This window comes from Myzus persicae, unplaced genomic scaffold (assembly GCF_001856785.1).
Source record: "Myzus persicae strain clone G006 unplaced genomic scaffold, MPER_G0061.0, whole genome shotgun sequence".
Taxonomy (NCBI): Eukaryota; Metazoa; Arthropoda; class Insecta; order Hemiptera; family Aphididae; genus Myzus; species Myzus persicae.
In genome coordinates, this window is record NW_019102465.1 from 14,537 (window position 1) to 302,894 (window position 288,358).

Genomic DNA, 288,358 nt, shown 5'->3' on the forward strand with positions numbered 1-288,358 from the left:
CTTTCTTTCTTTGGAACCTTTTTTTAAAGCCAACAATTTACCGACTTCAATTTCTTCACTGTGTTTTCTTGTTAGATGCCGTGAAAAATTTGTTATTTGTTCCTCACAAAAAATACATGACTCGGTTTTATCCCACCTGCGTTTATTAGTCAGTGCTTTTTTTTTAGAGACTTCAACAATAGCTAAACTATTATAATTTTTTGGTCTTATGATAGGTTCTTGAATAATTTTTAACTCTATATCATCATTATCATCACTATGCACCGACTCATCTTCCAATAAGGACTTTGGTACTACAAGGCTGACTGTATTATTTGAACTTTCTTTGGACGATATACTACTATTTTTATAGGGCTTGTACGAAGACCCTGAATCTTCTTCCTTATTTTAAAATATCTCTTTTGACTATCTGTCATTAACTTCATATCCGGTAAAACACTTTTCAGAAAATTTAAGTCTGGATCTTCTGTGTCTAAATTGTCTGTGGGTGCACATTTCTTTTTGTTGGAAAAATATTCATATGCTACTTTATTTACATCACCGATAGATACATCTTTACCCCTTTTAAAATTTTTTTTGCTGTACTTGCAGTTGTTGATGTATTATAAGGCTCATTATAAGGCTCTTCAATTTGTTCTGGAGACAAAACTTCAGGTGAAGAAATGAGTGATGGCGTGTCAATTAAATGAGATGTTTCTATACTTTCATGGTTCTCGCATTCATCTTCCGATTCGGTTAATATATCACTTGATGATTGGTGTACCAATTTTTTCGGCTTAGAGAAATTACCTATTAAAGTTAAAAGAAAAAAAAATAGCAATAAAAATACAATAATATTGATATAAAAACCTCAGTCAAATATTATACCCGTCTGTGTTCTTGATTTGGTAAATGGCTCTAAAAAGTGCAAATATTCTGACAAGTAATATGGTGTTACTTTTTTTCGCCCTGAACCCGATGGAACTTGTTTTTTTAAAAACCTCGTATAACAACCTCTTATATTTTTCCATCTTTCTTTTACAGTATCGACTAAAAAATAATAAAATAATTTCAGTACAAAAATAAAAAATCAGGAACTCACTGCTGTACAGTAGGAGTGGAGTGGACTTCGGTTATAGAGTAGGTCACTATAATGGATGTGTTATTTTTAATTATTTTATATTTAAAGACTAAAACCGATTGATAGTAAATCGTTATTTTACGAGTGTTTAAAGTAATTAAAAGAAACTTTGACTGAATATTTTATATTAGCATCTTCTACACACTATACCATTTTCAAAATATTTTGATTTATTTTGAGCTTTTTTGTTTTCAGTTTCCATTTTTGTTTGTTTTTATTTCTATAAATGTTAATAACATTTTATTTGTTGGGTAAAAATTCTTGAAAATTAAATAGAAGGCTCCTAATATGTTTTTTCAATAGTAGATGAAAAATATAAAAAATCATAGGTCACAATTTTTTTTTATAAGCATTTAAAGGTCGAATTTTGACAAAATTTATTAAATTTAAAATTTAAAATTAATTTGTAGTTAAAAATTTATAAAATGTTCAACTTTCATAGCTAAGGATTGAAAATGTAAAACAAGGTTCCACGTAAATAGGTTATAATATATTAATAACTTCATTCACAATAATATCATCAAATATACTAAGTAATATCATAGGTAGGCTGCGACTGGTCAGTGGACAAATCTTCGCTCAGAATCGTTTTTCTAATACAATGAAACTATATCATTAGATTCAAATTTAACACAATCCTCTACAGTAACTCAATGGTAACCTAATGTACTACGGAGCGACATCCACTTGACCACCTTTTTGAGTATACATTTTTTAAATAAAAATATTTCCGGAAACATGATTGTAAACTTAATTATAAATGATTTTGGTATATACTATAGAATTACCGATTATACATGTACAATTTCAGATATTATGCTGGTGACTCTTCTATGAGAGCATTATCATATTACTTTTAAAGAGGTGAAACCACAGTAAGAAATATTATAGAAACTACATCAGAAGCTATATGGACAATTTTACAACCGTTATACATGCCTATGCCTTCTAAAGAAATTTGGGAAAAAACAGCAAAAAGATACGAAGAACTTTGGAATTTACCTAACTGCGTGGGCAGTATTGACGGAAAACATATAAAAATTAAAAAACCAAATGATTCAGGATCAGCTTTTTATAATTATAAAAACTTCTTTTCGATTGTTTTAATGGCTATATCAGATGCAGATGGAAATTTTTTGGCTATTGATGTGGGTGAGTATGGACGAAATAGCGACGGAAGAGTATTTAGAGTAAGTTCTATAGGACAAGCGATAGTTCAAAAAACATTAGATTTACCACAACCATCATGTCTACAAGGAGAAAATAACAAACCACCTTTTCCATATTATTTCGTAGCTGATGAAGCCTTCCCTCTTCTCGAAAATCTAATGAGACCTTACCCTCGACGTCAATTAACTAATACAAAACGTATATATAACTAAAGGTGAGTAATACATTTTATATTATTTAAAATAATATAATCATTTGAAAATAATCGTTTATAAATTTATGCTATTATTAGAATTTCAAGAGGCAGAAAATCAATTGAATGCGCTTTTGGAATGCTTGCATCAAAATTTAGGATTTTAAATACACCAATAAGCCGTAAAACGGAAAAAATAGACACCATGATTAAAGCTCTTTGTGCCTTACATAATTTTATTCGCTTACACGACGGAGTATTTACATTACCCTATGAAATTTTTAATAATGATGATGAAGATGGAAACCTTTTTGAAGAAGAATTTCAGCAAAACAATCAACAATTGAACAGAACAAGACCAACAAATACTGCAATTGAGTTACGAGACAGACTACGTTCATATTTTATACAACCCTATGCAGCACTTCATTGGCAAAATAAATATATCACTGGTACAGTATAAATTGTATGTATGATACCTATTACACACTACACAGCTTAAATTAAAATAGAATTTTCTTACCTTTTTCTGAAAGTGTTTTTGCTATGTGTTCCCATGCTAAATCCTGAATATTTCTATTAGAATAATCTTTATGGCAATAATCATACAGACAACTATTCTCTTCAATGCGGCTTATTAGTTTTATATTGACTGCTGGATTATCTTTCATTATTTTATTTTTTATTTGCTATCCTGTATAGGTTAGGTATAAAATATATAAATCATTTTTGATGGGATAATAATACTTATAAATCTAGGGCTCGTAAGTTTATTGTTTTTGCATATTACGGAAGAGGGGTGCAGGATCAAAAATGTCGGAAATGACCATTCAAAATCATTCAAATAGGGTAGTAAAGTCAGGAACAATAAAAATAAATCAAGTTCTTTTGGAGGGGGGGGGGCATTTTTAACATTGGGACTGTGACATAGACGTGTTAAACTCTATGTGAAAAATTACTTAACCTCTCAAATTTGTTTATAATGTATTAATATTAATGTGAGCCGCGACACACAGTTTGAATACCTCTGGATTATATGAATAATTGATGTAAGATATTGAATAGTATAAAGCAGAGTTGATTAAAAACATGATTTGTTCAAGTTTAAAACAAAATATATAATTTATTTAAAAAAAAAATTACCAATTACCAAGTCCAAATTGTATGGACAATTGAATAATTTAAATAATTTAAAAAAAAGTACCTAATCATTCAAATAATTATTAAAAATTCAAAACATAATTACCCGTCTGTGACGACAATAATTGCTTGATAACAAGTAAATAACAAATAAACTTGTTTAACAAGCTAACAAAAAATATTTATTAGTACTTTAGTACTAAATAAGTAACTTAAAAAAATTAAAAAGTACGACAAATTGTACAACTTAAATTAACAAATGTAAATTAATTAATTAACAATTGTACAACACAATGTTTCATGTGAAGTGACGTGACAAAAAGTAGTGCATGCAATACTTTTCTGAATCGAAAGTAGCAAGCTAGTGACACATGTTATGACATGTTAGTTCAGTGAGCGGACATGAATTTGTTTGTTTGAGTTTTATCGCGCGTCGCATGCATCTAGCTTGCATGTTGCCAGGTTACGCGTCACGTCAGATGCCACGTTACTTTGGTGAGCGTCGAGCCTAAAACAACAATCATCGTTCTGTATACCATAAACGTTAAAATCAAAATTTTGAATATATAGGTTTGTAAAATCACTTCGCTGACAAGATGATGGTAGAATACTGATGTCTGCTTTAATTAATGAAAACACTGTATCGAAAGTTGATTGATATGAAACCAACTTGTTCTGCTTTTCAACAATATCATGATATAAACAACATGGTATGATCGTAATTTTTTGACGGTCAGATACCAAGGACTTTATAAATACTTTCGGTAAGCACATGACGTCATAAACCCGCAAAATTTAAATTTGTTCTAAACAAAAAAAAACAGAAGGGGATTCCTGTACCATATACTTTTACTTTGTATTTCATATTATACTCAGCGTGGGTTAACCTACAGGCAGTGGAAATATGAGTGATGGTAGATTAAGGAAAAGCCGTATTGTATTCAATTTAAAATAATAAAGATCAAAGAATAATTAAATTAACAATATATTTCTGTTGGTAGGTAGGTAAGTATTTTTTTTTTTTTTAAATAAACGTTTTGAAAATTAAATAGCGGCAAATTGCTTGATTTCACTGATTAATGATTATGCTAGTATCTATTATGTGGTATGAGTGTATGACACAAAGTCAAAGTTCATACTCCATAGTCCATAGACCCATTGCGGCGTCGGCGAATTGCTTTGTCTTATGCCTCGTTTCCTCATATGATGAACACAAAAATATGATGAATGGAAATAAATAATTTTTGGCAAATGATGAAAAATTAGTGAAGTCAATAACTTAATGTCGATAATGATGATGAAACTTAGGTAAAATATACAACTTTAATACATATTACAATTAATAATATTATAATAAATAACAACAAATCTTATTATATATATTTACATGTAGGATATACCTAATTCAATTTTATTATTTATTTTTTAAATTTATTAAGTTTACTTTTTTTATCTTTTATTGATTGTTTTTCTTGAATCATTTTGTTTAAATGATTCAATCGAATAAATGTCCTTGTGCGTACCATACAGTGTACTACGTCATTTGGAATATTATAGCGATTTATTAATAATGCTATTACTTTTTCTGTCACTTTATCCATTATACCAGGTCCTTTATGAATATCTTTAGATCCATGGTATTCTCTAAATACCATTTCAATAAACATTCCACATTGAATCATGTCCATCGATGGCTCAAGTAAATTCCCTTCAGAGACATATTCAGTCCAATTACAGTTTAATCAATCTTTGGAAGTTTTTGATGTTTTTGCCAATTCCGGATATTTTCCAATAAATTTTCTGGCAACAGCACCTGCAACATACTGTAGACAGTCTACCTCAATCATATTTAGATTTAAGGCATCCAAATTAGTCTACAGTAAAAAATATTCATGGAAAATTAAAATAATGCGATATATGTGAGTAAGAATGTATAATTAATGGAATACATTATTATATTAATTGAAATATTACATTTGTATTAATATGCAGGTATAAATATACTAACTTCAATCTCAAAATGTTCTAACAGTTCAATACAATCAGATGGAATTTTTAAATCTTCAAAATCATCACCTTCCTGAACCACTTCAATATTTAAAACGGCTTCTTTAAATATCTCATTTGTTAAACAGTCAACTAAACACTCTTATGATGAGTCTTGTGTATTTCGATTCTCAGTGAAAATAACATTGGTATTTTTTCCAAGCAAATACCAACGGAGGCTGAAACAATGTTAATGTAAATATTAAAATAATTATTAATTACTATTACAATTTTAAAACGTAAAAATTTAACAATTATAAATATATAGGTACACAAACAGAAATATCAGCTAAAAGTTTACATACAAGCTAAAAGTTAACATACTTATATTTGAATTCAAGAGGAGTTAAATGATAATTTCCTCTTGACATTCCTTTCACAAAACTGAAAAAGTTTTCCAGAACATCTTGATTCAGTCTACGAGTTATAATATACTGAATGTCCTTATAATTTGTTTTTAAATCATTCAAAAGATTTTTAAGAGATTTATTTGTACGGAGTATACCTGCAATACAATTTAATAGGTAGGTATTTCATATGTATTTGTATAATTTTCATTTATATTATAAAATATATTATATTTAAAGAGGTAAAAGAAAAAATATATTTTTATTGTCAACCTTTTTGGAATGGTAATAATGTTCTATGTTTATGAACACGCATTTTTGAAATGAATTCATCCATATCATCTATTATTTTATTTTGTACATCAAGATCTTTGCCATAGCCTTTTGCATGTTTATCTACTGGGACTTGTGTATTTAAAAGATCAAACCAGTTGTTTATAAGTTTAAAACATGTACTTGCCTATTAAAATGTAAATATATTTTTATTTTGTATTCATTTAATGAAATATTCAACACACTCAACAAACCTCATCCCAATGGCTTTTTTGCAATACATTTTTTTTTCCACAGTAAGAAATAGCATTAGCAACAGTATTTGAAAAAAACTGAGCTGCTAATTTTACATTTTGTCGCATTGGACCAGAGACATTTATGTGTTTTTCAGATACCTTAAAAGTATATTGGAAATCTGATTTTGATTGTAATTTAATTAATTCTTCAACAATGTATCTTCCAATATAGATACCACTGGGAAAAACAAATCCTTGATCAAGATAGTGATTTCTTGCCAGTTTCAATAAATGGGGAGCGTCAGCAAATACATGTATGGACGATTTAGTTATCGGGTGTTCAAAACTGGTGATATCTGAAGTAATGCCTAGGCTAGACCACAGCGATTCATTACATGGAGCCATATCACTCACTGCAGCTTTCACTTCAAATCCAGCATCATGTAATGAAGTTATGATTGCTATTAACAATGTGTTTGTCATCCTTTGATCAAAATCATAAAATATTGGCTGTTTCCAAATAGAAATTAGACCTAAACGATAAAAATTGTAATTCCCAACTTAATAAAGTAATATACATAAAAACTTATATTTATGTAAGTTTAAAAAAATTATGTTTCATTAATAATCTAAAATATCAAACCTCGAGCCATTACGGTTTGAACGCATTTGTGAGGTCCTAAGACTTGTTGGTTACTTTTTTCATAACACAAATTATACTTTACATAAGTTTCGTCAAACGAAATTACGGTCAATTTTTCATTTTGACTTAATGTACTTCCTTCATTAAAGAGACAAAATTATTAATTTATTAGTTCATTTAAGTAAAAATAATTATAAAAGTGTATACATAAAGTTTCAATGTTACCTTTGACCTTTAATAAATTCATAACATCAATTAAAATTCCTTTTTCTACACTAAACATACTAGCCCAATGTCTCAAAGTAGAAAGTCCTATAATAGGTATAGGAAACATTAATGTCTATTTTTTGATTAATTAGTTAACATTTTAATTATGTTTAAAGTATTTATTTTGTTCTCAAACCTGGTAATGGGAATCCTTTTTTATCCCTTAAATAAATATATGCCTTTTTTGAAAGACTTCTTAATGTTATAGCTGATGCTATGTCTTCAGTTTGCCATTTATATGGTTTTTGTTTTTTATGTAACAATAATTGAATTTGAGTTGGGGTAAATAAACCATTTAAAATGTTATTGAATTTTTGATTAAATTGTAATTCATTAGTTGTTTTCATTAATTCAATACAATGCTTTTGTTTTGTAATTACATTTCTCAATTTTAACTGCATACCCAAAAGTGTTGAATACTTTTGATACATATCATTACCTAATTGTTTAAGTCTGTCAAAAATCAAAATACAAAATGGCAATTATTAGTCTGAAATTCAAATAAATTTGATACGCCCAATTGTCCTATACGCGAGTGAAACTTGGATTACTACAAAAACCGATGTACAAAAAGTAGCTATTTTTGAGAGGAAGGTGCTAAGAAAGATATTTGGCCCAAAAAAAGATCGCTCAACCGGCCTGCGGGAACGACGGACCAAGCTAGAACTTAGGGAATTGCTCAAAGAGGCAGACATAGTAGCAACTCTGAAAAGCAAGCTTATTAGCTGGGCAGGATACATATGGAGAGCACAAAAACAAATAACTTGAGAGGTAACAAAATGGATCTCCATTGGAAAGAGGCCATTAGGAAGGCCAAGACAAAGAGATGGATAGACAGAGTTAAGAGTGACCTACAAATTCTAGAAGTTATAAACGACAAAGAACTAGCTAATGATAGAGAAGCATGGAGAGATGTGGTGATTGCGGCAAAGGGCCTAAATGGTCTTGGTCTTACTAAGCTAAAAAAAAAAAAAAAACTTTTATGGAAATACTGTATAAATGTTAGTCTATAATTTTATTTTAATAAATAAAAATACAAGTTAATATATTACACAGGTATTATAATTTACATATTTAATTCTAAGCTAACCAGTAGCTNAAAAACTAACTAAATATTTTAAATTAATTATGTATTATTTAACATCATGTCTGGCAATTAATAATGTAACTGGTTAAACATTTAAATTTTTGTTTTGAAATTACAGGGAGATTGGATGCACTGTAAGAGGAATTTGTTCCCTTGATTTTTTTTCATCTCCCTGTAAAAATGGAGCCAAACTCCCCAAACACATACTACTGGTAGGATGTTTGAATATAAACAATATTGTAAAAAAATCGTTTGATTTTACTCGATTACCGTGTGTCATGGAAGGGAAACTGGTGCTTTACTTTTTCGTTGGGTCTGCAATAATTTTCAAACTTTTTATTGCAATGAAAAACCGTATGATAAATCGTATTCAGGAAATAAAATGTCATTACAATTATTTTATTATAATTGTTTCTATGCTATAGCACAATATATAAAATATATATATTATCTACAGTTTCGTAAAGGTATACAACGAGTAATATTAATACTAATAATATATTATAATATTGTAATAATTACGTGTTTATATAAAAGTTGTTATAATAGTATATTATATTTTATTGGAGTAGAAGAAAATATACTTGGTTAATCCGTATTTGGCGTTGTGTAAACCAAACACTATATAGGTATATTATATATTATATGCATTAAAACTATAAATGATGTCTACCGTGTTTTCATCGTACATACCAGCCAGCCACAAACAATGTTATATAATACACAATATTATGTTCTACATAACTTCTCTACCCACTTCATCCTCCTCTTTAATAGCCTATACGTTATCATTTGAATACATATACATTTTAAAAATCAATAACTCATTTTTTTAATATTAACGTAAATAAGATGTATAATATTATATAATAGGTACCTGTATATTTCCTGTCCAGATTTTTAAGAAATACGAAGGTTTTCGTGAATCTGAGTTTAGTCAAATCAAAAAGTATTTTTGTTATTGTGCGAGGTGTGTCTATTACAAAAAAAATCGCAGTTTTAGACACTGATGGAAATAATAAAAACTACCTGTATTGATATGGACAAGCGACAAAGCCTAGATGGGACGTATCTCAACACATTACAACACAATATACTTAAATAATTATACAGTACTAGTAGCGATTCACTGATAAATGATGATGATAATAATATTACATACACGTGTTATATTATTATTACTCCTCTGGTCAAAAAACTCGTCGGAAAGTCTTCGCGGTTTACGCTTGCGCGCGTTCGTCGAGTTTGATTTTATCTGCAGAAGGAGTATATAGTCCCATAGTCGTGTGTGCGTATATATCTATGTGTATAATATATAGGTGTGTATATATATATATATATGTATGTATGTATAAATAGTTAGTGCATTGGAAGCAGAAGAAGTATATGGGGAAAAAAAAGAAATAGAAATACGCATTATTGCACGTACAAGGGTAGCTAAAACGGATTATTGTGTTGGGGGCGACAAAGGCCGATGGCCGGGAACTGCCGCCGCCGCCGCCGCCGTTGCTGACCACATCTTTGTCCAGTGGGCTTTATCGATCGGGCAAGAAAAAGCTTCCTGCCCGCGCTGCGATACACATTTACAAGATGAACCTCTTGGCGTGGAGGACGCGGGTCGGCGGCAGTGGCGGGTGGGCGAGCGGCAGCGGGTCTGCGAGGAGTGCTGGGGGTGGTAGACCGGCGGGCGAAAAGGTCTCTCGCCGTGTTCTGCGCCGCATTACTTTATATATATATATATATATATTCCATCTCGCTTCTATATACCTCATCCTCCTCTCGCCTATACCGTACATATTATATATGTGTGTGTGTGTGTGTGTGTGTATGTGTGTGTGTGTGTTATACACATCGCCGCCGCCACCGTCCGCCACACAACCCGCGGGCTACCGCGCGTACGTGCGCTGGACCCTGTCCATCAGCTGCAGGCCAAACAAAGGATTATTTCCATCGGTCCGCTGCTGCCACCGCCGTCTCACTTTATATTGTTGTATAATATATATATATATGTTGTGTCTTATTCTTTTTCTTTCTTTCTTTTTCCATTTCTATTTCTATTTTTTTTTCTCTTCCCACGCAGTCCCTTATTCTTTTCTCTCTACAACAACATCTCGACCCGGAGGCCGAAAAGTGTTAAAGACCCTCCGTCCCTCCCTCCCTCTCCATCGCCCGGCGTACTCGGCTGCAGTACCTATATATATGTACGTATGTGCTCGAGTGTGCAAGACTAGTAAATGAAAAAAAAAATAATAATGGGAAAACTAAGGACGAAACGATAAAACACTCTTTCACCAGTAGTTTTCCCCGTTCGTTTATACATATTATATATACTTATCTGCACCAGATATTTTAGGTACATGGAGTCCGACTTGTACGTGGCCCGTAAGACTCACGAGAATGTAATTTTAATGATAATAATAGTCAATAATATTTTATTCGTCCCATCGATCGCATCTGTATATACCTACTCCTAGAACTTATTATATTTTTCCTATACCGATATTTTATCACCGCGAACATTTGGTGATGTAGGTAACTACTATACGATGTAGGCGTAGACGTGTTGTTCGAGAAACTGTTTTGGATGGACTAAGTGTTTAAATTTGTGAAAATAAAAAAACTTTTTCTCGGATTCGCCGAGAAGTTTTTTTTTGTTTCACGGAAAGTTTAATTTAAAGAGGATTGTAAGACGATTATGTTTCCATATACATATAATAATATACATATAGAGACGACTCAATAGAAATAAAAAATGCGAAAAGCGTTTGATTAGAAACATTAAACATAAATATCTATAATTCTAGGTGATATACCTAAATTATACGGTACTGAATCGCCATAATAATGATCATTTAAATTCGTATGAACATGCGTGTGTAACATCTAAAACATTACTAGAACTTAATGTAATACCTAAGCTGTATATACAGAAGCATAATAATAGTATAAATAATATATGTATATCATCACACGGGTCAAAAAATGAACAAAATATAAAAAAAATAGCTTTTATTCTCCTATATCAGTAAAAACATGCAAATGCAACAACTTCCGGTGCACCATAATAATAATGATAACGCGAGTATACATGCGATATGCGCCCTCCCGCACACACGCAATATATATTCCGCGTATAAATGTATAATATATATATATATTATATTATTGTATAAAACATCTCTTGTATAATGTGTGTGTGTGTGTGTGTGCGCGTGTGTGTGCACACGCGTACGTGTATAAATGTATAATAAAAAGAAGGAAAAAAAAACGATGGGCGGCCGCGCACAGCTTTACACAATTTATCGTATATTGTAAAAGTTTCGTATTTCCGGGCTACCCCCCCTATCCGCTCGCAACGCCACCACGCCGTAGTGGAGGCGGAAGTCATACCCACACACCCACACGCGTATAAATGTGTGTGTATATATATATATATATATTTAACACACAATACATATATTATATGCATATACATATATATACCGAGGTCGTTTCACTCTCGGTTTTTGTTTGTATATATTTAAACGTTATCTCCGCTGTGTTGAATATGCGTCTTTACCGCGCAGCTTTATCTTTCGCGCAGCACGCGCGCGCGCCGCACACCCTCCGCTCGGCCGTCGCCGTTTTTCTTCTTTAACGCCTTATTGCACCCCTCCGTATACATAATAGGTGCGTGCGTGTGTGTGTGTGTGTGTCTGTGGGTGGGTGTGTGTGTGTGTGTGTGTGTGTGTGTGTGTGTGTGTGTGTGTGTGTGTGTGTGTGTGTGTACACGTATACGACTTGCGATATACGTAAATATATTATATACACGCGTATATATATATATATATATATATATGCACGTTGCATATAGCGTTTTCGCCACTGCCGGCGGAGGAAAAGAAGCTATTAAAGAATATACGATTTTCTCCCCGACCTTCTGTTTACCGTTTTCTTTTCTTTTATACAATAACAATATAATATATTATTCAACCGTGCGACGGTTTCGTAAGTCGCCCGCGAGTTCGTCGTATAATATATTATTATTACAACGTGTGCGCATACCCATATCTGCGTGCGTGAGTGAATATACGTATATAAATTCGTATATGTACCGCTGATGTGCAGGCAATAATGTATGATATACATGTAGCTGTTGAGTGTGCTTCGGATATGGCGCGGCTGACTGGTACATAGATCAATATAGATCTTATACCACGGTATACACGCGTTGCAGGAGGAGGTGCACATAATTAATATACATAAGGTCCGATATCATGCAAACCCCGGGAACGTCGTCGATGGAAATGTATAATTTATTGTTATGTTCTGTAGGGCAGAGCCGGACAAAAACCGATGGCCCCATCGATTGATGTTTGATACATAATAATTTATAAACGAAAACCCAACTCCCTTATACATCCTATTATATAGACGCATGGCTGACTCGAGGAACTGTAATGAAGTTCAGATGTACATTATGTACAACAATACGCGTGAGAAATCGTACGTCATAATTTAATTATAATTGAGTGAGGTCATTTTAGATATCACAACAGTTAATATTATGTGTACAAATGTGTAACTACTTGGATTATTATGATTACTATCTGTCCAATTATTTTCCTCCAAAAAAATGCAAATTAATCATCAATAATTACCTAATATTAAATATAATATATAATTTTAAAAAAGTATGGATGTTCCATAAGTCATAACAGTAGCTATATAGGATATAAATACGTCATTGAGCATTAAAATAAATATTGGATAAATATGCACTTATATTGGAATATCACAATAAAGCTTCACGCATGTAAAGTATGTAACGGAATTTCATGTTAAAAGTACAACAATTTATGAGTTTACCTGTTCCAATAATTACTTCAATATTACCTGTGTAGGTATTATGCGTATGAAGTGCAATGTCGCAAAAATTATGAAATGCACGCCAAACCTATATATGCGTTTCTTTGTTTATTTATTGATACCTATATATATATGCATAGTGTATACATTATACAGTCGTCGATCGGTGGGGCGTTAAATAACATGATAAAACGTTCACGCGGTGTCGGTTCACGCGGTGTATTTTAATTTCACACTCGCCATTAATAATATATACAAGACTTTGTAAAAATACCGGCAACAGGAATTATACTCGACATTACGGACAAAAGGAAATCGGAGAGATCAATGCAAACAGACGATGATTCCAAAGGACGTGCTTTACCATAGAAAAAAAATGGAAATGCTTTTCATTTTCGTTACGCTCGAGTGTCGTTTTTAACTTTGTTGAATATTTTATAAGTGACTTTTGTCGTGGATACTCCCCCGTTTTTACGGCTTTTTTTGAAAATCAAACCCTTCTACTGGACGGAAATGCAGAAATACGTTAATATTATTCTCACGCAAAAGTTCGACCGTTCTATTGAAATAAAAATAAACGACTTTCTTTTTTCTCTTCTTATTCTTTCTTTTTATATAAACACGTCTTTCACTTGAGCCTTTGCTTGTTGTGAGAATCGTCCCCAAAGGTTTAACATGTTTACACGACGTTGACCGCTTTCTTTAAAGTAAGTTCCTATCATTTGTTTTAAAACAGTAATGAAAAACTTCACAAAATAAGTGTGTTTATACAGAAGGAAACGCAGAAAAAAGAATACACCAAGTGTATGAAATTCATTAAATAATACCGACATTACTTTTCTTGTACCTATCTATCTTATCTGTAAACAGAATAGTATTGAATTCTATTGTGTATAATTGTTTGTTATTTGTTCAAATTTCGATTTTTCAGTTTATTCTACCTTCTAGGTATTATACCTATATTAAAATATCCTTTATTGCGTTTTATATTACATTCTATATATTATATATAATTTAATATTATTTTAATATTGTAGATAATCGAGGAGTTTGAATGAACGATCAATAAATTATAAAATAATAGATAACAATAATAAAACACATTCTGACATAAATAAATGTGGATACCTTAAAGATATTTTAAATAAATAATAAATAAGTTATGTATTATTGATATTGTAGGTTTTACGTTTGAACGTTCTTGTAAAGTTAAAATAGAGATAAATATATTTAAAGCACTCGAGTTATGTATATAGATATACCTACAAGGAGAATGTAAATAATTTATACCTCTGTAAGTAGAGCACCTATATAAGTCCTAAACATAATGTCATCGTGTACAATAAGAATTCAATTCTGTGTAAATATAATAAATTTCAATAATATATTTTTGTGATGTAGAACTTGAAATTATATACTCGTATATAGTCGTGTATCAGTACACGGTATATACAGTATTCATACATAAATTAATGTTTTATAAAGTTATAGAGTCGGTGAAATGACTGACGACAACGAAAATTGGTTTAGTTTGAATTAAGTGAAAATTATAATATAGGTCATACGATTCGCTGGCCTTCAGCAAAACTTTTAAAACTGCTAGTCTATACCGTATATTATATACCTTGGTATATGTATATACACGTATACTGCAACTGCAGTAGAAATGCATGCGACCGCGAGCAGAGCAAACTTAAAACAAATCAAAACTTACTCGTCCACTTAAAACTACAATATATAGTCGTGTGTGTGTGTGTGTAACAAACTGTATACCTGCAATTAAACTAAAACTATTATACACGCGGTTGGACGATAAACAAGTGTATGTATATAAAATAATGCATATACATATATATTATATATTATATATAGTGGAGTTGTCGCGTTTGAATTTAATTACGTATACGCCGTGGTCAAAGTGATCGAACCAACACAATAGTAATAATAAACAGTATTTGCAGTCTGTCTATCGTTTCCGGTTTACTTATGTACAAGTATATTGTATAGTATATACGTTACAACAGCTCGATTCAGGCCATATATAATATACACAAATGCGTCTTGCCACGAGAATTGAAGAATAACACTACGAAAAATGTTCATAAGACGTTTTCAAGACAGGTATATGTTCCGTACATGCAATATTATAATAATAAATAAGTATATTATACTTGCAGTATAACAAAAAAAAATCGAATTTCAAACGATCGGCTAATTTGATTTATTTACTGTAGGTAAGTAATGAGTATTCATAAAGTTTAGATGCGGGTGGAGTGAAATTTCTCAGGCATACAACTTACCCATGTTAGTTCACTACTTCGTCAATCTAAACTTGATTACCTACTAGTATGTGTAATTTACTATGTATACTTGTTCAACATTTGATTTTTACCTATTGTGTTTCTATATTTTTTTATATATGCTGCAAATAAAATGGGAGAAGCGTATTGAAAATGATGATATTAGAAAATAGTACCTACCTAAAGGCTAAAAGAAATTTTTTTTTGAAATATTTTGTTCTGTTATATTGTTGCAAATAAGGAAAAATAGGGTATTTTCAAAATCGTTTTCGAGAAAATGAATGCTACCTACAAGTATTTACTATCTATATATATGAAAATGAAGCCAAAAATGTATAACAATTAATCAATTGAGAACGGCTGGGCCGATTTGGCTCAATTTTATTTTTAATTGTTCGTAATTGCCAGGAAAAGGTTTTTAAGAAAAAAAATTTTGGTAAAACCTTTTTTTAAAAATTTTTTTTGATGATTTATGTTTAGAGTTCCAAAATGTTTTTTCGAATTGAAAAAGCTACAGCAAGCTTTAACTTATACAATTTTTCGTATGACATAATTAATCTTTAAAATATGGGGTCCCCGGTCAACACCGAAAAAATGGATCAACATGGAAAAATATGTCGTATATTAGGTACTAATATTATGTTTTACTATATAAAGTAAAGTTTAAATTTTATAAAGTGATAATTTTCGTATCGTTTTTATTCCGTTCGATTTTATTTAGGTATAGCCGTAATATTCTCTTTACATAGAACGCAATAGTTGACAGCAGAGATAACATATTTAGGTCTTATCCATATGAAATATGATTATTCGTTTATTACGATACCAGAAAAACTGCGAGAGTAAAATTTTAGTTTATTTTATTTTACTAATCTAACAAGACACAATCCTGGATGGTTTGGATTCACAATTGGACCCCATAGTTCCAACCCGGGGAGTTGTTTAAATAGAGATTTTAAAATTTACGAAGAAAATATTTGTTTATATACGGTTGCTATTGGTTATAGGAGAAATATATGTATATATTTAGTAGAAATGGTTATTTATTTTGGTTTATTGGTTGCCTACAGTGCATGCATACAATTGAATTTTCGCACATAGCCTACCAAGGTGGCTGAGTTGCACTTATAGCCTCTCATCGGCGTATCGGCAATTAAAATAAATATAAGACATATTATTTCAATAATACACAGCAGGTAGGCATAATATACTGCATGCTCGCATTATCACCATTGAGTCTCATATAGAGTTGGCATTTTTAACGGGCAACAAAGTGCGCGGGATCAGCTAGTTTAAATATAGAAATATAAACTTAGTATATTCTCAGTATTGTGAGAAAATTATAATTATTGTATTATATCCGCTTTCCCAGCAAACACCTGTATCCGCGAATAAGTGAATTTTATAGACTAAGTATCTATGCCCACATAGGTATAATATGTAGGTATAATGATTTGGAATTTCATCATAAATTTGTGCGTTTACTAAAATTCCCACGGAAGTCTTATAACTTAAATATTATTTATATATACGTATATAATATACCTAATACACTAATAAATGCTGCAAACAATGTAATCCATTATTTTAAAATATAAAAAACAATGTTGTAAGCATTTTGATTATACAGCTGCTTATCAACATTTTAGTTGCAGTGCGAAGTGATGCATAAGTATTCCCAACACTTTTTTTCATCCCTCATCCATGCACTTAAGTCTCATTGACAATGCCACCCCAACAACTACAACACTCAATTTTAATATCTCTTCTAATCATGCTTATAGATGTGTACCCATACTTTAAATAAAAACATATAGACTTATGAGTTTATGGGTGCATTTTTCTTTTTTTATATACTTTCATAAAATTGTATTATATTCACACAGCAGCATGCAGATTAAAGCATTCAATACTTTTTCATTATGATTTGAGTGCAATTATCGATATTTGTAGGTATATTATTAATCTTTTCCAATATTATAATAATTGATATATAATGATTAAAATTGTTTGAACATTTCATGATGACTTAAAAGAATATATAAAAGCTGAAAAAGCTAGAAAGTTGGTTATATATTAATTATTTGCATTGTAATATATTTAATTAATAATACCTATATTTGAATGCTGCTGATTTTTTAACACGTACTATAATTGATTATTAAAAACATAATTCAGATCTTGCAGAACACTGAAACAAAGGTAATTGAAGTAAGGGAGGTCTGTCCCCCTTCATCACTATATCCTATACCACGTTAGACCACTGTAAAATCTATGGAGACGTCGGTATCTGGATTTCATATATTATCGTGTAATAATATCACATACACGGTAATATCATATATATATATATACACATAACCGCATAGGACATAATATAGGAACCTCCTACCTATACGCGCGAGCGCCCCGCTGCGCCGCCGCCGTCGAGCCGCCGCGCCGCCACAGATGACTATACAACGGCGACGGCGGCGAAAATATTTATGACGAATATTGCAGTTATTATATTTTCGGGTCGGCCCCCTTCTCGTCGCCGCGGATTGGATCCAGTTTTTATATATTATGTAATAACGACACGCCCCCTCGACGTATCTCCAGCACGCACGCCGCCGCCCGTACCATAATAATAATAATAATAATAATAATAATAATATAATAACTTCACGTCATAAGTGCGCGCGCGCCAGTTATGTAATATCTGTCGCGGGGGTGGCAAGAGCACCGGCGCGTCGGCATCGGCTTCGGCGGCGGCGGCGGCGGCGGCGGTGGTGGCGGCGGCGGCGGCGGTTATATAATAACATATAACGCGCGCAATAACGGCAAGGGACGCCATTGGCCGAGAGCCGCGTTCGGCCGGTCGCGCGAGCGGAGGATGACGCCACCGCCACCGCCGCCGCCGCAGCACCATGCACGCACCGTGCTTATATATATATATATATATACATTATATACACATACATACATACGTATACGCCGCCCGCACCGCCGCCGCCGAGCGCTTTCATACACGCACGTCGCCACCGCCACCACCGCCGCCACCGGTCACCCCTTTTCTTCCGCCGTGTCGTCAAAATCGATAATTTTTCCCATTTACCCTACCACCCGCCGACCAACGTGGATCCGCCACCCCTGACCCACCCCACCGCCGACCACCCCCTTGCCCTCCTGGCCACCCCCACTCGTCCCGGTTATTCCTCGCAACCCCGCCGCCGACGAGTCTCTCCTGCTTATTCACTCTCTCTTCCGCGGTGTACCTATGTATGTATATACATGGTCTCTCCGTTCATCTTTCTCTCTCATCTCTCATCTGCTCATATCTCTCCGTCTCTCCACCCCCCCCCCCCTCTCAGTGTTTTTCTCTCTCGGGGCGTTATTATATGTGTGGTATATACATGTGTGCGTGCAGTGCGCGAGGAGGAAAAAGGAAAAAAGGGCAACCCCATACTCGGCTGCAGCAAAAGGGATTTTCTGACCAGCGGCGTCCGGCATCCGTGCGTGTAATAAGTCATCGATCCCTTCGCTGCAGGGTGCGGGTACGAAATAACGACCGACACGACTGCACGGCGCACCCCACGCTCATAATATATTATATATACCCGTGCACGCACGCACACACCCCCAATACACCTATATAATATATATTTATAATAATATATAACTGTATTACGTATATTATGTACCACGGTATATGGACCACATTGCGTTTTCCGATTTCGCAGCATCATACGGGCAACCTGCACCGTGGCCTGCTGCTCAGGATCTATATAAATATACAGGTGGCCACAATATAATTTTTTTTTTCATCATTATTCAATGTTTCGAATACATCGTTTATTAGTCTGCAATGGTTTACAAAATTAGGTTACATTTTTTTTTTACGATATGCTTGATTGTGCTTGTGTGAAGTATTGTTGATCCATTGTTTCAGAGATCGGCTATCTCGACGAAGTCTAATATCCTTTTTTCTTCTCCGTAGTTAAATGCTTCTTTGAGTGAGATTGTGCTTAAGTTTGATTTCGTTCGTATAGTTGGGGCATTCTAAGAATATATATGTTTGACGGTGAGTTCGCTGAGGCACGATTCACACCTGGGTTCAGGCTCCTTACACATCAAGTGAGAATGGGTGAGTCTGGTGTGCCCAACGCGTACTCGGGTAACCATGGTCCATGATCTCCTCGTGATGTGTTAGTTTAATTAGTGGACCGGGCCATTTTTTTATTGTGAGTTTTATTTGTTTAAATTTGTTGTTTTTGTTAGTTTGTTTTTCCATATATTTTGCCATAGAGATTAGAGAGTAACATTTGATTTTTAGAACATGGGATAATAATGCAATTATAATGATTATATATGATTGTAATATAAATGTATGTATTAGGTATGTATTATACACCTATACTTCTCATACCGATCAGTTTTATGTATTATAATAGTGTTTTTAGTTGAAGGTATTATTCTTGATTACTGCCTATTTGATTATAACCTACCTCCTACAAGCGTATATGCTGCTTGTTTTGAGTTATTATTATTACCACAATACCACTCAATAAACATAAGCAAATACTACATAAATGGCAATATTACAATAAATTACTATAATATCAAATATAACAAAATATTTGCATTTCAATAGTATTCTTACTATTTAATAGAAAATATTAAGATTTGGTGACACAATTGACTTGATGGTCTATTCGGTACAGAAGACGGAAACAGTCGTGACCGTCAAATTATTTCTAAAACGTTGCAGTTGGACCCTTTACAATTGTCATTACTTTTGTATTGGCGAAAACGCTATTCGTGTGGTCTTGAAACGATCGAAAAAGGTTTCTTATATACATATTATACTCTACTGCAATACGTATATATATGTATACAAAGGGAAACACATAATATGTTTCCATCAATAGATACCATCTTTTTTTTTATTTAAAAATTGTTTTCATTTGAAATTATATTATTCCATCTCTTCGATCCGTGACCACTTAACAATAATTGTAAACGGATGAAAAATTAAGATTAACTACCAGTGATAATCAACACTATTGTATACCAATATAAGGAAAAGCTAGTAAGTAGTAAAAGTAACTTTCTAAGGAAAGTTATTAAGTTTTAGAGGTACCTTGTTATAATATTACTGTCATTATTATTTTTATAAAAATATTAATTTATTAAAATCATAAATTATATAGGTTAAAATATTTTCAATATCTATACCTACTATAGGTTGGTACCTAAAAAAGAATCTATTTTAAAAATTATGTTTGGAAAATTTAGAATTTTAGAAAATTTCGGCATTATGCTTATAAATTATATTATTGGTAACTACAAATTAATGTGGTGTGGTTTTTTAGTCGATTTGGCAAATGCCAAAAATAATATTATTATGTACATAAATGAGGATGCCGACATATATGTGAGGTATAAAAGTGAAATTGACAAGTGGATTGTTGGAGTTGTTGGAGAAAGAGGTTATACATATTTTGATACTCATTAATACTGTAATTATTATTATTTAATAAATATTCCATGTATTTAAGATAAACGGTATTATCTATTTCACAAAAAAATAATATATTTTCTACTGTGTTTTTATCACTCAAAATTGCGATGGATCAAATAAATCAACTTTAGGTCTCCTCTAAATAATAAGCAGTCTACACAGTACGCAGTAGCATTAATCGTTATATTATATTATTGCTCCGTGTCCGGAGGGCTAGTTTGAATTATTTTTTTTTTCAAAACCACAGTTTGTGATAAATATAGTTTATTATTTACCCTTTTTATACTATATTGTACTTCTCATTCATGTTTCATGGTTAAAAATTTTTGTTATATCATTAAATTAACATAGGAAGGTTTTTTTAAGTTTTTTATGATGGGTCGATTTATTATTTTCTGCGTAGAAATATGTACGGATACCACACTGGTATATCAGCTTTTCCATGCAAAATATGCAGGGATGATATTATTGTTAAAACATTAGTACGTGGAATAGATAATACAAATTCAAATTTCGAATAAAAAAATGCATAGTTACACACTTACACCTAATATATACGGTTCCATCCAACATTGATCACAATACTATTATACAGTAAACATATTATGATTTAATGGTCATAGGCTTAAATTGAGTTTGAGATTTTAGAGTTGGCTAAAGCCCTATAGTTACTGAATGAAGCATTTATGCAAGTAATTAACACCTAAAAAAAAATGTTTAATACAACATATAAGTATACCGTATACTATGTACTTAATTACGTACAATATTTACAGAAAATATAAAGCTCACTTAACATTTTTGTCAAATGTACTATTTCATCTACTTATAAAATTTGTCAAAATTATATTTACAATACATAATATACTGATATACACTTCGTAACTTTTGGAAAACAATAAGAATTTTTTTTGTATTGATCTGTATGTATAAAACGGTCAGCAGAAAAGGCCATTAGTTAATCTCTTAAATGCTAATTACCGTTTTTACAATTTTTGTGGAGTTTACATTATGTTTACATTATCTTAACAGTTACAATTACAATTATATTTTATCAATAATGTTGGTTAGTTTTAAGAAGGTTATAATTTTTATATTTTTATCGGGGTTTGATTCGAGAATTTCATCTAGTGTTTCCGTTAAGTTGAGATTTGTACTCTAGTGTTGGTACATATGACATTCTATAATGATGTGTTTGACTGGGATCTGTGTATCGCAAGTTTCGCAGATGGCGGGTTCGTCGTTTGACATAATAAGGAACCGGTGCGTTATCCTGGTGTATCCGATTCTTAGGCGATCAATAAGAATAATTAATACTTTAAGTATGGCTTAAGTAATAACAAAATAATATAATTATATAGCACAAATTTGAATTTAAAAAAAATGTACCTAACACTTTTTTAAAGATGTATACTTGTGTTGGTTTTAGCAAATGTGTATAATATTATTTCATATTTTAGTATCTACTTTAATATCTTTTTTGATTAATATTGTTAAATTAGTAAACTGGCCCTGAGTCGCGTTAACTCGGACTTATAATGTCCTTATCGTAGATGAAATAATAAAGGACCTTTCACGCGTGGCTGCAGAGCTCACTGGTAATGTAATCGTGCCACTCACATAATTTTAAACAAACTAGGAAATACTTTTAAATTATATTTTTTTTTATATTTTCAAAATTAACTTCTTTCAACAAGTTTTTTACTATATTTATTTTATACTATATGTTGGAACAATTGATATCAACAATATCCTGAACACAAATATACAAACGAAAACACAATAAGTAGTTTAAAAAAAGTATTTGTTAAATGGAATTCATAATTTATAAATATTGCTCAAATATAAAATACAACTTACGTTATAATAATCAATCTGAAAAGAAGATTGTTGAAAATTCAATTCAAATAATTCAACAACTTGTAATTTTATTACCACAAAAAATAAAATGTCTTCATTTACGAATCACATAATCTTAAAATTATGAACATGAATTCTGTATCATAAACTACAATAATACTAATAAAGCTTAATAAAAATAATTAGGACATTTTTGGGAGGGGGCTTAGCTCCCCTCCCACTAGTACCTAATTTTATGGTTTCGGCGATTGTAAACTGAGAACGGGTAAAATTACAGGTAAAATGCTTAATTCGTTACAGGCATATAATATGAAAAATTAAAAATATAATATAATTTTAAAAGCAAAATAAATACAAATATTATAAATAATAACATATGGTGGATACATATTCATCAATTGGAATTTGACCGATATTATATTTATTAATTAATTTTTCTAACTTTACGAGATTTTTTTTTTTTGTTTTAAAGTTTTGGAATTTAAACTGTTCATTTATACTATTTAATTTAATATAAACTTCTAATTTAATTTCTTTTAATTTTGCTATGAACCTGAAAATATTTGGATGAGTTGTATACAAGCTGGATTTAAAGTGAGAATGGAAAGACTCGCATACGTTTGTGGTTAAAGTTGGCTCTGTTGATGCTTGGCCCATACTTCAGGGGGATACTGAGCTTTTGCCACGTATATATATTTTTAATTTAATAAGTTAATAAGTCGGGCGCAGTTTACACTATAGATACCTTTTTAACACATATACAATTTTGGGCGCAGTTTACAAAAAAAAAAGATCATTTGGCGCAGTTTACGTATGCCCTATATGGTTTATGTTATATTTATAACAAGACAATATTATATTAATTTGTTTTAAATCTTATTCGAAGTGTTAGATAAAAAAAAATATTATATTTTAATATCATTATGTTTAATGTTGGATGGGTACCATATTTAACCTACTTCAGCTACCAATAAATAAAATAGGTTTCAATAAAAAATATATAGATATATTGTGTTGTTTACTTTAAAAAGGGGGGTTCACTCTACACTGTGCTGTATCATATCAATTTTCTCTGACTGGCTGAATCACATGGTTCCGTTATATTTTATTAGGGTAGTATCATATACCATATGGTAAATCATTATTTCATCTTACGATACCACAGTAACCAAATAACACCACATAGTTAAAAATATTATTCAACTTTTGGCTGTGCGGTTACAATTATGTTAGAAAATTGTTAAAAAAAAAAAAAAAAATGATAAAATGTTATTAAAATATTCATATCATTGGTAAAATGATAAAAAAAAGGAACGACGTGAGCACGAATGCACACTAATACATGATCATTAAAACATGACAAGACACAACACGGTGAAGTGTGAACTACCCTTAACACAGTTGCGAGTTGAATAAGGCTTGTGCTTTTTCGTCATACGAATTTGGCCCAACTTCGCAGTATATATTAGCTATCAAATCACATCAAATATTCATAAATACATTATTAAAATTCTAAATTTTACATTAAAATATTTGGATATTTAAAATTTTTAAAAATAAGAATATGCTTACCAGAATATTATGACATTTGTATTGCTATATGAGTACTGACTCTACAATTAAATTCATATACTGTTCATTATAATATATTGCTATTAGGTTAATAGGTCAGACCTACATTAGTATTTACCATTTATTACATACATCATGTACGTATGCGGTTTCCCTTATCCCGGCACATGCCTTTTGCATAATACAATGGGAATTATTTTAAACGAATTATCTAATTTTTATACAATATAATATACATTATATTATTATGTTCCATGGACAACGTTTTCATCAGACCTTCCGAGAATTAAACTGCTTTGTACTGTGCGCGCTCGGTTGGGCTCACACAAATAATATAACTATACCAATAAGTACCAAGTTTCGAGCGTGAATATCCCGCCGTATGGTTGGAACTCGAAAATAAGCTTCTATAATATGCTTATATACCAGCTGCACCTTTATACATTAATATATATTAAGGTATTAATACATCACCAACTAAAATTTCTACACCCCGAATAGCATTTCAGTCAGTGGCATACCCAGGATTTTTCAATTGAATTCGGAGCGGGGGGGGGGGGGAGGAGGAGTTGAAAATTAATAATTACAATTTTATTTTTATTTAGTCCATTCTAATAATTTCAGACGTCTTGGTGGGATATTTTATTTTTATTTGTACATTTAAACTTCAAAACATATATTATGTCAGTTTTGACCATCTTATGTAAATTTTTTTTGTGACAAATCCTCGCTACATGTACAAATGCTCTAATCAACCGTACCCTCTTCCTCGGTAATAAACCTACAATAACTACCTAAACGGATAAATGATAAAATAATTCAAAATAAAATTTTACCTATGGGTTATGTCTTATGTGTATAGAACTCTATGTAGGTATTTCAAAATAAAAGTTATTGTTCATTTTAAATTTTTCAGTATGTTGTATAATATTTCAAAGTTAATTTGGTAGATTTTTTTGGTAATTTTTTCAAAGTAATTTCTTAGATTTTTTATGAACTTTTGCCTGTTTTTTTTAACAACGTCCTATTTCTTGTGATGAGATATAATGTATAGTATCTATATATTATTATTGAAAACCATAGATTCTAAGTTCTAACACATTGATGTGCATACAAATTATGTGCAGTAGGTAGACACTATACACATGCACCACCTGTGGCTTTAATTCATTTTCCTACAAAATAACTTATGAAAATCATTTTTGCTTATCAATTACACACCATGTTTTTAGAGATTCAAAATATGGTCTTATTGTTTTAACTATTAAACAACTATAAAAGTTTTCAAGTACAATATTGTTTTGTTAGTGGTCTCCTAAAAAAGTATAATCGCACGTGTTGGGTATAATTATCCACGTAAAGACTGTATCATGTCTACATGTATTAAAAATAGACACCTACAATAAACATGTACCCAGACATATTCACGTCCGAATGGCACATCAATATATAATATAGATTTAAATTATTTAAATTTTAAATTTTAAATAATTGTTATTGCGAAAGTGGACAGGCCATGCCACTGATCCGGGTGAAACCCGCGTTGACAGATCGCTGGGGAAGATTACGTTAGTTAGAGAAGTCATCGTGACATGTTATGCTTAAATGTAATGAGACGTATATTGCTTTCAAAAAACGATTCTTCAATGAGATTTTTACATTAAATGCCATTTGAACATAATAATGTGAGTTATCTATATGTATAGCTTTAACTATATATAAAGCCTTGCATCGAATAAAACATTAGATTGAATTATTTGGATTCCTAATCCACTTTCCAAACCGTCTAAAATGTCAGCCTTATACTTAACTGCATTATATTGTATTTCCCAAAACGTTTCCCGGACTTTGTAGGATTACAGATTTTACAAATGTTATAGTACAGTGTAGGTTATTATAAGCTTATGTCTAATCTGTAGTATATCGGGCTTGACCAAATAATAGCATTTTTCAGTAATAATATATCAAGTTGTATATTTAGACGTCAAGTCTTAGCTTGATATCACGAAGTTAATGAACTTCGCTAACCGCTTTAGGTATAGTATAGGCTCTATAGCATTTGTACTTATAAAACTGTTATGTAAAATTATTCATCGTTTCACTATACATAACAAGTCGGTCTAGAGAGAAAAGGTTCTTAATCGTTTTTATGAAATTGTCCAGGACATTAATCTTAAAGTTTCAATTCAAATATTTTATTTTATGAACGACATTTTTTTATACTACTTTTAAGTTCTAAAGCATAATAAAGAAACTTATAACTAAAATTAGAACTTTTTGTATTAAAATAAAAAAATTGTTATTCAGAACTTATTTATTACTTTTTTATTTAGTGGTTTAATGATAAGTTACAAATTATCGTTGATACAAATACAACTACTGTAATATTTTCAATTATTGTGTACCATAATATTATTATCATACAATAATATTGTACTATATTGGTTGTGATTAATCAAGAATTTGGTTCCATTAACTGAGAGTCTTACATTTTTATTTATTACTAATCTTTGGCGATTATTATATCATGATATAAATAATATTTAATATATTGAAAATTATTTTACCACTATTTATTTGTTGGAAGACTAAACTATCAGATAGTAAGCTATTACATTTAATATCTATAATATTTCATTATTTCCATAATTCATTATATGAAAAGTTCTTCATTCTTTCAAATATTTTTAGCTATGATCTTGGGTTTCTATAGTAATATTATCGAATAAAGTTAGCAATTTCTAGTGTATTATGGTAAAAAAAAAACAATATTGTGGTATTGTATTCATAGGCATATAAGATATATAAAAAAAATTAAATTGTGGTGGCAAATATATGCAATAGCAGCAGACGAGTGTTTTTTTTTTCGAAAAATGATTTTTTTTTAAATACTGATAATTCGTGGTACATTTCGTCAGTATTAGACCCATGGATCTTAATAAACTAACTGATCCAATAAGAGGTCGAAAATTGGCGAATGCTAAGGAGAAGTTTCAGTACCTACACCACATCATTCAGTAGTCAGAACTGAAGTTAGGGCGACGGGACTTCTTCCGGTTTGTTTTCTTTCTTTATTAGCACCAGCGGAGATGACTCCACTCCGACGGGAAAGTTCCGGAGACACTCATTAAAGAGGCTGACAAAGATGCGCGAATCGGCTTTGTGGATTGCCGAAATGATTTTCCTGGTGATGCCTTCCGGGAGCTTTGTGTTTGCTCTTTGCCCTATCGATTGCTACCTCGATCCTCTAAAGTGGTAAATGGTACAGGGGAATTTACAGGCGGCAGTGGTCTGTTGGTACCAATCTGGTGAGTTGGGAACGGCGTGCTGATAACAGCTTTCAACGACGAACGCTGCATTGTGACTGACCTGGAGATCCTCTCAGCTCCCGCATTACCAGTTTCTACGGTTCCCCGAAGGGGTTGCTGTCTACCGAGGAGATGAGCTCCTCCCAGCTTGCTTTGTTGCTCTGTAATTTAGCTGCTTTCAGCTGCCTCTTAGCCTCGTGGTACGCATCGTTGATCCTGGTAAGATCAGCATTAGCTCGACCATTGTCAAAGTCAACAACACTCCGAGCGGAGGGAATCAATTTCCGCAGTCAACGAATGCACGTTAGGGTTTCCGGGTTAGGGTGCCCGACGTAAAGGGAGGACGAAGTTGCACACAGTTGAAGAGTTACGGATCTAGTCACTAACTCACCTCGGCCACCAACATTCCTTCGGAAATCCAAGTCCTCGGCTACGATGCCAGTTATTCAAGTCTGCATGAGTCTGTCTATGACATCCTCAGCCTTCGCCCACTCTGAGATGTCCAGTAACAAAATGGAATTTCGAGGTTCCGGTAACCTGAACCTGCCCGGAACTTATCCACTAGAAGGGTGGCTTTTTAACCCCCTCCGCCTCAAGTATGATAACACCAGCCCTTGTTTTACTCGTCATTAGCACGCTGATGCGTAGGGATTGAAGGTTGATCGTTTCAAACACCTTCTTCATCACAGCAGCTAGTGAACCTCCATCGACGTTGCAACCTTTGCTGTTTTTGGTTCCCTGCGCCACAGCAAGGTGGTTTTTCCGCCAACAATGGCTGTACCTATGCTGTGGTTGGAAGACTCTCCTTCTACGTTTTGTGGACTCTTCTGACCACCTGGCTTCACGTGGGCTTGCTCTTGCTTCTGCTCCTGCTTCTTTTTCTGTTGCTTGTTGCTTCATTTCGTCCGAATTCACCTGAAAATGATATTAAGTTCTGTTGAAAATTGATCAAAAGATTGTTCTGGTTTTTGAATACAGTTATAGAATTTAAAATGCTCTTAGATAATATTTTGCCGTACCTTACGATAATCTTCATATTTCTGTACCATAAAATGGGGAGTAATGTAGTAGGTGAGATTACCGTTTATATTTGCTGCCGGAAGTCCTTTGACTAAAGGATTTGGGTAGTTTTGAACATTAAATATTAATCACCTGTAAATTGTTCTAGCTACATAGTGAACGAGGGAGATAGCAAGATCATCATGTAAGGATTGGTTGGAAATGTATAAGGTTGTTGTAGTTAAGGTGGGAGGGTTTTGGATTGGAAGTGCTGAATACGGTTGATGTTTGAAATTTTTCTAGAGTACCATAATTGGATTCTGTATTTCCACATTGCTTTAAGATAATGGCTATAAGTTAGAAGTTTTAAGAAAGAACGGAGAAGACAAAATGATAGAAGGATAGACGTTTGTTGCGCAGTTGGGGAGACCAGGAAATACTTTGATCTATGCTAATGGTCATTTAGGGTAATAAGTGTGCGTTTTTCTTTTCTAAGTGTGATGGTACAGTTTATAGATCCAGACTCATTTATTTTCATTATCCACTAATTGTACCATTTTTCGAGGAAGGAGAGATGGGCTTGGATAGTGTGAGCAAGTTACAACTGGAACTAATTGATATAAGAGCTTTGTCATCCGTAAATTCACAAATAAGACTAGTGGGTAACGTGGGTTGGTCTAGTATGAAAATTGTAAATAGCTGTGGAGAGCAGTGGCCAAGGGAGACTCCTGGATTGATTGGTTTTGGTGAAGCGATAGATGGACCATACAGAAGAAGCTTAAGTAGGGGTTTAAGTATAATGTAGTGAGTGGATGGTGGCGGTATAAGTTTCAATTGTAACAGAAGACCAGAGTGCCAGACTCGGTTAAATGCTTGGGGAAAATCAAAAAGTCACCAGTGCGGTATTGTTCTTCTTCTAAAGAATATTATATTTTACCTAACAATCACTGTATTTTAAGCATTTTGGAATGCTTGATACGGAAACCAAACTGTGAGCTGAGTATTATTTATGTTTCTTCAATAAAATGTAGTATTCTTAGATATATATATATTTTAATTTTATATTGGTTTTTGAAAAATTTGAAAAGGAATATTACATTTCAAAAGCTATACAAATAATGAAAACTGAATTGATTGTAAATATATCATATACTAGCAGAATAACATGACTTCATCCTTTTGCAGTTTTTGTGTTTTAACTTTTCTTATCAGTTTTTATAGTATAGGTTAAGATAGCCCTCAAATCATCCAATATACATTTTTTTATTAGATCGCCTATATGTATGAAAAATAGTTTTTTCTGGATGATCCCAACAATCTACAAATGTATAAGGTACGACGTCCAATTTTACCTAATCTGCCTAAGTAATCAATGTCAACAATTTATAAACAAAAAAAAAATGTTATTTCTACCACGAGTCTCAAATTGTTGTTTAAGGGCCTCTTTTAAATATAAATTTTGAAAAATCCTTTCGCAGTGGTTCATATACATCATAAAACGGACTACTTACCAAAATTCTTACTCATAATTTCGGCGTTTCCTCTTGGTAATGATGAAGCAGTCAGTGAAGACAAGTTCTTGTATACATTTTATTAATGACTTAATCGTGTAGGTACATTATATACATATTATGCAGTCTTAAAAAATATGTGAAGTTTTAAATGTTTAAATATAACAATATAACATTCATAATTATTCTAACTTATATTATTTATGATTAATCTTTTGAGGCATTTTTAATACTGCCAATACTAAAAAAAAATAAACGTTTTCCGGAAAAGAAAATAACCGCACATAATTGTAAAACCAATAGCATCCACGCTTCGTTCACAATCTAAAATGTGTGGAATGTGTGCACACTAAACTTATGTGACCGAGAACAATGTTTTTCCAAACTTATAGACCCCTATAAAGGCAAAGAAAGTCCTAGGCCAGTTTTTAAATTAAAGTAAAACAGTTTCATATTATGAAAGTAAGTACAAATATTCTACCGTAAAAACTGTAAGTATAATTTAAGTTTATTTGAAAAACATTAAAAAATAATTATGCTCAAGTTGTGTCTTAGCAATAGTCCAAGCACATTTAGGTTCACATCACTGTGATATCGTAATACGAGAGATTATCTTGTCAAAGATTATCTTTATAATTACCTACGTTCCTACATAAAAATGGATTTGATCTGTCTGTAACGAATAAACTAAAAACTATTGGACTGTTTTCGATAAAATTTATATCCATCACGAAAAAAGAAAACATTCTTTGTTCATCTAAATGGTTGCCAATCATTACTATTATTATTATAGTAATTATAATAGTAGAAATATGGAAAGTACAATATTTTACAAAAATATTTATAAAAAACAAATCGTTGATACGGGAGCAACGCCCAGCTAGTATAATTGTATAAGTGGAGATGAGGCAACTTATACATTTTTAATATATTATACACTTTATAATTTTAAATAATATGGCAAATATTATATTGCCGTATAAGAAATTCAGAACAATAAATATTCTCAAATGAGTCATTTAAACTTTGTTTACGAAAACTAATGGGTTACGAGTAAATTTGTGTAATTCCAAAAAAGGAACTTATTTTTAAGCTGTCAGTGTTGTGTGCGTTCGTCCACGTAGAATTCGGTTATTATGTATTTATGTCCATCTGGTAGATCGTAGGTTAGGTTGTCACATTAGCAGAGACAAAATTAAATTAAATTTTAGTTACCAAAGTTTATAGGTACATTATAAATAATATATTATATAGTGAATACTAATAGTACCTACATACAAAAGTTTTGAATATGGTGACAAAATGTACATTACAATAATATAATAAAATTAAATATCTACTCTAAGTACCTAGTACTTACGTCAATATTATATTGTTTAGATTTGAATTTTAAAGATTCTTAATATTATAAATTATCCTCAGACTTACAGTTTATGAAAACTTTTGAATCACATAAATAAAAAATTGATTAAAATACTCACATATCAACTATCTTTCTAAATCTTTAAAATGTACCTACCTATAATACAAAAATAAATAAATTGCATTTATTTTTTTGGCTTATTGGTTGTCTAATCATATTGTATTAATATCTACAAACATGTTTCTTCCCTTGTTTATATATTAGGTCGAACAATAATACGTTATATTTGTACTATAAACACCTGTGTAGAAATAGATGTGTACAATGACAATATTTGGAAAGAAGATTAGTTCATCGTTTTCATGATCGTATGATTAAGTTGACGTCACTCATTTCTTATACATAAAGTGTGAAGAACGTACACAAAATACATATTTTTAGATAACTTAAACATTTTACAGACTGCAGTTACAATTAAATTAATCAACATTTTCTTTTTGTTTATTGAATTATACATTCTTAAAAATTACAGTTGTCCTACACGCAAATTTAAAAAAATCGAATGATACTTTTTTCATGTTTTTTTGATAACTTGTTATTTACTATAAGATATTGTGTGTCTTTCAGGTATTGGAAAGGTTGGTCTAACCCTACAGCTTGTTTGGGCCCCCAGACTTGTCTCATGTCTATAGAAAATAATTAATTTTTAAAAAAATATTGTAAAATGTAATAATGCAAATGTATGCAATATTTTAGTTTACCTGATGTCAAAAATGTCAATGTCACTATTATAATATTAAATAGTTGATCAAAAAAATTATTGAGTACCAATTTTTACAAAGATTTTCCCAAAATTTACCAGAATGTGTATAAAAAATTTTAAAAAGTATAAAAAGTGGGCCAATGATACCCCATTTGTCTTGTTGTCCATCATATTTCTTTCACACGTATGTTGTTAATTATTTTGAAATCACTTTTAATTTTTGATTTTTAAACAGAAACCAGACTATTTTTCTAAAAATGTGGATCTACCCATTATACCTACCTTTATATACGTACGTATAATATAAACGTACCTAGGTACCAATATAATGTCGACAAGTAACGACTAGGTATCGAACAAAAGATTTTTTTATCAGTGTACTTTTAAGAAAATTGTGAAAAAATCGTGCAGAAATACACATTTTTTGAAACTTCTTCATACGACCGTCGACAGTTAAAATACTTCTGAATAAACCAAACTAGTGTATCTGCAAGATGTATTTACCTGCATATTAATATATCACACAAAATATAACATTTTTCATAACATTTTGAAACCAAGAGTATTATACTCTCTCTATGGCTATTGGTTACAATTTATAAAAACCAAATGTCGATGAAACGGTTTCGCTGACAAACACAGCGGCAAAAGGAATAAAGGACAAGTATTAAATATAATGTCAATACCCTTCGAAATAATGACGAGCAACGCTCGTTAAATCGTATATACATATATATATATTATTATAGATGTGTGTATATATAGTTAATTACCGACATAAAGAAAAGCATTTCGGGAAAATGATCGAAAATCTTCCGAAGAAGGTTGACACATGAACATATATATATATATGTATAAAAACACACGCACGAGGGGTGAGACCTCCGCTAATATATCATGTTTAATGTTCCTTGTCAAGAACCGTCGCAGTCGCCCGCTTTCGTCCGTTCGCAGTACTCCACCCCAGTGGCAAAACTATTTTCGAGGGTTTTATTGCTGGACGCATGTACGCCGCCCGCACGCACATGATGGACACTGGTCAGCTAATTTTGATATATATATATATATATATATATATTATATTATATTATATTGTACACATATAAGTATATAGATACATACTAAATTGCACACACACACACACACACACACACACACACACACACACACACACTTCACGCGAGCGCGTAACAGTAATAACAATATATACACACACGCCGCCCGCCCGTACACGTATGTGTGCAGAGAGTATTGTGTAGTGCTGCACTGTATACCATTGTTCGACTCCGAGTCGTTCTTCCCCTATGATATTACCTTCGTGTTCAATTGCTATTTCGGACAGTCCACCCACCCAAATGGTCTAAAACGCCCGATATTTATACGATTGATATCCATTATACGAATTCTGACGTTACTGCAGTAAGTCGGCTTTGCCCTGTATACATTTATAGATACGTGTGTACAATATGCAATATACGGCCGTAATATTATATACACTATAGGCCTATAAATGTGTACAATATATTGTTGTTGTACACTGGCGCAAATATCTCTCATTGTTGTCGGGCCTGCATTCGTTTATTGGCACTGTGGATTAAAGTATTTTAACTGCGCGCCGATATAATATCACGAGTTTATCATAGCACCTATTATAATACAACACAAATATATTATTATATATATATATTATGTATATGTATATGTGGGTATAGCGTTCATAAAACTATTACTGTGCACTGATCTATAGTATAATAATACATACACGACACTATATTATTATAATATTAAAAACCGTCGAGTCGTCGTTATTATTTATATATAAACAACTATTGTGTGTATGGGTATAATCATAATATGAGGAAATCGTAAAATAATAAACCAAACTATATATATATTATACTGGTTGCCAAATATTGAAAGTAATAAGCAGAAATATTTACGAGTGAGATTTTGGCCGTAAAAACGATGTCAAAACACGTATTGCAACCAGTGAACTTGCAGCTCAACTTTTAATAAATGAAAAATCCTTCTGTAAACAGTAAGTTTTCTTGACTTGCGTTCCGAAATTATTCTACTTTTAACAATAATTCCTGTTACATCAACTAGTGTCGAACAATCATTTTCCAAATTTAAATTCATAAAAGGATAGGTCACTATGTATTAAGAAGTACAAGGACTCAGTTCGAATGGGTTGTTAGCATTGCTGTAAATTGAAGTAGGAAACAGCCCAAAAATCGTATTTCTATGACACTATCGACGCATTAATTTGCTGAAAATTGTATTTGCAAAATATTTTTAGGAATAATTCATAAAAAGACTATACCTAACTAGATATGAGGTCATGATATGATGTGTTGGCTTATATTTAAATTATATATAGATATCTAATTTTAAATTAATTTAACATAACTATAGTTATTATGATTTGTGGTTATACTTTACGCCGGGTATGTACTGCAATTAATTACATTTTATATCTTAGCATCTCATTTTGGTAACAATGCGGTGTAAGGAATTCATGGACCAGGTGGGTGGGTTTTTTCCGTGGTAGGTGGGTTGTTATACGGGTTAGGTACTGGTTTTAGTCATAATATTATAGCAATTACATGTGCCCTGCTGATGCAGACAATTTGGGAAAATGTAGGACAATTTTAAAGTGTATGATTGACGATTATGATCTCGGTTCATCGTATTGGTTTTAGTTGGCTTTTTCTTCGAGCCTTATTAGGTATTTTATGTGATCGAGGAGGCAAGTGTGTCCAAATCTTGTTCCGGAGCAGGGAATGGTGTTTCCAAGTTGCCTCTCAGTTGGAGTATGCTAGGCATAATATTTTGTTATTAATATAATTAATACTTTATAATAATATAATTTCCAACGATTGACAGAAAACAGAAATTAATTTTTAATTTTTTGATTTTTCATTAATATACCCAACCTTTTAAGCACTCTTTACTCAGGCACACACTACAAAATTGGACCAGGGAGATATCCACGGATGCCAAAATGAAACGGAATTTGGTGAGTCATGCTATTACAGCAGGGGTTGGACGAATAAGTGACGATAACTACAAATATATTATATTATTAGTTAAATGTATTAAACGTAAAATCGGATAATCCCGTACTAGGGATCGGAAGTTAAATAATAATAATAATAATAATCGATAAAATATGCTCATGAAATTTTTTTTATGCATAAAGAAATTTAAATGTTGTAAAAATACTATAAATAATATACAAAAAAAAAATTATAACTCATTAATTATTAGTTACATACCAATATTACAGGTAGTATCTTATACATGTAAATATGCATATAAATTTATACAAATATTAGGAAATATGCAATTTTTATTCCAAAGTTGACGAAATTTGTTTATTTTAATATTTTTTTTTTAACCTGTTATTGTATGAAACAGATAGGTTTATATTAAATGTATATATACATATATATTAGCTTGGTCTATTAACTATAAAACCTATAAACCGAAAGAGATCATACAGAAAAAAAGTACTTTTCAAAAGTGTCGAGAAAAAACAATAAGTTCATTAAGGAAAAATGGGAATTTAATATTTTAATCTCAAGTTTTCAACTAAATCGATTTCGTTTTTTTTTTGTGAGGGTCAAACCCTAACTATTATAACTATTATAGAAATTTTAAAATAGATACTAAACATCTAGGCATAATGTTTGGTGAGCATAGTAAAAAATTCAAAAATCAAATTTTGATAAGATTCGTCAAAATCACAAAAATTTGTAAATCATTTTGTACTTAAAAAGTTAAAAATGTATTGAATATTCAATTATTATAGCCAAAACTAGTCCATTTGATACAAGGTTTGTCATATTAGTCCATACTGTAACCAAAACCCAGTTTTTTTCATAGATATTTAAATATTATAATTTATAAGTTAAAATTTAGACAGCATTAGATATTTAAAATAAGGATTTTGGTCATTTTTTTGTGATTTTAAAAATATTATTCGTGAGTATTTGAAACTTTAATAATATTATAATAATATTATATTTTAAACACTCTATAACATTTTTAAGCTCAATGTTATTAATTCAATCCATTGTACCTATTATTATAGACAATATAAAAATGTATATGACTTTTATGGCAACATTTTTATAAAATATACTCAGTAGTATTAATTAGGATGACCGACTGCATTCACTCATAAGAATTTTTGTTTTGCAATGATTTATCATTGAATTCAAACTTAACACATAACACATCCACATACTGCACAGAAAATTGTTAGGTACCCATTTTCAGACCTTTTTTTAAATGTGTAGCTCTGTAGCTTCACTTAACTCTAATTTCAATTTAACTTTAACCTAATCTCAATTTTGATCATTTCATTAGATACTTTTTTATATTTACGATGCATATGAATATAAATATATCTGATGTAGGTACAAATATTTAGTGTATCTAGTACTATCTACACTATATATAGTTTACGAGTATATTGTATATTTTTTATTTGTGTACCTGTTTGTAAGAGGTATTTTATATAACCACCTGTTCAAGCATATCTAAATAAATAAATATGATTTAAAATTAAGAATTATATCCAGTATTGTAAAAATCCAAAATAATACTCAATATAAAATGTGGTTAACGTTTAATTTTATACTGTATTCAAATTTGAGCATTGATTGTTGAGTACATATTTTAATGTCCAAAAAAGTTTGAGATTTTAAAATGTACAACTACAAATACTTACTAAATTTCATACTTTTACAAAAGTGTAAAATGACATACCTAATAATTAAATCCTGAATAAATCGATGGGTGTATTTACTATTGGTTTTACATTTAATTGTTTTTGTTATAATATTATGATTGTAATTATATATTGCTTTGTATAAGTGTAATATCTATTTTTTGAAAATTAAAATGGTGCGCCAAAAGTTCAGATTTTACAAGTTGGCAATTGCCTTTCTAGATAATATATATCAACTATGTATATATACATACCTACATACGAATGTTTTTAAAAAGACGATTGTTGTACTCATTAACTTCATTTTAACAATCACGCGAGAATAATCACACTATATAATATTATGTGAGACCGTGAACCCGTGATAATATTAAAAATACTCAAAAATCTGAGAACACAAAATTTTTATATTTGTGGACATTTCTGGTTTGGATAATGGAGTTTTTTTAATTGACTTACGTCTTGATGTTTTTTAGATTTGTTTTTAAGCGCATATTTGAAGTTGAAATTAATTATTTATTTTTATGAGTGACTCAAAACTTTTTAAATCCCCATCGACATATTATTAAGAATAAGTTACTGCAAGTAGGTTACCTACTTTAGTAGTTATAGTTCCTTTGAAGCCCCAGAATTGTCATTTTATGTAAGACGGGCGCGCTCCGTGTGACCGCGATATCGCGACGGAAACGGATACTCGTGTTTCTACCGTTCGGTCCACTAGAGCGCAGACTCGGCTGTCGAAGATCGTGAGATTGACCAAAAACACATTTTAATTGAAATTAATTAAAGTAGGTATTATAATATCAATATATTTTATTTTTATACTGCGCAAACATATTGTCTCTTTGATATTAATCGTAATTATCCTACGTCCACCCTCGTATACATACATTCGAAATGGAACAAAGTACTTTCCATTATAACAAAAAAAAATGTTTTTTATTTTATCGAAAGGTGATGTTCTATTAAATAAATAATACGATGTAATTTGAATTTGTTAATACAAATTTATAAAAAAAGGTGGACTAATGTGTGACATTTTGCAGTACTTGAATGGATGTAAATCATTCAATATATTTTCATACATATTATAATCTGCAAGAGAATATACTCGTTCTCGAAGATATTCTTTTAAAAATATTCTCTTGTCTCATCATTATACATAACAAGTCATAGTTTTATTTTTTATAATAACTGACTATAAGTTCTAAAATTATATTTAATCGTTTAATTTCCAGGTCACTATTTAGTACTTTTCGTTTCTGTATTATAGCAGTTGAAAATTATATTAAATACATAGATGTATTTTTTTTTGTGAGTATTTAAAGTTCAAATGTTGAAAATATTTTTAAATTATACTGTAACTAAACATTTGTAAGATGTTCAACTTTTCTAGCTAATTACGTATTAACAATTTAAAACAAGGTTGGAAGTAGTTAGTTCTGTAACAAAAAAAAATCTAAAAATTTATAAGCCTTCCAAACAAAAAAATTAAACTTTTTAATAATTAAACCAAAACTTAAAAATTGTATCAATTTTGTAGGATATCGTCCTATCTAAGGTGTTAGTATTGTTGAATAATTTGAATTGGATTTCTAAAAGTCCATAATACAGAATGAATGAGGGGCCAGTATAGGCAACTCATTGGTCATGAGCGATATGAGGATTTCTCTATCATTACTATGCCATTATCCATTTCTTTATTGTCTATCGAAAATTGAATGACATTATGCCATCATTGATAGCTCAAATTTGGACGAAGTTACATAATAAAATCAAGAAAAACGGTTTCAGTTATTTTTTGTAATTTAAAAAATATTAAAAGTGGGTACTTAAAACTTTTAAAGGTATATTATTATATTTTATACACACTACACACAATAACATTTTGGAGACAAAAATTAATTTAACCTATAACCTACTCTATAGTACTAATAATATAGTAAAATAAATTACTTTAATCATAACCATATCATAAAACATACTTAATAGTCTTAATAATATTATAAGCTGGCAGACCCTCTTCGACCAGAATCGTTTAACGTATATTATAATGATTTTATATTTTGTATCATTGAATTTTGAAACCGATCATTTTTTGGGGTCATTTATTGTTTGAATAACTGAGCTCTTTTAAATTGACTTTACGTAATAATTATTTATTTATTATTTTATAGTTTATATGGACTATTTATGTTTATGAGCAACTTCACAATTGTTTAATCCCCATGGTCATATTATTAAAAAAGTTATTGTATGTTGTGCAATTTATTAGTTAGTTGTTAGTACCTCTGTAGCACAGTATCATTGTATTTTGATATAGAACGGGCTCACACGGCGATATTTCGTCTGAAATTGATAAGATAGTGTTTCACACGTCCAGACCACTAGAGCGCGGACCAGGTACTCGAATTCGGATGTCGAACACCGTGAGATCGACCAAAAGACATTTAATTAGTACTAATAGTTTATACTTTAATAGATTTAAGTAGGTATTATAACAATAATGATAGTTTTTTTTTGTGACGCAAACATTGTATGCCCTTCGATATTGTAATCAATTTAATTCTAGGTCCACCATCCTATGCATACCTACAACCTACGTTTGAAATGCAACAAAAATGTATACTGTATACCCTGTATACCTACATGAATTATTTTATTAAATTATGATATTTTGTTGCTTTACAAAGCACAAAGAAAAATGTGTTTTATTTTATCGAAATATGATGTTATATTAAATAAGCATTACGATATAATTTGAATTTGTTGTACAATATGATACCTGCGGGCTGCGATAAATGAATTTTCATCGATAAAAAAGTGGTTAAATGTGTGTAACGCACTAATGCTGTACCTAATGCTGTAGCACTTTTTATGAATTTCAAATTTACAAATGTTCGTGATTTTAATAAATCTTCAATTTATCGAAATTCTAACTTCAGATGCTCTTACAAGTTACAACATTATTGTAGAAATATCAATGTATAATAATTTTCGAAATATTTTGAAAATTGTATAGTGTAGGCATAGAAACTTCTTGTATAAATTCGGTAAAGATATTATGTTCTAAAAAAACAAAGTTTATTTTTTCAAAAACGGGTTTTGCGTAAAAGTCTCAGGTTTTACCTCAATTTTTCATTTGTTTTCCTTGACGCATTAAAAAAAAATTGAGAATTTTATGCCTGACTGGATTCACTTTCCTACCAGAAATATTGTTCAAATAGAAAATCCAAGCATGTTTACTGTCCCAAAAGGTGATGACAGACACACACACGTAAAAAAACACATCATTGAAAAATCTAGATCAATCAATAATCACAATTTAAAATAAAACAGTAAGAGTATAGTTAGGTACCTACCTACTCTTAGTTTTTCAAGAAGCAAGTAATTTAATTTTGATTTTCCTGGACAGTCAAAAAACAAAAATACTGATTGCCGAACAAGGTTATTCCAAAGTTCAGATGGTTACATCAAAAATAATATGCTATAGACTTCTAGATAGTAGAGAGGACATTTTTAGGTTTTTATTTTTTACATAGGTATACTGTTTATTGACCACCTATTATGCAACTTACCACTGGTGAAAAATGTAGATGACTTAAGGGCCTTACACACTAGGCGAATAGTTCGCACAGAATTCGTAGAAAAAAAAATATCTTGCATATCAAAGTATATTTTAGTGATTAGAGAATATTTAGCTTTTATTTCGTTATTGAGAATACATAGTGCTATTGCCTATTTGTTCATAAAAAAATTATATTTGTTCATTTCCCGAGTAAAAATGTTTTCGTAGAATAAAAATAAATTAAAAATTATAGAAATTGTTCAATATTAAAATATTAACAAATTTTGTTATAATTAAATGGTAGGATACCTTATTACTTAGATAATTTATTAAATTTTTTCAGTGTTACTTAATTTACATAATTCACCAAAGAAAAAGTGTGAAATAATTATTTTCAAGTTATATTATTTATACACTATGAGCAATTATTAATGGACCGTAAAATATGTAAATACAAAAAAAAACATTATTTATTATAATTGTATAAAGTTTAATGTAAACATTGTATATCATGACTAGCTGTTTAATAATACAAAATTGTATGTTTCTATTGTAATTAGTATACACATTTTTAAATTACCTATTAAAGTAAAAAAATAAAATATAATTTAAGCATACTTTACCAGTTTGAAATTTGCCAAGAGAATATTTTAATATTTTTTTTGACCATTACTATTAGGAACATATTTTAATATTTGAAGAACCTAAACAAATCTACTCTTTATCTATAATGTTTAAAAAGTCTCAGTCACTTAGACAAATCAAGACGATGAAATAATCATTGGTGGGTAATGTAATTACTAATTACTATCTATTACTAGTACATGATAAAAATAATAATTAACTATTAAGTTCCTATAAATGGTATATAATAGATTATAATTACATAGTAATTACATAGTAAACCATGAAATGTGATAAAAAAAATAATCTTCAAGTTGTTTAGACTACTAGAAAAAACCACTTAATTATTATGTACCAGTTATTCATTTTTATTTTGTACTATTATTAATATTAATAAACAGTATGTAATCTCATGTTATTATAGACACAATATTTGTGTGATTTTCGGACGTGGATTTTAAGACTCCATAATTCAAAAGTTATACAACAAAGATGGTCCACATCAAAAAATGTACTTTTATCCCGTAGGTATAACATTTTTTTTTAAGCAAGGCAATTCCAAATTTCTACACAATGTTTTCCGGTGAAACAATAATAATTTTAGATTTTAAATTGAAAAATGAAAAATGAACAGACTAACAACATAATACTTTAAATTAAAGCAAAACAAAAAAACGAAGTTCTAGATTATCACTTCAGCTATATAATGTACTCTTAACCTTTAGACATCTAAACATATTTATCAAAAAACAATATTTTAATTTTTGATATTCAAAAGATATTTCTTTCAAATACTATTCCTGATATGACACTAATAAGGCTTAAAATAACAATATATAGTTTTAGACTTCAGTCATAGGGGAAATGATATTTTTGTTTTTTTTTAAAAAAATAAAATTTACAATTATATTATAATAAATAATAATAATCCAAATGTATCCAATCTTCACGTGTTAGGAATAATGAGTATAATATAGACATTTTCGAATAACATAAAATAAACGATATCATAGTAAAAGCGAAACATTTCGCAGTTGAAAACCACAATAAATCACTGCAGAGAATATGTTAAAGAGGATCAATTTGGGATGAAGCCAATGCAGTCGTTTAGGGGCACGTTGTGCATTGTTGCCAGCGATTTCGTTAAATTATTATTATTTGGAATTGGTTTAAAACCCGTCGAAGGTTGCAGAAATATTTTTTATAAGTAATTACCTAACTCATTCCTTCAACTAAATGCAATCAATATTCAATCCATTTTACTGTTCAGTGTGCTATTACGAGTACGATAGTTTAGGTATGTGCAGGTTCTACACTGTTGTACAAATGCTGAAAGTCCAGTGACAGTTTGGCCCATGATTGGGTCACGGCACCTCATACAAACTTAAAATAAATTTAACTGGTTTTTATCACATTGCGATAAAATCAATTCTTATTATAATTATAAAAAAAATATTATAATCCACAGTGACTTACATACGTTTTTACAATTTACCAGATAAAATGGAAAATAATATTCTTTGCTGTGAAAAATTAGTTTGACAATTTTAACAACATGAATTAAATGCATTCGTTGTACTTAAGATTGTATATTAAAAAAGTGACCTACCACTATGTACTTAAGTTCTGTTATAAATAAGCCAAGTACTAGTACTTTTGCATTAAGAAACTTAAATAAAACTTGTACTACCTCGAGCAAAATTACATAGCGGTAGTGTACTTTTATTTAACTATTTGTTATTTACTGTTAAAATGTCGTTAAGCTATGTGACTATATATCGGTGTTCAGTAGTTGTAATTAAAATATTACATACCTAGTTAATGATTTTTGTGTTATATAATAATTGTATTATAAGTTATTTGACTAAAGAAATATGTCCGTAGTATTAATCCAAATATGAAGATATATTTTCAGGTGATAACTTATAATATTTACCTTAGTGCTATATTTTAATAATATTATACTATTTTGTTATAATTATTAAGAGTATGTAACATTGAAATTTGTTGTATTCGTCTAACAAGAGCTTAACAAAGCAAATTTATGCTCAGTAGATCATGTATAGCTTCATTAGTTTAAAAATTAGAGTGAATCCACCTATTATGAAACTTGATGGGTAAGAACATTACTTGTGTTTATATTTTGGTTTTTTATGATGGTTCAATTTTTTGGCAAGTTATAGTAGAGCGTAAATTAAAAATACTCATAACTCACTGAAAAACTGAATTAACTAAAAAAACCCAAATACAAACACAGATAATGTTCAAGCCAAGGTTTCATCGGAGGTCGATTCACTCTAATTTTTAAACTAACGAACTAAATTATTTTGAGTTATAAATTCACACATTTTTTTCTCTTTATTCTAAGATTTTAAAATATAAAACGATATTCCCTATACATTTTCCTACCTTAAGCAAAACAAAAGTTAAGCGGAAAATGGAATACATTTTTCATGAGCGTTTGAAGTTCAAATGTTGTCAACACTTGATAATAGATATTTTTCCCCCGTTAATTTAAGAATTCTCATCTCACGATTCTTTACATAACTCTCAATTTGTTGTAATTCAAAAAAAAATAACGGTAAATACTTAAAATGTTCACAACATTTTTATTTTATCATTTTTTATACATATTATATCATACAGTTTTCAAAATATTTAGACTAGTTTACGTCGACATTTGAAATTGTCAGACGGGAGACAATACGTATACTTATACTACACAGTACACATACTTTGGAAACCTCTGGATTAGAGGAAATAAATGCGATAGTATAAAAAATAATATACTCAATAAAATATGTATGTACACGAGACGTAGTGACGAACCTACACAGACATCTAGATGTGCTGTTAAAAAAACGAGATTGTTATATAATTGACGAGCGATGACGTGTAAGCTCACACTTATATATAATGATAATATTATATTCAGCAGTCGAAACTTTTAAGTATTGTTACAATCGTGTGAGTTATCTCGTCGTTGTAGTTATCGATTCAATTCGTATTTCGTACCTACGGCATATAACTGTAGAATTCGTAATATTTAACGATTAAATTCCACTCAGCTTTTAAACGTTCTGATAACAATTATCCAATAGCTCGTGGACATTGCGTCATGCACTCATCGATGTTCGATACACGCGAAGACTTCACAGATTGTTCAAAATACATACATCCATCATAATATAATCGTTCTCGTTACAGGCAAACCGGTGTGAGTACTACATCGCCAGTGCCCATTCGTCGTCGGTCGCGAACGTAGTGAATAGCCAGCTGGTACACCTATATTTAAAGTATTTATATTATATAGATATTCTATAGATATAATATATATTATTATCATCACAACCTCGAAAGGCAAGTAATTTTCATATAAAAATTATCTAATTGGTTCAGATTTACTTGCAATGTCAATTCAGACACTTGAAAAAATATTAATAAACGATTTTATTCTAATTCTAGAGATTTAATTTCAAAAGCGTCAAAAAATATAAATATTAATAATAGAATTAAATTAAATTAAACTTGAAAAAACCGGGAAACTCATAATCATAGGCGTAGTGTGATCAGATATATATATTTGGAGGGGGGGGGGGGAGCTGAAGTCCCTCTATAAACGTTCTATTTATCGGTTCGTGGAGGATCTATCTACCACAACACCCTTTCAATGATTTATGTTTTCGACATTTATTTAAAAAAAAAAACATGTGTATGCAACTTAATTATATTTTAAATTGCTATAAAAAACCTCGTAACGAAAAAATTTACATAGACATTTAAAGAAATAAATTAAAAAAACATGAAAATTGAAAATGTCTATAGATATATAGCTCAAAAGGCGACAAAGTATTTTGAACATTTTACCATGTTCATGTAGAAAATTTCAAGTATTCATATACAGTTGTTCGTATATTGTATTGTAAAAACTATGTGATTTTTCTGTAAACATTTTGTTTGTTTAGGTAGACAAACTGAAAGAGGAATCTTGAATTAAACTTTTAAATCTCAAAAAGAATATTTTTCACAAATATTCAAATCAAAGTAATAATATGCAAATTTTCATGACATTTATGATTTTCTTTAAAGTATAAAAATATGTATTACAAAATATTTTGATATTTTTTAAATTGTATAATATGAACAACTCACACGAGCGACCTTGATTCAATTTTTTGAATTATCGACTAACTGAAAAAATTAATATATAAACGAGAAAAAAATACATAAAACCGAAAATTCCGTCATAAATACGTCTAAAATAGCTTTTAATCTACAACAAACATACAACACCGATTTTGTTGAAAACTGTTAGGTATTAACCAAAAAAACCAATTATGAACAATTTTTTGCTTACTCCGAATTTTGTCAAAATAGTTTGAATACTTGACCATGGATGGAAAATTCTATTAAAAATATTTGTTGAAAATTCTAGTGTCTTCAGTTATTCGCTTTTAATTTACAATAAAATATCAAAAATCGACAGCTGAGAATTCGTTTATTTACCAGTGAAAATGCTATACCTATCGTAAAATGTTTAAATTTAAACTCTACCCAAAATAAATGTTACTTTTCGGTAAACTTTTTAAATAATATTTTTTTATAAATTATTGTCTTATTGTCTGTTACTATTGTTAGTATTTTATATTTGTATGACTAATACATTGGTTTAAATTAAACTATATATAACTTAACATACATAATTTACAATATTTAACTTTATATTATATATTATTAGGTAGTTAAAATATTATAAATTTAAAAAAAAGACATTTAACTAAATATCACTCTGCTTTCAGTAGGTGTAGACTCCAGAGGTTTTGCTGCTTTGTGTTAAATACTTATTATACTTATTCTTTTTTATCAGCAATTGACGTTCAACATTTGACAAAATTAGTCAAAATCAAAATCACGAAAATTTGAAAATTATTTAATGTTCAATTCCTAATGTATGAATTATCAATACAAGGTTCAAGGTTACACGGCTTGAAAATGTAATAAAATATCCCACATTATTGTTATTATAACAGTCTAAAAACATCAAAATTACATCATTTAATTTTTTTTTCATAATCGTTCAAAGACAATATTCGTCAAAATCACGAACATTCTCAAATTATTTTTTGTTAAAAATGTATATGATATTAATGTTTATAGTTAAGGTATGACAATTTAATATAAAAGTAAAGTATAGCTCCTTCAAAGTATCGACACTTACTGAAACCTAAACATCTCTGCATATATAAACAAACTTTTTAGACAGTCGAAATTGGATATTATCAAAAAATAATAATAACTAGTTATTTTGTTGTAATTTGAAAAATACATATCTTAGATACTTGAAGTTTATCAGTTATCAACATAGGTAGTAGATTTCTTACTTTTTCACTTTACATTATGAGCAATTTTCGTAACATAAAGATCAACTTTAAACTATTGATATACTATGTACCTACTTAAAACTTCGTTTATTGACACGTATAGTCAATATTGACTTATATGTTAATGTCAGGTATCTACATAGAATAGTATTAGGTTTATGAAAACAGACGTTATTAATAATTATCAAACAATTGCTACTTAACTGTTCTTTTAGAATTTATTATGTAGTTTTAGTCAAAAATATCTTATTAATACCCTTTACTATATTCTCGTGAATATTCTCTTGCAGATTATTACCAGGTAGGTAATTTTCTTTTTAGTTTCATAGTGATGTGATTATGTTTGAAGGTTAGCACTATTGGTACAGTACAATTGGTAATTAATCATACATTTTTATTTTGTATATCATTTTATAATTTTATTAAAAATTGTATTATTAATTGAACAAGATATTTTATTATTTTATTTTTGGTTTACTATGAAAATATGTTGAATTAAGTATTATTCTAGTGATTTTTAATATAGTAGTACCGATAGGTATCCGGCATTATACTGTATACTTTATTAAACATATAAATATTTAAATAATGTTTATGATGTGGAGTTGTAGACTGTGATAAGGTTTTATTCTCTTTTCTACGGGCTCGATCAATGCATTATTGAAGAAAAAGAAAATTACTTAACATTCTCTCGAAGGATAATATTACAGTAATTTTACATCGCTATTGAGCTTTCACCCACTTGCACGAAAAAAAAATGAATTCGTTTTGGGTATAGCCCTTTTGCTCCAAAATAAAAAATGTATGTTTTTTTCTAACAGTCCACTTGTTCCAAATTACATGGTATAATTATAATAAAGTAATATATTTTTTTATTATATACAATTTTATTTAAATCATAGTTATTTATACGAATGTTTTTAAAATAATAATCAATAATAGCTGTATGATACATATTTTTTTGAAATAATAATGAGAATAAATTCAAATTGTTTTTAAAAACTATTAGGTAATAAATTATTACGAACTATTATAATTTGTAACAAATAAGTAATAACAGTTAATAGTACTTACATATTTTTACTATAAGTTACAGACATAACGTCTTTAAAATATAAGAATTTACCAAGTTGTTAATTCAAAATGTTTACGTACGCAAATTGGCTATACTGAAAACGAATTGATTTTTTTGGCGCAAATAGACGATGCCCGCTACGCATATATGACTCAATTTGGACGAAGATAAATTGAGTTCTATTACTGAATAAATCTAATAGGTGGTGTGGGTATAAAACGAAAAAAACATGCTAAATGAATCATTCACTTTATTTTCCTATTTTAATTTTACGTATTAAAAAAAATGATTTTAAATTTTGCTACTTTCGATAAATTTGTTAATATTATACAGTTAGTCGCTTATACCCGTGTCTCGTGTTGCTTATTAAAATTAATCAATCTGTAATCTGAAATGCAATAGTGATAGTTGTAAGTAGTAAATATAAGGCATTAATTAAAACTACTACAACTCAAATAGCTTTTAAAAACTAGGCAACTTATTTCGAAATGTTATCGAAAATGTCTATACATTTTCCACTGATTTTTTTCAAACTTGGAAAAGCCCTTTAGCGAAATTCAAATTGCATAACCGCGGTGAGGATTATAACAGATATTTTTATTAATGTTGCAAACGTCCGGCCGGACGATTTTGAGTCTTATGTAAGCAACTTTCACTGTATATGAACATAATATTCAACTGGTATACATATTTTATGTAATGATACAACATTGAAGCATATCTCTTCTGATAATAATATTTTTCACTCAGTTTTCAGTATACTCAATACAAAAATGTATCTCTTGGATGGAAGTTTTGTCAGTGGAATTTTGCCGTATGTGGAGTACGACACGGTCATGAAACATCCACTTTGGGGTTCAAATTTGCTTTTTAACAACGAAGAAGCTGTTGTTAAAGGCCACAGAGATTATATCAGAGGTATAAGTTATTGTAAAAAATGCACACGATCATAAGCTGTAGTTTTTCAAACTATAATCTAATTTTGTGTTACAGCCGGAGCGGAATTTCTGACCACAAACACATATCAGGCGAGTATCGAAGGCTTTCAAAAACACTTGGACTTAAACTATGAACAGAGCTTCCAATTGATTAAAAAATCTGTCACGATTTGTCGGCGAGCAATAATGGAAGAAAGTTCTGGTGAATATATCAACATTTTCGTACGATTGATGATGTGGTGAATAAAATCATAACATTATTGCCATAAATATTGATGTATCCGGACCATTTTGCACCGGTTTCCATTTTAGGCTAATTTCTAGGGGCCCGCTAAAAATTTCAGATGGACTTGTTTGTAAGGTAGTTAGATAATAATACTTATAATTGGGATTATATATTAAGGTTTACCATTGCTAAAATATTTTTCTATTTGGCATTTCAATAAAACAATTTTATTTTGTTTCTAGAGTTTGTATTCATATTATAATATAAATATTAAACATGCTACGTTTTCAGTTGCTTTAAGATGATAATTGTAATTTATTGTTGTGGCAGGCTGGATTGTGAAGATTAATGATACAAATATCCTATTGTTTCTTAGAATAAATTTCGTTATTGCAAGTATCGATGTGGCAAAGCAAAGTTGGATGGTGATTATTAGGGCCCGGATTTTTATGCAAAAATTTTTGTTAAATATGCACATATATATGCACTCAAAAATTCAAAAATATGCAAATAATATGCAAAAAAATTTATTGTTTAAAAATTCAAAATTTAAAAAAAAAATTTAAAAATATGGTATTAAGTGAAAAAAAAATACAATTTAAATATTATTTTTTAAAATATGTATAAAGAATAACAATTTGTATTAATTATTGAATGAGTACCAACATGATGTAACAAAATGTGCTTTTAAATTATCAAATTGAAAACTTCTGCGATTGTCGCGTAGCATTACCTTGTATTTCGAAAAACTTCTTTCCACATCTGCTGACACAATTGGTGCGTATTTGAAACAAGAAATATCTTCTGGTGACAACTCTGCTAGGTCTTCATCGTCGTTTCTTATTTCTCCACTTATAATTTCAGAAATTTTTTTTATTTGTGATAATCCGGGATTTTTTGATAATACTTCCGATAGCTTAACTTTAGCAAATTCAATACCTCGTCCTCCTTCACTCAATTTATTTTCTACATTTTGAACCAATTCTAGACTTTTTCCAAGATTGACACCAGATTTTTCTAGACACGTAATAGTGTCTGTTATACATTGGAAATTTGATAGAATTATCGAAAGTTCATTTTTGATCGAGTTATCATTAAATAATTGTTGTGCATTTTGAATAGACTTTGCATCATTTGGGTTAAATGTGTTGATAACTTCTTTGACTTTGTCAAAATTTTTACCATAATAAAACGCGGCATCAAGCCACGTTCCCCATCGGGTAATAATAGGTTGTGGGGGTAAACTTAAGTTTGGACATTTTTCTTTAAAAGTACCTACACGACTAGGTGCTTTTAAAAAAACTTTTTTTGTGTTAGATATCAACAAATCAACATTTGAGAATTTATCCCTAATAGCTTCTGATAATCTATGAAGCCCATGGGCCATGCAAGTAATATGGATTAGTTTAGGATAAAATACTTTAAGCGCATGTCCAGATTTTACCATATAAGGAGCGGCGTCTGTGACATACAATAACACTTTGTCATGCAATACTTTTTCAGGCCATAATATACTCATTGAATCATTGAATAATTTCGAAACTGTTTGAAAATTTGTCTTTTCTAAATGTTCAACAGTTAAAACAATCGGTTTTGTTGAATTTTCAGAAGACAGAGAACCAATTATTACACTTGCGACATATCGTCCTTGAACATCAATAGTTTCGTCTATTGATACCCAAATAGAACTATTTCCTATTTCCTTCCTAATCTTACGTAAAACGTCTTCGTAACATAATGGAACATAGTTTTTTCGTACAGTCGATTCATCGGGTAATTTTAGTTTAATATACTTTTCAAAAAAGTTGTTAAATTCTGCGTTTTTTAATTTCCATAAAGGGATATCATTTGCTACCATAAACGTTGTTAAATCATTGTTAAACTCATTTAAATGTTGGTTATTTGTTCTAGCTTGAGTAAATGATTTTTGAATAAATTGTTGACTGACCTGTTCTTTATTAGACTTCAACTTATAGTTTCCGATGTGTTTTGAAGTTTCTAAATGTTGTGTAACCTGTGATTTTCTATTACATGACACGTTGATACCACAACAAATACAAAATAATACACCTCCGTCTGTTTTAAAGATGCCTGGATATTCGGTTACATAATAGTGTGCTTTATTTGCCTTTGGCATTTTTTTAAATGTTGATAATTGATATTAAGAAAAAAAACCGTGGACACACTACACCGATGAACAACAGCCAGTAACTAATATTACTATAATATTATGTTAGCTTAATCGCATGTCCCAGAAATCAGATTATGATATATATATATATATATATTTATCTATAAGATAACGTCTATAATACGTCTATACGTCTGTCACGGAATTCCCTTTAATAAAATATTTTGTTTTATTCGGTCGAATTATATTTGTCAGGAACGTCGACGATCGGGAAAAATCGGCATGTATATCAAACTTCGAGAAAAATTTAAAATATTTTATCGTATTCCGCGACTGGTAGCAGCCAACGCGCCACGCCAAGCCACAAGTATTTATTAAATATGCACATTTTATGTAATTACCCCGAAATATGCAATTATTATGCATTTTGATGCAAATATGCAAAAATATGCAAAATTAAAAATTAACAGTAGAATCTACGTTTTACGAAACGTCAAGATATTTAATCAGAATTATTATACGTCAAATGTAGAAGAATATGCATTTGCATAAAAATCCGGGCCCTAGTGATTATACTCACTACTGTTATAGTTATTACTGGTGTTTTTGAATATTCAATATTTTAGTTTTTACTTATTCTTTATTGTTTGGTACCATATCAACAGCAACTGTAGTTGTCAGAGTTTCAAAACTGAAGACTATAAGTTACATTAACACCGATATCATGATTTTTAACCACTTTTTCGGTCAAATTTAATAACATTAGGCGAATTCCTATGACTAAGTTTTTTTTATCATATCGTGTTATGATGATCGATTAACTATGACATTCGCCTCTGGTCCCGAAAATTTTGGGACGGCTCTGTAAAATTTTACTTTAGTTTAGTTAATTTGCAGGGCGAACAGTTCGAATAATGGGATCTGTTGGTCCTTACGGCGCTTCACTGTGTGATGGTTCCGAGTACAACGGTAATTATATTGGCAAGATTGATTCAAAAGATCTGTACGATTGGCATAAGCCTCGGATCCAAGCACTGGTGGAGGCTGATGTCGATGTATTACTTTTTGAAACGATTCCTTCGATCGAAGAGGCTGACATTTTGCTAAACATACTGGCTGAGTACCCAAATCAAAAAGCATGCTTGTCGTTCTCGTGTAAGGTAATTTTTTTTTTAATTACACCCCCTCACCAAGATAGGTAACTATTATTCAAAATCAGAATCATAATGTACCAATAGTGTTGACTTGGTTCAGATACGGGTGTTACATTAAAAGGTTTTTTTCATTCTTGTTATTTTAAAAATATTTATGCATATTTTTACACCGATATTTGTATTATTTGTTTGTAGGACAGCAAACACATAAGTCACGGGGAGACATTTGCAAGCGCAGTTGAAAAGTTCTGGTCTAATGATTTCCGAAAACAATTGATCGCCATCGGCATGAACTGCCTGGACCCAAAACTCATAACACCACTTTTGATGTCCGTAAAAACTAAGAATGTCGATTTCATTACTTATCCAAATGGAGGTGGAGTATGGGATGCTGTTAAAAAAAGGTATGTGTAATTACTAGCTATTTTAATCTTCATTTGTTTTATTTATTCATTTGACATATTATGATAAATATTTATATAGCTGGGATAATACTCAAATGTACCAAGTTTCCATCGACGATCTGAACTTGTGGAGTAAAAAAGGTTTGAAAATAATTGGAGGTTGTTGTAACACCGATGTAACTGAGATATCACGTATTAGAAATTTAATTGACAACTTATCTTCTTAACAAACACCTACATATTTTGTGTTATTATTTATTTTTGAAATCATATTAATTGTAAACTGTTCTATTAAATATCAAATATATTATGCTACAATATTTGTTCAAGAATATTTATGAAAATAAAACATGCATCTATTGGAATTAACGAAACAAAAGTATATTTATATTATTTGATATATAAAATTGGATAATTGTATATCAATCATGGAGTCCTTGAATAAATTATGAAACTAGAAACAATTTTTCAGTTACTTACACGTCAATATATTATTATGAATTGAAATAGTTTGAATTCAATGATATAAAAACATCGTACCTAGACAAAAAACGAATCTGAACGAAAATGGTGTGTCGACTAGCTGTAATATTATGGAGTATATTTTATGATATTTTTGTTATTAAAGCAATTTATTTAATTATTAGACATAAGTAATGTAGTAGCTGAGCTGGAAGGTTAAATTATTTTTTGCAAAAAAAGTGCATTTGAAAATGTCATTGTGTGTATTCAAATATATAACGTATTAATTTATTTTAAAAGTTTCAAGTAACTAGGTATCAAAAAAATTAATTTTAATTTTTAAATTTTTTTTTGTATAAATTCTACAACAAAATAATTAAAATCATAAAAATCAATTAAATATCTAATTTCGTTCAAACTTTAGCTTAATAAATATCTAAAAAAAAAAACATTTTGAAAAATTGTTCTTATTTAGAATATAATAAAATAAATATTTGGGGAACATTTCAGATTTATGAAAACCGTTCGATAATTTGTTAATATTCAATGTTGAAAAAATGTGAACTTCAATGCTCATAACAAATTTATTTTACTTTCCCCTTTTTTTTCAAGGGTAAGAAAACCTATAGAGAATCTTGTATTGAATTTTCAAAACTTAGGTATAAACTATAAATAAAGAAAATTTTGTATGGATTTCTAAGTCAAAACAATTATAAAATTGTCGCAATTTTGACAAGTTATAACAAAATTCTTAATTCAGTTGCTCTTGAAAAATATTGTTTAAGTTCAATTTTTTTTTAAATTTCTATTAACAAAAACTTATGAACTTGGTTTTAGTACTCAATTTTCAAATTTGTTGACCTAGCAAAACATTTTTATCGACAATATAAAAAAAAAACTAATAAGAGTTGAAATATTTTTATGCCTATAAATAGTTCTATTACAGCCAAAATATTTTGAAATTGTATGAAGTATAGAAAAAAACTAAAGTAAGCATTTGGTAAAAATTTAAATTATTTAGATACATGATTAATTTTTTTTTTAGAATCATACACTAAAAACCAAACAATGACCTTTGAGAGATAAAATAACTAATAGTAATAATAATAATAGTGTGATTTTAATGTCATTTGAATGGTTTTAAAAACATAAAATGCGAAAATGGAGCTAACTGTCTGAAATACAAACGGGTCTAAGGTCTAACAATAAGGGCTTTTATTACTACTACCTGTATGGTTTTTGATAAATCCAGTCTGATGCAAAATTATTATTCTCTGGTCAGAGAAATAAGCAGTGATGTGATATTTTAAAAATGTAATATATTTTATTTAATTTCTAAGTTGAAATTTCTGAAATATAAAAATTAAATTTTATTTTGAATACAGCTTACTTTTTTTACTAAGGTGTGTGCATTTTGAAGTATATTTCATAACATTAAAAATATACTGTACAATTTGTATTAATTTAATTATTTTATATTTTAACATAATTAAGAAGTACAGAGGTAGTGATAGTGTTTAATATTTGCGTGGTAGTTTTTTTTTTTTTTTTTATTAGCTATCGGCATAAAACCATTATAGCTCAACAATTACAGTTAGTATAATGCGTGGTAGTTATATAGCAGTATTGCTTTTTTAGCACAACAAAATTAATGTAAAAAAAAACAAATAATACAATTTTTCTCTTAGAAATGTTCTATTTACATCAATAATGAGTAATGACTATAATAACAGTCGTATGAACTGAATAACGACTGTTTGTTTTAAACCATAGAATGAATTCTAGTCGGACAAAATATAAATAATGAAATACTTACACAATAACTGTAGGTAGATACTGATAGATAAACATATGTTTCACCATTTTTGTAGTAAGTACATTTATTTTGTAAACATTTTACATTACGATTTATCTCTAGATATATAACATAATAATAATAATAAATATTTATTTGATCCCGATAAAAATTCAAATATACTAGAATATATTCTAATAGATTATTTGATAATTAGTTAGTATATTACAGAATATAATCCAACTAAATATTTAAATACAACAAAAAAGTGTTAGTTCTGATTAACTTAATACATTATTATTCATCACTAAAAAATAATTTAATATAATAGGTAGGTAATATCTAATATTACAAGTGCGTTAAATACTTTATAACATAATATATTATGGTTCCCAAATAAAACAATTTCAATTCTTTTACTAGAACTCATTGTTTTTACGATTGTATCTCTACATGACTTATGGACATGTATATGTACAAAACGAAGTTCCAAAATATGGAGCTATAAATATTATAAGGGTTGCTTAATTTGTTTTGACTTACAGCGGTTTTAATCCCTTTGTATTTTTTTTTTTTATAAATATTAAATATATAGTATTACAATATTTATAGTCTATGCACATATTAATATGTATTATGCATAGTAGTTAATAATATAATTATTATACATGTAACATTCCAAACAACGTTTTTGGTTGTTTGGCACTAAAAAAACATATTACACTTTGAACAAAAAAATCAACGCTGTTTATAATATTAATTCATAAAAGTAACAGGTACCTATACAATATTACAATATATAAATTGGAGAATATTAGTTTCGCTTATCTAACTTAATATTATAATATCTACTAAAATCGAAACATATTGCCAATTAGTTCCCTTAAAAATGATGTAGTTATAGACCCCTAATAGCTATATAAAAACCTGTATTCAAATTATGCTAATGATAACCCAAAGCTCATTACTTTATTCTTATCACAGAACTGAGTATAATAAGAAACAACTAAATTAATTAATAATAATTAAGTATAATATTGGTCATAATAAAGGCCTGGACGGCAACCTATTTTAAAATTGACTATTCTTCGCTACGTATTAAGATATAATAAATTATTACTATTATTAGCTAGGCACTAGACATTTTTTAAATTCATGTATATCAAATCTATCTTATCTGTATAGTGCTGTTTATAATTGTTACGAGTAACTGTGTTACCAAGTTATGAATTAAAAGACAATTTTTATTAGTATTGTCATTTGAAATTTTTTATTATCTCTTATAGGCACGTCGTGGAAAACTAAAGGTATGCCTATAATTTTTTTCATCAAACCATTAAAATAATAATTAATATCGCACAAAAAATGATTTTTATGTCCCTCGTGCATGCGCACGGAGCAGATTTGCAGTCATTAACATTTAAGATAATTCATAAGATAGAAACCCATACGTTTTAGATCACATGATATTAGAGAGCGTTCAACCAAGTTTCCGGCGGTCGACGACTTTAAACATCTGAAGTGATTTATTAGTATTAACCGACTCGTCGGTGGTTTGAAAAGCTGCGCAGTGACCAGCCGGTATCATAGTTGAACACGAACGGTATAAAAAAATAATTACGACACTCTGTGCGCAATATAAATAAATATATATATATATATATAAATTTTCTTCTATAGGGACTCAATATAGTTATGGCCGGAATTTAACTCTATATTAATAAATACATGACGACTATATTAAATTAGGAATCACAGGTTTAGTTTAAAAATAATAAACACAATTGTAACGACTCTATACCAATATACTCGCAAACTGTTTTCGTTCAGATCGGAGCAGTATAGTGACGTAACATACAACAATATTATAATTATTTAATCCTAGAATCGTGTTCAATAAGGCCAGGGCTCGAAACCGTCTTCATACCTAACAATATATTGGTTACCGATTACAACGGATTTTACAACGGATTTTAATATCAGTTTCAAGCCCTGTAAAAACACATTCGTACAACTATCATAATCGTACAATCACGTTATAATATCTATCTATAAATAACAAAGATCTACGCTATAATACGTATACTACCTATATCACCAACCTTTGCAAACTTCGGTAGTTATATCTACCCACCTACTCTCTACCTTCGTCCAGTGTAATAAAATATGCAATGGCGTCATTCTTGTACTTAGGTTAGTGAGTGGTTGTGGGTATTTTCTCCCGTACATATTTAAAAACACACAGACCGGTTAGATTGTTAGTGAGATGGGTCCAACTTACCATCGGAATTTACTTTATACGTTTATTTTTCATATTTATGGTATCAGTTTTTTTTTTGTATAGATTAATCGAATAATAATACAGACGGGCAGTAAAAAGTAAACTATTTTTGATATTCTAATATATTAAACATAATTGTCATATAAATCACCCATTTTAGTATAATTTTTACTTTGAAGCATAGTAATAGATGATGACCAATCACTGTTTAAAATGATCAACATTTATATGGTATATTAAATTATAAATTTTTTTAATTTTACTCAGCAGAAGGAGTTTCCCACTTATTAAAAGAAATATAAAAAAAGATAAAAAGTCCTTTTTTCCTTTACGAAAATATGTAATAACGCCACTGATATTGTACCATGATATAAACTCAATGGTAATACATGCCAGTATAAAATATATATTATCATTGTTACCGTTATACCTAGGTCCTCAGTGATAGCTATGCGATAGCTAAAGAGTACCCTGTGATACACATCGCACTTTCCAATTTTGCAGGTGGTGGTCGGTGCGTTGATTAGGATATAATATGTAAAATTATGAACAAATATAAAGTTAGATTTGATTTTTGTTAGGTACAACATTTGCAATTTGTGTACTGTATACGATTTCAACAATTTTCGATACACCTTAATTTTTACTCTGGATTTGCATATTATTATCATAAACTCATACTAAATACAAGCATGGATATTAAAGGAAAGGTAAAAAAGATAATGAAGTCATCTTTTTTTTAACTACAGAATAATACGAGAATTTGAAATGAGCTTTCATGGCATAGTTGCATATAGTCATCACATTTCTTCAGATGACTACTGCATCGATTAAAGGCCTCACTCACATTATTTTTAGACAAATCCTTTATTATCCATGCTAATAAGTAATCAGTATAAGTCTGCGATTATGTTATATTTACATCTAGGAACCTACGAAATAATAATAAAACCGCCGTTGCAGTTGTACCAAAACCAAAGATGTGGTCGTCAGTGACAGCTCAAAGCAGCGTGTCCTCCTGCTCATAAGTGACGATCGTCTGCTGACTACCAACGTCGTCGTTGCCACTCATCTCCCGGTCACTGCAGCCGGCGGCGGTCGCGACTGAACCGGGGCTGTCAGCTGGCATTATAGTAGAACAGCTGGCAGTAAGACAGTTGTGGTGGTGGTGCAAGTGGACCGGTGACGACGACCGCTCGTCGGAGCTACCCATCGGCATCATCAACAGGCTGCAGTTCTCACGGTACCCCGAAGTGCTGGACGTCCGCGACGGCGCGCTGTGGCTATCCTCCTCCCATATCATCTCAGGTTTGGACATCGAAGCCCGACCTTCGTCCAGCGGCATCGTTCTTGTGCTCAGACACTCGCATATACAATTGCTGGGCATCATCTGCACCTTGTCCATGTCATCGTAAGTTTGCTGCTGCTGCGACTTGACGCCCTGCGGGATCACCTGTGGATTTGTTCAGAAATTGAGACAAATACAAATATGGGTACATCAGCCCAGAAATAATCTTCCGGATCCATTTTATAATGATATCATGGTCAATATTATTCTATAATATTAGATAATCATAATATGGCAGTGGCGTATTTGGTGGGGTTGGCGATGAGCGAGTCCCCTTGGGCCTAGATTTTTGTTGAATTTTTAAATGTGACGCATCAACGAGGAATCGTTTGTACTACCCATTAACAATCGTGTTAAAAAATAATTGAACCTATCTTCTCCTTGGAGGTGCTTAATATACAGGTATATACCACAGTCATATGGCTATACTATGTAGATTATAGGTAGATATTTGAATTTTAGTGATTTGTAATTTTATGGTAATTTGATAAAATCAATTTTTTGTAAAGGATATTTTCTTTCCATTTCTCTAACTGGTTTTACATGGGTACAAGTGAAGTGTATTGAATAACAATACTATTTTATAAATTATATGTAGGTATCAGTTACCAGTTTCGTTTTCACTTAGTTTGCAGAAACTAGTATTTGAAATATTTTGAATTGTTGGCAAAGTTATCGTACCTACTTATAGAGAAAATACACCATTGACTGAGGTGCACTCAACTTGCCTATCCACAACGCCGCATCGCGTGGTTATAAATTATAAATCATTGGAAATAATTGAACATCATACTTATGGGTTATAACTTATAAGTCATAATATTCTGAAAAAAATGTGTTACTAAACATATGTGGTGTACTTCATAGGCTATAAAATGAATTTTGATGTAATAATATCATTCTATGATTTTTGGCTATACTGGTGTTACTTAGTAAAATATTTATAAAGGTATTTTATGGGTGGAATGTTGTATCAGTAATTCGTAAATAATAAATGGATACAAAGTATTTATAATGAGTTATCTTCGTAAAGTAGACATTCACTTTATCATGTGATTTTAAATTTTACAAATGAAGATTGAAGATAAGTAAACACCAGAAGTACTGGTAAGAAGTATTAAACAAAATAAAAGAGTAAAATGTTTTGATTACCTCCATACGACGGCTTTGACGAAATCTGAAAATTTTTCGACTTTGCGCTCTTGAACGTTGTAAGCGTGGTTCGTTATGTTTTGTTGATGCATCGGTTTGGTCTCCATCTGCATTTTTCGGATCTATATTTTAGTTGATAATACAATTTATGAATGAGTAATTAGTATTTCGTTTTAATTATTTTAAGTACTTTAATATTATAGATGGGTATAAATAACAAGGATATAGCAAGTTATATACAATTTATCATAAATTATTCTATTTTATTTATTGAATAGGTAAGCATTGTCTATTTTAATTAGTTTATCTACAATTTTTTACACATGTGAATTTGTCTATGTGACGTGTATGAATGAATGAATATTAGTGTTGATTAATAATGATTCTATCAAGGAAAAAACGTGATTTACTAATTATAATAACAGTAATTATAACGAAAATTCGAAATATCGCTTCTAATGGATCAGTTTACTTAAATATCCGGGTATTTTATATGGTCAATAACGCAGAAATTCGAATTACAATTTTAGAATAATATCATCGGCTACGCAATATTTACTTATCAATAAAAATGTTATAATAACCATAATATGTGTTAGGTATTAAAAATATAATAACTTATGTTCAAAACATATTTATTTAAATCACACTCACAGTATATAATATTAAAATTTATATTCTGAGAAAATTACCTCTTTGCATATTTCCCAAATTCTTGATGGAACTTTCTTGGCTACTCAAGTTACTGCGTACACTTGATATTGATTCTCTGTGTGTATTTATGGTACATACACTGTAAGATGGGTTTGAGTTCGCTGGTAACAAATTTATAATAGATGGTCGGTGTTGAGTTTCACACGAATTTCGCAAGCCATTACTAGATCTTGTCCGTTGCTCATCTAGATATACAAATAGAATAAGTTAATTAGATGTTGAGCAAAATTATATTTCAACAATCGTTTTCGTGATAAAATAATCGTGTATAAGTTCTACTACTGACACTTTAGTGAAATTAACTTTTATGTAATCGTAAATCAAGCACTGTAAGATATACATTTAAAAATAAACCCGTACCCAATCGATCATCCAATTCTTGTTTGAGTTCAGTCATTTCATTCATTAGTTCAACAAGAAGAGAACTTCTACATAACGGAGTGATGGCAGTATACTCTGTAAGCTTTTCCTTAAGCAAATTATGTGATGTTGTTTCGTGTTCTGACACGTTCATTAATCCCAACTGAAAATAATGTTAATTAATCGGGGAGTTATATGAAAATACGCATAAATATGATTTACTCTTTGCATAATGAAAGGCTGAAGAAGAATGAAGAGTGGTGATCTGTTGACAATGATAAACTCAATAAAAGACCAAATAGATGCCCTAGCGTCTTGTACGTTCATGAGTTCCTTCACTGTATGAGCGATACGTTGATATTGCAAAGCTAACTCACATTCGAAGCACACGAGCATTATTTTCAGGGCTACAAAACACAAATAAAAATTAATCAATTTATAGTGTAACGGTTAGGTACTGACACAGTTCAATCAGTGGTATAGTTTTTACAATAATCACCTAAAAATAAAACTTTGAAAAATGATTTAGAAACTGTTGGGGCTGGTTTTGAATCCCTGTTGAATGTATACGAGTTTGTCCGTAAATCAGACGTTTGTTTCACATTTGTAAGTTGCACAAATGTAAGACATGTTGTTTTAACAGGTGGGCTCATTGAATTTAACACGACTGACAACATAAATTTGATATCACATGGTCTCATACAATGCATATCTTAAAAAAAAAAATTATAAATTATACCAACAAATATCTTAAATGAACGCATTTCAAATTTAAATGTAATAATTCATCATTTAAATTTAAATAAATAAATTTAGGTACAAACACTATAGGTACATATAAACTTATGTACAATTAAAACTATAACACATCAAATATTTCAATCTTGGTATTTAAAATTCTTATATTTATATTTTGTTCTTAATTATAGTCAACAGTATTTTTGTTTCTGTTTCCAACATTTTAACGACATTATAATATTTATTCCCAGTAACGATTCCAATGAATATTTGATAGTTTTTAGTAACTTTATAAATTCAAAAAAATATTCAACACTTAAAAACAAATTTCAATCACAAAATCAATACTTTTCTTCAGTGATATAATGCAAACTATCGTCCGAAGAAAATATAATCGTTCATCAGATCCAGGTCCACTAGATACCATACTTTAAAAACTGTTAATTTTTTTATGCACGAAGCCCTGCCACCAGTAAAAGTAAGGTCACATAAATGTCCTGGTATTTTAAAGTATACTCGACTTTTATGATTCAGAAATAATGATATTTTTGACGTCAGACTTTTCTCTGTTTATCCTGCCTTCTCTTCCTCAAAAATGTTTTTCATATATTACACTAGCTGTCCCACCCGGCGTTGCCAGGGCAAAAGTCACCTCAGGTGAAAACCGAGATTTTTTTTATATTTGTATATTTATACTAAGAAGTAAGAATGTACGACTGTTATCAGCTTGAATATATATATATATATATTATATATCTATCATGGTACGGCATTGGCCCTTATCTGACCGCCTAAACTTCCCCTTTCATGTCACCACCGACAACGTCGGGTTGAGGGCAACGCCGAGCGGGTACGATGTTACAATATCTACCATCCCCTATTTCAATCCCTTACAGCCCTTTTTTAGTATTAAAAAGTAGCCATGTCCTTTCTTCTTGTCTAAACTATCTATGTACCAAATTGCATTTAAATCGGTTCAATAGTTTCGGAGCCTATTCAATACAAACAATCAAATCGTTCTTCTTTATAATATTATATGTAGATGTAGATAGAATATATACATATATTCACAATAATATGAAAAAGGGAGAATATGAACATCAATTTGAGTAACGTAATGAAGAAGACTCAAGATATTGATAACATACCATTATAATTTATAAGATAAGAGAAATTTCGATTGTAACTGATCAACTAAAATTTTTATGGTTTGTACAGAGTGATTTTTTTTATCATAATTAATTTGTCATTGTATTGTGTAAATCCATAACTTTAAGTAACAAATATGTATATGAAAAACAATGTAATAACAATATTGGAACCTCCACATTTTTTCACGCATTAAAAAAAATAACTAGATTTAAAAATAAATAATCTGACGAGGGCCATTAAATAAGAAAAAAAATGATATAAAAATATATTTCTCGAATGTATTCAAATACTAATTTGAAATAATTTTATCAATTATGTATTTATAAAAGAAGATTAGTTATATATGATTTGCATTATAGATAATTTAAGAATCCATTTACCTTTTTTTCCTATACCAACTCTGAAACAAAGTGGTAAAAATAAATTCATTAAAAAGCTTTCGGTTTTAACTTGAGATGACATTATGTTAATCATTCCTCCGACTGATTGTTCCAGCGTATAATTATCCTAGTAACAGAAAAAAAGTACAATATTTTTTTCCTACTTTGACATAGATAATGTTTTAATATTGATATAATATTGTATTATTTATATTTATAACTTAATGAATGAGTAAATAAAACCTATAGTGTATATAATATATATAATACTTGTGATTTTTAAACTGCTTTTGCGCATTTTTATTTTTACAATTGTTTGGGCTATTTTATTTTTTTATGACTGAAATGGTTAAATTTTGTAACAAAAGTTTAAAAAAATTTAATAAAAGTTATAGACTTTCACATTCCGTGATGGTAGGTACTTCAATAAAATCATGGTATATGTGTTTTCAATAATTTAGACAAACTCGATTGCCATCTTAGTGATTTATTCTAACACTTTAGCAACAATTTACATTTTATTTCAAATCCATGAATATTTGCAGAAATTTAATTTAATATTTTGAGTTTAAAATCATATAGGTATAATATTATGCAGCCATAGGAGAGGGGCCAAATGATACCAGAAGAAACTAAGTAGGTACATTTGCAGATTTTTACTATTGATATTTTACACTTTTCTAAATATTACGACTGACTTACCCCTATCGCCAAAATATGTAATGCCAATAGACGTATAACAATGGCACAAAAATGTGGAGGAGGTGTTTCCACTGGTATAATAGATTGTTGGAAATTGTCAACTGCTGCGGTAGCCGCACTCCCTGAATCACCAACTATGATGCCCTACATATAACAAATAACAGTTGTATTCAATAAAATTTAATAAATCTTTCATTTTAATAATTAATCAAATAAATGAGTGATATTACTTACTTGACAAGTGGAAATAAGAGCTTTGAAATGTGGAATATGTACGATAAATGGATGTTCAGACAGTATTTCATAAACACCTTTTATTAATTCTCCTGCAGCATACCAATCAGTGTATCTCTAAATCATAATAAAAGTCATTAGGTAAGACAAGTCTAATATACATGACTTTAAGTTTCTAATACATTTTAGTTAAAATTCTATTTAATAACATGTTTTCCTCAAATTACCATTGTAGCATTTTAAACTATATTTTTAACTAAAAGGTATTTAAAACAATTTTATCTCCACTTACTCTGATAGACGGCTTTTTGTAAATTTTATTGAACGTTTTGTCAAGTCTCCTAAGAATTCCTAGGAGAGTTGGGCGTAGAGCTTCTGCTGCCCAATCAACTATTGGTAAAATATTTGTCATATACTTCAGTAGTCCTTTACACGACATCGTTTCTGGGTCATAAGGCGATACCTTTAATAAACTATGAGCAACTTCCCCTAATCTCTATAAAAGTATTTAATAATAAGTAAACAAGACAAATTACAATTAAAATAAAAAAACTAACAATTTGCATCCGTGTATCTAGAATTTCAAAAGGTTTCCCTTCTTGAGGGTACTTGCGACTTAATTCTGTTAGTCTAGCATGACATATAACCACAAAATCTGTTACAACTGATAACAAAACATCTCTAGTTCGACGAAATTCATTTCTTAAAGCCTAAAATAAAGGTAAATTTTAATAATAAAATAGGCATGGATAATTAATTTAACGTACGGCATATTTTTCTTCAACTTGTATCTCAAATTCCAAAAACTCTCTATCGAAGGGAGCTTTATGGACTTTCCGCTCACTAAACATTTTTGAATTCGATTCCAGGTCTTTGGTTTCACCACCAGTCGGAGAACATAGTCCTTTACTACAATTTCTCTGACTAGAATCTTTTGGTTCCTGACTAGTTTTTTGTGGCCCGTTATAATGTCTAGTTTTAAAATGTTTAATAGTTTTGATTAATAATAGTTATTATTCTATATTATCATATAATACATACTTCGATAATGCTTCACTATTATTAATTAATGTTTTTATAGAGATGATTAATTGATTGATTACATCTCTTTCAATATCTCGGTGCATTGGTTGCTGAATGTGTTTCAAATAACATGGTAAAATGGCTTCCAAAATAAGCTACGTAAGTAAAAAACAAACTTTAATTTACAAAGTTTAGAATAGTTAATATCATAATATATTAATAACACAGACGACAGACCGGTAGAATGTTGAAGGTAATACTTAAAATGACTATTTAAAAGTTGACAGTAATATCATTATAATGAAATATTGTAAAAATTATAATGTAATTTATATTATTAATGTTAAAAATTGTTTCTTTTGAACTTTTTTTATTGGGGCTATAACACTACTAATTACCGTCGCACCACTTAAAATGATTAGTTCCTGATTAATTTTATTCATTTTGTTTTAAGATAATTTCAAAGCACCATTTGTTTTTTTCTCTCTGGTCCACATATAAAATAATAAATTTACGTTTAACAGAACCAACTTCATGTTGTTATTTTTAAATTGTAATATTAGGGTGAATTTACTTACTATCAAACTTAAGTTAAGAACATGCTCTTTTCGTTCGATTTTTACGATACTTTAATTGTTATGTAATTTACAAGTATTTTTAAATTGTAATAATTTACATGCTCTTAACTTACATACTAATTAAAATATCACAAAATTGCCGATATAACGACACAGGTTATGTTCTTAACGTCAAGTTTGATACAAGGCGAATTCACTCTAACACTAAACATTTCAGTTGCATGTAAATTTGGTATTATGTGCGTGGGTTAGACAGAGAACCCTAATAGTGCGCTGATATCTTCTTGATAACTATTAATCATATGTAAGCATCATCTTAAGAATACTCACGAGCATTTGATATGAGCGTAAAGTTTCAGGTGAAAATGCTATAACCATTACGCATAAAGATATGCAATCTTGTATTGTGATAGTATCATCTTCGTCTTGATAACAAAAGTCAACAGCTTGCAACGGCTTTTCTTCTTTTATCAATTCACTAATATGAATGGGATCTGGAGATGCAGTTTCCAAGCTCAATATCAATTTGAAAAAGTAATTAGCTTCAACCTAAACAATTTAATTTTATGAGATAAACATAAAGAAAAAGTCGTTAAATATTGAATAGTTACTTAAAACTTATCCTATTACACTCTATAGGTAGGTACTATTTAATAAAATCGTTGCTATATATGATTTTTTAGATATAGCCATATATTGGGTAAACACCTCTACAATATGGTTCCGAGGAATCAAGTGTATACCCAAAACATGGATACATCCAAAAACCAAATGACTGGCCATACATCTTAGTAAATTCTAAAAATAAAATCTATACAATTTTCATACAAAATATTAAAAATTTTACTAAGCGTAATACAAAATAATTATGTCAGAATCTTAAATCTATGGACAATAAATCACATACACGACTTGAATCCTCTATATTTGTTGCATCGTCTAAGTCTAAAATACTAGACGCACTGCCAAACATTTGTAATATGAATGGCTTACGGTTCATCAAGTAAAACTGCTTAATGGTATATTCAATAGATCGAGTAACAATTTTATTCGTATGGTGGCTTGCGTAAAGTTGGAGTAGTGTGGGGATAATTAAAAGATACCTGCGAGTATAAAAAACAATGTAATACCAATACGCCACACTCAAATTTGTATTATCTACCCGTTGCTTGAAAAAATGTTTTTGAAGTTGCGAGCAGCATTTATATAAGTAGCCATAACATAACGTAATACGCAGGAATCTTCGCTATGTAATGTCACTGCTCCATTTAATACGTTCAAAAACAAATGAATGTCACCTGAATAAGCAAAGTTTCCAGCCATAGCTTCAAACATCCGAGCAAGTAATCGAACCCAGATAAATTTATGTAGTAAATCCAATCCTAATAACTCCTGTAAAAACGTAACAATAAACACAAATTTGATTAAAGACCAATCATTATATTACTGATTGTGCTATGTAGCATTAATATTTAATTATATATTTACCTTTCCCATGTTGCCACCTTGGTATAAATCGAGATCTGCGTCTAATGCTTTTCTAGGAAATGAAGGAAGTTTAATTAATTCCTCATGTAAAAATACCACTCTTTGAACGACCTTAAAAAACCAAAACTAATGTATTAATATTGATATATTCATCGAGATGAATGGTAATGTATAATATAATAAATATTAAAGTTTTGGTAGCTTAATCTTGAAACAACTTAACGTTAAGAATAAATTAAATAAACATAATAAAAATACCATAATAATAAGTAATTACAATTCATTTAATTTTTGTGAATTTATGATAGCTATTCTGTTTGATATGTAAAAATACGTGTAACTCATTAAAAAAAAAATTGTTTTAAGTAAAATAATTAACATAGGTACGTATATTATTGAAAAATGTTATCGGCCTTTTCAATTGGCGTTATGTACTTTTTACGATATTAAATGAAAATTATAGTATTTAGATTTTGAGAATGTGTATTATTATAGTATTATATCATATTAATTAATTAATTTTATGTTACTGTATTAATCTGCAGAATTTATTGGTTATTCAATGATATGATTTTTATTTTATGCATTTCTATGAACGCAGTTCAACTTTAAACAATGATCAAAAATTTTAAGCAACCCTTAATCGTTTGGATCACATTATGCTAAACCAATTTTAATAGATTATCAGTGTTGAGAACGTACAAGTATACAACATTGTCATTATAATAATTTTGTGTAATATTTTGAATTAATTATTATAAGCTATTTTATATTAAAAAGTATAACTTACCATATCAACATTTTTTAAAATCGCCCAAGTGAGAAGTACTTTTCCTATTTCAATAAATTTGTGTATAAGTTCCTGACTTTGTAACTGATTAAATGCTTCAATAAGATCCATTTGGATTAATTCTAGTTGAGGATATTGTGATCTTTTGAAAAAATAATAATCTCTTACATAAGAAGTGGGATTGTGAATCTGACCTAAAAGTAATAAAAGGATAATTATTAATTTTCCATTACTATAACATATTTTTTATTTTTATTACAGCTATGCTAAAATATATTTATAAATACAAGTTCTAAACAATCTATACATATACTTGAGTTGTACTCACGAGTTTTAATATTAACAAGAAAAAATTCTCTGTGTCTATCTTCGGGTATACCAAAAAAATCTAAAGACTCTTTTAAAATTTGGAAAAATTGTGTATCTTCTTGAACAGGGAATTGTGATGGGATGCCTCCAGACATTTGTTCTGTGAAATTTGTATACATTTTAATTTGTTTCTGAAACTTTTTCAGAGTACTGAACTAATACTAAAAGCAAGTGAGGGAATGTGGTTGGAATGGTGTCCAGTTGAGGTGAATTGTTAACCTACAACTACCATGCCATAATAACTGGTCTCCGCTTGTTAGCTTTTTTAAATCTCATCACATAAGACACAGATCATGTTCTATTAATTATTTTATTATCTATAGACTATGAGTGATTCAGTGCACGATAATTTTAATTCAATTTTATTTACCTTGAGGACCATGCACTACAACTTTCTTTGTAGAAGGAACATTGGCTGTAAGCAAAATTGATCCATCACATTGTTCTTTTCGTAGTATCTGTTTTAAATCTTTAAACATTATACCATGCACACTATGAACAACCTAGGTGACAATTTTATTATGTCAATTTAAAAGATTAACGAGTGAAGTAAATTATCTTATTAATTAGTTAACTATATTATAGTCTTACCATCCATAAAATGGATAAAGCCGAACCAATCATAGTTTGGCCTTCTTCATGTGGTGATCTCACATAAAACATAACATACCCGATTATGTAGTTATACAAAATAAACGCAGCTTGGTGGGGTAATTTTGGTACAAATCGTATTAAATGACGTAACAACTTGAACATTTTTTCTTGATTGTCCCTGGTTAGTCTTTCCAACACAAAACGTAAAAATAAATTACAGTCTTCCACCAGACAGTCCCATATGACCTAAGCAATTTCGTACGGTTTAACACTTTAAAACTTTATATGATGTACAGGTATACAACTTACATTAAATGTTATACATTTGTTTCTATTATACTTAATTAGTTTATACCTGATAAGCTGTTTCACACACTGAATTACCATCTGCTGTAACGGCAGGATCATTTAATAACGTAATAATATCAATGACTGCAGAACAAAGAGCAGATGGAAATAACACAGTTACTGATTGAACTAAATGATGAGCCACAACACGTAATTGATTTTCATGCTCATCTACTTCAACACCTAAACATAATATTGAGTAAATTAAACTAATAAACATAAATAAATCAATGATCAACCTTCTTCGTATTCTGGATCAGATAAACCATGATGCATGCTTGACTCATGTGCTGCTTGGCTATTAATAGGAATGGCTGTGATGAGGAAACTTTCTCGTTCGTTTCTTCTTTGATCTTCCTTAGCTTCTAAAGCCAATTTTATAAGTTCTGTTTGTTGTTTTTTTCGTGTTTTAGTAGCTGTTACTAATGATCTCTATAAATTAATTTTATAAACATCGTACGTATATATCAATATAGTTTTATTATTGTTTTAGAGAATATCATTATAAATTTCTTACATGTGTATCTTGACCAATTGTCACTTCTTCTACTTTGGTTTCCACTTGGGGCATCCAAGGAGGGTCAACTATAGGTAAACATTCTATTCCAATTTTTGGTGAAGTTAGAGTAAATTCAATTCCTGGTGGAGGTATTCTAAACGAATTATGAGCTCCTTCTTCCATTCGAGGCCATGGTTGAAATCGATTTTTCCATAAAACATGAAATCTAAACATATTAACAAATTAAAATTATGAATAGACATATAAAAAAAAACCATCATAATTCATTACTTTAAAATTGCGTTAGCTCTAATTATAGAATCTTTATTAGTTAAACTACTACTAATTAGTTCAATGCATTTTTGAGGAGCTTTAAACGCTGCTATTATGAATAAAGTCGACGACGAAGCTACCAATTCTTGGTTAGGGTCCAGTAAAAATTCCCACGCAATTGGTAAGATATCCAGAACTTGTTCTTCTGTCAATACAACAGCTGCTTTTATCAATAAGGCCATTGAACAATGGAAAATGTCGTGTACCTAATTAACAGTATAATTTATCATTTATGTATAAATACATCTAAATCATTTGTCTATTACTTGATTTTTGATATATTTTAAAATTATTGGAGGATCATTCTTATCTTCGTTGGAGTTTTTACTATCCTTTTTTTCGTGAACCTTAGAATCAGATTTTAACAGCATTCTTTTATTGTTTGACATACTTTCTCCAAGATTATAAAGTAAATTAGAACTAAAAAAAAAATGTGTAAACGCAAATGTATTAATTTAAATGTATGGAAATAATACTTTTCTATTTTTCCTAGACTATCTTTTCGTTTGTTCGGAGATGATTGACAACTCGATAACTGTAAGTTTCTTTTAGCATCGACTTTTGTTATCGTGCTAAATTCTTCTAAAGTACTACTGCCTTCTATTGAAGCCATTAAGCCAAATTCTTCACCGTATAACTAATAATAGATGAAAGTATTAATTATAACATTAATTAATAATAAAATCAGTGATTAGACGACCTAAATTGCGTAAATCGATAAATTAGATTATCATTTATAAATTACAATTAATACCTACATGACAAGTTTCAGACACTATGTGTTGTATTGAGTATAGACTCATATGTTCTAAAAATATAAATATTTCATTAATGTTACCTTTCTGATAGCCTTAATAAGTCTTGAACAAGATCGCATCTGTCTTTTATAACATAATGGATGGCAAAATGACTGATGTGTGCAACTATGGTCAAATGACTTATTTATTTGAATTACAGTCTGAAATTATAATCCAATCATTTAAAAGTATTACTGTATATGTTAATATACTAAAAATAATTCGTATAGGAGTGGTTTAACAAAATTACTTTTAACCATGGCATAAAATATGTCGTGTCGTCAGTTTCATTACTCTCGCATGGGCTGGTTGGAGCATGATCGTCACTCATCATGGCTCCCGATTCATCTTCACCACTGATTTCACCAGGTATTACTGGAGCACAACCATCTGACGTATCGCTTCGATCTTAAAGAAAATGAAAGTTATCTTAGACATTGTATTGTACCATATATTGATAGTGTGTGCAATAATACACTAATACGTACAATCTCCATCTGAAGACATTATTTCTTTTATTCCTTCTTTAGTATTTCTTCTTAATTTCAAGCTATATCGCTTGATCGACCCCGCCATACTTTTCCTCTGTGACAAAGGATGAACAGTGGATTGACTTGACCCTTTATTTCTTTTATCATCCGTGTTCGCTGAACTTGTTTCATCCCACTAACAAAAAAATGTAAATATTAAAGAACAAGACATTCAAGAGAATTGTATAAAATTATGTTTAATTTTGTATTTAATAACCTGGTTAAAATGAACGTTTGAATTAGAATTTTCATTTGACTGTCCAGATTCACAATCGTTTCGCTTCAGACATGTTTTCCCTTTGTCGACAGGAGCTGACCAGACGAAAAAAAATATTTCATTTATCAAAATGAAAATATGGAAATAATGTGTATTATTTAATATTACAGTGTAATCTTAGTAATCCGACCCTTACGGAACCAAAAACTATGCAACAAGAATGGCCTCTTTTAATAGCACAATGTATACACACTATAAACGATATTAACTATTCAAATATGGTTCAGATTCATACTTATTACACAGATACACAGTAGAAAATAAAAACACTTAACTTGAATGTTAACTATCTTCTACGAAAAACTTCAACGAACAGTAGAGGCAGGATTACAGACATTACACTATTAAAACAATTATAATATTCTACCAGAGACTATACAGCTAATATTTACGTTTTTTCAATAATTGGAGTTTGATATAATGACATATACTTTTACAACATGTGCATTTCTATATACCTATACAGTATACATATATATATATTACAAATTAATCTTGATATTTTTGGTTTTCAATGATGGGTGATAAAAATACTGATTTATGATGAAAATAGTGAGAGAATATAGATACAAGAGATTCAAAATGATTGGATTGGTAAAAATTCGTGCATTAATAATCAATTTATCTTTTGATGTTCATTATGTTTATTTAGATATTCATTATATACACAAGTGAATAGATTTAATCCTTCTGTAAACATTACCAAGTAATCTATACAGAAGGTATGTATGCAGATAATAGAAAATGTTCTATTTTAATAAATAGTATCGTAAATTGATATAACAAAATGTTTTAATACAGGAAAATAATCAGTTTTCTTTGCAGTAAACATAGAATAACAAAATAATTGTCTTTATTGATACATCATTTTACAACTATAATATATAGATAGTATTAATGTATATTAAGTAAGTAATCAAAATTCTACTCAGAAAGTCAGAATATATGTTTCTTTGAAGTTTGGATTAAACAACCTAAAATTTCAACAATATTCAATCTAGGACATTTTATACGTTCATTAAGTGCAAAAACTAATATTAGAATTCAAATTATTATTATAATATAACATATATACATATTACAGACTAAATGGTGACTCATATAACATATTTATATACAGATGCCACACAGTTATAGGTACACAGTACATTTCACATTATACATTACACAGTCTATGATGGATTACATCAAAGTTCACTCAACATTTAAGGAATCAATGTTTCTTCATTTAAATACCATATAAATTAACCAATCAATTTTTTGTGCAACCCGGTAATAATTTACTCATATTTTGTATAGGTACATTCATGAGTTCATACATAACATTAAGTACCTAATTATGCAGTAGTATATTGTGATTTTAAAATAATAATCAGTTAGCTATTGGTCTATATTGAGATATTGTAGTATTGTTCTTAAATATATTCGTATTATCTTATGAAATGGTTTACATAATATATACAACTATATTAATTTATTAATTTATAGATTAAAGAAACGATATTTAAGTAGATTATACTTTTATGAGTAACGTCATATACCTATTGACATACATTATGTCATTTATTTTGTAAGACGTATTTTTAAATATGTTTCTAGATTACAGGTATAATATAAAATTATGTAAAATTTTAAATATTTTAAATATATAACAAAAAAAAATTGTTTGTTTTGACTAAAAGCCCGAATTATTAAAAATGCCAATTTACCAATATTAATATTATAAGCTCGTTTAAATTTATTAATTTTGTTTCGGGTAGGTAATGGTTTTTAAATATTTTATATATTTAGAAAGTATAAAAAACATAATTTAAATTTAAGTTCACATCATAAATATAGCTATATAAATAAATCTAAATAATCTAATGTGATGGAATTTGAGTATAATTTAAATTGTTTTGGGATCCATATTATGTAATATAATATATTGTATGCTTAATGCTATGATGCTGTGATGGATTCCTCGCTAAAATTATAGTTACCTTTGACTAGTATTGAAACCTAACTTGAAAACTGTAATAAAAATATACATAATTAACAATAAGTGTCCAATCGTATACAATATTGTTCAATGTCGGTGTTGCAGTGGTAATAAGGAATAAAAAAATGTTAATACATCGCGTTATTTATCACATGTTAATTTATGTCAGAAAAGTGAAAAGGTGCTAATGCCAAACAGATTTAAATTGGACTTATGTAATACAAATTTGTTTTATACATATAAATGCAGTAGGTACCTAAGTAACATAAATATCTATAATTTTACATTAGTTTTATGTTTTGTTTAATAGAGGTATACGTTATTTAAATTTAATACTTTATTAAATACTCAAATTTTGTTTTTTGGTAGGTAAGTACCTATATGTTATAAAAAATTTTAAATATACGAGTGTTATCCCTAATAAAGAATATGTATTGTTATAATAATACCTTAGTAGATTTAAATGTAAAACCTCATCTGTGAAATGTAATACTTATAAATAAGCAAGAATGCTCTAACTGCTATCGACAAATTGTATCGGGAATGCAAAGCAAAATCAGTCTGTCACAAGGCGCAAGGCAAACAAATCAAATAAATGTCAACACAAATTAATTTGGTAAAAGCATCAGTAAACATTAGTTTCGGACTATATTCCATGCAAACTATTTTTTTTTATATATATAGTGCAATAGTATTGGTCAGTAACACTGTTTGAAGCTCATACCGCGCTTTTCTTTTATTAGTTTAGCGTGTCTGCGAAGTTTGGTCAACACATTTGTAGCAACAATGACGCTACTTTTTCGACTAACTTCCTCTTCTGGTTTTAAATGACTCTGTAAAAGCTCATTTCCACTTTTCTCCATCTCTGCGATACAACAGTAATGACATCCATTCGTTAAACAAGCATTCAATTTCGCCAAAGATACAATATTTGTTCACACTCAAGTTTTTTTCTTAACAAATGTGTAACTACGAAAGCTAAATTCAAACATGTAACTTGGATCATAGAACTCAATAATCGATCTTTGGATACATTAGTATTATTATAACGCCATTCAATAGTAATTGTCATACTTTATGAGATTTTTACTGGAATAAAAGGTACATTTTATTTCTTAGCACGTAGAACCTGTAATGAATAAAAACTATTAATAAACATAAAGTAACCAAATTAAATATACCTTGATCCTTTTCACCAGAAATCGATTGCAAACTTTGAGCAGAAGCTTGTGAATGACCCATCGATGATAAAGCCATTGACCATCGTCGTCCTTCTCTACTATGAGATTGCCTTTCCCTTTCCCAGGCATTTGATGTGACTGGTAACGTTGTGTAAGGATTCGATGGCCGAGTTTTTGGTAAACTTCTATAAGTTTCTCGTAGATAGGACGTTATTTCCAAAAATAACATACATGCAATCAACCGCAAAACCATTGGACAACTGAACATCCGAGAAATTCCAGATGCTAATACAGAAATATTTTTTTTTTAATGTGATTTAAGAGAATTCATATTAAAACAATTTTTACTTTCATCCAAAAAGTCTTCTTCTTCGTCTATAGTTTGTAGCTCCCGTTGGTTAGCTTCATCTGCAATACACGATAAGACGTGAGGCAATTGTTTTTTATCGTCAGAAATCATTTCATCCAGACGTGCGGCAATAATCTATATGATAAAATATTAAAATAAATAACATAACAATATATTATATTGTTCAACATAAATTAGTAATATTGCCACATATTTGTTTTTTGAAGGGGTTGATATAGTTCGATCATATTTGTTTAAAATTTTTAATATTATATTTAAATATTTTAAATATGTACTAGTTAAACATAAATAATTAGTGTTTCTACACATGAGTTAATACTTAATATTGATATTTCTTGGGTAATTATAGAACTATATAAAATAAAAAACAGTTTAGGAGGCTATGGTCAAAAATAAGATGGCAAATTGTTGCTGCAAACAAAAACATTAACTACCTACAAGATATTGGCTCAATAAATATATTGGTTTTACAATGACAGAATGACGTGTTTTATTCTAATTTTTTTGGAACTTTTATAAAAATCATCAAAATCACACTTAAATTTTACAAATAATTTTCTGGTTAAAACTTAAAGTTAAAAGCATACAATTTTTAATTTTTAACACCTAAGGAAAAAAGATTTGAAGAGTAATATAAAATTATATAATTTGTTTATAGTATAGAATATAAAAAAAATGTAGGGAAAAGCCACGTACATTTTTAATCGAAGCTCAAATTTTGATAACATTGAATATTCCAATGAATAATAACGATTCAACTAAAATGTTTTTATTGTTTTGATAAAATTAGGTGCTCAACTAATAGGCTTAAAAATTGTAGGTTGTAATTATATTATAACTGAACAAATATAATATGAGCTGCGTTATTATTCATGTGCAATCATATATTGTTGCCTCCATAATGGCCAATCTAACTCTAAATTAATATATTATATTTATGTTCTTACTAATTTATTTATATAATATAGATTATTAATGTTAGATAATATACACCAATCAAATGTATATAAACAAATATTGCATATTTCATATGAATAAATTAATATTATTTTGATTCTGGTCATATTTTTAGGATACTGTAGATACAACTATATAAACTAAAATATTCATGTCTAAACATATTTGTATTAGATTCCCTATATTGTTAGTTTATTTAGAGATATTTTAAATAATTATAACAAGTGAGTAAATATTTTTTTTTAAATTATTATTAGGGGGAACCCCCGGCAACATAAACCATTGGATGTGGGGTAGTATGGTAGGGGGCTTTGTATAATTTTAGTAAGTTTTGTGCTGGGTTTTGTTGTAACACGTGTTTGTGTATGTGTGGCAAGGATGTGTTGCCAAAAACCCGGGTGGTCACCCATCCAGGAGGTAGTATTGCCGGCCGGTACGTACACTTAGAGTGTTTCCACATATTGAGCGTACGACAGCTCCTCACCAAGCCACATGTAAATGTTATTTGTATAATAATTGCAGAGTTATTTACTATTACATAGTAAATCTCTGCCATAATGGTGAAAAGGGTTGGAATTCGCTATATTGTATCACTTAGTACAAAATGTTTAGGTATATATTTACTTCTCCCCATTGACGAAAAAGTTTTCCAGCGTTATGTTGAACGATAATGGACTTCTTAGGTCCAGAAATCACTGATTGTTTCAAATTTAAGCCAGAAGGTCTCACCATTCGCATCCACGTAGACCATTGACCTTTATTACAGCCATGGACAAAATGGCAACATTCCAAAAGAAAAACTGCTCTTGCCAAAACTGGTGTATTTGGCTATAAAAATATTATGAAAAAAAATTATAACCTAAATAAGTTTTTTTTTTTTTTATGTACCAAATCAAACGCTGCAGATATGAAATTTGCATCTGGTACAGATCCTGGTCCACACATTTCCATCATTATTGAAAACCGTTGAATTCCAGCTCTCAGCTGTTTAATTTGCACTAGTTTTCTTTCCTTTAAAACAACAAATTCTGATTGATGAGGGTGATCTCCATCGTCTAAAGAATCTCGACGACTTAAATCTGAAAAAATGCATAAATATTTGTAACTAAGTGTTAGCCAAACTTAAAAGTAACAAATTTACAGCTTCCTTGAGAATCTTCAGTACTCTTATCCTTTTTTCTTCCTTTTCGAAAAACATACTTATTTAGATGGTGGCCCATTCGTTTTTTAGTTTTCTTGAACGTTTGAGACATTCTACAATGTTTATGAAATTTCACATATTTTAAACTAAATATACTCTATCTATATTAAATTAATTTACCCAGTTCTACTCTTTTTAGAACCTCTGCAATACGATTGATGTAAATTTGCTGCTTGTCGTACAAGTGATCCGACATCCGAAGAGGAGTCATAAGATGAACTCAACCCTTGAGCTCTTCCACGGCATTCATGCACGCTTGACTTTGAACTAATCCAATTAACTATAAACACAAATGAGTGTAGAACGATATTATTGGAAATATATATATAGAATGTTTATCCAAACTTATTTAAAATATTTGCATTTCCTATCAAATTATATAATATACTATAGTAATAGATTTCACTTAAAAGTTCCAATATAAAAAATAGTTGTTCAACAAACCTATTTCTTTAATTTGTAAACGATTTGTATATGATTTTTTAGAACATTGCATACTTCCTTCACTGGGTTTTGAAACTAGCATTGGATTTTTTCTTCTTTTCAGACTTACTGATGACATTTGATTCCTAATATCATCGCAAATTTGATTTTCAAAAGCATTCTAAACAAACAAAAAAACGAACTTTTGGAGATTTCTCATCATTAAATACTAAATTTTTAAAAAAATGAGGCTTAACTGAGTAACTAGCTATTGTATTTCTTTTTTTAAATAAAAGCTTTCTATTTGTTCTGTCCAGTACAAAAGGTTCTGTTATAGATTTTGAATGTTCATCGTGATCATGAATAGGTATATGCCTTGAACAATACGTATTTAATTAAGCATTTATTTAAACTCTTTAATAAATTAATCATAATTTTCAAAGATTACCTAATTACACGTGTAGTTTGAATATTACAATGTTTTTCATTGTTCTGGTTGGCTGTATCTAGCAATCCACTCAACATTACGCGTCTAAATATGGACGAATGAGTGTCTTTGACGTAACTGATTAAAAATCTCAGAGTATTATATATATCCTATTAAAATATTAAATTTATATTAGTATTAAATATTTAATATAACTTTAAATTAATTTATGTAACTTATTATAAATCTTAGAATCATACTATGTAGAACTTATAATATGTTATACTTACAGAATTTTCAGGATGTTTTAGTTCTTTATACGACACTACAACTCTAGTAATCAGACTTCTAAATATAACACTTATGACGTGGTATTCATTTCCTTTACTACATATCGATGGTCCATATCCTGATGGAGATCCACTCATCTGAGATATCGTATCGAGAGATTTCCTTTTGTTGTCTGTATAAAATATAAAACCATATAAAGCAAATAAATTAAATACTAATAAAACTGATTTTACTGTGTTTAATGTTTATACTTACACATGGGTGAAAAAATTTGCATTGGTTCAGTACAGAATCCAATGTATGAATGAATAAAATTAATTATAAAAGTAAGCGAGTTATTTTTAATAAAATGTCTTAAATAGTTTGAAAATTGTCGTTTGTCATATTGCTTTAGTCGATTTAGTAAACATTGACATTGGGTTCGTACAAAATTTGCAGGGGGTCCTCTATGTCCTTCACCGCAACTATGGGGGCATCCTAAATTTTGAATTATCCTGTAAAGTAATTTCAATTTAAAAATGTAACTGTTTTTTTAAATTTTATTTTAATTTTCAAGATATTTATAGAAACAATTACTTTATAATGGAGCTCATGGCAAGTGCATGTGCTGACATTGGTTTACTGTACGACAAATGCACCAAGTACTCTGGACTGATATTATGTAAACTAGTATTTGGAACTTTAGAAACATCTCCATGCCACGATTGATTCAATATTCCTAAGTCCAACAATACTTCTAGTAAATTAATAACAACTTCGCATACTCTGAATGTTTTACACATGTTCACTTGATATACTGAAAAATGGATGGCCTAAAAAAAACATACATTTTGTAAAGATTTAAAAACATTAACAATAAATGTACGATCATACCCTTAAAACAACTTCAAAATCAACATCTCCATCTTTTGTGATGTAATTTAATGAGCCTGGAACTTCTGCTACTTCTTCGCTAATATATGTTATATTTGAATCAGTTTGAGATCTTGTTAAATTTGATTGACGGAATTCTTTAGATAGTTTTTGTCCTTGTGGAAATACATTGTCAAATTGGAATTCATCAAAGAATTTTGCCTGAAATATTATTAGCAGTTTTTATACAAGAAATTATTTTTAAAATAAACTATCACCAAGTATAAAAATCAACGAAACTTACCTTGTAGAAATTTATATCTGGGGAAGTTATACCAGAGTGTTCCGTTATTGTAATAATTGGATTGAGGAAACTTTTTACATGCTTTATATCATTAACTCTACAAGAAAAAAATGTTCACATTTTTTTGGGGGGAATAAACATAAGCATTAAACATTTTATACATAAATAATAAATATAGAATTTTGATAGGTACCTAAGACTTGGAAGACTCTTTCCTCTATTGAGGAATCCAGTTTTGTTGTTTTGAAACAAAAACTCTAGTTTTTTTATTAAAGGGTTTGGTAATTCTTCATTTGCAAAGCCATCATGACACTGTAGTAAAATAATGAATACGTTTTATTGAATATTTTAATTAAAAAATACTGTTTTGAATGTATTGATAATTACTGGCTCAAGCATCATAACGTCATTTATATAATCTATTTTTTGTAAATTTTTTTCTGATTTTGACAAAAGTTTACGTCCAACTGCAAATGCTTTTAAGTCAACGATTTTTTTCTTTTTTTTAATTCTTTCGCTGGCATGCCTTGAATGAAGGTTCGTCACATCTCGATCTTCAAAAAATGTTCGTTTTCTATCTTTGATAATTTCTATTTAAATAATAATTCACAAATATTACACATTGATGTTATATACTACTAATATTAATTGTGTAACAACACATTTTTAAATATTCATACCAGGTGAATTATCGCCTGCATCGAATATGTTCGGATAATTTGGTTTTACGATTCTACCTCGAAAATCTGGTTCGTGATGAAATGACACCTCAATTTTAGGTATTGGCAATGAATTACTTCGTCTTCGTGGTTCTTGTTTAATTTTTATATTTTCATTAATACTCTGCAATCTATAACAGAGTAAGCACAGATTTAAGTGGAATATTGGATTTCGAAGATACCAATTAAATAACCAAATCTAGGAATCTTTCATATAACATTGTATACAATAGGTAAACAAGAATTATGCCTACACTGTTCATTTACTGCCAAAATTGATATTAAACTCTTTAGAATAACGTTTTTAAACATCAACAAATTTCGAACAAACTGTTAATACATGATTTCTGATTTAACATCTTTATATTGAAATAGTGAAGGATACCTGTTTTACTATACATTTAAGTACTTAAAATTTATTATAATAAGCAATAACCAGCTCACTCATATTATTATTTATAGTATCTAACAAATAATAATTAATATAAATAAGAATATAACATAAAGAATTAATGCTCGTCTTTGTTAATATAGAATTATCTCTATAATTTATTTTTAATAACGTATTATGACCAATGTGCATATGATTCAAAATTAATAGTAATTTCAAAAAACAAAAACATAAATCATGATATTAAGATCAATAGATTGTACCAATACTTTGCTCGATATTATAATTCATAAAGTCTTAACATTTCAATTATATCGTGACTCGTAAGATTATAATACTAATATGATCAAACATTAGATTCAAAATAATACTTTTTCTATCAATTTAAAATTTGTTTTCAGAATTAATATTCTAATACACTATAAGTACCTATTCCAGTTTTATGAATAGTATGAACAAAGAAATAAGTATATCGTTCAGTATATTTTATTCGAATCAAATTTGTATATATTAAATAAAATATATACAATACAAGAATAAATATAGCTTAAATTATATTTCTCAGTAACACTTGTGACTAACACAAAGACATTATCACATCAAATAATAAAGTTATATAGGTCATTTATAAAATGGGTACCTACGCAAAAACAATTATTAATAAAAGTGCCGAATTTTCGATAAATACTTATATCTACTATTCATAATATAGGTAAGTAGTTAATTTAGATAAATTGCTTGAATGAAGTACCTGTTTGGTATTCATCTTTTAGATAATTTTTAAATTGTAATCATCGAGTATTATTATAATTTATAATCATTTAAACTACTACAGTACAAACCTGTGGTATAAAAATTGAAGAGACCAGAAAACGCCTTCTTCGCACCATTGAGGAACAAACAAACATCTTAATACTGCGACATCTAAAAACGTTGCGGCATTCAAGTCAATAGAAACAGATTCCTCTGTTAAGAAACTTGAGCTTTTATAATTGCTTGAACCTGTGATTTTTTTTTTTGAATTTCTATAATTTAAAACGTTAATGATCAAATATAGGTATGCATATTAATAAATAATGGAAAATCCAACTAAAATGTCTATAAATTGATTGCGTTATGTGTAAAAAATGTCTATTCTCAGTTCAAAATAAACTCAAAATATTTCATATTAACTAAATATTTAATTTTTGCATACGAAAAACGATTTTGTATAAGGATGATCTAAGCCTAGTAAGCCTAATTACTAGGTCTATTTTATGGTATGTATTTTATCTTCATCCAAATTTTTGGTTAAAATGTGTATATTAAAGGGAGAATATACTAATAAATAATTACCATAAAATTAGCAGATATTTTTGTGTTAAATAATAATACTGTCTGTACGTCAATTTAGACTTCTAAATTATTGAATTAAGGTAATATTATCTCTATCGCGATTGTTATTAACATCTACGTAAAATATTTTTACTGATTTACGAAGTTAAATTGTAAAGTAAATATTATTTATATAAATAATATGTGGGTGTGCAATTAGGTGAAAGAGAGAGTTAAAAGGAGAAAAATAACATTTACCCTATTCTCATCTTTTTTTGTAATTGCTTCATCTCTGGTAAAGTTATTGCTGCCAAATCTTCATAAGTATAAATTGAATCTGATTTTCCAACTGGCAGTTGAAATATACTTGGTTTACCCTGGTAAATATCATGGATTTAATAATACTGATGATTGATTAAATAATAACTTCAAATTTCACTTTCATACTTGGTAATTATTCTGTAAATTGTCTGCATTATTCATATTATATTCTTCGTATGGAGGTATGTGAAAAATTACCTAAAATATGTGTGTATAAAATAATATTAAGAATAGTAATCACACAGCTGGAAAGTTATTTTTATTTAACTTACAACTTGTTCGTCTTCCGTACTTGAACTTTCTTCAGGTATAGTTTCTGGAAAACATTTTTCTTTCGGAGATGTTATCCACATCTACGTGTGATTAACAAAGGTAATAATTATAATTATTAATATTATTAACATTTACCATGCTTAGAATTTCAAAATAATGAACAGTACAATAACCAATTATTTTTTTTATTTTATCTTTTAACCTATTGATTAGTGATAATGTATGATACATTGTATAAAAAAACCAATGTAGTAAAATTAAATAAACAATATACGCATAATAGTATGCAGAAATAATTAAATAAATTAAAGTACCTCGTCATCTAGTGATTTGCTTTGGCAGTATTCATTATGATTTATATTATGAGGTGAGCTAACAGATGCTGATATTGTACGACTATTATATTCTTGACTCCTTAATTTCTCTAGAAAAATTAACACGTAAGTTATATGGTATTAAAATTATCAACCTTATGATTTTATTGGAGGGTAAAATATATATAGAAATACCTTGTGACAGCCGTTTAAGATTATACCATAGGGATTTAGGTTTTGGCTTACAGTGCGCTGAAAAACATGCAATATTCGGTGTGCGATTGTCCCAAAACGCTTGCCACATTTTCAATCCACTTTCTAATCCATTACTTATCAAATCTGATTCTTTGACTTGATTTATTAGCGGTGCAATCAAATAAATGAATAACTAGAACACATTTTTAAGTATATTAATAATATGATTTAATAGTAGATAGTTAAAATCATAATCTATAAGGTAAAAATAATATTTACAGTCATTGTAGGAATATTAAAAAGGTAATAATGAGGTAAAGTTTGAAACGTTCCTTTTTCGTAATCAGAATCGGCGCATTCATCAGGTGCATCTTGAATTATCCAATGTAGAATAAGTAATAATTTTGACTCAATTGGCCCAATGTATTGTATGTTTGTTCCTTTTCTAAAAAAATATATTGTCATAAATTAACTTTTTAATGATCTTTTAACTTATCATTAAAAAAAAAAATGAAAATTGCAGATTTATACTTTTTAGTAGGTACCTAACTAATATTAATTAAATATTTTAATAAAATTAGCCTTAGGTATGTACGCGTGCATTTTTATAAGTATTGTTGAAAACAAACACTACGAATTTATCGGGAAAAACTAAAAGCATAATAAAGTATATCTCATAACAATTAAAATTGATCTAGTATAGTTGAACTCTATAGTTATTAAAATTGCTAAAGATTTTCCTACGAATTTATATACAGACAATTATAGAAGTAAGTTCAATTTAAGAAACTCATACGGTGACAATAATTATTGATTTCTATTCATATAATATTGAAACTAGGACTGGTAAAAATTTGATTTTAAACTTTTAACAGACATTTCGTTTGAGTTCTAATGAAATTCAGCTAAGTTTATTTAACAAAAAAATAAATATAAAACGAGAACGACCAGGTATAGAAATTAAAAATAAATGTACAGATTCTATGATTAGTTAGGTTAAATATTTTATAATGTGAGATACATGAGATTAATTAATATTTATTAATCATATTTTTGTATTTACTTTATGTTTTTACACGGGTAAAAAACTACATGTGTAAAAATACAATTTAAAAAAATTTAAGTGTTAAATGTGTATCAAAAATAATCTGAGAAGCAAAATGAACGCTTGAGCGCTTTATGTTACTTGTACTTATATATATAATATATACTTATAAAAAAAAGATCTAAAGGCCATTTACAACATTAACTTTGATGATAAATTATGATGTTAAAACATTATCAAACTTCTATACTATAGGTACTCAATATGTGCAAAAATGTAAACGTTAAAATAAATAATAAAAAAGAGGGCTGAACATTAGTAATAATAATAAATATAATATTACTTAATAAAATAACACTTAAATCTATGGTCTAGGGGTCTAGCTACGCCCTTTAATGTGAAACTAGTGCAAGGTTTTCATTGTATCCAATCGATTTGTGTGAGAAAAATAACCTGAGCCCGTGCCCTGTGGCGTTTCACTAACAAGCATCGACATATAAAACAACTAGATAGCCGACTACAGGATAATATTGAAGTCAGGAGCTATATCACTACATGCCAACAAGGCATTGTTATAAAATGTCATGATTTATAATATATATATCATATAAATATGATTGATCATATGATATTGATATCCTATGAGTATAGGTATCTTATCTGTTGAGTTATATTTTGTAAACATTGCCATGTTGGCATATGGCCACACGACTTCAACGTCCCTATGCCCTATGGGAATGTAATATCTATGCAGTCTGCCATCTAGTTGTTTTATATGTCCATTCCAACAAGTAATGATAACACATTACTAGAGGTCGGATTTATATTCTTTTAAAATCCTTAAAATATGATGTTTGTATGTCACATAAAATAAGCAATATATTCTCTTAATATTCCTTTAAAATACCAGATGTATGATGTTTTATGTCCTTAAATATGCAAAATATTCTTTTGATATAAAAAAAAAAAAAACAGTTTAAATTAATTTTTTATTAATTTGGTTTTAAAAATATTTAATTAAATTAATTTTACAATAACAATTAATTACTATATATTGTTCGATGTATAGTCGTGACAGCTAACGAAATAACCGTTGTGCTTTCGCAATCGATAAGGAATACCTGGAGATTAATTTTTATTAAAATCCGGAAATAAATCATTTAGTGAACATTGTATTTATCAAATGCTGATATGCGTGAAATATGTTCATTATATGCCGGGTATCACAAAAATATTCCCAAATATTCTCTAACGTGTTAAATATTCTCTAACCTCTAAAATATGCTTTTTTATGCAAAATAAATTTTTTCCTGTGAATTCTGTGTTTCATGATTCGTAAAGATTTCTCACTCCCATTTAACTGCATAAACTAGAAACAAATATGTAAAATCATAAAAATCCGACCTCTACACATTACTATTCCCAACCTCCACCGAATCAGCCACCCAAAAATATAAAAAATTACACTCAAAACTCTGTTCTGATGAAAATCCATTTACTAATCGATATAAAATAACATTGCATTAAACTACAAAACATATATGACATACAAGAATTAATATTTTATAAATGGCATTAACTACATGGGTTTTTAACGAATCATAACAATATATTGGAGAAAATAAAAACACAAATTATTAACTATTGATAATTTTCTACCTGTTTTGAAGAATAGCTGCTGTTGAATGTAGTATGTGTGGGAATGAAGCCTGAATAATATTCCATCTGGGTAATAATTTAATTTCGTCTTTTAGCTTTTGCGGCAAGTCAATTTGGGAGTCTAGTACTAATAACCGTTCAAAAGTCTAAGAGTCAAACAAATTAAAACAAATTAGACAAGTTTAACATTAATTACAGTATATATTAAATATAATTGGTAAGAATACGTCATGATTATATTTGTATTTACGATTTTAAATTCTTAACACATAAAACGACTAAAATTTTTTCAAAATAAATCTATCAAAAATAGATTAGTAATCGATTTTCAGTTTATCAAATTTTAAGCTATTATAAAAAATATAATTAGTACTTAAACAGTTAATTTAATTAAGTAAAAATATTTGTAGGCAATTTTGAAAGTCTGAAAATATATGATAAGAGTATGCATTTAAAATTGTATCCAAAATATTATCATGTTGTATCAAAACATAAGTAAAAATGCTTAGTAGATAATATGATGCCTAACATTTATACTACATCTACCACGGCCGCCGAGATATTAAATTACATACATCAAAATTAAAATTGTTAATTTTTTGTTGTTGATTTGTATTTTAAGTACACCTTTTACGAAATAATTAAAATGCGCATCTCCTCCGTTATATTTAAATGACAGTAGGTATTTGATCTAATCAGTGCTCAAAATGTACTTCATTCCGGTTTGTAAATTAGCTGTTGAGTCCATTTCGGTTGGTTATAATTTAAGCGTTCCATATCGCAAAAATCTTAAGTAAATATTTAAAATATAAAATAAAATTGATACAAGTGTGTCGTGGCCGACTGCCATTAATTTCTTCATCCTATCACAATAACAACTTAATGATCGAAGATGCAAATACAATTGTCCATTTTGAGCACTGGATCTATAATTAAATTTAAAGTGAAAATATTGAGTCACTTTTGGAGACTTAAAAAATACTTCATGATACGATACTATAAAAATAAATAGGTATACTGAAAATTCATTTCCCGAGAAATTGCAAAATTAGAATTTCAATACTCAGGTTTTATTTTACATTGACGAAATTCGTATTTTTTTAATTGTTAGTTTCTTAATAGGTAGGTAATAATCTGAGTAAAATTATAATTTAAAAATATTCTTACCTTGCATGCTTCTTTCATCTCCTGAAATAAATATTAAATATTAAGTTATGAAATAAGATAATAAGCTGCATAAAATATGCATTATTACCTATGCCAATATACCATGAAAAAATTGTTGATAAATATTTTTATAAATTAATAATTTCAAATACTGTTTTAAAATGTTTACAAACATTATACCTACTTGAATCATTTTAATTTAAATAAATTAGGTATAATTTACCAATGTGAATAAATATAATACATTTACCATTTCCTTATACTTTAATACGTCGATGTGCCTACAAGGATACAAAATCACATTCCTAACCGGCCAAACAAATACAAGTATATAATTATTATATAATTTATTTTCATTTTTAATTGGTTTGTAATAGGATGTCTAATTTTGGGGAGGGGGCAATTAAAGGGGGGAGCTGAAAAATACATTTGCCCAACCCTAGGTTTTAAAGAGACTCCGGCTGCTAAGTCAACATTATTACTCTGGCCCTAGAGCCAATACGGTACGTGGTACAATACACAAAGCATTATGGTTTATTCTTAACCTATGATAAGACGAGTACAATATTGTAGAAATTACGTCGAGATAAAGAATATACTGTATATTAAACTATTATTACTTAGTACTTAGTACTTTGTTCTATGTTAGTACCTATCACTATTTAAGATATGCAGGTTACTCAACACCATATAGGAATTGGTTTCCAGAGTGATGTCCACAGTTTATCACCTAAAATCTGCTATTCAGCATAGTAAGAATCACAAGTATAGCGTTTTCAGTGTATATAATTATAATATGATATGATAGTATAGTTGAGGGACCTAGCGACCAGATTTTTTTTTAATATATACTTGTAAATTGTATACTTATGCCCTACTTAGGCAACTATTCAAATGACGCCTCTGGTCTAATTCATAATTGAATGTATAAAGGTATACCTTATGAAGTATTATAATATTGTCTCTTGAAATTTACATTAAATATTTAACGAAAAATCTTAAAATATGAATAATTTATTTATAATGCAGTAAGATTTAAAAGAAAATATAAAACATTTGAATACAATCAACAAAATATAGAATCTAAATTCCAAAAAAAACTCTAATTATTATGTGTTTGTAACACGAAAATATCTCAATATTTTATTTTAAAAATAAAAATATATAGAGGCATTCAAAGATTTTAATTCAATTTAATTTTTTAAAACAATTTATATTTTATCATTTAACTACTAACTGAATAATGCAAAATAAATTAATGACTGTCTTAAAAACATTTTATATTAAAATGTCATAATATTTCAACTCAAGTAAAATTAAGCTAAAAATAAGATTTTTAGAGTAATTTCATATTGCCACATTGCCATATTGGACATTTAATAATTAAAGTTGTACTACAACATACAATATTATATTTTATACTAAGGGGCAAGGATACAATATTATATCAATATGCAACCTTAATATCACAATTGTATAGTATATTATATAAATCATGATTCATGTTCCATACTACTAAGGTGTAAGTTTGTTCATGAAGCCAATCAATTGTCATTCAAATTTAACTAGCAACTCAAAATGTTTAAGGCAAATTAATTAATTTTATTATATTACATTTTACGATTAAACAGTTGCTTACTACAACTGTTACTCACAAAAAAGTATTTATATCGTACAACAATTTTGATCTACATTTCTTTAAACCTATATGCCTAACACAGTATGCTCTAAATTAATTTCCCGGTTAGGTTATTCTATGTAATATAGTATACTCACTTTTGGCCACTTTTTTTTTTTAATTTAAAACTTATTCAATTCGAGGTTAATCCATATATGCTACAAGGCTACAATATAAGACCTATACAAACATTCTAGTCGGTAAGTCTTAGACAAATAACTGAAGTCCCGTGGTGTATGACAACAATACACTGCATAAGGATTTACAAACCCCAGGGGTAAATGAAATAGTATAGCGACAAGACGTTACAAAAAATTCCATTCTAAACATTATTCGAACTAAAAACCCCTAATCCCTTGTACGTCATCAATCATTCCATATAATCCAAGGAGAAGACTGAAAAAAACAGTCTAAGCACGCTATTACCTAAAAAACGGTTTCCCAAATCGAGCCCGTCAATCTGCAAAACAGGAGGCGCTGTTTCTGAGTGGTTTCCCCATCTCATTCCACAAGCTATATCTATGTCACTATTTGTACTGTTATCAAATGTACTTATTTTGCATTAAGCATTGAATGGGTTGTGAATATAAACGATAAATAATTCAACTATAAATAAAAATATTAAAATTTACTTTTTTGGTCGGTATATTGAAATTATTTATCAAATTATATTAAAACATGATTAACTTAGATAGACTAATATTTAAAAAAAACTGTCTCACAAAAAATTGTATTGTGTAATCAAATATTCAATACTTAAACGTGTACCTACATTAAAATAAAAATTTGTAAAAGTTTGTTGTTTCAAAATTAAAATTGTATTTAAATTCATGCGGACTAATTAAACCAATGACAGGCACGATTATTTTTTATAGTTGTTTAAATTCAAATTTGGACAAAATTTATCAAAATCTTAAACATTTGACAGTTAGTTTGTAGTTGAAAGTAGACAAAATTATCAATTTTTAATGCCAAGAACTGAAAATTTAAAAATATGATTCTCAAAAACAGTTTATATTGTAATCGAAAATTCTAAAATATATAAATACAGTTATATTTTTTGGGCGTAATTACATATTTAAACAAAGAATAACGATTTTATTTATTTTGATAATGATTAATAATGTTAATTTTGGGTACTTGAAACTTTTATGATATATATATTATTATATTTTATACACCCTATGCGACATTCAAATACAATTTTTCTGGAAAAAATTAATTTAACCTACTGTAATACGAATGCCTAATAGAAAAATAATTTACTTAAATAACAATAGTATCATGAGATATACTTAGTATTATTACCTATAGGCTATGAAGGTTGACAGACTGTTTTCGCTCAGAATCGTTTTTCTAATGCAATACGATTTTTTTCAAATTTAACACATTCATTACTGTGACTCCTTTAGACACCAGGTATGGCAGAGCGTTAATTACATTCCCACCTCTTTTAACTTATAATATTCTAAGGTTACAACTCAAAACATGCTATTATCACTTATAGTTTTTTCAGCAAAGACACTTTTATGCAGGGGTTGAAATCTTTATTTATAACATTTAAAAGAAAATAATGAAAGAAAATAAACGAAATCAATTAACTAAAAACGAAAAAAATTCGAATATCATTAATCATAATTAATGATTAAAAATAATCAATAAACGTACATGTAACACAAAATAATTGAAAATATTTAACGTTATTCGAAATAACGTTTGTGCTTATTTCTTTAAGTCAAACTTAACAAAAATATTGTTTTTAAATATCGAAGTGTTTTAATAACTTATAGTATACATATTATATAAAAGTGTATTAATATTGTATTAAATAAAATATTAGTTTATTTTTTCTTAACTTTGGTTCGGTTTTGTGTACCTACTAAATACTTATATAAAAATATTATTATGCCATTTCAAATTGTATTATGGTTATAAATATTTTTTCTTAATAAAATCTATTATTTCATATTTCATACATGCCATAATATTTAAGCAATATTTGACACCTAAACTAACATTAACTAACCAGTTATAACTACTAGCTAAAAACTCTAGAATGATTCCTATCCTTGACTAAAAGTTCTACTAATTTGATAGTTCCTTCATAACAGTGTTATTCATTACCTACCTTTACCGCAAACGACAGTATAACTAATTCAAAAAAAAATTAAATGTACAACAGTAAACAAAAATTAAAATAACGTTTAAAAATATAACAACGATAAACGGAAAAAAACAAATAATGTTTAAAAGTATAAATTGTGTAATGATACATTATTTTTTTAAATTTAAGCCCTGCTTCTATGTTTACTTGGTTAATGTATAGTAAAAAAAATGAATATGAATTCAAAAAATAAAAAAAAACTGAACTTCTAATTTTTCAACTCAAACCTAGCTTCAATCCAATTTAAGTCAAAATGTTGTGCTATTTAATAAAGTCTTTTGTGCCAGTTTGTGTACAGTTTTGCATGAAAAGTTAGTAACAAGAATAATCTATTTCAGTGGTATTTTTTCCAAAACGTAATTCTACAAAATTTCAAAAATAATAAAATTAATTTTTAGAATAACATATGATGCTTTGATAAAAATTGATTGTTTTTCACGACTTTTAGTGATATTAAAATCACAATAGTTAATAACATGTTACTAAATTAAGGTGGACAATTTTGTATTCTTTTTCAAGATAAAATTTGCCCTGGTTTGATAAAATAATTTTTTCAACTTAATTATTAATGTGAATAATAACTTGAATGGCATATTGTTTATATGCCAATATTAGATTTTGTATTAAATTTTGTTCCATCCTATACTTATAACATGGTCAATAACACGTTTTAAAAAAAACACTCCTTCAAACCTATTTTAACCTACAAAATATTACAGAAATAGCAGAATTGATGTTTTTTAATTTGAATATATTCGTAAAACTCGATTTAAAAAAAAAAATATCAATACCACGTTTTGGATTGCAACAACCAAACAATTTTCTAAATATTATAACTTATGGGTAATAATTATTATAACACCCTGAAATTGATGTATTTTCTTTATTTTTTTGTCTTGCTTTAATTATTAGGTTACTTTTCACTATGGAAAATTGATTCATGAAATTTAGGATGTAGTCATTCGATTAAACTATTCTGATGGTTTTTTTTACTAATTTGTACTTTTAAAAGGAATTGTGTGCCTTACAAAGTTACAAGTAACAAATTACAGTTATTTCTGATTTTATTTGAAGCAATAAATATATTGGCTTCGTGTTGTAGCGATGGTTTTTTTTATAAATTTAGTAACTCCCCTCTTGCTCTTGGCTGTGTTTGTTTATAAGTATATCTACAATAAAATGGTTAAAAATATATTGTGTTACAATATGGCATATGATTTTATATAAATTGGTTTTTAAAATAAAGTATATTTTTTTTAGTCAATTAAAGTTGTTGACTGTTATATTTCATAACATTACCCTCTTGGAACTTTCTGGCTTCGCACCTGTAGTGGTTTTACAATGATGCGTTTTTGTTTATTTATATTTTGTTTTTTTGAGTGACGTCACATTTGAAGGCAATAAAAACATTTCAAAATTCGATTTTAAGAATGGCTTGTTTGGCCATGTTAGAATTCTAGAGAGTAAAAGTAAAAATACTCAAAATAATAAAAAAAAAACAAATTATTGAAACGTGGGGTAAAACGGCGACACTAAGATTTTCATAGGTATGACTAATTTATTTATTTTTTGGGAAATTATTTTAATATAATTCAAATATATGATTGTCGCAGTGTGTAAATTAATATTATTATGAGTCAATTACAAGAACATTAATTTTGAGTTCCTGAGAAATAAAATAGTAAAAAGTGTATTTTACTAAATGTCGACCTATATATGGGGTAAGATGTGGTACAGGTAAATATTAATGTATACCATAATATACTAATAACTGAAAAATATAAAATAAAGAATAAATTCTTTTATTAATAACCACTTTCTTTTAAATTTATTAAACATTTTTATTATAAAAATGTTATGTAAATACATTTCAAAATTGTATATTAACAATAATTAAAAACCGTTTTGACTAAATTTCATTTTTACTTTTCGACGAATATCAGTGCACGTAATTACATGTTAACAGGTGAAATTTCTCAAAAGTCTTAGGGCTATATATGGGTACGTACTTAAAAATAAAATAACTTTTAATCAAATTTTATAAAAAAAATTAACTAAAAAAAATATGGATAGTTTTACCTAATGTAGTGCGACTTGAAATTGTTCGTTATTATGATAAGTACCCATCATTATTTTCTTGATTAAAATATTAACATTAATTTTAGGTATTTGTATATGACCTTATGAACACAGTTCTACGGAACATGTATAATTTATATATATATATTGTTTATTAGTTGATAAGTATGATTATGTAATAATATATGCTATATTTTTGTCAAAAAAACAAAAATACAAACATACAAACATACCATATAACTTATAAAAACATAAATTACTTATAATAGTTATAAACTATACAACGGTGTGTCTAACACACCGGCCTCTGCTCAGAATTTATTGTTTTTAGTGTACAGTTATTTATTGTTGAATTCAAATTTAACACATATCCATTACTGTGACCTACTCAATGTTTTTGATACATTTAAAGCCTACAAATATACCTACATCAAAATGATTTCAAAGTATTTTATTTACTATTATTTGGATATTTACCAACTTTTTATACTTTCTAAGCCTCTACGGGTGTCTATTGTTTTTTTTGGAAATTTTTACGTAGTATACTAATATACTATACATAATTATTAATTTAAATTATATTGTATAATATGTTATTTAATTATACACATCCTCTTTCCTTTTAAAATATTTAAAAATGCAAGTATTAAAAAAAAAGTTTACGTGTAAAATATAATTAATTTTAATACTATACATATTTATTAGTTTATTTAACTTGGAAAAGTATTATTCAAAACAAATAACAATGTACAATAATTATTTAATTGAATCATTTTTATCGTAAAATAAATATTTTAAGTAATTTCATTGTGTACTTTTAAGACATTTTTAGACATTGCAATGAAATTTTAAATTTTTTGTGCTTTTTTAAAACGTTTTTCGGTAATCGTGTAAGATGGCACCAGAGTCACAGAGTAGTTACCGGAGGTTTAAATTGACTGCACAAAAAACAATGAAAGAACATTCCTAGTGCACTAAAAAATAATGACAATTCTTTAAAAATTCCAAGATATATACAAAAGTATAATAAATAACATTTATTTATTCAGAATTTTCATGTTTGGAACCAAATTGTATCTCATTTATTTTGAATTCATAATGAAATTCGTCTATACATAATAATAATTATAATAATTCGTGTATGCGTCATTAAAATCACAAGCCGGGCAATGACTTAACATTTGCATGGTGACGTTAAAATGAATTAGCATCAATAATTTGAATTTGTATTCCCTCATCTTATCTTAGTACTTAGACTATAGTTCATTATAAATGAAATATAAGTATAACATAATTCATTTTCTTCATTTTCCTTAATTTCAACAATTATTGTATTGAAAGATTGATGAATATGTTGTTTTAATTAAAGTTTAATAAGCCCGTGTATTATTTATTTTTAAGGCATAATAATGCTATGTAAATTAGTTGTTACTTGTTCTATGGCAATGATTATACCAATAACAAATTATTAGTATTTATATTTATAAAGTATGTGATTAATTGTTTAAACCACAAGGCTGATAATTGATATTCGAATAAATAAAATATAATAAAGCCCGACATGGTGCGTTGGTGCTGGAATGGTTAGAATTATAATATAATATAGTGAACACACACGTTTAACGAAAAAAAGACACTTTAATAGTGTCACGTAAACGGTCTTAGCCCGGACCATCATCAACGCCAGCGGCCAAACTAGAAGGTTGTGGACTGTGGTGATAATAACCGTAACAGGAAAAAATGCGGGAAATTACCTCTTCAAACTATCATCTAGATTTTCGACCTTTAAAAGTGCAACAAGAAATTATTTGAACACCACTCTAACTTGAAAAAGTGCTTACAGGAAATGATAATAAGGACAATAATAGTACTAGTATTATTATATTTTATTATCACTGTATCTAAGGACTAAGACTAACACATTTTTCGCATCACTTAGAATCTAGTAATATTGCTAATTAAAAATAGTTAATCTAACCTATAAATAGTGATACTACATTAAAAATGCTAGTACCTATCCCCATTTATTAAAAATAAATATTTTTAAAAATGCCTAATAAAATAAACAATTTACCAATATTTTAAAATGTAAACCTGTAACCCAACTTTTGTATTATCATTTTTATTTTTTTATTATTAAAAACAGACAATAGAATATAATTTCTATTAACGAATATAACTAAATTATAAGTTATATGAATAATACAATTCTTGCTTACTTTTTAATTTTGATGTCATTTTTTAATTGTCTTAAGGTCATCAACTGCCAAGCCTTAGTAATAGCTATTACCAAATTATAATAAGAAGAAATAGCCCTAATAGTTATCAAATTATATATTGATCAATAATTTGGGAATTATTGATTTAATTAATTATTATTGTATGCAATATTATTTTCCACCAAAAAAACAAAATTGGTAATTGATGGATGATGCGTTTATAGTTAAGTACCTATATAATATTCTATAATAGGAAATAAGAGATATACGTGTCCATCAAATATTCATTATTTAAGCTATTATTTGTTTGAAGTTTTTTTTTTTTGAAAAAGGAAAAATAAAAATTTTAATATTTGTAAAATTACCATAATATAGATTAATAAAAAAAACTTACGTGATGTCCAGCTGTATGTTGACAGAACTATATGGTATGACAGCACAAAAAATAAACATATTTGTATTAAGTTATTTAATTAAGTATATTAATAACAATAACATAGTATTATATATTATTATTATTTAATGATGAGAAAATATGGAAAATTGGTACAGCGTGTTCTGCATCTCATTGATACATATTATAAACCTACTAACTAATAATCAGAATTAAATATTATATGCATGAAACTATAATACATTCAAATATACCTAATTCACTCTAAAATGTACAACAAAGCAAATATGTTTTAATCATATTTTAGGTAAATATCCCTAAGATGTCCTGTGTATATAATATTAAGTAGTTCATACTTATCTTACTCAAATTACTATACCGTGCATTTAAGTTTGTATATTTTAGTTTTACTTATGCAATATACTGCTGTGAAGAGATATTTTAGATTAAACGATTTGAATCAAAGGTTTACTTATGTAATTCCTTTGTAAGTTGGTAGCAATAATAGTTTTAAACAATACTTAGGTTACTACCTTCATATAGGTACATTAATACACGCGACTAATGAAATAAAATATGTTGGTAACAATATAACGATATATACCTACCTAATGTATGTGTATAATAATAATGAATATCTGGAAATTATATCCAAAAACAATTATTAACTTTAGACTTTAATAGTAGCATATGCCAGGTATTTATCATTTAATATTTTTTCTGTAATCTATAGTAATAATATAGGTACACCATGTGCCTAATATAAATTTAATTTTTTTAATTATTTAACCTCTAAAATTAATTTCAAAATGAATGTACCAGGGTTGTTGAAAAAATATAAGACAATTGTTCTGCACACAATTTGCTGTACCAAAATTCCAATACAACTTATTTTTCGGAATATTTTATATTTGTATACATAAATAATATTGAGTATGTATACAAAATGTTCTTACCAAACACGAGTTTTCATGTAGTTTACCAACTTTAGGTCGAATGAACGCACTACAAAATACATACAATATTAATGAATAATAAGAATATGCAATAAAGTATAAATGAATAGCAATATTGGAATTATTACAGGTTTTAATATAAACTATTTATAATAATAAAATTAATAAATTCTACAAATGTAATATTTTTAAAATTACTCTCGTACATAGATAAGCCTTAACTTTGAGCTCATAGCTGCAAATCTATTGAAGTAACTACCTATTAGATATAATGTATCTATACGTGTTTTAGAATTGCTCGTAATTTTTTATGTGGACATCGTAAATAATCATGGTTGACATTAAATAATGCCGCTGAGTATAATGTACGATAATATATTTTATAAAAACACGATTGTAATGTTCAAAATAATTATTTCTGGTATTTTAGTATTAGGTATTTTAATACTATTTGAAAGTATTTTGAAGGCATTTAAAAATTAAAATACATCTTCATGATAGTATTGAAATATATAATTTTACAAGATAGGTACTTTTTCTGATTTGTATTGATATACTTGTTGCAGGAGTTAATTTTAAATTTAATTAAATGCGCATGTTCAGAAAGTAAGTTTAAAAAGTATTAATCTTTAACATAATAAAATATTTTCGAACACATTTAAGGAGACGCCGCACACATAATTTTAAAGTGGTTTAGTAAAAACAATTTTAAGAAGAATTTAAAAACTTACTCAAAGTAATTTACAATTAATTACTGCATACTGTACAGTTAGACAAAACTTTATAAAAAACAGTTACCGAAGAGAAAAATCTGAAAAGGCTACAATATATTTAGGTGAGAAACCAAAGTTTCATGAATAAAAATAACTTTAACTGTACATTAGGGCACTGGGCAATATCGTTTTTATTTTTTCGATATTGCTTACCAAAAAAAAGTTTGAATACATAAAACTGACTGGTTTTATCATATTTTTTATATTAATGTTATCGAAAAAATTGAATAATCTTACTCCGACAAAGCCTTTATTTTTAACTGTGAACATTTGGTTAATACCCAAAAATATACCCTAGTAGTTTTTGCCGTAACAAAACGGTTTTGACAAAAAATATATGGGCGTCAAGCGCCCTAATGATATCATTTTTTTTTTTGTGCGGAAAATATTAAATAACATTCAGTACTATTCGAAAAAAATCAATTACCTATAAGTACTAATAAATTAATATAATATATAATATAAATTAATTTAATAAGTGAAAATCAATCGAGATGAGTAACTGGGAAATACAATCAGATTAAATAATTTGTAACAAGTTGGTATATACGCTCGATGATAGTAATACTACTAATACTAAATATTATGAAATGCCGAGATTTAACCCGATACCCCCTAGCTTTTGTTGTCATTTCTTGTTTGCACTAATATGATTATAGAAACCATCACACTTATCGCAAATGAAATCAGAGATCCGGAAAAATATTATATATGTTTAATTATGACTATATAGACACTACGAGTTTCCGGGTTCGGCTAACACTGACCTATCTACACTCGAACCGTGGTCCGCTGGTTTAAAACGAGACTGTCATTATTAATAAACTCACATTCAGTGGCAATAGTGGCATACATAAAATATAAATACATAATCATATAAATGTTAAATACGTCAATCTTCATTTAATATTACTACAATGCCATAGTATTATTAACATCCCCTAGAGCCCTAATAATACAATAAGTCACGAAAATGAATTATCTTGATATTTTCATGGGTGTCTCTCAGAGTATGGGAAGGTGGAATCACCTATCCCCCCCAATACTTTGTTACTTTTTTAAAATATCATTATTTTTATTTTTTACATTTCTGTAACTCGATTTTTTTTTGTATACATTAATATTAACAACAATGTTCATGAAATATGCTTATATATGTACCTACCAATAATACGATTTATGATTATCTTTCAATGCATTTATATTATGTCTTGTCGACTCAATATGTGATTGAAATTGTTTATCTTTAACCTCTTAAAATATGCCTACACTGCAGGTACAGATATGTACATTTTATAGTATGAAATTTAAAACTATACGCAGATACTGAATATAAGTACCACAATAAACCTTTGGTTTTCGACTACTCCTCCGACAAATCGGCCAAAAGGGTTCTCCCACGTGATACAGCAGGTGACATAAAATGTAAGCACTCACCTGGTCAAACCCCAAAAGAAATTTTGGAGGTTGATGGGGACGGTCAGGTCGTTGGCCGTGGTCAAGTCATTCCAATTCAACGGATTGTTTTCCATGGTTGCGTATAAAAATAATGTAACGATAATAACGAAGACAGCGACAACGAGATGATTGTGATGATTGTGATGATTACGATGATGATGATGATGATGATGATGATGATGATGATGTTGATGGCGATCTATGAGTGTGCTTGATCGAGATCAGTCTTCGGCTCCTTCGACGTCGTCTTCGCGGCCCTAGCCGTCTCCGTCGTCGGCGTCGCTGTGATGTGCGGCTGACAGTCTCGGCGTCGGCGGTGCGCCTTTCGCGCATCGCCCGCCGGACAGTTCAATGTGCCGCGGGTACGTGGACCGACGGGATGGCAGGACAGCGACGCATCGGTGGACCGCGCGTCGCAAAGACGGGCGGTGGTCACACGTGCTGGTATCGTGCGGCTGTGGATCAAAATACGACGATAAATAATGGGTAACCGGAGCGGTAATACGTGCACGGTATTACGGTTGCGGTGACGTTGCAGGTGTGCGATGGTATTAAAAATGTTAGTGTTTAATAATAAATAATATTATAATATTATCATAATATCGTAACGAATATATCTCGACCGGAGCGCGGTGGTGGCGATCGATAACCGTTCGGCGACGACGACTGGAAGCACGGCCGTTGCGTTGCGTTTTGCGCGGACGGTGGCGTCGCGACGAGGAGTCGCCGACGACGACGACGACGACGACGACGACGCCGGCGCCGGCGCGCCTGCATCCACCCGTTCCCTCCCTGATCTATGGAATACACCGCCGTTCACGACTACCCTCACCGCCGCCGACGCCGCCACCGGTGCCACGGCGAAGGATTAAAAAATATATTATATTTTTACGGCCCCCTCCTCCCCCGAAAACTTCTATATGTATACGAAACGGTCTCTCAGACGATTATGTCAGGCGATTTCCACGACACTTCCCGGTCGCGTGTGGTTAATCATTTTTTCACACTGACTGCACAGTACAGCGAAATGTAATACGATTCCTTAGCTCAGAGTTCCATTCCGATCATGACATGTTACGAAGTATGAAAAACGGCAAAAATCGAGTCCAAATAACGAATTTCCGAACAAATTACGAGGAAAACGCAAAAATGGTTTTATTATGTAACTCCACACTTTCGTTCTTAGGAGTAGTTTAACCTAGACTTATACGCATTTCATTTTAAGAACGTATTTTAATTAATTATTTAGTCTATTTTGAATCTTTCGAGCCAGAATTATATAAATCAACTTTAAAACTATATTTTTTACCCATCAAAATTTTCCATACGAGATTTTTTCCTAATTTCAAGTCAGATATTTTCTTTTTAAGAATTATAAATTTAAAATGTAGGCACAGAATAAAATCTCTTTTTAAAATTACGGTCGGTGTAAGACAATTTTGAAAATTATTTTATAAACTATTATTATAAATTATTATCATCATCAATTATGTTTAAGTGGAACTCGCATACTATTTTTTCATTTATGTAAATACCTACATTTAACTTATCATAATAGGCATCGTGAGGTGATAACTAGGTTAAGTTAATAATGTTTATATCAAATAAATACCTATATAGTATATAGTATATACTAATAAATATTTTATTCTTTCAAATATTAAATAAATATTACAATGCTGTAAACGATTAACGTCAAAGAACGATAAAAGTTAAGTGTGTCTTCGTTCGCCATGGTTTTCCCAGTTGGAATGCGTTTATCCCCTTATCGGTTATCGAGCATAATATGATACACTGGTGCTTACTAGTATACATAGGCGCCAAAAAGGGCCAAAAAGGGTAAGCTGGAGAAATCGCGGAACAGTTTTTTGAATTGAGTAGGTTTATAGTAAGATAAATTACTATAATTCAACAAATTGAAAGTGGCTACACGAAAAAAAAAAGGTCACCATTTTATAAAATCCTGTTATGCTCAGTTAACAATTTCAACTAATAATATAAAACGTGCACATTAAGTTCACAAAACTATATATTATATTTCCATGTATTGCTAAACTTTTACCCCCTTCTTGAGAAATGTCTGGGGTCATCTGCCATATTATACTACGACTAGTCACCAGATATACTTTAATCTATATTATGTTGGAGTATAATATTAAGTACTATCGGATAAAAGATTAGGACTAATTACCCCCCCCCCCCGAACTACACCACTGCGTGGGAGCGGGGGGGGGGCCTTTTAATACACGGCGTGACCAGTGCCAACGCGCCGTGCATAAATATGGTTCTGGTAATATTACGATATTATTATTATTATAAAGACGATGCCGGCGGCGCGGCGGCGGTGTTATGACTGTAAATTGTAATATTGTTGTTGTGCTCATGACGTAACGTTTATATACGCTCAGTGCAATGTTATTATGTGCATATCATTATAATAGCCGCCGACGGCACGATGACCCTCCCACCACAATCCATAAGCCGCGGTCGCGTCACACGCTTGCAGCAGCAGACAGCAGTCACTCCGTCCGCGTCGTACTGCTCGCACAGCCGAACGCACACGTCGTATTAATATTATTCACAGCTCGGTTGTTCGTCGTCCATACACTTCTGCACCGTCGGTCGGTCGAAGAAAACCGGAAAGGTAAATATTGTTCGACTCCCGCTCCCCTCCTCCCCACACATCGAGATCATTCCCCCACCCCCCGGCCCGGTACACTTCGCCCGAGGACCCGAATGTCACCCCCACCTCCCTCCAGCCCGTGGCGTTTCAACCCAACGCCACGGGCCGCAGTCGACCGCAAGACCCCGCTCCGACGATGCTGTATGGCAAACAAGCTGGGCATTAAGTTATTTAGGTGTTTGTTCCCATAATTAATTCGACTTTGGCTCGCGGTAGGTAGCTGCCAAACTTTTCAACTAAAAGTTTTTGCCAAATGAGCACGACGTCGATTTATACACTTCCTATTAGACATTCGCTAATCACGAATAATTGCTGGTACTCGACATTCGTTAAGTTTTAATAAATTGCTATCTACTTTGTGAAATAATTTTGTTTTTATGCAGATACTATTATTATAAGTCTCATTAAATATTATATTTTTAGTACTTATCGAATTTAATTTACAGTAAATGCATTAATACGTCATGCACTTTGTAGTCTAATTGAAGCAATGTACGGCTACTCCTTGATGATTTCATATTCATGAGTAACATGAACTCAGAACTTAAACTTATATTAAGTGTATAATATATTTTATGAATTTTTCCAACCTCCCAAACATAAAAGTATAAAATACTAATCGTATAAAATCAAAATGTACATATACTCATCCAATATTTAATTAATTATTAATTCTAACGTTGAATAAACTTTATTCTAGGTACCTATACAAAAAATAAGGTACGCATACTTAACCTTAAAATGTCACGTGGGTACTACTGTACTAGATATAGTAGTGGGGAGATGGTAAACTGCGGAAATTAATTTTAAATATCTGCTATGTACTATATGTCTATATATGTACCTACATACCGATAAAATAACATAAATTATTAAGTAACCTAAATCATAATATGTACCTCTGTGTTATTATGTAAATATAATTATTATATTATAATTATTTTCGTTGTACTCGCATAAGACAAATTTTGCCCTGCATGTTTTATTCCCCGTGTTTCATAATCACTAATCATTTATTCATATTTAAATTTAAATTTAAAATTGAGCTATTAATTGTTTGCCATTCGACTAAACGTTGTTGTAAATCCCATGTTGAATAATAAACTTTTTAAATTACTTCTACCGACTTCTTAACTCTAATAAGTAGGACAAGTAGGTATTAAATAGTATTATCACAAGTAAAAGACCGATATTTAATATGTTTAGTTAAGACTTAAAAATACATTTGGATTTACCTTACCAACTTCCTACACATCATAAGTCATAACATAATTAATAATTAAACGATGATTTAGGTACCTATATAATCTATGTTATCGTATCGATATGTGTATATACAGTATACACTATATACAGTATAAAGAAAGTATATAAAATAAATTTCTCCAGTTTGTATAATGTATCTTATCGGTTTTATCGTAGATTGTGTTAAATTTTTTTTCCACTATTTACCTGTATGTAAACTCTAATATACCTATCGTGTTTTCGTATGCAATTTAAGTATATACCAATATATATTGTGTAGTATTACACACAACATATTATTAATTCATAAATAATTTGTCAGATATATCCAATGATTATCAATTGCCTATATCACTGTGTATATAGGTGTATAATATAACGTAATAATATACTTCAAACGTTTCAAGTACCCACGAATAATAAAATAACAAAAGAACTAAGATCTTTGCTTTTCGTTTAAACATAGAATTTTGTCCAGATTTGAACTTAAAAATTAATATAATATCCAAAAAAAATGTGTTCATTTATTTTTTGATTACAGTATGAAACTATACATGAACTACTCTTGATACTCATGAGAAACGTTCTTTTAAATTTTTAGTTATTAGCTGTACACATTTAAAAATGTATATATTTTTTACAATAAAATATAATTTTCAAATTTTAGTGATTTTGACTAATTTTGTCAACATTTGAACTTCAAACTCTGGTAAAACAAATTCTTACAAAGGTTATTAATTTTGTTCTATTTTATAACATCTTATAAAGAACGTTGTATTACATTTTAAAACTATTTGTATTTGACCCAGTGAAAAATTATTTTATTGCATCAAATAACAAATAATATTGGTACCTATGGAGTTGTGACTTATGGCAAAAACTTTCTAGTCCTACAAAATATTATTTTTAGAATTATTACATGGAAAAACGAATGAAGCGCTTAGCACATTAAATGTTTAACCTTCTTTTATTCATAAACAAAAATGTTTTAAAATACCGGGACACCCGTCTTAATATGTAGGTAGCGTAAGACAGCTGGCTAAGTCGAAGGAAACTTAAAGAATCCCAAGACCGCCAGAAGTTGTCCTAATTGTGGTAAAAGTTTAAATAAATATATTATTCAGCTTAAAACATTATAAAATATAAATATATAGTTTCTCATACAAATAATTTACATATTTTCGTGATTTTGACGTTGTTTTCTGTTAGAAGAAATATTTATTTTCGAGATTTCCAAGATTTTGAAGAATATTTCTTAAAAACTCTAACTTTTGACACTTGTAATCAAATATTGTGACTATGTAATTTTCAATTTTGTTAAATTAGTCTATAAGAACATTTTATAAGGAACCTTGTATTGAATTTTCAAATCGTAGGTATGATTATTAACAAATATTTAAAAATTTTTAACTACAAGATAATTAACCAATGTCCCCAATTGTTGAGAATCATGTCAGTTTTAGTTTGAAACGCTTATAAAAGAATGCACTGATTTTGTATTTTTTATATTTTTTAATTGGTATATAAACAATATGAGTGGAAATTTATACAAAATATACAAGCTTTTTGACCAAGCAATATTTTTTTTTCATTGATATTTTAATATTAATAGTGAAAATACAAAAAAAAATGGTAATATTGAACTTGTTTGAAAAATTAATGTGACTTCAAGTTGAACTTTTTTTTGCTAAAGGAAAAAAACTTTGAAGGAATGTTGTATTTTATTTTAAATCTTAGATATAAAAAGAAAAAATTATGAATTGCTAACTCAATATATTTTGCGAATCTTAATGATTTTGAAGAATTTCGTAACAATTTACTTTAAATGTTCATAATAAATTATTATAAATTTAAGCTCCTCTATTTTATTTTTTATTTCACTAATATTAAGGCATAAGGAACCTTGTATTAAATTTTGACATTTTTTACCAAAAGAAACATCTTTAATAATAATTTTAAAAACATTTAATTTCTCAATCTTATAAATAGCTCAAACATAGTCAAAATATTTTTAAAACTTTATCATGCGTTTTAAAAGCCCATATAAATATTTTTCAAACACGATAGTATCTACAGTTTTACATTTTTGAGCTATACTTTATAAAAAAAACAAATTTGATTTTATTTAAAACTAGTTTTTCATAAACATTTTTACTTACGTTTTATGTTTTTTCTTGATTGTTTTTGTTTGTTTTACCCTACACTTGAAAAACTAAACTAAAGTAGAAAATTGAATCATTTTTATTGCCCCAAAAGGTGATGACAATCGGAAAAATAACATACATCACTCAGCTCAGAATTTAAAATGTGTGCTGTCATTCAATACAGTAAGAACTTAGAAAACTTAAAACAATAATAGTGAACGGAAAAACAATTTTTTCAAAAATGTTGTAAATTCAAGGCTTTCAGATTTCGTAAAAGAAATGTTTTCAAAAACTTAATACTTTCTAAGATAATGAATGACTACTGATACAATAATTACTCTGTGTACAGCAAGTAGGTATAACTACCTCATAGAGTTTAGTAACTACATTTTATGCGACCCCTCTCCTAGTTGTTCAATCATATTTTAGTTTGAAATATTAACTATACATTTCTGTGCTGCTGATACGATTTCAGCTCTCCCCCCAAAAAAATGTCCCCAGTGGCACCTAGACCTATTTAGATTATGATAGTAAGACAGAAAGTATATTATAGTCCATTTTGTCCCGGTTATAATCAAAAACTAAATATTATTTCTCAACGAATTTCAATTTTCTTTTGATGTTATTTATTTGTTCTATGGCACCTTAACTTTCAAAGCTTTAATAACTCTATATCCGCATTGGTATAAAGTTTAAGACATTATATAAGAAACTCTTTTAAGTTTCAGATACCTACTTGAAACACATTGTTCATATTGTGCACCTATGGTTCAATAATATTACGAATATAGACATGACAGTAGTATTTATAAATATATGTCTCTCACATGTGCAGGAGACCATTAAAATCAATACGTATAAGTTCACTGCACAGATTACAATACTCATATTATACCATATGGACATACGGTGTTATAAGTACAATGATGCCAAATTCTTTTAAGATTTCAACATTGTCTTATTATGAAAATGTAACAAATAATATTTCATGGATTATAAAAACACTTTTAAGAACAAGACCTATATATTTGAAATATTACTTTTTAAATTGATGACAAAAATAATTTAGAGATACTTAGTCTTAGGTATTTCATTTTATCCATTTGCATTTTAATATGTTAGGCACAATAAGACACATACATAGAAATGTGTAATTGTATTTATAATAGAGAAACATCTTTTATTATTAACCAAATATGGAAAGTAAATAATAGTTTTCACGTTCAATTTTTTTACAGGGTGATTCACCAAACATAATTAACCCCATTTTTTCCTTTTTCTTTTCCAAATTTTTCAAATCCCGTTTTTTTGATTTTTTTAAATATACTCAAAGACAATTTTTTTAAATTCTTGACTTTTTTTTACTACTTAAAGAGTCTACTGTGGCGATACAAACTTCTGTTTTTCAAACTAGAACCCCCATTTTTAGTATGATCATTTTAGTGAATAATGTTGAAAATGTTGATGTACCTAATTCAAAATTCGAATGGGTAGTTACTAGTTACTTAGTTATTATAAGGTACTAAGGATCATAGTTCTTTAAAATTGTTTTACAAAAACATAAAATAGACATAATATTGAAATTCGTATTTATTATACTTGGGCCACATTTAAAAATTATTAATGTTGATAGATTAATATTAATGATTAACATTTTCAAATCACTTTAGCCCCCTGGGTCTTATAAGCCCTTACCATTGACTTTTTATTTTTAGAACACAATGTTAAATAACTCCAAGACTACTCTTGTGAATTTTTATCCTGATACTTCAAAATTTTCAAAAAAATTATTCACAATTCAAAAGTGAGGTTATCATTTTTAAAACATAAGTTTGTATCTCGACAGGACACTTCTTAAGCGGTACAAAAGTCTCATGAACTTGAAAATATGGTCTTCAGTATTTTTAAAATTAAAAAAATCAGATTTTAAATAACTGCATTATTGATGAAAAAAGGGGTGAACATGCTTAATGGACCACTCTGTATGTAAGTAAAAAATTAAATTTGAGTGCATTAAATTTACAAAATAATTCTTTACAAAACTCATAGGTCATAATATGTATTACATTTTTTAAAACAAGTGTTCATGTAATTTAAACCCAAAGTTTTTATTTTATAACAAAATAAGAAAGATAGACACTAACCAGGTTACTAAACAGTTAAAATTAAGTCAAAACGTCAATTTTATTATATTAAGTGTAAATTGCTTGACTAAAATTAACTTATTGGAAATAAAATAAATAATTTATTATTAATTATTAACAATTGGTAATCACAAAAATTATGTTAGACAGTGTTTTAGATTATAGAAGTTGTATTCATTTCGAAGATTGACATTATTCGAAAATTGTATACATACAACTGTTGTACCTAAAGTCTTTATAAAAATGAATAACATCGTAATATTATAGAATAATAAAATAACAATTTATGAACATTAAATATTAGTTAAAATTACTATAATTCCTGACTGTAACAATTGTTATTTTTTTTAGTGATGTAAAATTTAAACTAAATACGATACATCATATAAATACCGTATAAACATTAAACATTACCAATACCTGTATAGTTTTGAGTTGGTAAAAAATAAAAAAAAATATAAAGTGTATAAATATATTAAAAATATAATATAATATATTTTTATATATAAAGTGCCTTTATATATAAAAATAAAATTATGTATTTACCTACTTTCAATTGAACTAAGTTTACCAAAAATTAAATCAACTTTCAACTATTAACTTTTTCTTATTAGCAATAGTGTATTACTATTAACTTAACTTAACTAAGGTCGAAAAAATCATTAACTCATTTCCAAACTCTAACACCTATACATTTTTAAATTTAACTTCAGGAAAAACCTTAATCTAAGACTATTATCTTATATCACTTATAGATTAATATATCTAATAAAGTAATAACACTAAATAACAATATAACAATATGATTTATCCGTGGTTAAACGTTTTAAAATAAACGTTGTTAAAATTATGTTTCCCTCGGAAATTCAACTCACAATGAATGCGTTTGGTTCTCAAAACCAAAACCCTCGTGAAATCAATACTTGTGAAGTGGGGAATAGTAAATGATTTTGGTAAAGTCGTGATTGGACTGTTGCAGTGGTCTCTGGACCTGTTTTAAAACAAATTCTATTTAGATAGTAACTATTATTTATTAAATTGACTGATTTATGGGGGTAGGTATACATTAAATACAATTAATTATCATTATAGTGAGGAAGGTATATTAGACAGGAAAACTTTTTAAATATCACGAAAATCTGTTATTTTTATCTTAATACGGGTGCTCAACTTTTCTTTTATCCAGTCTTTTTATACGTGATATTATATATATATATATATATATATAAACGTTAAGTGGACTTTCTAATCGCTATCTACTTATTCTGAACCCTCCAGCATCACGAATTCGTGTACCGGGGACGATATCGTGGGACAATGGTTGAGTAAAAGGGGAGTAAGAGCAGGTGACCCATAATATTATATAGGACGTGGCCAAGTACCGGGCGCAGACAACCACGACTGGCAACCCGCATATATATATAGCCATTCTGTTAGACTATCGATCGTTTATTTAACATATATATATATAATAATAATAATAATAATACCGTTAAACACGTCGTCTTGTCCGACAACGGTCACACGCGCGAGAGAACAGCTACATAGTTAGTGTACACGCACCGACCACGGACGTGACTCCAAAACCACCGGCTATTGTTTACACATCCTAGTCGGCACAGTATGTGTATACAAGGTGATTCTTTTATCTCTGAACAGTAATATTCTTGGTAAATTCAAGTGTATTTGAAAATATTTTAGTATAATTTATACTCAATAAATTGGTAGTGTAAAAATTTAAATTTTTAACGTTATTATTTTCCGAGTTAGTAAAAAAGTGCTTTCAAAAACATGTAAGTAAATTTACCAGGAAAATAACAGTTTTTTGTTAAGAGAATCACTCTGTAGAATGTAGATATATAATAGGTATAATAATACATGTATACTGTATACTGTATAGTATAATATTATACGACTATGATGGGTGTTTCCCTTTTTCGCCATACCAGATAACCGCGGTCGATTCACTTTTCTACCAGTATGAAACTGAACGGTTCACTTTTCCTCCAGTGAACATTTATAAAATAAAATATAAAATTACGTAATAGCATGTAGGGACCTATTATAACATAGCTTTTGAATTAAACTTTCTGTAATATTTTGTATAATAGAACCAAATACCAATATTATATACTATTTAATGAAATAATTATTGATACCTAAAAATTATAATGTTGGTTTTTCTTTTATGTTTATAATCTTTAAGTAATCCTATCACCTTGTCCTTACCATGTTCTTAGTAGCAAAAAATATTTAAGCATTGTCAAAAAATGTTTACACTTTCTCGTGTTTTTTGTGTGACTCACACGCCTAAAACTAAACCACGACCACTCAAAATTTGATATAATATTGCTTTCAGATTTCAGGTCCCTCGTTTAAAAATATGTCTAAATATAATGCAAGGACGCTCTATTAAATATAATTTTCCATTAGGCCACCAAAAAGATCAGCCAGTATTTGACTTTTAAACGTAGGTAGGTATAGCTGAATATTAAAGCAACACAGTTCAAAACAATTTTTTTCAAAAATATAGACTTCATGAAGAAAAACTGCTAAACATCGCTCTGATTCACGAAACACCAATTTTACATACAATTAAATGTGCCTTATAATTCAAAATATTTTTGAATATTAGAAATGTTAAGCTTATACATATGATTTATATACTTTTGTAAAAATACAATTGCTTTTTAAAAACATAAATTGCGAATTCAAAATATTAAAATTGTATTTGCATTATTTTAATTTCTGTATTTTCAATTAACTCTTATTCATAATTATTTTTTTATTAAGTCATTGTTATATTGCTTTTAATTGTTATTTATAACTATTAACTAGACATAGGATCTTGCTTCTTTATGACTTTTGCAATTTTGTTTGTCTTTTGATCCCATACATTACAATATTGCTATCTCAACTAAAAACTAGTTTCATGGTATCTAGATTCAGAATATTCTAATTTAATTTTGTACTTTTTTTTTTTGCATTTTTAACTTTAAATTCATTTTTTTTTTTTTAAACATATATTAATATAATAATATAATATATTTTCTTTTTAAATAAAAAACTAGTTTTATCAAAAAAAATATATTTAAATGAATTTATTTTAAATCATATTCATTAATACTCTTATTGCAACTAACATAGTAACACCCTGGTATAAAATAGTATAAATCATACAAGTTTATCAAATCTATTTTAATAAAACCATAAAATGATGTTCTTTTAAATTATATTTTAAAGTAATATTAATTTATATTTAAATGAGGTTCAGCATCTTAAAGAAAAAGTAATTTATAAGACATCATACTGGTGGAAAAGGGAAATGTCGATTTTGTAATCACCTCAATAAGAGGTAACGTCCCCACTTCGCTTTATTCAGTATTACCTAACAATAACAATATTAAACATTTTACAATGAAAAGTGATTTCGTAAGACGCTAAGACTTGCTTTCTGGATATTATTAACTAGATAGATTTTTGTTGTGATTTTTAAGTTTATTTTATTTTAGGCTTTAGCAAAATGTATAGGTATATTTAATAGTTGATTCGATTGTTGAGATGTATAATATTATCTATATATTAGAGTTTATCAAAAATAAAAATAATACTCGACACATTCTATAAATCAATATATGTTTGGCTTGAATTAGAGAGCTGCTACATATCATATTACTTCTAAATCAATAATAAATTATCATCATCTGGAAATGATTAAAACTAGCGGAGTCGTTAGGAAACAGTTTAAAACACAATTCCATTCAAAAACTCATTAAAGAGCAAATCGAAAATCGAATCTCTACAATAAGCACCAACTATACAAAATCGATTTCCGAAATCAACTGATAAAATATATATAGGGACAGTTGAAACTTCCAAGTACCTATACTATATTATTCCCGAGAGAGCGTTCACAGTGGCCAGAGTTCTAAAGTTTATAGACTACCTAGTTTTTTATTTAGATACTATTATTCTATAATTGATAAGGTATTTATTCATGGAAAATAGACATTTAGGGAATTTTATGCTAACCAACGGCATATTGGCTCAGATTCTGGTGCGGCTGTTAAAAGAAGTGGAAACTAACATTATATTTATCGACTTATAAACCTCATTATTACCATGAAAAATTAAACATTATAATACTTAATAAGTACTAAATTTTATTTTTATTTATTAAACATGGAAATCGTATATTTCAATTGAACATTCCCAGAAATAAAAATTTAATAGGAAAAATAAATACATAATTAAGAAGTACTTATACTTATATTTTAAGTAGGTATTTAAAATGTGTATTAATTTTATACTCTCCGATTGATATCTATTATAATTTTAATGATATATTATACTTATATACCTAATGATAATAGTATTGTAATGAAAACAAAAATGGAAATTTTTAGGCAAAACTGAATTTTCAAAAAAATCGATTTACTTTAGTGGAACTCAAAAACCAATAACCTTAGATACATGAAATTTTTACCAAACATTTATATTAACATTTTCCATGTACACCGTAAAATTTTCGAAATATTTTGACTCTTGTACATTGTATAACATTAAGACATTTTTCAAATTTTGTAAATTTTTTTAAAATTATAATTAGAAAATAATTTTTCGCTCAGTAAAAAGCTTGAAAATTTAATGAAATGGTCCACATAAGCCGCTTTAATAGCAGTTCAAATATTAAAGATACATAATAATCACGACTATTTTTCACGACTATGCATTTATTTATGCTCTAAAAAAATCACTGAATATACCCTTAAAATATGCTCAATCACTTAAATATCCCTTTAAAACCGAAACATTTGGATTACCCTGTATATCAGAAAAATATTTTAGATGTAGTTGGTAAAATTATTAATTTATGTTGTAAAATCTAAGAAATATACATAAAATATGTACCTACACTATATAAAAATTAAATAAATATATACAATTTATGAAAATCGATATTTATATCTTCAAGCTAAGGCTTAGCAGCTTTTGGCTTACTGCTTGTTAAAAAAAAAAAACTAAAATCAACTGTATTTTTATGTTTCTATAATTTATTTAATAAATACTAATTATTACCCAAATTAATAGTTGTACAACATTGAATGATTAATATTAATAAAAGCATATCGGTGGTTCATAATTTCAACAATAAATGTCCAGCAGACGAGGAAATCACAACTCACACTAATTTCTTTGAATATTCTTTTAGGTTACCTACATTAAATTTTTTTTACCAATTTAAAGAAAAATTAAATTTATATTTAAACATGTATATGCAGAATATTATGCTCTTAAAATGAGAAAATAACAAAATATGCACTAATACGTGAAAAATAGTGAATATGCATAATATGAAAAAAAAATTACTGTAGACTCAAGGTATTTTGAAACATATTTCTATATCACTAAGCTATTTTTTGAATGTATATTAGAAGACATGCAAACTCCTATAAGTCTCTATAGTGACTACGTTCGAGCTTCGATGTTGTTCATTGGCCTGCGCCTTCATTTTCAATCCACCACTACGTATTTATTTTCATTAGTATAGTGTGTTAAAAAATTCTTAAAATTATATCCACTTGACTTCATTTTTTTATGTTAATGTTGAATTGCCCTCACATAAATGTTACTCTTTGCAAGGAACACCACTTTTCCTCTCAAATTGGAGAACCCATCCCCCAAGATCTACAGACTTTAATTAAAACTACAACATTGCAGAATTACAGTCAATGTATATCACTTACGTTTTCAATTTTAGAAAAACAAATTTTACCATCAATTTGTACTTGTTTTTTGACAATTTTTAAAATGTGTATGGCAAATCTTAGAAATCTACTAAACAAATTAAAGTCAAGGGCATCACGTAAAAATTGATGGTAAAATTTGTTTTAAAAAAAAACAGGTACCGGTGTGACGTACGTAGACTGATCTATAATGTTGTAGCTCGGGTTGAATGGATGGTGTCTACAGTTCTAGGGAGGGTTCGGGCTTTGACGGTACAGGTCGCAGGTGTTACTTACGTGTGCTATGTCTATCGTGCATCACGCGTACTTGCACGTGCTTGTACTATAAGTTGGGAATCGTGTGCTATCGGGCACGTGTTTCAGACGACCGAGTTCGGGTAACCTGTATATTCACCACTCATCCCCTCCCCCTCCTTAACATCGGCACAATGAATTTCAATTCGGAGCGCTCCCGGGACTCTAGCTGCAGGTTTATCAAGTGGAAGAAATAACAACAACCACTCGCACAACGTCTCCGACGTGAGAATCTCTTTCATAGTTCTGATGAATTGACGAATAACATACAATAAATATTGATTATTATAAATATTTACATACGAGCTTGTTTAGGGAAAGTCACATCCACGAAAATGAGTGGAGATGTCAAGAAAATACCTGGGAAGTCGCTCTACATTTATAGTTAATAGGTGTCGAGTTTACCTCATCAAAATATCCTGATAGGTCACTATTAAGCATTAGGGATGGACGATTTCCGGGAACAAGTAGGAATTCGTGAAAATTTTACAAAAAAGATTAACGAATTAAAATCCTACTCATCATAGGGTTGAATAATGGTGCATCGTATATTACATTTGAATATTCAGGTGGTTTAATATTTTGTAAATAGATTACTGGATTGGAGAATTGTATATAGAGATTGGTGGAGGTTGTTTGAAAAATGTGAGACAATTTTAACGAGTGATGAGATTTAGATAAGATAACTAATTTAACTAAATAAATAGGTACCCAGATTATTTATTTATTTAAACGTCCAAAGCCCAATACAGTTTAAATCGAAACATTATAACAAAATTATAAAATTATAACATAAATACAAAAATATAAGAGATTAGTGATTACCTACATTAATTTTATCCACTTTACGAAAAAATCGGAAAATGTTTCATATTATTCTATAGTAAAACAATATGTACGATTTCAATAAGTAAATGAGACATATTTAATATATTATATTTATGAATATGTAATAATATTAAATATGGGTAGTGTTGTTGTACAATCATATTACATGATTATAAAATAATTAATCTTTAATAAAATTAAGAAGTGCAGGTCAAATTATATATTATAGTTCATAGATTAATATTTTAAATTAAATAAATATTATGATCTCCTTAATCAGCTACAACTATAAATTTAAAATTATTTTTATATCTATTTAATTATTTTTAATTATTATTAATTTGGTTTCAGGATTACTTTTAGAGTTATTCGATTCACAAAAGAAATCAATCTATTGATTATTTGATACATGTAATATGTCTATGAAATTGAAGGTGTTAATTTTGTTTTCGATTGGTGCAGTACAAGTTACTCGTTCGGCAATTATGGCACAAGATCCTACGGTGTAAGTGTATATCAATAAATAATGAATGTAATTATAAAACTACTACACAGTGGCTGTAAGTGCGGGTTAAAACGTGCCCTATATTATGTCACAGGCACTACTATGCGGCAATTATACCGTATTGATTGTAAATAATAATTTATAAATAATTACAATAGTATTATTTAATCAAAAGTTAAACGCCATACCATGAATACTTGAATATTCTAATGTAAAAGCTTAAATGTACATTTATAATAGCAATAGGAACGTAATATTAATATTTCTATCCGCGTGGTATTTTATACAGCTGTGATGTTATGTTTTCCATCACTCTGAAATAAAATTCTACTAAGTGCACAAAAAAATTGCACTGTAACCAATTTTTGTTATGATTAAATATTTAGGGCTATGCTTTTTTTAATCATTTAAAATTCAAATTTTGACAAAATGTATTAAATTGAAAATGTACTCATTATTTTATTGTTAAAAATGTATAAAACTATAAAATAAAAGATTGACAATTTTTAACAAGGTTCCTCGTAAGTAATTCATTCTGTGACCAAAATCTAAAAAATACACAAACAAAGTTTTTTATGGTTATTTAAGTAAAAATTTGGATCAAATTACATATTAAAAATAAAAATAACGGTTTTAGTTATTTTGTTATGATTTAAAAATATTATTAAGTTAAAAAAATATTAGTTTTTGACAAAATTAACCTAAAAACATAGTTCAAAAACATCCACAGCACACAAAATAATGATACCTCATTTGAGTTTTTCTACATAGTGGTTATGGTTTTAAAGAAAAATTGCTAATTATAATATTTTAAGTAAACAATATTTCAAAGACAATCTCATATTTGTTTTTTTGATACAGTCCATAATAAAATTGTTACAGTTATATTTGAAAAATAGTAAAATAAATAATGTATTAAAGATATCTTAAAATTCGTAAAGAAATACTTTAAATATTCAAAAATGGATATGAGATATATAATATGTATTTCCTATAATACACTAATAATTACTTATTCATCCATTACAGTCATTTTAACTATTACTTTTAACATTTACTATTTACTTACTTAGCTAAACCATTTCGTACAAAAATCAACAGTTTGATAGTTTCATTTAATTATTATTTTTTTTTTTAATATTTAGATCAAGTTTGTTGTTATTTGATTTTCAAAATGCGACCAATTTAAATAACTGGACAGAACAATCTGACACTGTGAGATCAGCAGGAATGTCAAAAGCAACATTCGATTTATACAAAACTCAAACTAAACAGTCTGCAATCTTATTCACATTGCTAAATCCACTACCAAACGGTGCATGTTTCAGTGGCGTCCGTACATTAACACAATTGAACCTTGATGGATATGAATATATATCATTTGTATGCAAAACCACGGGAAATGCCACTACATATAAGATTATTCTAAGGCACAATAATTTGAATGACGAGCCAAACCCAACTTTTGAACAAAAATTTAAGGTATAATAAATTATATACAAATGTAGATAACTTAATAATATATTTATTTCACAACTATTCTTAATTATATATATCTTATTTACAATGATTTTAACAGGTGAACCCCGATTCAGATACCACAGTAAAACTGCCAATTTCACAATTCAACCCCTATTATAGGGGTAAAATAATAATAGATGGGCCTACACTAAATGTGAAAAATATTACTAACTTTGGTATTCAAGTAGCTGGAGGTGTTTATGAAAATTTTAAACAGTCAGGCTTATCGTCATTAGTGGTGGATCAAATATGGGCAGAGCCCTACGGAGATGCAAACTGAACCATTTTATGTCATCAACTATACAATACGAATATCTGTCAACCATTATATTCATTAGACATTATCTAAATTCTAAATAATTATCTACAAGTGTACGATTACAACATATTGTAAATGCTACTTACTCAAGCTTAAGTCAACTACTTAATTAAAATAACTAAATCTATCGTCATAAATACCAAATTAATTTCTTACAACAAAATATTGTAATGTAATTAATAACCTATTCATAATATATAATATTGTATCGTTATTTATTTTCTACCTTCATACATTTTGTTTTGTAACGTGAGAGGTATGGAGCTGACATTACATTATTTTGTTAAAGTTGTTAGTTTTATAAAAATGATTTATTAATTTTATATTAATTTTTATCTCGGTCCATATTATATCTACATAGTAGTTACCGTCGCCATCAAACTCGACGACCAACGATCGAATAATTAATGATAATAATTATATTGAAATGTATTTTTATATTAGGTAGTTTAACATAATGTATACGAATAACTTTTACAGTATTTAACTTGCAATACTTCTGTATATTTATAATACAAACCAAAAAGTTTAATATTTGTTTTATGTTATACATAGTAATATTTTATGTAGCACATATTGTTTACATAATATGTATACATATTGTATAGACAACAAGAAAAGTACTATAATTTGTAAATATAATTAAATATTGTTAATTATTTTATAGATAATCTTTGAGTTTTAATTGTGACAGCAACTCAATAGATGACGTATATGTACCTAGACAAAAATAAATAATTTATATACAACTATGTGCAACTTATATTTTTATATTTTTCTATGTGTATTACATAAAGTATTAAATATATGGCATATACTATATATGATTCAAAATCAATAAGATAACCCAAGAGATTTTAAATTTTTATAATAGCATTTTTTATATCCAACTTTAAAAACGTGAAATCTACTTTCTCTGTTACAGCTAATCTCAAATTTAGCTGATTTTTGCTTTTTTTTATGTTTGTTATTGTCATGACAGAGCTTATATGAAAGGCGATTTTAGGAAAATAAACCGGAAAAAAAGGAAATCTGGATTGTCAAATAAGAAATAGTGTCGCCATCTGTCCAGGAAAAAAAATTAAATGATAAGTTCCATAAGACTTTTTAAGTTTTGAACACTTTACAACGAGTATTAAATAACGAAATGAACACAGTGTATATACAACTATATAGAGTTGGCAATTTTAACAGACCACAAATCCTTGGCACGGGCCACGCCGGGTGGGGTAGCTATAGTATCGTATAATTTTCAAAATATTTATCGACAATTTAAAATGTTTGATGAATATTTTAATTTTAGTATTTTTTTTACAAATGTTGATAAACATAGAAAATGTTAAACATCTCAAAAACAGTCAAAATATTTTGAAAATGATACCTTCTATGGAAAATTATATAATAATAAATATTTAGTAAAAATTTCAAGTATAAGTTATTCATTTTTGAAGAACTATAAAATATAAAATATAATTTGAGGAGAAGTACATGGTAAGACAAAGGATGAATATCCAATATCATAAAAATTTGAACTTCAAACTCCCATAAAAAATATTTATGGAATTACCCAATTATTATAATATTTCAAATAATAACTTTAAAGCTAAACCCATTATAATCATTATATCAAACTACCGTCGACTGATGTAAACGAGTTTGTAGTTAAACAGCTTAAGAAGAATCTAAATATTTTAAATAATTCATTGCACCTTTTAAGTAAAAATATAATATACATAGGTAGACACGTAGTTACGTAGTTATAGTGCGATTTGTAGCAACTTTCTAGTTTCGACAAAACATTATTTCTAAAATATTATTACACCCACTGAAAAAAATATGAAGCACTTTGCATGAAATGTTTAATGAAATTTAAAAGAAATATATTATTTAATTTAAAAGTTTATCTACCAAATAACTTATACATTTTCGTGATTTTGAAGAAATTATTATTTTACTATTTCTATTTTTACGTTGGTTTTTGTTAGTTTTTCCCAACTGTTTTGAAAAATACTGGGAATCCTTTACCTTTGATTCTTCATAGTACCAACTGGGTCTTTGAACTATTATGAAATGTTACCATATTTTTTAAAAATATTATGTTTCAGAACCTATAAGTAATAACTAACTAATTATTAAGAACCTTGTATTTAATGTACAAGCATTAGCTATAAAATTGTTCGTGAATTTTCTAGATGTTCAGTAATTTTTTTTATTGGTATATGAACAACTTTTGTCAACTTGTATTCAATTTTTAAGCTTTTTGACTTAACTAAACATAACAAACAACAAAAGGATAAAAAGTTTCAAATGTATTTACTTGTTTTGAGCTTTTTATTTTAGACATTTGACATTTTCGTTACTTTCTGTAAACGTCGATATAATTGTTTATGAAAAGTAACTAAGAAAAGAAGAATTAACTAAGAAATAAGTACTTATGAAAATTAAGTGTAAGAATCTTCATCGGTTTTATTATAGCTATTTAAAAATACTAAAGATACATATAAGCAAGATAATTTTATAAGTATTCCAGAAGTTCACATTTTGACGAAATTCGATATTTAAACGACCAACAACGATTTAAGTTATTTTGTTGTAATTCAAAAATATTCATTGTTGAGATTTGACTCTTTTATGTATAATATTATATTTTATATACACAACAACGACATTTTCAAACAAAATAGATTAATTGTATACTATCTGATATCTTTATTAACACAATGTACCTAACATAATAGAGTTAATTCCTAAAATAATTAATAGAAATATTTTTTTTGATAATGGACTGACACTTGACCATCTCCGTGTTAAACGTTTTTCGTATGAAATAATTGATTATTAAATTCAAACATAGGTACGCACGCATTACAGAGTGTATTACAGAGCGACCTACTCAACGACGAGGTAAGTACTCGACTCCTACTATACGTCTATACAGCATACACATTATACACACACGTATAGGAAATTGCCTACATTTGACTCCTTAAAAGTTCAAGTCAGTCCGTACACCAAATAACAAAATATCCCAATTTCGTGTTCCAGCAACTTTTTTATTTATAAAAAAAAAGTAAAATACTTTTTAAGACATTTTGATCTTTATGCTAACCTTTATTGCTAATTACATCAATAGCATTATATCTTTATAACTTTTTTTATTGTGTATACTTTAGCATATTATATATTTATTATAATTTAATAAAAATTATTATATATATTATATTGTATTATATTATATTATAATTTTTTAAAAATTATTATATATATTATATTGTATTATATTATATTATATTATATTATAATGTACCTAACTCAAGAAGTAATATTTTTGATAGAAGCTTTAAACATTTCACTACAACTGAAATTAATATTTTCTGTACTCAATACAATTTTAAAAATATTTAGACAATTTTAAGTTATTTATAGAGGGTTGTAGAATTTTTGATTTTTTTACATTTTTAGGCTTGGTTAAAAAGCTTGAAAATACAAACATTAATGCAAAATTCTACATAAATTTATCTTTTAGTAATTTGAAAACAATTTAATACATAGGCATGGTTTTTTTTAAACATTTTAAGTTCAAATTTTAACGAAATTCGATATTAAACAATTAATAACGATTTTAAAAACTTTAAAGTGTATATGTAGTATGATGTTTTAATATTCTAATATGCGCAATTACACTTTCAAAATATTAAGATTAATACATCTTAAGTAGGTACCATTTATACAATATTACTAATAGTAAAATAAATGTGTATAATATCAACATAAATAAATGATAAATATTATAATATGAACTGAGTAGTTAATAATTAGGCTGACCATCTCTGTTCAGAACTGTACCTATGCAATGGTTTATCATTGAATTAAAATTTAACATATCCATTATTGGAACTTATTCGATGAATACTCAACACCGCTACTACAGTAAAGCTACTTCCTAGACATAACGAAGGCTGGCTTAGCCACTTCCAATGACTTTAGTCATCATGTTTATATAAATTATAAACAATTCACAAAACTTGTAATTTATCCCGTATGAAAAAACCACTGAACAAATTATGGTATATTGGAAAGAAGAAGTCCGGATTGGAATTTTTCCATCACTAATTAATAGCATTTACAGACTATATCTGTTAACCAAATATATACAATGTTACAATTTAATTTAAGCTTTGTATTAATTTTATTTGATGTAGTATTTATCTTATTAATAGTTATATTATATTTACTGTAGTATTATTTTAATATATCTTATACGCTTATTAGTGTACTTGAGCCAATTATGGCGATTACTTTGGTAAATAAATAAATTATAACAACAGTAAGTTGTAGTGTTATGACTTAGTGAGTACTTAAATTGAATCTGGTACTTGATAGTATTATACAGTAATGTATTACCTATAGTTTCGAAGAATTAAATCATCCTAACAACCGGGATTGCTTAAGTGTTTGAATTACCTATATGTATTAACAATAGGTACAATATATAGGTACAGGTATTCAGAGATGTATAGTTGTTCAATTGTAAATTTGTAACCTTGATTTTATTGTTCACCAAGCCACTAAATACTTATTACGTATTCATTTTCAATCAAAGTTTAAAAACAAAAATTTTTCTTATTTTTGTTAACGTAGGTACTCGTATATAATAGGTACCTGCTGAGTTTTATCTTAGTACACGGTAAGTAAAATATTTGATTATAAAATATGGAAACCGACATGGACACATTTTTTTGTGAATCCGGTATCAGTCTTGTTATGGTCTATTATTGCGATTTGCGAATACTACAGTATAAAATCTAGGAATGTATGAGTATTTTTTAGCATTTTGATTTTTGATGAACAAAATAAATAACTATTACAATTTGATTGTTGGGAGTACCTATATTTATTATTTGAGTGTTTTCCATTTTCCAGTTATTGTTGAGTCTTGAGGGTTGGCACACTACGTAATGTTATAATATTATAATTTTGAGTACTCGATCAATAAACAATATACGAACATTTGTATTGGAAATACATCACGAGGATAAAGTAAATAAAAAAGTGTTAAATAATTCAAATATGATGTAATATCTTTTAGTCATATTCATAATATTCATATAGGTACTCGTATCGATTAGGTAGGTACTCCGTATACCCATATACATATACTTCATGCCACTCGAGTTTACAATTTTATGTACTCGACTCACCAGTCGACAGGTGCTCCAGAACTTGGTGACAAAAAAAAAATGTGAAAATATTCTCTCGGGTTCCTTTGTGTGTGGTATGTCTTTCATTGCCACCCTCCCATAGTGAAGGCCCAGCCAGAAATATTCGTTGTATACGTGTTTTATAATTCGCGCTGCTGCAGCTCTAAGCGTGGGCTGGTTCCTTACTGCATAATTTTATCATAATATATTATGCATATATAATAATATATTTGTGTTTACCTACCTACGTCCTACTTCCCTATTTCTTTACATTATTATTTTGAATGAGCATTGATTAATTGGTCTCCAGTGAGTTAAAATAATTTCTATGGGTTTATGTTTACAATGTCATATCAATAAATCATCTTATTATTCTTAATATCAAATCAACTTATAAACTTAAATAGCTTAGTAAATAACTTTTTTTCGGTTGAATTAAAAATAATCCATCAAGATAAATATTTTCGTTTTTATGGTTTTTATTAATATTAAAATTAAATAACCCAAAATTACATGTATTATATATGTATAAAAACAAACATTACTGTTATTTTTCTTAATAAAATAATTTGATATATAGGTATATTTTAGTAGTTTACTATGAGTTAGATAGACATAATATTAAGTGTATGACCTTAATAGTATAGTTTAAATATTTAATAATCGTGTTAAGTAAAATAGGTATATATACATCGCACATTACGATTTACGATAATTTCAATAAAATTGTTTGTTTTAATTAAAGAAATTGGAAAGAACGCAGTCACTCTTGATGTGTACATAGGTAATAATTAAAAAAGGGAGATTAACATTTTTTAAATTGAGTTAAGTTAATATTATTTTCACATTAACTTTTAACTAATCGACATAAATTTATGATTTGTTAACTGTTGGCTTCTAACTATTCCATCTTAACTTAACTTAACTTGAGACTTCAGTTAATTATTTTCATTAACTTGCTCACCTAACACCTTTGTTTATATAGATTATAACGATGCTCAACTACAATTAACATGTTTTTAAATAGGTAAGTAGTTCAATCCATATTTTTCCATAAAATGTATGAGATCATAAAGGACCATAACGTTTACTGTCGTATAATATGAACAATAATCCGTAACACTCGTTATTCTTAAGGTACAAGTGAGAAACGGTCTTCAAGTCGTAATTACCAAATCCTCACCTATGCCCCGTGAATTGTGATGACGTATTTCTAATTTACCAGTGCCAGAAATCAAGATATGCCCCCTACCCGGCTGTTAGTGTACTAGAATTAGCTACTTTCGGTATCTTTAGATTTAATAGTTATACGTCTTGCATATGTGACCATCCCGTGTGGACATAGATAACATAATATTATTATATTACGTAAATTATAGTGACATGGTCATGTAGTTATAAATTTATTCCTTACACCTATCACCTATGGACTATGGGTACTTTATAGTTTATAGCTATAGAGGAAATTTAAAGTAATGGGTACAAACATGCACCTAGTCAAAAGTGACCAGATATTTTTTTGTAAAAGCGAGACAGGTATCGCCATTTAAATTATATAACTCCTTATTAGGACAGCCATGTATCTCTCTACAAAATTAAAATTAAGTAAAATACAATATGCTAATAAAATAAAATAATTGTATTTATTTTTATTTTAAATATTTTTGTGATAAACTACATAAATTAAGATTATCACAAAATCGGGACGAAAGATTAGATGTTTAAATAATTCGAATCTGTACATTCTACCATCCCGGCCAGACATGAATATATTTTGGCCGTATACAACTACTACAAAATCGGTACTGTGCCGCCTAAATCAGTATGTCTGGTGGTCACACTAACCAAGTAGTCTCCGTATAATATATGTAGGTAGGTATTCATTGTGTTTCAACAACTGCAGCCTGTGCGTGCACAACTCTCTCTTATACACATATTTTATTAAATATATTATAATATTATGTGCAAGACGCAGGTGACGATCATAATACAGCGGGTCACAGGGCAACAGGTGCAACATCTTTTATTGTTGGTACGTGGGTGGGTGGGTTCACACAGTGATTCATTCAGCAACACCATTATATTTACATAACCACCACCACTCCTACCAACAAAGAATATACCTATACATATTATTATCCTACCTACCACTGCTACACAAGCAGTACCTATATGATTTTGAAAAGGAATTTTTCGAATCATCGTCAAACAATCGAAAATGTTTATAAAAACCTACGCTATGCTGCACGCTGCAGTGCAAGACTTATAATATAATATTACCTATAATAATTGTACCTACATTATGTGGCTATTTATTAGTGCCTATGATATAATAATATGCCTAATAGGCTGCTGCAGGACCTAGGTAGTATGCATTTAGTGCTGACATTTCTGAACACGATGATACCTAATAATTAATGTACCTATCATAGATTAATCATAATGATTAATGAGTCTCAAAGTAATCATATATGTATCACGTGCGCATAGAGGTGACGCTAATAGAAATATCTCTCAAAAAAGCGTCTACCGCTGGCCAACAAATATTCGTAAATGCCACTAAATGGTAAATCGAACCACCGGATACGCATACCGAGGCATTATAATAATAAGAATAATAATAATAATAATAATAATAATAATAATATTAGTATATTATGATAATATTACACGGTTCGGCACGATGACGGTGTCGCGTCGGTCGGCAGCCGCTGCGCCGCCGGTGTAGAATTTCTTGTGCACGGTGCGAACGGGCCCGCCCACAAATGGTAACGGTGTCTAGAAGGTCCTTGACGAAACCTACAGGCTGCAGTATTATTTAAATTTAAACAACAACGAAAAAAAAAACAAAAAGACTATTATCAACATCGTTTACGAATTAGTGATAACGGTTCTTCATTCTCTCATTAGTCATTACCGTGGCTGATGTTCTTACTGTATTTAGTAGGTTGTCGCCGCTGTAGGTAGCCGGTGCTTCGTGCGTTTTTTTTTCCTTTCTTCCGGCGCGAGTGACGACCAGAAATTCGAATGATGTAGGCGTGCTTGGAAAACGTCTTCCACGCGCATTGAATATTACCTCGGGAATTCGTTTTTCGTCAGTCCGTGTTCGTGCACTCGCGATGTGAACGAAAAAATATGGATCCCTCGAATTGGTAGCCGACATGAGGTGTAAGAATTATTCGTCATTGTGCTGTGCTGTTGAATTTGGAGTATGGCCCGACGATAGACGCTTAGTACTCGCCGTTTTTGCAGCATCTGTTCGTCTGAGACTTCAATCGTTTTGTATGGTGTAACTGTTGGAGACCATCATGTTGGTTGCATACTTGTGGTTGGTGTCGACTCTTTTCTACAAAGTCTTGATTTGCAATGCCCATGAATTCTGTTTTAAGAAATGCATATGTCTCGGTACTTTTGTCGACTGTAGCAGATCAATGATCAACTCATTTCCAGAAGGGATGCCACCTTGGGCAGAAGCTTTGTAAGTAAACCAAATTTCCACCAGTATTTAGCCATTTGCACATAATCTATCATCAACTAAATAAATGTTCTTGTTTCTTTTTTAATATCTTATTTATTATAAAAACAGTCCAATATCATATTACCTATGTACTTAATATTTTAATATTATTTCCATACAAACCGATTGTACTAAATTAAATTTAAAAAAGTTAGAAGTTTAGTAGGTAGGTATTATGCCAATTTAAACGTTTAAAAATTTAAAAAAAATATATTCTCTAAATAAAGTAACAACAATTGGTGTTGCAATTAAAAAAAAAACCATTTTACTATGAATAAGAGTACCTACCAGGAGCATTTATAATAATATTAAATAGCCCTTCAAACAAACAGCACTGTAGCCTATAGATTTTCAAAATAATCTAAACTAGTAAACCTAAATCCAACCTAATCTGCCCTAGAATTTGGATTTTACTCGTTTTACTTAACATGATTGGACTTTATTATAGCCTTAAGTCAAATTAAATGAACCATTTTTTTAAAATATTAGTCTGAATTTATTTTCAAGGATTCTTCTAGATAAAGTACCTAAATTTAATTAACTTAATCATTAAAAACTGTACTCTAGACCTTGTAACTAAATAACTCAATGGTTAAATTTAACATTTTTATTTTTAGGGATATGGGTTCAAATAAGATTCATGGAACTTTGACGATCGACACTAATAGTTACCCACAACTAACAACATTGTAAGTATTATTTTATTTGATAACAATATAGGTAATTACCCTAGTACAGTAGAACACTGATTATCCCGATTACTTATTGTGAAGGATGATCCGAATCTGCAAATATCCAGATAATTGACCATAGATTAATACATACCAAAATACTGACGCTACGGCTATAGCCAATAATCAGCTTTTAATAATAATTGTATGGAATGATTTTTATATACTTTTTTTTTCACTCGTTCGGATAATATTGGTTTTCTACTGTAATTACATTTTATATTATTATTGTTAGTTATTAATTATGATACAGGTATACAATTTTAGAAAATTCTAAATAAAAAACTATAAATTCAATATGAAGGCTTGTGTAATGTATTTTTTTAAACTTATTTTTATATTTGAGATTTAAATGTACTTATTGAACCACTTCCTAGTGCTGAGGTATTGATTGATATAATCTAAAATATCAATAATTCAACAAAATTAGATGAACCTATTATTATATATATTACGATTATAAAGTATTTGCCTAATATATTAATAATATTGTAATAGTTTAACCTATGATAAGATAATTTTAAAATTAACTTATTGTTGGCCATATACCGTGACTAGGGCCGAATTGAATAGGCTAGCTACTGAGAAAATCTCGGTGGGCCAGTCATATGAGTGTGGGTGAAAATAAATTTATGTTTAAAATATGATTAGCCACCTGTAAGCTCGTAACAATTTTAAAAGTTATTTTGGCCCAGTGACTATGTAAACGGCTGTTTAGAAGTGAAAATCTTGATGGGCCAAACAGTGACTCAGATTGGACTTAACCAGCCTTTTAAAGTGTAGTCTATCAGGGACACCATGTGGCTACTACTTTGCATAAACAAGATAAAAGTTGAAGTGCAGTTATATACATTTTCTCTATTATTTTTTATTATTATTAACTTAATTATTTTTGTTTGTATTAATGATAAATGAATTACAACTTCCTTTTATTAATTTTATAAAGTTAATTTATAAATGATACAATTAACAAAGTTACTATACATAAAATAAAATTTAAAATTGTAATTCTTATTGCCAATAGCCTAAATTATTGTTCAGTAAACTTAACTTTATGCATTTATATAATAATAACAAGTTCTGTTTCTAGATGAACAAATACTAAAATATTTTTGTCATTATGATACAAAATATTATAAATTACCTAATTATACTTCGTGTTTAAAATATTTTGAGATTGGTTAATGTTCATACTCAATATTTTGTTTCAATTTTTATATGTACCCATATTTATATATTGCCAATTGTCATTTATTGTGAGTCTTGTTCAGTTTTTCTGTTATGTTGATTGAACTATGAAGTGTCCTATTAACAGTGAAGTGGTATTTTAATTTTATAATCTCTAACTTATGGCTATTTATAAAAAAAAAAATTAACTTAATCTTAAGTTAATAAGTTAGTTGGTTTCTATTTAACTTTCATCTTAACGAAGCTTAAAAACCCACTTAGTGTTAAAAAATTTTTTCTATCACCTGAGTTAAAAGACTGGTAAGAGGACACCTTTATACTTCCGTATTTCGTGTGCATACTTTTGGATAACCAATTATGATTCATGGTAAAATTATGTTTGATTTTGTATAAGTCATTGTGGTTAATTATCTTTACAAGATTTGTTAGGTTGTTTAAAGAAATTGCTGTTAGCCATGTTTTAAAGAGAAAAATATGGGGAAATAACAATAATATGATGGTATTTTGGCGACTTGTCAATATGTGACAAGTAAATGAACATTAGTGTATGTGTGTATAATCTTGACATTTTATCGTCACCTTGTACTATAATATTTTTTAATTACAACAAAAAACCTAAAACTTTCTTTTAATTCTTTCTTCAAACATCTAATTTTATCAAAATTTGAACTTCAAATATCTATAACAAAAGAACCGTGTTTGTTTATACATGATTTAGTAATTGTATGAACTACTTATGAAAAACCTTTATTTAAACCTAAATTTTTGACTACAAAATAGATAGCAAATTGTGTTAAATTTTTAACTTAAAATGCTTATGAAAAAAACATATTTATGCATGTATAATATTTTTTAACATTTATTCCCCGCCCCTCTTTTCCTCTTGATAAAATCATATCTGTCAAATCGTTTCTTTACTGTTTGCCTAAACAACACTTACTCAGCCCGTTACACTATTAGAGGCGGAGTCCCACAAGGAAGCGACATTGCCCCATTCCTTTACTCGATTTTCACTCATGACATACCCAAGACATTTTTTACATCTTTAGGTACATATACTGATGACACGCTTATAACCGCCTCCCACGAAAGCCACGTCACAGCCAGCGAAATGATCCAAAACCAATTAAACATGATCAGCTTGTGGGCAAACAGGTGGAAAATCAAAATAAACTAAACTAAATCTGTTCAAGTAACTTTTTCACTACGTAATCTCGATTCTCCACCTGTTACGTTAAACAATATAACAATTCCTAAGACAAACAAAGTTAAATACCTTGGGCTAACTCTCGACAAACGCTTAACCTGAAGCCCACACATAAAACTTAAACGTAAAACTGTTAACTCTAGACTTCATATCCTTAGACCACTCTTAAAATCCAAACTTTCCCTTTCTAATAAACTTACTATTTATAAATCAATAATTCGACCAGCTTGTATTCAGTTATAGGGCTCTGCAAAGCCCTCTAACACCAACATGCTTCAAGCTTTTCAATCTATCTGCCTACGATTAATAACATCTTCTCCTTAGTATTTCACAAACAATAATCTTCACAAAGACCTAAAAATTCCTACACTCAATCAATTAGCAGAAGCACATTACTCTAAATTTCACTCCAACTTAAACTCTCACAGTAATCCATTAATAAAGCAACTTTCTTGCACCTTACTTCCTGGCTATGTATGCAGAAGACTCAAAAGACAGTGGCCTAGAGACCTACAAAAAAAAAAATAAAATAAAAAAAAAACCACGACATCAAAATGTTCACGGTCGAGTGGTGCTGCTGAGTGCCTGCCCACAAATGTTAAATTCTGTTACTTTATATTATATTAACTATCAAATTTTCTCATTGTACATAATGTTGTATAGATTATAAATTACTTAACTAATAAAATAAAATAAACTATAACTCTCCAAAAAAAAAAAAAAAAACATTTATGAAAACAACTTAAGGAACCTTGTATTCAATTATCAAGCTTTTTGACCCATACAACATTTTATAAAAATGTATAGAAAAAACATTTTGTTTTAAAATGTCTATATAAAGCTTAAAATGAGTCAAAAATATTTTGAAATTTTTTAGAGGAAAAGTGGGAAAAATTATGAGGAATTGTGTATTAAATTGAAAGTTTTTTATAAATTCTAACTCAAAATAATTTGCACATTTTCAATATTTTGACAAGTCTTGTCAGAATTCTTACTCCAGAAGCTCAAAAAAAATATTGTGGACTATGCTCAACTTTTTTTTTTTAATTCGACTAACAACTGAAGTAATCTTGTATTAAAAATTTAAGTTTTTTGAAAGAATAAAATGTTGTTATCGATTATAATTATTTTTAACTAATACAAATCTAATTGTATGCCTATTCTCTTAAAAGAGCTATATTTTTAATATTTCTTTGGTGTAAAGAATATGCTAATATAAACATCTGGTAAAAATTTAAAAAATCCTTGGTTATTAGATTTTTAGTTACATCAAAAAAACTAAATTTATTTTGGGCAAAAATCACCTATTTCTTTCAACTATGGTTTCTCTTGACATTTTTGAAAACTTCTGTGAATTTTCAATTTGACCTTTCAAAAATACTAATTAGATACCGTTTTCTACCAAATAAATGCTTGGAGCATTATATTTACTAGAAAAAATGTTGACATACAAAAGAAACACATCATTGTAAAATGAATACATTCATTGCTCCATTCAGAATCTATAACTCACATGAAATATTACTTTTTTTTCTAATCATTGATATTAAATATGAATAACAAATATGTACTAACATTTCCTTTGATTGAAGTATAGTAAACTTGTGAATGAACCAAAATTAAAATGTACCTAACCAATGTCATATCATTTTGGCATGTGGTTTCGGTCTACTTTTTTGCCAAGCAAGTGTTATTTGAAACTGCAGTTAAAACAATGACTATATAATTATAATTCAAATCATAGTTTTTAAACAATTACTAAAGTTACTTAAAATTTATTAAAGGACAATAATTAGAATTGTTTCATTTGAATTTAGCATAAAGCTCATAACCTTTGTTAAATAAATAACTACAATTATTTTTTAAAAAATGATTTGAACCACAAGTAAATTATCATAGATGGAGTTCCAATAGAAAATTTAGGAGTTAATTTTTGTACTATACTCTGCTCCAGGAAAGAACATTACTCGCCTAAATTCATTTGTCCTCCACTCAACGACTAAGGTTTATTAATTTAACCTAAACTATCGCTACAAAAAAGGGGGAAATTGAGCCTAGGGTCAATGGCTGTCTTCAGTCTGAATGCGGAAATTGGTAATGTTCTCTCCTGGCACGGAGTACAGATCATACTATCATATGTAACTTAATTTTTCATTGAACATGCTCTTCATATTTAGTAACATTTGAAGGAAATCGTAACAGTTCTTAACATTATCGATTTAGTTACTTTTAAAAATTATATTATCAAAAATATATATCGGAAATGTATTCTAAATAGAAAATCTAGATGTGATGCACTAAAATATTTTTTTTCACTTTCGACTTATGTTGTCCATACATAATAGGTAGTGCTTATTGTACTATTGTGTGCCATAGTCAGTTATTACTTTCATCTTATCATTTATTTGTATAAGACTTTAGAATTAACATCATTCAAAAAAATGTTAATACTTATTATTAGGGCTCGGAAGTTGATGACCTTGAAAACATCAAAAAATGACCTAAAAATATTAAAAATATTTGTTTAAATTAATAAAAATACATTGTTTTAAATATTTTACTCTATTTTACTACACAATTCTATATACATTTATCAAAGCTTACAAATTGCTCAAAATATGAATTAAAAATGAAATAAAAAATAAAAAATATTTGTACCTCACGTACTTTACAGTAAAGAACTGTGCCATCGAAAGAAAAAATATCGTCGCCGAATTCCAACACAAATGCATGCAGATGAACACTAACCGACGTTTTAATTTTTGGCATTTCGAAAATATTTTAGAATAATAATAAAATGTAGGTACAACATTATTTACTATTACATGAAAACAACCCGACGACTGTAATCTACAAGATAAAATCGGATACTAATCGAATATTAGGAAAAAAATAAATAAATTGCAGGTATAATAATATTCACTACAACACGATAACATCAAATGTAATCGGCGAGATAAAATCGGATAGGTACCAATCTTAGTCTTATTTCCAAGTTATAAGTTATTGGCATAGTCAAGAAACGATAAGAAGTGTACTAGTATGAAATCAGTAAAAATGACTAGAAATGTCAAAAAATGACTTAAAAAGTAATTAACACCAAAAAATGCAAAATAAAAATTAGTTGTTCAGATTCAGATGCTAATGAAACACATTTGTGGCCAGGAGAGCATCGTCTAAAAAGTTCCAAAAAAAAATGCAAAATACATCAACTTCCGAGCCCTACTTATTATATATATATATTCAATAAATTATTAAAAATTTAACAATTGACTTTTTGTTTGGTGTTTTCAGGAAACTTACTAAGAACTCAATTTCATCTTTTCCAATATTCGTAAACCAATCGAATATTCATAATTTAAATTTGTAAGTTTAATTATATTATTTTTTAATATTGATACTAAGATTTTTAAATTTTTTATTTCAGAGCACATAACAAAATAGAAAAATTGGAAGGTTTAGAAAATTTACCTAGCTTAAAAAATTTGGACATAAACAAAAATAAATTAGTATTTTTGGATGATAATACTTTTTTACAATCCACCCATTTAAAAATACTGTTAGTATAACTTTCAACATTTCAACTCATTCTTCAATAATAATAGACTAAAATATAGATTTTAACGATATTAATGATTTTATTGTATATTTATTTTAAATTTGTTTGTTTAGAAATCTGAACAATAATTTAATCACCAACTTAAGTGCAAATTGCTTGGACACATTGACAAATTTAGCAGAGTTAAAAATATCTCATAATAAGCTCAACAATTTACCTAATGGATTATTTAAAAAACTTAGAAATCTTGAATTACTGTAAGTATTGATTTTGCATTTATGTGTGTGTCTTACATTAATTTTTTTCTTCAACTTTTACTGTCTATTGAAAACATTTTCATTTAATTTCAATAAACATTGATTATTTTTAGCGATTTAAGTAGAAACCATATAACTGTCATTCATGGTTTGCTATTTAAGGACTTAGTAAATTTAAAAACAATAATACTTCGACAAAATTTAATTGAAGATTTACAAGATGGATCATTTTATGGCTTGATAAATTTACAATCATTGTGAGTATATTTCATATAATAATTTTATGGTGGAAAGCCAAAGGTTGTATATTGTCTTTGTTATTCTTAGTACAAAGGGCAGCAATTTCTGCATATCTCTGGTAATTTTATCATAAGCCACATTATTTATTGGTAATAATAAATTTGTATACATGAACGCCATTTGACGTCATAACAACATGACCACATTTTTAGTGATTTTGTTTTTCGCTCCACCTAGAAAATTAAAAATATTCAGATAATGTCGTTTACGACCTTTTGCCTTTCCACCATGAATATAATATATTTAAATGCATTATTAAACTAATTTAAAAAAATTAATTTTCAATAATGACAACTTGATTAAATGGTTTTTGTTACATTTATTTTTCTGAATATTTTACTAAATATTTTTCAGGCATTTAGAAGATAATAATTTGAGTAAAATATCCAAAGGCTGGTTATACGGATTGAACTCACTCGTATACTTAAATATAAGTTATAACAGAATAGATCAAATAAAAAGTGGATGGGAATATTGTGCAGAGCTTGAAGAATTGTAAGTCATATATTAAACATTATAAGTGTGTTGAATAATTATTTTTCAATACTTCAAAAACATTTAAAAAAATTGATATTGATATTAATATTGTACCTATAATGTATATTCATGTATACTTTCATTAATACATACATGTATTATTTTGTTTATTTAGGGATTTGTCTTATAATAAACTACAGTTCATTGAAAAGAATAATTTAGAAAATTTAAGGAAACTACGTAAACTACATTTAAATAACAATAGATTATCATTCATTGAAGAAGGATCATTTAATAATACACCAATGATCCGAACACTGTAAGTTACTTTTATACTATATTTAATTAGTCATAATTACATATCTAATATTTATATTAGACACATTTGACAATGTTAAAAATCCATATTATATTATGATCTTTCTTAAAACTTTTTTTAATGGTATCTTCTATATTAAGTATTGAAAAAAGTTTAAGACTAAATAGTTTTATAACAGTATTAAACTTTTTACTTGCTTCTTTCATAAATTTATAATTTGTAACATTATTTATTGTTTTCATCAAAACAACAAATATTTTTCAATTTATTAAATGTTTCTTTTTAATATTATAACATCAATATTAAATATTTCAATAATTTTTATTAATTTATCTAATAATATATATTATGTATAATATGCCATTATCATTATTTTTACTATTTGTAAAGACACATTTGCCTTATAAAACTACATTTTCTGTTTTTAGTCAAATGGATCACAATTATTTATCCTGGCTAATTGAAGATGCAAAAGAAACTTTTATTGGTCTTAGAAATTTGAAAAAATTAAGTTTAGCTAACAACAAAATATTATTCATTAAAAAAGAAGCATTCACTGGTTTAGACAACCTAGATGAATTAAATTTACTTCAAAATAATGTCTTAGAAATTCAAGACGAAGCATTCAAATTTATGCCTAAACTTGTGTATCTATATTTAAATAGTTCTTCACTAGTTTGTGACTGCTCAATGGCATGGCTTAAACAACCAAATGTATTTGAGAATTTACCATTTGATTTCATAAATGCGTTTTGTGGCTTCCCAGAAAAAAACAAAGGAAAAAATTTGAAAGAAGTATCATTAAAAGACTTTGTATGCCGTAAGTATTAATAATCTTGATTTTTAAATTACAACACTAATTTATTTTTATTTTAGTTGAAAATAGTCCTAAACCCATGATAATATTCCATCCGGAATCAAAAATGGTTCTTGAACGGCAAAACATTACCTTAAAATGTGGAGTTAATTCTTCATCAGCTGAAAAAATTAATTTTGTTTGGAAAAAGGATAACCACGATTTGGAATTGATTTCTACAAACCATTACTCATCCTTTGAGTTCAATGGTATGACTCAATTTTCCATTTTGAACTTGTATAATATATCAATGTCACAAAGTGGTAAATATCAATGTGTTGCTTCCAATGAATTTGGCATCACTTATTCGAATCGTTCAGTTTTATCAGTTGTTGGTAAGTATCAAATGGATTTAACAAAATAATAGTTGAATATTTATTTTATTTTTATTTTTAGTTTATCCATTTTTTGCTAAAGTCCCTGGAAATAGTTCAGTAAAGACAGGCCTTACTGCTAAGTTAGAATGTGCTGCAAATGGTTATCCTGCTCCTCAAATATCTTGGCAAAAAGATGGCGGAACTGATTTTCCAGCTGCACAAGAGCGCCGTATGAAAGTTATGGCTAGGGATGATGTATTTTTAATTATAGATGTAAAATTAGTTGATATGGGCATATATAGCTGTACTGCCAAAAATGTTGCTGGAATGATTGCTGCAAATGCAACACTTAATGTTTTAGGTACATAAATATTAAATTTATTCCTTTTTATACAACGTTATTTATTGTTGTCTAATCCTTTCTTTTCGCAGAACCCCCTTGGTTTAAAAGTGAAATGTCTAACAAACAAGTCAGGGTTGGTGAAGAAGTGGTTTTAGAGTGTTTGAGTAATGGATCTCCAAAACCAAAAATAAGATGGATTAAAGATGGCATTTCTCTTACCTTGAGCAATCGACATTTTTTTACTGCCGAAAATCAACTTTTAGTTATTATGGAAGCAAATACAGATGATTCGGGCACTTATCAATGTGAAATAACTAATTCTTTAGGAGTAAATAGTCAAAAAGTTGATGTTCTAGTTATGCCATGTAATTATTACTTTATATATTTTAAAAATTTTCTTGATTAATACCTTATTTGTATAAAAAATAAAAATAAAATGAAAAAGTTATTGAATGTGAAATAAAAATAATATCAAATTAAAAGCAGAATACCTAATGATAATTGTTTAACAGTTATCACAAAGTTATTAAGATATTTAGGTATTTAGACTTGCTCATAAATATCACCACCAATTAGATGAATATTTTATTAACAATGTACTTGTTAACATTTTATTTTTAACCAAATTATAAAATTCATCAAGGCGGCTATTAAATATAAAACTATATTTCATAATGCATATTAAATTAAACAATTCACTGTAAATAATTAAAATGATAACTATCGTATAATTAAGTTTTTAACTAGCTAGTACAAATTCAATAAATGATTTGTATATTACCTATATAAATAGTATTAATTTTAGACATTTTTTATTTAGTGAATTATAAATATTTTTATGTTGGTTATATTTCCTTCTATGAAATAATAAAAATGTATATTGTTTTTTCAAGGAAGTGATTCAATATATATATATTGTAAAATTAAAATTTTCTTTGAAATTATTATAGTATTAATTATTATATACAATGTCAGATTATATTGTTTTAATTTGATTTTAAATTTTCTAGTGTATCGAAGTTTAATTCACGAATATACTCTGGGATTGATCGTCATTGCAATAATTGTATGCATAGTAATTATATCGACAATATGGGTATTATTTGTTTATAAAGCCAGGCGCCCTTCTTCAAATTTGATCAATAATGCCGATAATAAGTCATTGGATTCTTCAAATAGCAAAGACAGTGGTACTGGTGAATCCACTAAAAGAAGTCAAGAACAATTATTCAATGAATGTAAATATTATTACATTTTTAGAAAAAATTTAATTACTAAAAATATTTTTTTTCATTTAATTAGGTGTGAATACTTGTCCAAAATTGAATAATAACGTACGCAATTTATCACCTGAAATAAATTTGCCGTTACTTACACACGCTTCTGTTATTCTGGGCGAAAATTCTGTCATCTATAGACATTCTAAAACAGCTACCCCGCCCATCCAATTGCCAATAAAAGAACCGAACAAAACTGTTGAAGACCCAAAGAAATGTGTTGAAACCTCTGAAAAACCGTGTTCTATACCCGTTCCACCGCTAAACGAAGCTCAGAATTCACCACCAATTGCTCAACAGTCAAATTCCCATGTTAGCTTATACAAGCCAACTGATGACCCTTGTTAGTACATCGTATGATCTGATTCTTTTTTAGCTTCCTATGGTATTATGTAAAATGTATGTATATTTTTTTTTTTTTTCTATTATTCCAACTTAATCCTACTTAGATAATATTGAAATGTCAAAATGGTTCCTGTCTTTAATTTTTGTTTTTTTATAACTTTAAGATTCTTTTGTTTAAGTATATTAACAAGATAATGTAATTACTTATATTTTCTTTAAACTATCGACATAGATCAATTATTTAAAATGAATTATATTTATTGAGTTTGTCATTTCCATAAGCTAACTCAATTATAAAATGAATTTGAATGTATTACTGTGAAAATGCTTTCAATATCGTACATGTATTGTTATTAAACTTTGTGTGACCATTAATAGCATGTACATGAATGTTTAAACATCTATTAATGGTTAATTAACAATTCAATTATCTACTACTAAATTATAACACAATACTTTAAACTCTCGATTATCTATAGTCTCCCGCAGAACTATAAGAGTTATGTATATATATGTAAATAATATAAAAAATCATTAGAGAACATACTAAGTCATAAGACTAAGACTTAGCCCCAGAAAGCTATATTGTTGATGAAAATCCTATTCCGTATAAGGATTTTTAAATCGAAAAATGGACATATTTTTTTTTGTCGAGTTTTTGCCTCCCAATGTGGGAATATGCTTATCTGTGGTTCCCACACCACTGTTCAGTGGTTAATCGAGAGTTTACTGTACTTATTTTTATTTCTATTGTTACATCTTCTATTTAAATTACATATTTTATAAGGTTCATCTTTAAAAATTTGAATGTGTATTATGGATCTCATTACAAATATTGTTACAATAACTACTCGTATTTTGTACTACTTAATTAAAACTTAAAATAATAATTACAAATAAAATACAAGTATTTAATAATATTTTAACTATTTATTTTATTTGAAATTTAAAAATGATTAAACGTAATAGATCATGAAAATATGTTCAACCTTTAACTGCAAAAGTTGGAGGCCAGGGAGCCTAGTGTGTTGAATCAGATTGGGCCTTGAGCCACTGAACATTTGATGATATACTAATATAAGTATGTTAAATACCAAACAGTCATAAGCTCACAACTATTGAGCTAGTAGAAATAAGAAATACAATGGGCTCATGGTTGAAGCATATAGATTGTAATGTGTATAGTAGGAATGTATTAGCATTGAGTATATAATATTGTACAATATATACTTTATGGGATTAAGTATAGATTAAACAAGACTTATACTAGTATACATAATCATTACATTATAAGTAATCCGTAATGAATAATAATAGTAATGTGAAAAATATCGGTAAAAAATACTCCAGTGGCCAGAATTCAGATTTAAGGAAAAAATTGACTAGTTGAAATACAGAGATGACTAATTGTGTGGAACTTTCAAACCGCTTTTGGTCACTACAATATAAACTATTGTGCTTTTTATTTTTTATTTTGACAAATAATTATTGAGATTTGGTATCAATGTATTTTAAAGTAACTTTTCTTAAAAAACATTCTAAGAAATTGTTTTTGAAAATTATTATTGAGTATCACTATTTTTATTGTGTGATAGATACTGCAGTGATAATCTTATAAGAATGTTTGTTAATTTGTTAAAGTTTTTATTATTGGAGACAACAGGTTTTCATGTTTTTTTCAAACATGAAGATGCAGTCAACTATCTAGTTGAATTTTTTAATTCGTCGGAACCGAACAGTATGCCGCCGCATTGCTTGAATTTGAAGGTCGGCTCATCAATTGTTCTACTACGGAATTTGAATGCAACAAAACTGTGCAACGGCATAAGATTAGCTGTAAAAAGATTGATGCCGAATTTAATCGAAACCACAATATTGACTGGCAAAGCGAAGGGGGAAGTTCCTTCCCACTCATCTCACGTATTCCTCTGATAACAACAGACATGCCATTTGAATTCAAACGATTGCAATTCCCCATGCGCCTATTATTCGCCATGTCCATCAATAAGGCACAAGGACAAACGTTCCAAGTATGCGGTTTGAAATTGGAGGAGCTTTGTTTTTCGCACGCTCAACCATACACTATACTGTTCAAGAGTTGGCACTCCAAATTCTTTATTTGTGTATTTTGTATGCCCCAAATGGACAAACAAAGAATATTGTTTACCCAAATGTGTTGAATTGATAATAAAGAAAAAATTTTATGATTTTTATTGCATTTTTGTTTTGGTGCTGTGAAGCGCACAGGGGTCGACTATTAATTATTATAAAACTAAATCTAACTTTACAACCTATGTGCTATTATTTTCGTGTGAAAATTCATGTCGTTTATTTAAGGAATGTTGCTAGAGGACGGAAAAAAAGAAGGTAAACAATAAACATCAGATCTAAGAATTTCATTTAGAGAAAGCAATAACTACACACGAGCGAAGTCGGGTTATTCAGCTAGTTATCTATATTATGTTAATATGTATATTTTTTTTAAATTGATTATTTATAAATATTTTTGATATGATTTAAATAGGAGTATTAGGGAAGGGGTGTGCGGTCATAACGTTTAAACAAGTGATGGGGACACTCTTTTTTAAAAAGTTAAAAGTCCCCTACTTTAATTTTTCTAAGTCGAGCCCTGCCTACTTTTATACTTCAATACTTTAATCAATGATGAAATCCAACAAAATAATTATTTTTATGTATTTGTATACCTGATGGTACCAGTGGCGTATCCACGAGGACTATAGGGGCCTCACCCCCCCCCCCCCCCCCCCCCAGCCCTGTTTTGGTATATATCTTACATGATTATAGGCAAAGTACAAACCATTATATTTCTGTTAACGCTTTTAAAGAGACATATTGCATATTATCAATTACTTGTAGAGGTTATTATGGTTATGGGATATAATAATAATGACCTAGTGTAAGGTAACGGTTTTTAAATTCTGATTTATTTTGTTTAGCCCCCTCCCAATGAAAAATCCTGGGTATGCCGCTGAATGGTCAACAACTTACTAAATTATAATTTATTAGTAATAAATTATTACCTACACATACTATTTTATCAAGTATTATTCAATTTCTGTTATAATTTTATGAATGAATAAAAATGTACCTACCTAATAGCTATAAATGATATAGATGATATAGATCAATGAGTGTACAAACTTGTATGGAATACTGAGTAAATATTTTTATTTGTATTTTCTCAATGTTGTTACCCCTATCACTTTTCTGTTTATAATATAAGTATTTAATATTATATTCTGTGAATATGGAATACCTATTACCACCATTATTATAAATTAGTATTTATTAGTAATTATTTGTAAAAAGAATATTTGATATTTTTAATTAATATTATTAATTTTTTATAAAACTAATTATTTAAATTCCTTATGAGGAAAGTACCTCATTTAAGTTGATATCAGATTCAATAGCCATTCGACAAATTAGTAAGTTCACCAGAGAACAAACCATAAAATATGATCAGTACTATTGTATTTTGCATATTATGTTAGCATACATTTGATATAACAACTATAACTATGTGAAATAAATAGAACAATTTAGTTATGCTTAAATTATTTAGAGCCCAGCTATATTGATGCAGTACACAAGCATATATATTTTCAAGTCTTAGCACACATTTTATACTAAAACAAATTAATAAATAGAAAAAATTACCTTTTAATAAAATGTGCATCCGTACAACACAACATTATGTAACAGTTATGGTAAAACTATGTTTTACTCAATTCTGTCTATAATCTCTGATTTTCTTTAAACATTTTGCACAATATTCACTAGTTAGGAAGAGTAGAAAACATGCTTCAATTTAGAGGTTTTGTTACATTATAAAAGACAATTTTAAATAGTTACTAACTAAATTAAAACAGCAGTTACAAATTTCAATACTTAAGAAATGTAAGTTACAATTATAAGATATTGTAACCAATAAATCCAACCAAACTGAAAACCAAAACCCAAAAACCTATCTCCAATTTAAATTATATTGTACCCAATAATAAATAATATCAACAAACTAAATTTAAAAAAAAAAAACATTAAATAAATATTGTTATAATAATTGAGCATATTTATAAGTATATATCTAATAAATAATTAAAACCAGATAATCAATATCATTTGTAACATCTGTTGTGGAAAGGTGTACACTGTACATAGATAATTTATTAAGGAATTTGTAATTTTCACAAAAACTATAACATTTATTGTTCAATCTAAATTTCATCATAATGAACAAACTCAAGTGTTTTGCGATAATAATGTAATAAAAGAAAAATATATTTATACGGATAAGTATATTTGTTTGATATATTTGTGTATGTAATAAATAATATATATATATACAATATATTAAATCTAAAAAAATAGTAATCTTCATACAATAATAATATATTAATATTACCAGTTAACTTTTTTTGAGCCACAAATAAATATTATTTCTGAGTACAGATAACCTTACACGACACTATTGTATTCAAAAATAAGAATACCAACAAACAAATAACTTTTAAATTAAAATTTTGATTTTTATATAACTAAACTGTAAATGTAATATTTTTGAGGCACATCTATATAATACATTGGTCCAAATCAATAAATTCAAAATACAGTTAACTTATTACAGGTGTCTGAAAAGATATTATCTGTAAATCCACATTATAATCACAAGTCCAATAAACGGTAACATACAATATCGTTACCAAAAACTAACTAGTTTAACAAGGAAGCATAAACAGAGCCTTAATATGGATAACTTTATCACAACAATAAAAAAATAATAATAATAATATAATGATAAAAAGAGATTTTACAATCAGATCTATTGTATTTTGTTTTGGTTTACATTTAAAATAGACAATTAAAAGACAAATTTGATTATTGCTAATTGTATATGGAATAATATAATATAAGTATAAATGTAGTTTAAGTTTACAGCAGACTGTTTTATCAATTAATAAAAAAAAAAATGTATAAGCAAGCTTTTTACGGATATCAATACATCTACCTAAAAACAAATAGGTAATTTTAAATTCAACGAAACTAATTTTCTTATTTGTTGTTAGTTTAAAGATATGTTTTTTTATTGACTAATGCTGAGTAATAAAACGGTCTTTCACGTCCAAAAGAATTGTATGTTAAAATTAAATTAATATATGGTTTTATATAATACACATATATAAATATTAAAATTCATTCTTATTTCATTGGTTTTTTTTAAAAAAGAAGTTTAACTTGAAAACGTAAAAAAAGCTGACAGTTTTATTCAATAGCATAATAATAACTAATAGTTATCATACTTCCGTGTTAAGGAAAATCATATAATATTTAAAAGCTGAAGTTAATTTATAGTGTAAAATTATTTTATGAAAATAATAAACGTGAACTAAAATAACCAACAAAAACATTGTCAACAAAAAAAGTATGTTGAGATTATAATACTCGAGTTTAAATAAAATAAAAATACAAATGGAAACAAATAATAAAGAAACTGATAATTAACAATCTGATGACACAGTGGAATGTTGGGTAGAGCTTTTGGGATCTGGTTCGCCATCACATATATATTTACCTGAAAGAATTAATTGTTTTAAATTAGTTTAGATTATTTAAAAACAATATGTGATTATTTTTATGTTTATAATATCGGTGTTAATGAAACTTCCAGTTAAAAGGATGCTACACCCACATGTGTTGTCTGCTTCTTACGAACGTACAACATAGCAAAAACTGTTTTGCCCGAAATAGATCCACTCAAGCCGTAATCCAAACTAAGCAACCATATATGCATACTATTAAGAGAAGAATTACAGTGTAACATTGTTTTTATTTTTTCGATATCACAAATACAAGAAAAGTTTTTATTGTTATAAATTAATTATTTCAAACTTGAATAATTTTTCTTGTATTAAATACAAATTTAACTAACTACAAATGCAAATTTTGCGATATCAAAAACATAAAAACAATTTTACACAGTAAATGTTGTCTTGTTTATAGTGTAAAAATTTGATTGCTTAGCTTGGACTACAGCTTGAGTGGTTCTTTTTTGGGCAAAACAGTTTTTGGTATGTTGTATATGTTGTAAGACGGATACAACACATGTGGGTGTGGTGTCCTCTTAATAGAAAAAAATGTAATTAAACTTATTATTATACTATGTATACATGCAAGAATTAAGTATAAGAAGAATCTTAGTAAAAAAAAAAGTAAAAATTTTGCAAATATTTTTAATCAATATTTATTCGCATAATGACATTTTTGACATAATTGACACTTTATAATAGACATGAATAATATTAAAATTTTAAATGAGATAATTTATTCAACAAAAAATGTATACAGGATAACGAAGGAAATATCATTCTTATCCTGAATAATAGTTATTTTATTTGTATTATAAATGAATAGTAATTCAACCATAATTATTATTTTTTTTTAATGTCATTTTTATCATTTTCTAATTTAATTTATTAAATATATGCTTGTCCGTTTTATTGTTTTCATATTTAAATGGGCGCAACCCGTATAAAGTATATTAATATAATTTTTAACAGTAATTATTAATTAATAATGGAAATTTACCAGCAACAAAACGTCTTTTGATTAATGACACTCTATAACCACTACTTGCTAGCTCAAATTCTAGCCCTGATAATGTAGTACCCTCGCAGTTAAATTGAGTTACTATAGTTGATATTGGACATAAGCTGTCAACCTCAAATCTTGCTTTTAGTGAACCGGAACCTTGACTTTCTGAATATTGAGCTAGTTCTGCAAACCTCCAACTTACTGTTTTTGTGTCTGGTGCCCTGTAAATATATTATGTTTATATCTATAAAATTATGGACTCAACAAAATTGAGATGGATCAAAATTACCATTGGGCAGTTGGCTTGGACTGCATATTACGTATAGCTGAATTCAAATTAGCTGAAACAGTAACATTTAGTAAAGGTGAAGGAACACTCATCGAGTGACTATTAAACTTGTAACCAATTTTAAGATCCGTATAAGTATTACTGCACTTGTAAAACGAAACTAATTGGAAAGGACATGAAGCAGCTGCAGTATTGCGCAATTTTACCTAAAATAAAAAATAAAAAATAATAAAATGTTTTGTTAATAATCATAACATTAATGTAACTAACTTGATATTTAAGAATATCAACATTAAAATAAGATGCAACAGGATTTTGCTCAAATTGTTTACGTAATAAAGAAGTTAAAGCTGGCATATTGAACTCATAAACAGTTGAATCAGTAGATGTAAATGAATTATCACTGAAATAAAAAAAAAAAATTTAGAAAAAAAATTATTTTTTAATATTTATTGTCAAAACTCCTTACGTTATGACTAATTGTTTGTTCGGAAGAATATTTTCCACCCTTGAAGTGTTCTTTAATCGAAACGTTAATTTTGCTGGATTCGGATTATTTGCCAAAATATTTGCAATACCCGCAGGAAACGATACCATCATATCTCCAAACATTTTTACTTGACACCTAAAATAACATTTCAATAATAATAATTTGATTGACACAACTTGAAATATCAATTTGTTTATAATTTATTATGATGATGATCTATATTCTATAGATTAAAAGTGACCACAATTGAGACGTGAGCTAATTAAAAAAAAGATAAACTACAATAAAGTACACCTTGAAGCAGTTTTCCCATTTAGAGTTTAAACTGAAGAAGTTATGTTGTTTTATACACAATTAATTAACTTATAAAACAAACCACTAAAATTATTTATTTCAAATATGCAACAAACTATCAGAAGTATTTAACAGCTTGTACTTTTGTTAATAGTTGTTAACATAAACAAAGTTATCACTTACAAAACATAATATGGCAATTTTTATGAGTAAAAACTAATAAAACTAATAAATAAAAATGAATAACCCGATAGTGGAGGGGGAGACGCAAGTACAAATGTTGTTGGTCAGTTATGGTCTATCCTGCTGTTGACTTGTTACACATAATAACTTAATAACTTTATACATTGGTACATGTGACTTATAACAAACGTGGTGTATACTTGGAAAAAATAAATAAGAATTAGTGATATCACAATAAAAACCATCCAATGTCCTGTGTGAGAAAAAATCTTTCGGCATTATACGGTTGTGATATCATATTATTGTATTGCACTAGGTTAGATTAGGGACATCTTGTCTGTCAAGAAAGATGAAGAGCGTGTGATGCAACTTGTGGGGAGGCAGATTAGATGAAACTAACCTAACCAGTTGTTGTTTATTATTTCTTAATATAAGTATATGATAATATTTGCTCTGATCATCACAACATATATGTATTTGATGTTTATAATTTGATGATTTTATATAATTTTCTGATAATTATTGAACAATAAATGATACAACTAAGGTGGAAGTAATAATATCATGGTTCCCATCACGGTTGTAAAACCACACAAAAGAAATATTCTTAATCCTGTTATTATTTACTTAGCAAGGATAAACATATACATATTAGGTTACAATTCTATATGAAAAATGTCTGTAAAAATGTTCTTATCAAATAAATAACTAATAGTATTGATTACTTGATATTTTAGCTTTACTAAGCACAATAAAATATGTATGATAATACACAACGTTATAGTTTAATAACTTTATACCCAGCCTAAGATTTTAATGTTAATTTAACCTTTTTTTAAAAAAGAAACATCATAGAGGATTCTCAATGTTTCAGGATATTTAAAATAATACCTCGATTCATTTGATCCTTTGAAATATGCATGGATTATTTCATGAAAAGCAACAGCCAGTGGAATAGAATCACATAATCCAATTGTTAATGGAGATGGTCCTCTAGATGGTCCTAAAACTCCGGAAGATCGAAAATCAAGACTTGACACACTGTCTGTTCTGCCAATACTTATTGGACTCAGTTGATTACGGGGTCCATTGTTCTGTATTTGATGAATAAAACATTTGATTAAACTGATAAGAAATGTATAATTTATATACAATTTATACATTTAAATAGTATTCAAAATATTTATTAAGTATAGTAACTTTACAAATATTTAAATACTTATTTTAAAGCTGTTTACAGTTATTATATTTACAGTATATATGCTAAAATTTCTCTTTAACATTATTAATTTTGTAGTTATATATTTTTAATTGAGCAACAAATACAATAAAGATCCCCATGACTCCAAATGCTGTTTCTGGACTTTCAACAGGCATATAATAGTATCAATTGCAAGCAACTGTGTATAGCTCTAAGACGTTTTGGTTAGGGAACTATTGAGACTAATCCAGCTGTGTAATGAACAAATGTATTGTAAAGTGTGTTTTTAAGGAGAATTATCAACAATATTTAAAAGTGAGACTATCCTGAAACAAATAATGTACTTGTTCATCCAGCCCTAGAAAACTTGATTGGAAACACACCGACCTCGAAGAAATGGAATTAATTAATACTATACTCAGCTCACTTATGGAAATGACATTGTTCTACTAAGAGAATCCAAATACGATGTTTAGGAGAGTGCAAGAAGGCCAATATTATCTAGCTGCAATATAGGAGTAGTTGTAAATGAAAACAAGAGAAAATATATGATGATGCTTAGGAAGTAAAAAAGCAAAAATGAATGGTACTCGCTGCACTGAAGGGTTTACATTCGAGCAGGTAGGGGACTACCTTCAAAGACTTAGGAGTTAACATTAATAATATGCAGAATGAAATCAAAATCAAGAAGAAAATGAATACGGCAAAATATGTTTTCCCCCAAATTACAGTCTAGGTGTACAAAGGCCTTTATTCTATGCACATGAGACCTATAGTGAACTACGCATGACAGATGTCGTCTAGCACTCAGGGAGATAAAGATAGACTACGGTAATTTTGAGAGAAAAATATTGAAGAATAAAAATGGTCCGGTGTACAAATGATTTGGAAATTTTTCATAGAAGAATTAATGAAAGTCTGAAGCAGTTGTATAATAGCAAAGTTTACAACATATCTGTCAGAAAGACGCTGAAATAGGCGGGACATGTCTCGCGAGCAAAAGTTTCACTCATTAAGAAGGTCATGGAAAATAAGTTGACGGGGACAAGACCAAGAGGCAGGGCTTGGCAGAGATGATACAACAAGTCGAAGTAGAACAGAATCTTAAGAAGGTCAATTTGTTGATAAATATGTAGAATAGAGAGAAGTAGAAGAGTGTTGAAATTAATGATGGTCCTCAATGAACCGTTCTAAGCCTTAGAAAAAAAAATATAATAATATACTAATACATTAACATGGTACAAAAATAAATATGTTGTGGTTAAAAGTTTGAAGTTAAGCTTAGTAGTGTCAAATAATCACCATATTATCATTATTATTACCAAAATAATTCTACAATTACCTCACGTCGAGAGGGAGGGCGAGGTATAGATATAGAACACACCGGAGGAGTGGTTGATGGAGGTCCCTGTTTTGGAGTAGACTGTTGAGCATCTCCAACATCGAAAAACAAGTCGCCTAGGTCTAAAAATGTTTTAATTTTATTACATTACACTTTTTCTTCTTCTATTATTAGATAAAATTATATTAATATTACCTGCAGCATATCTTGAAACCACAGGAAAAACATTTGGCGGAGAAATAGATTTATTAGTTAATGATATTGTAGGACTATTCATTGAATTGCTTTGCTGAACTGGAACTGGGCTAGGAGTAGGGTCACTGGGTTGAAACAAATTCAGTCCTATCAGATCATTACTTATTTTTCTAAAATGTATGAAATTGTATCATCATTAATTAATAAAAAATAAATGTTTTATTAAATTCTTGCTTACACAGTATTCAATTGTTGAGAAACAGATTTAGAACGTTTCATAGTACCATCATCATTAACTGATCCTCGTCGATTCTAAAAATTAAAATTTAATGTAAAATTTGATACATTTTTTTTTTCTAGCTACCTTTAAAGTATGTGCTCCTAAAGGTAATAATGATATGTTTTCAACAGTAGCTCTTAATTCATCAACACTTGCACTTATTGGACCTGCCCCGTTACTTAATGGTTTTATCTCAACATGTAGTCTTTTATCTCTTTCTTCATCTATAATTATCAAGTCATTCATAATAAGTACTCGTGGTTTTAAACTACAACAAGAAAAAAATTAAGAACCTGAATCAGAAGAAGAATCAAATGTTTCTTCTTTGTCAACAGGCCACTGTCCTGATGGCTGAATACAATATCCTTCATCATCTATTTCTGGAGCATTATTTTTTGGCTCCTCTTCTTTTTCTTCGCTAAAATTAATACCATAATATTTAGAATATCACAAAATATATGTAATGATTCAATTTTTATTTACTTGTCGGATTTATCTTCTTTGCCAATTGTTTCACCACTAGAGTCTTTTTTCTTTTTAGTTTTCTTTTCTTTGCGTTTGTCTCGTCTGCTCCTTAAAAACCCTGAACACATTTTACATTCCTTAACCATATTATATAGAAAATACAGACCATTGAGCACACTATACAAAGAGACGAGTTATAACAATATAATAAAGGTATAGTAAAAAAAAATGTAATATTTTAAGATACTAGGCACATTCTCTTTGTATTTTGCACTTAGAATCATCTCAATAAATAAAACTAATGATAAAATAACTGTGAACAACATACATGCACTAGAATACAAATAAAATTTCATTATAAAAAAATAATATAGATAATTATTTAAAACAAATGCAACAATAAAAGCCATTTCAAAGGATGTATAAAGGATGAAAAGAAAATAATTTCGGAATGTTCTGTAGTTAATATGTGATAAAAATATACTTATAGCCGCACTTATAGTATATTTGGCCACCTTGAAATAAGTTAACTTGAAGGTTGTGTACTTGTATGACAGCATGCTAAATATAAAGATATGTTAATAAAAAAGATTTAATTTTTAGTTTTAAAAGCATAGTTAAATGTGACGATTAACTATAAATAGTCCAAAAATTAAATTTTTATATATTTTTAAAATAATATAAATTGGTAAATTTATTGATAACTTTCAAAATAAATAATATAGAAAATCAATAATTTATAAAACTATAATATTTTTGATTACATCATTGAAAAGTTTTATTTTCATAGAAGATAAATATAACACAAAAATTATTTAAGATTTTTAAATTGAATATGATTGATGCATAAAATACTACCTAAATATATATATAGACAGATACCTAGACAGAAAAAAATATGTATACTATTTTGACCATTCTCCTTAATACAAAAGTGGCTAACTGATTTGTAGTTGATAAATTCAGTTACTTCATGATTAAACGCAATAATTAATCATACTAAAATTACTTACTAATGAAAAAAAATTGAATTAATGGCGCAGTCACAAATGCTACTTTAGATCATTATTTTGTTTATTGGATTTTGTTAAGATATATTTGCTTCAGATAGAAAAATATATTATTTTTGAACAATTTAATGTGTACAAAAAATTAATAAGTTAAAGCATAGAATTGCATTTAATCATTATAATAAAATTATATTTAACATCTATAGTTTGCTTCAACGAAATGTTTAGATAAATATATATGTATAAAATATGTTTCAGAATAATAACTAGTGCATTTGACAACAATATACTTCTACATTAGAATTGAAATGTTTATTTTACACACAACTAATTAGAAAATAATGTATACATTTCAGTTATTTAATTATTAACTATAAAATTTGATTTATCTGAAACTTACTTCATTCATATTTGTTTTAACAGTAAATATCAAATATAAAAACTCAAATTAATCTGAATATAGCGCTTAAGAAGGGAGCATAATTCATTGATCTAAAGGAAAATATGCAACAAAAATATGTAAGCATGCAAGAAACTTTTCACCTAAGGATCAATAATAATAAACACAAATTACATTTTGATCCACGAATAGAATTCTGAGGAAGTGAATAAGCTGTGTGATCAGCACTTAAACTGACAGTTCTGTTTGATTTTGAAAAAGCACCTGTAACACAGCTTTTACTTAAATAACAACACAAAAGCTTATGATTAATTTATATAAATAATATGCATGCATTATACATAATTTAGACGGACAATAATGAATAATGATCAATGATAGATACATTTTGAACAGCATAGTTATTGAACTTAGTATTTTGTAATATGTTGTTACAGTTAATATGAATAAAAATGTACTTAACAGTTATTATAATCAAGTAATCAAAAAAATAAAATTAAGACTACTTAGAAATTTTAAATGATTTTCTTCCCAAAAAATATTTAAAAACCAACAAATTTAGCTTATGAGATTAAATCAACAATTATTATTAACACAAATTACTACAAAATTATAAAAAATTATTATTATTCAAAAGCACTAATGACAAATAAAATTCTTGTTTGATTATTTCATCATTCATTTGTTGATAAATATACTACTGTTCTTCAATACAACAGGAATATAATATGATATGGTACCAAACTTTGGACCGGACCAAATATACAATTCATGAACGTCCATAAATGTTTTGTTTATTTTAATTATTTCTACACTTTTCAACTTTCTTATGGCTATAATCAATAAATAATTATTTTACACAACTCATACAATATCCAAAAATAATGAATAATAATAAATCAAAACATTTTAGTAAACCATTCTCAAATTCCTACAATACCATGCAGTAATAATTTTGTTTAAAAATAACTTCATTGATACTGAACTCATGACCCAAGAGATGAAAAATAAATAGGTTAAATTTTAAGCTTTTACTTTTCATTTTTGACATTAGACATTCCCGAATGAAAGTTTTAATATTTTATCAAGTCATTGAATTATTAAAATTTTAAGGTTAGATAGGTAAATTGTAGGTACTGTAAGGAAATAAAATAATTATCAACAATATATAGTTGAATATAATATTTTGTTAGCGAGATTTTCCTCTTGTATGTGATCAGAAATAACTGACAATAGGCTGTGTGTATCACACAGTCCGCCACATTGTAAAATGATAATAGTAGTCATGATAATAACAATTTGGAACCTTACAGTACTTAATTTGTATTAATATAAATAATTTTTGTAAAAAAAGCAAACACAGTTTCAATTTAATTTTTTTTTTCAACGATATTGTTTAAACTATCAACACAGAAAGAATTAAAATTATGTTTGCAAAATCAAAATAATTTAAATACAACTGCACTCCAAGTGTTTATGAGTAATGAAATTGAAATAATGAAGAAAATGAACACTAATATATTAAGGGGATTGGTCAAGTCATACTAACTAGTATACATCAAAAACGTAATCGTATAAAGCAACTAAAAAGATGTTTGATATTACCGATTGCTGGTACGGTGCAGAAAAAAATTCTACTATAATAGCAGTTCCGGTAGGCCAATTGCGAGGTTGAAAAAAATTTATTGTTAAATGAACATACCATGGGAGTTGGAGATGAATATATTGAGTAAGGATGTTGCTCTGGAGGACTGGTAATTGGTAGCATCTTTCTTGTCCCTTACACGGCAATTACCTTCACGTTTTGCCGTAGAAGGCTTTTCAGACGCTACACTAGCTGCACATGAATTTTGTGGAGTACCCGTGAATACTGGTGAATTGGTTCCTTGAACTGATTTTGAATCACTCGACGAGTCCGGAACCTGATTCAAACTACTAGAAGTGCTATTCAGACAAACTTCTTCAAATTCGATATTTTCTTGTAAAAGCAAAAACAAATTAGAGTAAGAAGTTGAATACAACTAAAAAATGTATGACTGCATAGTATGATATATACGGTTAGGATGTTTATGACTAAATTACTTTTACATTTTATTTCTTTTAGTCGGACACAATCGGAGACCAAATTATAAATATGTATAGTATGACACAGAGGCATTTATAATTCTTGAATACTTTTTTATTTTTATTTAATTTAGTTACATCGAAAAAAAAATGTTATTGGCTTGATTTTAAATTTTAACTACTAGGGTAACCAAATTAGTGTCTAGCCAAGGCATTAATTAAAGGTACTATAGTTAAAAGTTGCATCACTTTAGTAACCACTAAAAATAATAATAATTAAAAATATGTATCATTCCTCCCTTAATAAACATAAATTAAATTTGTCATTTTTTCAGTATTATCACCAAGTGATAACTCCCATATTTTATTTTATGGACAAAGAAATGTGATAGATCATCCATAGCAAAGAACAATATGTTTGAAAGCAACAGATAGTATGTCCGGAGTGGAGATTGTTAAATTTTAGATTTCAATGAACATTTTTAAAACTAATTGTTTTTTATTTAATTCGGGATATACATGCATACAATACATAAAAGCTACATAATCATGTCATACATTCTTTTACAAATATATTTCTGTAAGCAGCACCTATAGTTAGGTATTATTGTTAGTGGTGTAATTACTCACACAAAAGCAAAAATATAAAACATATAGTTCTTAATTGCAATCTATTAAAATGCATAGTATATTTTAAACATAAAATTAAAAATATAATTTTTAACACATTTCATGACATACTTGATTATTTTAAAGGTACACCTTGATAATTTATAAGTATGTTTGCATTGTTTTTGTAGTTTTTAAAATCATAAACATCCTAACTCTGAAAATGTGTAATGTATAGTACCTGGTTTCTCTAATCCTGTATATTTAGTTAAAACGAATTGCTCCAATAATTTGTCCACAGTCATTTCTAAACATTGCTTTTTAAATTCAACATGTACCTAAACATGGCAATATCATTAATTTATATATAATATGTAATCTTAGTTTGATTTAACCTAATAGAGAACAACAGTTATATCTTTGATTGTCACATATTCCAAATCAAAATACTAATTTTAACTAACCTTTCCAATTTCTTCATGATTTGATTCAATTAATTCAGTATAGACGTTGAGAAAATCTTTCATTTGTTTTAGATGTGATTGTTCCACTTCTTGGAAAAGCTATGAAAACATTTTAATTAACTCAATAAGTTTAAGAAGCACTATTCACTCTGTGTTAGAATAAAAAAACTTTTTTAACCTTGCACGCTATATTCATTTTTTTCTCAAATTCTTCCTTTACATTACTATATTTGTCAACTAATACTTTGTAATCATCTTGAGCTTTTTTTAATTTTATTTCGGCTTTTTCAATGTCCTTGGCAGAAGCATTATCTTTTCTGAGTTTATCCAACTCTCCACCTTTTTGTACATAAATATCTTTTGCTTTTTGTAAGGCTAATGTGGTTGACTGAATGGCTTGTACAGCATCTAAAGTTCCACTTTGTTCTTCTTTTACCTAAAATAATTTATCATATTAATTAAGAATTCTAGAAAAATAAGCATGTCAGTTGTAAATTGTAAGTTCTACTTACATTTTTATGTTTTTTTTGCAACTCATCTGTGTATTTAGTAACATCCTTTACTAATTCACAGACTTTATGCACCATCTGTATATGTATAGTGGTTAATTTCTCAATAGATAGACGAAGTAATTGCCATAAAGGATTGAATGTTCCTGTATTTGAACTACTACTTGTTTGTTTAGCTAACTTTGCAAGTAATTTTGAACATGTTTCTTCAATATTAGTCCTAAAAAAAAAAATATTCATTAGGCGTACACCTTCAAATAGTTAATCGGCTATATTTTCAGATACTATTTTAAAACAATTTATATGAGGTATTTACATTAAAAAATCAATTTACCTTTCTCTTAAAAAATCTGATAGATCCTTATTAGCAATCAATCCATGTTTCATATTATGATACAAAATGTCAAACCCATTATTTTTTTCGCCCTAAAACAATTGGAAAATTAAAATTATTTTTTGTTCATAATTATATGCAAAATATATGTATAAATGTATTATTTTTCAGATTTGGATTTGTGCTCTGTGCTCCGATTAGACTTTGGTCTAAACTCCTTGTTTCTGTATCCTTCTATTTCAACAAAGTGTATTCATTTTATACTAGCTACCTAGAACTTTCCTAGCTAAGTTACATTAATAAAGATATTTGTTTTATCTAATTATAACATAAATTTATTTTACTTGTTTTATTTATTTTGAAGTTTTATTAACAAGATATAAGCAAATATGTACTATAGATCAATTAAAAACCAAATCCATCATAAAGAATATGGTATTTTTATTTTTATTCTGTATTGTAACAAAATGTACCTATTTGGAATCAAACATTTTTTGGTTAAATATACCAAACTTGTTAATGAATCAAAATAAAAAACTGTCTAACCAAAGTCAAGGAAAGTTTTGTCAAGCATTACAATTTGTATTGTATATAACTGTCTTCAAAATACTAAATAGTAACTACTAACTAATGAATCATTAGTCTGCAGTATTACTTAGGTATTGCTATGTGCTTAGGAATACAGATGTGCAATTATTGAAAATAAACATTTATATGTTCACAGTACAGACATTCAAATTTTTAGAATAGACTCATATAGATACACTTAAGTTAATTTAACACTTACTTATCATGAATATGTCTATATTTTTCTCTTTAAAATATGACCAACTGCAGTCTTCTTAAACACAGTGATAAACCAATAACTACATAATAACATATTATGTATAAAATAGATTTATTAACTCAAATTTAGACTAAAATTAATAAAATAGAAATAAATGTTCTAAAATAAATACCAAGTACCTATAAAAAAATTAAACCACGATTTATTGATACAATAATGTGAAATTACATAGGTAGGTATATTAAGTTATATATTTTAACTGATTTAATTTTAAAAGCATAATTTAATGTTGTTTAAGACATGACCATTCTCAAGATCACTGAATTTTTTTTTGACTATTTTGAAAATTAAATGTCTTCATAATATCTTGTAAGTTGTTATAAAGAGGATGTCAGCACAATATTTTTGTACTCTTTTTGAACCATCAGAGAAATAGCAAAATTTTTATTTAGCAGTACCAATTCTGTGTTGTTTGTTGTTTGTTTTAATTTATATTGACATAATATGAAACCTCAAGTTAACAAATAATAATATTATGTATGTTTGTAAATTAGCTCAAAGTTAATAGCTTTTTACAATGTTTCAATTTGTATACAAGTTATGTGTACATCGGATATATCAAATATAATATCACACAATTACAACTAGTGATTAAAAATTTGCAGACAAGACAACAAACGCATGGGTAGAGTCCTCTCAATAACACATACATTTATAAAAAAATTAAATAGTTAGGTACTCTGAAAATTATTATTATTCAGTGAAATAATGTAATAGGGACACATTTAACCTTTTCACAACTAGATACACTATTTATGCTCTGCAACTTATATATAGGCACTACGTAAATTAAAATATTTTTAATTTTGAATGCATTATTTTTCTAAAAATTTTAATTTAGAGTTCTACCTAATGTTGTCTTGGAACATTAAATATACTAATAGAGTAATTATTCTGGTCATAGATACATTTTTAGTCAAATCACTGATTGATCAAGGGGCATAGAAAATATATGACATACAAAAATGTAGATGACATATAACGCTGTGTAAAATCGATCAATCGAGGGAATCATAATTACCCGGTTCAAAGAATCCTGTACACGGTACCCACAGTAAAATCGAATAAAATAAATGAAAAAATCAAATGGAGTCGTCGGGTCAAAAACATGATTGGTAATGATTGGAGTCAACTAAACATAATGAGAAACAATTACAATTGAGTATGAGTTTGTGTTGGTGGTTTAAATGACATGTGTGTGCGTGCGTTTACAACGTAAATCGTACGACTAGGATAATATGTCTGCCACCGCGAAATCCAACAACACTGTATATGTGACGAGAGACGACGACGGATAGGATCGATGCCATTGACGATTGATTCGGGGGAAGGTAAGGAGACAAGCGATTAATAAATATTTACCCAAAAATAGTCGCAAAAGTCAACAGTCATGATGAACGGCGTGCGGCGCAGGTCATTCCAAAATCAAAACGGAAGTGGCGAAAACGTGCGGCCGTTTCCTGCCGTCGTCGGCGTGCGTGATGGCGCGTATTGCGGTGGTCGTTGGACGGCGGCGCGCACGGAACGAGCGCGAAATTAATAATTATGTCACGCGTCGAGCAGGACGACTGCGGTGGTCGTGGAAGGAACACAGCTTCGGCGCGGAATTCGGTATTTCGTTCGCGTCGTCCGACGGCAAGGAAGAGACCGACCGACGGGACTGATAGCGCATTAACATTAACAACCAGAGTGTGCGAGGGAGACGGGGATGACTGATTGTGGAATAAAAAAAAAATTATCGGACTCGCTAGTCGCTATCACCGCGCGAGCCGAAAACGGTTTACGCCCTCTCGGCGGCCCCGCGCACCGCTGCCGGCGCGACGACGCGACATTGCGACACCGCGGCGCAGCACGCCCACGATGCGATCATGGAAGAAACCAGAAGCGTTCCGACGAACGCCTACCGCCGCCGCCTCCACCGTCGGTATGCGGTATAATAATACGGCACTTGTTATGCGGCGAGCGTACGATGCTGCGATACCGACGACGTACACACTACACACACCGTTTATTACGCAATATTGTTATTGTTGTTGTTGTTATTGTTGTTGTTGTTGATGTCGTCGCCCGTCTGCTGTAGCCTGTAGCCGGTGCATTCGATCACGCTCGATAGGAAAAAAATTAACGTTTTTTTTTTTTTTTAGATTAGGCGATTCCCCTATGAATCCACAGCAAGCGTGCCATAATTTTGCTCGATGTTGTATAATATTGTTGTATTAACCGTAGCTGCCAAAGTTAGCCAAGGACACTGATATTTTTGTTATTGACTATAGTTACTGCCCATACTTACATACCTACATTATATTAGGTATTGCAGTCGTTACAAATATATATCTATCGTGGATCAGGTGCTATAAGTTTAAAGTTGTAACGATCGTCATTTTAATTTTTCGGCGTCGCAATTCTCTGTCGGTTTCGACCGGTTCAGCGATTACGTCTTATTTGTCTGCTACGGTATACATAATAAATAGGTCATAGGATAGGTATATAGTTATAATGATATGTATCGTTCAGTCCGTGGGGGGATCAGCCAACGCGATACTGATCCGAGTCCGGTCCACTGGTCCGCCGTATAATATATATGTCAAGGCCGTGGACCACCCATTGATGGTGAGATATAACTGCCCCCCCCCCTTGGAAAATGTTTGAGACTTGGTATACTTGTTATTATTACTTATTGATTGTTGACCGACGCATGTCTTTTCAAAAAAACCAAAATGGTAGTACCTATAAGTAGTCTAGATGTACATAAATAATGTTCTCACAACTTAGTTTGAATGCATACTGTTAACTATTGTCTGTTTGACTCTGCTACCGGGTGATCCGTTAACGTAAGACTTAAAAACTATAAATATTTTCGAATATTTTTTTCACATAATTTTATGTCATTAAAAAACAATATTATTCAAAAAAAATTTGTTTTCTATTTCTATGTTGGTATTAATTTTTAATTTTTTATCGGCAACATGCATTTTTATTTCCTTATTCAGTTACTCCAAAGCAGATTTGTAAAAACCAAACCAAATTTTGGTCGAGTAATTTATGAACTATAACTTATAAGTTATAAGTATATGTATTTTAAGTTTCGTCGAACAGAGTGATGTATATACAGCTATCCATGTACGATGTACCTACACTAGCTAGTATTCCTCTCATCTAAACTTTAAATATATCATATAAGTTATGTATAGACTATATAGTAAACTATTTTTCTGAAATTTGATTCGAAATACTTCAACTAATATTCAGTTTCGGAATATGAAATAAAAAATGTCTTTGTCATTCAAAAGAGTAAAAAGCTTAAAAATGATAGCAATAAAAAAAAGTCAAAAACTATTGTTTTTAACAACTTAAAATTATGAATAAAAGAAATATTTTCAAGAACATTATTTTATCTGAAATAATTAGTCAAATGGTCGTTTAATGGATCACTCTGTATAGTATAATCAGTGCCATTACTGAGAATCACACTTCGCAGACTCTATACTTAGGAGTGAGCATGAAAATGTTTGGGCCTTAGGCAATCCTCCTATAGTTAATGAAACTCAAAGAAATAATAAAAAAATATTGAGAAATCAATGAATCGACTTTTATAAAATTAAATTTGTTTTCATTTATGTTATAATTTCAATACTATACTAGCAATGTAGTCTTATCGTATTCCGATAAAATTATTACATTTTTAACCACGACATGTATATACAAAAATACTTACGTTAATGCTTCATAATATTACATTATTACAATTCTAAATAGAATTTAAAATAATTATTTTCTATGTTGATATAACAGCTTATCAGTATTCAATACACTATTAATTAAATGGAAATAATAAATATTAAATAATAGCTTCGCTATTAAGCTGCAGTGGATACGACATTCTTATTTTCATGAAATTTTTTGCCAACATATAAGTATACAACGTAAAGAGCAATGATGGTTCTCACTCTCACAAAAGCTTCATCTGAGCCGAGGCCCGAGGTCATAAAGAAACTAACACTTAAACAAGACTGAAAAGAGGGACAATTATTTTTTTTAATAAAGAACATTAGTTTAGTTAAAGACAAGCTACCTGCAGCTATACATGTATTGTATAGGTACCTATATTTGTTTTGAAAAATTAAAGCTAATGAAATAACCTCGATGTCTTGCACCCAGTTTATATTTTACCTCAGAAAATTTTGAAAATAACTTTTTTACATGATTCAAAGTCATTAGAAAAGCATAACACTAACAATAACATTGAAAAAAAATTTTTTTCATAATTTTTTCTTTATGAATGAAACATACTACTTACACTTCAAATATCTACTTAGATTTATTATAAATATGTAATAATAAATACGAATTAGCAGTTAGCCTAATTTTTTTATTACAATGCTTAATGCTTATGCATATATAATAGGTATGTGCAGTATATTTAGGTGCAGTATCAGTATATCGTATATGGTATATATTCTTATTTTTGGACATTTCACCTTATTGAACCATTCTGGTAATGGATGCAAATACTCTGGTCCCAAAGTGAGACCAGCAAGCGAAGACTATAATATACTATATTATTTTTATATCATGTTTGAGACTTTGAGAGATTATCAATGTATAAGTAGGTATATCGTATACATAACTATAAGAAGATGGTACATATAACTGTAGTAACTACCTATAAGTAATTACTAATTTTTTTACCATGCATAGAAAACGATTATGAGGTATGAGGTAGGTAATAAAACATATAATTTATTATGAGGTAGGTAGGTACATATTATTAGGAAATTAGGTATATTATATTATGTACCTATACCTATACCAGCTATATATGGATATATATATTCTCAAACAACCTTGGATTTCACAAGTTTTGTTCTTTAGGCATATTGGCATACCTATTTTTTAATTTATATTTTATAAACATTCACCTATAGGCTATAGGTAACATTTTGTTTTAACTCCCCACCGATCCTCGGTGCAGTCTTCTCCACGCGCAAAACCAAAAACCTACTTCGGTTTGTCTCGAAAAACCATCTAGAATAACTAACAGGGATTAGCAAAATTAAAAGTACAAAAAATGGAATGCATCCGAGATGGTATAATATTATAATACAGAAGGTCTATATTATTATTGGTACCTATATATCTTATCCATACTTCAGTGGCGTAGATAGGAACTTTAATCGAGGGAGGAGGATATTTATTCATTATTTTAAGATAAATAGCAGGGTAGTGTCCACCCACAATAATATTTTGTATAAAAATGGATAAAATGGTAGTAGTCACTAGTCAAGTACTGATCTGCTGTCAAATAATTTGCAAAATTTTCAATTTGATATATTATTTTGACAACATTTAAACTTTTAATACTCATAAAAAAAATCATGCCCAAGTATTTTTAATATTTTTAAACAGCTATCATAACAACGTGCGAGGAACCTCGTATTCAATTTTCAAGTTAGAGTGAAAAAACTTTATAGACAATCATTTTTTTTAAAAAACTAATAAAAATCGAAATTTTCTTATGCCTATAAATAGCTAAAAAAAAAAGTCAAAATATTCTGAAAATTGTATTATGAATAGAAAATTCTAGTATAGATATTCGATGAAAATTTCATGTCTACCTATCCAAGGTACTGTTTTTTTTTTTAGAGTTACACCAAATAATTAAAAAACTAGTTATGCGTAAAAATCTGTTTTTCCTTAGTTTTTTGATAATTTTTTGATATCATAATTTAAAGTTGATGTCAATGAAATAAACAATACAATAACCATAATTTTTTTCGAGGGGGGGGGGGACTAAAGGACATAACCCTCGGGTGAGTCCTTACTTATCTAATATATATGTTTATTGTATATAGGCCACAGGGATATCTATTAATTACCCGGTCATTAGTAGGCCACTAAGGAAAGTTTAAATAAATATTTCAAAATTTTATCAACACATTATTCAACATCTATTTAAAGCAATTTATATTTATAATGGTATTATGTGTATTAAATATTTAAAAATAAATAATATAGGTAGGTAGGTATAGGGATAAATTGTTTGATCAATTGCTTGCTGTTGCAACCTATACAGTATAAGGCTATAACATTTAAAATAATAATAATAGGAAATTGTCAATAAAAACACAATGTCGCTTCTATGGACACAATATATAACATACAACATACTAACATAATATACCATTTATAGTCAATAATACTCTATATTATACTGAGTATAAGGTCTATGATTATACTAAATACATTTCTTACCCACGTACGCCGTACCTACCTATAAATTGTATTATAATTAGATACAATTTAATATTAAATGATGATTTTATATAAGTATAGCTACAGGGATTTTGATTTCTTAAAAAGTTAACTAATTTAATCTATGCTGTTTTAATGTATGTATTTCAAAAAGAACAATATAAAAATACAATTTTTTCGATCATTGATATTTCTAATTGAAAAATAAATATTAAAAATAGCTTCAATCAAAACATAGTAATTTTTTTAATGAATCAAAATCCCTTTTCAAAACTTGAATTCTAACCTTTCAGTTTGGTCTGGTGATTAGGTTTGAATATTACAAGTATATAGAACAATGCTAGCTGTATAACTTGCGACTTCTTCCTTGAAATAAATGAACAAATATACGGCGTTATGCAGGTGTACCTATATCGGTTTTATTGTACCCATCAGTTCACTTGCAAATCTGCATCCGTGTATATATGTAGATGGGCAATAATTGGATATTTGGAAAGGCTTTAGCATTCGGACTCCGTATACTTTTTAATGTGGCTTAAACTACCTACACTCTAAACTCATCTGAAATGTCTACAAGCAATCTTTGAATTTTTTTCAAAACTGGTCGAGTAGTTTTTGATTTCAGACAGGTTAGGTTAGCTACAAACACACACACACACATTACCTTTTGATGTACATTTGAATAACAAACATCAACATAAATATTATTTTCTTATATTTAAAAACAATGACATATTATAGTAACGCATTGCGGGTTAGTCTATTTAAAAAAAATTGTATTTCTGTAACCATTAGTATTACTAGTTATGTATAAACAAAAATATATTTGATTTTCGTGAGCCAAAATGAAATTTATGTGTGAGCCACTCTATAAAACAACCTATAGTCACTATAGTATAGTGTGTTGATAAATGAAGCAGAGAACAGTCCCCGAGTCTCAAGGAATATGTGTGCAAAATTTGGTACTAATTGGTTCAGTAATTTCCAAGTCTATAAGTCCCATACAAGCCAAAAGCATACATTCATAATTCAATTACCTATATTATGTATAAAACACACTATACAAACATAAATAATTACACTGAATTATGCAATAGGAATATTGGACATGCATTCCCACATGGCCAAATGTTCAAACCATTTTGTCGCACTTTTCGCATGTCAGTCGTATGTAAATAAATAATAATTCAAGTTTAATTTTGTAATCATTAAAATGACTGATTTAAGAATATTATCAGAATAATTATGCATTTTAATATTTATAATTCGCATATGCATAACCATGCTACTGTGCCATAGTAATTACCATAAAATCGAGAAAAACACTGCGTTATCATCTATTTAAATTATTTATGTGCTGATTATAACAACTAGATACCTATACCTCGTGTAGATGATTATTAAATTTTATTTCTAACTAATTAATTAAGTGAATTTATTAAAATGATTATAAATAGTCTGAGTACAAAAGCATGTACTGTATGTCTGTAGTCTGTACAGAATATAATGTTAAATAAAATATTTTTTTGCATATATATTTTGGAGTATACTACTAAAAGTATCGTAAATAATCACACCTTAAAATCGTGTTAACATATTCTTATATTAAAATGTTATTTCTTATAAGAAATAATAAAAGTATTAAGTATGATACCTATATAGTATAAAATTAAAATACTATAAATCATGTTATTATAAACATTTAACAGGGAAGGTTTGGCGAGTTGGCCTATTGGCATTTGGCATTAGCATTGATGACCTAAACAACTATCAACTATATTACTCTTATTTGTACAAAATAATCAGTATATTATAAATTTTATAAATTGTACTTATAAACTATAATTTCACATAAATAAACTGCCTAGTAAATAAATTAGTAATTTCAATACGGTCACCTGTGGTTGGAAAGGTTTAAAGCTTTTAAAACAATTTGGTATTACCTACCTGGTCTATTTATTAAAAATAATACTGAAAGGTATTTTTTAAACATAAGCAAAATTTTAATTTTTAGACTTTACTTGCCTCTTCCCAAAGTGTGTATAATATGATAACTTAAATATATTGCATAAAAATGTTTAGACTTTTTAGACTGGAATGTTTTTCCAGGTCATCCTGTCATACTTGACGTAATATTTACAAAAATAGTAACCTATTACCACTGGCAGGTATTCCCCGATTGTCCTTCACATTTTTAATATTTAATTATTTTAGTTTACTTTAAATTATAATAGGTACTTGGAATAATGTATTTAATATAGAACTGGTTGATGGTATACCTAATTATTGTAAATATTACAGTGTAGACATTCGATGTTATAATAAAATGATAAATTAATAATTGTTACTAACTGTAATATTTATTAAAATAGACAACTTTGTATTTTAATTCATACATTTTAAATAATTATTAACTATAAATATAATAAATATCACCTGCATGTCAATAATACTGAATAATAATTAATACTTATTAACTGTATTATTACTTTTAAAATTTTAACATAATATTAAATTGGATCTCGAATCATTTATACCTATTATCTTAAAAAAATAAGAGCGACAATAAAAACAAATATATTACCCAATAAAGAATGGCTAATATTAAAATATTATATTTTATTTTATGTATGTAAAGATTCCGGAAACAGTTGAAACTCTTTTATCATTAGTCTCCTATTGCTACGTACACAGTACATAATTAAACTAGGTAGGTACCAAAGAGCACACTTTTAAAATTCGTACAATCGTACTACACATAAAAATAGGAGATGTGAATCATGTACCTACTATTTCAAGGACTGCTCTAATAAGATTGAATCACGCAGGACAGGATGATCACTAATGAGTAATAATGGATAGACCAAAGACGATATTCAGCTGGATTGCTAGGGCTGTATATTTCTGGGCTTCTGGCTATTCGGGGAAACAAATACATATTATATAAATTGAATGAGCGGAATAGATGGAAAACTCCGTACGACCTATGCTACAAATTGAGTTGCAGAATGAACCGTATCATAATATAATATGTAGAACAAAAAACGAAATGCCTATTCAAAACTCGCATAGGTACTTAACAGGGTAGTCAACATTCGACTACATATTTTTATTTTCATTGTGTAGTGATCTTATAGAAATATTATCAAAAGTGAATAATTGTTCACTATTATTTTAAAATAAATTATTAATATATCTTTAACCTTTGTATGAAACAAAGAATGAGAGCAGAGAGAAGGGGAGAGAGTACCCCAGTCCCTAGGTACCTTAATATGACCATAGTATAACCATAATATGTCAAATTACATAGATCATAACAATCAACATATTATTAAATTGTATGATTATTATTTATATTCTACAGAATTCAATATAGGTATTAGGTATTTAGATGCAGATAATATGATATATACACGAACACGATATGTCTACACAGTACACAGAGCTATAGAGGTACCAATTAAAAATTATTTATAAAGTATGGTCATATGAATATAGTGATATAGATATACTATTTTATTCATATAGAACATATAGGCATGTTCCTATTATAGTATACTATATTTCATCTCAAAAATAACCTAGAACTTTATGAATTCTGATTTCTGAGCGGTGTAATACTAAATTGATTGACATTGTTTTCGAGTTGAGTTAAACGTTTAATTAGATTTACTGTCTAAAATCAAGTGTTGATGTTAATTCTTGGACTAACAAACGAGCAAGTATTATAGATTAAATGTTGCATACTTGTAAGCAATTTATTTCAAACAAAAAAAATGTTTGATAAAATATTGACTAGAGAACTCTATCTTAACAAATGAGTGTAAGTTACCTATATAATATTTATTGATATTTAATTATTATAATGAAGTCGATAATTATAGGTATCTAGTGGCTAGTTTAAATAATTTTAATGCCAATAATATAGGTAGTTAAAATGTTCTAATAATGCTACCTATCATATAAAGTTAATGTAGACTAAAAACCCATTTAGTTGAAACCTTTTACCAAATATTAAAAACAAAATGTTACACAACTTTACACAACTTTACATACAATGGCTGTATGACTGTATAAGTGTATTACCTATATTAAATTACATTAATACAGCAACCATTTAACATTACAAGTTTTATTTTAAAGGGTATCCAGTAGGTATATATAATATTAAAACATGATTCTGTCAAGTTTTTTGCCTTGTATGAAATATGAGAATGGATGTTATTAATTAATTATATTATCGTAATAAAATACATAAAGGTAGGGTGAAGGATTAGTGCCTAGATATATGATACATATTATGTGTAATTGTGTAAATATATATACATACATATCGTTGTATTAAATTTCTATATATATATATGTTTATAAATATTATATTATATACGATGTTGGTTTATTTATATTTTAATACATTATATATTGTATTGTGTACACAGTATACTAATAGTAAACAACCTACTTATATACTATGTAGGTACTTACGTTTATGTTGTTTATTTTTGCGATAGGTATATATTATTATTATATCGTCAATGGACAATATAAATGTGTTTTTATTATTTGAGTTTCACATCAACTTGTTAACGCAACCACTCCCAATAATTTAATTTGTTAAAACAGTTATTAAACTACGGTGCGTTGTTTAATATAGTTAAATTTACAAGAACTCCGTCTCTGTAATTATGTAGTATAATTTAACTACCATAGTGTGGAAAGTAATACCCAGTAGCCAGTATATACCCATCATATATTATAATGAATTGTCATTTTTACTAGAATTGGGTATTGGTCAATTGTACATTTTTAATCAGGTATTGATATTATATTTACGAGTAGGCACCTATATAAAAATTGATATCGATGTGGAGGTATCAAATTATAAAAATTATCGAAATTTCAAAAATAGTAATTAATAACTAAACTATTGAGTACAAAAATATTTATTTCATATAACTTATTATTATTTTTATTATTATTAATCAGAAACGACGAACTATAAGAAATTAAGAACTGATGTCTAATATAATTTTTCGGATTTCAACAATATATTAGTGTTATGTAGAAAAACATACCGCTCGGTTTAAGGAGAAAAGTATAAGCAAATTATTGATTATTTTGACTGGTCAGTGCGTGAAAATCATCATAGCTAATTTGTGGTGAAAAGTAAATGATCATTAGATAGTGTGTGAGAGTCTAATCTGTAAATGTTATCGTCCATATGAATATTTTTTTAATCAGTGCACAACCGTACACGTACGCACATACTTATTAATATTTAAAATATAATATATTATTACAGTCATCATTAAATTATTCACTATTTCATCTACCATATCTATACCCACCATTATGACTAAATACGCATTAATAGGCATCTGGCATGTGCTTATAATATATTACCATATAGCTAGCTAGTATAATAGAACGTAGGCACCTAGTACCTATATTAACTTAAATATGTAATAAAGCATAAGAGTAGTACCTACAGGCTACAATATTGTAGAAGGTATAATATATTATAATGTAACACGCAACCGTGGTACGTGTAGGTACCTATATGATTATGGAAAATTAACTATCATATTATATACCATAGTATTTACCTACTATTTACGATCACCGGATCGAGAACACTTTCGAACACACGATGATTATACTCACCAAGCACACGATACTAGTATACATATACTATACATACCTACCTATTAAATTATGTAACAATGATCATAATAAGAACGTTTTGTACTATTTTAATTTTTAATATAGATACATTTTATATTAATTTATAAGTACACTATACAGAGTGATTATTGTAAAGGTAAACCCTATTTATTTCAAAAAATAGATTGCAATAAAGGTATATAATAATTATAGTAATACTTATTATAATAAAGTATTACTGTTTTTGTAAGTATTTTTTTGTAGAAATTGGAAGTCATTACAAAACAAAATACCTAATGTTGTTATAATGTAATCATATTTTTTATTCCATTTTTAAATGTTTTTACTTTTTAGAAAAACAGCATATAATACACACTTTTAATTCTATATTCCTAAACCGAATAATATTTTCCTGAACATTTTATATGTTATAATTTTTTTATCGAAGTAATGAAACTTAAAGTAGGTGCGCATATAAGTATAAAGTTGTAACTAATTACCCAACTACTCGTTTAAAATTTAAATTCTCAAAAGCACCTATACTCTGCCTTGGAAATTAAAATGCATGCTGTCATATTATCATTCAAAAATGTACAAAACTTAAAATGTCTATGCATGATGATAATAAAAATATATACATATCACATATTGTGTATCATTTTTTATCAATAAAATGTGGTTTTGTAATGACTTTATATGGTTGCACAACTAAACATATTTTGGGAGGGTCGAAGCCCCTGAGTGGCTCACTATACATTTTCCTTAAAAGGAACCTGATTTATTTTTATATCTATCCCTCTATTCATTGCCTATTTTAATATTTTCATTATAAAAAATCTACATATATATAAAAGAAAGTCATATGTTAGTTACACTATTTATAATTCAAGAACGGCTGAACCGATTTGACTGAAAATTGGGGGGAGAGGTAGCTTAGAAACAGAGGGCGGACATAGGATACTTTTTATCCAAATCGGTTCAGCCGTTCTTGAGTTATAAATAGTGTAACTAACACGACTTTCTTTTATATACATAAATAATTGTACGGCACGGCCGCCGCGGGTTTCTTGCAGCTACCTGCAACTTGACGTTTTTGTCCGTCAAATTATGTGTCTGATTGGAGTGACATATTAATTGTTCCGAGAAGTAAAATTCGACAATTTATTCTTATTTTTTTTCGTAGAAATTAATATTTCTTTTGTTTTTTGGTTGCCGTTGGCAATCGAGCAGATCGGGCGTATAAGCACGCATCAAATCAAATTTATGAAAATTGCCTACCAAGGTGGCTGAGTTGCACTTATAGCCGCTCATCGGCGTGTCCACCATAAAAATAAAAATAAAACATATAATAGAGTATGCACCGAGCTGGGTCCGCAATCCACCTCAGATGGATTGCCTACCTGTTAATATACTGCTCAAATTATCACAAGTGAGTTTCATATAGAGTTGGAATTTTTAACAAGCAACGAAGTGCATGGGATCTGCTAGTTACAAATAAAAACATAATTATTTTAACCTTGTTTCATTTTTACCTATATTACCTATTATTATTTATTACTAATAAAAGTATAGACGACTTGCTTCAAGTCTTACTTAACAACAATTTTGAAGTTGTATTATTGATGTATTATTATCAATCAAATTTTGAAAAAGATATTATGTAGGTAGGTGTTGAACGTTAGTACATAATAATATATACTTTTAACTAAAACTAAATATGGACAGTAATTATTAGAGTTATCGGCGATGGTCAAGTATAAAATTTGACAACTAAATAAGTATAAATACGCTTTACAAAACACTTTATTAAAGAATTAAAATTACAAAATAGGCACCTATTTTATGTCAGATGTCTTAAAAATATGTTTATATGTATGCCTATTTCGCTATAATATAATTAGCATTGACATTGAATATGTGCTTGTCATGTACCTACAGCGTTTTATTGTGTAACATTCAAAATTTCAAAGTAGGTACTTAATTATTATTTCGAATTTTGAATTTATATTAGGTATAATATGAGTTCGAACACTAATTTTTCTTAACGGGACTATGACTAGTTTGGGGAGGAGAGCTAAGCCCAACCCCATAGTTGCGCTTATGACATATCATGTAGGTACCTACCGAATTATCTGAAAAAATATTTCAAAAAAACGTTAATATTTTTCGAGATGACGAGTCCTCACTTATTATTGTAAAAAGAATCACTCTGTATAAACTGTGTTAACAGACGTGAGCGATGCGACGACCTTCATCGGAAAATTTCCGTTTCAATTAATGGTGTGAATAATAACAATATGATGTAGGTACCGTACGGCGTACAGTACACCATGAACAAAATCGTGACACATATAACTTACTGTTATTATTACGCCGTATGCCAGTACACCAGTACACCACAGACCAAAATATGATTGCATTATTTAGTTATTGGTAAACAAGTATATTATTTTCTATCTAGGCGTAAATGCATAACAAAATATTATATAATAATATGTATTGTCGATAATTGTCATATCACCCGCACCACTGATTAATAAATGACATGCTCTTAAACCTTCGTACACTATAAGGTTTAATACAGCCTAAGCTAATGATTATTATCCAATAATTATTGAACGTGGCCAGCTTTATAGTTTTTGACTTATGTTGACTTTTGAGGGACGATGGCATAAGTATAGATATCGTTTTACGTTCGTTCCTCTAATAAGTTATAACTCATGACAGTATTGATAATTGGGCCTGTAAAGTCCTAAAGGTGGTACGGCAAATGGTTGTACCTAGTAAATAGTAATATTCAAATACAGGTCGGTACTCGGTAATCAAAAATTGGTTTTAAAAATAGGTGCGCTTGCCTACAGTCTTATCGATCTTGCCGAGTTTCACGACACCAGTAGGTACGGCATTGTAATTGTAAATAGCAACATTTTAAATTGTAGTGTCGAATCTTTATATCAATACACATCATAGAACTTATATGACAGTATGACACATAATGCTTCAGTGGTTTAACCTATTTTAAATTGCTAAAATATATTTTTCCTTACACTGCAAGGAAGTTTCAAGTTTCAAAGTCTAATATTTTGAAATAGAATCCTGAATTTTTTAAAAATTTATAAATTAGAGTAGGTACCTAATAAATAAAATAGTCGTCATGTTAGAAGAATAATTTTAATAGCTAACATTTATTTTTATCAGTTTAAAATATCTATTAATGTATGAATTTATATATAAATGCACAGAAATAAGTAATAACTAGTATCTACCTTGATAATATAAAATTAATTTGGTGTATAATATTGCCTGTTGAAGATTTCGTAGATACAACTACTAACTTATATTTAATAAAACAAACATTAACTTTTATTATTGTAAATTAATTATGATTAAACCTTGAATCAAATACATAAGCAATGTAGTGCTATTTTATAATGATTAATGAAGGTTTAATTTCAGGTAGAGAAAAATGTGTGTCGTATTTTGAAAATAGGAAATAAAATCTAGATTTGATTTGTAGTGATTCCAATGGTTCCCTATTATTTATCATCAAATGCTGGCACATTTATTTTTATTATTTGCAAAACATGTAAATATTTTTAGCTACAATAATATAGTTTCACCGTGCGTAAGAAAAAAATACACGCGATTAACAGCAAATATGGTGTCAGTCAAGAACTTGATGATTTACCACTATTTAAAACACACCGATATTTAACTCAAAACAAGATAATTTAGGTAAAAAAAAAAAAAAATGTTTCGTATATATTATAAATAGTATAAAAAATATAAATGTTATTATATTATATAATATAACTAATAATCTATGTAGGTAATTAAAATAAAACAATACATTAAAAAAAAAACCTAATAAATATTTTATCTTTTAAATTTATAATTAACTTAAATGGTTATTAGTTATTACTTTATTAGTCAATTTTAATATTTAATTTAGAAATTTAAAAATACTACAAAATTATTTAACAATTAAATCATAAATAAAATTTATTAATAAAAGAAAACAATTAAATTATTAAGTTTTTAAATATTTTTTATTATAACATATTCAATAAATTATTTTAACTTTTGCACAGTGTTTCTTATAAATAAAATAATTAATCTACACATGTGAAGTTACAGCACTTGAAACATTGACTGGTGGTAAATAGAATGATCGTATCTGACGGTGAAGATCAGCTACTACTCTATCATCTTTTTCAAATGCAACAACACTTCTCGTAAACTTTATTATTCCTAAAATGAAGAAAATAAAATCTATTTTTAACTGAAGATAATATATGCAATTATAAAATAAAAAATAGTGAATACAATACAGAGAATTATGTTAAGAATAAGATAAATATTTTGTTTGTTGTAAGCCATCTAATCAATCTACTTTATTTATTGAAATTTAGTTTAAGTGTGAGGTTGATCCGTTGAAGTGTTACAAAATATGTGAGGGGTGGATAAAAATTTGACTAATAGTAAAAAAATTGTTTGTTAAGTTGTACTATATTTATTAGGTACTCTTTATTTGTGTGAGTGTAAGTTAATCGTTTGGCAGTTAAAAAAAAGCAACTGAAGTTTATTACAATACATTATACATTTTTATGTATTTATGTAATCATGTTAAAGGAAATCAAATAGAAAAAAAATAGTACTCACATAAAAATGTTTCTAAAATAAATATTAAATAAGTTTTTTGGAGGCTGTTAAATTAAAAAGTACAAATGCTATGATAATACAATAATAACCATAATACCTACTCTAATATAATTTCATTATGACGATAAAACAAATTATAGGAACTCTTCTATTAATATTAAAAACAATTCAGAAACAACATATTTTTAAAATATTAATAACGGGCAAGGAAACAAAATACTATAAACTTGACACAATTATACGGAGAGTAAAAACAATTTGTTGAATAAAAAAATTTTGTAGTTCACAATATACTTATAATAGTTTATGACATGATAGAGATATGGTGTACATAATTATTGTTATTTACCTTCTCGTCCTTCAGGAAGTCCGTATTTTTTTATTACATCCATCTGAGTGCTGACAACTATTGGATAAACATACTGCATAACTTTTAGCATATCGTTACCAGCTTTACTCTTAGCATCTTCTAAATTCAAGGCATTTTCACAGGTTGTAAGAGATTCCAGAATCTCAGCCAAAATAACTAAAATGTTTAAAAGACAATTATTGAAAAATGAAAGGTATCAAAATTATATAAACATATTATAGTCGACTATATAAATCTATATTAAATTAAATCTAAAATAATAGTTTAATTAAAATTGTTATTTATTTATAAATGTATAAAGTACATACAATTTATCTGAGTCCTTCAATGTTTATATTAAATCAGTGGTTTCCAACTAATGATCGTGACTTTGAAGAAAAAATTAGAATTATTTATTAATGTTAAGCAATATAATATATGTATCCCTTATTTTAAGAGATACATGAACATGCACATTAAAAATTCGTTGGTGATACTGGGATATTATAAGGTTTGGAACCGCTGTATATTAAAATGTATGTATAGCCTCAATAACTCAATTTAGGCAGCAGTCAATCAGTTTTTAAGACACTTTAAAATATAAGTAATATAACTATAAACAATATAAGTAATTAAAATGGCCTTATTCATTTGTAAGCAATTCAAAATAAGTAAATTTGTCTTGAATTTTTACTTTTTGTACATTGATTCTAGTATATTATAATCAATTGTCTTTATTATGTCTGTACAAACAAGGCAAATTTAACATGTAGAAATTATTGATTTCTTTTATAATTCACATGCAATTTGTACCAACAAATGTATACTTCATTCGTATTTCTTTCCATTACAAAAAAATATTATTAAAACTTTACTTATTTTTAATATTATTTTTAACAATGAAAGATACATAGGAAATAATTTATTAGCTACCTCTCATAGTACTTGAATCAAACTGTTGAGACGTTGTCATTGTTGTTTCTTTGAAATAAATATAAGAAATTAGCCAAACACGGCCAACAACTTCTATTATTGTATTGAAAACCTTATATATTATTCAATTTATTCGAAACAAATATAAAATCAATTAATGTATATTTTTTATAAAATATATTATGACGTTTAGTATTTGTACGACAACGTCCGCCTGAAGTTACGGAAACTTGAAGCATAAGTTACGTATCCACTGTACCTTAATTCACTCGAATTTAGACCTGAATTTGATAGTAGAAGTCTTCTTTCTTAGAAATATTAATTAATAATTATTCTAATGTACAATTTGATAAAACTAGTTAATATTATTGACCGCTAGATTGCACTAAGAACCAGTCACCGACGAAATCGAAATATTCCGAGTCTTATCTCTATAGATATTAATTCTTCGTTTATGGCATCGTACCGACCGGACTTCAAAAAGTCAACGATAAGTGTTTGAGAGTATTGCGTTAAAAATTTGTAATTGTCAATTTTTTTTTGTTACAAATAATATTGTTACGATTAGAACTTATTGTTCGATCTGAAGTGTTATTGCTGTTGTTGATGCCGCGATATCATGGTCCACTAGCCGCTTTTCGCCAGTGATAATAACGATTTAAGATTTGCATCTCGTTTAATGGTAATGGTAATGTAATTTGGTTGATATTTGTTCATCGGTAATGCTGTAATACTAATAATATTACAAACTCTACAGCCCAATTAGGTTGGTTGAGATATTAAATCCAGTCAGTTCACTTAGTGCTGTTTGTTTAATATTTTGATGGTAAGTATTTACAATGGGATTTATGTTTACTAGTAAATAATATTTGTAGCTTAAATCTTTAAATCTTGAGATTTAGAACACTGTATCAATTTCACCCACAGTGTCCTATATGCAATAATATATTTTAATTCCGAGCACCTCAATGTATGTATGCATTGTGAATTTTGTGATAATTTTGCTTATTATTGTTCAATGTCTGTGTTTGTAAAATATAATATTGTAACACAGATACATATTTAATATTATCCCTACAAAGATCAATAAATCATATATTTTGATTCTCATATATGATACCTTGTATTTGTTATAGTGATATTCGATTAAAATTCATTATGAATGAAAACGATGGGACCATGGAATTTGAATATACTACAAATGAAGGATTTGGAGATGTTATGCTAGAACCAGGATTCAGTGGTACAGCACCATATGATTGCCCAAGATCTTATGATAATTCAGAACTATACAGTAATTCTAGACCACACGATGGTTCTGGACCTTCTGATGGTTCAGGACAAGATTATTATTCAGAAACCAATGACTTAGAATCAAAAGAAAAAACCGAACCCTTGTTTGTTATTGACAAAACTAAGAACTTTAGGCTAAATCGTACAATACAATACGAGGTAATTAAAATATATTTTAGCACAGGTTTATACTTAACATGGGTCATATTTCAATTACACATAATGTATATTATTTTTATTAGGTACCGTGGGGAAACCACTAATCAGTTTTTTGTACACCAGATTTCTGACTATGTGTACTTCCATATATTTTTGCATGTACTTCTAAGTACTTCCATTTCTAAATATTTTCATTTACCTACTTGCACTTCTAAATACTTCCAACATGTTATACATAACAGTTAACAATAATGCTGGGCACAGTGTTATTTATTAAAAAGTTAGGAAACTGTTTAAAATACCTATAATTTTAAATAATATACTCCAGAAATCCCTTAAGATTTTGTATATTTAAATATTTTATAAGAAATGCTTCATTGGTCTAAAAACCCAAAGAGTATTATAAATGTACAAGTGCTATAATACAATACTAAAAAAAACATTGAACAAAAGTTCAAGTAGACATTAAAATGTATTTTTATCAGGTTTGAAGCAATAATGTTTTCTTTATTAGTATTAAATTGATAATTTAAGAAAGTACCGATCCTACAATTGTATTAACATAGACACTTGTGCTGTATTCTGAAAAAAAAAAATTGAATTGAAATTTTTAGGTTTTATACATTTTTTATAACTAGGTTACTGAAATAAATGTAAACCAGCATATTTTATTTTTTCCTAATGTGCATATTTGGGTGAATCTTCAACGAATTTACTTTTTTCTTTTTGGACATGAAATAAGTGGTAGTGGTATTCTATTTTCCAATGATTTTTTTTTACATTCATTGTTATTTATAAACCCCTGCAACCAATCACTGATTACTGGATATCTTGGTTCTTCCAATAGCCAACAAAGTGAAGATATTTGTATAATTTATTATTTGGTGAACTTATTTTTACAAAAAATGAATCTGGGAATTTTATTTTCATTGTTACTCAATGAATATTTGTTTATAATCTGTTCACGGGAGAAGTCATCAAGGTTTAGGAAATTTCCTCAATTCAATGTCTTGCTAGTTCTAATTACTATTAACATTGCAGCAATATCTAAGTAATCTGATATCATATCTGTTGCATAATAAATCTACATTAAGTTCTTCAATTAATCTTCATTTTATTTATTTATTTATTTATTTTTGTTTTATTTACAATAAGGTACTGTCAGCTTTCGCTATCTATATCTAGAGATGTAGGATAGTTAATACATATGGCATGTTAAGTGCAATAATTAAATTTAATTCGATTGATTCACCTTAAAGATGACAACACAAGATTTGCTGAATGCATATTTGTTTTTATTTTTATATTTCATTTAATTTAATCATAGAGAGACAATAAATAACGTGTTAACATCCTTACTGACCTAATTATTTACTTAATGAATGATCATATTAATAATTGCTAAAATACCTAATTGTTGTACCTATTATTTAGATACAATTCTATGTGAAATTAATTTTAAGTCAACAAATTTAGGATTACTTGATAGGTAAATTGGTGCTGTGTAAGTGCATAGGCATGTTCAAAAATAGTTCACAGATCTACCTAAATAAGTAATTTTTTAGGAAGTTTCTAAAATTCAATAAGTTCTCCCACTTAAAAAAATTTGGTTTGTGTTAATTTAAATTTGCAAGCCAGACTATTTTAGGAGAACATGCATACTATAAATGTACATGTTAAAAGGACGTTACCCGTTCGTTTTTGTCTCCATCTTACATTTTACCTTACATTTTTTAATTTTGCAAAAATAAATGATTTTTATAATACTATAATATTTATCCTGTATAGTAGACAGCATACCCAGTTAGTTGTTGATTTATATTTTATATTACACCTTGAACACTATTGTAAATCGTATCATTATACATATTATTATACACCACTTTCACTTCTGTATATTTGTGTGCATCAACTGGTTCAAAATGTGGTGACAAAAAAATTAAATTACATCATTGTAAAATCAATCCATACATTTATTGCTCTTCTCAGAATTTGAAAATATTAGCTAATTTAGCTGAATTTTGGAACATACATATTAATTTTTAATAATAATTGAAATTACTATTCTACAATAATAATCGTTAATTTAGTTTTTGAACACATTTAAAATGTCTGATTAAAATTAACTGATGCCAATATAATATCTATATTTTATATCTTATTTTAAGTACAAAAATATATTTTTTCAATATCAAAAAATTAAAGATATTATAAAATTCTACTTTTTTTGTTTTAGACTTCACCAAATAAAAATAAATATGGAAAAAATAATTTTGTAGCACAAAGACAAAATTCATGCTGGAATTGCAACTCTGTAAATCATTCATTGCATAATTGTCCAGAACCTAGAGTTCAATGGAAAATTTCAAAAAACCGACAGGCTTTTCTTAATCAAAAACAACAATATCAATCAAATTCTGGCGGGAGAAACAATAAAAATCGGTAACTAAAGAAAAAATCTAAAAGTTGTTTACAATTTATGTTGTGTTTATATGTCAAAATGATATTTGCTAATATAATTAAATATATATTTTTCAAACTATTAAGTGTAGATTGAAAAGAATATTAGTTGACGAAAATCAATCCAATTTAGAATAATAAACTAATTATTGATAAATTGTTTATTTTAATTTAGATTTGGCAATCATAAGAATATACGATACTTTGTAGCAGGAACTAAAACTTTATGGAGCGACTTAACACCTGGTAAATTAAGTGATGATTTGTTAAAAGCATTAGGTGTTCCTAAAAATGGACTCCCGCTACATATTTATAGAATGCGACAGCATGGTTATCCTAGTGGATGGCTAGAAGAAGCTAAAGAAGAATATTCCGGAATATCAATATATACTACACCTAATGAACGTAATTATAAGTGTCTTTAACTTTCTAATACTATTTCAATTATTATTTATACTTCATATAAGTGGTCACTGTTTTATATTTTTTTGGAGTTTAAAATTTTAATAATTTAATATTTAATTGTATTACAAATTATATACATTTGTATAGAAAAGCATTTCAAAATACTTTACAATAACAGATCAAAAATTAGCTCAGAAAAGTGTAAAATCACATCATCAGTATATAATAAATATTTTAAATGTATGTATATCAATTATATTGGGGTTTGACTTGATGATATTATTTGTAACTACAAATACGTATGATTGAGTCAAATATTTTTAAATAAGAACATTTTTCTTATCCTAAATTATATTTATACGAGGCCGTATAAAATTTAGTATATTTATTTCTACTAAGTGCACTACTTATCTGATTTTATATATATATGATTTCATTATTTACTTAAAATTATTAGTCAAATTTACTTACAGGGTGATCCATTTAAGAGCGTACACAAATAATTAAAAAAAAATTTTTTTTTTAAATTTAATATATGACCTTTTTATCATATGTTCTCATTTGAAAATCAAAAGTTGTTAGTGGTTTCATCAATAAATATAAAGGCGAATAGATTTTTAAATATTATACAGTTTAAGAAAAACATAAATCTATAAGTTTTAAAAAAAAAAATTGTAAAAAGTTAATACTTTTTGAGATACTTAGTGTACCCTCTTAAATGGATCATCCTGTATATTGTTGCATTTGAACAAAACATTAATATTTGTTTTTATTTTTAGGTTTACCTCTTCCCGGTAGAGAAAATGGAATAAATGATTACTTCCATTGCAATATCAATGAAAGAAAATTACATGAATATCCTGGATTTAATGCTCCTTGTCCACCAGATTTTGTTGATGTACATTTTTTAAGAAGTTATAATATGATAAATAGGGAACAGATTCATATGCAATCGCATAAATGTATTGAAATATTCTGTTTGAAATTTTATGAGAATTGTTCCCAATTAAGATAATTCTTATTTTAACACTAATTTATTTTATTTTACATATTTCAACGTTTTACCTGGTTTTGCATATTTATACATACTTGTGATTTTATAGTGCATATTTTTGTTTCATCTTATACTTTCACGTTCATAGCTACATAGATTTATCATTTATCATTTACTTATAAAAGTAGGTAATAATTTACTTATTATTAGATTAAATTTAAAAAAAATATAGACCATTGTTTATCAGTCTACAATATCTATCACTATAAAATCACTATCGGTTGTCAATGATAAGAAATTAAAATAAGACAACTTTTGATCATCTAGTGCAAGGTAAAATATGAATTAATTTTTTTCTCACTTTTTACTAACTTGGATTTAGAATGTTATTGAAGAAGAACGAAGTGAAGATGAAACACCCTTTATTGTAATACTTACTTTAAAAAAAAAATTTTTTTTTACATATTACATTAGTTTTAAAAGTATATTTTGAGGATTTTTTGTTTATATAAATCTGTTCCCTTATGATAAATAATTTAGTAAAATGTAACATTTAAAAAATCATGATTTATTAATTGAATGTTACATGTTTTATTTTGATATTTTGATTATGTTTACATATATTCGTCTTCTACATTTTTTTAGTAATCTGTGTTATGTAATATTTGTACTATTGTTTTAGGAAAGTAAAAAATTTGGTTGTCCTGAATATAATCCAGATCAAAGTCTCAAACATATGTATGAAAGATTAAAAGTTGGCCAAATTGGTAAAAATGAAAGAGCATTGTCTGGAGAAAGTATTCACAGTCAAGACACAGAATTTGCATCCATCTCTAATGGTAATGATTTTTGAGTATGTCGGTGCACTGTTTATTTCCTCTCTTTGTCCTACGCCTATCATAGACAAAATGCATCCAACTAAAATCATTTTGAGTAGTCTAAGAGTAAAATCATTCATTACGATTATAGAGAATGATATGGTGTGACATCAATTTTTCTAAATATTATCCCAAACAATTTAATATCCATTTAAATTAACTAATTTATTTTTATTTTTAAAGTCCAATAATAAAATATAAAACCAATAAGTCAAACCCTTAAAAAATTAACTTAAGTCATTTGAAGGTTAATCAAGTTTAAAAACGATTTTACATGAATTACTTTTATTTATATTGCATGTAGGTGTGAGAGAAAATAAATATTGTGCTGACATCTTCTTCACTATAATGTTTTAATTTATTAAAATCAGTTAAATATCTTTAGCATTAGTTTTTTTGGTATCATAACCTTTTACTGGGCTTAACGCAATTTCAAGTACTCAGTATTGCTATTTGGTTAATTTTACTAAACTAGAAATTGACTAGAATATTAAAAAATTTTTCTTTTATTCTTGTTAAACAAATGCTGAACTTGTACCTAAAAGCTGAAGTGTTATTTTTGTATTTTGATATTCTACTTGAAAGAAATAATAAAACATTTTATTTAAAAATTAATTTTGAATAGTTCAAAGTTTTTGAATTCTTATAATTAGGCTTGTAAATTCTTCATTTATTCAACACTATCTTCTTTACGTTATGGGTATAAAATAAAAATAATTTCTCAGTCCTAATTAAACTTAATTTATATCTAATATATAAACAAAATTGCTTGAAAATATCCAATAAGCATTCACTAAAGAAACTGACAATGGTTCTAGAATCAAAATATTACATGCTTTAGAATCAAAGTATTTAAATTAATTAATCTTGATAAAACAATTTATATTTATATATAATGGTCTAGTTGTATACACAACTTATGGCCAACTTAAAATATTTCACTTGCTATACATAGTGAGAAGTAATTATGCATACCCCAATTTGATACAAATTGTTTAACATAATTTAGGCTTTAAATTCCTTACACTGATGGCAATCAGGTACACACATACTTCCATATTATATCTAAGTTTGTTTATATCAAATGATATAACTACTTTAAAATTTTAAAAATATAAATATATTTAGTTAATTTAGAACGTTCAACTGAAGGAAATAACTTGCATTTAAAAACCGAAAAAGAATTAAAGGATAAACCACCATCATCGCCTGAAGATGGAGAAATTACTGAAGATGAAACTAGATCTGACCATAATGATGAAGAGGTAAGATTTATTATAATGTTAGTGTGTTTAAGTTGTATTAATACATTTCTCTAGCATAAGTTCATTAAATTCGAGTCTAAATTTTACATTTTGAGGAAAAAAGAAATATTGGTACATAGTAAATTTTATTGTAGTAATTTATTTCTGTAAAAATAAATTATAAATATTATTATTTGTATTTTACGTTATATTTTATTTTTAAATTATATTTATTGTTAAAACTACTAAGATATCAGAAATTTAAGTTGAATACAAAACTTAATAAAAATGACATCTGTTGTAGAGTTGATTTAACTAATATGTTAATTTAATGAAATTATATTTTTTAGTGCCTATCTAATGAAACAGTACCAGGAATTGATGAGCAAAATATGTCAATGTCGCTTGAGAGTAGTGCAGATACCCAAAATGATTCCCAATCAAATGTTTCCAATTCAATGAAGATAGACAATGAATTAGTCTTGACACCAACATCAAAAAGGCAATTCGGTGATGTGAAATCTGAAACCCTTGGTACTCCAGTTCTCAAAAACTTTTCTTCATATGGAAATCGACCAGCCCATGAACATTTTGCCAAAGGAATGGTTGATATGGTAGATCATGAAAACTTGCCAAATGCTATAGGGACTTTTAAAAAGTTAAAAGAAATATTAAAAGATGTGCGCCAGACAATTAAAGATTTATTATGAGTATTATTATGACGATTTACTTATAAATTTATTTAGACAAAATTATTTTGTCAATCATAAAAATCAATTTTAATTTCATCAATTTTATATTGATTAGTAAAAAAATATTCCATAAATTGTTTAAGACAAATTATTCTTAATTTTAATACTTGAATTTCAAAAACAGTTTTGTTTTGTTTATGTGTATTAAACAATATTTATTATCAGCGTATAATACTATATTCATGAAAAATATGGAACGTTAATGTAAAAATATGCATAACTATTCAATTTCAATGATATTATTTTGACACACTTCCCACTGTATGTTGAATAAATATAGTTAACTATAGGGATTATCAGCAAATTTTTGAGGATATAATATAATATATACTTTTTGTTTGTGTTTGTACTGTATAATTTAAAAAAAATGACCTTTGCCGTGTCTAGTTTATAACTTTATATCAATCCTTCTAATTATTGGCAAACTGTAAATAAAATAAATTCTATGTTCAAAAGAATTGCGTATGAAAATTTAGTACCTGGGTTGATCTATTAAAATCATAAATAATAATATTGTTGTTTTACTCTTCTGTTACTGAGTTTTTTTTGTTTTTGAACTATAGTACATTTAGGTTGTAGATCGATTTATGATTATATAATCGATTTTTATGACTCATAAACTCAGAAAAATATTCTGCTTTCAAAGATCAAATAAAAACTGTTTGTTGTAATTCAAATATTAATATTCTAAGATGAAAACTGTTTTAAAATATAATTTTTAAGAAAATGAAGAATTATATAATTTTGTAATGACTTAAAATAAAGTAAAAAAATTCATAGTTTTAAAAAAATGAGTGTCTTCATCTAATGAATTATGTAGTATTTAAAGTATTATGTGTAAAAAATATATACAAGTATTTCACTTAATTTGTCCCTATGATTACTTTTTAACCTTCACCTTTCCAACTTTAATTCAGTACTTTTTCACAAATAACATAATATTTTAACATTCTACTCAAAACATTACACAAATAAATAAAATAGTATCAATTTATGATTTTTATAGTAGGCCAAACTATGTGTGTGGTAAAAGATTTATTATTTAGCCATTTAGGTATTACAAAATGTTCAGAATAATAATCGTGAACATCAAATCAAACTAATAAATAGTTGCTTTTAAAATTTGTTCTATTTACTGTAATAAAAATTATATTATTTTTCAATTTACTTTATTATTAATATCTAGTTAAAATATATATAACTGTTAAACATATTCATACAGACTTTTGGGTTGCTAAAATAGAAAAGAAATTTAAGGAATTTAAAAAACTAAAAAATCTATTAATTATTAAATAAGTTGTACTTATAAATATAATATAATGAAAAAAAAGTTAAACAGCAAAAAAAAATTTTTGTTTCAAAGTTAGTGATAGCTATAAATGTATAATAATTGTATAAACATGTGCAATACCATATTTACTAATATTAACAAATGTTATTGTAAATGTAATTAAAATTATTGATTTATTTTAAACAAATAATATTGAAATGTATTCTTTAAACAGTTAAACAAAAACATGTTTTATATATTAAATATATGTTTATATGTATATATTATTGTACTATACTAAATTATTATTTTTTTATTACATTTTTGTAATTTATCTTACAGATAAAATCATTATTGTCAATCTATTAAGCCAGGAATTGAACAGTATAATACAATTGTATAAACTTAAACTAAATGTACTATTATTGTATTATAATTTAGAACATACAATTAAGTTTTATCATACTAGAATAACTGTTATAAGTAAAATACATATTTTGTACTTAAATTATGTGTTATAAATTATATTAGTAAAATGCCTTTTGATGAATTTCTATCCAATTTTGATTGATAAAGTTATACAACATAATTTCTTTAATTAAGGGGACACCACAAAATAAACTGAAACAAAATGTATGTATGTTTTCAGATTTCTAATTGTATTACTATCTTTATTATTGGATAAACATATTATCATGGTTAACGAGAACAAGCCTCCTATGTGCATAATGTATGTTTTTGAAATGTGAATCCAGAAAAAATATTCTACAATATTTTAAAAACTCCGATGAGCTATGTTCATGGCACAATAAATGAAAAATGATAAACTTAATAATCTATGTGTAGATAAATTTAAAATGAGTTTGAAAAAGTTCCTATGTGCCAAGAATATTTTTGAGAACACATGGGTGGTTTTATCATTTATGGATATTATAAATTGTGTTTTTTTATATTATTATGACTAATTTTTCACTTATTAAATTTCGATGTAATTTATTTTTATATCCTTAAAAATGAAACTTTGTCTTAAATTATTAGGTGTAGCTAACAGCAATTGTACGCTATTGGAGAAAGCTTGGACTGAAACACTAACTTCAACTGATCACTCAAAATTTACAACAAAACCTTTTGTAAGTAATACAGGATCAAATACTAATGACAGGTATCTTGAAAATTGGTCTGTAAATGATGGTAATGCGGAAGTTGATTTGAATACAATTAATCAAATTAGACCAAATTTAGATTTAAACCAAGACAACCTAAATTGTGTAGACATACACATTTTGATACCTATTGCATTTGAAGAAACTCTAACACATGAAAACAATCATAATTTCAATACTTTTTTAAAAGAACTTAATTTAAGTGAATAAAATAGAGTAATTGAACAAAATGGTTTTCTGATGCTTTTTTAAATCAAAGACCAAATAATGATCCAATGCCATTAGACAATGTTAATGTCGTTTCTAATAACATTTTTGATGAGACTGTAATAAATAATGACAACAATATATTTAAACAGTAAAATTATACTCGCAATAATATTTCTGATATTCTTTTGGATAATGTACAATTGGAAGGTAACAATGAAAATGCTATGCAATTTACTTCTAATTCTAAATAACAGCAAATAAAAATAGAGTCGCTGAATAATCTTGTATTGGTTCTAAATTAGTTGATGGAAAATTAATTGAAAACTCTGTAATTGATGGTCGAGAAATAAAATTTAGGTGCAAACATTCTGAAAAAGTTCAAAAATCAAAAAACATTTTTATGTGTGGACTTTTTTTTTCTGAAGGGGTTAGAATGCGTTTACTTGAACAGTTCTGGTCATTTGAGACTTGGGATGAAAAAAAGGTTATGTAAAAGGTCTAGTACAGACAAGGAAAATTGTAAGGAGAAGAAAATTAAAAAAGAATAAGAAACTAAAAAAAAAAAACGGAGGGCAAAAATATTTCAATACATTTAGGTGCAGAAAAAAGGAAAGTTTTCTGACATTTTTTTTTTAAATTCACTTTGCCCGGGTGAAAACAGTTTAAAACATTGTACCAAATCATATGAAATAGTTATTGATTCAGAAATAGAAGCTGATGACTTACCTGACAACAAAACAAATAATTATCTCAGTACAAATTATGAAAATTCTAAAGTATTAACAGCAACAAGAAAAATGAAAAAGATTGAGAGTAATTAAAATTAAAGAATGGCTTGAATTATTGCCTAAGGGTCCCTAGCCATTATTGTAGGAAATCAACTCCCAATATATACGTAGCGTCAACTTTTTTTTCACTTTCAGATATGTTTAGAGTATACAGTGCTTGGATTATTGAACAGAGATTTTTATCAGCTTCAAAAACTTTATTTCTAAATACATTGAAATCAGAAAAAATCGCAATCCATAATCCAAGAAAAGAGCAGTGTGATGTTTGCTGTGGTTATAAAAATTGTACTATTGCGGAAAATGAATATACCTAATGCAAATTTAAAAAAGAAAACTTTAGCTCGGGAAGAAAAGAACCGTCAAAAAATTTAGGCTAGTAATACCAAAATCGTTATTACAATGGATTTGAAAAGCGTACTTTTATACCGACTTACTAATGCATCAGCAATGTCTTAATGTCTTATAAATAAAATTTGGAAGTACACAACTTCACTAGTTATAGATTACATGATCATGATATTACTCTAAATGCGTATGGCACGAAAACAAAATACATGTAACAGCACATTAATTTACATAATGTATTATGATTATATATCCAATTTATCTACTGAAGTCAAAGAAAGAACCTTAATATTTGATGGCAGCAACTATCAAAATCGAAACCAAACTTTGGTTTCAGCCTCAGTATGGTTGCTAAAAAAAAAAAAAATGTTATTATCGAGCAATTAGTTAATATTATATTAAAGAAGGTGATTGGGCATTACAGACGTATGTAGAATTTTGTATTGTTCAAATGGGAATATATTATTTTAGACTGACTTTACAGATAGCTGTGGAAATTATAATGATTGGGAATGTTTAAATGAAATATTAAACTAATCGTGCATCCAGATCAAACTCAAGCATTAGTGAGCTTATATAATGTAGGTACCTTATACCTTTATATAATGGTATATTACCTATAACTAAATTAAAGTTTGATGATTTACAATCATTAAGACCAATGATAGAAAAGGTCACTATCCATTTCATAACAACTTACCACATACCAATGATCAGAAGAAAAAAAGGCAATTTAGTTTAACATAAAAGAGATATTATTTTAAATGTTTAACAATGTAATTGTATAATATAAGTTCTACTATGTAAACTTTAACATAAATCTCTTAAATTTAGAAAACCATAATACAATAAACTGTGATATTTTAAATGAATAGGTACCGATTATATTTTAATATTAATTTAAATTTTTGTTATACATACATTATAAACTAAAATTATATTCATATTTTTTAATTTTTTAGTAAGGGAGTTAATTTATTTATTTACTACAATACATGCATAAAATTATTAAATTAAGAAAAACAAAAACTGTGTAATGTGCAATGTATTGTGATACTATTTAGGTATATTTTTGTTATAATATTTTGTACGGTCTGTTATTAATAATATGTTGAAATGTTTAAACTAGTAAGGAAGCACAAATACTGTGTAATGAGTAATGTATTGCGATACTATTAAGGTATATTTTTATTATAATATATTTTGTAAGAATTGTTATTAATATTTTGTTGAAACGTTTAAACTAATAACATCACACAATGAAAGTTTTATTAACTAAAATCATGCAAACTTCTTAAACATAGAAAATAAAAATACTTTTATATAATGTACTATGATAATATTTTTTATTCTTAAACAAAATTTAAGTTTTACATTTTTTAAGTGTGGAGCTTTTATTTTATAAATTCTATTCATTTGTTGAATGTATACCTAAAACCAAAAAGTATTTAATCATATTATTCTGTAATACTTATTATTATTTACTTATTCTGTAATAGGATATCATTTGTTTATAAATTTTTTTTTATGAATAATAAAGTTCAATTGGAAATTATCCTATGTGTGCTATTTAGAAAAATTATTTTATTCCAAAATCTCCTATGCGCAAAAACTATGTTTAGTATAAAATTATTAAACAACTCATTAGTTCAAGTTAAAAACCAAAAACAAATAAATATTCACTTTATAAATTACTAGTTGACATAATTTTTTCCTGTATTCTACATTTAAAAGTTATTTTTTAAATAGTTTTTTGTGTATCCTGAAAACTATTCTTTTTTTACTTAGGTTTGTTCCCGTCAACGACAAATTATAATTTATAAATATATTTTGTAAATGCTTTTAAGTTTATGTGACAACACATACTTAAAAAATTACCTATATTTAACACTTTAAAAACATTTGGTATTAACTGTCCAAATGTTTAATGTATGATAATTTAACTGCATACAGTGACAATTGAAGCATACTATATTCAACATTCTAGATTATGTTTAGTATATTTTACTAGGTACTGATGCTACCCCTGGCAATTCAGACCACTTCTTATTGGGCTATATTACTGCAGTACTACACACCTGCTACATGAATAATATTTACAAAATGGATTTAAATATAAATATATATGTTATAAGTTCATAGATAAAATAAGTAATAAATATATTATTTATTTACCTTTATTTCGATTCTTATAAGGAATATCTTTTTAAATTTATTTTAGTACTTTGTTAAAAGAAGGTGGGGATTTTGGCCTTAATTCTTCAATACGATCAAATAAAACTACGGCGAGCAGCTATTTCGTTCAATTTCAAGTCCATCACCTATTATGTGGACATTTATAAAAATTAATATTAATATATTATTACGTATTTTTAACAAGTACAGACTACCTACAGCATCACTGACTAAACAATGGGCAATGATTTTGATTATTTGAAAATGCCTTTGTATTGTCAAAACAAACTAATCTTTATAACCAGCGGAGTTGCTTAATATTATCTAAGAACTTATTAACCATAAACAGCATAAATTATATGGTTCGTGATTTAAAAACCAAGGTCTCTAAAGCACACTCTAAGCTACTTCTCATCAAAATGCATCTTTTATACAGGTGGAAGACTATGCCTGAGTGTCACAGTAGTGTCAGTATTATACAATATATACCAATGCAATTTATTGGTAATTTGTAAAAAATTGTGAAATTAGGACGTTATGCTTTATTTTGTCATATTAGCAAACTTTTTAATATGGACAATATTAGGTACGTTTTGACATAATAAATAGTAAATAAATAAATAATAAAAAATAATAATAATAAATAGGTAATAAACATAAATAGTTACTTTTGTTTTATTTTTGCATTTGAAAATAGTGAGGTTTGACATCTAAACTCTAAAGATATAATACGCTTAGACAACATATTTTGATGGCAACATAATAATAATATACATAATATGATCTCCTGCATTTTTGTCTGTAAGAATCAATATAATAACTTAATTCTGCCAATTTTGAAAATAATACCTACGTTTTGGATTGTCACTCCACACATTGAAATTAGAAAATGTCATTATTCTGTAACTTAAAATATTGAGTAGCATTATTATTTATATTTATAATATTTAATTTGATCATTGGAACTCTATTGCATTCATAATATATATATCATATATAATAATAGGGGATCGCGGTGAATTGGTCGCGAACATTTGATCGCCGGTGAATTGGTCGCCGGTAAATTGATCGCGGGTGAATTGATCGTGAATATAATTGGTCGCTAGGATAATTCATCGTCAAACGAACAATTTTAGTTTTTTATTTTTTTTATTATACTAATTGATCGTCAAACGAACAATTTTAGTTTTTAAATTTTTTTATTATACTAATTACATAGGTAGTTAATATTTAATATACATATCCGAGTTTTATGTTTATTATTTTAGAAAATACTCTTATTTATTTTTAAATAACGTACAGTAAATCCAATTTACGATGTACAGATTAACAGATATAATAATCTTATAGGTACACACGAGATAATTGAACTAGCGTGGCAATAACTTAGATAAGCTTATACGATCGTTATCGACTTATCGACATCTATATTCCGATGGTCGTACCAATTTGTCATTACATACTTGCATTTGTTAGTGGATGCTATATAGTACGTGTGTGTTTTCTGTTTTCTGTTTTTTTATTTTATAATAATGGAGTTCATAAAGAGTGAAAAAGGCAAAGATAAATTAATTTATAACGGCTATATGTATACGTTTGAAAAATTTGGAAGCGAAGAAAAGTCAATATGGAAATGTGACCAATATAAAAAAATGAAATGTAAAGGTCGTATTCATTCTCTTAATAATAAAATTACTATAAAATATATCTATATGATTAAATTTAAAAGTATGGTTTTTTTTTATGATTGGATAGTTGACAAGTGCTGCTGCAGGGCAAATGCCATCAGTGTCTATCTTAAAGAGAACAGTACGTCGTATTCGACAAAAAGAACAAGCTGCTCCGCCAAACCCAAAAACTTTATTAGAATTGATCATACCAGACGATTATAGATCAACATTTGACGGAAACCCATTTTTATTGTTTGACAGTGGTCTTGTTGAAAATAGAATTTTAATTTTCTCCACCCAAAAAAACCTACAACTTCTACAAAAATGTGAACACTGGTTTGCTGATGGAACTTTTTCTACGTCACCAAATTTATTCTACCAAATTTACACTGTTCACGGAATTCAATTTAACAATGTTTTTCCAACAATATTTGCATTGCTACCAAATAAAACGGAAACCACATACGTTAATTTCTACAACGCATTAAAAACATTGAACGAATCATTAAATCCAAAATCAATTATGGTTGATTTTGAAAAAGCTGCGATTAATGCGATTCAAAGTGTTTTTACCAACACATCAGTTCGTGGGTGCTTTTTTCATTTATCGCAAAGCATTTGGAGACGCTTGCAAAATTTAGGATTCCAAAATAGGTACATGGAAGACTCGGAATTTGCTTTGCAAATTAGAATGATGGCAGCACTTACCTTTGTACCAGAAGAGGATGTAGAAAATGCTTGGAACGAACTACTGGACTCAGAGTTTTATTCACTGAACGAAGAAATATTAACACCTTTGACAAATTATTTTGAAGATACGTGGATTGGACGTCTTGATCGAAGAAATCGAAGGAAACCAGCATTATTTCCAGTGACGCTGTGGAACTGTCATAAATATATTTTCGAAAATATCCCCCGGACCAACAATTCTGTTGAAGGGTGGCATAATGGCTTTGCATCTAGTCTGAACGCATGTCATCCAACTATATGGAAATGTATAGATTCGTTCAAAAAGGAGGAGAGTCTTATGAAGTTACAAATAGAACAACTAATTGCAGGAATGACAATGGGTGTTAAACGGAAGTACAAAGATCACGCAGAAAAAATTATAAAAATATGTGACGACTATCATAGTAGGAGTAAAATAGACTTTTTAAAAGGAATAGCCCATAATTTTCAACTCCAACTTTAAATAATTATAAATTAAAATGTATGATTATTAATATTATTATTTTTATTTTTATTATTTTTTATATAATTATTATTTTTTAAAAACAATTTTGACGATCAATTATCCTGGCGACCAATTGTATTCACGACCAATTCGCCCGCGATCAATTCACCGGCGACCAATTCACCGGCGATCAATTGTTCGCGACCTATTCACCGGATACCAATAATAGGATTGTTTCACATGCTTAACTGTTGAATTGTAATTTATTTTAAATAAGAATTTGTTTATATAAATACGGACTTCCGACTTATTTCATTTTTGCTACTCGATTGAGTACCTACCAGACGATTCGTAAAATATAGATCTAGAGAATTATTTAAAGATTAGGTGGTCATACCTAAGATATCCAATTATCAATTTCAATATTCTTAGTTGAACAATGAAGTATGGACAGATGTAGTTTATTAGTCTGTTTATATAATGTAGTTATATTCTATACTTACGGCTATATTTATAAATACCTACTACAACAATACATCCATTACATCCTACCCCTACCTTCTTGTTTAAGTACATTTTACTTAGGTATTGCAATACCTAAATGCCTAATGTATGTCTAACTTTGATAGATTTATTATATAATATTATATAATATTATAATGTAGGAATGCAAAGCTGAATTGTACGTCTTGGAATTTAAAAGAAGAAGTAGAAGTTTTAAACTATAATCAATATAAATAACGTTCATGAATCTTTTATCATATTTTGGAGCAGAATTTTAATTCAATGTTAAATATTGGGAATGGTTGAGTCAAGCCTGGACATAAATTAAGTTAATTTTAACTTTTTTAAATTTTATTTTCATCTTGACAGATATTTATTGTTATAAATTTAATAAATAACGAGTCATAATCGAATCTAAAATATGTTGATTTATGAATAATTAAATAATAAGTATCATAAAATAAACATTTACTTTATATTATTTTAAATTATATTACTTTTAATTATAATTGTCGAGCTATAATAGTGTATGCTGAAAGTAAATAAAAAAAAAAAACTATATTACTAGCTATTTATGAATTAAAAAAAAAATAACATGTGTATATGCAAAATTTAAAAAAATTAGGATAAATATTAACTTTAATCGTTTTAAAATGCTTATATTAATTTAACTTAACTCATATAAAAATTATCATTAACTTGTTCAGGTTTTGTAAAATTAGTAAAGTACTCAAATTCAATAGCGAGGTACCTACTTTTCTTATTCGTTACTAATTCAATAATAACTACTTTTTTTTTCTAGTTTTTAACCGACGACGTCGCGGGAATTGCATTCGCATTACTTCCGCCGTCGTTATTAATTATTGACCATATCAAACTACTTAAAAACGTTTTAAATAATATGAAAATGAACAACAATGATTTATAAATATAACCAATAGTTCTCCTACGATTTTCAAAGTCTTGAAACCAAAATCGGCACCATAAATTAAAAACAATTTTAATTTTAAAAATATTGCTAACGAGTTGTCTGCAGGTTGTCTACAGCTCTACGGGAGCCAAGCAGAACCAAGAGATTAAGTTGAGCTATACAAAATGGCCAATGGGTAATGAGATTTGTCGAGAACTCGAAATTTAAGATTTTTGAAACCTTATTATTGGTATTGTCTAACTTAGAATGTATTCTAAGTGCCCCAAAATGTCTGTTTGTAAATTTATTAGCATTTTTAACTATATTAATTTAAAAAATACTCGAAGTGAACTCAAATTGACCCTAGAGTGTCTACAATGGCCTAGAACGAGTTCAACCGAAAATATGTTATCTGTACGTGTGTGTCTAGCTGATAGAATCAGTGCAAACTGTCGCACCCATCCTCCGCATATAACCGAATGGCGGCTCCATCCCACGCCACATAGGTACACAGTTTCGGGGTGAGTTTTTCATCGTACAACTATTGAATTGCACGTCGTCGTTGATTTGAAGAAACTTGACCATACGTTTCGTACGCTAATGCGAAACGTTCGGCCAGACCTCGGCGGCGGGGGTCGGGGTTGGGCTACGGCGCGAGCTTTTAGTAGACGGGGGAGGAGGTGCGGTATATTATAAATCCTTCCCTCGGGGCGAAGGGGACGGATCTGCGTCGAAACATTCACATCGCACTCGAGCAGTATATAACATAAGTGTGTGTAAGCGTACAATTATAATACCAGCGTCTAGCGCGCGAGCGCACACACACACACACACACACACACACACACACACACACACACACACACACATATGCACGTACATATTGTATTAGTGTGACTGTGCGTATATTATATGCGTCTGTGTACGACTGGAGCTCTAGCGTAAGCCCTGCAGTGAACGCGGTGAGTTCGACGGGAGGGTATATATAAACAGCAGATGGGTTGGGGGGGGGGACGTGGTGGAGGGCCGAGTTAGAGGCTTAACGCGATCGGATGTAGCGTACCGTGTAATTGGATCCGTTTCGGTGCGACGACGACTGCGACTACACGACGACGAAGACTGTACGAAAGCCGTTCGCCGACGACTACGTGTATATAATATTGTACTGGGCTCGCTCTCTCGCACTCCTCTCACTATTTCCCTCTCCATCCCTCTCCCTCTCGTCCCCCCCTCCTTCTCTCCTTCCATCCTTCTCCCTCTCTCCTTCTCCTCTTCAACACTATCCGTCGGTCGGTCCCGGGGGTTGATTTGTAGCGGCAGCGTCGTGACGTTTAAATTAAACTGTGAAAAAAAACCGCCGCCGCTCACTGCAGCGCCGAAAAACGCGCGAGTTTTATCTCGCGGACATAATTCTAATATCAACCCTGTCCCCTCGGCCGATTCGCACGGCACGCGGGCACTGATTTACCGCTTTTCCGCCGCGATCCGTCAGCCGGCCCGCGCGACGAGGATAATTCGGCTAATAAACGCGGGCCGATTTAAAACGTCCGACGTTTCTATTTTGTACGGTCGCAAACGTGCGCGCGCACGTACAACATATATTATAATTTATATTATCGTGGCCATGTTATATTAGAGTTGTATTATTGTAAAGCCGTGTACACGTATCGGGCGAAAACGTTTTACCAGTCCTGTTTTCCTAGGCTCCCTCGATTTCCCTCGATTTATAATATGATGCCGCGCATACTGTCGCCGTATGCACACTCTTTTGATTCGTGCTAGTTTTTGAATTTGGGTGAATTTCAAAATAATTTATCGTTTGGTCCATTGCCAACCGCAGGTGGAGATCGACATGCAGGTGATAGCTGACCTGTCCGTCAAGTTATTACCTACACCGAATATTTTTCTCAAGAAAATTCCTGATTAATGTGTAATATTATTCGTGTAAATACATGATGAAATTCTGAAAACCGTTACTTAGAATTCACCGGTTTACCGGAATCTTTGAGCGCCGTACATACGTATTAATATGTTTCGACACTCGATTTTTTATGGGGTATCGAATGGGTCCTCGAATGGTATTAAATTATTACATAAGATGTAAAATAATTTTTTTTATTAGAACTAGGTTTTTTTATACGATTTAGGTTTGATAGGTAACCTACAATCTACATACCGCCGTACCGAATACCGGACTACTTATATACTAGTATGAATTATTATTCTATTTACTAGTTTTACCTAATCCATCATCCATGAATATTATATTATTATCGTTTTAAAAATTAAGAGATAAAATGTATTTATTTATAAGATTGTTATACTAAATTGCCAATTTAAATAATGACCTACACTTTTATTTGTACGAAATGCAGATCAAATTATAAGATTTAATATCAAAATAAGTACATTCGATTTATATTATTATAATATAGTGAATAGTGATATATATTTTATTAAAGAATTCTGAATGCTAGAAAACTATTCGTCTAATAAAACTCATAGGTAGGTAGATATCAATATAAAAAGTGGTGAATTTAAGTATGTGTTTGCTCATTAATTGAACTAGTCCACCGGGACACCAGGAATTTTCCCGGTGGGCCACAGCAATAAAAGGGTCTTACCACCTCACCTATATTGGAACACCAGTCCGAGGTGATGATCTTGATCATGAAACAAAAAAATGATTTCAATCAGTTTTTATTTAATAAATTTAATCAATTGAAATTGGAAAAATCCAGAAAAAATTATAGTAGTGGCTGGTCAAAAAAATTGGGACTAGCAAAAATTAGAATTTCCCAGAACATAGTTTGGAGCTTGTCCAAACCTACACACGGATGGAATAATTTGTGGAGACGACAATAATAATTTAAACAGAACAACACATTTTTTGACTGTGCACCTGTCAACACAAATAACATTTAATATTTCGATCTTGCCACTTTTAAAAATATATTATAGATACATTAAACTGATATATACTATTAATTGTTATTGTTATTATACTAAGATGTACCTACGTAATATTATGCAGCTGTTACACGCGTATTATTTGTCTCTTACAAAAGGACGATATTTAATACTTTTTTAAGGAGTTTTGTATAGGCAACTTAAATGACATATCCATAAACAATAGCGTCTTTACCTACGAGATTTCAATATATAATAACAGTTTAGTAATTTTGTATACCTAATAAGAATTACTCAAGTCTCTTAAGTTACAGACGGTGTAAAGTTTAAAAAACACTTAAATGTTTACACGATAAAAAAGACACTATTTTCTGTGTCCAATTGTTTTTATTTTTGTTAAATCATCAATACAAAATAAGATAATAATTGTTATAAAAATTATAATAAATATTAAATATTCAAATTTAAATAACATAAAATTAACGAATTTTAATAAAATAATGTGCAACTATACAATTCAATTGTCAATTTGTTTTAATGGTATCAAAAAAATAGAAAAACGTTATCAACATGATCAACACAATTATTGTATTTTTTATTGTATGTTTATGTAAATTTATTGGTTTCTTAACTATGATCTGACTGTGGCATTTTTACTCAAAACTGTTTTTTTCATATAATCTCGTTACTACATATGCCAGAATTGGCACGTCAAAACTAATTAAAATTTTTATTTTGACATATTTCATAATATCTTGTCTGTATATATTTCATAAAATAAAAAATAAATAGACCCGTAATAAAATGTGTGAAGTAATTATTGTTTACCTTCTTTTATATTCTCAGTAAAAATGTATTTTTGGGGGAGGGGGCCGCAATTATATTTTAAAAATTTCGTTTTTAAATTTTAGCACTTGGGCTTAAAACGGTTCACCACTCCTGACATAATATGCATTAAGCAGCAACTATTAATGATTCTTATTTAGGACCACTGTAGTTGGGGTACTTTGTATTAATATTTAAACATATTATTTATAAGATTTTAAATTTAAATTCTTCTTAAAATGTCATTATAATTTCCTGTAGACAATCTCCTTAAGAATCAAGTGTTTGTCGTTCTCTTAACTGCAGAACTTTGTAATATATAACTACAAAATTTACATTTTGCATTTCCGATACAAATTTGTTATTTTTGGTGTTACATATTGAATCGACATATTATTGCAGTAATCATACTTAAAAACTTCTATATAATCGGTGTTATATTTTAGGTCATATTCGCTGTTTGAATTTTTAAACGGGTTATAATCCAAGTACATAGATACAAAATATATACAATGCAAAAATTTAAATAGGTATACTTATAACTTATAAGTTATAATTTGCTTCAAATTTAAAATATCGATAAAACCGACGAGCAATCTCAGATAATGTTACATTCTTGTTTTTGATAATAGATAAATTTACTCTAATATTAATAACAACAAAACTATTGAAAATCGGAGGTATAACTACGTTTAGTACAAAGCGTGTGAGTGCATGTAACGTATTCTCTTCCTGATCACGCAACTCACTTGTTTTTAAGGAGTTTAATGTAGGCAATTTTAATACAATTGTACATTTAAATAAAAATTCAAAACAATTTACAAGCAGTTTCATGTCAGTACCATTATTTATTAGTTATGTGATGACGAAAATATAAAGAAAAATGGTTTGAACCACTTATGAATCTTGAGTTACTGTAGTTATAGTAAGTTAAGGACCGAATTTATAAACGATAACGAAAACAATGCAATTTGCTATCATGTGGGGGGTTTTTTTTTATACAAGCGTAATACCAAAAATAATAATTTTAACTCATAAATTAGTTATTTTTTATGTTTTAAAAACAATAATTTTTTTTTATATAAATGAATCTTGCTATGCACGTGGTGTTACCCAAAATATGTGAACTGTACAGATTTTTATTTGTTGTTTTGACCAAATATAAAAAAACGGTCTAAAAATATATTCAATCATACATTTATTTCATATTTTTATTCTCTGTAACCAATAAAAACTCTACACAAACAAAAAAATATTCGGTTTTCGTGAGATAACCAATATTACTCTTTAAAATTCAAAATGTACAGAAATTGCTTTGGGTGCACGTCAACGGGTATTTGATTACCTATGTGCCAAATTTCAGAACCACGAGTAGTATTGACTGTTGTGGATAACTTACACACACACGATCGTTGCATTTTATCAAATTTATACCATACAAGTTTATAACAATACGTATTATAATAATTTAAGCGCTTAACGAAAATTATAAAGAAAGGTAGTGAGTAAACTGTGAGTATATTACAAAGCCTCCGTTGCTTTAGGTATAGGAATAAATTGACAATAATACTATGTAACGTGAAAATGTCTGTCGTTGTGTCCATTGTGCCCCGCTCCAATATATTCGCTCGACGGAAATAACCGCAGACGCGTTTCGCGGCTGGAAAGTAGATCTCGTGTGGTGACATCGACAACACACAATAATAAAAATCAGATCGAATAATATGGAACAGACCATATATGATTTGGGCTAGAGGGGGTTGGGGTGAGCTCTCAACAATTGAGACGCGACCGGACCAGACCACGCGTATCGGACGGCGTGTCGAGGACTACATATAGTTCATTATATAATCAAAATAATAATAATAATAATGTACAATAAACGACAATATTATAATATAGTTTTATAGTATTTTATTATCATTATTGTTCGGTGGTATGCCTCCGGGTGAGAGTGCCCTGGCAAAATTATAAATGACTACACGTCTTCTCGCCGTATATATATATATATACATAGTATTAGGTATATTATGTATAGACGGTAGTCGCGATATTATTATCGTCACCGGCCGCGATAGCCGGTGCTAAGTCAGTCCGGGGTGGGCACATCATATATTATTATAATATCATTATAATATACTCGCGTGCGGCCAGCAGTATAATATGTATCGCTTCCTGCTGGGCTTTAGAAAATATTGTATGCATATAATATAATATATAATATATATAATGACACACGTAAACTGTTAAGTACCTACCTATATTGTTATAGTTATATATATTTTACGATGCTGATTATGCGCATAGGTAGGTGACCGGACTTATCGGACGACGACCATTATGTGTGGCCGTTACGTGCGATTATGATATTATATTATACAATGCAAAATAACATGTACGAATTGCACAGGGTGATTCACCGAGCATGCTCACCCCGATGTTTCCTTTAATAAGTAATTCATGCAAATTCTGATTTTTGGAATTTTTAAATATACTTAAAATCGAACATTTTTAAGCTTTTGAGATTTTTTGCACTACAAAGAGTGTCCTGTGTGCTGATGCAAATATCTGTTTTTTTTTTTTAAAGGGAGCCTCTCTTTTTTAATGCTAAGTGGATATTTATTTTTGAAAATTTTGATGAACCTAGTTCAAAATTCGAGTGAGTAATTTGTCAGTAATTAAAATATTTATAATACGGATAGTAGTACTTAAAAGTATAAAATAAAAGTGATATTGGTTCAAGTATTTATTATACTTGGACCATTTTAACAAATTATTAATGTTGATAGATTCATTAATCACTAAAATATTCAAATCATCATTACCACGAACCTTCCAAAAAACCCCCAGAAAAGTTATTCTCTAAATAATTTACAGTAAAAAAGTTGGGTTCTTTCTCAGTTGAAAAAAAAACTCTGCATATATTCTTTACTTATTAAGAATATTTAAAAATTAAAAAAATCAGATTTTGAATAACCGCAGTATTAACAAAAAAAAGGGTTAGGCGTGATTAATTAAATCACCCTGTATATAGGTCCACTACTGCTGCGTATCGCGACATAATGTTTTTCGTACGAGGAATTCGAGCCAATATAATATATATATTACATTAAGCAGTCTGCTGCCGAATAAACGCATATCTATACGACGTTGTACAGCTACAGTATATATAGTATTAAATATACGAACGAACTGTCTGGGCATCATAAATCATAATTTTATTTAATGCGAATGTTCGTATATTATTACACCAACTACTGTCCAACTACAATATAATATTATTAAAATAAAACTAACGTATAAAATACAAACAGCAGATAGATACGAACATTTCTATTTTGTATGCGCACATAACATAACTATACGTACAAAAGATAAGTGTTTCTTGTTTTATTATTGTTAGAAATGGAGTAGTTTGGATTTATTTGAAACATGATTGAATATTTAGTAGAATATATAATAATATTTAGGTTTTGGGTGTAGGTACTTAATACAATTCGAGACTAAATTGGAACTTTGTTTTTTTTTTAATTATCCATTCAGTTGATCAAATAAATCCAGTTTTACTTTCTTTTGTATTACTTTTAATCTATATCCACATATCAAATAAATTAGGGTAATTACTCAAGCACCGACTAGTTATCATTTGTAAAGGGGAAAGTGAAATATATTTTTACCTTTCAAACAAATGTTTAATTTTACCCCAACAATAATACAATGCTCAATATTAAATATATCAATTATTAAAATGTTGTATATTAAGTAGGTATATGATATTCAAGTAGTAAGTAGGCATTGAATATTTATTACAGTAATTATAAAAGATAAAACAATCATTTATGATAAAAATAACGCATAATATAGGTACATTATACATTACATTTTGTTATATTAAAATATTGAATTGACTATAGTAATTTATCAAGTATAATAAGTTTTACATTTTCAGATATTTTAAAATAAATTACTGTATGTATGTAAGACTTATGAGTAAACTTGTTTTGAATTTTAAAACTTTTCGACAAACAAAGCAAAAATTACTTTATTTACATTTATAGAAAGATTGTGACTGTACATTTTTTTATTATGGAAAGAATAACTTTTGAATAACCTTGAATCAAATTATTAAGGGTTTTAACTAATAAATAAACATTTTATCATACACAAATCGAATAGAAACTATCAAATATCTATGTCTATAAAACCACAGAAATAATCGAAATATTTTGAAATTGAAAATAATAAAATTATACAGATATCACTTTTGTCATTTTGAATTACACAATTTGAGAATTTGTATACTATATATAGTGCTTTCAGACCAACATTATTTTTTTGTTTAAAATAACTCACATTATTAAATTGTAAAACCTGTAACACATTCACTGCTCCTTTAAGAATTTAAAAATTGATTAGAATAAAAGTTATTGCACGTGTCAATATTGTTTCTGTTCACTCTGTACTTAGTCTGTACTTACTCTGTACTTCTATTATTAAGTATTGAAGTAAATTGAACTTTACAACACAAACTTCTATTACGAGCTTAAATTGTATATTATTATATAACTTTCTACAGTGGCGTACTATTCTTCCTTCCTAAGAATGAGTTCTAAAAGAAAAACACAAGAACTTGGAATAATGGCTAACTACTTACCTACCACCAATGGTCTCGTACAAGAACAAATCGTTTTAAATAAACTGCAGTGTATTGTGTGTATAAGTTTGTATTTGTATTAGTTCAATTCTGCGACATTTGTAAATTAGCTGGTTCTTAGTTTTAACGTGAATCCGATTTTGGCCCCCACACATCTAACCGTGACCAATTCATTTAAAATAAATTGTAAGTTCAAGCTCTGAATTAATTGTGTATTCGTAAGTTCATTAATGGAATCCGATGGACGACCGCATTTTGTGCTGTGCGCTTCCATTACTCCAGTACTTCAACCAAATCGTTTCAAATAATTTTTGAATTTCATCTCGAAATCACAAAACTCAAAAATGTAAGAAGAAACTCGTGGACTTAATTAACGGACTGCAGTGCAAAATATCAAATGCACATGCATTGACTTGGAGAGATTACACCTATAATGACCAGTTGGAATAAAATAATCATATAAATATAATATAATTCATTATTTAAAGTTTTTTTTGATAGTTTGTACTGTTGCAAATAATTGTAATGTGTTCCAATATTCGTCAACGGAGTCGTCAGTCTTAAAAACGACCTCCTCGTCTACCAGACATCGACATCATATTCAGGAAAAAATTATGATGGAATGATGCTTGAGATATCCCACTAATGAAGTCATGTCTCTTCTCAAATCATAGGTTAATTAATACTATATAGAATCTATATTATATAGATATAGGCATCAATCTATATTATAGATATAGGTAACGCAGTGCAATCATTGATCTTTAATTATTTGGATTATATGTAATATGAATTTGAATAACTAGTGGCGCATGACAGTAGGAGGCGAGTAGATACTTATTTACCGCTTCTTGATGCCATTATAGTGAGTCAAACCTAATTCAAAACAATAATGAGCGATAAATTAATGTATTAGCGTTGTCTATGTATGTAGGTCACTTATTTAATCTATGCTTCGAGCGATGGTCCGAGGGCTGTTCTGACCGTTAAATTATGGTGAATTTCTAACACATTTCCATCTACCTTGTATGAATGTACGATGTGACTAACTCGGTAACCCTACAACAGTACCTATTACTATTTATTTGAAGGCCATACTTGCGACTGACCTATTGACGCGCGTCGACCGGACATCGTCGGGGTAACAAAAAATGCGATTAAATAATATGTGAAAGGGTGAGGGGCATTTTCTGTTTTATGTACGACAACAAATACGCGATGGTGGTGGTCGTCGTCATCGTCCATTACGAAAACGTGTGCATTTGATGATATATATCATAATGTAATAGTGTACCTATCGGTTTATTGATATAGCAAAAGTCGTCGGACTGGTCGAGTGCGTGCGGTATTATATAACTGGTAGGCAAAAAAAAAAACGGTTTGTCGACAGGCAGCGATGCGGACCGGGGAGGGTCGTAAAAAGAAAATACTTGTTTTATAACGATCGTAAATCATCCCTTTGGCCTTTAATACGGTCTCCGGACACGACGTATATAAAGCAACAATATGGAATATTGTAGAATATTATAATATTAATAAACTACTCGCACACGCGCGCGCACCACACTGCGAGATATAATATTATGAGGTAAACACATTCTGACATCAACATAATATATAACACGCATCGCAGCGTACGACATTGTACCAGAGCGTATATATCTATATATTTATATATATATACTCACTCATATGATATTATGTATGTCGCGAGAGGGAAGCGTATAGGTATAGTATGTGTGTTGTGGGTAATAATATATGTAAAACCGATTCTCTACAGAGTCCAGCTGGATTTTATTTGTATATAATATAATAATAATAATAATAATATGATATTATTATACCGCGTCGACGACAATAATACCACACGAGCGGTGACCGTTGCTGTGGCGTGGCGAGGACGAAGAGGACGGCGACGAGGACGACGGTGGCGATCGCTGTTGCAGGACTCGCGGGCGGCGCCCCGCTGACACGGTGCAGGTTTGACCACAGCATCCCGTCACTAGCTGCTGCCATCACGGACCGGACAAAGCTCCCAGACTTATGGTCGATTTATTATTATTACTATTATTACTTTTTTTTCGTTTTGTTTAAAACCGAACCGTGAGGGGCGCCCTACGGTGTTACCATAATATAAATATATTATATTTTATTGTATTAACTTCGCGTCGTCGTCGTCGTCGCCGCCGCCGTCAGTATAATATAATATCTTCAACTGCAGCAGTGCACTATTTAATAAACTGAAATATTATGTAATATGTATTATATAGTGCGACGACGAGCCATCTGTCCAACGACGTTCACGTGCCTTATAAATATATAATATTTTTATACAGCCTGATCCTTGCATGTCTCGTGACAAATTAAATACCCTAGGGTTAACGCCGTCTTTGATAAATGTAAACGACATCACAGATTTTTAACACAGTTATTTGGGTTGAATAGATCAAAATGAATGAAATATAAGTTTAAAAGTATATCCAATCATAATATCTGTGATATTTACCAGGTAATACAGTACCTGCAGTGAAAACCCCGTCGAAATCGGTTCATCCGTCTTAAAACCTTTCTTGGACAAACAAACAGACTGACAGTCAAATGTATCTGTGCGTGTAAACAATTTGAATACATTTAATTTTTGATGTGCAAGATAAATTAAGGGAACAAATAAAATTAAAATAAGATTGTTTTATAGTTGTAATAGCCATTTTCTAAGTTTTGTGGTTGCTCTAAAGGCTAAAAAATATATCATACCTACTATAATAATCTGTTAGAAAATCATGGGTTTTCTAAATAAATCTCCACTAACAATATTTAAATACAGTTTTAATATGACTTTTAATAAACACGAACCAGTAGTTAAAAGAAGATTGTAACAAGTTATACTAAAATTCATTTCTACATATTAGAAGATATAGATAGACGAACGTGACGTCCTATTGCGGCCAAATTGCGGTAATAATATTATTTTCTAATTACGATATAAATGTCTAAACATGCAAACAAAATAATTATTTATTCGTATTATTGTATGATAACCGCTTCGGAATGGAAATAAAAACGTACTACTTTTATGGTGGAATACCGAGAAGTAGTCAAGTGCTATATAATATAAAGTTGCCTCAGAAAGATAACATTGAGAGTTATAGCGCTCGCTGACACGGTTGCCGATTGCCTATAATTCGCCTCTGGTAACAATAATAAACACTCGTGGTATGATGAATTCTTCTAGGTACCAGCTAGACTCAATCATTTGATGATATGCATCTAACTATAATGTCTTTACATGAAACTTTTTAAACACTTCTTTACTAAAAAAAAAATTGGCTCAGCAAGTGGGTCATATAGGTACTATTTATTTTTTCCCTGTTGGGATCCGGGATTAAAAAATATTTTTTTAAACAATTTATCAATAATTAAAGCAGTTTAAACAAATGCAAATATCTAAGAAAATTTGAGGGTGCAAAAATCCTCTAAGTCCCAACACTGTGGTTAAATCTACGAACCTTAGAATAAAATTCGATTTAATCTTGAGAAACATATCGTTGCGAATTTGTGATCTCAATAATAATATACATTATATACTTATAATTCATTTTCATTCGGCAAACAAGATATTTTTGTTTTAAAATTATAATATAGTACCTATTATTAATTATTACGGCGCAACAATTTTATGTATGTATTTGTTTTGTACGGTTTATATGTAATAATTAATTTTTAAAATAAATTGTAATTTGTATTGTTACAGCGTGTTTGAGTTTCGCAATATATTTCTGAACGCATATAATTATATATAGTAAATGGTCCCCGCTGGTGTAAGCCCTATCTATGTAATTAAATCAAGAAGTTAAAATATAACGAACACTGTCCGCTCCAATCACGACAAATTTTATATCAATATAAAGTTCTCAGAAACGATTCATTTTTAAGTAACTTATCGAGTGTCATCATAAATTGACCTGGCGATATATTTTATCTAAACAATGATTTTTATATGTATTTTAAAATAATGTGTGATGAAATGGACATGGCCACTGTGTCGTATTGATACCATTTTTTTGTTTACAGTTTTATAATTTAATTTGGACCACCTGTATTTATATGAGTGTATGATATGAGCTATGTGCATTGACAATAGATTTTAAAAATGTGATACTGTATTCTACAGGTATCTGTGTATACCTGGTAAATACCTTTTATTCTTACTATGTACTTAAGAATAACTAGGAAATCATTATTTACAATCTATTTACTTTTGTAAAATTGTATATAATATTATCCGAGTATTATAAGATCATCATATTACATCCATATGTCATATTAAATGTCCATAATCAATATAATATTATGTATATTAATGCACATCAATACATCAAAAGAAATAAACGAATATGACATTTTATTTTTTGTATATAATCAACACGTACTGTGCAGGTCGTTTAAGCTAAAATAGCCTACTACATCAATCTGTTTTCTATCGAAAAACTTTTGGATAGTTTTGATTAGTTAATGATTGAATTGTTATTAATAGGTATATAAATAAATAAATAAATAAATAAATTAATATATTAATTAATATAATAATTTATACAATAATTTAGTATTAATAATAATATATATAATAATAATAATAATAATAATAATAATAATAATATAGAATAATATATAATAATAATAATAATAATAACAATATAATAATAATATAATAATTTATAATATATATTAATATATTATTAAATATATGCATTTTTTTTCACATTGGCACTCGTGGTTCTAAATTCAAAATATTTCTAAAACTGACACATAGCTGATTTTTGATTACACTGCAGAGTTACAATGGTCTATTGTTGTCTAGATAAAACGAATTTACAACACAATAGAATAATATGCTGAGACCCATTCGAAATAGTTTTTGAAACGTCGCGATTAATGCAATTATTGCTTTCGAATTTTCAATACTAATTATACATACAACGCGCTTTATACATTATTACGCCTATATTATATAGGATAGTGAAGCGATAATAACCGATTCAGTATCCGGTTTACTGTTTTAAAATTAAAACCATATCCAAAACTGCTGGAATGCGGAAATCAAAATATATTTCGTATACCTACCTAACCGTGTAATTTATTCAATTTCTACATGTTATTAATGCGCCGTGATATATTATGATTATCGGAGTCCTGTACATAATGACAGTTAATCATAAGGCGACTTTAAACTGTGAAGACTGGATACCTGTATCATTATAAATACAACACAAATACTCATTGACAACGATGTCATATAGTAGTAACTGGCAGGTGCCTACTACGAGTAGTTACACAGAGTAATTTAAACGTATTCATCCGATTTCGAACTTATATGGCTCAGAAATCGTAAATTGCAAGTAAACGACTTAATATTTGCCACAGTGAAGATACGATAGCCAAGATAATTTTCACTAAGTTTTTAATTCGTTGTTGATAAACGAGACTTTTATTGATCAACGAATTGCTATATAAGTGCGTGCCAATATGGTGACAAGAAGCAGAAAGTATTATATTCATCGATAAATGTGGGTTGGGTGATGGTCGATAGACCAGTTCTCCATATATTGAACATATTTCGTTACACACTATACTACAATATTACAACTACATAGTTTTCAGAATATTTTTTTCTTCACTTCACCATCATATTATCATTTTTTAAATAAATATGAATTTTTTAAATTAGATGAAGACTTTTAAATTACTCTATATGTTAATATATTGTTATTGTTATCATTATTAATATACCTAATACCTACCTATAGGCTATATTACCTTTTACATGTAACATGGTTATATTATGATAGGTATATTAATATTTACCTAGGTATACGGGTCACGGAAAATTAAAATTTATTGCGATCATGAGAAATACAATAATTTATAGCTGTATATAGTATGGCAAATCTTATATAACTTTTAACAACCAACATGGGTATATTATCAAATTCCCTCGATTATCCTGAATGCAGTGTAATAATATTAATGGAACGATAACAATATAAATTGTGCAGGTATTTGTACCAACTCAGCTAATATTTATTTTGTATCAACGCATTATTATGTATATCATCATATTAAGCGACTTAACTAATTGTTGCAGTCGAAAGTATCACTGCATGCACGGCCGTTATATAAGTACGAAAATGACAAGTCAAGTGATTGCTGTCATTGGACATACATTTTACTATTAATAATGTATTTATTATTTTCACTAAGCTTGCGATTATCGAATACGAAATACCTACACGACACCGTGACGTCAGGTATATATTAGTGGTGAGCAGCTATTTCTTCGACATAAGATTAAAACAACTGCTGCAGACGTTCGGCAGCTACTCCGTTTATGCTGTATAGAATATTGTCATTAAGCTGTTATGACATAGCAGCTCAAACAAGTAGCCGGTAGGTGGGTAGGTGGGTAACCATCGGTAGCGATTTTCTGTAATTTGTTTTTTTTTTTTATTTTTCTCCTTAAGCACCTGAAACCTCTTTGTGGGGGGCCTAGAAATACGAGTTTTGTAACGCTGAATGGGTTATGTCTCGTGCACAGTCGTTTGCTGCTGAACAAATTTCTGATAAGCCGATTAATAAAAAATAGTATGTACAGACAGATGGCCGTTGTGATGTCGCTGGCTGCAGCGTACGCGTTCTTTCCTGTAGAGAGAGAGATATTCGAGAGCCACTTGTACACATTATTGAATAATTCATCGGAGGTAATGACGTATACGATATTGAATTTAACGATCCGTTTCCACAGTAAGCTTCCGGTCAAGTGTCATTTGAAAACACACCATTAAAGATAACATATTATAATATGTATATAGGCACGCACGTTTGTATACATATAAATATTATGTATTATTCCTGTATTATAATATATGTACGTCCGTATATACCCGAGCAATACATTACCAATAGGTGTGTATATTTTTGGCCTCTGCCACCACTGCTCGATCCATTAAATAAAAAATAAAAAATACTAGAAAAACCGCCACCACGTCATAAAATACAACAAGTTAGAGGTGATATTCGTTTCGTTTATCTTTACACTAATTTGGGTCAAATTTTTCAGACTGCACATTACACATTTAAAGACTAGTATATTATACCGTGAACTATCCATAATATATTTGTCAAACAAATACAAGTAATTCGTTTTAAAAGAAAATTGTTATAAATATAGCAACTGAATAAAAATAAATTAATGAAATCTGATTTAGCTATTTTGCACGGACATTCGTGTAATTATTAGTTAATATTTTAGAATATAATTGATTTATTTAATGTAGCGAAATCGTAGCAAAGTATTGATGAATGGTTTGAGGCTGTAGCGCTAAGTGCCGATACCAACATGAATAATTTACATGGATTTATTTGAAAAACAATAATATCTGTTCATAAGCATATTATTTAATACAATAATAATACTATACGTAATACGTATACAATCGTATATAACCGGATATTGGACAAACTAACAAAAGCATAATTCTGATTAAAAGATATTTATATAAAATTGCAGTTATATCTATCGTTGTACGTTATTTTCAAACACGAATAAAAAATACTGGCAAGTGGCAACATATCATATTATTCATACTGTCCAGCCATCTGCTCATAATTGAAGATATGCGTTATATTATCTTATTGGTTTATGTCAGTTAATGTTGGTCTCGAGCCAGTGCTTATATCTCAAGTTTTATCTTTTTTTTTTTGAGAGAGAGAGAACAACAAGTTATTGAACTTGCTTTTAAAATGTAAAGCAGGGATAAATATAAAATGGCACTGATTTTAACTGTTTTATTTTTTTTGAAATATGAAAATTTAATAATTTAATAACACGAATAAACTACAAATTCACTGACAAGGCAATTTTCATGTCCTCCAGTGTCGCTATAACGTGAACAATAAATTAATTTGATATTTCGATGAATAAAAGTCGACTTAGATGCAGAGATGAGGTGTTGGCAATACACTCGTCTCGGTTCATTCGTCTCGCAGAAGGTTATCGTGATGTATTATACATAATGTTGAAGTGATTTGTAAGCAATGATAAATCAAAAAACAGATTTTCAGCAGATATTCGATACGCGTTGACATTATTTTCTATAACATCGTTAGAAGATACATTTTCAGTGAACTTTTTTTCCTGTGAATATTTTCCTAGTATAGTTAAGAAAGTAAAAAATGTATGAATAAATAACGATAAAAAATAGTAAAAATATTTGTTTTAAACAAATTAAGATTATATTAAAAACATTTTTTTAGTGTTTTTTTATGATATTGTGCGATGTCAACGTGTACCTAACAAATGATAGACTGTCTCGTAGATGTACGATACGATAATTTTTTCAGATTTCTTTGAATGACAACATACATTTTTAATTGAGAATATTATTCGTTATCTTTATTGTTCTAATCTATACAAATACGAAACATTATATTATTAGTTATAAATAATATTATTTAAAGTTTAGATGAGCGGAGTAGTGGATTAAAATTTTGCGAAATACCCTTGTACCACTTCACTCCGCTCATCAAAACTTTAAATTCTAACCTATAACTTATAAAATATTAATTTAAAATATTATTTTACCTCGTAAAATTTTCAGTTTTTCGTGTTTTGATTGTAAATTAAAAAAAATATTTATGTTAAAGAAAATGTTGTTTTTGAACGACTAAACTATCTATAAAAATATTTTCAAAATTATCAACAGTTTTTTAAATAATGAATGTCTTACGTCAAATGGATCATTGGTGTGTATATATTATGTATATATCTTAGAAGAAGCCATATGAAACTTTTGAATTAATCCATCTGCCACCAAAAGTGCTCGTTAAAAATAATATTGAAACTGATATACCTACACACATTTCTTATATTCTATCCTCTAAATCAACAGTATAGAAACTGCTCGACGCCGCAGCAACACCTATATATGTTGTCACCGTAGTATGATTTCAACGGGGATGAAAGACGGACATCTGCAGTCATATTTTAAGATGTTATTACCTAACTCAAAAATATTATTATTAAATGAAAAAAAAAACCATTTAAAATTAATAATACACACACCAATAACACCGCGCATTATACCAAAATACAATAATAATATGACAGTTGGTCTTCAGAAGTGATGTAAGTATATACATATGTTGTATACCTGCAGAGGATACCTCCTACTATATGATGTAATGCATACGTGCCGACACGCAAACGCGTTCTATAGGTACCTTTTAATTTGGCATTTTAATGTATAGCACAAAATAATCCTTTTCAGTTGAAATTTCACGTTTGTCCTTCGTTCTGTATTATTCCACGTTCGTGACGTCTGCAATAATAACACGATACCATACCTCTTATTATACACGCCTCGCACCCGCCTGTTATGATGTACCCACCTATATATTTTATATGGGTACCTTTAGAAAAGACATTGTATATTATACGATGCACTAGCCGCGCCAGTGTGAATGGATCATCCCTCGCCCCGGGGATATTTTTGCACCGGACAAAGTATAAAAATCATAGGCTCTCTCTGTGTTAATAGAATAATAATAAATAATAATAATAATAATAATAATGATAAACATAATGAAACGAGAAAAAAGAGCGTGTAGTTACACCACGCACACACACACACACACGCACACACACACACACACACCTATACAAATTGTATATAATAGTACTACATATTATATCCGTACACCCATCTGCTTGAAACGCACTTTGTCGGGCTGCTCAACAAATAAAATATTATTTTCCACTTGTATATTCCGACTGGTGGTATTAATACCTACCTACCAGCAATGCCTACGCACAAATAACGGACAACGTCTATGTAATTTCGTCCAACGGAATGGGCCGTCACGTATATAATACGCATGTATATACCTACCTACCATACTTTTGTACGAAAACTTCACCCAACCCGATATTAATTCTCTATTGTCCCGCAACGTCAAATTAATAGCGGAAAGGATAATATCATAATGACATATACGATATCCGATATAATATCATGTAATGGGCCCACCAGAGTGCATATACATATTATACGGTGGTTGTGCGTCGCGGTGTTTTGTACATAGTATACCCGGGTAGGCATATTATGTGCTCGTGGAGGAGGAGGCGGGTCTCCAGAGCTCAAAGCCAAATTCCACGCGTTCTATTATATTATACGAAAAGAAGGTTCCGTAAAAAATTACAGTGTTTAGCCTTATCGTTTGTTTTCTTTTGAATACACAAAATGGTCTCGACCATTTTCGATCGCGATATCATACAAACACAGTACACAACCTATATGGTGTGACCGATAAAGCGCGTGCGTGTATAGATGTGTGTGCATGTGTGTGTGTGTGTTACCCACGATAAGGACGCATAACATTTTCCTTTGGACTTTTAACGACTAGGGATTTTTTAAAAACCAACTTTTATCACGACACATCTACCCGTTTAACGGAACCGAGGAAATTTAAAACGGAAAAATATGTTATATGGGATACAAGGGGGGGGGGGAACTTTGGGTAAAACGAGACACCTAAAATGTATCTCCATACTGAATTACGTGGTAGATACCTTTTAATAAAACTCTTTATTAATAATACCTATAACTTAAAGTTTTACATTTTTTTGCTTAAAGTATTTGAAATAGATCTTCAACGCCTTTTTAATACATGAATATAGTGAGCATACCTTTTTCTAATTTACAAAAAAAAAAAATATATAATAATATAAAACAAATATTTATTTAAATAAAAAAATGAATATAATTAGAATTTCTAAAATAATCTTACACACTATTGATGTGGTGAACATTTCACAAAATAACTGAAGAGTAGAAAATTAAAAAAAATATTGATATTATCAATAAGCAAAAATATATTTTCCTCGTGTACTCATTTTGCCCAATGTTTCATAATATTAAATTTGTTTCTCAAATTAATTTTTTTCTACTGCAGTTAGATTAAAACTCATTTGGTTCTACTTAAAAAGTACCTGGACAAATGTTATTTGTCACATGCCCACATATTTAGTATATTTTTTTATAAATAATTAATGAAACAAAGAAAACATTTTGAAAAAGTTCATTAATTTATACGGACTTTATTTAGTTCAATTTAAACGTAATCAGGTTATCTGATTATACCATATTTAAAATATTTTAACATTTTTCATGCTATTATGATTGATTACATTTATAACTTTAATTATTAATTATTTACGTTAAAGACAAAACAGCTTTTGACAATATTAAAGTATAAAAAATAATTAATTCGTACACGTGTAAATTTATTGTTATTAGTTATGACAAATTATAGAAGCGTTAATAATTAATAACCACGAAAGTATATGCACAAAATAAATGAAAACTATGTAATCAATGAATTATTATAATATATATAATACATATTTACAAAAAAATACATTTATAGGTATATACATTAGGCAGTCGGCAGATAGTATAAACATTAAACATGTTTTTAACTTTTAGCTTACCTTAATTATAAGATGACGACCTTGACGAGTCATCAAGTTAATTATAAAACTAACTAACAAGTTAACATAAGACGTTCTAAAACAATTAGGTTCCTACTTTCTGAATAAGTTTATGTACACCTTTGAACTAACAAAATATTGCCTATCGGCTATTAGTTGTATGAGAAATGTCATAACTCATAATATTGTCTATATTATAAGCCCTATATAATTAATAATTAATTAATTTTTATGCGATATTGGCTAATACATTATCGACTTAAAATGATTAGGTGAATATATTTAATTTCTTATACTTTTATTTTTTTGGAAAATATAAATATTCCCAAAATTTGCACTTAAAAAAAGGTCACATAAACCAATTGGCACTTACCAACCAGAATAAAGTATAAATTTAACCAAAATGCGATAGGTACCGATGCATAAGGCTTTATGATTATGAGCAGTGATTCAATAAAAATTTTAAGAAATACCCATACGACGATAGCTACACGTTAATATTAACTAAACTTAACAGTCAATTACTTTAAACTTCTACTGTCGAATTATTATATAGAATTACGATGCAGGTTTGATAACACTAGAATAACAATTGCACAAACTATACTTTTTTTTTCAACACTGCCTAGCTATATGGTAGTAAGGTCTACCAATGGGTAATTTGTTTCTAAAATGTCGACTAAAACTGGTTTAATTCTACACAGATTAATGTATTTTATTTACACAATAATCCAACATATTTTAATTCGTCCTATTACCACCTAAGCAAACCTTTGATATTACACCATAACAATTTAATATATTTATCGTTGTAAAAGTTATGAAAGTTGTAACTAATATTATATGTTACAGTTTGACCGGATTGTTTGTATGGACCTGACCAAGACGAGTCCGTAAAAACCCGAAATTCTCATATTCTCCAGGAGTAATCTCCCCTTAAATTCTAGATTTGTAAACTTTTAGCGCGTGACATATATTTTATATTATGTAGTAGTACACTACGTGTGTAAACCGTTGTCGTTATAACTATAACTTATAACTTATATGCTAAATCTCAATACACAAGCATTGTGTGCATTTGGCGCTTCACATACCTATTATACGCACATACATAACATTATGGACACTTTCATACAATGATCGTGTATACGATATACGCGCTATTAAGAACCGATTACGGGCGAAATATTATTAATAATAATAATACGTATACATGATCGTGTGTAGTCGCGACTTGTGAGGGCTCGGGGCCGTGCGGTGGTTGTCAGTCTGGGTGACCGATGGGGGTAGGTTTAGTTCGGTCCCCCCGTCTCCCGAGGAAAAGGCTGTCAAAACATCCCTTTTGTGATGGCACCGCAAAAAAAACCACCACACACGCTCGTCGCCGCGAGGTCGAAACCGTATTACAATAATAATATTATAATGGGTGCGTAAGTATAACTGCCGCGGTGAGCACAATATGACTTCGGTAGGTACCTATAAAATCTAATATAATACAATATAATACGCGATATCTGCGCATGTCGGTTTTTCGGCATCACACACGCACGCCATATCTACTCTATTCATCCTCTTCGTCGCCGCCATGGCCGTTGAGCCGTTCATTTTCACATTTCGTCGACCCGTCTACAGGCAGCGACCGTGATATTCTATCATGATAATAAAATATTATCATTCGATTACTGTTATTGTATTCTTCGGTCACTGATTAGGTATTATTTTCGCCTCGATCTGTTCACGTGCCCCACTCAGGGCCGGATTGAGGGTTATATAGTGTCGCTTTGGAAAAAACAATTTTTTTAAACATTTTCCCCCCCAAAATGTATGTTATGTACAAAAAGTTATATTAACTAATTAAACTCATCAAATTATGGATTAAAGCTTAAAATAATTGTAATGACAAAAACGATTTGAGATGTAGTTAAATGTGCACATATTTATCCAGTTATTTTGTATTAATGTCATAGTGTTTGTCCAAATTATCCTAACATTTTCAAAATTTTCGAGTCCACAATATTCCCCCAAAATCCACTTTTTGAATGTGAAGTTGGATTAAAACCTGTCAATGGAATTAAGCTCCATTTACTATGCGTACATTGTAAAAATCTTTAATACTTGCCAATATTTTTAAACTAACTTGTAATCATTTGCATCGTGTTTATTACAATTTGTGATGTGGGTTTGATTATACACATTTACATAATCTAAAATATTCAATGTTGTAAGGCAGGTGTGAATCCGAAATCGTTTGATGATAGATTTCCAATAGATGATTGTTAACTAATTAATGGTTTGAAGATGGGAATTTATTGTCTAGTTGGTAAAAATTAATTGGATTTTTAAATTAAACAGTCTTAATCCTTAATCATGTAAGTTCACCCCCAATGAACTGTCAAAATTAAAAAATGCCTAGATAAATGTATTTACATATTCTTCTAATTAGAGTTTAAACAACATTATATTACATCAAAATAGTTGGATGAAATATGCTAGTGAAAAACTGAAATGTCAGGACAAGAATAATTTGATAACAACTGTGTACCCTTTTAGGTATTTAATTAATACTTAAAAGTTTATTTATCTAACGATATATATATGATATACCATACTAATCAGTCTTATGCTTCCATCGTATTTGATATAATATGTTCATAATATAAAAGCACTCAATCCTAATAAATATACTGAATCCACGCCTGACTACATAAAAATAGGCGTGGCTATATGTTTATACCGTCTTATGAATTTGGGACGCTTAAGTAAACTATTTTTCATACACTAGGTAATAATGTGGCATGAATATTTTGAATTAGAATAGCCACCCATAACGGCCATAAATCATAAATGCCACTTGACTGAGAATTGGATGATCAGTTATATATAGGTACTTACGGTCGAAACAGACGGTGGTAGAACATTAACTAGGTTATTTATACCATTAGTATTGAAGGGGATGGCATGAAGGAAGTTGGTAGTGAGAGAGTTACTTGTCATTTGTATTATTTAATAGAGTTACGATGATTTGAGTAATGGTTAAGACTAGGGGTTAGTTAATGATTTTAAGTCATCAATGAAGCATGACGTTATTTCATTAGTATATACATATATATATATATATATATATGTGTGTGTGTGTGTAGGGAAGGATAGACTGTATTATTCATCTTTGTAAAGGTGACTAGGGCATGCGTTGGCTGCATGTAAATAGGGTGAGTGTAAGAGTTATAATTTTTTTTTTAAGTTACATTATTAGTTATAATTTATAGTAAAATAATTAAAATTATCGTGTAAAAAGTTATTGTGGTTTTTTGTAACTTTGCATTAGGAGGTATATGGTTCATGAAATAAAAATATTGTGTAAAGAAAATGTTTATGTTGTGTGCAGAAGTGAAATAGACTACTGGTCAAATAACATAATTAGGCGCTTGTTAAAAAATATATTATGTCACCTTTTTAAAATGCGTCTCGTTGCCAAAGTGCATCGTGTTGCAGCTTTGCATCGCCTAAGGCCCATCCCTGAGCGGCATCTCCTCGGTTATTTTATCTAAGCCAATACCACATTATCTTCACTCGATGATCCGCGGCATGACACGTTGTCACACACCGCAGGATGACACACGGGTCCCCTCTCGGCGCACACTACGGCAGTAATGTATATTATTATATAATATATCTGGCAACAAACACCCGTTGCGGGCACATAATATATATATATACGTTTATAATACACATTATACGGCTACCTATGATAATATATTTCAAATAATAATATACGTTTTCAATGGCATATACAAGGTGTTTTGGGGCCACCATATTATTATTATTTCTATCACATGACAATGCTCGCGCCCATGATGGATCGCCGCCGTTGATCGTACATACAACAATAATACCGGAACGAAACGGTGTCATCTGCAGCAACGACAGGACAGCCGCCGATGATTTGGTATTTTTTTTTCTCTGAGCGATTACACACAATCACGACATCATTATACTATAATCAGTGGCGCATGTGAGAGAGGACGGGGGTCGGTGGCATAGTACAGCAATCATTATGCCTCTGACATTTCTTGCACGCATAATAATTGTATGTGCTGTAGTTATATAGTATAGTTGTAGAATATACTCTGCAACATTAAAATTAGAAAAGTCAATGAAAAAATTGGGTATAGTCGAGTTAAGTAAACTTTAGGAAAGTTAACAATCATTACACATTTATTTAACTCTAAAAGTTTAAGTCGATATAAAGGAAAAAACCAACTCAACTCAAGGGGGCTGGAGCGTATCAGTAATATTTAGGCAATTCATACGACATGTGCATTTGGGCTGTGTCTATGTGTGAGTAATGAATTAAAATTAGTGTGTGCTTCCGAGAACCACTGTTACAATACGTCGGGGAAAATTAAATTAGATTTAACTAAAATTGAAATTTTTGAATGAAAGGACTTCCCAAAAAGTCTTTATATAAGTCCTTAACCTGTTTATTAATGTTAATAATCAAACAATGGATGATTAAGACGTGTCCTAACTATTTAAAAATTTGATTATTTATTTGTCTTATACATTGTCTGGTAAGATATTTTGTGTTTTGTTTGAGACCACCTCGAGAAAATCTTATTTAAATATGACTCCCGACTTCTTTAATAAGGTTAGAGTAAATTGTTATTGTTCTTAACTTTATGTACTCCGCGAAGACACAAATATCCTAAAACAGTGGTTCTCAAACTTTTTTTTTGCCTACCGCTCATGTGTATTATTAATCTGTCGCGCATCACTTATGTCTATTTCCATGTGACCATATTCAAACACAATTTCAAATATTCATTTATTTACTCTCCGTTGCATGACTTTGTGGCTTTTCGCGTACCGAGTACCGACATGTAGTCTTCCGCGTGCCACTAGTGATACGAGTACCATAGTTTGAGAACTTCTCTCCTAAAATATTAAGGGAGTGATCCTTCTTAACTTAATTTCAATTTAATTTTTATAGGGGTGGGGACATTTACTTATTCTCATTGTTTAACGAAAGAAACAACAATTTAGGAATAACGTTGACTTATCAAAACGCAACATTGCATATTCTTCTAACCATCGTCAATAAATGGAAATGACTATAATATATTATTTACTGTGTATGCGTAAATATTATTAACTCTTATAAGTATAGGTAGTTCCTTACATAGAATTTGGCGTATCTACGTTTTTATATTATTATTGTTATTATTATTACTTATACATTAAACGCAGTATAAAATGTTTATCAGTCGTTTATCATGATACAATAAACTTAATTACTTACCTATATATATGACACATTTGGTTTCCTCAATGATAAACAACTATAAACTGTCGAAACGATAGGGACACCGCATCCGTCATCGGTTGCACTTTTGTCACGTATTTAGCGATGTACGTATATAGAGGGTAATAGTCAGATTTCAAGTGGTTTATTCTTGTTGGCTGCTCTGACAGTTTTCTGAAGCCTAAAAAAAAATGTTTCTCGCTTCTGTAGAGTTACATTTTTACCAATATCAATTTCTTCAAATCTATAGTAAGTAATCATAATAATATGTACCTACAATTGTATTAAATTTAAGAAAAAAAAAATAGAATTATTGCTTTGCTGAGTTATATAAACTCATGTTATTTGCTAATATTAGGTAAGCAATAATTCTATTTTTTTTAAATATATTATAATAATTACTTACTACAGTTTTGAAGAAATTGATATTGGTAAAAATGTAACTCTAGCGTTTTTTTTTTAGGCTTTTGCAAACCGTCAGAGCAGCCAATAAGAATAAGCCACTTGAGATCTGACTATTAACCCTCTATATATATATATTATATATATATATATATATGGCTAAATACGTGACAAAAGGGTAATCCGTCCTTATCGTTTAGTCACACATACTTTCTTAACTAATTTTTTTTAGTTCACGGACCGCTTAAATATGCATCTATATAAAAATGGTAACACATACATGTAAACTTTTACAACTATCGGTATAATAGTATTTTTACATGATAGTTTAAATTATATATTTCAATAAACTACTTTAGTTCAGTAGATATAATGTTGTGTATCGTAACAAAAAAAAGCCAAATCCTAAACGAAATGCGAAAGCCCATATTTTTAATTACCATAATTTATTATATGATTAAATTTATACACGAGGTACAGACTGTAATTATGTACAGATCTGGTATGCGTATACATTGTACAATATGCAAATAACATTATGTTCACGTTTATTCCGTAATTTACGATTAAATACAATTTCGGTTTGACATTGTATAGGTAATTCATTTGGTATCGGTGTGGAAGTGTTATTAATACATTCCTGCAGGTAAACGGGGACAAAAATCTTTGAGAACTGCAGCACACATGCAGCAGAAAATTAGAGTCGCAGTTGCATCGTTATGCAAGACGTGAGCTGAATATTGCGCATTTCTGATATTATATATTATAATATTCAATCGATGAGGACTGGCGAGTGAGTTCCGTAATCGAAACGACAGACATTTGTTCGTCTCGTCCCGTCGCTTGTTCGACACGATTGTTTTTTTTTCTCCCCCCGCTAAGTACTTTGAAAAAAAAATCCTTTTATACCCTTAGCAGTAATGTCTACAACCAGGCGCACAACAAACAACAGATGGAGCAAGATCAATAATGTTCCTGGCGGTGTTCGCCGACGCGAAACTGACATCAAGGTTTATCCAAGAGCTGTCCGTGATTGATTGGCCTCAGAGGTCGGCGGCGGTATACCGCGGTGTTATTGTCACGGCGCCGATACTATCTGCTTAAGTTTATCCGTCACATGCGATAATGTTTGATGCATATGTTTTTTCAAGAGGGTCATAAATTATAATTATTATAAGTATACTGATTTGTGGTAATTTATAACGCCCCCCCCCCCTTTCAACCCGTTCCACGTCGCACGCCAACGCGCCAACACTCCCCGCGACGAGCATCATCCACGGGCGTTTGATAATAATATGTAAATTGTGTTAAAATAAACGTTTGCTCTTCGACGTGGTGGTGGAATAATTTGATTGTGACATTTTTCAGTGACTTCAATAGGATCTCTAGAAATTCGAAATCAAGCATGGTACACAGCACATATTATAGTGAAGTTCCAACTTGCAACACATGCTGCGTACTGCACCAACCGAATATTTCGGTGTATTACCACTGCACAGTATTTTATTTATGGACCTAGCAGGAACTTGTTTTATACGAAACGGCCAATATAAGACATGAAATAGTAGAAGTAGTCTAATATCGTGTATCAAACATCGTAGACTAATAATTAATAAAACGTTCAGACCTATATACGTGACAATGCGAATTTCGACATTCACGTTTTTATAATACAAATATATTAGAATAATTAATTATTATTATAGTAAGTAGTTGAAATTTGTATCAATATTTTTATTATTATACTTTTAGACTTTGTTGGAATAATGATAATACTATAGACAATTATTGTAAATGTTATTGATCAATATTTTTGTATTTCGACTGAAAAAGTATATATCGCAGAAGTTTAGTATTGTAAGCTAATAGTAGGCATACAGATTGTTTAGTTGTATATACTTAATCTTTAAGTATAGATATGTTAGGCACGAGGTACTTACTTATCTGTTTGTACATATTATATTAAGTAATCATAGTTATAGCATTAGATTATTTTTTATGGATATCTTAGATTAATATTTTACATCCACAATATGAATAGACACGCTGCTGCACCAAGGTTAGTTCCGTTTTATACTGTAGATTTTCATGTTTTAAAAATGTTTCCCGGTGTCTGGGTAAAAGCTTTCAGGACACTTAATTGTACTTACCGTTTTTTTTAAATAGATCCGTCCTATTTTCTTATTTATAAAACATATGTTAAGGCAATAATTACAATAACAGTAAAAAACGCCAAAGATGCATAGAATTCTAACAGTGTTTAAGTTCTTATACTATATAACCTATATTAGTATCATTATGCAAATACTAAAAATAGCATTTTTATTTAATAAAATATCATATGTTATTTAGTTAAAAATAAACGTTTTATTTTGGTAAATATAAAAAAAATAACAAAAATCCCGTATTTTATTATTTTATACCTGTTCCCCGTCATTTTTGATCATCATTGATATAAAGAGATCTACTGCAGGATGTTTAAGGGATGTCAGCTCATTTTTTTTCTCTCCCTCTAACCTATGAGCAACACATCAAATTTACCTTATCTTTATGCATTTGAAAATTTAACAGTCCGTAACATACTGACATCTGTAACCTGTAGATTGTAATTATTAGGAATAAATCTAAGGTATTATCTCTTAATTGTTTAATATAATTACTGCAATACATACGTATTCATTAATACATATTTTCTCACTGCAAAAAATAATAATATAAAACGCTTCGTGAAACACATAGTTTCTTGGTGGTATTCCGCCATTCACCAATCCACCCACTCGTATTTTAATTTTTAATGTTTCTGGTTTCGATAATTACCATCATTTTAGTCGGAATTCCACACTACTGTAACTTTAGGGATTATAACATTTATATAAGGGAATACTTTTCTATTATAAAACACCAATTTATTAATAGATTAATAAACAAGTTCTTAATTAATAATAATCACTTAATTTGCCGGTTGATTTCTTACGTATTTCAACTGTACATAGGAACACCCCTCCGTGTTAACTTACATACACCCCTCTCTCAACCCACGAACAAGCCGATTTTAACATAGCCTCGTTTCGGACCCATTTAGACATCATTTTTCTCGTATTCGCAACAATTCGGTCCACGCTGTTGTACAGTTTTTCCTTTACCACTATCATTATTTTATTCATAGTTCATACGTCTTATTTACAGTTGAAACGTAGGTATACGCAATATTTCTTGGGTCGTAAAGAGAAAACACAAGCAATAAAACAAAGAATTATTTACATAAAAGTATGTAGGTACCACGCTATAATACAAGTAAGTATAATATAATCATGTATGTACATATGGGTATAGTATATATATACACATAAGAAAAGTGCGCAGTATTATCCGCGGATATATATAGCCGCACAGTAACCTACGCTTACGTACATAATATAATACATGAACGTTATTTATTTATTTTTTAGTTTAACGTCGCGTCCATAAAAAACTCGGGGCCGCCCGGACTCTCGTTTCGAAAATAAAACGTCATATCCAATTTCCCGAACCCCGTGCGCTGCCGGCGACGGTTGTCGTGCAGACCGTATATCCGGATATAATAATAATAATGTATACACAGGTACGCCGTGCATGTGAGTATATTGCACATAATGTATGTACGACACAATAATAATATATTTCGGTGAGCTTAATGCGTTCGGTCACATACTCACGTATAATATAGTGACGGTGCAGAACAAAATGGTTCTCGGGTCCCAAAAGGTTTTTCCGCGAACAACCGCAGTCGTGTGCCCTCGTAGAATATTGTGTACTTTGGCGAATATATATATATATATATATGCACTACACATGCACACACACACACACACACACACACACGTAATAACATTTGTATACGTATAGAATCGGCATCAACGTTGTACGCGGCGGTGGCATTATTGCGTACACACTCACACACACTGCCGCAAACTGAGCCGGCGGACGGCGCTCCGTATGTGGGTAGGAGCGGGTGTAAGGGATGTATAAAGTGTATATAAAACATTAAAAAAAAAATAAAAAAAAATACGAAAAAAACAAAAAAAAACTACCCGCCACCAAGGAAAACATGAATAAAACAATGATATATCTACCGCCTATATATATACACTGCACGAGTACTACAGATGTATGCGCGTAGGTATATATGTGTGTGTGTGTGTGTGTGTGTGAGTAACACGTAGGGTGTGCTTTTGTGCACTTAACTCGTATTTGTTTCGGGTCCGCCACACGACGATAAATAAATAAAAATCGCATTAACCCGGGAATAAAATACATTTGACGTGGATCACTAAGGGATTTCGCTGCGAATTCGCCATTTGCGGGTAATCCCGTTCGCGGCGGCTTTTTGTCATATCGGCCGAGTTGTCGGTCGGTCGGGCGGTGGGTCGGCTTGAGTGGAAGGGGTGGAAAAAATAAAATATATATCGGACGACACGTTAAAAAAAATAAACCAGCTAAATGCGGCCGTATACCTACCTTTTGCGGCTTCCGAAAACATTAAAAGTATTAAAAAAGTTAGCTCGCTTAGTGTTGTTTATTTTATAATTTATACATATTTTTACTTTTTTTTTTATTATTATTATTATTAATAAAACGGTGTAGGGACATTATTTCTCATTTTCCCGCACCTGAATTCCATTCCTCGAGCCGAGGGAATATTCAAAATATTATAATTGAATAAACCCCCACAGGGCGATTATACACTTACGACTTACCCGCGTTATACACCCATATAATACTCACTACACACATGTATATAGGTATTTATATATTATTATACAATGATGTGAAAAAAAAAAGCAGACAGGGATTGGTGGAGTATATGTGCGTGTATTAGTTAGGTAGGTGTACGCAATAAATTTAAAGATTACAATAATAATTATTCCCCGTTAATTCATCGTTCTGTTGTTCCGACAATTTATGTAAAATAAAAATATGTTTTAAATATGTTTCCTACGCCGTTGTTGTATACGACCTTCATCGATTCGTGCACAGCGATGGACATTAAAAAAAGATATTTGATATGATTGGGCGCAATCGATATAATACATTCCCAATAGCGTAAAGTAAATCTATATAGGATATTCTTAAGTTGACACAAAGATGGTGATAGTTCCAAACTCTTGTCATGGGCAAGTTTCTTACGTCGTGATGCAGTATGGTGTCGTGTCATGCTCATCGATTCCACCAATATTAAAGCAGTATTCGGGCACCACCTGTCAATGATTATGGTCTGAGATGACCCTAGCTCCTCCTTAACTGTACGTATATTAACAAATTAAAACATGAATCTACATCTGACATATTTATGGTATTTAGACAAAATAGAGAATTTAAAATATCGAAAAATAATTTTAGGAAACTAATTGTGATAATGAATGAAAATTGGAAAATTGGTGAAAAACTATAATATTATATTTATTTTAATTTGTACCTATAATCATCACAAGATAACCATCAGCAAATAATTGCTTCATAAAATCCATTGCAAGGTCGTGTTCAAGAATTTCACGACCCAGGGAAAAAAATGTAAAACACCCATTAATTTTTTTTTTTTAAATTGTGGTCACATTTTTTTTTTATCTGCAGGAGAACAAAGACAATTTAAATTAAAACATTTAAAATATTTTTGAGAGTTGGATAGTGCATAATGTCAAGCATTAGCCACACTTGTCATAATATCGTTTCTGATAGTGATACGAAAAATCTTTTAACACTAGCTATATAATAACCTGTAAAATTGTGAAAACACGAGGGATAATATAATATCAAAAGTAATCAATGAATTTATTTTCGAATTCTAATTTTAAAGGTATCTTAGTAGGTAGGTATAATAAGCAAGTGTAATTTATACCAACTTCTGGTCCTTATATTACAATTAGGGCCAGGATTTAAATGGCCTAAATACTATTAAGAATGAAAAAATTTCAAAATATGCCCAAAAGGATGCATTTTCGCCACAATAATGTCCTTCAAAAATGACTCAACAGTTTTTGGTATACTTATTGAGCAAACCAAAATATGAACTTAAGGAAATAAACTATCATTATTTAATATCAACTAACCAATTATTGTTGTTAATTGTTTGAGCCCTGGACGCGCAACAACCATTAATCACACTGTTTTATGTTTTTTGATAAATGTGCGACATATCACGCACCAATATCATAAATAGAAAGATAAACCAAGTACCAATAAACACAGAACAAAGTTTGTTTAGCTTATATTTTGAATTATACCAATTTAATTGTATCTAAAAATTCATATCATGTAAAAATATCATGTATAAACTGAAAATTAACAAAATTACATAAAAATTATAAAAAAACACTAATTAAAAATTGAATTCTTCGATTTTTTGATGTATGAAACAGATTTTGTACTTTAAAAGCGTTACTTGGGACGTTCTAAAAAAAAAAATGAATTTTGCATTAATTATAATAAGCTAAATAAACTTACTTAATAATAAATAATAATATTTTAATCAAAGTTTGCTATCAATATCAGTGGGTCAATTTAACTATACTACCTCCTTAGTGGCAGAATCGGTGAATTTTTAGTATTGATAAAAAAAGGCCTGGTAGAATTGATGAAATCTCATGTCAAACACTATAATACTATAATAATAAATATGCTGATCACCGTCGTCTTCCTCCAGGCAAGCAAAAAAATAACATGTGTTCGAGCGAATACGATCGTGTTAGTAAAAATGTAAAACAGTCCCTCGTGGTTGAAGTTTAACAATTTAAAAAGTGAGTAAATAGTTGTATAATATACCCATATTTCTGGAAACCGAATGTACCACCAACCTGGTGTGTAGGTTAGGTACCTCATTATATCTATATTTATATCGTAGATGATACATTAGCAGTGTGATAATAATTATAATAATTAATATTTACAGCAACATGAATAAAATTATAATTATAATATATATTATTATATTTATAATGTATAAGGATGATTGTTGCTGGACACGTGCGAGCCAGCAAAACGTAGTAACAACACGCTGCGTTGTATTTAATGTTTTTTTTTATAAATAAATAATTTTTTTAATAATGATTGGACTAGATTAAACACGAAAGGAACGTTTTTGACATCATAATATTAATTGGTCACGCAGTGACTACATAAGTTTCCCTCGAGGCTCGCCGATTAGACACGCAATTTATTTCAACTATTCAAATTTTCAAGATGTCATTCCATTTTCCTTTAGTATATAATATATATATATATATCGTATAGTGTCGCACAGTTGCTACTAATCATGAATTTAATACCTAGTCAATTTATATATAAGTATATATTATATAATACGTATATATAGATTCAATCAAGTTTGATTCGTGGAAGTAGGTAGCATAATATTAATAATAACTGATAATTCCAACATTATTGTTGATGTGTCGACTAGCTACCTATAGAATTTTTGATTTGGGGTTTTGATGAAATGTCAGTTTTTCCCGGTGATTAAAAACTTAAAAGCGTCGTGAAAATGGGTCTTAGGCGACACTGATTATTTTAATGCAGTTATATTTCGTTTTTTTTTTTCTAACAAATTCGACAACTTTTTTTTTGTTTTCAAGTTTTTAAGCATACATTGAAATAATTCTACGAAATTTGTTATACTAATAATAACTAACATATTGCTTATTAGTAGGTATAGGTTTAGGTATATAGCCATATAGGTCACCTACGTAAGTATAAATAGTGGCTGGATAGCGGAAAATGTGTATTAAAGTTATGTAGATTTGTATGTAAGGTCAATTGATGAGATTTTTAAACATCTAAAATTAGTAATTATGAGACAATAATCTACAATATGCACCTATAGGAAATGATAAAATAAAGACTTACTGTGAATTTAAAGTATCTTTTATTTTGTATTATTGTTTGTTGTGTTTACTTTATTTGATTTTAAATTACAAATAAAAAAAGCGGGTAAGTAGATGTCGCTCTGCTGTACAGTAGGTTACAAGTGGTTCACTGTATAATGGATGGAATTAAATTTGAATTCAATGATACAATATCATTGTATAAGAAAAACGATTCTAAGTGGAGACCGTATCTGAGTATAGTATATATCTGAGTCAAAATTCGAATTTTAAATGCTTATAAAAAAAAATTGTGCCTATGTATTTAAAATATTTTACAATTGCTATTGTAAAAATATATCAGGAGCCTTGTATAAAATTTTCAAGCTTTTTCGCCCAAAAAATAAAATTTTATTGGTATTTATAGAAAAAAAAACTAAGAAAATTGACAATTGACAATGTCCGTAAACATCTCAAAAAGAGTCAAATTATTTTCAAAATTTTATCGTGTTTAGAAAATGCTAATATCAACATTCAGTGAAATTTTCAAGTATCTACTGCCATTCGTTTTTTAATTACAACAAAAACAGAAAATCGTTACATGAGAAATCGAGTGAATATCAAATGTTGTAAAAATATGAATTTCAAACGCTCATAAAAATTTAATTTGACTTTCTTCTAAAAATGTTTTTTTTTTGATAAAGGTAGACAAACTTATGAGGAATCTTGTATTAAATTTTAAAAATCTTAGATTTAAAAACAAAATTTTTTATGAATTTCTAACTTAAAATAATTTCCAAATTTTCGTCGTTTTTATGTATTTTGTCAATATTTGAACTTTAAATGCTTATAAAAAAAACTGTGACTAAGGATTTTTAATTTTTTTCATCTGCCTTTGAAACAATATACTAGGAGCCTTGTATTAAATTTTCAAGTTTTTAACCAACAAATAAAATTTTATAGATATGTATAGAAAAAAAAATTAAAAAAATTGAAAACTGACAATGTCCGTAAACAGTTCAAAAAGATTCAAATTATTTTCAAAATTTTACCGTGTATAGAAAATGCAAATATAAACAACCTGTGAAAATGTCATATATCTACGGTCATTTGTTTTAGAGTTACACCAAAAACCAAAATCGATTTTGCGTAAAAATTCCCGTTTTTCCTTAATTTTTCTCTTGTTTTTCACGACGTTTTTGAAAACTACTGGGAAATTTTTACTTTTGACCCTCCAAAGTACCAACTAGATTCACTTTCCAATCAGAAAAGTTGCTGTTGAAGAAAATCGAAGCAGTTTTACTGTCCTAAAAGGTGATGACAGACACAAAAAAAAAAAAAAATAAATAAATAAAAAAATAAAAAAACACACATCATTGTAAAATCAATACATTCATCGTTCCACTCAGAATCTAAAAAACAAAATCAATTTTAAGCAAAATTAAGGTTTTTATTTCATTTTTTTTTATTTCTAGCGTTGTTTGTTTTGACCTTTTGAATACATTAAATGGATTTACTTTCTCTCCAGTAAAAATAGTTAAGTTGAAAATCGAATAACAATTACATACATAGTACATACACAAATACTGAAATACACACACACGGTAAAAATACAAACAAAAGCACATCATTATAAATGCCAAAATATATAAAACAATTTTACATTTAAAAATTATCTTAGAGACAAATACACTTTATATTATAGATCTTGTAGCATTTTCAATGTTTCGAGGACAACATTATAGAAATTTATAGAGGTAGCCTATATTATGGCTATAGGTACATAAGTTATATCCCATGAACATTTTTTGAATCAACATAAGCAATTTGTTTTTAAAGTCAAATGAATACCAAAACTGAAAAAATTTATTTAAATGGAAAAAAAATAAAAATTTAATTTAGAATTAATTAAGAAAATACTACATGAAAAAAAATAACATGCGTAAAATGATATCCTGGCTTCTGTTTGAACTTTTAGATTTTTTTTTAGATTCGGCCGATGTGCGTTTGCTGGTATGACTTAAGATGACCGCCGCTTCGAACGAACTACTTGTCACAAATGTCGCGCAAGTAAGGTTTTTCTCCGGTATGGGTCCGGTCGATGTACCGCCAGTCCTTTTGTGCTGAATGTGTGGTCACAAATGTCGCACCGGTACGGTTTCTCTCCTGTCTGCGTACGTCGGTGTACCATCAGTCCACCTTTTGTGCTGAATGTGTGGTCACATACATCTTACGACTTTTATTTTGCACATTAAATATTTAAATTAAATCAGTATTTTGACTATTTAAGCTGCGTCTAATAATACCTATCTATATTTTTAATATCTTGAATATATATTATTATTAATTTACAAACCATAATAATTTAAAGCATAGTCAAGAATAACATAAGATAAATTATCAATCGAATTGTTAATCGCATAGGTATACAATAATTAATTTTAGATTCTGAGAGGATGAGCGAAGGATTTTGGTTTTAAAATTTCATGAAATTTTTTTCAGAAAACGTTATATTATATCTGTAGCATTGAGGGGGTGGCTTCCGATATTAAATTCAATAGCTCTGTATTATATCGTATAGGCGTATGTATGCAGTGATCACAATTTATTGTATATAACATATAGTATACGCTTTGGACGTGACTTATATTTATTTATCTCAATTATTATTTATTCCGCCCAATTTTCCGGTGGCCGCTACGGTGTGATGTATAATAACCCCGAAATAGTAATCAAGAAAAGGTAAAATAAAATATATCGTTGGAGGTGGCGACTTGTTATTATTATACACACCTATATATTAACCGTAATATAAGGTACCTACATGGACATATATCCCACGTGGGGGTTACTGTTTTAATCACAACATACATATATTACACTGAGCAGGTACCCACGTTATGTAATACTATTATTAGAAAAGATGCTATCTCGGTGGGTGGGGGGAAGAAGACTAATGTAGGTCTAATAGAATAATAATGCAGTGTTTAAAAGACGAAGGGCGTTGCTGTAACAATAAAGGTTTCGAGAACTCCGCCGAACCGCAGGTAAACACATTAATGATAATAATTATTACGTACGGGCTGGACTGGTTGGATTCTTGAGGACTTATTTGGCGATTTCACTGTACAAAACCAAAATAAACGGCGGGGTCGGTGCGATTATAATATTATCATAAAACATAATGCCTGTCCGTAACATATTTTTTAATACACAAGTACAATACGCTTTTCATTCGCGTCTCGCAACGCATAGGGCATTAAATCAATAATTAAAATTTACATATTCAGACAATAACGCGATCGCACGTCCTCTGCAGGTGTATATTATAATTTAGGTAAGCATTATTTTTTCGACAACGGAAAGGCGGAATAGAAAGTAATACTCTGCTTACAATCATTGTTTATTTTATTTGGATGTGCACCGGTGCACGGAAATCGGTTTTATTACTTTCTTGTATATTACTTGTACACAGTACCTATGTATATCGTGTTGTGTAGTACCAGGTGTGGCAGAATGATCTGAGAAATTAAATAATTTTTGTTGAAATCAATGTTACAAAAAAAAATGCTTTAGATATAATTCATAGATGCTTGCACCACAAGTAGGTAGGTACAGTAAAAAAAAATTATTATTTTTATTTTTAGTACTAAAAATTGGTTACATATATTTTGGTAGGTACCTAATTTTTAATATCAGGAACTATGCATCTATATTAAATATTGATATTTTGATATTTTTTAACAACCGTAAACCGTGGTGATATATTTCAATACAAACAGTCGTAACTATATTTACGGATATAATTAACGGGTGAACGGACGCAGCGGGGGATATATGGTGTTCTAAACTTATGTTAAAAAACCAAAAACTTGGAAATCAAAAATCAAAATTTTCTAATTTCAACAGAATAAGCGCCTATATTGTGTTGCTTAACACGAGTTATGGTACAATAGGCACCTATACTTTTTATTTTGTCTTGATTTTTTTGATTTTTCTAACTATTATCTTTAATGGAAATGATATATTTCAATTAATTGTTATCTACTAAATTTAGTATCCTGTACTAGGATTCTTTAAATACTTACTCCCTTCCTCCAACACCCAAGCTGGAGGGTAATTCTACACACAAAAAAAACACTTAAATATGTGTTATGTTCTTTCTTTGATTCTAATAAAAAAAAAATAGAATAAAATACTTTTGGCTTAACTTTGCCTTTAAATCGCTGTTAATTATACCATTTTAGGTGCATGTACACCACCATGTTGATGCGCCAAAACGATTATATGTACATGAACGTAGTAATCGGTTTTGTTTCCTAAACGAACAATTTTACATAAATTAAAATACGTATAAATCTTCAGCACCTTAAGTCTTACTGGCTTTCCCTTATTTTGACCCACACACACATACACACACACACACACACACACGCATATACATTTATACAGTATGCCCATCGGCTATATTTATAATTCATAGAAAAAAAAATATTTAATCGTGCTTTAATATACTGGCGGCTAATGAAATAAACCATTTAATTACGTTTTTATTTCATATCGACAAAAGTAATCTAAGTCGGCCATCTTGTGTTTTTTAGCACGGAATAATAATACGCATATAATATAATAGCACTTTACAGGCTTACAGCGGACATTCAGCTGGTCTCATATTAGCGGTGGAGCAGTAAATCACTTTTCGAAAACCCATAATTTTAAGGAAAAAAATAATCATATTTCATATACATAATAATTATTTAACTCAGTGATAATTTAAACAGAAACGTAATTTGTTCCCCATATATCATATTTTTGTAGCGGAATTAGTGATTTTCGAGTTAAATAGCTTCTAAATGATAATATACAGGTTCTATATAATATTTTAAGAATTGAAAATATAATACCTACCATATTATGTACGGAAATTATTGATGATGTCACATGTATCGAACAAGTATATTATAATCATATTAACAATATTTATTGGCCTAATAGATAATTGCAGCAAGAATTATAGGTAGTATGTTATAATATGCAGTTAAAATATATATCCACCATTGAGGAAACCTATTATCTGTGATGATGGAGTAGGCACTAATTAAGAATAAATAATTATTTGTCACAAAAAAATGGTAATAACAAAACAGTAAAAAGTAGGTATCAGCTGGTTTGATTATACTATAATTATTTTAAGGATTATATTGTGGTTCATAATAGCTCGAATTTTCCCTCTAAAAAATGAACGAACCTAAAATACAACTGAATTCGGTGCATCTCGGTTTCAGTGTAAGTACCTTAGTCCCAGTTAACGGGCCAATCAGCATCGGTGCACTTTGTGAACTAATTTTACATTTTTGTATCAGATAATACCTGTAGCACTATTGTTGTATTTTTTTAACGTGGTTAAAACTACCCTTTAAACTAGAAAGGCTTTCGTCAAGATCGGTCGAGTAAATTTTTTAATTTAAAAAAAATTCCATCGTTACTAATGGTGGGTCCTACAGTTCACACCAATTTTTTTCCAGGTTTAATTTAAATTTTATTTCTGTGAATAAATAAAACCAAAAGCGATATTATATTATTATGAACAAAATATTACTAGATTTACTTTAGCCAAAAGAGAAGGAAGACTGTGTGATGCAATAGTCATCGGATTAGTCGAGATTTGATAAAAAATATTCTTTTTTTTTTGGCTGGGGAGGGAGGGTAAATACCAGATGCAAGGTTAAACAATAACGACGGCCCCGGCAAACAAGCTCGTGACGTTTTACTAAGTCAGACACTCGTGTTACACGCGTTACGTTTGTAGATCGGGGAAACGTGGTGTGGGTAAGTAAGTATAAATTGGGTATATATTGTTATACGTTGTTGTTTGGTCATCGTGACGATTCGATTACACACTGCCCTCACACCATTGCACAAACATATATAATATGTTATATGGTTGACCACCCCAGTGCCACTGAACATCTTTAGCGCCGACCACGGTCGCGGTATACGGACCTGCGAGTATAGGTACATTATATATTTTATACACTTATATACCTCCTAATATAGCTTTGAAACTTCCTCTGAAAGACGCACGCGATGTATCGTCTGTATACAACGATAACATGTACATAATAATACGATTACGGTGGCAGCGGAAGACGTATGGCCCCGTTCCAGGCCAATCGTCTGTAACGTCTGTCGAATTTCGAAACGACAATAATAATTGACATGTGGTGGAGGTGGAAATCTCAGAGTATTCTCCGGAGAACTGATGTCCGTGTTATTTATTATTTAATTATTATATTACTCTACTGTTACTATCCTCTAAAATATTTTATCATACTATTACTTAGTAGGTACCCTTGATTAACAACAATATATCGACATTTTAAATGTCAAAAATATAAGTTAGGTATTTCAAAAATAATGATAATATTTATTTATTCAATTTATTTTTAAGAGCCTGCATAAGTAAGTAATTTACTGATTTCCGACCGGTAGATATTTGGATTAAAAGCTCCAAGACCACTATTGCCATCCTTTAAAATGTTAGAACTTTTGCGCCATACATTTTTAAAATCAAGCAAAATTGTATTTATTATAATAGTATGCCATCATCATAGCATGTTTTTAAATATTTCATAGAATATAACTATAATATTGTAAAGACTGCAATACGTACTCATAGGCATATTCTATTCACTGAAAAGTTAATGCTTAAATCAGTGTTTCCCAACCGGTGGTCTGTGGGCTAGTCATAGGTGGTCCCAGGTACCATAGATTTTTTCTTCATTTTTTTTTTTAAATAGCGAAATACATTACGACTTTTTTAAGGAACCGTATTATACTTGTTAATGAGGAAAAAAAAGGTCTTATTAGTTTTGGTAAAATTGAGGTGGTCCGTGACATAGACACAACTAGAGGACAAACACTGGGGGTTGCTAAAATTATACGGAGGACACAGACCCGTGGGGGCTACGTCCCCACACCCCCGAACACCTACTTCATACAAACTAAAAAAAAATAAGTAACGATACATTGTTGTTTGAAATTATTCAGTAAATATAAATCATAAATGCTAAATTGGTTTACTTTGGCATAAATATTGTTTTCAATAAAAATAAAAATGTAATCCTCAAAGGAAATATATTTATAGTTAAATAGGCCACTATTGCGCTAAGCGCCTAATAGCGCTAATATTTTATTAAAATCGTACAAATTGGCTCAGATAATGACAACGATTATAGGCAGTGTAATGCGTGTACACTATAATATCTAAGGGGTGCTGAAGCACCCCCAAGCACTCCCCTAGTTGCGCCTATGTTCCACGACCTATAAAATATTGTCGAAGTGGTCCGCGGTAGTAAAAAGGTTGGGGAACACTGGTTTAAATCGAAGTTAATTAGAATTTCGTTTTTTATTAATAATGCAGGCACCTATACCTATTTTATCGCACAAGCTACAACTAATATAATTTTTTTACATTACCAACGGCTACTTTAAGTGGACATTTTGGGTTTGTAGTATGTACATTCAAGTTATGGCTTGTGATGGTTACATTGTCATGATTGAATAGACCACCCATTGACTTTCGTGATGTGAATTAGTTAAGATTTTTTATTCAACTATAAACATTGTAGGTCACGACCACATTTAGGTGTGTTTTATACTCTTATACGTCGTCTGTTTGAGGGGGTAACCAGCTAAATAGACAAAACTTACAGTAATAAGAGGATTACGGTGGCAGCATAAACCGTTTGCAAAAGGTTTTGGCAACATTTCGGGCTAATGAAACAGATATGTATTTGTGGATATGATTTAATACGTAGAACAGCGTTTTGGTAATTTAGTGGAGGAATTTTGAATTGAAATGTTTGAATGTACATGTTTAAGTACCTACGTGTAAGTCGGAGGGCTTGCAGGTTGATCCCCAGAGTTGGATTCTATGATTTGAGTGAGTAAGCCAATACGAGGTTCACGCGTGAGGGCTTGAATAGAGATGAGAACTAATAAAAATATCTTCTTCAAGATTATTCAACAATCGTCCGGTGATCAGTGAAATTTCTACGGTATATAAGAGCTTGTATGGTTAATATTAATTATTAAATTAGAATACCTAATTCGATTATAGTACATATTGTATAAAGTTAGAAACAAAGATCAAGCATCATATACCAATTGATGTTTTGAATTCAAATTGAATATTAAACCAATTTAATACAATATCCTACATATATTTTCCTGATAGAACAATTCAAAACTATACAAAATAATAAGGAGAGATTTTTCAATAATTTTATGTAAATGCATTTTAAGTTTAAATGTTGACAAAACCCCAACAATTTGTAAATAATTTTTTATTTAAAAATTTTTTTTTAACATCAAATTCAAATTTTTACAAAATAGGATTTTTAATATTTAAGGCCCGGCAGGATCAATGATTCAAAGAAAAGTACAACACTATGTTGTGTATACCTACGGTGTAATTATTTCTACAAAATGTTTTTCCCTGAACGTCAGGTGTAAATCCACCAAAAGGATATAATTAAAAAAATTAAAATTATGATACATATAGCCATATAGGTACATAATGTACAGTATATCATATAAAATATTATGTAATAGGGGTTTTTTAAACATCTTCCGTGAAACTCGTTTCTCCTTTAACGATATACGATTTCCTACAATACGCTTTTAACCTTTTAATAAAACAGAATATAATTATATTTATATACATTATACTAATATGACCAATTTATTGTGTGGTTCAATGGAATATAAGAAAAAAAAAATAACAATAATAGCTGGTAGTATTGAACTCGACGTGTGTATCTACCTACATTGTACAGGTGTCTCACGCTATTCGTGTTTCGGTGTTTTCGGCGAGATAATAGAATTTTTGTAGTCGTGCTACTAAAAATCAAAAAAAAAAAAAAAAACAGAAACAAAAAATTACTCTAAGAAACGATCACCGCCTGTATAAAATACAGACTTACTTTGCAGGAATGAACCTATTATAGGTATTATTATTGTTGAACGACTTGCTTACCGTGATACTGACAAACAATAGTACATTCAGGTGTTCTGTGCTCACATGTACAACACAAACAAATCATTAGAATATGTGTTTTAATATATACGCACTAAAATATAAAAATGTTTTTCAATTTTATTTTTGTAATAATACAAATTTAATTAATTGTAAGATGTTTTTATTTTAATCTGGATTACATATTTTTCTGAAATATATAATATAATAGACTCCAAATAATAAATCCGTATATTTTAATCAACCTTCATGTCACGGAATACATTTTTCTCTATACCTAACGCATAGGCATGTTCAGACTTTAATCCCAAATGTAACATACAAAATAAAGAGGCCCATTTTGTTACAATTAGCCAAATCATTTTTGAATTGCCAATATTATTGATCGTATACAATCACGGGTATTATTGTTACGAAAGTGGCTTTAATAATATAAGACATAATTTTGACTAGGTAGGTGCCTATTTATTGTATGTTAGGTACAATAATTTTAAAAGCTGTCATTGAGTCCTTTCAGTGTCCTCGATGTTCCAGTGCCACAAGTCCATAACGAGAGGTGCTCGATGATGGGCACAGCGTAGCCACCAAAACGCAGTAGTTACTCCATGCTATTTCCTTTATTTCATTTTATTTATTTATAATGTGTATTGTGTATAATGACGACTAGAGCTATTCCACAACTATTAAAACGAATTCTTAGCATATTTTTACAGTTCGATATTTATCTACTTTTTTTTTGTTTATTTTTTTGCAAAAATTACAACCATTTATTTACATAGTTGATATGTAATGACTTTCAAGGGACCGGAAAAAAAAGTTAGGTTCTAATATCCAAATTTGTTGTATCAAGAACATAAACCAACTAAAAACGTGAAAATGAGATTTATCAAAAGTAAATCACTATATAGTATATTATAGTCACAAATAGAACAATGCAGGGGTGTAGATTTCCACTTAATACACTCTTGGTTTTGATATCGCATATGAGACGTATAATCAAAATAAGTTTTTTTAAAGGTAGTAATTTATAACTGTTTTGGAGTTATTTAAAATCTAATCGTTTTAACATAAAACCAAGTTGGCCTATATAGCCTTAATACAAACTTATTTCGAAATTGATTTGGTAATTTTATTATTTATGTATGAATGTTTTAATGTATAGTATGTAACTAAATGTGTAATCATCTAAAAGATGGTTTTAATAAGTTTAAAGTTAATATAATATTTAAAACCACCAAAAGGTGTTGGACGAAGAATCAATCCGATAAGTCCTCAGACTGATTTGGCTTTTTTCCTGGCTTTTATTTATACATTTATAAAACATATTTGTGCATGTGTGTGTGTGTGTGTGTGTGTGTGTGTGTGAGAGAGAGAGAGAGAGAGCATGATATTTTGCGTTTACACCTGCAGTGTGTGTGGTGTGTGAGTGTGATTATACGTATATGGGTACGACATAATAATATTATTATAGAACCTATTTAATGCATAAAAAACATGAAAATGTTTCAACTAATTAATTATACCAGGCGTAGGTATACACTAATTTATTATTATAATATATATCATGTTTGTATTTACACGATGTAAAACAGAACTTCAATTCATCGCACGTATTTCGAACACGTATTTTATTATGTATACCTATAAATTTATTTAATATTTTTATCGTGTATTATTATATCGATATATTATGTGTAGATTAATTTGGAATTGCAATTATTCAAAACGGTTTTACACGTCTCACATTTCATTGCATATGTTTTACGATTGGCGAGAGTCGCTGCAAGTGTATAGCTAGGTTTACTCACATCTGATCATGATTTATTACACTCGCACTGTAGTCAATTAAATTCATTACACATTTGTTTTTAGTATATATTATTGTGTTTTTATGCTATTGATACATACAAAGTACCTGGAAATAAATTAATAATGTAAAAACATTATACGATATATATAATATAGCGGCCAGCCGCATCGAGGAACCTGAATTGTAATTATTTTCATTACTATCGCAACAAACTTACCCTCACGTACCAAAGTAACTGTGTGCAATTTGGTACTGAAATCGATTAGCCTAAATATAGGTGCATACGTTATTATTATGACAATGTTATTCTGGTTGCACTTTCAAATATTAATAAACTGTTAGAAAAAATACTGTAATCGTATTAAAGCAAGTCGTTATATTACAATTTACAGGAGTTCGATTTTCTGTGGCCTTGAGGTAGGTATTTTATACTCATATATGTAATATAATTCAGTGTACATCGATATACGTATCTGCACTATGTTAAGCGTATGTTTAATTCGTACAAAATATTGCTCCCTCGACTTTACAAGTGATCCGGGTCATTTTCGCTTCATTTTTTTTTATCACACTATTTTACCAACTGTTTTGTTAGGTATATTTTGTATGGCGATCGCTTTCAATCAATTTATGAATCCGCCATTGGAATAGACACATACGATATTTATCGCACTTGTCGAATTCTAGATTGGGTTGGTAAAGTTACAGCATATGGTGTAATTTTATATAGCTATACAAGTACTTTAATTTAAGGTATATAGTCATAACATGTATAATGTATTAAGAGCAATTTGTTATAAGTTACAGTTTTGTATTTGTACCTCTTTATACCTCTGTCCTCTTTGTAAGTGCCATTGTATATTATATGAATAAATAGTATGGTTATAGATAAGGCATTTTAATGTCACTCTTCTGTCACACTTTTTCGTTGGGGAGACATACTATGATTGTTAATTGTGCCAGAATCGGAAATTTGAACTTCACTAAAAGACTAAAACTTATCAAAAATAAAGCTATCTGCCCTCTGTATACTATTAATCTCTGGCCATCAAACACATAATATTGCACTGTCCTAAGTAAGCTCACTATATTATGCAGGCACATCCTTGGCGGCTACCCAACTGCAATGAAAAAGCACAACGAGCAAATTCATAACACAATATATTATGTATATTAGTTTTTTCAAAATCACGAGCAAGGACAACCGCGTTTCTGGAATCATAGAAGTAACATAGGCGAGATTTTGAGGGAGGCAAACAGATAGGTTTTTAATTGTGTAATAGATAGTGGTTCACATTGATGTTAAAAATGTAGACCCACCCGAAATTATAATAGGTTTTTTCCTATGCAAAGATTTAAGTATAGATTTATGCAGTTAACGGATAGGTACCTATATATTTACTGTAGTTAAATTTTCAGTATAAGATCTACTGTATAATACATCGTGGCTTGCGTTAAAATATATTGTATACAATATACTGTAATAAGTACCTATACGTCATCGTTTAGTCGTGTCTCCGTACATAGCTGGTGTCAAGCCATCATCGCAATTGCACATGATATAAATTCATGTACATATAGATACGTCGTGATGTATAATAACATAAAACCGCGTAGGCTAATAAAAAATATTACTTTGTTCTTGAAGACTTACATATTTTTTAAGAAAAGTTGTTATAACATACAAAGTGTGATCGAAATTATTCAAAGTACACTTTACTCGGTTGGCATTTAAAAGAATGTATAATATTTTAATAAGTGTACCAGCTATTAGACTTCAGGAAACGTACAACATAGGATCGTAGGCGGAAATCGGGGTCCTGAAATTGAATTGATTTTATTGGTCTATGCATGTGATTTACGTATACCTATAATATTATATTTGCTGTATAAAAATGATTTTTTTCAAAAAAATCGCACAAAGTCGACGTAACAATTGCAACGAATTCGCCATGGCCCGCATACGATCTGTTACACTACAAATCGTGGCTCGAGTTAAAAAATATACATATTAATATAATATATGGGTAGACGTCGTCGTGTAGTCGTCTTCGTACCCGCCGTCGAACCACCGCCTCAAACGCGCATGATATACAACAGCCAGGTACCTCTCTTGATATAGGTACCCACACGCACGCACGTGAATATCGTATTGGTCGCCGCGGGCGATGTGTCGGCAGCGGCAGCGGCGGCGGCGGCGGCGGTTTCGATTACAAGGCAGGCGTTGATTTCAATTACCTCCCTAATTACCGTCGTCGTCGTCTCCTCTCCGTCTTACACGCGCGCGCCAGGTCGCTCACAAACGCGCCGCCGCCGACACAAACGACGCCGCCGCCGCCGCCGCCCGGAGATGATGACTATTACGACCAGTACGTATGTATATATATATTATACACCGAGTCTTACACGGATATACAGGTGAGACGGAGAGACGAGAGACGTGGAGGTAGGCAGGTCGTGTGTCGGAGGTATACGAACATCGGTCGGTGTGTAGTGTTATTGTATGAGAGAGAGAGAGAGAGAGAGAGAGAGAAATGATAATAATATTATAGAAGAGGTGTGCTGATATAAACACTGCTGCCACGCTCACACCTCAATCTATACGCTTATGCCGAGCGTTTGGGTGGATATTATTATTACTGTTATTACTATACACAGGTGGGTACCTACCCGTGTATATAGTAATAATATAATATTATTATATTATTATACAGAGCGTATCCAATATTATATACGACGCGGACGGCAAATTAAAATGCACTAATGACGGACGTTTTCGGGGATACGACCACGACGTATAATGCAACATTATATAGGCGCATCGGCACCTGTCCTCTCACACGTGTGTGTGCGCCTCCCACGCACGCGTATACCTCTACCTATGATATGTGTATCCGAGGCGATGGCAGAGACGGCGTTTTTGATCGCCACCGCTCGAAGATTCGGAAGGGGTGGTTGTTCGTTACATTGCGTTGTAGCAACCTCCTTCCGGTTTTTTCCAGTTGACTTGAATTAGGAGGCACTATTACTACTCGGCATATATTCGTCATTATTTCAGTGTCCCGAACTAGAGCCCCGGTGGACGAACACCGCAGCGAGCGCCCACCCTTGCATCGGATGTCAATGGGTCGCGGAAGTAGAATTATTAATTAGATCTACATCTCTGACGACGACTTTTTTTCGGGCTCTGACATAGCAAACAAAAATGGTTGCATAATATGTAACAATTTTTTTCAATTGCTTATAGAATATATGCCACGGTGGTTGTATTATAGTATAAAGGATGGATAACTTTGCCACCCCTGCAGATTAGGTGGGGATGAAAGTATTGAGGGGGAAAAGGAAAATCACTCTTTTTTTCCTCCGCCCACAACCAGCACAGTATAATAGAGCCTGCACTGAAGCCAAACCGTATGCAGGACGGACGTTTATGATGGATACACAGCCGAACGTTAAAGGCTGCAAAAGAAAATATTTTCGATTTCTTCCAGAAAAATGTCGCATGCATAATAACACGTGTGCCGGTAAACACCTGTCAAACATGAGTCGCGATGGCGACGTCCGCATAGGTGACGCGTGTATTGTTAATACCTATTGGTAATAATAATATTATATACCATACAAATCGTTGGCTCGTGTCGAATGGAAAACCAATTTAATTTGTCGGTCGTTTACAATAACTCAACGCACGACACACACACACACAGTCGTCATAATACAATACAATACATGTAGGTATGTCACGTGCGTCTATGTGTGTGTGACGGACGACCTATTATATTTTTATTACTATTATTATTATTATTATTATTATTAAATGCGATTACGAATTACCGCGGTTTATATTTTGACAGGTTACCGCATTTACGAAAGACCCCCGGGGAAGAGACGGAACCGCAGTTGTGATATTCCCGCGGCGGGTCCTTGTCGTCGTCGGTTTATATCCGACATTCCGATATTTCATACGTCTGTCGCGTTTTACACAGACAACATAACATATCATACAACGACAGTTTACATGCATATAGGTATACGGGGGCGTGCGGACGAGGTACCCATTATTACCGGTATACCTAAGTAGAGGTAAACGTCACCCGAAAACGTTTGATGTGACGTCACAACGATACGTCACGGTAACGCCTAGTCCGTTTGACGAATCCTGCGAGCTATATTATTATGTATTATATACCGTGGTTGCGTCGATTGACGTTTATTTTCCACACACATTTTAGATTTAGGTACAGTAATTGTAAGCACGCGCTATTATGTACACGGTATCGTATTCTCGACTCGTCGTCGCGGTGTACAAGACATTATAGTTTTCTTTTGGCATAATGTGGTGTATCAAGAAAGGACTGGAAGGGCTGAGCTCCCCCCCCCCTAATCCAACATTTCTGAATAAAAAATGCGGATACTACGCTCGGTTCGTACATAGTTGCGGTTATTGAAGGAGAGTATACATACGTATTATGCCACTGGCCGGTCTTAAACCCCTCGCCCGGAAATAATAATATCCTCGAATACTCTTCCTGCAGTTAGTGCGTCATATTGCCGATAACCCGCACATGGTGTAATATTGGGATTTGGGTGATGGGTGTCTTCTCGATTATCTGAGTGCGGTTAACAGAAAAATGCACGTGATAGATGAATTCGGTCAATTAACATTTGACGTGTATACTAATAATAGTCATAATCATTTATTAAGTAAAACGATAGGTGCACAATATTACGTATACCGATAATTAATACAAATATACAAGATACCTGTTCGCTACTTCCCTTTAAGCATAATGCAATATAATTCTTATAATATTATGTACCTACCTACTCTGTTTTCAATAAAAAAAAAAAACATTCATAATGTGTATGGAATTAAATAAATTAATGAAGTCGGGCTTTTAATTATTTTTCTGTATACCGTCTAAGGTTTTAATAATGAATTAAGCATCAATATCGCGGTAGAAAAAACTCTCCAAAAATAGTAATTAGTCTTACATATGAATGTTTATCACATTATTAATGTAGCCGTATAAGAAAAGAGAATATTCAGAAACTCCTAAAATCTGACTGCAACTCAAGTCCGGTGCCAAACAATAACTCTAAACTCTTAAAATGTCTATCAGAAATACACTAAAATGTAATTCAAACTAATCAAACCCACAAGTCAACATAATACAATAACTTTTAATTATGATGTTAATTTTATTTTATATTCTTTACTGTATTATTCAATATTATTGTCACTTATTAGTTAAATAGTTATGTACCTAATATACCTGATGTTATAACTATATAAACTCTATGAATTCTACACTCATCCTGTATAAAAATATTAATTACAAAATGTATTGTTACGTCCAATGGTCATAGACGCCATAGACTGATTAATGGAAAAAAAAATTATCTGACCGTCTGAACTTACAATTTGATATAATAAATCCGAACAATAATGTTTACATATTACATGTAAACCCAGACAAATCAATAGAATAACATAACTGTTAAAACTGTCTAAAAAAATTGAATTCATCTTATTGTTTTTAATTCCAACCCTTGATGTTTTTGCGGTAGGATCAGCTAAACACGTTATAATATTATAGTGAATGAAAAAAGTTAGCAGCTGTAGTGTAAAAATTATAGTAACGGATCAGATACGCCGCTACACACTGCGTATTTTTTATTGTTACTCAATAATTATTATTTGCAACAATACCTCTAAAATAAATTATCTTCAACATTGTTTCCAGTAACAAAATCGTGACTGACTTATGCATTTTGAACAATGTAACGCACAATAGATGTATTTAGTAGGTATAGACGTATAGTATAATTTGAAAGTCACGTATATGTGTACAGAGAGAAAGGAACAAATTATGAATTAACAAAAAATTAACAAAATTCTCAGAACAATATTATATTGCGGTCAGAATGGTAACAAATATTCCAAACGTATAATCATTGTAAATATTATTATTATTTTGATTCGAATAGATGTTATTATTTTTTTTTGCCTTTCTTGTAATCGAATATTTTCTAATTATGTAGGTACTGTTGTATTAGGTATATTATTCTCAAAAGAGCAACAGATAACGATCGGCTTTGCACAGATGTATTTTGTTTTTAAAATATATTATTCTATAATAGTATTATTTTGCATTTACATTTATTTAAGTTGTTAAATATATTCTAAGAATTGCATTTTATAAGTATAAGTGGCGTCCAGGGACCTAAAAATTAAAAAAAGGTTTGAGGACGTATGAAACAAGCTCCTTTATGTATTATACAAATTATAAGTAATAATATTATACTCAATAGAGTATAATAAAGTATAAACTAAGAATACTCGTAGCTTTAGCAAAGTGATAAACCATAAACACAAATATATATAAAGTTTTGAGGGCACTATGCAGCAAATGTTTAGGACGATAAAGTATTACATCTTTATGTAAATTTACTAATGTAAACGAGAAAAACCTCTGAAACAGTATTTAAGGAGAGAGCTTTAGCCCTAAATATCTGCCCCTTATATCATTCTCTCCTAGTGGAATCATAGGAAAGTCTATGCGTAACATATTAGCATAATTAAATCACAAATCTTTTGAGTAAATTTCAACTTAAAATAAAATATTCAAACATCTAACCTATCCGTTAAAATTATAATAAAATTGTATTTATTGAGTAATAATCTTATATTAAAACAGATCGATCGGTCAAAGATACTAAAGAATATTAAAGTGTATGATTGTGTATAAAGATTTAAAGTAACACTTAGAAAATTCACATTTTAAACTAAACAAACAAATTTAAATACTACAATGAAATAAGGTATTACAGTGGATGTACTTGATGCATGGGGTGTTTAAATTACAAGAAATATCTATATAACAATAATTAATATATTGTCGTTTAACGCTTGTTTTAAAATTTAAAAAAAAATGCTATAAAATGATTTAGTACTTTTCTAAAACATTTTTTTTTATAACGTATTTATCACGTTATTATCACCAAAATATATTGTCATATAATATACCTACTATAAAATATTGACGCTGTAGAGGTTTGACATAGTTGAGTACCTAACCTACACATTTATGTATTTTTCAGGAATCATATTTAAAATATATTCATAATACTTAGTATTAAATATATTGAAACAAATTCATTTTAAAGTTCCAATACTCAAAAATAATAATTCAACTTTTTGCAGACGAAATACAATAAAATAAAATTGCACATGATGTATGTATCGGCATAATATTGTTCATGTCGACAATTCGAGAAATTAAAAACCTATTAATTTGGTTTCACATGCATACCAAATGCCACAATATAGTGTTATGTGTTCTTATAATCCAGTCTATGTATATTATGTATAGGTTCATAAATGTAGGTACTTATTAGATTAAAGTCATATAAACCTGCAAAAATGAAGGGATTCACATGTATGATTTTTTTAGTAGGGAAATTTAGAAAAAAAGGTTTCTTCCTTAGCTATGACCAAAATTAGAGTCTTTTATTGTAATAAATAATTCGTGAAAATTAATAAAGATAATAATTTGAGAAGTGCGACAAAATGGAAACGAATAATAACGGAACTCGTGAGTGTGATTTATACAATAATATATCAAGTGAAAAACACTACTGATTATATTTCTATCATAATTTTCGATAACGGATTTCGAGTACAAACCCATCAGTCACTTGTAGGGCACATTCAAATGTTAATTTTTATATAATTTACGTAGTTTTAAGACGTAATTTCATACATGCTGGCTACCAACATAGCACGTGTCGTATTGAACCGCGTGAAATGTTATTTTTGCACTACAACACAAAATTATATAATATTTTCGTAATTTCGTATTGGTAAATATTATGTAGTGCTAAGACTTCATGTAACGGTAAAATGTATTTAAATGCAATTTACCTACATAATTCATTTTTATTTTTTTTTTGTATCAAGGATCACGATTCTATGGAAAGTATCTTAAACATAATGTTAGATACGTGCTTGTGTAGGTACATGGAATAATATTATCGTAACAATAAATGATATTATAAATTAACTTCGGTAAAGGATTAGTTAGACTTAAAGATGATTTCATATCTGCATATGTGTTGTCTCCCTAACCTATATTCAAATAATTTAAAATTGAGAACTTCTATTGCCTTCATAAATTTACTAGATACTGAAAAAATAGTAAGTAATTGTAAAATATGATATTCTTGCATTTTTAAAAATTAAAAGTATTAATATCTAATTAAGCGCTGATATTCTATAACAATATTGAGACTTTCATGATGAATCATGATTTTTCATCATAACCAATATACACAATTATGATTTATGAATTTGAGTGATGCGGTATTACTCGAGGCACAATAAGACACAGGCAACACGGCCTACGCCAAGGGTGTAGTTCTATGTAAATGGTGTCATTCTCTTGGAATAGGCAATATTTTATGATAATTATGTAATCTATAATTATAGTATGTTTTAAAGGTATAAAAATTAAAAACTGAGCCAATATAAACAGATATTTTGTGAACCCCAATTTTTTGTTTTCAAATGCGCCAAGTATATGAGTTGAAAAACAAATTCTATAAAAACGATTTTTAATTTTTTTTAAAAATAACAATTTAAAATATTAAGAAACCGATTGGGAATAATTTGATAATAAACATTGTTTATATTTTGTATTTATATTTACTATTAAAATTATATATAAAAAAAAAAAAATACTTTAGTAGATTTTTCTTTACCGTCTGTTCAATTTATCTTAGAATTTGGAAAACAAAATAAAAAAATACCATCTGAGATGTCATACAATTTTTAAGGGACTCGATCATAGGATTCACTCAAATACTATGAACAACAAGTTTGTACTGGAAATGCATATTACGATGTTAGTACGTTGCGGTTACCAACTTTGCTCATAAACTTAAATACGGGGATGGGAGTTTACCGAGTGCATCCCGAATGTATAACAAGAAAATAAGACTGCCTATATTTTTTACTTATCCTGAATGTGTCCCAACGTGAACAGTCCCTGGGTGCACCATCAGAATGTGAAATGGCTAACATAATATACCTCAAAAGTATTTGTTTATTCATTATTATTTTCTTTGTTATTTTGTACCTTCACCCAGTTTACACATTTTAAGTTTGTGTGAGTGCATTAATTTTTAAAATATATACTTTTTTAGTATCCACCTAATATATATTTCAACTGTACATTTTTTGAAAATTAAAAACTCTACTCGACTACTTGTCTACTGGGGCTCTGCTTCGCTCATCACTCGCATTTACTGACTGCAAATAAGCCGTAGTCGTGCTCAGTTATTGCTTACTATCGAAGTTGAAATAAAATGCTGTTTCACCACCACGGTCATTGTTGTAGTACTTGTATTTATAAACAATGATATTGCATTAATATTGTCTATATTCCCCCCCCCCCCCCTTGTTGCTATAATCCTCGACTTCTCGCCATTAAAAAATGAATCGTGTCCACGCCACTGCAGGGTCTCAAGCGATTATGCCAGACCAGTGGCGTGAGCTTTATCGCTGTTCAATATTAAATATATATTACACATCAAGGACACGGCAACAATATAGAACAGCCGTCAGGACCATTTAGGACTCTGCGGGGGCACGAGGTTGCAGCAGCGCTCACAGGATTCCGCGGGGTTCACATATTAATATACTAATTGATGAAAACACTCGAACGAGCTACCGCCGGAGAATGAGCAGGCTTGGCGTTAAGTTATGGATGACATGTAAATTAACGCATCACACACGTGGCGGCGGCTTCAGTATTATTACTACTACTACTACTACTACTATTAATATTATTATTATTATTATTATTATTATTACTATGATCATCGTCATTATTACGGTGGCCGTAGATGCGTAGTTTCACGTGTCGGCCGCGCTATAAATAATAATAGGAAAATAATGTATCCTCGTTTTTATAAACAAAACAGATATAGCCTACTTGACGCTCGTCTATATTATAATATCGTCTGCACATATGTATATGTATTATGTTTCGCTTTTATTATTCACTTGAACACATCTCCGAGCGCACGTAAATTATCATTTAACATAATAATATAATACGCTGAGTACGTTATATATAATATTATATATATACACACATATAGTGGCAGTGTGGTAATACCGTCGATAATAATATTATACATAGTACCTACCTAATAGTATAAAACGCGCTTCGGGCTCCAACGAAAATCCATCAATGCGCGGCAGATTAGAATATTTCTTTAAATTGTTGCGCCCACCCTTTCCTCGTCCACCGTTGAAACCGCCTATATTATAACACTATAAATTATAATATATCATCAGCGCGACACGAAACTGCTGTTCGAATCGGAGTTATCGGTCAAATCGGCGTTTTTTACTTTGTAGTTGGTTTGGACAATCTATAATAACATAATATAATGGATTTAATGAAGAACGCACCGCGGCGGCATGTTTTCCATGATAATCTTATATAATATATATATATATCATATTTTACACGTGTACACTCTCACATAATATTTATATTACACATGTACTATGTGGGTAGATTATAGTTTTATATAGCTCGAAAACGCGGTCAATTGCATACATCGAAATGTGAAAAACAATGTGTAACGAATTATGTATATGTATATTATTATGATGGTTCTTTGATCTCTGCAAGTAGAAACCACCTACAATGTATACGATATATAATTGAAATCGACCGATTTATATGTATTATTATGCAAGAAAACAAATTTAAATGTCATAGTTTTTACTCTTATTGTATATAGGTACCTACCACCTAAAAATATAGCTCCAATATGGAACACTCAAGTACAGGAAATTTTGATTTTGGTAAATCGTTGATTTATTGAAACCTATTGTGTACATTGTAAATACTGATTCGATAAGTATAATATAACATATAGATCCAAATATGAATGTCATTGGCTGTAGCTTGGCGTTAAGTTTTCATACATCAATTTTATATAAGTACCTACATTTTTTTTTTTGCAAATTGGTTGGTATTTATGTTAGATTTTAGTTAACATAATTATTAAGGTTCACAAATGTTTGTGTCTCTATTTATTATCTGCTAATCAGTTTGTTCTGAACAGAGGTTATTAACTATATCAATGGTCCTTGCAGGATTCATATATAGATACATGGGCTAACGGTTTGTAGTTTTGTACCTATTTAGGTACATAATGTTGAAAACTATATATCCTTATTGCGACATAGAAAGATAAGCACCTAGTTAAGTTAAAGTTCGAAGAACAAGTTGTCAGCTTTTTGTTGATAAATTTTTATATTTTAAATAACATTATGTATTTATTTATCACGTGATCAACTGATTTTTTCATTATTCGATCCGTTGTATCGATCAAATGGAATAGCATGAATTCATGAGACTCTAGAATAGATTTTAAATTTGATGAATTTTACCAAAATCAAAACTAATTTTATAATTGTTATTTATCAGGTACTAATAAGCATTGTACTATAGGTTATCAATAGTAGTACCTACAGTGGTTGGCAGTTGATTTCCAAAAGTACCCTGAAAATTTGAAAAAAAGCATTTTCTACATCTTGAAAATAAATGAAATATAAATTACCTGCCGAACGTTTACATCAATTTTTATTCGGTCTGAACAGAATTAAAAATAAAAAAATAATCACATACAAATTATATCTATACTATGTTATAGAATTATAGATATTAGCAATATCAATAATAATAATTCATAGAAGTAAAAAAATAAATGTCTCTGTGTAGAACTGTAAGCCCTGTAGCATTAAAAGTTGAATATTTTTGAGTAAGTGCAACAATGAGCCGCTATCATATTCATTACTAACTACTCATCATATTTGATATTATATTACATATTTAAGTTACAAATTTAAATTTAAAAAAAAGTTAAAACTCTTTGCTCAGAGTAAGACTGCAGTAGTATAGATGTGCTTAGTTTAGAGCATAATACAATAATGTGGGCTCGTATGCTTATTAATTTTAAATCTATAATTATTTATTACACAATACACATTGCATGGAAATGCTGAAGATCACTAAAGCAGGTATTGTTATCATAAAAATTAATTTTCTGTTTTACATAATCAGATAACTTTATTTATTGAAAAATGGTTAATAATAACTCAGATTTTAATTTACAAATTACATACTGTTACTATTTTTTTTAAATTTCTTAACACTTATTTATCTATAATGTTTTATTTTAATTGTATCATAACAGGTAAATTATAAGCTATAAGAACGTTTAATATGAAATAATAGGTATAGATGTTGGTTTTCATCAGGAAAAAAATAGTTGAAACATAAAAACGTGTTTTATATAAGCTTATATATTGTATTAAGTGATTTGTATGATGCATAATATTATTATCTGTAGACATGCTGTAAGGCAGCTCGATACGTTTTGTGTATACCAACATGTATACATAATAATAATACAAATTTCGAAACCATTTTATAAAAACTGTTATTTTGTGTAAATTTGTTTTCTTTTAAGAACCTGACTCTAAATGCATTATTTCCAAAGATATCGCTGAAGCACACCCTCGCAATCTTATTTGAATCGTGAAAAAGCCGTAAGAAAAACATAATTCCCAGAATCTGCATACGTAATTATAATATTCAATTAATGTTTATTGCAAATATATATTTTCAAGTAAACGTGCACACTATAATATACTATTGTAATGTCACTTGAGTATTATTATTATTCAGCAACAATGCTTTCACAGCTGCTATTATATTGTTATATATTAAAACATTATTATAGGGCAATAGCTACATAATCACGATTGCCATCATGATCGCCTAAAAATAGGTATAAGAACGCATTCGTATTTCGTATAAGTTTTGTATTTTGTTACATGGTCCGCAGATCTTTGTTAACTACCTACATGATCTTGCGAAATTCATTAAAAAAATAATAATAATTCTACCGCACACACAAAGTATAAGTGTTTAACCTTCATAAGTCAAAACATAATAATAATAAAAACCAATCATATTGTAGGCACATTCTGCTTGCACGTCGAACGGAATGTAATATGTTCCTGCTGCAAGTCAAATTTACCTATTCACTTATTATTTTACGTAATTTATTACATTAATGACATTGTTTTCGAATTTGTGAGTCATCTACTCATATATAAGATATTATACATAGGTATATACTATATACTATCCAGGTGTACTTTAGCATTAAAGCTCAAAATATGTTACTATTGTTGCATATTTTTGTGTGTTTTTAGTCTACAGTAGACCAAGCTTGAAATCTATTCTATACAACGATGAACTTAAAATCAAAAATTTCAAATGCATATTTTTAAATAGGTATCCTTCAATTTTAGTGGAGAAAGTGCATATTTTTAAATATTTAAATATTTGAATGAATATTCATCAATTTTTAAAAAATTCTGAAATTCTAAATAACAGTTTTTTTTTAAGAGTATGTATCATTTATTAAACTATAATTTATACCTATTTAACTGAGCCATTTTATTTTTCTCAAGGTATTTTGTGTCAAATATTGATATGTGAAACTTTTCCTATAAGCAAAATTATTTGTCATATTATTTTGTCAGACAAGACTCGTTAAGTTAAAACGCCCGATAAGAATTTTATTTTGTTTAAAATAATACACTCTATGTCCTATGGAAATAATGATCATGTCCTATAGAATTTAAATTTGACTATTTTTTTTTAAACTAATATACCTAGATTTATATTCTACAGGCCAGGCTAAAAACAGGTAAGACAATTTTTTGATTTTTTCAAATTATTTTATAGCATTATTTGAAATGAAATACAAAATTGAAATTTTATTTAGCTTGTGGGAAACCTTCTTATTTCAGATAAAAAAAAATATTCATCAAAATATAGGTATCGGAAAATCAAGCAGTATAGATTAGTGGAAAAGTATTTTAATTAAGGTGACAACTAAAATATAAAATACAATTTTCAAGTTGTTTAAACAACTGAAAATTTAGAAAACTAGCACCGAGAACCCCATGTGGTTAATATAAAAATATGTATTTAAGCTTTAAGTTAATAATTAGTTTAGAAAAATTAACTCGTTATGTAGCTTAGTTATCTGACTTCATGGCTTAGCTTAAACTATAATTTAAACAACATTATTATTACTAAGCTTCAATTCGCAATCTTCATAACTCACTATACTACTATAGGTATTGATTATAGTATTATACTATTGATTTGACATAATATTATGGGAACTTGTGTTTGTATACAGATAGGTCTTTTCTATCATATTTTCACAAAGATAATAAAGAATGGATAGGCCATTGGAGTCGACCATGGCTGTTGACTAATTTTGTAAACTTCAAGTTCTGCGTTCTTACATGACAGTATCTTCTGTGTTACTAATAAATTATTAGTAATAATTATAGGGTACTGTTATCTCACTACGTGTATGTACATGTTTTCGGAAAAAGAACTTATCTTACTACAGTAAGTACTCATTCTTCTAAAAGGTATGATAAGGTGGTGGTGATATCTATTATTTATTAAGAGGACGTGATACCCGCATGTGTTGTCTCCGTCTTACAAGTGCGTACCATAACAAATTTTACGCTCAGCAGAAAACGTGTAGCTCCGTTAGTTAAAAAAATTAGTGCGAATTGACCTCTTATAAAATCTAAAGGTAAGATTGTTATCTAGTCAACCTCATAGGTTTTTTATTATATTTTAATTTTAACTCGAGTTATGAGTATTTTAAAATTGTAAATTTGCTATACATCTTAAAATACTCATAACTCACGTTAAAATTAAAATATAATAAAAAATCTATGAGGTTGACTAGATAATAATCTTACCTTTAGATTTTATAAGGGGTCAATTCGCACTAATTTTTAAACTAACGGAGCTACGCGTGTTCTGCTGAGCGTAAAATTTGGTCCATGTACGTGGTTTGTCGACAAGTCGACTGAAATTTTGGACTTGTGTTGAATTTTTCAAGCTATTATACTACATCCGTGTATAAATAATTTAGAGTAGGTAGGTACATAAACAAATATTTAGTGTTGCATTTAAAATTATGTCAGATCTCAGAATCGAATTTTACTATAAAACGCACTTGTAAGACGGAGACAACACATGCGGGTATCACGTCCTCTTAACAAAAGTTTTCGCAGCCAATATTAAAATTAAAATGTACCAGGTAGCTGATAATATATAGGTAAGTACATGCCGCATCCATGAATATTGACGTCAACATATAATATTATATTAGTATAGTAGCATAATATTCTACAAATGTAATAAACTAATAAATAATAATGCGTTGCACATATAATATATAGCCCCACAATAATAGCATGCAATTTAATTTTCTTATCTACTAGTAACTTGTACACCTGCTGTAGTACGCCTCTTAATCGATAGTTGTACATCGTCTCGGAAATAAATTGAAACAAATCAATACATTTTATTATCATCGTATAATATAATTAAAAAGTACCTATATATGTGTTCGAATAACTTCTGTTACTTTACACTATAAATTCTAAACGCATCTAGTGGCTATGTGTTCTATTATATGATGTACTATACGATATGTCGTATTTAATCTTAGAAAAACAAATCTGCAACAATCATAGAAAAGAAATTTGTTTTGAATATTAGAATCATATGTACAGTCTATTTTGTAAACAGGTTAAGTTTGATTTGATTAGTAAATATTTGGGATCGAAAGGAAAGTAATGCAAAAACGTTCCCACCCTGTGAGCTGTGACCAACGGTTAACCGATAAAAAGTAAGTACCTATATAATGAAAATTTTTTCGAAATGTATAGTACCTATCTACTATTTATAGTTATTAATAAAAATTATGATTTCAAAGCTTAAGTTTTATAATCATGAAACGGAAAATTTAAACCAGGTTATCTTTTAAGCACTGAGGATTTACTTGTATCATTCTTAAAGGTCTCAAAATGAATCTATTATTATTGTTCTTAAGAAAAAATTGTGATAAAACATGTTCTTCGTATGTTCTTCGTTACTTCAGATAAAAATAATGAAGTTGGGTAAATTGATCGTTATTGAAATTAAATTACTTAAGTTTTAAATAGAAAAAATAATCTATAGTAACTGTTACTTTCACTTAATAAGAAAAACAGCAGAGGCATGATGCGTGGTTTTCTAATTTCTTAGAACCATCAATAACTGACAACCAAAGTAAGTCGAAATAATTTGTAGGTACCTAATGGTATAATTAACAGTGTTATAGGCATAAAAGACATAAGTTTTTAGAAAAATTATAATTTAATAATATGAAGTATGTATGGTGTTAGTGCCTGTAAACATGTTCTCCAAAACTATGTAAACTAAATTATATTGAGACAAGTTAACATTTAAAACGCCATAATAACTTTTATTAGTAGGTGTAGCTAAGACTACTAAATGAGCTTATTAAAGATGTGATGTTATTTTTTTCCTACTTAAAAATGTTTTTTTATTTAATTAATAATTATTGATACTCAAAACAGTTTATTAAAGTGTAATCTATATATATAAGAATCTAACTTGATTTTGGAGACGAAGGAAACCGGTTTTTAACCCTCATTATAATAATATTAATAATTAACTAATTACCAATTATTTTTATATATTCACCGATAACGATGTCTGTTCCTTTTTTTTTTTATTTTATTTTTTATCTTATAATCGTTGTATTATTTGTATAGCCAAAAAATAGTCTTATGTTTTTAAATTAAATTATAAAAAAATAAATAATTTCTTCCGGAGGAAGGTCGGGCAGCTAGTATATTATAGGAATTGCCTACTTACCAATAATAACTTCTTTATAACATCGGCAACATTGGTAAAATCCCAAGTATAAAAACAAAATACTTACTTAAAATATTGCACAATATTTTACACAATACACATTTAATATAATATTATGATGCATCGTGTTTTCACCACCACCGTTGTCTGAGAATGTTTTTTTTTTAAATGGCGAATTCGCGTGTACGCGCGTATACATAATATAAAGTTACCGAGTTCGAGATATATACGGACTACATAATATTATATATAACAACATAATATCCGTCTCGATGGCTGCAGCGGCGTATATATAATAATAATATGATCGTCGGTGTATATATTATATACATTATGCAGTATACACTCGCATATATACGGAGAAGACGACGTGATATGGAGTGAAACAACCCCGACGAAGGGATCCCGGGTGGGCGGCTAGCGAGAGAGATGTGTGTATATGTTGTGGTTGGTGGGGGGGGGGTAGGGGGTCGTCGCAGGAGATTGCGATAAGACGATACTGAAAGGACCCGGAGAGCCGATGTAGGACGAGAGACTCGTAAAAACGAATAGGGTTATTGCTCCCAGTCGGGCAATATGCAGGACACCACAGCGGCCGAAGGAGATCGGCGGCGATGCGTTTCGCGAACGCCATTGGATCGAGTGCACGGCGGGGGTGGAGAAGCGTAGGGGTGGCAGGGTGTACGGGGTTGAAAATAAGGAGAGAGGGTGAGAGAGACATGAAGATAAAAGTTATACTCTCTACGCTGATGTGTCGAGGAACATAACCGTTTGGTACGGACGGCGAAACATCCACAGCCATACAGCCGTTATCTCTACGTCCGCTGATGCATATATAGGGTATTTAGATAAAACGAGCGTTCGCTGGCAGACACTCTTTCGCGGTCATGTCGACCGGCTGCGTATACCAGAAACCGTGTGAATATATATATATATATATATGTGTGTGTGTGTGTGTGTGTGCGTGTGTGTGTGCGTGTGTGTGTACACGACGATTTCCATTGTACCACACCGCCAAAGGGTTCTCCAGAATTTGTCGTCCTCGATAGCCGTCGATATAATATTATTATACAAAGCCGACATCGGTTTTTATTACCCGTGCGCGTACATGGGCTCCGCAGCATCCGAGATTAAACATATTTATATATTATATACTAATACCGTATATGGTTTACTGCTACAGCATCTTCCGAGACAAACGACAATATATTTATGTACATAGACGATGTGTGTGTATGACATGACAATATTATCTCTTCGCGGAATACATCATTATTATTATTATTGTTATTATATTAGATAATTATTTATTTTAAAAATATATGTAGATCCTATACCCGGGGTGGGTATAGGATACCATTCAATATGTCTATGTATTATGGGCATTAGACAACTTACTGCGTTATGTTTTGAATTTAAAATCATGTATTTCCTATGGGATAACCTGTAAAACCTATATGGCCTACAAAAATTTAAAGACAACAGGAGTTATTAATTTAACTATGAATTAAAATACCAATTAATGGTCACCAAGTGGCCACCTAGAGAACCTGTATATTTTCTTATTGCCAGCTGAGTTGCTTAAATCAAAAGTAGGTTAGTCGATTGGTTCCCGATTTTTTCTAATTTGAAAACTAATTAGAATCTAATTTGTAATTTATAAGCATTGGAATTTTTTCAATAAAAAATTCAGTTTTTAATATTAGTGTAATGATAACTGAAGTAAAATACCATAGTCAATATTATAACATTTTTACGTGCAAAAACGAGACAACTCCATTTTTGTCAAAAAAAGCGAGTTTTAAGCAGTTTTTAATTAAGAAATATTTGAGAAGTAAATCTGTGCAACAACAAGACGAACTGTCCACTACTCATATAGGCAAATAAGGCAATATAGTGTAACTGGGAACTATCTGATTTGTTTTTTTTTTAACTTGACGTTCTTATAAATTGCAAATTTAAATGTGATATTTATAGTGTCACTATACTTTTTGTATTTAATGATTGTATAGATTTGTATGGTTACATATATTGTCATGCGAATTTTTAAATACAATATTTTGCAAATCACTTATACACAGTACAGTTATTATTGAGATATTTTCACATTCACAGTCTCCGAAACTGGACATGTTTAGATCTCAACATTGTATACGGAGGTGTGTATATCTTGAAGAATTAGAGCGACGGAGAGCACAAATATATTATCTATATAGGCTATAATACAGCCAGTTTTGCATTAGAAATCGCAGATTTTCTAAATGTCATAAAATAGTTTTATATAGATCGTATATATCCAATATCCGATAGTAGTCAACTTGGATTGAATTTAAAATTTAGGTATTATAATATCACTCAAGTACCTATAGGTGGGCGGCTGCAGATGGTGGGCGGTGCAGACTCTTGCGGCCAAACGCGTACAAGTACCTATGTCTCATGTACTATAACCTATAGACTATAAGTATATAATATAATATATCAGCACGACGACGGTGAATGTTGATGATTGAAATTATATAAATCGGTCAAATCGCGATGGCCGCCGCGCTGTCGGCGAAAACGGATGTAATAATAATATAGTATATCGATCACGTTTTCCATTGTTCTGCGTGCATATTGCGTATATATAAATATATTTTATCAACATTTCACCGAAATGTCGATGACCAACTAACTATCTATACCAATAGTTGGCCGAAAAGGGGGACACTCCGGAGGCAATATAGTCTATTTTCGCGATTCGGGTTAATAACACGCATATATAATGACTATATTTTAAAGTGCAGAGGCAGACGTACAGTGTAATGTCGTTCTATAGTTATTAATATATAATATTTAGTGTAGAGTAATTATTTGCCGAGCATGCTCACCCACCCCTCTTATCCTTTAATAATGCATTTTGTTCGAATTCTGGTTTTTGATATTTTTAGGTGTTCTTAAAAAACATAATTATACAATAAGAAGCATTTCTTGGAGCGGTACCAACTTCATGAAATACATTTCTTCAAATGAAATCCACCCGCTTTCATGGTAAATATCATCTGATATTAGTCTGATGCATGGACTCAAATAGGGGCTTAAGCCGCTCCTAGAAATTTCTAAAGCCCTCCCATTAACCTTACACATTAACATGACGTAAAAGCACCATATGAGTATCCGGTAAAGACCTGGAGCTTCAGCTTCCCCCCCCCCCCAACTACCAAATGACAAACATTATTTACGAATATGGTCTGATTTTTTTGAAAATGTTAACGCATACGCATTCAAATCGGAATTTTAACGAGTATAGCTCCTGAATTATATTATTACTATAAGCACAATAATATAAATCAATTTAATAATAATAATAATGTCATAGTTTTACAAATAATATATTTTTAAATTTTCAATATGCTCATCCCTTCCATTATTATTATTTAGAATAAAAATAATATCTAGTTCTTAATTGGAAAATAGTAGGCTTAGTATCTCTACAGGACATTCCATAAATTGCAAAACATTTTTCTTTGAAAATAAGGTCTTTAAAAAAATTAGATTTTGAAATACAGTCGTTTATCAAAGAAAACAGGGAGAGTAGGTCCAAAGCATAATGGTCAGTGGATCATCCTGAATCTTGCATTTTATATTGAAATACCTTTGTATACCAACTACAAGTATAGCAGGTATAACCAGGTAACCTGCATGGTCGATGCAGCAGCCAAAAGATATAATTTTTGTAATATTATCGTAATAGCATAATAATTATACAGGGCCACATAGACGTACAATAAAATATCGCCAACGACGAAATATTATGATTATAGTATAGGTTACCTCCTACGTTATTCTCGCGCGGAATTCTGATTTCTGTGCGCCTGGTGACTTGTGTGCCCGAGTGAATATGGCTGCTAGGACGGGTTGATAATATTAATATATATATATATTATATATATGCATTATATTTTAATGATATATATTTTACGTCTCCGCCTAGCCGAAAATCGAAAAAAATGAATCGGAAACTAACCGATTTTCATCGGGAAAATTCGTGTACAGTGTACATGCACGATAGTATTGTGTTTAATCATTCCGTAGGATCGCGTTGCATTGTTCCATTGTATTCGGTCCGGGGCCACGTGGTGTGGGTGGGCGGGCGGAGGAGGGGGGAGTTTCGTCGGAAAAATCGAGCCATATAATATTATATTACAGTACACTTGCTATAATACTATCTAATCATTAGATTCTAATGTAACACCGATTATGTATACAGGTCTATGTTGTATCGTGTACAACTCGCATCCGCAGTCATTATTGCCATTTACCATTATTATTATTATTTCGAATTTACGATTATTACACGCGCATTACGACGACGTGTGTCCGGCCGGCCGCCACCACACGCTGCAGCAGCAGCAGCACCAGCGATTATTATCTCAGCAGCGCACAGTCCGCCCCTGGACTGATATTATAATATTATCATGGTATTATTTCACTTTATGCGCTATACGGGCCGCGAAATCCGTCCGATCCGCATTATTATTATTATCATCTCGACACTATACTGTAAGTAACCCTACCGCCACCGCTGCCGCCGCCGCCGCCGCCGCCACCAGCGAGACCGCACCGTCACGGCACACACACATAGTACCATATTATTATATTATATTATTATTGTGAGTATCATAATTTTTTATCGAATAATCCATCCGTTCCGCAGAAAATCGATCCTCCACCGACGCGGCCAATCGGAGGCGGTGCATCGCACTCGCGTTCCGTTTGCCGTATAATTATAAGGACGATAAGGACGATGAGGACACGCCGCGAATAAACCGTCGAAAACGATTCGGCACGACTGGCGTGACGGTGTGGCGCCGAGACTGTCGAGTATTGCGAGTTCCTATCTCGCACGTCTTACGAGTACTACTCTTAATGCCGGACACTCCCGGTCGCTGAAATTGTGTCCGCTATTTAGAGGGCTCGGTGTGTATATAGTTTCGAGTTTGATCCCAAAAACCGTCTGTTATTTGAAGGTATGCGTAGGAGAGGTTTAATTTTTTTAGTATATGCTAATTATTACTGTATATTATTTATTGCATTATACAAATGAAAAAAGTAGAGTTATTTGCATATACATTTTCTTTTATGCATCGCAAGTTTACCAAGTAGGTATAAAAATATTTCCTATTTTTGAATCTTGTATATTTTATTGTTTTATGATATTACCTGACATTTTTCCTGACTTTTCCAGCACATTAGAAGAGAATATTCTGAATCGTTGTGCTGCTTTTGTCTAAAAGTCTAGTGCTTAGCTATAGGATTTGATTTTTAATTCTTATGAATATTTTCGTTTTTGTTACTGTCATCAGGTGTGAAAAAAGTATACTATACACACAATCTGTTTTCACCGTATTCACTGAAAACTGTGCAAAATCAAAATTGGATAATTTGTTTTAAAAGTCATATCAGAAGATTCTCAATTATCCCTTCTGTCCGTGGACTCTGTTTTAAAAATTTAAAAACTTAAAACATCTGTTCTCTGTGAATTATGATACGAAAATGTATTGTCTTTTGGCCATTGACAAACAGACTTTTCGTTTACTTTTACTCCATACTCGCATCATGTGACATATTTTAATAAAGTATAATATAATATTATAATATATATATTATTATAGGTACTGCAGCCGTTCTAAAAATCACTCCCTTGGCCAACCGCATAATGAAATACAGTAGGTGTATGAAACACAGCTGTCGGCGATATTATTTCTCAAATAATGGCCTTGCAAAAGTTTAAAATGAACAGTAAATTCACGCGATAAAAATAATGACAAGGCGCAGACTTAATAATAATATGCCGCAGCTGCCAATGAGCAGTCTTCCGGGTCGACACCACGCCGTTGATATATATTAAATGATTCATCAAGGATGTTCATGGTTCATCCCCATTTTATTCATTATTAATGCATAATTAATCCATTTTTTATTCAAATTCTGGTTTATGGAATTTTTTATCCTTACCTGAGGTTTTTTATATTATTCAAATACTCAAATTTGTGTATTATCGTTAAAGGAGTTTCCAGCTGCAGTAGTGATATTATAATCTTATTTGTTTTCTTTACTTCACCGTTTTTCACTGTAAAATGTCATGCAGTAAATTTTTTTGAAATCATTGATGTATCTAAATCAAAATTAGAACGAGTTTGAATTTTAAACTTCATATACCTACCTGTAATGGCTTACTATGGTTTTGTATACAATTCATGGTACATTATTTATTATTATCAGTCAGTTTTCACAATTTATTATAAATATTAGAATACCTAGGCCAATGTAGTATTATTAACAACTACGACAGTTTTCAAATCATCATGGTACTCATATATTTAAATATTAAACATTAAATACCTAAAACTATATAAGTTATACTACATAACGTATGAATTTATAAACCACTATCGTTCTGAATTTCCATACATTTTAAAGTTTTAAACAGAGTTTTTTAAATTACAACAAAATATAATCTATGATGTCGGAAAATTGTTTGAGTAAAATTTCTCTTTTCCCTTATTTTTTTTTACTGTAGTTTAAAAATACTAACTAAATTTGTATTTTATTTTACAAAAATGTATATATTTTTTTTTAGTTATAAGTTTTTTTTAACGTTTAATGATACACACACTTATGAGGAATCTTGTAATATAATTTTCAAATTCTAGGTATGAAATTTACATTTTTTATGAGTTTGTAACTCAAAATAATTTTCATTTTTTTTGCGATTTTGGCGAATTTTTCAAAATTCTGCTAATAGAGATACTTATAAAAATTACTAAAAAATTTAAGATCAACCTTTTTTTTTTAAATTACAGTAACAACAATACTTATGAGCGTAGCTGTTTACATTTTCAAGTTTTTTCTTTCTATTAAACAAGTTTTCATCGACAATAATTTTTAGAAAAAATTAATAAAAATCAAATTTTCTTATTTCTAAAAATAGCTCGACAAGAATCACTCACCCACCAGAGAAGTTAGTGAAGTTGAAGATCATCAAAACATTATTTTGAATACTTATCTTGTACACAGACACACAAAAAATAGATATCATTGTAAAATCAATTCATTTATCGCTCCGATCAGAATCTAAAATGCAAAATCAAATTTGATTTCCTTAATATTAAATATGTATTATATTTATTTTTGGAACGACGGCTTTTAGTTTTACGTTTTAATTCATGTTCTCAATATTATGATTCCTAACTTATAATCGTGTATAAACATATATTATAATAAAAAGATAAAATTTTAACGTACATTAAGTTCTACATAATATACATTTAATAATAGAGCAAACGAATTTGTGCACAAAGGTTTTGTATTTTGGGATAAAATGCCCAATGTTGTAGCCATATTTATATTTTTATTTGGTAATTTAGGTTCTCTATTAGTACCTAAAACGGTAGGTTAATAAAATAATTAATGATGAATAATAAATGTACAATACAATTTTCTGAAAGAAATACGCGGGCGGTGTTTTGAAACATTGTAGAAACATTGTGGAAACGTTGTAAAAATATTAAACTATCAGAATTCAGAATATATGTAATAGGAATATATGTGGTGAATGTGATGACTGACGGTCATATTATTCGAACGAGCAGCTACTGCCACCGCCGGCACGAACCTCATCGCCGCCGCCGCCGCCGCCGCCGAGAACGAGTAGTGACAAACACCTGCGACCCTGGTACCTATGTGCGTCCGATCACAGCCGTGGAAATTCGTTTCCCGCACCGTGGATGGCTTGCACAATGGCGTTGGTGAGGGGGGCACAAGCGCATTTTTTTTTTACTGTAAATGATTATTTTGTTTGGATAATATTATATGTGTGGACTTCTATGAAAAATTCCTAAATACGCCATATCAAAAGAGGCGGTGATTTAACATGTCCACATGTTCTCTGCTAGGTCTATCAAACTTTTATTCAATTATTAATGGATTATTGATAATTACTGTTAATTTCACATTAATTTTAAATTATTTATTGTTGAATATCCTCGCAAAACATATAATATTTGTATATCTGTTATTGAATAAATAATCATAATTATAAATAGGGAAATATTGTGTCGCTTAAAAATATAATATTAACCAATAACCGTACCATTAATACCTACGTATTTAGTGAATTTGGTGGGGTGGCTCATCTCAATTATTGTCTACAAAGTACAAATTGGTTGTAACAATAATTGCACAAAAATCCATGAAGGTCCTTTACCTTTTTAAGAAAGTTACAGTTGTTTTTGTGTGTTTATTGAATCTACATAATGTTCCAATAATACAATTTCAGATTGAACGATTTGCTGTCTCGTTTTACAATTTTCAAAAATAATTCAGTGTATTTGATAATATTACATTTAGCTTAACAAATGATTATTTTTTTTTTATTATTGGGTGGAACCCACTGTTCATCATAGTCCATTGGGTGTGGCAGGCATTGGGGATTATTTTGTATATATTTTTCGTATGTTTTTAAGTTGGGATGTTTTAGCACGTGCTTTTGTAAATGTGCGCCATGTTTTGTCGCTAAAAACCCGGGTGGTCACCCATCCGGGAACTAGCGACTCCGAGAACAGAGTAACTCCAGCAATTTTACGTGACTGCGGTCAGCCACTGCACCACACCTTGGCACAAATGATTAATTTGATAGCGATATGAATAAAATAAATCGTATCGTATCATAAAAATGGATACTATTTTATTTTTATCTTGACTATATCGAAGTTCACATGTTGTCATGTCATCTAGACCACCCATAAGACAACCACACTCGCACACGTGTTTATATTATCTCGATTTCTATAAAATGGATCTATTATAATTTATACTAGTTATCCGGTTATGACGTTATTTGTTAGTAACAAACAACTACCTATCTGTAATCATAATCATTATGGTATAATATTAATTTTATGTGCATTATATTTGGTAAAAGTGTTTAAACTATTTTTTTTTTTACTGCTTTTTAAACAACACTTCTAAACGTTTCATTTCTGATATAAGAATTCTCTTTGAATTATGTTTGGTCCATTTTATCACTCTCGTATGTATGTCAAAATACTTTTGTCGAAAGATCACAGAGTTTAATAAATCTCACATTGTCGTTTACATGCGATAAATGTGATCATATATTATGTAGTCTAAAATAACATGTCGTGGTCAAAATAATGAACATAATATAATATTATATTATATTATTATACGACTCAGCTACAATAGATTAGATTTTACGAAATCCGTAATTGATTTGATATTAAATAATACTGCTGCATAATATATGTAGCCATTTGGACGTAACTTTACGTTTGGACACACATTTCTTCCGACAAATTAATACAACTTTAGGATACATCGTATTTTTAAAATAAAACCACGTTTGGGTACCATCATTTAAGTACACATTTTTACTATTTCAATTTTTATAGCCTATTAGCGTTACCCAGGAGACACTACAAAGAGTCTTGGAAACATTTTTTTTTGCAACTTATTAATATTTTTATTATTACATATTGTTATACTATACAATGGTTGTATCCATTAGGTCATTTATAACAACAATTTTAAATTTAATTTATTTAAATCTTATTTAATCTGTGTATCTATAATTTTTTTTTTCTGATAAAGCGTTGTCCCGTTGACCGATGTCCTATATTTTCTTGTATCATTGTCAACTAATAATTTTTATTTTTTTAAATATATTCAACATTATCTGAATCCTCTTTTCTTATAATATTTTTAACAATTCTCTAAGTACCACATATATTAAAAAAGTTTTTGTCTTGAATTTTCATCGGGATATAGATTATAATTTGGATGGCTTGTGTAAAACTGAAAATGAGTATACCAACATTATATATCACACATATATTATTATTATAATGTGTTTACTGATTTACCAAGTAAAATTATAAAATACTTTCTATTCCAATTGTTCTCAAACTATGGCATGCGTGACACTAGTGGTATGTAAAAGACTATATGGCGGTACGCAAAAGGCCACAAGGCGGTATAACTACGAGGTAAAATAAATACGGTAAATAAATGAAAAGTTGATTCCTAATTAGAACTAGATACTATAACTGCAGTGTCATCAGCATACGAATATATTTTTCCGTTAACGAAAGTCTGTCTAATACAGATACGTACATAATATATAGGATTGGAGATAACATTATCGTGCCTTGAGGGACTCCCCCAAGGCTTATACCTATTTCACTTATTGTATTACCTATTTCAACCTGTTGAGTTCTACCTTCTAAATATGATTTAAAAATTGAGTATGCTGATCCAATAATACCAAACGATTGTGTACAATTTAGTAGTTTTGTATGAGTTGAGCTATCAAAAGCTTTACTAAAATCTAAAAATATACCAATAGTTTTGTTATTGTTATCTAAATGATCATATATATATATAGCGTTTGTTGAGTTTGCCAGGTCGTCTTTTATACCTAACCCCTTTCTAAAGCCATATTCAGTATTGAGTAATAAATTGTTTTCTTCTAAATAATTTATGAGCCTAGTTTTGATTGCCTTTTCAAATATTTTCGAAAATTCGTTTGACAAACTAATAAGTCTATAGTTATTTAAATCAATGTTTGACCCAATCTGTCTATGTGTACACAAAAATGGTGGTTTTTGGGCAAATGTGCCATTTAAACAATTTTACAATTTTATTATTATTTAAGAACGTGCACATAATCAGTTTCATATAACTCAAACATATTCTAAACTTATACTAGTGTAATATGTTATAATAATAATCGAAATAGTGAAATACGTTTAGTTTAATCTGAAAATAAATATTATTGGCGTGTGGTAAAATTTATTGTATTTAAGATCGATAAGATATTATATGATTATTTTTGAATTGGACTAAACGAACAGGCATCATAATAATATTTTTTTAATAATATATATACGCGCGTTACGTATTTCATATTTTGCCCCCTCTTTTTTAATCAATTGTAGAACGACCGACGTAAAGATAGGGTAAAACAAATTTACATAGAGTTATTATGCAAACTGGATAAACTAGTTATTGATGAGAACCAAATGTTATGGTTTATATATATTGTGCTTTGCTGCTGCTGCAAATAAAAACAATTCAAATAGCAAATAAAAGTTAATGCGTATGTCGTTTGGATAGATGATTTATACCAACAAATGTTAAATTCGAAATTGCGGACATCTTATTATGTTATTTACATTATTACTCTACGGAAATAAATATCATAATATATTCTAATGTTTATAATAAAACAAAATAATGTGACCAATACGAAACAGCAGAATAAATATATTCTATCGCCACGCGTGAGTGTCTATATAATGTTATATTATATTAAACTGCTGAATTGCTTATCCAAAAAGTCAGCAATGAGAATCTTCGATGTACGGTTCACTTTTGAAAAATACTCGTTGAACGCGGTATTCATGGTGCTATGGATGGCCCAGTGCACCACCCTCACATAAATATAATAATATTTATATGTAAATGGTTTAATATTGTCTGCAATGTAACCATTAGGAGTATACCACCCAGCACTATTAATAACATAAATAAATAAAATAAAATAAAAATACACATAATATAATTTAATTATATTTAATTACAATATTATATACGTACTTTAGTTTTAGAGTGTATAGAGTATAGACTATAAATTATAGTACCATTATTGCAGTGAGAAACACCAATAGAAGTGCGAGCCTTTATATATTGTATAATATTATTCAAGACGAGTGAACACAAAAAGCTACCCTTTATATTTTGTATTTCATATTTATTAAAATTCTGATATACTTAATATCTGGAAACATATTTTTTAAAAACTTAGGCTCACCTCACAGATTTTTTTTATACTATTTAAACAAACTTCTTTTTTCAAATGAGAACCTACCGTTTTTACTATAAATTGTTGATCAGATTATTTTTTTTGGAAAATACTATACTATTGTTAGATACTAATAACACTGTACTTCAGATCAGTCTGAATTTAAATTTTAACTAGTGGTTTTTGAATTATTAAGCTTTATGTTATAATGATTATTATATAGGATATTCATTATCCATAATAGTGTTTATAAATTATAATAATGATTTTAAGCATAAAATATAAAATAGACCTAATATTTAGTCTAGTACTTAGTAGGTAATTACCCAGAAAATATATAATAAATATGTTCATGGTATATTAAAAGTAATAAAAATGTTTAGATACGAATCATATTGTATTTAAATTATATTATTCAAGCTATGCGCTTATGATGCCTTCTGGCCTCTGCAGTAGAAAGCTCTGAGATATAATAAAGTTATAATGTATTGATGTCCTTATTTTGGTGTGCTAAATGAATTGCAATTGTTCAGTACAAATTTGAGAAGTTTTAGCCATAAATATTTTCAAATTTTGCAAAAAGGAGACTCCGTACCTCTTCCCATGGATACGTTTGACTATTGTACTGAAAAAGTGTACTCCAGTGACCAGTATGAATAATTTGGAAACAATAAAATACAGAGGACAACTGTGGGATATATTTCATCATATATAATATTCATATGAAATATTAGTTATTTAACTCATAAATCATAACACATTTTGTAATGTTTATTGTCTAAGTCTAAGTCTATATCATTATAATATTATAACGTCATAAGAATTTTTATATTATTATGCATATCGTCACGACTTTTCTGTAAACAGTTTAACCGACGATTTTCTCGTTGATTGTCAAAACACATCATTTAACGCATGTACCTACCAATAATACCTGGTATGATAATTATTATTGCTGGTAGGTATAGCTGGTACACACATTCGAGAACTGTAGAATAAAGTTGTAATTTTGTAATTATGTTATTAACAGTTTACGATGGATTATTAATTTATATTGGTTAAATTGTATTTTATGTGTTGTTATAGCATAAAGCTATAGTTATAAGCTTATAGGTAATCGTTTGTATATAATATACACTACAACAATAACAATTATCACAGATTATAATAATACATGTGCTAATCTATTATTATCTAACGTTATGTATAATATATGTACATAATTTATTATGCTTAAATATTAGATTCATAATATGTAATGTATTATTGCTTTCACGATATTATAAAGTAGTTTATATTTGTATGCAAACAATAACAATTTAATATAATTTTTTTACTAAAATATGTTCGTAACTATAAAAATTATTACTTTAATTCTTACTATAAATTATAGTTTGATACATCCTAAATAAAAATATAAATAGGTACACAGTAAAATTATTCGCTTACTACCTTCAGGCGACCAGATCAAAACAGCGTCTTGTGCGATCATCAACTAGACAGTACCTATAGTAATTTAGTAAATGTCTATGGACCGGCGGAAAATAGCGAATTTTGTGATAAAGCATCTTAAGTGGGGGTGTATTAAGTAAGTTCTACTGTACCTATTGTAATGTTTGGTATACAAATTGATTATTTTAAACGTTCGTTTGTCTCAAAAATATAAATGCTTTTAGAAATATCTTTATATATATAATTCTACTGTACGTGTGTATGTCACTGAACTCCTCCTAAACGGCTGGACCGATTTAAAAGAATTTTTTTGTATGCGTTTAGGGGACGCCCTGGATGGTTTAGATTCACAATTGGACCCGATAGTTCCGAACCGGAGAGGTGCTCAACGGAGATTTTAATATTTACGGAGGAAATATTTGTTTATATACGGTTGTTACATTAGTTATAAGAGAAATATAAATATATTTTGTAGAAATCGGTATTTTTTTTTGTTTATTGGTTGCTTGCAGTAGTTCATTGGGCAGATCAGGTATAAGTATGCGTACAATTGAATTTTCACACATTACCTACTAAGGTTAATGAGTTGCACTTATAGCTGCTTATCGGCGTGACCGCAATCGAAATAAAAATAAAACATATTATTTATGTAAAGGACTCATCAAGCGGAGTTCGCAATCCACAGCAGGTAGGCACAATATACTATTTATCACCATCGAGTCTCATATAGAGTCGGCAATTTTAACGGGCAATGAATTGCACTGGATCAGCTAGTTTTTTATATAATTTGAAGTCCTGATGGCTTAGTGGAACAATATTAAGAGGTGTAGATTGTGTCAATTTACAATTAAACTTTAAATACTTATAAGCTATAACTTATAACTTACTAATAGTATTAACAACTGATTCGAATTTCCATTCCAATACACCGAAATATTTTCGTTTCGCAAATATGAAATAGAAGATGCACTACGATGTCATTAAAAAAAGTAGAGGTGACATTGATGGTACTTGGTGTACTTTTTCGAGGGTAATGGGGCAAAATAAAATAAATACATACATTTTACACAAACAAATTATATTCATGCTCAAGTAGTATGCTTAAAAAAATGCCTTGTTAATTCAATGTATTGGAACATAAAATAAGGCTGAACGGGCAAAACAATATCTTTCAGTCTTCGACTGTAAAATGTCAGGGGGCAACTGCCCCTCCCCCAAGATTATGACTATATATTGTGATGACTGATGAATACGCACGAGCTGCATTACGTTATAAATTTAACATACAATATCATATCATAATATGTTTCAAATACCTTTTCATACGTAACGTGAATATTATTATTCTCTAACCCATGTCGTGGTGGGCGACCATAAAAAAAAAACTATCGTTTATATATTTTACCCATCTCGATTTTACGACGACAACGTATCCTCGACACACACTTGCTTTATTGTGTAATATTATAATATCCACAATAACGCCAATGCGTATACGATTTAAGACGACTTGCTTTTTCGCGGAAAGAGATCGTGTATCACTTTTCCAAATGGCGAGCTGTCCGGACGTACGACAACAAACCACCCCCGCTGAAAAAACACTGCGATCTCATATAGGAGGTACGTACATTGTTATATTGAAATATATTGAATTGTATAATAATAATAATAATAATAATAATAATAATATAACATGTTATTATGCGTTGGGGGTGACCTCCGCGGTAACGCGTGCCGGCTGTATGTTTGGTGATTCTCGTTCGAGTGGCGATATAATATAATGCAATATAATGTTATTATACTAAACGTAATATACACGAGAGCGTATTTCTCTTACAACGATCATCATATTGTATTGTAGAAGTATTCACGTCGAAAAACTGGAGTTATGACCAGCTAGAATATTGCAATAAAAATAAAAACTATGCACATTAAATAAATTGACAAAGGTGATATTATACCTACTATAAACTGTAAGAAGCGGATCAAGAATCCAATATTTGTTTTCTCAAAATATTTGTACTGCAATAATTACTCGTACATATTATATAATGCCATCTTAAGGGATTCATACGATAATCTCATTAGCTATCTCTAAGACAAAATTGACAAAACTGTCAATAGACTTTCAAATATCAGGACCTAAAATGTCATTCCAAAATATACATAGGTACAAACTTGTCAATTTTAAACTTAACGAATTATACTGTATACAAATACAGAGTAAAATTACCTTATTGTAACAAATTTAAATGTGCAACCTTTTACAAACCAATCATAAAATATAAATAATACCTATTATAAATATTATATATATATTATATACATTTTGAACGCTGCAGCTGATTCCTTATAGACATTTATTAAATTAAAATAGTAATTAAAAAAACTAAAATGTGGCTTGGTGAGGCTCTGTCGTACGCTCAATCTGCGGTGACGTTCTGAGCGTATGTACCAGCCGTCGTAGCTAGCACTCGGATGGGTGACCATCCGTGTTTTTAGCAACACATTCTTGCCACGCATACAAACGTATTCCTACCAACTTCCCCCCCCCCCCACATAGTATCAGGCTAATGACCTTAGTAGTTGAAACCTTGGTCAAAACAAAAAAAAAGTATTAACGTTTAACACACACACACATTATAGTACAATAATTATAATGTACCTACCTACCGAACAAAAACATACAATTTAAAGTAGATATTTTTTTTAAATGCAATTCTTTGATTTTAAAGGGTTATGTTTTTTATAATATTACATAATAATATATACTAATGATGGACAATACTACACCCCGAATAAAGTCCGCAAGCATTTAAAACCCTAAAACCACCCTGACTAAAACATTATGTCACTGGCGCTATAACGATTATTTTTGCGGTTAATTTAACAAGAACAAAAAATAAATAAATAAAGCTCATCCTCCCCACTTATTCATTTGAACATCAAATGCGATAAGTCATAGTAATTATGTTCGACTGTAAAAAGATTTTTTGTTTAGATGTCATTTTTCCTCATTAGTTACGATAGTATGTAATATGTATTGTAATATGGAATGTACACATTTACTTTTTAATATACTTACAATAACTCGAGTAGCTATACCTACCTATTGCAGGCAGTAATAAACTTAGTGCATTTTTATTGTCCAAATGTTATGCAGTTTATAGTTAAATGTATGCATTTTTTTGTCACTCTATTATACCATCATTTTATATCCTTGCACCTTAATAATTAATATACATATGTGTATTATTGTTGTGTGTATAGCTACTTAAAACTAAATGGTTCTCTAATCCGTTATACCTATATTTAGTTATTATTATTAGCAAACGATCGCCATTTAAGTAGGTACTTAATAAATATTATATTATAAATATTAAATAGTATAATATGTTATTGAAAATCTTGGATATAAATATTAAATATTGTATAGATAGTAATGAAGTGATATGTAGGTATCTTAGCTTAAAAAATTATTGATTTGATAGTTTACTTAAAATGAAATAAACCAATTACTGCAGGATACAAATCCACTATTAATTCATTAAGAACGTTTAATTTTTATTTTCATACTAGTTTTTCTCAATTCCAAACATATATACCTAGGTTTTAAATAAAACTGCATGAATTTGAGGCAAATTATTTTTTTTGTATGGGAGGGTTTCCAAACTTGTAAGACATAAAACATGGACGCTTTAAATAAAAAAATAGGATAATTACTTATGCCTACATAATTTATATCCATATATTTCATATGTTATGATGAAAACACAATTTATAATTAACATGGTGAGTGCCTTGGTAATTTAAATGTTTGGTGCACTGAATAGGTATGTGGTTGTACAATATTTAGTATAAGATCTCGTTACTTACTATACTCTCTGAAGATTTGGATTTTATTTACAACTACCTATTTATAGTGAGTTGTATGATTTTCTAAAAAAAAAATAAAGATTACGTCGGTGAAGCTCTGCTGATAACATAAAATAAATAAAACAATAAATCAAATTGTATAATCTATTCTTATTTATTTATGTGTATTTATATTTGTTGACAGCAAAATTATTATTATTATAATATATTCTTTTTTAATTTAGTATTTCACGGTCAACATACTTTGTAGCGTATCAAGTAAATTGCAAATTTAGATTAATTCAAATAGTTATTGCTACTGCAACTTAAGTACATAACTTATAAGACATAATCAAGTGTAGCTTGTAATTTTTAAAAAACAATTGATAAATTGTTTCCTTAACTTTTCTTTGATTTAAGTAGGTTTATGTTTTTAAATACGTCAGTGGATAATTTTCAAAGGTGGCGTAAGGGCAGAACTTCACGCTGATTTACTTTGTCCTATATGCATTTTGAATATCCTCCAGAAAATTATCCCAAAATACTTCCACTATTTTCAAATGATTAAATTTGGAGTTTGACACACTGTTCACACTTTACACACATTTATATATATTTGTGATGGTGATCACTATCGAGGAACAACCATTAGTGGAAAGTGCTTATATATAAATATTATAGTTGATAGTGCCTGCACATGTGATGGCTATTGCAGCTATTTCTTATTTGGCGATACTTTAAGTAGGTTGTATGTAGACAATATATAGATAACTACATTTTGGTAGACGGGGAAAATACCTATTTATAAGTATACAGGCATGTTTTATGCCATCATTCAGTGGACCATGAAAGGCCTGAGGAATATGGAGGATGATACACACACACATAGAATGATATACAATACCTACTATATACTCTATAATTTTATTTTTTTTTATCAATTATTTTCGATAAAGAAAAAAAAATAGAGGTACATGTTCATAGAAATCATTAAGCTGTAATTATTATAATTATTATAGCTGTTTATATTATGCCAATTATTATTACGATATAATATTATGCACTAAACTTATAAAGAAATATAATATGTTTTTCAGAACTGTTTTGGGTTGCGTCGTTTGATGTACAAAAATAATTGAAATCACTGATAACATATACTCAATATAGGCAAAACTTTAGTGTTGAGAATAGTTATTCTTCTTAGAACAATAAATATTATTTAGATTTTATTAGATTCAAATTTAAGTACCCAATAATTATTTAAATATGATAATATACGCAGAAACGATAAGTTTAATAATTAAAATTAAAATTATATATCATATTATTATTATGCTTGATAAATATTGGTTTCAAATTTCAATGATATTTGATACTGAGTATCATATTACATTAAAATATAAAAATCTACATCTGAACAGTCAAATGCCATTTGGAGTATTTTATATTGGAATTTGGCACTCTGTATATCATTGTATGAAAAACTATTGAACTATTTGAAAATGGAGAGATGTTTTTTTTATTATTTATTGAATTAAAATGTGTCACCACATCATAATATTATGCTATTACAAGTCTTAGATATAATTACAATGATAAGTGTAAATATAGTTTATACAAACTATATTAATTATAACATTTCCATTAATGGTTAGAATTTTAAATTTGGTCATCAACTATGCTAACATCTAGTAGAAGTAGGTCTTGAGGTAGTCGAGGTTTTAAAAGAAGTTTTTTGTTTTGGTTCCCAGATAGTTGAAACGTGCTTCATCAGAGGTTTTGAGATTGGTATGGAAATTGGGTTTTATCTAATCTTAGAGGAACAGTATCTATGTCATAGTAACCTATGTCATTGTGAAAAAAAAGGAGAGATGAGTTGTTGAACCTACTGTTTAGAAAGCCTCTTGATGGAACTCTAATATAATATTATACATTTATGCCTACCTATATAATAGAAGTGTGAAAAAAGCAAAAGTGGATATTTACCACAGAGTTTATTATTGAGCTTTATCGTATAATAAATAGGTATATATAATAACTGCAGTGTATAGTATTGAAGTAAGTTTAATATTTAACAGTTCAGAACTATTAATAGGATTAGATACTATATGAAAAACCTAGTATTAAACGTGTAAGGAGTAGTTATACAAGTTTAATATTTTATGCATATAAACTACAAATTAATTGAGGTCTTGTCAAACTTTAAACGCTTATAAAAATAATTGAACCATTTGAACCTATGTATCGTTAATATTTTTAAATAGCAACAATACAAATTTATGAGGAGCCTAGTAGTACATTTTTAAGTTGTTTGATCGTACTAATACTTTTTTATTGAAATTTTTAGAAAAAAAACAAAAATTAATCAATCACAATTCAAGCAAAGACGTTCTAACCAAAAAGGTTACCAAACAAATTTAACAAATTTTCATTGATTCATTTTTGTATTTCCCGATTATTACAAAAATTACTGACGATTTTCAATTTTTTCAATTTCAACCTCCCAAAAGTACCATCTAAATACAATTAGCTTCCAAAAACCTCCATCGAAGCTTATGATCAGAGCATTTTTTCTACTAGAAAGTCGTACAAACTTTTCAAATACTCACCTAAACGTCTGAAATTATTAGACTCGACGAAATAAAAATAAAATCGTAATTAATTTTCAAGCCTCCCCTCCCCATTGAAAAATCCTGTGTACTCCAAGAATATCAGTCGGAAAAGTGTATGGGTTATGGATACATAATATATTATATGTATATTTGGCGATGGATTATTGAGTGATAAAGCTATTCATTATATTATACGGGATAGTGCATGGAGGATTTTTCTCAGAATTGCAGGGGCTGTGCTCATAATAACTTTCTCGAAATAACGAATTGGTAAGCAGTTTATAGTTAGCCTTCTAAACACATAACTATAATACCATAACGTCCTAATACTCCTTCGCGGTATACACTTTAGTTGATCCATTTTAAAATAATTTTCAAGAAGGTGATAGTTCGTGGTGTGGTTGTGACCCACCCTGCCCTCCATTCTCCATTGTGTGGGTGACATACTGACATGTAGACAAGGCCGGCGCTTACGAAAGGCGCCTATAAAATTGTTTTGTACGCTTGCAGCGTAAGTATACCTATATCTGGGTATCTATTAAACGGTAGTGTGTTTAGTGGCGGCGATGTGTTATTTTTTTATCGCCACTAATACGCGTCCTCGCACACGGTGCACACAATAATAATGATAATAATAATAGTAATAGTAATATAATCGCTTTCATTGCGGTTTGATAATCGTTTGATCGATGTTATTAGCCGCGGCGGCGGTGCGAGCGGCACGGTAGTGTCGAACCGTCGGCGGGTTCCGTGGATGACTACTACGTATATTATTATAGTCGTGACGGCGGTGGACGAGGTGGCCGCGTACGAAGAGGAGGAGGTGGACGAGGTGGAGGTGGAGTTTTCGCGCCGCCCATTCACCGCGGTCTATGGTCCCTGGAGGAGTGGTCCGGGGCGTAACAGAAAAACCCATTGTGCCGGCCGGCGGCGGAGTGGGGAACCGCACACACACGAGCGAGCGTACACATTAACGAGCACACACAAGCACACACATACACGGAAATACGAGTGCACACACACGCAAAACACACACACACACACACGCGCGCGCGCACACGAGCGCATTTACGAACACGCACCGAGCGTAACGTACGACGCACGCCGCCGCCGCCGCCGCCGACGACGACGACGACGACGACGATTGCGACTGCGACGACGGCGACGGCCGGCTCACTCATACACGAGACCGGTCGCCGGTTCGTCGATTGTCACCCGCGGCGCGTGTGCGTCCGTTTTTATCGTTCGTCGACCGCATAAACACGCGTTTCACCTTACTCCGAGCTCGCACTCACAATAATATTACAATAATATTATTATTATACCAATTGAACATTATTATATGCGTTTATATTGTATGTCGGTAGGCGCCCGTGACAATCGTCAATATTATACTATTATAATAATATTATAATTATATGTGTGATATTGCGAAAACGGCATAGCTATCATTTCGACATTGATGAAAACAAAATAATCACGATAATAATATTATGATACACACGTGAGACGATAGTGTTGTTATTGTTTTTGCGTAGACGATAATTCTATTGTCGCGGCTTTCGATAGCTGTATGTGATAAACTCATTCGATATTACACTTTCGTCGTCGTCGTTGTCGTCGTGTTCAAACCGTCAACCACGTACCAGTTCGGTCCGGTATTCACGTGCGACTACCGCAACCACGGTATAATAGGAGGAGGAGCAAGGACCGTTTCAGACATTGCCATACGGCCGCGGAGTTCGGCGCATAGGTATATGGTGCCGGCGATGGAACAGAACTTTACTCTGCGGCCGTGCGCCACGGACTTTTCAGTGGCCGCCATATTGGCGCGACGCGATCAAGGTGCCGTGGCCGCGGCTGCTGCCGTAGCAGCGGCCGCTGCGATCGCGGGAAAGCGGCCAACCGCAGCAACCGCGACAGCCACCGCCGACGAACAGTCGTCCTCGTCCTCGTTGTCCACACCGTCACCGCCGGACGACGGCGATGACAGGGACCAGCGCCGTCACCACATGCATCACCATCACCATCACAACCACCACCGCCGCCGTCACCATCAAACCGTTGCCGCCGCCGCCACTGACGACGACGAAGGTGAGGACAAGTCGGACGGTTGTATAACAGCTAATATAAAAATACGATATTATAATGTTCCTAAAAAGTGCCTTATATTGTATATTTTAATGTGTAAATATTGCATATTTTTATTACTGTATTCCAACAATAGGTGTGTTTTATTCTTATTATTGTTACATTCGTACCCACAAGAGTGAGAGTACTCTACATGGCGAATTGTTATCATCTACGTGAGTAGAGAAAACCCGGCTTCACCATGGCCGAAGTCGAGAAGATTGAGCGTGGGAAATTGTAATTTTCGATTTTCTTATCGTGTTTGCATTTACGAATGCTATTTTATATAGTAAAAATAGTTCAAAGCTCGATGACTCTTCAAACACCGATAACATAATATTATAATATTTCCGCCGTCCACTCGTACCTACATCTATTACATAGATAAAAGTTTCAGTAATAATTCGAATATGACGCATACAAGTATCTATATGTTCTGTTTTGATATCAATTACACAGTGTGTACATAGTATACCTCTCATAGGCAGTTAAACACTATTGTATACTTGCTATATAGGTGTATAGTATAATTGACTATCGGAATTAAACCATTATATTCATGTATATTATTAAATTATGCTATATAAAGTTGACGTGACGATGATTGAACTGACCGATTTGTTTACAATGTGTCACAACAATTAGGTACCTGCCTATATATATATTAGTAATTACGGTTTTTATGTTGTTTCAATAGACTTTGGATTACTCATCGATTGTATATAACTGCTATGATATTATTTTATCGATTCACTGTCATAACCGAATATTATTGTCATTTGTCAATATTGTAGATTATTTATAGGTATGATAAATAAGTGATAAAAAGAAAATAATAATACGATTCGTACATTTGTACATGGGTTTTATTTAAATGAACACAAATTATACACCTCTCACACAACCGACCAAACCTACAGCATACACACCTATTGTTTGAAATACAAATTAATATACATTGTGCCACTTAATATTATACTTATACATTATATGCAGTTTGCAGTTTGCATTTTTATTTTTATTATTCTGTCTTCATTGCTTATATAAGAAAATTGACATTTTTGACGAAAACGTGTTGAAAAATTTTATAAAAAAAAAATGAACCATTGGCCAACACGCTCGTTAATGTATCTATGTGATAAATATACATAGGTCTCGATTAAGTTTATACTATACTATACCTATTACCTACCATATTGTGTTAGGCACAATAATCATTATCTATGTTTATAAAATTAATTTTAATCAAATCAAAAGTAAAAGTTATCACGTGCGGTTTCGAGGAATAAAATGTATACATTTTGAAGTAGCCATTATATTATATATTTACTAGTTACTAATTCTTCTGATTTTTAATCATCTTAACACTAACTATTCATAATAGTTAAATGACTAAGTATTGAGTAATGGAGAACAGTTATTGGTTTTGAAGTAGGTACACACAGTCTATTCTTTAAAGTTTCGTAAATAACTGTTAATTCGTTTATCGATAGAATATCTATTCACATCACTATGTAATAGAATGGATGGATTAATAATAAAAATAATTTGTAAAGCGTTCCTTGACTACAAATTTGTTAGGCATTTCAAACTTTAATAGCACTTTTTGATTACTATTAAATACTGATTTCGTAAGACATCTAACCGTGTTAATAGAAAGAAATATATTATAGAATCCAGTTACATTGGTCAATCTGAGTATTTTGATTCTAAATTCAAAAATATTTTACTAGACTACCTATAGTTTTAGAGCTCGTCATTAAATAATTAGTTGAATATCGCCAATGTACTAATGTAACTAATTATATTAGTTGAATATACTTAATAATATTTCCTTGAAAGAACTCAAATACCATCAGATCCTAATAAATGTGGTTTTGTGTTCAGCTAAACCAATATTTTTCATACTTCCTATTTACTCGATAAGGAAATGTCTGCCGAGGGGAGGTAGGGATCAGTAAGTCTGGTTCTGGGGATGATGGGGACACCGGTATAATATAAAATATACGTGTGTAGGTACGCCTAGCAGTGCGGTAAACGAGAAAATGAAAATGATTTAATTTTTTGTTTCATTTCTCGTGCCGGCTTTTGCAGACGGAAAACCGCTGAGGAAACGGCGCCTGAGCAGCGACACGATGGTCACGGTCCGGTCGTCCCGGGCCTCGCCGGCCGACGAGATTGTCATATCGTCGTCTACGTCCAGTCCGCCGCCGCCGTCGGTTTCCGCGACCACCGGGTCATCGGATCCGGTGCTCGAGGAACGGTGCAACTCGGAAGAGCTGCAGCATGTCAGCTGCCGGCTGGAGACCAAAGACCTGTGGGACAAGTTCAACGAGCTCGGCACAGAGATGATCATCACGAAAACGGGCAGGTCAGTAAACAATATATATTTTATAATTGGCATCATAATGATATCTAACGGACAGGTCAGTAAACAAATACTTATACATTATGCGCACCAATATCATTGCACAGCCGATTACCTACATATATGTATATCACTGCTACTACTTGGCTGTAGAATGTACACGTCACCTAAACATTTGGCGTACAATTTTGTATTTATTATCGGTGACAGTTTTACTTCTGGTGAAACATAAATGATCAAAATCAAACGGAAAGGGCTTCGCAAACCCCACATATATGTAGGTATGACGTATACCATTTTACATACAAATTAGTTATAATATGTTAAATACTTCCAAGCAGTTGTCGTGGTTTGGTTTTAAAAACTGAAGTATGTTAAAATGTATTTACACGAGTTTACTTAGATTCGGTCGGAACGTATTTACTAAAGTATTTAGTATTAATATAAATACTTAGTGACAATTTAATTAAATTTCGCAGTCGTCTTATTTCAGTATGGTACACATCAACATATTATTATAATAACATTTCTCATAAAAATCTTAGATACACTAAATGTAGGACAATAATAACATTTTAATTTTTTTAATTTTTTGTGTGTAATGAATTTAAATGCACTTTATCTTTTAGGTTTTCTTTTCGAGTGAAAATATGAGGTAAACATTATAATAATATGTCCGACGAGTACCAACATCATTAAATATTTCTGTAGATAGAATTGAATTAGGTATCATAAACGTTTTACCACACAAGTTGAACGCTAATGACACTTTAATTTGACAACACGAGTTGGATTTTCATTTGATTTTTCACGGTATTTATTATGAAATTATTGAAGCGTTTCAAAATGTAAACCCATTTTTTTATATCTACGTATACATTTAAAGTAATTTGAGCCTTAAAGTTCAAATATTTTACATGTATTTATTATATAAATATAAAATAACAACTGCAAGTTAATAAAAAATAATATTGTATTCAAACAGTAATCACATGGAAATTATTCATTCAGAAAGTTTTTGGTATACTTTTTAGTTGTTAATATAATTTCGTTACATCTCGCTATAGTTTTTAAAACTGTATTATAATATTTACTACACCATAGTATAAAATATTCATAATCGATACATACTTAAATCGTTATTTTAGCTATTCGAGTAATGAGGTTACATAGATTTACAGTATTTAATTTTCACAAAAGTCGTTAAAACTGTTTTATCACGCTGAAATTGTCCTAAAATACTATTTGGGTTCTCGGGGGGCAATAAAGTTTATTTCATTTACTATTGATGAGCTTGAAATGATTATTTTTACTTTACTTAAAAAACAAATAGATTTAATAATCATTTGTGTGAACATGCGTTTATGACCCATTAGCTGTTAGCATCGAGTATTGAGAGTATTTACCTACTTATTCATAATATAATTTACAATATATTATTATATGAATACACTAAAATTAAGGGGATTGTGAGCAGCTATAATTGTCTGTATTTGTCTAATTCGAGCATCATAGGATTTTAGATGTGTTCTATTTCCAAAGTTGATTTAGTGAATAATAAGCATTTTGAACACAAAGTTCAATGATATATTTCAAATTTATATGTTCTACTTGAGCTCGAGTTTCCCATATTTTTTATTTTACCTCCCTAAATGCGAAAAAAGTTATATTAAAAAAAGTGGAAATTAAAAATCGTCATATTACAATTTTTGGAAGAGTATAAAATCAGAAAAATCAAAAGGACAGTTGATCTAAAGTAGGTATAGACTATATCTACGATAAATTAAAAAACTTCATTAAATTAACCGATATTTTTAGCTTGAAAATAAGTTTTTATGTCACATTTTATACAATTGTAGTTATACCCATGACCAACATATTATACACGTATACAACCTTAATAGGACGGGGATGTCTGTCAACGGTTCGGATGTCGTTTGTAGCCTGTTTGGATTATTTATTTAGAGTCGTGTAGACTTATAGTCATGGTATTTTTCACAACCAACAAAAATAAGATGTTCAAATACTATAATTAGTATGGATAAACAATATATTTATTAGTACCTAAATAATATAAAAATGTGAATTTTCGTTAGTAAACATTCGGAGTTCTGAATAAAATAACAATAACTAAAATTAAATATAAAATCAAACCGAAAATCGGGATACAACCAGAATAAACTGACTATGAATATCAGACTAAATAAAATATAATAAAAATAAAAAACATGAAATAAAATACTTAATTCAATACTATCGTTCAAAAATTATATTATACGAATTGGATATATTATTTTAATTACCATGGTTTCTTTATCGAAAGGACATTTCATTTAATTTGATTTTGTTTTATTTTTCTTACTCCGAATCAATTATTATCGAGACAAAATAAAAATTAACCGCATAATCGGCTATCGAGGGCATTTCACAAAAAATCAATAAAGTATATCATAGATAACGCTCGCAATTTTTGGTTATCTTTTACGACCTCAATATACGTAAAAATAATTGTTGCTGCAATGTTATACCACGAAAAGTCATAATAATATAACATCATAGATTAAATAAACAATATTATATTATGATAAAATAAGCATATTAAATGTATGATGATAATGCGGGATGACAATAAAGTGTTAGCTTAATTATACTTTGGAAAAATCTCATAAAATGTATTAGGTACCTCTATTTATTTGAACACGTGATCTTCTTTACTCATCATTTATGTACTTGTGGCCATGTTGATTTTTTACAAGCGTGGACATTTTTATCATTATTGAGGGACCGCGTAGTATATATACAGAATTACACGGTCGTGTGAATTAAATAAAAAAAAATGATCAAAAGTCACTAGTATTAGGCATACAATTAGTCAGGTACATCATTTTTACTTTTTTTTTTCATATAAAATCAATAACAGTTAAAAAATAAACCATTACCTTTCATTATTATTAAAATTATCTGTCGAACATCCGTTTATTATTGGTTCCAATAAGTATTGCGGTTTTCAGATCATATCACATCGGTGTCTATATGACGTCGGAAACTTTATGTTCACGCAAAAGTTTTTCGACAACGTGTACCAAATGCACATATAAATCATTTAATATCAATTATAACTTATTAGTGATATCGATTTCGGTATCTATTGCATATACATTATACATGCATGTTATTATATTAAACTGCACCGTATATAATATGTGTAATCTTCTATTGTTTGCCGGCTCTCACGCATGTTTATAGATCGGATTAATGGCATCCGTTTTTTTGGTATACAATATAGAAACACATGATATATTATAATATATTATGTTGAAAGCTATTTATGTTTATAAAGTTAACACCTGTGCATTAAAGAAGTATTTAATTTAATTTTTACACCACAGAGTAATTTTATTATATCTTTCTTGGACATTTCGTTAAATTAAAATTCGAAATATTTTGAAACCAATACAATGATTTTACGAGCAAATATTTTTCATACTACGATCATAGATATTGCGGAGTTTAATTCAAATGTTCCTTGTATGTTTGAAACTTTGAACTATATATATATATATATTTGTTGATGGTCGTTGTATTAAACAATAAAATTCGAGAAGCCAACTAAGTAATAAACACTAACGTATATATATAGGTATACCACTACCACGGTGTAAAAATATAAATATATAATTGAAATAAGATATGCTACTTAAGGTCTTTATAATTAAGTTAAGACAGTCATTGACCATTGTGGTCAAACAGTAATTGATTCATGTCTATTAAAACCAATATTTTATAGTAACTGATTTCGTAATAATCGATAAATATTGTAAAACAACAGCGACTATGTCTTCATATTTTGATTGTTTCAACTAAATTGTGTTATAGTGACGAGTCACAATTTTAGCATAAGAACTTGCCTCCCAGGAAAAACTCCTATGCTTCGCTAAATAGTCAGGTTTCGATGATTATTTTTTAGCATTATTTTTTTCATATATTTCTAAAAAGACTTTATACTTTGATTTTAAAAACTTATTTACAGAAGTTTTAATAAACGTCTATACATCACAAATTGTTTTTTCTAGTTTTTAAGTTAGTAAAAAAATTAGTGTCCTATGTAACCTGAATGATGTTTTCCTAGTTTAAATAAAAAACAATGATCAAAATCTCTCTATTCTACGAGACATATTATTCGTCTTTCCTGTAAATTCTTTATTGATCGTTGAAAAGGTTTGATTTTATTTTTTCAGTTGGCCGCCGTGCTATACGTAACTAGAAATTGCGTGCATTTTGCCCCTTAATAAATATCACCCCGACACCCTTATAACCGACTAAATAATTTCCACTTTCCACTGATTAAACATTACCCGTGCGATACGCTCGAGAAATTTTCCGTCTCAATCCAGTACGTCATGTGGTCTGGCTATGGTCAAGTTAGATATATGGGTTACGACGTATTGTTTACACACAGGTTACCGTCCTGCAGTAATCAAAAAATCGCTTGGGACCAGCAACGGTAGATTTCCGTAGATTACCGACGTCCAACAATAATATACACCTAGCTATACAATACATACATTGCAGGTAGCTGTATAACGTATGTGTGCACGTGTAGATCTAAATATATATCTAAGTATATAACAAATTATTACATTCAAGCCGAGTGCTTAATTGGGCTCGTCGCCTGCGATTTGCAGCGATTATTGTTGCGCGCGTTTGATTACACGCTGCAACGACGACGTAAAACGATTGTTCAATTATCATGCTCTTCCGACGACGTGACGATTCGGTAAAGTGCATCACGCAATTGCACTGCGAGTGCATTCAACTGATCTGCAACGATTGTACAGGTTATATAGGCGGTATAAGGTATTATAATACTGTTATGGTATTATTATTATTAGGTATAAATAGGCATACCTACCCGTTACCTATAAGTGTATACTCGTAGGTGCAGTATTATGTGCACGCACGCGTGGCAATCGTGCGAGGTTTCGTCGACGGGAAGTCTTTTCTCTTTTTTTTACATCCCAATCAGCTTATAACGTCGTCGGCCGATATGACTTTACACGCGCACTAACGGATCCGCAGGTTTCGTATATCGTCCACAATTGTCCATTCTTTACATTTTAGTTGTAACACTGATATTATTTCCCAGGTTCATTTTACCGAAGTCAAATGACCGAATCGTATACTTGGGTAGCACTGTTTTTCAATAAATCAGATTTTTATCATCTATGTAGGTGTATAAAAATCAACATGTTTAATATCAAAAGATTATATTACTTCTGGCAATATTAAAGGTACCTACGGTAGTACTCAAGGAAGTTATAGGTACTTCGAAAGTGCTTAAAAACTCACACTTACATTTCAACTTTGTGTTTTGTATATACACCTTTATAACTATATATTATATTATAGTTGAAACTCTGAAAAGGAATATTGTGAAAATAACATTTTATTTTTAGTAAGCAATTCGGTGCAACATTATTAAAATGTTTGTACGATATGTGTGTATTTTCTGTGAAATCAGAATGTATAAGATAATACAAAAACGCAACAAAAATCCTAAAATATCCTCATGTTAATACTATATTCTATGCGTTTGTGAAAATGTTGTTTTTCTCACAGTGTGTAACGTTTTAATTTTAATTTTTCAACTATACGAATTGGATGACAGGAGACGAATATTACGAAACGCATTAATTTTCCTTTTTTTTATGGCTTTGAGAAATATTACACAACGACTAATATTATTATTACTGTCTATTATTCATTGCTATATACATAAAATCCATTGCGACTTTTACAAAGTATATTAGTGTTATTATTATTTTTTTTTATAGTATTTTACCACGCGAGCTATATGATATCAATTATCATTATCCATCTTGGTTCGATTGAATTTCGAAAAGCATGCTTTTAGTGAATTCGGCTGCACGCAAACATGTGTCGATTAGAGATTAGAAACTTTTTTTTTGTGGCTCAAACATATTTTTTTCCAACATCTAAATTATATTTTAGGTTCGACGTTCACTCGTTTGCAGTATAAATCTGTGCGTAGGGCGTACCTATTGGAGTTTTGACTTTTGAATGTAATAATATACCATCTACATAAACATTGACATAGATACTTATAAAATATAATGAAATTGTAATTTGTAACTAATGTCCCAAAACGAAAGGAGTCAAATCCAATCATCTGCCTTCGTAATTTTACACACACCAACACGTCATTATGCCTGCGAGAAAAGATGACCATTATTTTGTGTTAACTAGAATCACAGTTAATTAATTATTTCCTCAAAACCTAAAGACGTTATATACTGATATGTTCTGTAACGAGTGCAACTTTTTTCAAATCGCCAAACGAATTTTAAGTATTTATACATTTACTGCCGTCCGTACTATTCATACAATGTTCGAACATTATTATTTAGAATTTATTTGTTACCTTAATTTAGTGCTATTCTATTTACATATATATTTTCGTTTGATATATATTAGCCTGATAAATAAAGTCTATTATACTCACATGATTGTATATTATACAATACCATAAGACGATAATAGTTTTATCAAGTATGAGTAGAAAAATCATAACTAAATTATCAGATCTGTTACCACTTTATAAATAATACGTACTTTATACTTAATATTACCTATGTACAATATTGTATATTGTATTGGTGGTTTTAATTATTGATAACAGAGGAAAAAAGTGATATAATTGTCGATAGTGGAATCATTTGGAAAATTTTATAAATTGTATACTTATATAAGTTATAATTATAACTCAATTAGACTATATTTTAAAACATTAATTAAAATATCATTTGACGTAAGTTAAATGTTTAGTTTTATGCAAAAAAATATCTCTAATAAATTTGAACATTAGCATTATCGAATAATAACTTTCTGGCCATATTAAATTTATTATAATACAGGAACATTGTACAATGCGTGTCTGTGCTCGATATATGTCTTATGTCCAAAAATATTGTACTATTTGTTTACGCTACATCCATGATAGTCCACGAGTAGTGCTAAATTATGTAAATATTTTCAAAAATTGAATTAGATACTGTTTATATAACATATTATATTATATTATGATTAGTATATAATATATTATTATATATTCACAAATAACAGTTAGGGGCGTGCCTTAAGGCTATGGTCGGGCCCTAGAGGGTATGCGGTACACCACGATGTGGGGTAGGTACGTGTGTTTTTTGCGAGTAAAAACACGACCAGACACTCCGTATAGTATTATGTAATACATCTATAACGTTTTCATTTGGGAAATGAATAAAAACGTCGCGACATATTGAACGCCAACATATAACGGTATATATATATATATTATGTAGATGTATACGCTCGCAATATACGATATTTGAATAACGACCGTGGCGCCGCAAAAGGGTTCACCCCACTATGTATATATTGGTACGTGGGTACATGGGTATATGATATATATGCATAGTATTACGTTTTTTATACACACACATAATAGGTATACATATATGTCACACGTATACTCTGTATACGTCCCCCCATCGTATCACTATTCGCCACGTATGTGTATGTATGTATGTGTGTGTGTGTGTGTGTGTGTGTGTGTATGTGCCGCTTATTTAAATAGCCAGCTACGACTATTTACTTTTTTTTTGCTTTTCCACCCTTTACCACCTCCCCCTCGATAGGTACCTCTTTATATTTGCGTGTCCCCCTCGTCCGCGGCACAAACACAATGCGTGCACGCGCGTTATTTTACATATCATTTGTATATACATATAATAATATATATTGAAACGTGTGTGTGTGTGTGTGTGTGTGTGTGTGTGTGTGCGTGTGTGTGCATAACGGCGCGTCTCCCTCGACCGCAATGTCGTCGTCGTCAAACATTTACTCAAGTCGTGTATTCGAGACGACGACGACGATTCGTGAGTGTATACACGCTCGTCCGGCAGGGGATATATATTATAATAATGCCGTTTTGCATTGGCATCACGTGAACGCTATTCCTCCCGCAGCCCGTTTCGTCCCACTAAATATATATATTTATGCTATACCCTGCAATATTATATGTATATATATTCTTTCTCTCCCTTTGTGCACACACGCGTACACATATATCGCCTCGTCGTCTTCCGTCGTCCCCTCTTCTACTTCCGCCGTTCAACGCCATGGCACCATAATATATATATTATACTCACACACCGACAAACTTGGCTTAATATACATATACGTGAAAACGTGCGTGTGCGTGTGAGTATAACGGCCCACCATCGCCCCGCAGGTTAATAATTCAGGGCCGAAAAGGAATTGCCGCAGGGTGGTAGTGGTGGTGGTGAAAAGACCGCTCGAGTGCGAGTTTGCAGCCTTCGCGAAAGAGGACTCAGTCGGGGGGATGATGGGTGAATGAGGGGAGAATATATATATATATATAGATAGATAGGGTCATATCCATCAGGAGAGAACCGCAGCAAAAACCAGGCCCGTTGCTAAGTAACCGAAAACCCTCCACCGCAAGAGCAGAGCAGCAACAGCAGCAGTGTATATACATTTATTGCCCCCAGGCAAGTGGGGTAGGGGGAGGGGGCGAGTGAAAAGAAAGAAAAATGGCCGAGGGCCGGGAGGGTGAGGTATTACATGGAATCGGTAGAAGAGGGGGGTGTTGGGGTGGGGCAGTCGAAGTTTTTCTTTTTCCACTTTATTGTGCCTCGGGGGTAATTTGAATATTACCACAATAACTCACGTCGCTTACGCTGCAAAGCTCTCCGCCTCGGGCTGTGCAGCAGGTGCGGGTGGGTATCGGCTTATGTATATTATATGCATATATATATATAATGCAGAGGACGGAATTTTAAACATTTTACGCTTTCGTGGGCGTGTGCGCGTTTGTAAGGTTTTCGATAGAATAAAAAAAAACGACGTGTATAGGCTGTGTCACGGGGGGGGGGGGGCAACTTTGGCAAGAATACAAAATGAAAAAAATCGATACTTTTTATCGGTTAAGAAGATTTATAGGTAATATAAGTAATAGGTACAACTTGACAAACATTTTGTATTTATGATTTCAATAAATACATACTTCGGAAATATGTTGGGGGTGAAAGAGTAACAACTTATAAAATGACTAAACATTACGTCATTGTCGTTTGTCTAACCTAACCTACTTTTTGAACCATTATTATATCGATCAAGGAAAATTTTAAAATAATTTTTCATTCGTTTTTAGGTGGACTCAAGTGACTTTTAGAGGGTTAAGCTTCTCTCCACATTTGGCCAATTTCTACCAATATACCTATATTATGACATTTACAATAATTATCTTTTAAGCAATGAATACCCGTATAATGTTTTAATACTAGGTATACACTAGGTATAAGCCTACTGAATAGTACTCATACCTATCCACTTGTACTCGTATGCTCAACCATCGTCTGCCACTTGTGTGATTTATATTATGATATATTATAGCAACAATAAAACGTTTTAAATATTATAACGAGTTTTCATGATATCGTTTTATTCTCTAACAGGCCTCCTTTAATGTAGACGTATAATTGACGGCGAAACCCGTTGTAGCGGTGACATATTATAGTTATTATGTAAATCATTGTTTGTGGAGTTTATGTTTTACTATTATATGTTTGCAGCTGCACTAGATCGATTTATTTCATAAAAAACATTTACTGTTCGCTCACCGTAGTTTTTTTCATATAATTTTCAAATTATCATCAACAGTTCTAAGTTTCCGATGTTTGCAATGATATTTCGTACTATGGATCGTTCGGAAATTTTAAAGAAAATTTAAAAAAATAACCGCATACCACAATGTAATATTAAATTGGTTTTTCTGCGAAATTGCATCAGTAGAAAGGCAAAAACTTTTCTGTGTATATAAATAATAATGTAATATCTTATTTAACATGCTGGAATAAAATACTTTTTTGTCATCATTTTACAGTTTTCCATGCCAACGATTGATTAGTGTTGTCGCGGTATGGTAGTATGAACAAAAGCTTTTTATAAATGTAAAATATTTAACCAAGTATCATTAAATTTTTTATTGTACTTTGAAAGTTTGAATCCTGATTGATAAGAATGTTTATACATGAACAAATATAGTAATCATTCGTTATTTTTGTTAATTTTTAATTAATTGACTAACTGGGTGCGATCATATTTGAAAATTAAAAACGATATATTACTGCAGTTCAAGTTCTAAATTTTATAGGTGGACATTCGGTTTCTTATCAATAGCTATATTTTCAATTTATTTAATTTCGCAATTACGCAAAAGTTTACAATAGTTTTGACGTTTGATTTACAAACTTCTTTGAATTAGTATTTAAATTAATTTAAAATTAGAATTCTTCTTCAGCGGTCATTACAATTGCCTATACCAAACCCCTTAAAATGCAGGCGTGAAACGTACCAATAAGAAATATATATATATGTCTTTCTTAAATGTATTCAACAATTTTACTCAATGAGCACTCACTTTCAGTAGTAAATCATGTCAATAAATTAATGATACTCAATAATAAAAAGATATCGAAGTTGACGAACACACGATCACAATATTACTGCAGTCAAATTGTCAACAATTTATCATATTATTGATAAATGATCTTTTACTTTTCGACAGTTTTCATCGGTTTTTCATTCATTCCATAATTTATACTAAAGCAAATTGTTAAATGTACACATTTGTACATTGTATATTATATGACGAGTGGTTTGTGGTGACGTGAGCCTTACTTTGTGGTATCAAAAAAAAAAAAAACGTAACAAACTGTGAACTTACCAGATGAAAAATGTTGAAAATTAAAAAACACTTAGCGTAGTAATAGCACTATTTAAATTGAATTGTGTTAAGGCAAATCGCGTGATATTATTGGCGCGAATTCGTTAAAATAATAAAATAGTTAAATGAACAGACACGAAATTCTCGAGTGAGATAGAGCCGAGAAAAAAATCAAATAAAAAAATCCATTACGATATGTCTACAAGCTTAATCGACAATATTATTATATTGGAAGTAATAATCCGTGCTTAAATAGAGAGAAAAACCGGTTATGGATGTTGTCAATGAATCGGCGGAAAAAATTAATGGCAATAGGTGTTTAAAGATTTTTGTATAATATTAAATGTTTGATATTTATTTATATCGCCGGTGTACCTACTTGCGTGCACATTCAACCATAATATTTTAATAATTTACATTTCCGGACAGCGACGCAGTGCTGTAGTAGAACATAGGAACGTGAGCGTTATTGAAACAAACCATACAACTATTATAGCAATGAATAATATTCAATATAATGACATGTCCAATATTATTATTTCGCTACAAAATTCATAATTATCACGGGAACGTATTTTTTCGTCAATCGAACTATGGCGACGAGTAATAAAAATATAAAAGTGAACGGAACGGAATAGCATCACATTAAATTTTATTATAACTATCGTGCCGTCTATATGATTTACATATTTTGTCATATATCGTTATGAAAGTGTTTAACCAACGAACGAGTGTGTGCAACTTCCGTCTTTCAATCGTCGTTACTATTTTCGTACGGAGTACAATACATTTATAGTATCAATGATATCAATACATCATCTACACTGTCTTATGACATATACATATAATATAATAAAAAAATGTATATTATCCAAGACTGCTGCGGGACGTTAATGCGTTGATGAGTGAAGGTTTTGTAGGTTTTGTATTTACGCCCCAACCTCGAAGGGTTGATTAGCTTCTTTTACAATATTCTATTTAATTCAATGCCTCAATATATGCAAATTGACGACTCCGATGTTTCGAATCAAATCCAAGCCCACTCGACGAGTAATATTCATTAGTAGTTATTGATAATATTTATATCGCAACAACCCTAACAAATTAATTAAGTGTCCGGAAAGCATATAATTATATGTACACATCATATGGGCATATGGCATATAATCTACCGTTAAAATTATAGGCTTCGTGCAACAGGTCGATTTTTGATTCAAAATAATATGATCTCTCATTATAACGCAGTCATCTCCAATGTTTAAATGTTTTTACTATATAAGATAGCTGCATAATACAGTCTGGTTAAAAAAAAATAATAAATACATGTAGTAGAACGATAGGATAGTGGCCTAGCTCCCACCCCTGCAGCTTGTTTCCACCGATCGCCCGATAATCGAGATCCATCCGGTAACCCGACGTCATAACATCTGCGTATATTTTGACGGACGCCCTGCGCAAAGTGGTCGTGGCGCGGCGGTAGATCGATCAAATGGGAAAACATTATAATACCGTATTTTGACAGCGACTAGTGACTATAGCGGAGACGTAGGTAGAGGTATATAACGACTATATAATATTATGTATTATGTAAAACATATACATGCCCATCATAATGATTTGATATCATATAACGTCTAGGCGTCTCACGTATTTCGTGTGTCAAATTATCGCTGTCTGCTGGCCCAGAGCCGAAAATAGGAGTTAAGAGGAATAACCGTACGCAAATAAACAGTTAATTTAAAAACGTAACACATTATTTTAACTCGACTAAATTAATGGGTCATTTATCTGTTTTTTGTAGCAATATATTATTTTTGTGCTAGAGCAAACGAAAAAAAAGTGCATATTTTTCTTTGCTCTCCGCTGTATCGAACATGCAAACGTGTTAGAAGTAACGATCAACGACCTATCGTAATTTATATATAAACCTACGATCGATATGCAATATGTACCTATTTATAATTTTCTCAAACTTTCTCGGGAACGTCTATTAGGGAAATTGAGCAGAAAATGGGAACTGTACACTGGTTGATGGTCTGTATGATGGTTTCTTTTCCGGGAAACGTTTTGACCGAC

General features: G+C 29.4%; 9 protein-coding genes across 16 annotated transcripts in view; 6 read left to right on the forward strand and 3 right to left on the reverse strand.

Moving 5' to 3' along the window:
* Positions 1 to 44,444: 44,444 nt before the first annotated feature.
* On the forward strand, positions 44,445 to 53,105 carry LOC111032213 (homocysteine S-methyltransferase-like). 3 transcript variants are annotated; one of them, XM_022312466.1, is made up of 6 exons: positions 44,445 to 44,755; positions 48,683 to 48,850; positions 48,926 to 49,072; positions 52,125 to 52,387; positions 52,577 to 52,785; positions 52,865 to 53,105. In XM_022312466.1, exons 2-6 carry the CDS (start codon positions 48,706 to 48,708, stop codon positions 53,010 to 53,012), a joined length of 912 nt encoding a protein of 303 aa, XP_022168158.1. In that variant the 5' UTR covers positions 44,445 to 44,755; positions 48,683 to 48,705; the 3' UTR covers positions 53,013 to 53,105. The 3 variants fall into 3 exon arrangements, with proteins under 3 accessions (XP_022168158.1, XP_022168157.1, XP_022168156.1); XM_022312465.1 differs by having other exon boundaries at positions 44,615 to 44,772; XM_022312464.1 differs by having other exon boundaries at positions 44,616 to 44,836.
* Positions 53,106 to 55,430: 2,325 nt separating this feature from the next.
* Positions 55,431 to 99,124, reverse strand: LOC111032205 (protein unc-80 homolog). 2 transcript variants are annotated; one of them, XM_022312452.1, is made up of 61 exons: positions 98,815 to 99,124; positions 96,605 to 96,653; positions 95,649 to 95,675; positions 87,115 to 87,135; positions 85,948 to 86,093; positions 83,523 to 83,688; positions 83,244 to 83,436; positions 83,049 to 83,158; positions 82,734 to 82,814; positions 82,588 to 82,659; positions 82,399 to 82,517; positions 81,669 to 81,851; positions 80,397 to 80,566; positions 80,104 to 80,306; positions 79,910 to 80,028; positions 79,717 to 79,813; positions 79,434 to 79,634; positions 79,137 to 79,372; positions 78,816 to 79,054; positions 78,560 to 78,732; positions 78,291 to 78,439; positions 78,100 to 78,217; positions 77,864 to 78,023; positions 77,540 to 77,699; positions 77,360 to 77,472; positions 77,107 to 77,297; positions 76,843 to 77,046; positions 75,240 to 75,375; positions 74,892 to 75,176; positions 74,435 to 74,575; positions 71,670 to 71,764; positions 71,411 to 71,588; positions 71,173 to 71,330; positions 70,964 to 71,083; positions 70,602 to 70,762; positions 70,392 to 70,545; positions 70,084 to 70,331; positions 69,811 to 70,018; positions 69,533 to 69,725; positions 69,301 to 69,476; positions 68,943 to 69,191; positions 68,722 to 68,854; positions 68,311 to 68,451; positions 67,983 to 68,176; positions 67,193 to 67,303; positions 66,867 to 67,096; positions 66,612 to 66,807; positions 66,035 to 66,253; positions 65,145 to 65,281; positions 64,871 to 65,075; positions 64,661 to 64,813; positions 64,396 to 64,599; positions 64,104 to 64,220; positions 63,870 to 64,013; positions 63,168 to 63,294; positions 61,397 to 61,609; positions 61,120 to 61,304; positions 60,898 to 61,060; positions 60,516 to 60,722; positions 59,824 to 59,945; positions 55,431 to 58,776 (listed from the first exon to the last, which is right to left on the reverse strand). In XM_022312452.1, the coding sequence occupies exons 1-61, from the start codon at positions 98,907 to 98,909 to the stop codon at positions 58,324 to 58,326; spliced, it is 9,951 nt and encodes a 3,316-aa protein (XP_022168144.1). In that variant the 5' UTR covers positions 98,910 to 99,124; the 3' UTR covers positions 55,431 to 58,323. The 2 variants fall into 2 exon arrangements, with proteins under 2 accessions (XP_022168144.1, XP_022168145.1); XM_022312453.1 differs by lacking the exon at positions 74,435 to 74,575.
* Positions 99,125 to 101,342: 2,218 nt separating this feature from the next.
* Positions 101,343 to 117,017, forward strand: LOC111032215. 2 transcript variants are annotated; one of them, XM_022312467.1, is made up of 4 exons: positions 101,343 to 101,479; positions 114,272 to 114,425; positions 115,571 to 115,907; positions 116,005 to 117,017. In XM_022312467.1, exons 2-4 carry the CDS (start codon positions 114,337 to 114,339, stop codon positions 116,224 to 116,226), a joined length of 648 nt encoding a protein of 215 aa, XP_022168159.1. In that variant the 5' UTR covers positions 101,343 to 101,479; positions 114,272 to 114,336; the 3' UTR covers positions 116,227 to 117,017. The 2 variants fall into 2 exon arrangements, with proteins under 2 accessions (XP_022168159.1, XP_022168160.1); XM_022312468.1 differs by lacking the exon at positions 101,343 to 101,479 and adding an exon at positions 106,734 to 106,893.
* Positions 117,018 to 124,263: 7,246 nt separating this feature from the next.
* Positions 124,264 to 136,216, forward strand: LOC111032209 (leucine-rich repeats and immunoglobulin-like domains protein 3). The gene is made up of 14 exons (XM_022312457.1): positions 124,264 to 124,944; positions 125,601 to 125,672; positions 131,404 to 131,475; positions 131,537 to 131,668; positions 131,782 to 131,925; positions 132,039 to 132,182; positions 132,580 to 132,720; positions 132,878 to 133,021; positions 133,450 to 133,841; positions 133,898 to 134,212; positions 134,274 to 134,555; positions 134,627 to 134,902; positions 135,548 to 135,775; positions 135,840 to 136,216. Exons 1-14 carry the CDS (start codon positions 124,775 to 124,777, stop codon positions 136,160 to 136,162), a joined length of 2,835 nt encoding a protein of 944 aa, XP_022168149.1. The 5' UTR covers positions 124,264 to 124,774; the 3' UTR covers positions 136,163 to 136,216.
* Positions 136,217 to 140,994: 4,778 nt separating this feature from the next.
* On the reverse strand, positions 140,995 to 155,504 carry LOC111032208 (F-BAR domain only protein 2). Of its 2 annotated transcripts, XM_022312455.1 has the most exons (20): positions 155,110 to 155,504; positions 152,901 to 152,992; positions 152,570 to 152,786; positions 152,236 to 152,493; positions 152,058 to 152,156; positions 151,835 to 151,931; positions 150,623 to 150,898; positions 149,095 to 149,184; positions 147,529 to 147,628; positions 147,339 to 147,463; positions 147,130 to 147,269; positions 147,004 to 147,077; positions 146,766 to 146,935; positions 146,571 to 146,692; positions 144,919 to 145,121; positions 143,530 to 143,685; positions 143,331 to 143,463; positions 143,061 to 143,266; positions 142,766 to 142,992; positions 140,995 to 141,752 (listed from the first exon to the last, which is right to left on the reverse strand). In XM_022312455.1, exons 1-20 carry the CDS (start codon positions 155,137 to 155,139, stop codon positions 141,679 to 141,681), a joined length of 2,889 nt encoding a protein of 962 aa, XP_022168147.1. In that variant the 5' UTR covers positions 155,140 to 155,504; the 3' UTR covers positions 140,995 to 141,678. The 2 variants fall into 2 exon arrangements, with proteins under 2 accessions (XP_022168147.1, XP_022168148.1); XM_022312456.1 differs by lacking the exon at positions 149,095 to 149,184.
* Positions 155,505 to 169,690: 14,186 nt separating this feature from the next.
* LOC111032212 (protein C10) lies at positions 169,691 to 171,860 on the reverse strand. Its single transcript, XM_022312463.1, has 3 exons — positions 171,608 to 171,860; positions 170,675 to 170,851; positions 169,691 to 169,914 (listed from the first exon to the last, which is right to left on the reverse strand). Exons 1-3 carry the CDS (start codon positions 171,645 to 171,647, stop codon positions 169,781 to 169,783), a joined length of 351 nt encoding a protein of 116 aa, XP_022168155.1. The 5' UTR covers positions 171,648 to 171,860; the 3' UTR covers positions 169,691 to 169,780.
* Positions 171,861 to 172,040: 180 nt separating this feature from the next.
* Positions 172,041 to 179,782, forward strand: LOC111032211 (zinc finger CCHC domain-containing protein 8 homolog). 3 transcript variants are annotated; one of them, XM_022312460.1, is made up of 9 exons: positions 172,041 to 172,295; positions 172,365 to 172,433; positions 172,744 to 173,059; positions 175,296 to 175,501; positions 175,695 to 175,924; positions 176,704 to 176,822; positions 177,601 to 177,757; positions 178,925 to 179,061; positions 179,391 to 179,782. In XM_022312460.1, the coding sequence occupies exons 3-9, from the start codon at positions 172,766 to 172,768 to the stop codon at positions 179,748 to 179,750; spliced, it is 1,503 nt and encodes a 500-aa protein (XP_022168152.1). In that variant the 5' UTR covers positions 172,041 to 172,295; positions 172,365 to 172,433; positions 172,744 to 172,765; the 3' UTR covers positions 179,751 to 179,782. The 3 variants fall into 3 exon arrangements, with proteins under 3 accessions (XP_022168152.1, XP_022168153.1, XP_022168154.1); XM_022312461.1 differs by having other exon boundaries at positions 172,041 to 172,289; XM_022312462.1 differs by lacking the exon at positions 172,365 to 172,433 and having other exon boundaries at positions 172,041 to 172,289.
* A 7,740-nt stretch (positions 179,783 to 187,522) lies between these two features.
* On the forward strand, positions 187,523 to 188,605 carry LOC111032207. Its single transcript, XM_022312454.1, has one exon. The coding sequence runs from the start codon at positions 187,523 to 187,525 to the stop codon at positions 188,603 to 188,605; it is 1,083 nt and encodes a 360-aa protein (XP_022168146.1).
* An 83,521-nt stretch (positions 188,606 to 272,126) lies between these two features.
* Positions 272,127 to 288,358, forward strand: part of LOC111032210 (T-box transcription factor TBX20-like) — a 68,082-nt gene continuing 51,850 nt past the window's right edge. Inside the window, exons 1-2 of the mRNA XM_022312459.1 lie at positions 272,127 to 273,068; positions 275,199 to 275,475. Of these exons, the coding sequence (XP_022168151.1) occupies positions 272,732 to 273,068; positions 275,199 to 275,475 (614 nt within the window). The 5' untranslated portion in view covers positions 272,127 to 272,731. The remainder of the gene's footprint in view (positions 273,069 to 275,198; positions 275,476 to 288,358) is intronic.

What these genes read in the sequence shown, in the direction of transcription:
- LOC111032213 (XM_022312466.1), top strand. Translation starts at nt 48,706, where the DNA reads ATGTATCTCTTGGATGGAAGTTTTGTCAGTGGAATTTTGCCGTATGTG. An exon ending in CCACAGAGATTATATCAGAG is followed by an intron (nt 48,851 to 48,925) that starts GTATAAGTTATT and finishes TTTGTGTTACAG; the next exon opens with CCGGAGCGGAATTTCTGACC. An exon ending in TGGGATGCTGTTAAAAAAAG is followed by an intron (nt 52,786 to 52,864) that starts GTATGTGTAATT and finishes ATATTTATATAG; the next exon opens with CTGGGATAATACTCAAATGT.
- LOC111032215 (XM_022312467.1), top strand. Translation starts at nt 114,337, where the DNA reads ATGTCTATGAAATTGAAGGTGTTAATTTTGTTTTCGATTGGTGCAGTA. An exon ending in ATGGCACAAGATCCTACGGT is followed by an intron (nt 114,426 to 115,570) that starts GTAAGTGTATAT and finishes TTTAATATTTAG; the next exon opens with ATCAAGTTTGTTGTTATTTG. An exon ending in CTTTTGAACAAAAATTTAAG is followed by an intron (nt 115,908 to 116,004) that starts GTATAATAAATT and finishes TGATTTTAACAG; the next exon opens with GTGAACCCCGATTCAGATAC.
- LOC111032209 (XM_022312457.1), top strand. Translation starts at nt 124,775, where the DNA reads ATGTTGGTTGCATACTTGTGGTTGGTGTCGACTCTTTTCTACAAAGTC. An exon ending in TGTGCAGAGCTTGAAGAATT is followed by an intron (nt 132,721 to 132,877) that starts GTAAGTCATATA and finishes TTGTTTATTTAG; the next exon opens with GGATTTGTCTTATAATAAAC. An exon ending in AGAACAATTATTCAATGAAT is followed by an intron (nt 135,776 to 135,839) that starts GTAAATATTATT and finishes TCATTTAATTAG; the next exon opens with GTGTGAATACTTGTCCAAAA.
- LOC111032212 (XM_022312463.1), bottom strand. Translation starts at nt 171,647, where the DNA reads ATGACAACGTCTCAACAGTTTGATTCAAGTACTATGAGAG. An exon ending in TGATTCAAGTACTATGAGAG is followed by an intron (nt 170,852 to 171,607) that starts GTAGCTAATAAA and finishes TAAACATTTTAG; the next exon opens with TTATTTTGGCTGAGATTCTG. An exon ending in ACTTCCTGAAGGACGAGAAG is followed by an intron (nt 169,915 to 170,674) that starts GTAAATAACAAT and finishes TCTTCATTTTAG; the next exon opens with GAATAATAAAGTTTACGAGA.
- LOC111032208 (XM_022312455.1), bottom strand. Translation starts at nt 155,139, where the DNA reads ATGACTGTTGACTTTTGCGACTATTTTTGG. An exon ending in TACAGGATTAGAGAAACCAG is followed by an intron (nt 150,899 to 151,834) that starts GTACTATACATT and finishes TGCTTTTACAAG; the next exon opens with AAAATATCGAATTTGAAGAA. An exon ending in TCTCAACAATTGAATACTGT is followed by an intron (nt 146,936 to 147,003) that starts GTAAGCAAGAAT and finishes CATACATTTTAG; the next exon opens with AAAAATAAGTAATGATCTGA.
- LOC111032205 (XM_022312452.1), bottom strand. Translation starts at nt 98,909, where the DNA reads ATGGAAAACAATCCGTTGAATTGGAATGACTTGACCACGGCCAACGAC. An exon ending in TGCAGGCGATAATTCACCTG is followed by an intron (nt 80,307 to 80,396) that starts GTATGAATATTT and finishes TTATTTAAATAG; the next exon opens with AAATTATCAAAGATAGAAAA. An exon ending in TAAAATATATCAAAAATCAA is followed by an intron (nt 70,332 to 70,391) that starts GTAATAGACAAA and finishes ACTGTTAATTAG; the next exon opens with GTACACGACATTTTCCATTG.
- LOC111032211 (XM_022312460.1), top strand. Translation starts at nt 172,766, where the DNA reads ATGAATGAAAACGATGGGACCATGGAATTTGAATATACTACAAATGAA. An exon ending in GGGAGAAACAATAAAAATCG is followed by an intron (nt 175,502 to 175,694) that starts GTAACTAAAGAA and finishes ATTTTAATTTAG; the next exon opens with ATTTGGCAATCATAAGAATA. An exon ending in CTGACCATAATGATGAAGAG is followed by an intron (nt 179,062 to 179,390) that starts GTAAGATTTATT and finishes TATATTTTTTAG; the next exon opens with TGCCTATCTAATGAAACAGT.
- LOC111032207 (XM_022312454.1), top strand. Translation starts at nt 187,523, where the DNA reads ATGCCATCAGTGTCTATCTTAAAGAGAACAGTACGTCGTATTCGACAA.